Below are 236,919 nucleotides of genomic sequence, written 5' to 3' on the forward strand. Positions count from 1 at the left end.
TGCACTTGCATATAAAAAATATTTATTGACCCTTAACTTGTTTTGAGTGGTATAAGTATAGTCACTGATAGCATTTTAAATCTCAGAATGTATAGCTGTGTAATAACAATCTATATTAAACATCTGTTTATTATTACAGTATTAAATACTTTAATGAAGCTGTTTATGTGCACTATATTGCTAAAGTTTCTAACATTAATTCCTGAAATGGGAAAATTCAATAGTTATGTCCCCCTAGGCTGTTTTAAAGTCTGAAATTCATAGGTGGAGAACCCTACCTCAGTTTTAAAACACCACACCAATCTTTGAAACCTTGCTGTAATATCTTCTGTATTGGTGAATGCTTTATATATATGTGACATGTCACATGACATTGCCTGTTCATCAACACTTCAAAACACATTCCATACCTGTAAAACCAGACCTCAAGTCCATGTGATGATTTATGACTCTAGCCCAGCCCTACAGTTTTACAAAACCATTGCCAAAGGGAGTGCAAATGCAGGTAAAGAACATGCTGGGTATGGTGAAACAGCAGATTGCCCAAAGCAAAGAGAGAGAAAGAGAGTCCATTAAAATCACTGGACTTTTTATTTGATACTTGTAGCGTTTCAAAGGAATATTTCATGCCACCAGTACATTTAAATTATGGTTGTTTGGTCGGTGTATCATTAATACGGTTATTTCAACACTTGAGGTAGAGGGAGGAAGCCTCTTGCCACCACATATGATAGGCCACACATACCAAAGAGAAACGAGGTACATTTTATGTGCATTTTTGTCAGATATGACAGTTGATGTATCGGTTATGCAGGACTGATCAGGATGGGTGATCAACCCTTTGATCTGTAACACCCCATGCTAGGTTATTATACAAGGACTCACTAGATTCGCAAAAAAAAGTTAAACGTTTGTCTGACACCATTATCTAGAGCGCATTCATTCATTAAAGGGACAGACCCCTCGCTAGCTACGGCCCTGCTCCACTGAAGGTTATGGTATATATATGCTGTATCTGGAAGTGTTCATTAAAACCAGCCTCTCTGTAGTGGACATGGGCTTATAATAGTTATATTATATGTCTTGGGGAGGCACATAGGTTAATTGCAGATCTAACCTTCAGTGGAGCATTGGTTAAATTGGAATGTAATAATTAATACTCTGTAGCTACTCCCATGGGAATGGGGAGGGGTCGATCCTACAAACGTCAGTTTCCAGACAGGTGTGGGGTGTAAAGGGGTCATAATTTAATTATTAACATTGGGTTTTGTTTTTTTCAAAATATATTTTTCGGGGGAACATGACTTTAACTACCCTAGAAACTTGGCTGGCCAGTCTAGAAATCTTCCTTGTATAATTTCCTGTACACAAATCCGTGACGGGCATATCCAGAGGAGATGTGGTTGCAAAACTCGACTATGGCAAGTCGCGGGCTGTTTGGAAGGAGTGGGAAAAATTGCTTCCCCATTAAAATAAAATAAAATAAACACGGACCTCCCTTTTTAGTGTGTTTTAACGCACGCACAAACTCTTAAAACAAACACGCATGCATGCGCAAACATATTTGAACACTGGCTTCAGAGAGACTAGATGCCGATACGGCATATGTATGTTACAGGTAAAACGTGTTACTTGCCTGTCACAGTGTGGATGTTAAAGTGAATTGTTCGGTGATTATATTTTACGTGGCAATAGTAAAAAGAATAAAAATAAATAAATAAATAAAAATAGCGTAATAAACAACGGCCCAAAACGTTTATTATGATGAACCAGCCTAATTTTAAATATAATCTTATTTGTGTTGCAGTTATTAGTATCATATGGTCCCTGTGGTACTCTGCCCACCCCTACCCCCACCCCACCCCATCTACCAAAACAACGCACATCTTGCAGTCTTAGATCTTAAACGTAATTTTCTGTCATACTGTGTTCAGAATTTGTGAAGAAAAGAAAAAACGCTGATGAAATTTTAATATAGTTGGCTTTTGAAAGCTTTTTGTTTTTTATGTTGTTCCCTGGTGTTCATTTAAAATAACATGCTTTTCAGTTTTTTACATTATTTACTGATACATGTATATTCAAATGGGTCGTACTCAGTGTGAAACTAACAGCCGTAATCGATTTGTCTGAAAGGAACGTGAAACCTGAATGAAATTTAAATGTGGGTTTTCTTTTAAATGCTGAGCGTCACCTGTCTAATTCACATAACTGATTTTAATATTTAATATCATGTCTTCGGGCTAACAGATGACTACTTTCATATTTTCGAGTGTTTTTTGCTAATGTACTTGGCTTTTTTTTTTCAAGGTTTCGTTACATGAATTATTTCACAATGAACTATTATTTGGTCTTTTGTAAAAGAGCGTTCAATGTAACGGAAGTCCGTTTTAAGGTCGTAATAGACAGCTGGCATTCATCTTCAACAATTGCCCATGAATATTTTATCTATGCTGATATTCAGCTCCAAAATTTGTTTCAGAATATTTTACTTTCATTGGTTCTTCGACGTCGTTCACTTTTATTTGAATTATGTTCGTTAACGCGCGCGATTCTAACACACATGCATGTAGAGCCTACATACATTTGAAAATTTTAATTATGTATACAATTAGAAGTGCATGGGGGGGGGGTTTGTCGGGAAAGATTTGAAAGAAAATATGATAAACGTAAGCATGAAATATAAAAATATAGCAAACGAAAAGATATATTTAACAAAACGGAACTTACGAGAGGATTTAAATAATAATAATAATGAACATCTAAGAAACAAAAAGAAAGCAAAAAAACAAAAACCCCAAACAAACAAGCTTGGTTCTGTTAATAAATAAAACGTTTTTGAAACAAAGAACGCATTCATGTACGTTCTTCATCTGTGTGCAATTTCCTTTTTGAATACTAAACACTGCTGAATGAAATATTCAGAAGCAGTTATGTTCCCATAATGTGGGGTTTTTTCTCGATTGCAAGCCTGTTGTCTGGTCGCCCGGGGCGGAGCCAGAACAAAGCCGTGAGACAGTGGCGCATCTGCATATACTTACCTACACAAAACACCAAGGCAGCGAGCCCCAGCCTCCCCATGCCTCGTCTCTAATCGGGGAATGCCTCACGGGCCTAGTTCTCGCCTCAAAGTGTTTTAATGCCACTTTTTTCTTACCAAAACTGTTTAATATGTCATCACCGGCCGCCTTTACAATACTTTGGTAATCCTCGCTCAATTTCCAGCTTTCTTGGGTGTAAACCTTGACGATTTGTTGTCGTTTTCTGGTGAAAATCAACAATAGTCGTGGATCTGTTTTATCTGTTAGTTACAAGTAACTGTTTAATTACCCCCACAGCGGATGCTAGGGACAGTGGTTATGGATTTTTAATGTGAGAAAGGGTTTTTTTCTCTTCGAGAACACTGAAGTTGAATCGATAATACGTGTACTGTATAACTATATACGCCGTGTTAAAATAGAATAGTTCCGTATCGTATTCATTTAGGACATTGTCAAAATTAACTAATGGTTTAAAATATTTGTAAGTAAATATTTTATATATTAAATAGTTTACATATGAACCGGATTTATTTTATTAATCCAAACCGATCTCAACCCGTCTTATGTAAATATCCCAATTTTGGTTGTTTTGGCTAAAACAAAAACGTGTATTTTGTCGGGGTTCGAATCCACTGAACCTATTAGGAAAGCCGTTAATAATCCACAACTGGGACCTCCGCCAGTCTTCCAACGTTTTAGAATTTGTGGGATTTATACCAAGACTAATATTGTAGAAACATATTTGTATGAATAAATGTGTTAATATTATTTACTCTAATTGAACGGTCGCGTGGAACACTAGTCTGGAAGAATTTCGTATTACAGATAGGAAATGGTGCATTGTTGGTGTTTCAAAATTAAGGCAACTTTCTTTTTGTAAAAATAAAAACTGAAAAAGAAAAAGAAAAAAGAAAGCTTGTAAAAGACGGCGTGGAGTGTATTTGAAAGTAGAAGGCACTTTCAGTGGGATGGCCCGGGGAGGTAAATTTTAGGGACTGAAGACGCCGAACCTGTTAAGCAGGGGTTCGGGAGCATGCTCACAGAGAAAGTTTCGAATTTCAGGTGTCCAAATACAGTTGCCAGATTCCTGAACATAATAACAAGAAAACGTGGAGGACAGCCCCCCCCCCCCCACCCCGCCTCCATTTTGCGGCCTGTTTAAGAGTTGAAATATAAAGCGTAATTTCGTGTGTGCTGTACATGGATGTAGGCTACTCCCTTTTTGATTATCGGGAAAAGACGGTATACCCTACCCCACCCCCACCCCTATAAACCGCTGCCCTGTATACAGTACCTGCTGCTTTATTCACTACCCCATAAGTAGTTAAATTATAGACCAGATGACACTGCTTGTTCTGAACGAACGCTGCTATCCATAAATGGCTTCGTTTAATAAAAGTGTAACAATTTCATGTTGGCTTTAAAATACTAGTAAACGACCATGTAAAGACAGACAATGTTGTGTTAACGAGCGGAAGCGGACGCGGAGTTACGGCGGCTCCAGACGACATCTTATCATTATTGGGCACGCGAGGCCGATTTATTAGATTAGTGCGCCCTTTGAAGAAGATAATTGATCCAGCGTGGATATGCTATTAAGTGGAAATATGATCACATGGATTAGCTTTTAAACATGTTAATGTTCTGAACAAAACTTAAATGTTTTCCCACATGAAGTCCGAGACGATCGCATTATAAGAGCAACAAATGTATCAATCGTCGCCGATATTACATATGTACATTGTATATTATTGACGTGTGCCCGAATCAATTGTTTGTAAATGTAATAAAGTATTTTTTCAGTTTAAAAAAATAGTTATATTAAAGAGCCATTTTATTCATCACTATTAACTTATAACAAATATAACTCTTCTTTTTTTTAAATGCAGCTTTATAAAGCATATTCAGTGGAATGAATGAATGAATGAATGAATGAATGAATGTTTAACGACACCCCAGCACGAAAAATACATCGGCTATTGGGTGTTAAACTATGGTAATGCAAACAAATAAAGTGATGATCAACATCAATATAAAAATTCAAGATTTAAACAAAAACACAGTGTAAAGAACTGTGCAAAAATACAGAGAGAATGTTACACCCCTGCACCACGGTGAGGTTACAGCACGCGCAGGGGAAGTTAAAAAAAAAAAAAAAAAAACCCTTCAGCTTTAGCATCATATTTGATGGCCCTTCCATATTCACCAGGAGGTATAAGTTTGATCATAAGCGTACGAGACAGGGGAGCAGGAGGACAATTGCCCCTCTATTGCTGGAGAAAAATTCGGGCAAAAATTAGAGAGATATTCGGGCAAAATGTGCTAACCTGAGACCTAGTTTTGGTAGTAATGCTAATAGGAATAAATGTTGTTATCTAGATTCGGGAATTTTCGTTTAATTCATGCAAAAAACAGCCTGTCCATACACAAATGGGAGCCCGTATGCCTATGAGTTTGATTCGGGGGTATAAGTCAGATTTCGGGGTACAATTTTTATTTGTGGTACTTACCATATTATTTTTATCTTTGGATGGCCTCAAACGATATTTTCTAGCATCTGGAAAACAAACTAGCATTCGATTTTTGTCTCTATGTATAGCAGGACAAAAAACAGAAATAAATTTCGTGGTCCTCGGGTGAGTGTGTGGGGGGGGGGGGGGGGGAGAGGGCGTGAATTCTGTTATATACAAGTGTTCCAAAATTTTATTAATAAATAAAAAAACACCCCCCCCCCCCCAAAAAAAAAAAAAACACCCACCATTTTATATATGTATTGTTTATAAACAATTACAACACAATTAATATTTGTCTTTGCTACTAATCGAGGGGCGGGACGTAGCCCAGTGGTAAAGCGCTCGCTTGATGTCTTGTCGGTTTGGGGTCGATCCCCGTCGGTGGGCCCATTAGGCTATTTCTCGTTCCAGCCAGTGCACCACGACTGATATATCAAAGGCCGTGGTATGTGCTATCCTGTCTGTCAGAATTACCAAATGTTTGACATCCAATAGCCGATGATTAATAAATCAATGTGCTCCAGTGGTATTTAAAAGAAAGCAAAAAAACAAAATAATAATAATAAATTTTTACTGCTTTCTCAAAAAAATATTTTCATTTGCTGATGGTAAATTATTCCGAACTTTGTCTAATGAATATTTAAGATGATTAGGGTGAAATAGTTATGGCAAAGCCAGCAAGTGAAAGATTCTCAACCATTAGGAAATGCTGGCAGTGTGTCGCGTGTCATTATTGGAAACATTTAAACACTGTGCATTATTTATGGAGCATAGCATTTTCAATTCACTCTTCAAAGTAGGCTAACTGTTTCATGAAGTTACAAACACTCTTGGTGTACAATTTGGCAATCCTAAAGTAGTTTGGCATAGGCCTACTCACAGACGTATAATTGTACGGCACTTTACTGGGGTTATGGTTGGGAGGAGTTTGTACGACATTTTAAAAGGTAAATTTGCGTTTTTGCCCTGTGAAATGTCTTTATTCTGAAAAATGTTCAATACCCTAATCCTGAGTGGGGGTGGGGGGGGGGGGGGGGGGGGTGGGGGTGGGGTGGGGTGGGGCAGGCACATGTGCAGAGATACGGGCTGGGGGTAGAACGTGTTTTCAAAGCAAATTTTCCAATTTTAAAAAAATCTTTTTGGGGGAAACATAACACGAATTCCTTAGAAATTTCGATCGCCACACTGTAGACCCCCTCTGAATAATTTTCTAAACACGCGCCTGGAGGGGGCAACAGCCCCTCGGACACCCATCTCTTATGCCTACGCCTTTGTGCATAGAAGGTGCATATCTAACACATTTATCAACGACTTGATAAAATTAAAGTATTGGCTGCAGTGGTTACCAGCCATGTGTGAATTTTATCCACGGGGCCACAAAGTAAGGTCATTAATTTTTATTGTTATATTTATCAAGCGTTGCTATTAAACAATAAGTAAGTCGGCTTATCTCGGTTTGACGCTCGCCGTCTGACGGAAAGTGACGGAGTTTGTTTTAGTATCCATTTAACTTCCTCCCAGTTCAGCGGGGGCTCCGATTCCCCATGTAAGCTGTAGGTAATACGTAGCACATGTGGGAACAAGACTGACACATTGACCAAGAGAAACAATGCTAGAATATTTGATCACAAACTGCGATCATGTTCGTTTGTGTTGTTTTTCACAATATTCTCCTGTTTTTCACTGTCTGGAACTTGTTTGTAACGAAAGCGAGACTTCTTTCTTTTGGTTTCTTTTCGGCTTTTATTCCCAGGCTAGCACGTGCTGCGAATTATAAATGGTTGAGTTTTTGTTTTTCTGTTTATTTGTAGTCATTCACATGCAATTTTCGGGTAATTGTGAAAATAGCCAGTCTACGGGTAATTGCATAATAAGAAGAAATAACTAGCAATTAAACAGTTTCAGAAAACATGGTTTCTATTCAACCATTGTGTATGTGTTGCGTAAGAATTAAATGAATATAAAATTTGTTGTTTTGTTGTTGGAGGTTTTTGTTTGGTTGTTTTTTCTTTCTTTCTTTTTTTTTTTTTCGGGGGGGGGGGGGGGGGGAAGAGAGTTGGTTTTTTCAGTTTTTTTAAAATTCAAATGAAATTGCGCGCGCGCGTGTGTGTGTGTGTTTGTGTGTGTGATTGTGTTAAAGGTCAAAGTTAAATGTATAAAACCGATGTCTATAATATTGTGAAAATAGAAAATGAAATAAATAGTAACAACACCTCAAACATTTTTAAACTATGACTATTTAGGCGTCTAACATATGGATCGTTCGACTCTTGATCTAAAGAATGAAAGAAAACTCGTTGTCGTCACATAGGTTACTCCTAACAAAAAGCCGCAGGCAACTTTTATATGAACTTTTTCATAGCCAGGACTTCACACACCAGGGCCTTTGATGTAACAGTTGTGGGATACTGACTAAAAAGGAGGAGGAGAGGGAATCCAACTAGACGATAACTCTACAACCAACTGAACCTGATCTACAATAACAAAGTTAAAGATTCTGTAGGACCAAATCAGTTTCCACTGCCGATAAAACAGATATAAGCAGCGTATCAACACACTCAGGCAGTACACCAATAAAACAGATATAAGCAGCGTATCAACACACTCAGGCAGTACACCAATAAAAAATAAAAAAGTGGTACCTCACATTTAATGTACTCGCATCTTGGCATATAAGATATTTAATTAATGTTTTTTATTAGCAACCCTGGTTTTTGCTGAAATCGCAGTTCCATTTGGGGGGGGGGGGGGGGGGGGGGTAGGCTACTTTGCACTGGTTTCAACATCTAGTGTATACTGCTTAACAACTGTATTGCAGTTAACAGCTACACAAATGGTAGTGTTTTGAAATAACGAAGAGGAGGGAGTGTCATGATTGCCATCTTGGATAAAATGTAAAAAACATTAGCTCCACACAGATAGCGTATTGTTGCAAAGGTGTGAAGTAAGACAATTTGCAGGAACGTATTTTATGGTACATTTGCTTTCTATATTGTTTGGTTTCCACGATAACTGAAACACAGCTTAGCAGGTGGATCGTTTAGCACACGTTATAAAATACCAATGTGTTGACATCCAAGGGTGGATAACCGCCTGTGTTGCAACGAGAAAGAAATAGGGTAGAATTTCACATCGTTAGTCGCCGGGGACAATGGCTCTTTTATTCGCCGTAGTCTGCTAGCTAGAGCACCACATAATTCAATAATGATTACATTAGTCTGACAAAGATTTATTAAGAGGTTGTCGAACACCATAGCTACCCGTCCATTACTCACTGGAAGTGTAGCAAGAAGTCAACACAAAGGTCGCACACAACAGACTTGTTGTTTTATTTTTGTTGATGTCTTGTGCCAACATTCTGGCAAGTCTCTTAATACCAATTAGACGTTTTGGACGTGTCAGGGGGTCAGGTCTGTATGGCCGACAATGTTTACTGCTTCACTACTTCACACCGTAACTCTTTCAAATGTATGTAAATTGTACGAGCAACATATTCTGTATCAAACCAGAGCCGTACCTAACGTGTGTGTGTGTGTGTGTGTGTGTGTGTGTGGAGGGGGGTACAAGGGGCACTTGCTCCCCTAAAAATCAGAAGTGCCGTTTTAGTTTGGAAGTTCCCTTTTTTTTGCCAAACTAAAAACGACTCTCTATAACTTTGTCTCGATTGTTTGTTTTCATTGCACCCACATTTAATTTGGGCGGTGGTAAACCGCTCGCCCGATGCATTGTCGGTCTGGGATCAATCCCCGTCGGTGGGCCCATTGGGCTATTTCTCGTTCCAGCCAGTACACCACGACTGGCATATCAAAGGCCGTGGTATGTAAAACCTTGTCTGCTAATCGAAAAAGAGTAGCCCATGAAGTGGCGATAGCGGGTTTCCTCACTAAATAACTGTGTGGTCCTTAACCATATGTTTGACGCCATATAACCGTAAATAAAATGTGTTGAGTGCGTCGTTAAATAAAACATTTCTCTCCTTCTTTCCACATTTAATTTAAGCTGAGTACTGGTCTGAAAAAAATTCAAACGGCGGAACTGTGAAGGGACTTTTCTCAAGTTTGATTTTACCAGTCTTTTAAGATCTTTGAAACGAAATTTGAAACTGACTGAAAATAGTGACTCGGGAGTAATGCATCTGATTCTTGTATTTTGTTTCGAAAGTAAAATTTAAAAATGTTTCACTTGAAAGAAATATCTCAATCTATCTGTCAAAGACGAGGGATCTTATTTCTGTGAATGTTCTTGTTGATGTTAAACAAAGGTTAATGGCAGTAGCACATCGAGGTCGATCATGCACGTGTGTTTAGTGTTATAGATACCTCGTCACTCACTCCACCAGCCATATCGTGATAGCATTTTGTCTGTTCCGTCACCAATCTCGCTGCCTGTCTGTCTGTCTTTTTTTTCTTTCTGTCTCTCTTTCTCTTTGTTTCTCTGTCTCTCTTTCTTTGTCTCTCTTTATTTCTATCTCTCTCTTTGTTTCTGTCTCTCTTTGTCTATCTCTCTCTCTCTCTCTCTCTCTCTCTCTCTCTCTCTCTCTCTCTCTCTCTCTCTCTCTCTCTCTCTCTCTCTCTCTCTCTCTCTCTCTCTCTCTCTCGTGGCGGAACGTAGCCCAGTGGTAAAATATTCGCTTGATGCGCGGTCGGTTTGGGATCGGTCTCCGTCTGTGGGCCCATTTGGGCTATTTCTCGTTCCGGCCAGTGCACCACGACTGGTATATTAAAGGCCGTGGTATGTACAATCCTGTCTGTGGGATGTTGCATATAAAAGATCCTTTGGAAAAAATTTCTCTCTCTCTCTCTCTCTCTCTCTCTCTCTCTCTCTCTCTCTTCTCTCTCTCTCTCTCTCTCTCTCTCTCTCTCTCTCTCTCTCTCTCTCTCTCTCTCTCTCTCTCTCTCTCCAAATAGTCAATATCGGTAGAAGAACATTATAAAAAAATAAATCTTGAAATGTCCGTGGGATAGCTCTCGAAGACACAAGAAAGTACATTTCACCCCGGAATGAAATACACAACGGGTCGAGGTGTAGGAAGGAAGAAAGGAATGTTTTATTTAACGATGCATTCAACTCTATACTATTCTATGGCGTCGGACATAATTTTATGGTTACGGCCCAGACAGATAATGAGACAGGAAACCCGCTACCAAGCAATGGGCTACTCTTTCAAATTAGCAGCAAGGGATTTTTTTTATATACAGCATCCCACAGACAGGATTGTACATTCCTCGGTCGGGGTGCAATGGCTGTAAAGAGAAATAGCTCACTGGCGGGGATCGATCCTAGACCAACCGCACTTTACTAATGAGGTTAAAGTTAAAGTTTGTTTCGTTTAATGACACCACTAGAGCATATTGACTTATTAATCATCGGTACTCGGTAATTTGACAAATAGTCTTTGAGAAGAAACCCGCTACATTTTTCCATTATAAGCAAGGGATATTTTACATGCAACTTTCCACAGACAAGACACACCAAGAATATTTTTACACCAGTTGTGGAGCACTAACTGGAACGAGAAATATCACAATAGGGCCACCAACGAGGATCGATCCTAGACTGACCACGCATTAGGCGAGCGCTTTACCACTTGGCTACGTCCCGCCCCTGGGGTGAAGAAAGACGATGGGCCAATAACTGACGATAGTTTTCAGGATGGACAGTAGATGATGTCATGTCATGTCATAGGGTTTTACGTGCACATTCAGAACAAGCTGTTGTAGCGCACGCCTGTCCATGACAGGAAAGTGGGGGGGGGGGGGGAGGAGGGACCGCCTGCACTGGCAGGTGCAAGGGAGCACAAGCAGCCCGATCAAGTCGGTAGCAGGCGGGTGGTGGGGGTGGTGGTGGTGCTATGGAATTTCGAATGGAGCAATTAATGCCAAAGAGAAAGGGTGCGCAATTTGGCGCAATTTTTGAACGGTCGGTCGAAAGGTAAATGGCAGGGCTAATATAAGTTTTGATATTAGTGAATCGAGAGTAGCTCGTTAATTTAGACCTCTAGTAGACGATGGGTAGCTTCTCAGTGGTGTAGCATTTTGTATCCTGCATCTTTTTAAAACTGGGGCGGGATTTAGCTCATTGAATTAAGTGCTCACCCGCGGTGCTTACGTCGCAGGATCGAATCACATCGATGGATCCATTCACATGATTAGGTGTTTTCTCGTTCCAACTAGTGCACCACAACTGGTCATAGGCCGTGATATGTGCTTTCCTGTCTGTGGGAAAGTGCATATAAAAGATACCTTGCTGCTAATGGAAACATAAACAAACACATTTTTAAACGTAGACCATGTATCAAAATGAAGCTTTTTTCCATCACGGAACAACATAGTAAGCTGGTTTTGTGCCAAGTTTTAGGGATTTATGTTGCTTTCTTCTTCTTTTTTTTATCTTTTTTTTTTTTTATCGATTTTCATCATTTAAAAGTGGAACTTTTTTTTTTTTTTAAATTATATATTAATAATGTCACCCGATATAAATATATTTTGCATAAAACAAATAAACAAAGCCAAATTAATAACAAAATAAATCATTAAACAGATGATTGTATTGTTTTATTATTTCTTACATGAAATTTGTGTTCACAATCATGGCGTGACATAAAGGTTACGGATAACACCATTTTGTCGATATAAAGCATTAACAATTCGCCTTCTTTGCATTTTGTGCAGACAGGGCACATTTAAATAGACACTAAACCAAACTCGGGCACACCGTTTGTCATCATCGGTATTGTCGAAAGGGCCTCAAACTACAGTGTATTTTCAATAAAACGTCAACTTATGACCGCCTCTGTTGTGAACAGCTTTTACTTTTCAGCGGGGTTGTCATGTAACGACATTTTGATTAGCCGGTGTCTCTTCGGACCGTGATTCCTCCATCTGGAGTTAGGGACCCTGAAAGGGGCCGAGTTTGTGGGCTCTCGTCTATTTACCAACCAGTGCGTTACCGAGCCCAGTGAATATATAGTCAGTGTACGATTTATTGCACTTCCATTCAGTCCATGTACAGCTGTTTCCGTTCCATGTAAAAGACCATTTGAATTTATAGAAACTTCGTAACCAGTAAACATACTTGAGTTACTGCACTTCCATTCAGTCATGTACATCTGTTTCCGTCTGATGAAAAGAACGTTTAAAACATATAGTCTGTATTAACCTTCAGTATATAGAAATATGCTGACAGTGGAAGTATTTAAAATGCTATAGAATCAGATCATACGATAAGGGCAAATAAACGTAACGTTTAATACAGAAATATGCTGACGGTGCAAATATTTAAAATACTTTAGAATTGGAATCATACCAATAGAACAAAGAAACATAATTTTTTAAAAGCAATATTTAAATTAAAAGAAAAAAAATTGTAATTATCATACAATTTATTTTTCCTTCATACAGCTTTTTTCCGTTTGATGAAATGGGAAAATTCGTAACCAATAGGTCTCTATGATTTGTTACTCTTTATTCATTCCATATGCAGCTGTTTCCGTTGATGAAAAAAGGAGCATTTTTAAGGTCAGGTTGCACCTATCTTGGGTAACCAGAAACATGATGACGTTGTAAATATTGAAAACCACATAAAAAGGCAAAACATATTTGTTTAACGATACCTTTTTAATGTACGGTTGTTGGTTGGCTGAAGTGAATGCTTGTTTTTGTTTCACACAACACTGAAGCACACTGATTAATTAATCATGGGCTATTGGATGTCAAACATTTGATACTTTCGACATCCGCTACATTTTCCTTCAGTAGCACAGGATTTGTTATATGTACTTTTCACACAAGCAGTCGTAGGACACTGTTGGGGTGGGACGTAGCCCCGTGGTAAAGCGCTCGCTTGATGCGCGGTCTGTCTGGGATCGAATCCCGTCGGTGGGCCCATTGGGCTATTTTTCGTTCCAGCCAGTGCACCACGACTGATATATCAAAGGCCGTGGTATGTACTACTCTGTCTGTGGGATGGTGCATATAAAAGAACCCATGCTGCTAATCGAAAAGAGTAGTCCATGAAGTGACGACAGCGGGTTTCCTCTCTCTATATCTGTGTAGTCCTTAACCATATGTCTGACGCCATATAACTGTAAATAAAATGTGTTGAGTGCGTCGTTAAATAAAACATTTCTCTCTTTCTTTCTTTCTTTCTTTCTTTCGTAGGACACTGGTTGGAACGGGAAAACTCCAATGGCTCCGCCGACAAGGTTCAGTCCACTGAGCCAGATCCATCCTCGTTGGATGTCTACTTAAAGATGATTATATTGTATTGACACTTTGGAGGAGACAGAGACAGAGACACACACACACACACACACACACACACACACACACAGAGAGAGAGAGAGAGAGAGAGAGAGAGAGAGAGAGAGAGAGAGAGAGAGAGAGAGAGAGAGAGAGAGAGAGAGAGAGAGAGAGAGACACACACACAGACAGAGAAAGAGAGACAGAGAGAGACAGATATAAATAGAGAGACAGTGAGCGATATACAGACAGAGAGACAAAGACAGACGGACGGACAGAGAGAGAGAGAGAGAGAGAGAGAGAGAGAGAGAGAGAGAGACAGACAGACAGGCAGGCAGGCAGACAGACAGACAGACAGACAGACAGAGAACTCGCTGCCGCCACATAAGCTTTTTTATATACACATTTTCTCATACATAGAACCGTACATACCATGAGCCTTTGAAGTAGAAGTCGTGGAGCACTGGTTGTATTGGTCAGAAAGATCGCCATGGAAGAACTGACGGCAGATGAGGCAAGCGCCAAACCCCTGAGCTACATCAAGTAAAGTTTGTTTTGTTTAACAACTCCACTAGAGCACATTGATGAATTAATGATCGGCTATTGGATGTCAAACATTTAGTAATTCTGATTGGCAGTAATATGGTGAACCTGCTATATTTATCCATTAGCAACAAGGGATCTTTTATGCACTTTCCCACAGACAGGAAAGCACATACCACAGCCTCTGACCAGTTGTGGTGCAGTGGTTGGAACGAGTCAAAATAATCAGTTGAACAGATCCACCGAGGTGGTTCGATCCTGCGACGCAAGCACCTCAAGCGAGCAGTCAACAAATTGAGATAAATCCCGCCACTTATGGTTAAAAAAAAGAAGTTTGTTTTGTTTAATGACACCACTAGAGCACATTGATTAATTAATCATCGGCTATTGGATGTCAAACATTTGGTAGTTATCAGAGGAAACCCGCTACATTTTTCCTAAAAGGGATCTTTTATATGCACTTTCCCACAGACAAGGAAGCACATACCATGGTCTTTGTCGAGCTGTTGTTCACTGGTTGGAACGAGAAAAAACCCAATCAGCTAAATGGATCCACTGAGGAGGTTCGATCCTACGACGCAAGCACCTCAAGCGAACACTCAACCGACTGAGCTAAATCCCGCCCCCACACTGATGGTTATGTTATGTCCTTTATTTGCCAGAATGAGACTAGTCCGATACTTCAAGAAAAACAATTCCCCTTTAATGTGGTTTTCTTTGGGGAGCGCACACGTAATATCTGAATAATGCAAAGCTACTTTTTTTTAAGGTGGGGTGGGGGAGGGGATAAAGATAGATAAAAAGATAAAAATGTATTGCATTTAACCATTCCACATGGGAACAGAGTGCACACAATAACATCAAAAAGTTGCAATATCAACAAACAAGGGATGTTTTCCTTTCGGATTTTTGTGACGTTTTTTAAATGCTAAAATTAGTTTTGGTGAATACCATTACTTTGTCAGTTCTCAGCAGGCTGAACCTGCGTCTTGTGGTGTGTGTGTCAGGGTTAATGATCGCAATAATGTTACACACACTGAACTTGAACTGAAATAAAACCATAAATTCAAACATAGATGCCGCGAAGGCCAGTTACAGATGAAACCCAAGCTAGAAAAATCAGCAGGATTGTACGGAGCATCTGCCTGCCACGTGCCACGAGTGTAAAACTGGATCCAGAAAACAATAGAAACGACACAACCACCTGACCTGTTTGTTTTTGTTTGTTAGAAGTGTTTGTGTTGCCTTTTATTTCTTTTTTGTTCCTATCTTCTTTTATCTCTCTTTCTCGTTTTCCTTTTGTGTATCATTTAGTATGACCTAACAGTTCACAACAAATGGTTCCATGGTAACAGTTTATAATTATTCCAAAATTATATCAGTTCCATCAAATACAAACAATACCGAAAGAATTTAATGTACTAACAATAACAAAAACAAAACCCCATAGAAAAATATCTTCTTCCTCTTCCTAATTATATTTTTCAATATGTAATTTTTCCACAATTAGTCTTTGAGTTAATCTAATATAATCATGACATTTAAAAGAGGAATTAAAATGTAGCTGATGTTAGTAACGTACTATACTGGAAAGTCCAGGCAAATAATATACAGGTCCACTGGGAACAATATTTGGAGTTGTGAAACAATCTCTAGTGGAGGGGACACAGTCTCTAGTTAGGGATGGGGGACACAAACCAGATTTTTTATCTTTATTTATATAGAGTATGACAAAAAAAAAACCCACATATATTTTCGTCCTCGAGTACAGCCTCCAAAGGCTCCTACTAATTATCCGTCAAATAAACGTACTGAAACCAGAAGGCATTTTGTAGCATGCTATTTGACCTTTTAATGAAGTTGGAATGTAAAAAAAACCCCAGAAAACAGTCATTCACTTCTTAAAGGGACAGACCCTTAGTTTCAACCCGTGAAAATTAACACTAAGTTTAGTTAATCTACAAACCTGTAACACATTTGGATAAAGTTACAATTGAGTAAAACATGAGTTTGTGACTTTAAAATGGTGAAATACCCTCTAAAAATAGACTAAAACTCGACTCCATAACTGTTACTTCTCAGACGCACGTGCGTTTTTAAAAATATGAGAAATACATTTTGTGATATTAAAAACACCAGGATGACCAAAAACACTTCGAATGTACAGAAATTGATAATCAAAACAATAAAATCTAAATAAAGTATGATTTAAGTTATCAAAAACGGCTATAATAGTAAAAACTATGAGTTAGTGTTTAAAAACTAGGGTGTGTCCCTTTAATATTTAATTAGCATAATAAATTTAGTACTGATCATACAATAAACTTATTTTTTTGATGCCTTGATATATGACCTTTGTTAAGCCAAGAATTTTAAGGAAAGACATGTTCTTTCCAATGGGTTGGTGTTTAATTTATGGTTTTCAATAGGTTATTATTTAAGTTATGCACATTTTTCTGAGCGCGTGGGATGAAAAAAAAACCCGGACAACTTGGACATACATCAGTACAGACGCCATATTAATATGTAAATATGAAATAGTATCCAATATGTCCAAGACGTATGTTCTTAATCCGTCCACACTAAGTTAAGTTGGATGGAAATTGAAACCAGTGGTGAATAACTTTCGATACATGCGAACCCGATAAAATAGATTATTATAGTAATAAAAATAAATTATCTCTAAATATAACCAATATATGGAAATGTGTATGGTTTGTTGAACGAAAGTTTTGCTTATGAGATCTTTATTAAAGAAGCCTTATCTGGAAATCCTGACTCCAGATGTGAACCTGACAAGTAGATGAGAGTGGTGAGATTCTTTATAACGTATGGACACAATGGGACACAGCATCTCCATTCGTCTCGCTATAACGAGTGAGTTCAAATCCACGGCAGTACAAATATTTAAACAGACGGCTTATAAATCATTTCTCGGATTAAATTATTGCCTTGAACTGACGGCGATCTGACGAGCTGTAGGACATCTTCCCGATTTTAAACGACTAATAATGATACATTACCGGCATGGTTTGATCGCCAAACCTGAATCATGTATTGTGGGGGTGACCCACCCGATACGAAGAACATGGAAAACAGTCTTTGTTTAACTGCACCAAGCACGTTGTTTGATCAGCTTCTGTTAGGCGTCTAATATGGTAGATGTGAAATTTCGTTTAGATAATTGAAGCAGAAACTCTCTTCCGAATATTACATCTTCCAAATATTAAAAAAAATGTTGACAATACTGAAAATTTAATTATAAATAGTTTTTATGTTTACTAAAGAAAACATCATTTATGTATTTATTACGAACATAACAAATTAAAAACCAAACAGAGAGATGTAACCTTTTTGAAAGTTTTTAAGACTTTATTAAATTCTGTCCATATGGGTGAAAATGTCAGAATTTCTACGGGTTTCCAAAATATTGATAATGCATTGCTTGTTCGGAGGGGGGAGGTTCCCAATGAATGTCTACATTAGCTACATTGTTAAAATATACCTTTATTATTAACATTAAAGGTTCATTCTTAGAAAGATTTTGACACCAAATCCATCTTTGTAGTACCCATATTTGTTTTCTTATGACCCTTAATGTACATGTGGGGAAATCTGTAAAAAAAAAAAATAATAATAATAATAAAAAAATAATAAAAACCACAAAGAAAAAACAACTAAAATCGTGAACGACACGGTTAATACATTTAGCTCTTTTAGCCTATAACGTAAAAACATTGTTTTAACAACCGGCCTCGGTGGCACAGTGGTTAATCCATCGGACTACAGGCTGGTAGGTACAGGGTTCGCAGCCCGGTGCCGGCTCCAACCCAGAGCGAGTTCTCAAGGGCTCAATGGGTAGATGTAAGGCCACTACACTCTCTTCTCTCTCACTCACTAACCAACTAACAACTAACCAAATGTCCTGACAGACAGTCCAGATAGCTGAGGTGTGTGTCCAGGACAGCGTGCTTGAACCTTGATTGGATATTAGCACGAAAATAATTTGAAGTGAAATGAAATGTTTTTTAAAATGTCACCCGGGCTATTTGTGGCTAGTAATGATCAAAGAAAAAGGTTAGCTTGTAACATTCCATTACCCTTGGTGTGATTTCTAAAATGCTAATCCCATGAGATTATATTCCTTGTTTATCTCCATATTTTACGTGTTATTTGAATATCACAAATAATTATACTATCAAACCTAAGTAACACGATATTCTGTAAATCACAGTGATACCAGGTCTACGGAAACAGTGCCCGTGTTCAAATTGTCGCACCTGGCATGAAGACAGCGATTCAGTTTCAAATATTGGTGTTTATCAGCAAAGCATTGCAACAGAGATTATGTCTGAGTGAATCAGTGTAATTAGTTTCAGTTTCACCCAAATCACACGACAGTATTCCTCAAAAGTGTGGCATGTGCTTTTCTGCATGTAAAATACCATCTGCTGCTAATAGATTATTAGAAATTATAATGTATAATAATCATTTGTGTTAGCAGCAAGTTTTATTTTTCTCTGTGTGTCCCACTAACCATAATTGTATATACATGACAACAAGATGTCACAAAGTCTTTCCTTCCGGTTATTAAAACTATAATATAGATAACATCATTCAATAGCTTCTCGCTGTAAACTAATCATGGTAATTATGGTTTTACGTTTGCGACCTGTTGTATGTTTCCATGTGTTTTGCGTCTATTTCACGTAAATTTTTTACATCGTGACGCAAGATGGAGCATTATAAGGATGAATGAAAATGAAACATGTATATACTTCAAACTTTAGTACATGTATAGTTGTTCTGTTAGTAGTATTACGAATTGTGGTTGTTTTTAAAAATGTACATTTTCCTGCAAAACTAGATTTATGATGTTTTGTGGAACTAGTCTCAGGATTTTAGAAAGTTTCCTGCGTCTCTGAATGTTATTACGATAGAAAGTTTTTCCATGTCTCTGAATGTTATTACGACAGAAAGTTTTTCCATGTCTCTGAATGTTATGACGATAGAAAGTTTTTCCATGTCTCTGAATGTTATGACGATTGAAAGTTTTTCTGCGTCTCTGAATGTTATGACGATAGAAAGTTTTTCTGCGTCTCTGAATGTTATGGCGATAGAAAGTTTTTCCATGTCTCTGAATGTTATGACGACAGAGTTTTTCCATGTCTCTGAATGTTATGACGATAGAAAGTTTTTCTGCGTCTCTGAATGTTATGACGATAGAAAGTTGTTCCATGTCTCTGAATGTTATGACGATAGAAAGTTTGTCCATGTCTTTGAATGTTATGACGATGCTATTTTCGCTGTAAGTAAATATCACTGCGTTGCTCAATATCAACAGATGAATAGGGACTAAAATGAAATAGACATAATGGAACGGAGGATCTCTACCAGAGATAGCTAACATTCCAGGTGTGATACCCATTCTTTAATATGCTAGTACTTACCTTTGTTTTCGCATGGCTCACGTTGGAAAGAATTTTGATTCAGCCAATTTTCAGATAAATAGAAAATGTCTTTTAAAATATTAAAAAGTGACTAATGTAGACACCATTTTATTGGCTAAACACTAAAGATCATAACCGCTGTGTATAAAAATAAGCAGTTGGCTAATTTGGCAATGTCTACGGTAAGCACTGGTAGGCAGATCGTTAAACATTCATTTATACAGTCATTAAAAATTTGGATTTTTAATTGTAATTTAAAAAATATATTAAAGTAAAAAAAATTATAATGTGGAGTCTTGACTTGATGTGGAGCTGCATTCAACTGTCGAGAGAGAGAGAGAGAGAGAGAGAGAGAGAGAGAGGAGAGAGAGAGAGAGAGAGAGAGAGAGAGAGAGAGAGAGAGAGAGACAGAGAGAGAGAGAGAGAGAGAGAGAGAGAGAGAGAGATACAGAGATAGATACACACAGAGAGAGAGAGAGAGAGAGAGAGAGAGAGAGAGAGAGAGATACACAGAGAGAGAGAGAGAGAGAGAGAGAGAGATACAGAGATAGATACACAGAGAGAGAGAGAGAGAGAGAGAGAGAGAGAGAGAGAGAGAGAGAGAGAGATACACAGAGAGAGAGAGAGAGAGAGAGAGAGAGAGAGAGAGACAGACAGACAGACAGACAGAGACAGAGAGAGAGACAGAGACAGAGACATAGACAGACAGATATACACAGAGAGAGACAGACATACAGACAGACATAAAAGAACACACACACACACACACACAGAGAGAGAGAGAGAGAGAGAGAGAGAGAGAGAGAGAGAGAGAGAGAGAGAGAGAGACCGACCGACCGACCGACCGACCGACCTATTAAAAATATATATACCAAGTTTTGCTTTTATAAATTTGTTAACAGTCAGTGTGTTTTCTCTTTTCAGTGACTTTTTTGACACAGCCCAGAACAGTTTGACATTAGGCCCCAGTGCTCGTGGCATGTGGCGATTGTTACTCAAATCATTAATAACACCAAAGGGCGAGTTCGCCATAGTTTACCCCTTGTCTGGATACAGAATTTACATGCTTCACTAGAAACCCAAACACGGAAATTGATCCTAGTTATTTAACACCTGACTGATTTTTCAACCGAAATGGTCAAACACTGGGGAAAAAAGATCGTTCATTGAGACGAATTCTAAAAACTCTGTCACCAAACCTAAAATAAACACACCCTGGCTTTAAAACGTATTCGGTCATGCCTATTAAAATTAATTCCCTTTCTTCGACTCTTGACATGCCGCCACTCAACAGATGGCGCCATTTTACCTTGGCACGTGCCCTCGATTAGCTGCTGCGCGTGCCAGGTGCAGACGTCGGGGTGCGTTGCCAAGCAGTGACGTGAATACCCCCTTCAGTTTAATAAAGGGACTGAATAGCGGTTTCAATAAAACTCTCTCCATGGTCACTCTATTTTTGAAAAGGTCATTTGAAGACAACATCATGTGGGATAAGAAAAGACTCACTTATGAGGGAGGATGAGAGAGTTACGTGATGCCTCGACAGGGGCACCCCATCGTTGATAATTTATTTTCTTCAAATTGACCATTGTATCTAAGGTTCATGACAGTTAGAAAATCATAAATCAGGGACGTTAGCCTTTGTTGGACAATCTGCCATTAGCATCACTTGTGGTTGGAAAAAAGCCATGTCATGTTACACGTTTTAAATTTGTGTGTCGTTTCATAGTAGGCTACAAACTTATTCAAAAACCATTTCAATATCCTAGTTTACTAATCTTACTTCTTTTTCAGTAGTCATTAAAATACGTAAACGATACACCCAGTGGTCGTGGTTTGGCAGTGAATGTGTTTGCGACCAAAATGATTTTATTAATATCCACGACCCTTGGTTTAGAATTAGGCCTAGTTTTAGAAAGCTGGGTTAAAATACCCCCAGGATCCGTGATTCAAGAACACAACGTGGGACGCTGACTGTTTCTTCCTCGCCTTCTTTTGTTACCAGGATAAAAAACCAACCTCTCCATCCCACTCGTTAAATTATGTTTTATTTAGACCCTACGGAATTTAATATTTATAACAGAGACCGTAGCGCAGTAACAAGGCGTCCGATTGCACAACTGGGGAATCGAGACTCGTTTATTTTGTCTACTAGGGAATCTTTAAAGTTTGTTTGTTTCTAAACGACACTGCTGGCGTGTCAAAACAATTGCAGTAATTTTGTCATAACACCAGCAACAGGAATCTTTTATATGCACTTTCATACAGACACGACAGCACAAACCATGGTCTTTCATATTCCAGTGGTGGTGCACTGGTCGGGGCGTGAAAAAAAAATCCGAGAATGGGTGGTTCGATCCTTCGAATCTCAGGAGAGCGCTCTACCAGTTAATATGTAGATCCTGCTCCGTCTGTTGGGGAATGTATATTACGAAGACAAAATCATGGACAATTGATTTTCTGTATTTCATGCCCCTTTAAAATATAAATACGTAATCGCTTCAAATAAGTTCCAAATTAAAATAGCAGAGCGTTATGAGTTTTCACTTTTACTGTACATATTCCTTTCACAATAGAAGACCAGGTAGTTCACTGCATAGGGATTGCAGCTCAGCAAGACTTATAATTTGAAAAAAATTACGAATATTTCTCAGTCATTAAAAAACCATGATGTTTTAACATAGCCCGGTTCACTGTATAAAAGTGTCAGTCGTATTTTATGGAGCTCGTTATATAATAAGAAACACACCTGTAGGCGTTGGAACACAGCATTCCTTACCTTCACCGGACAAAGTATCCAGTGATGTGCACATACACGACGAAACACCTGCCAAACAACCAGGGCCGCTCACTTAATTTCACGTTTCTGACTAGTTCAAAACGTTTTATGTTCGTCGTTCTGTATCTCTGATTTTGAAATAAATTAAAACCTGTTATCACTATGAACGATAAAATCAGAAACCCAAGTTATGATGTATGTCAGTGTAGGAATAACTTGTGGTATGGGTTACCTTGTTTACTAAAAAGAAAAAAAGATCAAAAAAAGACAAAAGCGGCTGTAAGGGATAATAATTGACGGCCTAAAGACATTTCGGGATCTCTATTACCAACTTCCCATGACGGATAAGGCACAGTTTCACAGTTTTTATATTTAAAGTGTATCCTTCATTTTCATGATTATATCCAGTTTAAATATACTCTTCTGGGTACACGCCTCGGTAATCTTGGCTGAATATATTGGAGACAACCCCCCCCCCACCCCCCATCTCCCACAAGACACACACAGTAAAGCTAGAGAGAAGAGAGAGAGAGAGAGAGACGAGAGAGAAGAGAGAGAGAGAGAGAGAGATGAGAGACAGAGGGAGAGAGAGACAGAGGGAGAGAGAGAGAGGGAGAGAGACATAGAGAGAGAGACAGAAAGAGGGGAGAGAGAGACACAGAGAGAGAGGGGGTGATAGAGACAGATAGAGAGAGGAGGGAAGGAGAGAGAGACAGAGAGAGAGAGAGAGAGAGAGAGAGAGAGAGAGAGAGAGGGGGGATAGAGAGACACACCACAGAGCGAGAGAGACGAGGACATAGAGAGAGAGAGAGAGAGAGAGACGAGATGAGAGAGAGGAGGAGAGAAAAAGAGGAGAGAGAGATGGGACAGAGGGGGAGAAAGTAGACAGAGAGACACAAAGAGGGGAGAGAGGGGGGAGGAAGAGACACACACAAAGAGAGGGAAGAGAGAGGGAGAGAGAGAGAGAGAGGGGGGGGGGGGGGGGAGGGGGGGGGGAGGAGAGAGAGAGAGGACAGAGACAGAGACCAGAGACAGACAGAGAAAGAGATGAGAAGACACACACACACACAGAGGGGGAGACATGAGACATAGAGACAAAGAGAGAGAGAGAGATCAGAGAGAGAGAGAGACAGAGACAGAGAGGACAGACAGAGACAGACAGACAGACGAGAGAGAGAGGAGAGAGAGAGAGACACACACACACAGAGGGAGACAGAGAGAAGAGAGAGAGACAGAAAGAGACGAGAGAGACAGAGAGACAGAGAGAAGAGAGAGAGAGGAGAGAGAGAGAGGGGAGAGGAGAGAGGGGGAAAGAGGACAGAGAGACAAAGAGGGAGAGAGAGGGGGAGAGAGACACACACAAAGAGAGGGAGAGAGAGGGGGGAGAGAGACAGAGAGAGAGAGGAGAGAGAGAGAGAGAGAGAGAGAGAGAGAGAGAGAGAGAGAGAGAGAGAGAGGGGGGGGGGGAGATAGAGGGCAGGGGGTTACGATCCAAGTACTTTGCAGCATTAAATCCGAAAGTTTAATCATCCAAATGGGATACGTCTGCAATCCAAGGTATCGTTAATTAAATATTCACCGCCTCTGACTATATTTGAAAAAAAGAGAAAAAAGAAAAAAGGGTTAAGCACATTATTCTGAATAAACACAATATGTACTTTTTAAACGCATACTCCTGCGTTCATATTTTAAGACTAATTATATATTTTCATTTAAAACTTTAACATGACTTCTCTGTTGCTCTTTAATTTTCACACACAAATTTGAAAGTCATATTTAAAGCAAATTTCAAGTAGAATGTAAGCAATTAAATATCCAAAATGTTCCATTTCAAGTACATTCAAATATCAATGTTTTATATTTTATACGTTACACATTGTATAATTATTAAAGTAATGAATACCTGATAACACGTGTATGCATTAATGATAAAATATTTAACTTCATAACAATGTGGGGCAGCAATTTGAACGAAACGTGCCTGAGGGATTTCTATGATACCACGTCCGCCGCGATCTCATAATTATTCAATTATCCCGCAGTAATAAACACCCACCCATTAATGCAGTCTAAATTGACATTATGTAATTTCACACAAATCATTAGAAAAACGGAGTCACTATGTTAGCTTCTCGGGAGACCTAGGAAGTTCGGTGAAGTGTTAATTAGTATCATATTTAATTGTGCAACAGGCGTTATTAATTAGACTATTGGATTTTTAAAGTGAGGAGAGATGAGTGGCGGATCCACACTTTGATTTGGGACGGTGCAGCTAATGCAAAGGGCACATGTCGGGGAATCGATATTTGAACTTTTTTTTCTCTCTCTTTTTTTTGGGGGGATGGGTCTAAATTTAACTCTATTTAACGCTATTTAGATTGAGATGCTTGAATCGTAGGGTCGAACATCTTCGGCGGACCATTTGGTATACGTGGTAAAGTACATGTAACATATCCCTTGCTACTAATAGACAAATATAGCGGGTTTCCTCTGAAGACTATGTCCAGCCAATGCACCACGACTGGTACATCAAAGGCCGTGGTATGTGCTATCTTGTCTATGGGATGGTGCATATAAAAGATCCCTTGCTGCTAATCCAAAAGAGTAGCCCACGAAGTGTCGACAGCAGGTTTCCTCCCTCAATATCTGTGTGGTCCTTCACCATGTGTCACGACGCTATATAACTGTAAATAAAATCATGTGTTGAGTGCGTCGTTAAATAAAACATTTCCTTTCCTGAAGACTATGTGTCACAATCATCAAATGCTGGACATCCAGTAGCTGATGATCATTCACTGCAATTCTTGATTTTGCCTTCGACTTCTTTTTTTCCATTTCATTGTTGATATGCACAGGTATTTAATACACTTTTCTAGACATAAAACTCCAACGAAGAGATATAAAGTATACCTAGCTGCTTTTTACAGCTATTTTGGTGTTTGTCGGTAGGCCGACATTCATCATAAAATAGTGGTACGCCAGGGTTTTATTACGGCGCGAGGGACTTGTTTTTATAGATCCTGATTTCCGCATAAGTCCGCCTTGTAGCATTAAAATAACACCTACATTAGAGAAACCAGTCACATACGTAGTACAAAATATTATCCACATAATGCAATTAAACAACAAGAAGAAAATAATAATATTATAAAGTATTAGAAGGATTTGCCTAAACTAATATTCATTTTTATGGGTGCAAGATTCATTATACCACAAATCATCTCGCAAGCACTTAAACGTACATATTAACTATATACAAAACATATACGCACACACGTATTTATGTATGCACACGTATACATGATACACATGCACACGTATACATACACACGCACACACGTACACGCATATACATATACACTCCGCATATATGTACGATACAAACACCATATACATCACAGACACTATTTGACCTCGTATAATACATGTACAATCAAAACAAATATAGACACATACGGTATCACGTAAATTACTTTTACGTCAAATGCCCGGAGGACCTACATATGTATCAAGTACGGGAGCACAAACACTATAGTGGAGGGCACAACCACGTTTGGGGATGGGGGTATGGTATTAAAACAAAAAGATTTAAAGTTTTGAATTTGAAGTCCCCCTCACAGTCCCCGATTTCTATGGGCCTCCGACACGTGATCTGTTTGACGTACATCACAGACAAATAAAACAAATCTATATTATCTTCTCATTTTAAATCAGGAGGGAGTCGAACTGTTTGCTTTCATCAGCTTTGTGCTATCTTGGTTAGAATGGACTAATAAGAATATAACTGACGGGACTGAAACGAACGTTTCAATAATAGTTTGAATGTTCTAGGCACAGATGAAAGTAATAGTGACTCCATGGACAAAGTTAACAGGCTAATTTGCCGTGTAACAACCGTACTCGTATAAAGAATGTAAGTGTATTCAAATTTTATTGTTAATTCCTCACTAACTGGGTTTATAAATATTTTGATGAAATTTAAATTAATGCGATTGCGTCTAACATTGTTCATTTTTCGTCAGATCTTGTTTCAAATTACACCAGATATCCAAATGAAAATGTGTTTAATGAAAGTTTAATTAAACCACCCACCTAAATCGTGAAATTATTCTACAAAAGATTCGCGCGCCTAAATTAAGAAACATTTAGTTTAAACGGCGGTCTCTTCTGCTATCAGACAGATGTTGCGGCCAGTTGTGCAACCTCAATTAATTATTTAGATATTTCACTTTTAGTAGCCATTTAACAATACGTAAATATAAAGTTGTGAAGAAAGATCAAAGAAAGTGCGGCCAGGTGAAAGAAGGACCGCCTAATTATATGTGGCGACCAATCACAGCAATCCGTGACAAATGACAAACGATTTCTCGCTGTCGGCTGTCACGGGACGACCTATCAATCAAGCACGTGACCAGTTAGTGACCAGAACATAATATACATGTGTAATATGTAAATTAAGTATTACTGAATCTTACGACATATACGCATAGTTCGAATTCCTAAACGTCTCAGAAGCATTGTATTTACTGGCTTCAGAAAACAGTATTAAATGTTATTTAAGGGCTATTTCAAAAATGACCACATGGGGGTTGAATCCGAATCATTATTTTATAGGTAGTGGGTTTGGCGGTAATGAAAGTTTTTAGTTTTTTTGTTTTTTTTTAATTATTTTATTATTATAATCATCATCATCATCATCATCATCATTATTACTATTACTATTATATTGATGGTGTATTGAAAAAATATATCTATCATGACTAAGTTTAGCCCACAACAATAACAAACAGGGGGGGGGGGGGGGGAGTCCCGGAAAAATTAGCTCTAATTGTTTTTTTTTTTTTTTTTTTTTTGTTTTTTTTAAATAATAAAAAAAAGATCATATTATATTGAATAAATAAATAAATAAATATTGATAATTTCACTGGCCTCGGTGGTGTCGTGGTTAAGCTACTGGACATAAGGCTGGTAGGTACCGAGTTCGCTGCCACCCAGCACGAGTTTTAACGACTCAATGGGCGAAAGCATGTGAGACCACTGCACCCACTTCTCTCTCACTAACAACTAACAACTCACCCACTGCCCTGACAGACAACCCAGATAGCTGAGGTGTGTGCCCAGGACAGCGTGCTTGAACCGTAATTGGATATAAGCACGAAAATAAGGAAAAGAAATATGATCATTTCAATCCTCCCCTCCCACTGGCTCCCCCGACTCTGAAGATAATGCACCACCTCTACTTAAAAATCAATTTAATATATAGCTCCCCTAGTCGCAGCCATCTTTCGACGCCTTCTAGTATGCAAAGACACTTAACAAACTTTTCAACATTACATCCATCGGTTTCATATTTCATTATATTGCGATGCAGGGGAGACAACTCTTATTACAAATATCTGTCGTTCACAAGAAAGTCATTCGAATAAAGAAATATGTATGCTGTATAGTATTAACGAAAATGTAAATTGATAATATTTTATAACAAAATATAAAATGTAGATAAATATATTTGTTGTTCTTTATTTACATTATAATTTAATTATAATTTTACATTATATATTTAAAAGATATATTGATAACTTACAATTCTCGCGTGATTTTGTGCTTGTCAACCATAAACAATATGGCGGCCAAGTTGAGTTTTGGAATTTGTTGTTGATGTATTTTTTTAAAACATCAGCATCACTGTTACCGAAAGCATGTTAAGGACACATATCATCATTTGAGAGTGAATCCTGATAACTGATCATCTGGCTGTATTATGTAATTATGTGAAAATGCCTTAATTTCCATGTTTTGTGTACTGCCACTACTGCAACGATTTTCATTTCATTGGATAGACTCAAGTCAAGAGTATACTAAGGTCGACACTAGTCACTTTTGGCGCCCCTTTGTACGCAATAAATATAGATATATAGCATATCTTAATGTAATTTCACTTGGAATCTGTATTTCGTAAAAGGTACAATTGTTTAATCGTAAGAATTTTCACCAAACACATTCAGGTGCATTAGTAATGTTCAGGCAAAACGTTTTCAATAGCAATTTTGCATTGGAATTTTTGCAGCATTCTTAATACGGAAATGTAAGGAGATGCAAAGTGACATCATTGGAATACTGACGTCATTCAAATTCAAAATTAGCTATATTATTATAATGCTCTGCTACATTAAAATAAAAACTGATCTGCTAACCTTGACCCCTGTCAAATTTTTATAACAAGCGGACAACGCTGTTTACACGTCAGTAGTTTTTTATTTTTCATAATTCTGAAGAAAATATTAATTTTAAATTTTAAAAGATGAAATAAATCAAAAGTACCTTTTGTCAAATATATCATGTAAAAAAATTACCATTGGATATGTTTTATGTATTGTGTACAAAGCCAAAACAAGGGTCCAAAAAAGTGACTATCATCAACCTTAGTAGGCCCCAGTTAGTCCATATGGTTTTTTCTACATCCGAAAATTGTTATATTATCCTATATAATATATTGAGCTTGTCGTCAAAAGTTTCCATGTTTCAACGGTTTGTCAACCGAAATAATGCAACAAATAGACACACAAATTAAAAATGTAAAACCTGTCTCATCAATGTCCCTAACTGCATTAAATGCTTCAAACTCTGTTTGGTTTGTTTTCTCATGTATGGTTCCCGTAATCAATATCTGATTTGTTGTCGTCTGCTTGTTGTTCATTTGAGACATTTTGCTTCACAATTTGGGAATATGTCCATTAACAATAAAATTCATACAAGTAAGTATCTAAATATAAAAGTTTACAAACCCATAAAACCATTAATTTTACTAAGTTGTTTTTATTTATTCCTTATAATTAGCGATATTGGGTTAACTTGATTATAGAAATTGAGTTAAATGGAGGAAGATGAATTAACATTTGGTGTGTGTCACATGACCTCACACATGCCAGATCAACAAGACCAAATCATTAGAAAAAAACTACATTTTCATGCCCCCTGACTGATTGGAATATATTTTATTTCCTGTACCGTAACTGATAAATATAAAATATTCTTTTCGTAAGTGTAGTATTTATGTTTTACCTGTTGAATGCACTTTTGGATGTCAATGATATTCATTAAAACCCGATTGAAAGTATTAGCAAAATAAATCTTCCAACAACCACCTTCGAAAATTTGCCCTTCATTCAAAGGCAAGTTGGCATCTTCGTCAGCTTTCCTTTCAAATTACATATTTTTATTTTGTCTTGTCAAATCCCAGAAACAGTCAAAGGATTGCATACTGTGTAAAGCACTAAGTAAAAGTTTTAACAAAACAAAGATCATCTGCTGTTCACATATTGTGATTACTGTTCTACTGTATACATTTCGACTGTCTTTTTTATTATTAACATGTTGTATTGACACTCCATGTGAACACGAAGTAAAACATAGTCCCATAATGAAACATAGACACTGGATATAGCATGAAATAATAAAGAAAACATTCTGGTCTTTAAAATGTTGGTCTTTATAGCGGGTGGTCTTAGAACTGGGGTGGTCGTTAAATGGGGTTTCACTGTATCATATATTTAAAAAGGGAGCACAAATTTCACTAAAAGGTTTCAAAAAAATTATTTGAAATATGCTATGCCATTATTTCATTTTAGGTCACTCTGTCAAGATCTTCAAAGAGGCCAGGATTAATTTCACATTGACTATAATAAAAGCATTACTTAAAATTCAATCAATGTTATTTCTCCTATTAGTATTATAGGAGGTCACTAAAAATGGATGTTATTTTGTAGATTAAAAAATTACAAAGATGCCTGGTCCTGAAATGCCTTCGGACCTGTCCAGCGAGCGGAAACTGTTTCAGGTTGGTCTTAACAGACGTACACAGCTGGCACTGAAACAAGAATTAGACTCTGTCACCAGTAAGACTATAGCTGAGATTGCAGCCATGAAGCAGGCTAGAATGATGGAGCCACTTACAGATGATGAAATAACAACAAGGTATGGCCGAAAAATATTAAATGGGCAAGATTGTCTTTTAATTTTTTCTTCTTTTTACTGCATTCGCCTCTATGTGTCTAGATAAAATGTTATGTATGTACTCGTTTTACCTACATATAAACAAACAAGCACACAAACACACACATGCACACACACACACCACACACACACACATACCACACACACACATACACACAGAGACAAATAAATAAATATTAATACATTTTAAAAGTCAGAGTCGGCCCTATTTACTTGGTAGAGTCTGGTTCCTGGAAACACCTTTTCAGTCCTAAGCATGCTTGGTGTGGAGTTTTAAAAATTAAGTTCATTATCTTTGGAGTCTGTTTCAATAAGCTTGTTGAGATTACATTGTCTTTTTCATGTACATAATTATAATATATTTGCTTATGTTAATACTGTTTTTCTAACTTTCTTTTTATAGGAAGCTTTGTCCACAATTTGTACCCCAGAAAATAAGAGAGAAAAGAAAGTTGCATCCAATATTTCATGAAGACATTAAAGTAAAGGAACATTCTAAGGTATTTTTAACATCAAAGATTTATTAATAAGTTTTCAGATCTATGGTGACTTTTCCAAATACCAATTACTTCCTACATTCTAAAAGTCAGTTGAATTATTACTGATAATATATATTATTATTGTGTCTGTTACATGTAATTGTAAGAGACTGTTCGAAATAAGTAGGTAGCTATGTCCACAGAACCCAGTAAGATGTGTACAATTAAAAACATGAAAAGTAGGCACCAGTACAAATTGCCACCTGTCATCTACTAAAGAACACCCTGTATTGTTATGTTCATATTTCGCATTCCAAGGGCAATGATCAGGGTTTCTGCCAGAGGATATGCAGGGTGAAATTGCATACCCTAAAATCTTGGATATTAATGGATATTTTTTTTGTTTCATATATAGATTGTAGTAAAAGAACTACAGTTTACAGTTTGTATTAGTGCATGAAATGAAATGCCCAATTTTAAAACGTTTCAAACCCATAACCACCTAATAAGGGCACATTTGGTCAGTTTTGTTTTTATTAACTATGGTAGGCTCAAATTATTTCCTGGCAGAAAGCCTGATTGTATTGTCATGATTTTAGCTGCCATGAATTCAAATATTCACCTGAATACACATCACTGAAAACAAGAATTAAGCAAAACAAAACAAAAGCAGTAACAGTAACAAAACAAAAGAGAAGAAAAACAGAAAAACCCATATATACGAAAGCCCTTGTAGCATATTGGCAGCTTCACTACTTATTGCTTGCACATCACTTTGATGCCAGCTACACCCATGAATAGTTGAAATTTGAGAAATGGGGCATTTCTTATGTGCTTGTAAGGTGTTAATATTTTAATTACAGGAAGAGCCTACAGTGATTACAAATGTTCCTCGGTACAATCCATTGGAAAAGAAGTGTCGGTTGCTACCTTCTAAGACAAGGAAATATCCATATGTCAAAGACAGTGTGGTTACCACGGCAGGTAATAGCAAATTTCAAAATTATATTAATTATTGGTAATACTATACTAGATATTTTAAATGTTATTACAACACTTCGTAATAAATAAGTTTATAGTAATTACAAACATCGGCTAAAAAGTCTTCTAAGGAACCTCTTCTGGTCACATGTAGTCATAATAGCTGTTGATGCATGGTATTGTGGTCTATTAGAGTGCTCCGTACAGCCCAATACCTCTGACTTCAGCACTCAAGGTTTCTGTTAGGGTTACCTCACCCTTAGTCCATATCAGTCTAGCCTCTACCCATTGACCAGTCCAGCTTGGGTGTCCCTAACAGAAGTCAAAGCTCCTGCTGGCATAGCTCTCTGGGTCACTGAGCCATACAAGCCCCCTTACCACGTCCAGGAATGGACTATGAAGGGGGGTTCTGGTCACATGATATCCTCTTCCTTCTTTGTCTTGAGTGGCATTGAGAGGAAGCCAGAAGCTGGGAAGCCAGGTGGGCTCTGACCCACAGGTCAGGCTAAGTATTCAATAAAAGGGAGAAACACTTAGCCTGACCTCTGATCTGTTGCAGTTTTCAGCAGTTGGCAGTTTGGTTCCACATCCAATGATGCTAATGCCCATCTTTTGACCATGACCACAGGTCCATCCATAATAGATACTACCAATCCTAGGTTAAGTGATTGAATGCTAGCTCCGACATTATACAACTTTCCATCCCTTCTGTTACACAGTCATATGTCCCTCAAACAACTACATTTAAAAAGTAAAACAAACAAAGAAGAAAAATGTAACGAGTGAACGTAACCAATTATGGTCGTTAGCCCTTGATCTATTCAATAAATGAAGTGTATCGGTTGACAAACAAGAGGTAGGCTTCTATTATTCTAGCCATTTTATTCTACTGTTCTATGAACTCGAATTTTGTGTCCAGTTTGCAAGAGTTGCACATTCACTGAAATAGATTGATTTGGTAATAAGTGTGTGTATAAGTAAAACTAATGACATGTTTTCTTACTGACATGTTCTTTCTTTGCAGATCTGAAGAAACCTCATATTTCTTCAGTGGGTGTCACCCCACACAGACAAAGGTAAAAATAATATGGACTAGTACTTACTTGCTTAATGTAAATTGTCAGCAGTCAAATTCCATCCCTAATTTGATGTGTAATGTTGTCATTTTATTTGGGGGGGTTTTCCAGGTGTTTTCTAATAGTTCAGTTTATAATATTTTTCATAAAATCTGTTTTCAGTTCTGAAATTCCTGAACTAAAAGTTGTACTGACCGGGAAATCGGCCACCACTGAATTTGCTCCCAGCAACATTTCTCTGGCAGAAATCAAAACGGTAATTACCCACATAGCACTGCTGAGTACTTTATTAGTCATGTTTTTGGCATCATTTAGGTCTGGTGAGAAAGTGATGGAGGAATCGGCTTATTTGTATAAATGTTGGACAAGTCAAGGTTGTGTGGACATTTGTGTAATTGTTGGACAAGTCAAGGTTGTGTGAACATTTGTGTAAATGTTGGACAAGACAAGAAAGAATTTAATGAATCTAACACAGTCTTTTTCCATTTCATATCTTTCATTACCAACCATCTTTGTTTTTATACTTGAATATTATTAACTTTGCAGTCTTAAAGAGTAAACAGTGTTCTGTAATACATCATCAAGTAGAAAAACAACTGAGATCCAGATTATGAAACTGTAGCATCCTGGATTATTAAACTACAAGCACTTACTGACAGGAAGTCATTGACTATTATTAAACAAATATATCATGTTATATTTACCTCACACACCTTCAAAATCTTTCTTGTTTAACCTCTTCTTTTTTATATAGGCGACTGCACTTTATTCTCGTCCTCCCACCACACCACAAGTGTCGCATACAAAGTTGGACAGAACACCGGAGGAAGAGGAGGAAGATCTGACTAGGAAACCCGCTATTCTGAGTCAAGTGGGAACCTCGAAGCCCCTAGCATTATGTGACCGCCGGACAGGAGCTCCGAAACCGCTAGGAAGGAAGAGAAGTAGCAGACGACTGCGTGAACCAGACAGTAAGTGTTCGTTAATCAGTTGTTGAAGGAGAAGAAAAGCAAAGGAATGTTTGTTTAACAACACCTCAGCACATTTTAAACTACGGCTCAGGGTTCACACTGGAAAGAATTTAGTTTTGGCCAATTTGTTTTAATGTGTTGAGAATTTCCTAGAACATGATTGAAAAAGGGCTAATTTATACAAAATTGTATTAGCCAACTACTAAATGCTGGAGCCACTTTGTATAAAAATTAGCAGTCTGCTTATTTGGCAATGGACAGGGTGACCCCTGTATGGCTATTTGGTGTTTAACATTTGCCCATTTTAAGCTGTTTGGTATCTGACATCCCAGATAGCACCAGTTTATTGATCAGTTGTTGATTTTGGTTGGAACAGTTACAGTCTGAATTCACTATAATACCAGTGTTGGTTTTTAATGAGTGACAGACAACTGATGACCAACACAAGCGACTGGTCACCAGTGAACCAACTTGAGCTGACTGACCACAATGATGGTGGGTCAATGATGAAGCCACTGATGGTCCATCATTGACCCAGTGACGGTATGCTGTCTGGGTTACTGTTATTTTTACACTTGGTTTAAGACAGGATATTAGCTGTGGACATGTAGGCCAATCCTGATAAATAGCAGCAAGGAATCTTTTTTGCTCTCCTACAGACACATACAGCCTTTGATGTACCAGTCATAGGGAAGTAGTTGGGTTGGGAAAAAAATAGTTGGGTTTACAAAGTGGGATCAATTTCAAAGGTGAAAGTCGTCCTGTCATGGACGGAGGAGCCGGCCGAGACCGGCTCTTGTGCCCATGACAGGCATGCGCTACAACAGCTTGTTCTGAATGTGCACGTAAAACCCTATGACCTGACCTGACCTAAAGGTGAAAGTCCCTGGTGAACTACAGCTATACTGTTTGTAAATGTTAGCTGGTTTTGACATCAGCGTCAAAGTGTCAGACTTGACTGCTTTATTGGTATTAAGGGGTTGTGGTGAGAAACACTTTAATCTTGTAGATATGTTAGACAGCATGTTAATATAAAAAACACTTTAAAGGTTAAAAACTTGTTGTGTGTTGTGCTTGTATGTACAGTATTCTTCATTAAAAGCATAATAAAAAATTATAATTAGAGAGTCTTTCTTTTTGCATTCAATGTAGAGTTAGTGTTTTTCTTCTTTCAGAGTACTAATGTTTTGACTTGTTTGTTGTTAGCCAATATTACCACTCTGTTTCAGTGTTAGCTGATGTGATGCGCAGTTCCTTGAAGAGTGGGCGGAGTCTGGGCTCGTCGTTCCAGAGTGAGGAGATCGTCCTGCCCGATGACCGCTTGTATGGTCAGTACGATGAGGCCATTCTGGACATTGATGTGGATGATGTGGAGACGGCAGTTGGACAGAAGAGTGCAGCATCTGCGGTAAGCTGAACCAGTGAAGTGGCTTTTATATATATAATATCCACATAGTTCAACCAAGTTAACAAAAACCATATGAAGCATACATGTAATAACAAATGTCAAATAACATAGTTTGGGGAAGCGATGATAGAAGCTGACGTTGCTTCCCCAGATCTAGCTTAGACTATTCTTGAGAAATATGAGGTCGTTTCGACATCTCCTTCTAGTTGATGTTGAAACATTTTGAGACTGTCCTTGTTATTCATAAAAATAACAACAATAATATGGATAATAAAAGAATGATTACACTTGCGTGTGAGTCGTACTGTAGATGATGTTTAGACGGCAGTTGGACAAAAGAGTAAGGCATCTGTGGTAAGCTAAACCAGTGAATTGGATTTTATAAATATATTTCTTTGTCTAGAAAACTAGGAGTGTAATAATCTGTTTTGGTAACAGCATAAATATCTCTGGAGCGGAATCTATCTTTGTTGAGTGCTTGCCTGAGATGCTTGCGTCATAGGATCAAACCACCTCAATGGACTGTGTCTTTCCCCATCCTATCCAGTGTCCCCATGACTGGTATATTAAAGGCTGTGGTATATGCTGTCCTGTCCATGGGAATGTGCATGTAAAAGATCCCTTGCTGCTAATGGAAAAATGTAGTGGGTTTCTTCTAAGACTTTATGTCAAAACTTACCAAATGAAACAGAAAAGTTAATTAATATTTGCATTTATTACCCATATTGGCTCAAATATATGGGGTAATATTTTTCGATAATTGCATAGTGTGCAGATTGCTTCTACATCCACTGATCATGTAATGTGCACAAGATTATATAACGTAATGGCTGATGGCTTTGTTGTAGACAGCAGAAGAATTTTTATAATAAAAACCAGTTAAATTGGCAATGTGTAGTAATGAGAATAACCAACTCGCTTGTGTTTCCAGCATTCATTCACTCGGGACAGACAATCCGTAATTCCTCGTAGCTCATTAATTAGTCTAATTCTTTTGTTGTTTAGTATATATTCCTGTATGTTTAATATCTGCAGATGAAGAGTGTGAAGGAACTGTGCGAGGAAGCCAAGCAGATCGCAAGTCCTAATGCACCTCCCATTTACAAACAGTACAGGAAGTGTCTGAACCCGAACCAGCGCAAAGACAAACTCCCGCCCACGCCAAGGAGGAAAGTCACAAAACGCAAAGACAAACTGGAAGCCTTGCCGAAAAAAGTAGCTAAAGGTAGGCTGTGTTGGAGTGATTAGAAACAACAACAATGCTCTCAATTCTAGCTGAATATATCACAAGGAACACACTAGTCTTGTAATACTATACCAGACGGTCAGTTTTTTAAAACCGACATCAGCTTATGTTTTTTTGTGGAGGGTTTTCAATATTTTGTCTTTTGGGGTTTTTTTTAATGCAAGGACATCAATGTTCAGACTTTAACATTGTTTAAGGGTTTAAGCTGAGGTGGAAAAAAAAAGTTAGCTATTTGCTATTAGCTTGTTTAAAGATGTATGACCAAATTTTTGTTTTTGTTTTTATGAAACACAAAGCAACACAACAAAAGTTCAAACATTCTAATTGCAGAATTAATGTTTACACGAATATATACAAAGCACATTTGCCATCCATCATTCTTCCGGTTGTTAAAAGTCAGTTTATTATTTTGTTGTGTCAGTTGAGAAAGAGGACACTGCTTCTGTGGGAACTCGGCCTCGGTCAGAGCGATCTGTGGATGAAATCATCGCATCACTGCGAGACCAATCTCGCAAAGGAACGTAAGTGCATGTTGACAGAAACACTGTACGTGACTTCACACCGGTATAGTCAATTTGTTAGTCAAAGATTTTCTGTTATTCTTTTAACAGTAATAAAATGCATCCATGGTCAAGGTCATATAACAAATATATGTGATGTCTCGTATTGCACTGCAGTGGCCTTGTTAAATAAGTATGATGGTTCTTTTTCAAACAGAAGAATTTGGGTGTGGTGGGTGGGTAACTTTTAGCATGCTTGCATCAGAGAACTGTTCAAGCATGCCTGTCATGAGCACAACCTCTGACTTCGCTAGAGAGTTCTGTCCAAGAACAGAAGAATAAAATTCAATCTCTTTTTGTTATTATTTGTAAGAGTTATTTCCCTTTCACTTTTTTTATCATGATCGAAATTATTTACTGGTAACTCTTAAATCAAAAAAGAACTCGGTTATTTGATTCATGATTTTGTGGACATAGTTTCAGCTTCCTGTATGTCAAATCGATTTTTCTGTGAGGTGTTTTTATTTCTGGTTTTATTTCTAGTGTTTCTGAGGCCGACCGCAGAATTCAGGAGATAATGAGTCGGGTAATGTCACGCGCCAGTGATTACATGCGAGATGATGGTGAGTGTTGGATATCAGTTTTTATTACATAATGAAAATATATCTGTATTCTTATTGGTCAAAAACCAGTCACATGACCATCCGTAAATAGTGATATTGCCCTGAGATGGTCTCACCAGTCCATCAAAAGTGATATTGCCCTGACCAATGAAAATAAAGATGAGACAAAATTCTATCCAATAAATGAGTAGGTAACGTAATGCAACGTCAACTGCTAATTCTAATGTAAACAAGCACAAACTTGTGACAAAACGCTTTGCTGTCCTTCGACAAAAACAAGGTCAGTAATTGTCAAATTGTGTATGGAATATATCGCAGATTTAAAAACATACATGATATATCAAACCGCAGTTGGAATCGGCACTCTCAGGATTTTATGTTACAAATAAAAAATGCATTTGAAGGTAATCGGTAACTGTTCAGTATAAATGTATGTTCAGATTTATCACATTTGTGTTTTATTTTGCTATTAATATGATTTTGGCACTCTTGCTTGTTATAATGTCTCGAATTTGATTTTTAGTCTTGGTAATGTTTCAACTGTTTACTTCCGCATTCCTCTGCGTGTCATACAACGTCATAGGATTACGTGACGTCACTAAATCCAATTTGTTTTAATGCATTGCGGGAAATTATAAGCATTGGCATATTTCGATTCTGATAAACAAAGCAGGAATGTACGAATCTTATGGATGACATTATGTAATAAAACAATTATTGACCACATTTCGGGCAATATCAATTTCTTCGGTCCATAAAACATGATATTGCCCTCAATGACAGTCAATAATTGATAAATATCACATGGCTTAGTACATAACATTCAAGGTTAACAGGGTTGTAGTTACTTGTACATATATGTGTTGTAGAACACTCAGTTTCAAAACAATTAAATTGATTGATAAACTGGATCAAATGTAGAATCTCCTGATACTATTTATAAATTAATTTTGCTTTGATGCAATACTATTTATTAATAAATTCATAAATTGTCGGTTTATTTAATTATTTAATTTTGGAAACAAACATGAATTAGACAGGTGATGTCAGATTTTATGTAACCATTTATTTCTGCTACATGAAAACATAAAGATGATGTAGGGGTCAGGAGATTATTTACACCATTCCTTCTTTTACTGAACCCTCCCTCCCCTTTAAGGAGGCTTTAAGTGATCTGATTTTTGTAAACAATTCATTATAATATTTTGCAGGGTTGGGGATAAAAGTTTTGTTCTTGATGTCATCATTATATAGGGGTATTACTGTCTGATATGCACATGAATATTTTAGTATGAGTTCCTGGTCAGTTGTTTGGTTACAGGTGATAACAAAGGGTTGTGTTTTATTTTTCAGAAACAGAAAAAACAGCTTCACAAGGTAATACAATGGCAGCCATTATTTTATACTACTGTCACAGGAATAGGCAGTATCTTTATTTTGAATTTAAATTCCTCTTTTTTTTTCTGGATTATCTTTTATAATAGTACTACACATTTCAAAATTATCCTGTATTTACTATATTACAATGTTAATAATTCTTCCTGTAATATTACTTTCCAAAAATACGAAAAATTAGAGTCATGATGGTCTGTTTGCAGTTTTGGATTGATTGATAACAAATGATAGAATATGTAAAACTTTAAACTGTAAGTTATGCGTATCATTTGTTATTTTGGATTTAATTTAGTTATGATTTATGATTTGTAATATGGTTATTTCACTGTCTTGTGTTTGCCTCAGATTCATTCCAAGAACTGGAGCCTGAGAATGTCACAGATGAAGCACAGCTAGACGGAGGTATGTGTTTTCTCATGTAGTTGTACATAGGAGCTAAAACCTACTTGAATATTTTATTTCAATAAATTAACTATTCAAGTATAAACCATAGATATATGATAGATGATGCCATTGCTTTGTATTCAATATCCACATTATGAAAAGAACATACTAAGAAACGCCCTTAATGACATTGTCTAATACAAACTGCTATGGTAAGTGGATAGCATAACTCATTTTTTAAATGTGAATGTTACTTTATAATTTCTGTCAATTCTTTGCTCTAACCCATATTTAGAGTATGTACATTTTAACTGCAAACTACTCCAGTAATATAACATGCTCATTCACACGGTATAAATGTATTTAAAATCCGTTTAATAGGAAACTCCACTCCAGCTATGTATATTTCCATGATGTTAGATCAAAATAGGTCACATGTAAGTTATACATCTCACTTTCGGTCCAGTTCATTATTGTACCACTATATTATTACAAATTTGGTCAATAAATAAAAAGTAGTAAATAATGGAACAAAAATAATGTGGAGTCATTGTGAACCAGATGTCATATTACCAAAAACATAAAATGCAATGAAATAATCTGTGAGGTCTGAACAGAGAGTCAATGTTTTAAAGGTTATGTATGTCAAGGTCACAGTAACAATGAAATAACGTGTGATGTCCAAACAGAGAGTCAATGTTGTGAAGGTTATGTATGTCAAGGTCACAGTAACACAATGAAATAAAATTCTATAGTTATGGTGGGCCATTAAGCAGTGTTGGTAAAATATGCTGGCTTAGTTATACATATTCACGATTGCATTACTACATTACTAATTTAATTATTTCAAAATAGCAAAAGTGTGACATCGTCGGCTATTCCCATCCACCTTTCATATGATTAATAATGCAACACATAAGAAATTATTTACTATTTGAATTATATGGACATTCAGTTATTTTGTTTTTTATATTCCCATTTATGATGGTTCGTATTATGGTATTACATTGTCCATCCATCCATTAATAGATCCTTTTGTTAACTTTTTCTTGTCCGGACCATATCTTACATACAGATGCATACAGGATCATCAAACCTCACGTAGGAACAACATGGGATGGCGGTGTGTTGCATACTATTACTAGGTCACTGTGACCTACTTGTTACGGTCTACTGCATATAACAGTAAATCCTTGTTTGGACCATATCTTGCATACAGATGCATACAGACCCATCAAACATCACATATAGGTACGGTACAACTTGTGATGGCGGTGTGTTGCATACTATTACTAGTTACAATTGGGCATAATTTTATAGGATTAATTTTACCGAGTTGACTGAAATGTGTGCTGTTATTTTCTTTGTAGCCATTGCAGCAGAGGAGCAGGAAGAAGAAGGTGAGAACTGAGTCCTCGGCCTGGTTCTGTTTGTACAATATTGGAATGGGTTTGAATTTATATTTTAATTTGAAAAATGTAGCAGGTTTCCTCTATGACTACGAGTCAGAATTACCAAATGTTAGACATCCACTAGCCGATGATTAATTAATCAAAGTGCTTCAGTGGTGTTGTTAAACAAAACAAACTGTCACTTTTAACTTTTTATATTTTAATTTTGTTTTCATCCCACTGCCCCCTTTTCCTTGTATTCCTTTGTATTCTATCTTATTGTTTTCTGATCTGGCAGCTTCTCATATCGTTGAATAGCTTTTGCTGTTCATTTCCACATCCCAGTCCTTGTCTCTCCATCTGCGACATATACTTGTCTCTTGTAACCATCCATGCCACACCTGTCATTTCCCATCAGCATTTGCTGTGGACATAGTTTGACCACATCAGAGAGTGTCCTGTGGTCTGGTCTAGCATTGGTAAGAGATGCCTATAACCACTTACTGCACTCCATGCTGGTAATCCTTCTAAAGTGTCTTGGATCATTTCTATATTTGATATTTATACATTGCCGATGTACCAGAATAGTGTTTTATGTTCATATTTTTCCTTAAATGATATAGTAAGTGAGGGATTATAAGACTCCATCATATGTGGTCATGTTGGATAGAAAAAGAACACCCGAGGTGGTAATAATTTTGACCTGGGACGAGGCTTGCCGAGTCCCATGGTCGAAATTTTCACTACCGGGGGTGTACTTTTTCTATCCCACATGACCGCATATGATGGAGTCTTTTTCTCTCATTCATTCGGTAAATAAAGCATTATTTTACACAAACAGAAAAAGATGGCTGAGCAAGTAACTTTTTTATTTGACCATTTTATCATATATAAACTACTCTATCATATTTACCGTGTTTGTTTGATGTGTTAAATAAAATTTAACACGACAAATGAACTTGATATCTTTTAAAATGAAGGTTTTAATAACAAGATATTAATTTAAAACTATGTCTAATGACCTCACGTCACCGTCTCACATTAATATGACGTCATATATTACCAACGGCATCATGTTAAACACAAGCGTGTGATATCCCATGTCAGATAGAAATTTCTTACATGACTTTCTTTCATGGGATAGCTCTGTTCCATATACCTGAGGTTGAGAGAAAAAAATTTACTGACCCAAATAATTTTAATTTCCTTTTTATTATTATTTACGTCACTAATAAGGATCAAACATTGACGTGTAGAACAAATACTAAGTATATGTACAATATTTATAAGGTTTGTATCTCTCATATATCAGAACAGTGTTTTTCAGTTATTTCGGTAACATGTTGTTGTGATTTCAGTAGTTACCACTCTAAAAAAGACCCACTGTTTTAATTTTTAGAACTACAGTTTGCTGAGGAGAGTAAGGAAGTACTAGAAGAAGTAAGTCATATTTAACTTGTAGCTGTAGGTTGTATCCTTCATCAACTATTTAGAGACTTTCTGTCTGGTGTGCTGTGTCACACATTTACATCCATTATATTATACCACAGACCCTAGTATCCTTTTCATCAACACCAATTAAACCACTGATTGTGGTTAGTGGCTCTTAAAGCCATCATCCTTTACTATTCATTTAAAGGGACAGATCTTAGTTTTTAAACACTACAACATATTTTTCATTATTAGAGCTGTTTATGATCACTGAAATCAAACATTACTTATATTTTATTGTTTAGATTATCCATTTCTCTAGAGCCAAAGTGTTTCTGGTCATCCTGTTGTTTCTAATACCACAAAATGCAATTTTCATATTTTTAAAAACGCATGTAAGTCTGAGAAGTAGTGGTTATTGATTCGATTTCTAGTCTATTTTTTAAGGATATTTCCTGGATTTAATGTCACATACTCTTCTTTCACTCTATTGTAACTTTATCCAAATGTGTTACAGGTTTGTAGATTAACTAAACTTGGTGTCCATTTTCACGAGTTAAAACTAGAGAATGGGAATTAAAATTCCTAACTTTTTTCTCTTTTTATTATTATTTTTTCTTTTATGTAAAATATATACAATTTGTGGGTTTTTTCACTGATGTGATAATTAAAATTTTTCATTTTTATCGTTTCGTGTTCATGATTCAAGATAAAAATATACAAACGACACTATGATTTTTTTAAAACACTAATGGGCAAATACCGCCTTTTAAATGTTTTTATAAAAAACATTTATTCCTTTCTTCCCCCCCCCTTCAAACCAAAGTAGTGATGACATCACGTGGGACAGACTGACAATTTTATTTCCTCCACCCCTGCCACTGTCTTTACATGCACCAATTTAATTTTGCAGGTTTTATTTGTATCCAGGTATCTTATATCCAGGTGTCTGATCAACTTTAAGGAATAGTTTTTATTTTATTTTACAGGAACAGCCAGCTAATATACCTCCACCTGTTGAAGAAGAGCTGTTACCTTCTGACCGAACAGGAGACGTTCAGCAGGTTTCTGATCATGAAGACGAGGAACCGTCACTAGATATACAACAGGTGATTTGTGTTTACTGTAAACCAGATTAATATTGCAGTGTGGGTTTTTTGCGAATACACACCATAGCGCATGTTCTCTCGACGTTTAAATTTCACAAATGACTGTTGGCATCTGTAAAAAAAAAGAAAAGAAAAGAAAAAAAAAGGCCAATATTGCCTATATCGGTATGGAAAAGCACATCTAACTGTCGGTGTGGTTGTTATAAATTTATACAGTGTCAGGAAAAATGGTGTTTTCTGTTACTCGACATCAAACAATTGTCTCTGGTACCGAGTAAAGAGGATTACCTACTTGGCATTTAACAGAAACACAGCTCACGGCTTTAGTATACCTTTGCTAGTCAAACCAATTAGTGTTTAGTCACCACTGATTGGAGTGGTGATTATTAATAAATAGAGGAAAAAAACACAACTTAAGTTATCTTGTTCAGTAACAAGTTATTTTTGCATTATTTTGAGTTTTATTTTCGGAACGAGAGTAAAAACAGACTTTAATCCTAAAAATGATGGCCATATGCTTCTGGATCTGAATAAATTGAATGATAATTATTATAACTTTATTTTATTTTCCTTTATGGTTTACTAGTTTATAAAAAATCAGACATCACTTAAGCACACTTTAACCTGGAAAATAATGTGAAATTAAAACACACAATTTACTCTTAAACTGTGAGGTCATTTTACATATATTAAAGTCACTGACTCAGGTTTCTGATCACGAAGACGAGGCGCCACCTGTAGATATACAACAGGTGATTGGTGTTCAGTTCTACTTCTTAAACTATGAGGTCGTTTTACATTTATTAAAATCACTAACTCAAGTTTCCGAGATACATAATCTGGCTGCTACAAACACCAGGATGACCAGAAATACAGAGCATTTGTCAAAATTAAAAATGTATGTAAGAAGTTGTAAGCAATATGTAATTTAATGGTAAAAATTTGAGATGGCTTACAATATTTTACACTGCCTAATAACTACTGTCAGTGAACTTCTTATAAATTTGACTATGTCTTTAGTACATTAGTTTGGTTTTTCATTGTCATAAAGGTTATTTATTTTATTATACTTTATCATCGATTTACCAAACTTCATCATTCAAAATTTTATGAATTTAAACCATTTATAAAGCTGTTCTTTTAGTATTTAAATTGATTGAAGTATGTCGGTTAATAGAGCTTTTGTATTTGTATTTAATGTATTTAATTTCAATGGTTTTGTGACAGGCATGGATAGAACTTAATTTACCCCCAGAAGCTACCTACGAAGATCTCGTGAGCATACAGGGAAAACAGAAGGAAATTCAGTGTCGCAGTTTGCCTGAACCATACACCGGTCCGAGGCTGCCTGTCCAGGGCACTGCTATGTCGTTTCTGTCGACCTGGGCCCCGCGTGAGACGAGGGAGAGACCAGAACCCGTGGGTGAGAGGCCGCTGTCCCGAAACATCCATCACTTCTGTACGGAGACCGCAGAGTTCCAGCTGCCCAGGGAGTTACAAAACATCGGACGCAAATACCACACGCCGGACAGATTTACCACGTTCCCACAGCAACCATACAGAGTAGGTGATACTAGTGGTACTGTTATAGTGAAAAGCAAGAAATGTTCCATTTTGTGCAGCATATTTAATGGTGACATATTTTTGTGCTGTTTGCATAAAGTAAAAAACTAGGCATAAATACAAGTGCATATCACTGAAACCAAGAATTGTAATTGTAGTGTATGGACTGTTTCAAAATGTTTATTTATGATAGGTTTCGTTACATGTCAGTTTCATTTCATTGTTATCTTGTTTCAAACATTCGTTTTTTTCTATATCAGGGTGGGATGAAGCTTGGTTATAGTGTGTTTGTTAGAGGTGTAATAGGCCATAGGATCAGTCACCATCAGTGGACTTGGGGTTTTAATTTTTTTCCACTTCTCAACAAGTGCCAGTGGAGCACATCAAGTTTTGGTATGTGCTGTCCTGTCTAGAGAAAAGTGTATATAAAAGATCCTTTGCTGATTCAGATACCAGTAGCCTATGTGTTGGCATCAGGTTTCCTCTCAATCTCCAGACAACGCGTTAAAATCATCTTCTAACAGTGTTAAAGTTTAACATTAAAGTTTTACATTTAGATTATACTTGGTTTATAATTGCACCCATGGATGTAGATCACAATGTACAGAAAATGTTTGTGGTAGCCACGGCTTCTAGAAGTTATTGAAAATCCACTAGCCATGGGATCAGTGATTTAAAAATCTTACTAGCCACGATTAAAAATTCACTAGCCCTACTTTATTTTAAGTTACTACAATTTTACTAAATAAAAGTAATTATCAGATATGTCACCTAAAGAGGGAGATGGAGCTAAAACACTAACATTAAGGGTTGGGGTGAGGTCAGGATATTCATATTTACAAAATAGACTAAGATGCAACATTTGACAAAACAAATTTCACTAGCCGCCGTGCATGGCAATAGTCGTTATTTACTAGCCCAACATTGAATATCACTGGCCATGAGAGTGGGGCTACCATAATCTAGAAGCCCTGATGGTAGCAAGACAATCAATTCTGTGGAATTCTTGCGAGATGTTAATTTAAAAATGTGTCTTTCCTTTCCTACCGTGCGTGTAAAAAGAGAACACTTTGTTGTAGTTTGGGAGGACAGGACCAGAGGAGGCAGTGGAAGATGATTTGTTAGAGATGGACGAAGATGCTCGGATCTCTGACGCAGCAGAGAGAATCGTTAATGAAGTGAACACAGCTGACTCGGAGGTTTCCTTTGAAGCATGGCAGCAAAAAGCAAATCAAGTCGTAAGACTGAGTCATGCATATTGTGTCACCTTAATTTGAATCATACAGATAGTGTCGGCAAAAATCAAGTGATAAGACTGAGTCATGCATATTGTGTTGCCTTAATTTGAATCATACATTATCGGTAAATTAAGTGGTAAGACTGAGTCATGCAGATTACATCTGCTTGGATTTACAGATTTAACCCTTAAAATGTTTGCAAGTTGTAGTTTAAGCTGTATGTAGTGATGAAGTCATAACCCTGTGCATAATTTAACAATACAGTGTTTTCTACAACCAATCAAATTTCTGTTTTATATTTAGTCCAGTATTTAGATTTTTTAGTCGAATCTAGAAATCAAATACATATATATTTACCTCTCACCTTGGCCTAAAAACGATACTGTAACATTCTCTCGTGTAGTTTTCTCAGCTTGACTTGAACATTGAGGGTACCAGGATGTTTCTGCGATCGGACGAGTCGCGTGTATACTGGGACCCGGCCCCCGCTAAGCTAGACGTGATGCCTGCGCGGGTCAAGGACATCCTGTTCCCAGAGTATGATGGGATGACCGGTGTTCACTCCACGCAGGACGTCGACTTGATGGAGATCCAGTCAGAGACCACACAGGAGGAGGATGTCGACTTGCTCGAACTCGCACCCGAAGACCAGGAGGCTCTCGACAGGTACGTGATGTTCACTTGACAGGTATGTGATGTTCACTTGACAGGTACGTGATGTTCACTTGATAGGTACATGATCTTCACTCAAACTCACACCCGAGGACCAGGAAGCTCTCGACAGGTACATGATGTTCACTTGACAGGTATGTGATGTTCACTTGACAGGTACGTGATGTTCACATGACAGGTACGTAATGTTCACTCGATGGGTACATGATATTCACTCAATGGGTACGTGATTTTCATGTGATAGGTATATGATGTTCACTTGATAGGTACATGATATTCACTCGGTGGGTACATGATGTTCACATAAGTATGTGATGTTCACTCGATAGGTATGTGATGTTCACATGATAGGTCTGTCCATTCACAAAGGACAGCAAGGTTTTATGACAGCTATTTGGTGTCTTAACACGTGGTTATTTTGAAATTTAGTCTAGATAGAAAATAAAAAGGAATGCTTCATCGACACCTCACCATATTTTAGACTACGGCTATTTGTCGTCTAACATGTGGTTATTTTCTCAGTCAGTATAGAGAGGAAAGGAAAGGAATGTTTGTTCAACTACAACTCCATACAGGCTATGTTTTGTCTAACATGATTATTTTGACATTTGATCTATATATGACAGGACAGAAAGGATCGGCTTTCAGAAAGGAAAGGAATGTTTGTCTAATAATACTTCAGCATGTTTTCAGCTGAGACTGTTTGGTTTCTAAATTGGTATTTTGTCACTTGGTTAAGAGAATGAGAGTGGAAACTTGCTGCCACATAAGGCTAAAAGAGTAAGAGATCTAATATGTGTACTTTCCTTAAGACAGGATACCTGAGTTGCTCCACCATTGATGTTTATGGGGGTATTTTCTCTTAAAGGGACATTCCTGAGTTTGCTGCACTTTTTTAAGATGTGATCGACTAACAGAGACTTTTCAACGATTGTAATTACATATCAAATATATGTTTCTGCATAAAATATTAGTGGTTATATATTAAATGTGTTTCTGATCGTTCTAATATTTGTACTAGGTTAAATTTCATTTTATTTTCTAAAATATTTGTTTTCGTACGTACGAAATTATTTGAAAACAACATCCAGTTTGGGCTTCTTACAAATATTAAGATGACCAGAAACAAATTGAATATACAAACACTGATATTCTAAACAAGAAAATATATTTAATATGTAAGTTTAATTGTAGAAATATTTCATTAGTCTGAAACATCTTACAGTGCAACAAACTCAGGAATGTCCCTTTAAACTTTAGATTATTTATCACATTGGCAGTATTCCTGATGCTAATGTTTTCCTTTCTTTTGTTGTTATTCCAAATTTGTTTTATATTAGGAAGTGTGATAAGCAGAGTTCATGTTTTAATTTTAGAACCTTTATGCGGAAACACAATTCTGCTGAAGATTTAACAGAACTGGTGAAAGCATCAAGACACAGAGAAGCAGTACTTCTTAGTGATGATGTTGACACATCACGGAAACCTTCAGGTGAGATGTGTGTGATGTTGAGTCAGCACGGAAACCTTCAGGTGAGATGTTGTGTGTGATGTTGAGTCAGCACGGAAACCTTCAGGTGAAATGTGTGATGTTGAGACATCACGGAAACCTTCAGGTGAGATGTTGTGTGTGATGTTGAGTCAGCACGGAAACCTTCAGGTGAAATGTGTGATGTTGACACATCACGGAAACCTTCAGGTGAGATGTTGTGTGTGATGTTGAGTCAGCACAGAAACCTTCAGGTGAGATGTTGTGTGTGATGTTGAGTCAGCACGGAAACCTTCAGGTGAAATGTGTGATGTTGAGACATCACGGAAACCTTCAGGTGAGATGTTGTGTGTGATGTTGACACATCACGGAAACCTTCAGGTGAGATGTTGTGTGTGATGTTGAGTCAGCACAGAAACCTTCAGGTGAGATGTTGTGTGTGATGTTGAGTCAGCACGGAAACCTTCAGGTGAAATGTGTGATGTTGAGACAGCACGGAAACCTTTAAATGAGATGCTGTGATAGCACAGAAACCTTCAGGTGAGATCTTGTGTGATGTTGAGATAGCACGGAAACCTTCGGGTGAGATGTTGTGTGATGTTGAGACAGCACGGAAACCTTTAAATGAGATGTTGTGATAGCACGGAAACCTTCAGGTGAGATGTTGTGTGATGTTGAGACAGCCTGGAAACCTTCAGGTGAGATGTTGTGTGTAATATTGAGACAGTACAGCAACCTTCAGGTGAGATGTTGTGTGTGATGTTGAGACAGCACGGAAACCTTCAGGTGAGATGTTGTGTGTGATGTTGAGACAGCACGGAAACCTTCAGGTGAGATGTGTGTGATGTTGAGACAGCCCGGTAACCTTCAGGTGAGATGTTGTGTGATGTTGAGAGAGCATGGAAACCTTCAGGTGAGATGTTGTGTGATGTTGATACAGCACGGAAACCTTTAGATGAGATGTTGTGACAGCACGGAAACCTTCAGGTGAGATGTTGTGTGATGTTGAGACAGCACAGACACCTTCAGGTGAGATGTTGTGTGTGATGTTAAGACTGCATGGAAACCTTCAGGTGAGATGTTGTGTTTGTTTAGACACTAATAGAAACTTTTTTCTTCTTGTTTTTCTTTTTCTTTCACAACATTATGTTTGTGTATATCATGCTATATTATCTGTCATATTCCAGTACATTTTTACTTTGTCAAAGTTTAATAATTTATTTAATTTTTTCACAAAAACCCTGTTACAATTAACTGCTCCAATAGAAACTAATTTAATGTTATTTATAATATATTTAAGGATTCTGTTATTTCTTTTACATTCATCGGGGTGTGAACAAAAAACATCATTTGCAAACTGTGTTAATCGGCGAAACCATTCTCACATAAGTTTGCAGTTGATTTTGTTTTGTTCATACCCAGATAAATGTAAAAGAAATAACAGACAATACTTGTAATTAAATTTGAATCATACAGGCTAATAATAACACTAAAATGTTATACTTTATTTTGAATTATTTTTTATCCATAAACTATAACGCTCAATAAGATAACTTGCCCATATAAAATGACGTCATCAGATATGACATTCCCTGACGGATGTAATTTTTAGATTCATAAAAAAATGAACAAACTCCCATTGCTACATCTGGACCAATGAGATGGTGTTATGTTGTAATGAATGTAATGGAAATGTAATTATGGTGTAATATATAAAGGATCTACAGTTCACCAATTTCTAATGTTTTTTTCAGAAGCTGATGTTGCCTCTACAGCTACATTGGTTCCTCCTGGCCGTGAAGGCACACCGTCCACCCTGGAGATACCAGTCACTGGCAGTCTGTCTGCTCAGAGTGGTGTTCCCAGTCCCGACATGTCCTCCCAGGGGACCGCTCACGAGAGCAGACAGGAGCCGGGCGACATTCTGCCACTGTTTGTGCCTGTACGCAGGACTCGGTCTGAACCACAGCTTATTGGAACATTTGACGACACCCTGATGATTCCACAGGATTTCGATACAGCCTTAGGGGAGGTAACTATGTGATATGGAGACAGCAGTGTATAGTTTATTTTAATTCAGCTCATTTGTAAGCTTTCATACAATTTGACAGAGGAAAGTCACCATAACATGGAGATCTTTCAAAACAAAAAAGTACTAAAACCACTGTGTGTGGGTTTTTTTACTGTTATAAATTTTCAGAAATCAGAATATTTTCTGTTTTGGGGAAAATTCATCTAAAAGATTCTTTGCTGCTGTTTACTAGGAGTAGCCTATGCAGTGGCAGGAGAAGTTATCTCGCTGAACCAAGTGTTGAAATAACTATGTTAGACCATCAAAATATAGCTAGAGTTTTAAATGTACTGATTGTTGTTACAGATCAAGGAGCAGAAAGTTCAGATTCGCCAGCTCAAGCAGCAGCGTCGACTACAAGAGGTGGCCATCATCCCAACTGAAGAGGAGGACATCCCCATGAAAGAGGTGTGTTACTGGCTTATTATAATCTATATGGTTAAAAATAGTTTTCCATGTACATAGGCATATGAATGAAACAAAACATTTCCCTTAATTAGTAAATAATGTATGGACTTTTTTTTTAAACTTTTTTTTGGGGGGGAGGGTTATAGCCATTTAGTAATCATTGCTATGTCTTGTTTGTGTTTTTGTAGCATACCTGCTGTCTGATTATCGAACACATAAAAAACTTTATTGCATCCTTATTCGTTTCCTTCTTCTTTCTTTCTTTCTTTCTTTCTCTTTTTCAATAATATTTAATTCTGTTCATATTTATATTGCATAGATATATTACTGTGTGATGTATGTATTATGGAGAAGGCCTAGTAAGTGGTATAACTTGTACTTAATTCTTCTCTTTTTCTAAGAAAGCAATAAAATATGTTTCAATCTACTAAATAAAAAATATCATGGTTCATATAAAAGTGCTATATCCTACTAGAACATCAAAGTGGACTTAACCCTTGATGTCACACGAATGATGCACTACAACTTACCAGAACATCAGTCAAACAAGTTCAGTGATATCAATTAAAATTTCCAACAGTTTGGCAACTTAATAGGCCGGTTAATGAGATGAGACAGTAGCTGAAGTATAGCACACTTCATTACCGCATAGTAGTTAGTACAACTCCACAATTTACAACAGCACTTATTACTGCGTTGTAGTTAGTACAACTCCACAATTTACAACAGCACTTCATTACTGCATAGTAGTTAGTACAACTCCACAATTTACAACAGCACTTATTACTGCGTTGTAGTTAGTACAACTCCACAATTTACAACAGCACTTCATTACCGCATAGTAGTTAGTACAACTCCACAATTTACAACAGCACTTATTACTGCGTTGTAGTTAGTACAACTCCACAATTTACAACAGCACTTCATTACTGCATAGTAGTTAGTACAACTCCACAATTTACAACAGCACTTATTACTGCGTTGTAGTTAGTACAACTCCACAATTTACAACAGCACTTCATTACTGCATAGTAGTTAGTACAACTCCACAATTTACAACAGCACTTCATTACTGCGTAGTAGTTAGTACAACTCCATAATTTACAACAGCACTTATTACTGCGTAGTAGTTAGTACAACTCCACAATTTACAACAGCACTTATTACTGTGTTGTAGTTAGTACAACTCCACAATTTACAACAGCACTTCATTACTGCGTAGTAGTTAGTACAACTCCATAATTTACAACAGCACTTCATTACTGCGTAGTAGTTAGTACAACTCCACAGTTTACAACAGCACTTCATTACTGCGTAGTAGTACAACTCCACAATTTACAACAGCACTTCATTACTGTATAGTAGTACAACTCCACAATTTACAACAGCACTTCATTACTGCGTAGTAGTTAGTACAACTCCACAATTTACAACAGCACTTCATTACTGCGTAGTAGTTAGTACAACTCCACAATTTACAACAGCACTTCATTACAGCGTAGTAGTACAACTCCACAATTTACAACAGCACTTCATTACTGCGTAGTAGTTAGTACAACTCCACAATTTACAACAGCACTTCATTACTGTGTAGTAGTTAGTACAACTCCACAATTTACAACAGCACTTCATTACTGCATAGTAGTTAGTACAACTCCACAATTTACAACAGCACTTCATTACTGCGTAGTAGTACAACTCCACAATTTACAACAGCACTTCATTACTGCGTAGTAGTTAGTACAACTCCATAATTTACAACAGCACTTCATTACTGCGTAGTAGTTAGTACAACTCCACAATTTACAACAGCACTTCATTACTGCGTAGTAGTACAACTCCACAATTTACAACAGCACTTCATTACTGCATAGTAGTTAGTACAACTCCATAATTTACAACAGCACTTCATTACTGCGTAGTAGTTAGTACAACTCCATAATTTACAACAGCACTTCATTACTACATAGTAGTTAGTACAACTCAACAATTTACAACAGCACTTCATTACTACATAGTAGTTAGTACAACTCAACAATTTACAGTAGTGTTGGGAATCGGTTGGAATTTCATTATAATGGGTAATAAATAGAATATTAAACTCGCTACCATTTTATGTCATGTTGTCCATTGTGACAATGAAAAATGACTTCACTTGGGACTTAAATGTAATATGAAATGGAAGCTCAATTAATATCCTGTAAATCAGTGTTGTAAACAATTTTCTCCGAAAACTATAAGCTGTTGATGGCCAGATCAATACAGAATATTATGGTACTTATTTATTTTTCAGTATTGAAATATAACATGTTAACATTTGAGATTTCTTGGTGAATATTTCCCATTTTATGACAAACACTAGCTGGCATTTTTATTATTCTTCCAAAAAAAATATATATATTTCTAGCCAAGACATCCTTAATTGATAATACTGCTTTAAATAAAATAACAGTAAATGTCTCACCATGGTTTTTCTTGCAGGAGTTGTCTCCCCAGCCAATTTTAAAGACTATTCTCGCTAGTTCACAAGCTATGAAGGGTAAGTGAACATTATAATGTTGGGTTTTTCTCCCAAGTGGGTAACTTGTAGTTATTCCCAGTTACCACAGTCATTGGCAAACATTTCACTGTTTATTTTAAACAATACATGTTTATGATCACGGGCCTAATTCACTAAATTTACACAACTTTGCGATCTCGCAGTGCAATGCTAAAAGATTTGCAAAGAGGATGCTTTGTTGTCTAGCAGAGCCTAAGAGACCTTTGTAAATTAGGCCCCAGGTCACTAACTATTAACAAGCCATTGTACAATTTTTTGTGTGAAATAAATTATTAATTTCTTTAATTTTATTTGACATTTTTAATGTGTTCATTTTTCAGAGATGAAGACACCTTCAGAAGAGGCGCTGCTAGCTGGCAGAAGTTATGTGATCCTTCCAAAAAGGTATGTTTGTAACCAAGACATAGTGTGTTGATAATACTGCTTTTTAAGGACTGTCTGTTATTTCTTTTACATTCATCAGGGTATGAACAAAACATTTTATCCGCAAACTGTGTGAATTTGTCAATAATTTGTTTTGGTTCATACCCTGATGAATGTAAACAAAATAATGGCCACTCCTTATGATTAAATTGAAAATATACTTTAATAATTAATAATAACATTACTTTACTTCATACTTTATTTTGAATTATTTTTTGGTTCATAAATAATAACACTTAATAAGACAAAGTACCAATATAAAGTGACGTCATTAAATGTGATGTTCCCTGACGACATTATTTTCATGTTCCTCAAGAAATGAACAAACTTGCATTGCTATGGCTGGACCAATGGGGTGGCTTTAAATTGTAATAACTATAATGGAAATTTAATTATAAACAGATGAATAATAATAATAACAAATATGAAAATAATAACAAACCACAATAATATACTCATAATTATGTTTACTCTATGTAGATTTGTTTGATTTTCTATATGTAGTCCCTTGAATAACCACTTTTCGTCATTTAATTTTTGCAATCTGAACCAAGCACAAATATTCCTCTATTAATTTTGGCAGTTAAGTTTACTGATGTAAATTGACATTTGCCATCGTATATTATAGAATGTAGAACATTGAGTGGCCAGTCAAATGTGTGATTCACTACAAGTATTTTACAAGGTTTTCGTTTTTGGACTTTAAACGTGAAAGTGTTTGTACATGATTTATATGTATTATATTGTTTATATTCTTGTGGCATGAATTCCAGATCGAAGATGAAGAAGAGGCGCGTGAACATGGCTCGAATAGAAGCAGTGGAGGAGTTTCTGAGAAGGCCGACACGGAAGATAGAACGTAGTGACTCGCTGCACAATGTTACACGAGTGATAGAGCGAGAACTACGAGTACCGTCGTTAGTACCCAATAGTCATGTAGTTTTGTCCTGTTGTAAAATGAAATTGGTATTGCTGTTGTATGTTTTCATGTATAATGCATTTTTTTTTTTTTTTAATTGTGGTATTATAATTTATTAGTATTAAAACCAAGATTGAAAAAACAAAGCATTCAAGACCAAGGTCAAGATAATTTGCGCGACATTGATATCAAACCTGTTTAATTATCCTGTACCTGGTCTTTTAAAATGTGTTTGCTTGTCATAGCTGTGTCAAATTGTTTTTTTTAAAATCTAAAACATTTTGCTTTCATATTTTTGTAGGTTAATTATTACAAAATCCACTATGTACTGTAAACTGGTGAAAAATTGCATGCATATTAATTTTGCGTCGTTCACGCCCAACTTCAAGTCGCGAAATTTATAAGCATGCATTATTTTCCAGGTGAGAATGTGCTAAAGTGGTGTCTGATTTTCTGTATATTAGTAAACCATGACAGAAAACAAAACACAGCCATAATAATTATCTTTCAATTTATTGATGTAATAGACATATTCAAAAATACTAAATACTACTAAAGTAGAACTAAATTGTTCCATTTCACTGATTCACAATAATTATTATAAATCATGACCACTAATATCTCTTAATTCGTGTTTGTCCTGAATTGCTAGACACTACATGTAATTAAATTATTGCAGCCTTTATCAACCTGTGATAAAAACTTCATGTTTGCGCTTCAGTACTCTCGTTCCGGAAATGAAACTCAAAATAATACAAAAATAACAGGATACTGAACAAGCTTACTTAACTTGTGGCTTTTTTCTCTACTAATTTACTAATGAGTGACACACAAATAAGTGGCAAATAAACGTTAATTATTCTGGCTACCAAAGGTACCAGTATATTAATTAACAACTAAAGCCGTGAGTTGTGTTTCTGTTACATGCAAGATGGGTAATTCTCTTTACTCGGTACCAGAGACAATTGTCGAAAGTCGAGTAACAGGAAACACAGCTTTTCTGACAATTAGGTGTGTTTTTCCTGACTGTTATAGGCAATATTGGCCATTTATTGAATATTAATCCGGTTTACAGTATACTGAAGTTTAAGTTTAAATATTTCACTCAGTGACACGTACAAAAATTTCCACTATTAAACCTGGACTCGACTTAGATGTTCATGTGTTCTTTGTGACAAACTGTTCACTGGTTTGTTTTGTATTACAGGAGAATCCGCCACCATCGATGGAGCGTTCCAAACATCTTTGACTTCAAAGAATACAAGACGAAGAGGGGAATAATGTAAGGGTTTTCTCGTTGTATGTCATCTCACAGATTCTCCTTGGGTCTCACATTTTGTCTTTCAGTCTGGTGGTTTCTACTTCAGCCTCAGTCTCTCCACTGATCTCAGTCTCTTCTTTGGTCTGACTGGTTCCTCTTGGTAGCTCTTTGTATAAGGTTCCACTCTTTAAAGTCTTCCCATATACAAACCTAAAGTTTATAAAACTTTTTAACTCCAGGCCTGGTGCTTATAAAACTTTTAGAGTCTAAACTTGAGACTCTAATAAGAGTGAGACACTAATGTCATGACAACGCCATACAAATTGTATGTGTGTGGCGTCATTAGAGATTGAGTCTCGAGTTTTATAAGCACTAGTCCTGGGCTCATGATTATAAAACTTTATAGAGTCCAGATTCAAATCTGTAATAACATCACATGCATACAGTTTGTATGACCCTGTCAAGACGTTAAGTCTCAGATTATTAGAGTTTTGTGTCTAGATTTTAAAATGTTTATAAGAGTGGCTCCGGACTTGAATGAAGTCAGGACTGCGTCTGTTGTTTGTTTGGGTTTATTGTAGTGTTCAGGTCTGCAGATTTTGTGCAAGCTTGAGTCCAGACTTTTTAATTTTTAATTTTTATAAGCATTAAGCCTGTTGAACCCAGAAGTATTGCACATTCTATAGTTAGTATTTGAAGTCTTCTACGAATCTCCTGCTAAAACTAATCTCTGTTTGAGAGGTAGGACTGACAGAACAATATCTGACAGTGTGATAAGTCAAACCTGCTGTTAAAACTGATCTCACTTTGAGTAGTAGGACTGACAGAACAATGTCGAACAGTGTCAAACTGATCTCAATTTGAGTGGTAGGATTCACATAGAACAATGTAAGACAGTGTAATAAGTCAAATATGTTGTTAAAACTGATCTCAATTTGAGTGATAGGATTCACAGAGAACAATGTGAGACAGTGTAATAAGTCAAATATGTTGTTAAAACTGATCTCAATTTGAGTGATATGATTCACAGAGAACAATGTGAGACAGTGTAATAAGTCAAATATGTCGTTAAAACTGATCTCAATTTGAGTGGTAGGATTCACAGAGAACAATGTCAGACAGTGTAATAAGTCAAACCTGCTGTTAAAACTGATCTCAATTTGAGTGATAGGTCTGACAGAACAATGTCGGACAGGCTAATAAGTGACGGTTTGTATTGCTGTTGTCTTGTTTCAGGAAATCTGAGGATGAACGTGAGTGGGTGCGGGGCATCTGGAACACATGGTTTGACCAGGTGTACCCCCCGACACCATCGTCATCCGAGGATGAGGACGATTACGAAATGACAGAGTCGTATCAAGACACATCATCCGTTAATGTCGCAGATGATAAGTCGAGCAAAAAGTATGTTTTATGTTATATTATGCCCTGCCCTGCCACAGCTGCCAACCAATCCATTTACCCATCTGTTCATCCATCCATCCATCCATCCATTTATTAACATGTCTGTCCATCCATCAATCCATTCATTCACCCAATTACCCATCTTTTATCCATCCATGCATCCCATCAATCCACCCACCCAAAACTACCGAATCACCCATCCATCCATCTATCCATCCATTCATCCATCCATCCATCCATCCATCCATTCCTCCATCCATTCCTCCATCCTTCCACCCAGTTTTATCCATCATCTATCAATCAGCCATCCATCTATCCATCCATCCATCCATCCATCCATCCATTAGAGTTGCAATGATTCACTCATGTACTCGATGCACCGAATACAGGCTACCTTTGATACGTATACATTATTGTGTACCCAAAGAACTGAATATATTTGTTTAATATTTGGAAAAAGTACCAGCTCTCAATTTCTTATTTGGAAAAAAAAGAAATGAAGGAAAAACAACACCATCCACAAACATCCACGCATCTCTATATTTATGCATGTTTCCATGATTTTATTGATAGTGAAATGTTCACAAATTTATTTTATTTCTGTTTTGGAGAGGCTGTTCAGCACAGCAGGAGATGTGGTCACTGCCTAAAGAGCCTCTTTTTCTTCTAGACGGTGTTGACATGCTTGTTTTGTTTTTGTGTTTTGTTAATTTTCTTTTTATTATAATTTTGTTTTTATAACTGACATTTAATTATTTAATTTTTAACACATCCTACTATTTAAATGCTATTTTTAACTTATGTCCACTGGTGGGTTGCTTCATTCAGCATGTCAGTAGTACAGTATTGGTAGATTCCCTGTAATTATTGGTATTCGTGAATATTTATTCATATTCAAGACCCCTATTCGTGATACATATCATATTCACCACTTTGGTGTTTTCGTTGCAGCTCTATCATCCATTCATCCATCCATCCATCCATCCATCCATCCATCATTGATAGACAAACACTGTGTTGTATCGTTAGTGGTTGATATGTGACTTACTGCAGTTTGATAGACAAACACTGTGTTGTAACGTTAGTGGTTGATATGTGACATACTGCAGTTTGATAGACAAACACTGTGTTGTAACGTTAGTGGTTGATATGTGACTTACAGCAGTGTGATAGACAAACACTGTGTTGTAAAGTTAGTGGTTGATATGTGACTTACTGCAGTCTGATAGACAAACACTGTGTTGTAACGTTAGTGGTTGATATGTGACTTACTGCAGTCTGATAGACAAACACTGTGTTGTAACGTTAGTGGTTGATATGTGACTTACTGCAGTCTGATAGACAAACACTGTGTTGTAACGTTAGTGGTTGATATGTGACTTACTGCAGTCTGATAGACAAACACTGTGTTGTAACGTTAGTGGTTGATATGTGACTTACTGCAGTCTGATAGACAAACACTGTGTTGTAACGTTAGTGGTTGATATGTGACTTACTGCAGTCTGATAGACAAACACTGTGTTGTAACGTTAGTGGTTGATATGTGACTTACTGCAGTCTGATAGACAAACACTGTGTTGTAACGTTAGTGGTTGATATGTGACTTACTGCAGTCTGATAGACAAACACTGTGTTGTAACGTTATTGTATTGTACTGCAGGAAAGATTCTATCAACAGCTTATTGGTGGATGACATCGATAGTCTTGAACCTATTCCCGACACAGAGGAAAATGCAGAGATATTAGAAGTATGTAACAGAATGCATTAACCTTAATTGTTCTCATCATAAAGAGATTTATTTATGGACTGGCTGTAAAAAAAAAAGTATATTATGTATCAAGGAACACAATAAATGTGTTGCAGTTTTTATTAATTTCGAGGTTGAGAGTTAAATTTATAATAATTATACTATTTCTTCATTTGTATGTATTTTAACCACCCTGCTTGTTTTGCTTTTCTTTTTTTTTACATCTCTGTTCATATAATTATATATTTGCAACATTCATAAATATTGTGATCTGCTTGAGTACAAGAAGGCATTTCCTTGTGATTTCTATGTTACGTTTAGATGATAATTATATTCAACTATTTTAGCAGTGAATATCTGTTTACATGTCTGTCACAGATTCTGCGAGATGAGATTGACAAGTTGACTAGACAGATAGAGCTTGCTAAAGAACCGCTGGCCTTTGACTTCTGTAGGAGAGGAGGTCTCTACAGAAAGGTAGAGATATTTTCACTAAGTCTGCCGTACTTTGTTCTTATTAGCTGCTTCAGACTAATTTTATAACCTCAGCTCCCTCTTTAACTGTATTATCAATCCCCTGCCAGTCCAACCAGAGGGGACTATAGGTTTCATTTCCATCCTTCTGTCTGTCTGTCTGTCCCACATAGTTTTCCATATTTTATTTGGACAATACTGTTACAGATCAAGTTAGACTTTCATGGCGATTTACACTCTTTTTTTAACAGAGCTATGGCCCTTGAACTTAGAAGATATAACAGTTTGTTTTCCGGACTCTTTTTTTCTTTTTTTTCTCAATGTCTCAAGATATTGAGCTGAAATTTTGTATATAGGTTTATCTTGTTTTGTTACAGATCAAGTTTTACTTTAACATCAATTTACCAATTTTTTTGACAGAGTTATGGACCTTGAACTTAGAAGATATAAAACAAAAATGTGCACACTGTTTTTTCAATGTCAAGATATTGAGCTGAAATTTTGTATATAGCTTTATCGTGTACTATTTCAGATCGACTAACTTTCATGACGATTTACTGAATTTTCATAGAGTTATGACCCTTGAATTTAAGGGTTAAGAAAATTGTTGGGGACATGTATTGCTTTAGTAGTACTCTCGTATGCTTGTTTTCATTAATAATCTAGCAGCAGTGATTAATTATTTGCTGGAAAATATTTTACTATGTTCATATGTTTGTGCAAAACATTTTGTTGCAAATTAATAATTTGCTAATTTAAACCTAGTATGTTGAACATATTTTTAATGTTGAAATATGGTAATGTTGAATTATAAAAAGGAATATTCAGTGTATTGTTTTAAAAGAGTTATGACCACTATCGTCCTCTGTTAAGCCCAGTATTATGTATAAATTAACTTCTTTTTTTTATAACAAAATGTCCTGCTACAACAAACTGAGACTTGAGCTAACATGTTTGAAAATGGTTTCTAATTTTTGTATTTCAGGTTGGAGAAGTAAAGAAAGCTTTGGAAGATTTGAACAGGTAAAACAAAAACAAAACATTCTGTATTTCCCTGCTATAGTGCTCATGTATATCGATGATAAATATTCTTTTTACTGTTATGTAGAATCCTATACTTCATAAGAAGGCCTATAAGTCTCGCATTTGTTTCTGCTTGTTTGTTAAGGATATCAAAGCTGTCACCTGTAAGTAGGGTCAGTGTTTTTAAATGTTTGTTTTTTACCTCTATCAGTCCAAGATGTTGTTTCTATGTGTTGAGCTATCGACATGGAACAGTGTTTTTAAATGTTTGTTTTTTACCTCTATCAGTCCAAGATGTTGTTTCTATGTGTTGAGCTATCGACATGGAACAGTGTTTTTAAATGTTTGTTTTTTACCTCTATCAGTCCAAGATGTTGTTTCTATGTGTTGAGCTATCGACATGGAACAGTGTTTTTAAATGTTTGTTTTTTACCTCTATCAGTCCAAGATGTTGTTTCTATGTGTTGAGCTATCGACATGGAACAGTGTTTTTAAATGTTTGTTTTTTACCTCTATCAGTCCAAGATGTTGTTTCTATGTGTTGAGCTATCGACATGGAACAGTGTTTTTAAATGTTTGTTTTTTACCTCTATCAGTCCAAGATGTTGTTTCTATGTGTTGAGCTATCGACATGGAACAGTGTTTTTAAATGTTTGTTTTTCACCTCTATCAGTCCAAGATGTTGTTTCTATGTGTTGAGCTATCGACATGGAACAGTGTTTTTAAATGTTTGTTTTTTACCTCTATCAGTCCAAGATGTTGTTTCTATGTGTTGAGCTATCGACATGGAACAGTGTTTTTAAATGTTTGTTTTTTACCTCTATCAGTCCAAGATGTTGTTTCTATGTGTTGAGCTATCGACATGGAACAGTGTTTTTAAATGTTTGTTTTTCACCTCTATCAGTCCAAGATGTTGTTTCTATGTGTTGAGCTATCGACATGGAACAGTGTTTTTAAATGTTTGTTTTTTACCTCTATCAGTCCAAGATGTTGTTTCTATGTGTTGAGCTATCGACATGGAACAGTGTTTTTAAATGTTTGTTTTTTACCTCTATCAGTCCAAGATGTTGTTTCTATGTGTTGAGCTATCGACATGGAACAGTGGGTTTTTTTTACCTCTATCAGTCTGAGTTGTTATTTTTGTGCAGTTCTGGATCGATTCTTGTCGGTGGGCCCATTGAGTTATTTCACGTTTCAGCTAGTGCACCACGTTCCAGCCAGTGCACCATGACTGATATATCAAAGGCCGTGGTATGTGCTATCCTTCCTGTGGGATTGTACAAATAAAAGATTCCATGCTACTAATGAAAAAAATGTAGCGGGTTTCCTCTCTTAAGATTAAATGTCAAAATTACCAAATGTTTCACATCCAATAGCTGATGATTAATCAAGCAATGTGCTCTAGTGGTGTCATTAAACAACAAAACAACTTAATTTTTTTTAAATATTATTTTTGTGTTTAGAACTATCGACATGGAACTGTGTTTTTTGTTTTTTTTACCTTTATCAATGTCAGTTGTTTTGTGTCATTTGTTGTTTTTGTGTGTAGAGCTATCGCCATGGAACTGTCTTTTATTTCTTCTACCTCTATCAGTCTGTGTTTTTGTTTCTGTGTGTAGAGCTATCGACATGGAACCGCTGTTGCTTGACGCATACTGGCACCGCCATCTCCTGTACATCCTGCAGGGCAAACAACAGGCGGCCATGGATGACCTCAACTTCATCGTCAAGAAAAACAAGAGCCACGCTGGGGCGTACAGATCCTTGTGAGTAGGCCAGTTACTAGAATCTTCAGGAAAATGTATGCCATACCCAAAATATACCAGGGTTTTTTCAGTATTGTATTAAGGAGTTTAAAGTTCACAATTGGCGTATTAGGTATGCTAGTACCTATTACTGAAAACATATAATTTTGATATTGATGTAAGTCATCCTAGTAAGTATTATTGAAAATAGAATCAAAGTAGTGTTTAAAATGTAATCTATTTCATACCCAAAATCAACCAGTTTAATATTCACAGTGTTGGTAGTATTATAAGATATTTAATTTTTGAAGTTTGTGATACTGTATTAATAAATTACAGTTTTACAATCACAGTGTTAATGTCAGGTATGCTCTTGAATGGTGAACTCTCAAAAACGGGTTAGTCCTGTACTTTTCTCTAAAAGAAAGAGCCATCAAGTTTGTGAGGTGTTTTTAACCTGTTTGTTTGTGGACAGGGCTGAGATGTTTCAGAAGGTTGACGACATAACTATGGCTATCATAAACTACACTCAGGCAATCAAAGTCAACCCCCAGGACCATGAGGCATTCTTCCGCAGAGCTCAGATGTATGAAAAGGTACAATTTAATATGGCAAAGATGTCAACTTTCAACAGTTTGAACTTCTCCCCACTCCAGTTTTAGTGTGTACCCTCTCCTGTTTGAATGTTCACCCTTCCCAGTTTGAACATCTACCCACTCCAATTTGAATGTGCACCTTCCTCTGTCTGAATATCTACCCACTCCAGTTTGAATTTGCACCCTAACCTGTTTGAATAGCTACCCACTCCAGTTTTAGTGTATATCCTCTCCTGTTTGAATGTCTACCTTCTCCAGTTTGAATGTCCACCCTCCCCTGTTTGAACGTATACCCACTCCAGTTTTAGTGTATATCCTCTCCTGTTTGAATGTCTACCTTCTCCAGTTTGAATGTCCACCCTCCCCTGTTTGAACGTATACCCACTCCAGTTGAAATGTGCACACTCCTCAACCCTCTACATTAACTTTTCCATCTAGGAACCAGATGGCGTCTACTTATATTTTTATACAGAGAGTATGAAATGTTTTAGTCACCAAATGAAAAAAATGGTCGCTTATGTGACCAAATCGGATGTAATGTAGAGGGCTGCTCCCCAGTTTGAATATCTACCCACTTCAGTTGGAATGTGCACCCTCCCTTGTTTGAATGTTTGCCCACTTCAGTTGGAATGTGCACCCTCCCTTGTTTGAATGTTTGCCCACTCCAGTTGAAATGTGCACCCTCCCCTGTTTGAATATCTACCCCCTCTAGAGTGAATGTGCACCCTCCCCTGTTTAAATATCTACCCTCTCCAGAGTGAATGTGCACCCTCCCCTGTTTAAATATCTACCCACTCCAGGTGGAACGTGCACTCTCCCCTGTTTAAATATCTACCCACTCCAGAGTGAATGTGCACCCTCCCCTGTTTAAATATCTACCCACTCCAGAGTGAATGTGCACCCTCCCCTGTTTAAATATCTACCCACTCCAGGTGGAACGTGCACTCTCCCCTGTTTAAATATCTACCCTCTCCAGAGTGAATGTGCACCCTCCCCTGTTTAAATATCTACCCACTGCAGGTGGAACGTGCACTCTCCCCTGTTTAAATGTCTACCCACTCCAGAGTGAATGTGCACCCTCCCCTGTTTAAATATCTACCCACTCCAGGTGGAACGTGCACTCTCCCCTGTTTAAATATCTACCCTCTCCAGAGTGAATGTGCACCCTCCCCTGTTTAAATATCTACCCACTGCAGGTGGAACGTGCACTCTCCCCTGTTTAAATGTCTACCCACTCCAGAGTGAATGTGCACCCTCCCCTGTTTAAATATCTACCCACTGCAGGTGGAACGTGCACTCTCCCCTGTTTAAATATCTACCCACTCCAGAGTGAATGTGCACCCTCCCCTGTTTAAATATCTACCCACTGCAGGTGGAACGTGCACTCTCCCCTGTTTAAATATCTACCCACTCCAGGTGGAATGTGCACCCTCCCCTGTTTAAATGTCTACCCACTGCAGGTGGAACGTGCACCCTCCCCTGTTTAAATATCTACCCACTCCAGAGTGAATGTGCACCCTCCCCTGTTTAAATATCTACCCACTGCAGGTGGAACGTGCACTCTCCCCTGTTTAAATATCTACCCACTCCAGGTGGAATGTGCACCCTCCCCTGTTTAAATGTCTACCCACTGCAGGTGGAACGTGCACCCTCCCCTGTTTAAATGTCTACCCACTCCAGAGTGAATGTGCACCCTCCCCTGTTTAAATATCTACCCACTCCAGGTGGAACGTGCACCCTCCCCTGTTTAAATGTCTACCCACTGCAGGTGGAATGTGCACCCTCCCCTGTTTAAATATCTACCCACTCCAGGTGGAATGTGCACCCTCCCCTGTTTAAATGTCTACCCACTGCAGGTGGAATGTGCACCCTCCCCTGTTTAAATATCTACCCACTCCAGGTGGAACGTGCACCCTCCCCTGTTTAAATGTCTACCCACTGCAGGTGGAATGTGCACCCTCCCCTGTTTAAATATCTACCCACTCCAGGTGGAACGTGCACCCTCCCCTGTTTAAATGTCTACCCACTGCAGGTGGAATGTGCACCCTCCCCTGTTTAAATGTCTACCCACTGCAGGTGGAATGTGCACCCTCCCCTGTTTAAATGTCTACCCACTGCAGGTGGAATGTGCAATCTTTTCTGAATAGCTAACCTACTCTGAATATCACTTAAGTCGTAGGTATATTTTATGAAAAATAAAACTATCAACATATGAGTAACCTTCTGAAAAAAAATATCAAAAATCTTTATGACCATCAATCAATGAATGCTTCACTCACTGAATCAACTATGTAACTGTTATACATTATGTTAAATGATCTTTGCACAATATGATTTATTCTTTAAAATAATGTTCAAACATTTTGGTCCGACAGTTCATAATCAAATAGAATGTTTGACATAACAAAGGTATGCAATCAATCTAACATATTTATTATTTAAAATAATCTTCAAACTTGTTGGTCCAACAATTCATGGAATGTTTCAAATAAGATCTGTGAATTTGAAAATACTGTCATGGTTTCTGCTAGAGGGTAAAACGGGTACGGCGCCATACCATAATGTTTTGGCAGATATTATTTTCTTAAATTAACTTTTTGACAAAATTAATTACTCTTATCATTACTGTATGATTTTCTTAACCCTAACCCTAAATTTAACTCATTTTCTTTCAGGGGGAGGGCCCCCCATACCCCTTGTTGACTGTGGTTGCATTCAATTCCATAGCACCATACCCAAACATTTCTTTCTGGTAAAAACACTGAATTGTCTGTTTATGAAGTGTGCATCATTCCTGTTCTCGCTTTAGCCAGTGCACCACAACTGGTATACCAAAGGCCATGGTATGTGCTATCCAGTCTGTGGAATGGTGCATATAAAAGATCCCTTGCCAGTGCTCAATTTTAAGGAGGGCAAGTATGGGTTCACATTGAGGTTGCCCCTCCGTGTTTTGAAACTAGTTATATTTATATTCCAATAAAACAGCAACCAACAGGTTTGGAATTAATATGTTGTCAATGTAAAATGTAATATGTACTGTCTGACAATAAAATACATTACTTTTTAATAATGTTTTAAATTTTTTTGTAGTTATACATATGTACACATATAGAGGCACTGATTTTCTGCGATCGCGGAATCGCAGAAATACCTATCTGAAACGGAATTCCCAATTTTTTTCCCAAACATTATTTAACTTTAAATAGCGCATTTGATTAATTAAAATTTATTTTTCGAACTAGAAACAATGGACACCGCCAGCTGCCTGTGCTACGCTACGACACTAGTACCTTTGTATGTTACACCAAATGTTTAATGTAGAGTATCTAGATGTTTTACCAGTCGTGTTTTCTTTGCTTATTCCTGGCGATTTAACGGGAAAAACCGAACATTGTGAGCTAAAATTGTCCGATATTTACTCAAGTGAAAGATATGTTATGTTTGCTTATTAATTTTTAACATTTGCAGCATTGACATATTTCCGATCTCACAAAGGAATGCAGTAATTGCATATTGTATGCCAGGCTTTGTTCAAAATAAATTATACAAGAGAAGTGGTTTATAGTGTGATCGTTTGTAATTATTTTCCCAATCATATCGTAAAGAAAACCGAAAATGTTTGAAGTCTGTGTCATGGCGTATTCGTGTTTAAATTTAAACCAAAAATAAATACAAACTACTGACATGTTCTGGCTCATTGCATATTTATTTATTTTATACCAGCAATTAATTGCGGTGTGTGTGTGTGTGTGTGTGTGTGTGTGAGTGAGTGAGAAACAAAAACAGAATTTGTTTAATACTGAAACGGAAAAAACCGGAATTTGTAACATTATGAAACGTAAAAGGGAAAAATCTGAAACGGAAAATCAGTGCCTCTACACATAGGGCCTAATTGCTTAAGATTTTTGTGATTTGGCGACACACCAGCTATTTTCCAATCAAATGCACTGGAATGTTTACTATTCGGAATACTTCAGCCAATTACGATTTTTCCCGATGTCTCACAGAATTGGCCGAGGAGTTCCAAGTGCCAAACAAACCCATGTGATTTCGACTGATTGACTGACACTTTAAAGTTTAGATAACGACAGTTTAAAAGCGATTGTGGGCAAAGAAACTGCACATTATTATGCAACATAACTCGCCATTTGGTGTTAAAAAAAAAAGTCAGTCATCCGACGGGCAACTAGTATCATAGAATTAAGTTGCCCGACTGAATATTAGGTCGTCACAGACGACCGGATGACCGTAAAAATTGAGCGCTGCTTGCTACTAATGGAAAAATGTAGCGGTTTTCCTCTCTAAGACTATATGTCAAAAATGACCAACTGTTCGACATCCAATAACTGATGATAACTTTCTTTCCTGTTCTTCACCCAACAGCGAGGCGACATGTTGCTGGCCATGGAAGATTACAGCATCGCCTCCAAAATACTGCCAGCTCGGACTGACGCCATCTTGAAGCGTGGACTCTACTACTTCAAAAACCAGTACGTTGCCCCATTCTCATTTTATGTACTTGGATTTTCATCCTTATGGGCTTCCTGTTGAGGATACTTTGTTAGTGGTTAGAGAGGGAGAAACAAATTGGGGTAACCATTAAATGTTAAATATCATAGCCGTCAGTTTAATTCCATATCTGTTAAAAGGACATTGAATTTTATTATGATAGAATAATATATCTGACTTCAGCCAAACCTGATTCATTGACTAACTACTAGCTTATAATAGCAGTACGTACTAAATAATTAAAACAGACAGGAACTGTATACATGGTGGAAAAATGGTGGATCAAGTAATGTTTTCTTTGCTTTTAAAAATGTATTTGACATACCTCAATATCTATGGAGTTTATATTTTTCCTTGTTTTAACCTAAGAGTATTGTTTGGCTCTTTTATGAATAACCAAACATATGTCAGACCCCATGCTTATAAATTTTTAGAGTCTGGACTCAAGACACTAATAAAATCTGAGACTTTAATGTCACGGCTATGCCATACAAATTGAATGCGTGTGACATCATTAAAGGTTGAGTCTAAACTAAAAAATTTATAAGCATGGTCCACACATTTATTTTTAATTTTACCAGGTTCTATCGAAGCATTTTTTTTTTAACCTCCACAGTATCTGGTACAACGCCATCAACGACTTCACGGACATGTTGCGAGTTGAGCCGGATAGCGCCGTGGCGCGACTCTATCGGGGCCGGGCATATGCTAAGCAGCAGCAGTGGAAACTGGCCATTGAGGACCTGGCAGCCGCCATTCACTTCGACCCCAACAGCTGGGAGGCTTACTACTACCGTGCATGCATCCTCCGCAAGTACGTCTTATACTAATGCAAGTCTTATGCCAAGTTTATACATCCGAGCACACTGGTTCCATTGCTTAATGCTTCACAATTTCGGATCTAACTTTGGGTGGACAAATTCTTCAAAATGCTAGTGTCTGCTACAAAATATATATGAAATAATTTTGCCAGTAAAACCTCTCAAACTTGGATTCTCTGTAAATCAGAATTTTTTCACAACTGGATGTTTTTCAGGGTCCTTTTTTTAAACCTCTCTAATCAGAATACCCCTTAAAATGGAGTTTTCACTTGGTCCCATTGGTGTCTGGTTTCAAGGGATTTTACTGTATATTGTTATACAAATACAGGTAAATAGTGAATGACATCATAGGCTGGTTAAATACTTAAACTCTTTTTAAGGGCTGGAGGGGGTCTGATGGGCACCATATTATTTGTTTAATGCTTGTGATATGCTGTATTTGTTTTTCTATACATACTTAGTTTAAATGTAATCTTTTTTTTGTGGGTAATAATTAATTATATGAAAGATTTATCGACCCCCTCCCCATCCAACACCCATCCCAGCCCCCACACCCACACACCACACACACATGTAACCAATTCTTGAACAGCTCTGAATTGCTGTGTCCAACAATGACAACATCGGGAAGAGTACAATTAGTTATTTCTGTGAAATCTGAGTCTGTCAATGTGAAGTTGTTTGTTATTTTGTTCCTGTCTCCTGGTCCCGTGTTTCAGGTCTCATCCTAACCGATCTCTGATGGACTACAGTATATCTCTGATGATCAACGACACTGATGAAAACATCATGTCCTACCTGCACCGCGGAATCCTGTACGACGCCATGGACCAGTTAGTGGTGTTCTGTGTTAAACCTATAGCAGTTAAACTGGAGGGGACTATAGGTTTCATCTTCATCTGTCTATTCATCTGTCTGTCCTTCCTTCCTTCCATCCATCCATCCATTCATCCATCCATCCATCCATCCTGGCATCCATCCATCCATCCTGGCATCCATCCATCCATCCATCCATCCATCCAATCCATCCAATCCATCCTTCCATCCATCCATCCATCCATCCATCCATCCAATCCATCCATCCATTCATCCATCCATCCATCCATCCATCCATCCTGGCATCCATCCAATCCATCCATCCATCCTGGCATCCATCCAATCAATCCATCCATCCATCCTGGCATCCATCCATCCATCCTGGCATCCATCCATCCATCCATCCATCCATCCAATCCATCCAATCCATCCTTCCATCCATCCATCCATCCATCCATCCATCCAATCCATCCATCCATTCATCCATCCATCCATCCATCCATCCTTCCATCCATCCAATCCATCCATCCATCCTGGCATCCATCCAATCAATCCATCCATCCATCCATCCATCCATCCAATCCATCCAATCCATCCAATCCATCCATCCATCCATCCATCCATCCATCCAATCCAATCCAATCCATCCATCCATCCATCCATCAACCCATCCTATGGTCCTATGGAGATAAGAAAATGTGTTGGGCCCGGTAGGGGACAAGTATTGCTTCAGCAGTACTCTCAGAATGCTTGTTTTTACTTACCCTGCAACCACTGTTTGTATTAACCAATTGTAGCAACTGTTTAAAGCAAAGCATCTAGCAGTTTATTTCTTGTCAAGTGACCTGTCTGACTTGACTTGTTTGCTTTGACTGGTTTTGTCAGTTGTATCTACTTTACATCATTAATTTCAAAACAGTATGTGGAAATAAGATCTTGTGTTGTAAATATAACCCAAATTACATACTTATTTAGGAATTATAAGTTTAAAAACAATTTTTGGACACAGTAAATATCTTACAACAATTAAGTCATACTGCAAAAAGCTTGCCTGTTTAGTTGGAGTATACTGAGTCAGGAATAAAGCTGATTTTCTCTTCATCTTAAGTTGCAGGATTAAAACGATATCAGGTTAATGGCATAGGTTATCAGCTTTATCATGCTCAAGATTAATTTGAATTCTGCTCAGCAGTTCCCGTTTTTTACCTGCGCAGGATAAAGCCGATGCCCTTCGTCACTAAACTGTTGTTATCTATATGTGGTCAAACTTGTTGTAAACTAAAAGTTTACATCTGCTGTACAAGTATCACTTTATCTGCTGTTCGTAGGGCTACGGATGCTATTTGTGACTTCGAGAGTGTCCTCAAACTGAACAAGGATGTCGCCTGTGCCCATGTCAACCTGGGGCTTATCTACATGAAGAAATACCAGAACTACCACAGGTAACATTTCACTTAGTCCCAGAAACACCAACGGTAACATTCCACCTAGTCCCAGAACTACCACAGGCAACATTTCACCTAGTCTCAGAACTACCACAGGTAACATTCCACCTAGTCCCAGAACTACCACAGGTAACATTTCACTTAGTCCCAGAAACACCAACGGTAACATTCCACCTAGTCCCAGAACTACCACAGGTAACATTTCACCTAGTCTCAGAACTACCACAGGTAACATTCCACCTAGTCCCAGAACTACCACAGGTAACATTTCACTTAGTCCCAGAAACACCAACGGTAACATTCCACCTAGTCCCAGAACTACCACAGGTAACATTTCACCTAGTCTCAGAACTACCACAGGTAACATTTCACTTAGTCCCAGAAACACCAACGGTAACATTCCACCTAGTCCCAGAACTACCACAGGTAACATTTCACCTAGTCCCAGAACTACCACAGGCAACATTTCACCTAGTCCCAGACTACGACAGGTAACATTTTACCTAGTCTCAGAACTACCACAGGTAACATTTCACCTAGTCCCATAACTACTACAGGTAACATTTCACCTAGTCTCAAAACTACCACAGGTAACATTTCACCTAGTCTCAGAACTACCACAGGTAACATTTCACCTAGTCTCAGAACTACCACAGGTAACATTTCACCTAGTCCCAGACTACGACAGGTAACATTTCACCTAGTCTCAGAACTACCACAGGTAACCTTTCACCTAGTCTCAGAACTACCACAGGTAACATTTCACCTAGTCCCAGAACTACCACAGGTAACATTTCACCTAGTCCCAGACTACCACAGGTAACATTCCACCTAGTCCCAGACTTCTACGGGTAACATTTCACCTAGTCTCAGAACTACCACAGGTAACATTTCACCTAGTCTCAGAACTACCACAGGTAACATTTCACCTAGTCTCAGAACTACCACAGGTAACATTTCACCTAGTCTCAGAACTATCACAGGCAGTGTTTCACTTTAGTTTTGTTGTAGGTAGCAGTGTTTCCCCTAGGTGCTGTTCGGACCCTATACTGACCCTGTGAATTTCCATGCCATGATGTGAGCTGAATTATGTGCCTGACTAAAACTGAAATGTTCATTAATTTGACCCACCACAATGTAGGTTATTAAAGAGATATAGGCTAGTCTCAAAACAAAACTGACATATTTTGTATTTTGCTAAATATAGATGTCATGGTTGTCTTTGATTATTTTATAGCCACTTTCGTTATGTAGTAAATGTAGTATGTATTGCCTCTTAATCATTTTGCAAGTAGTCAACAATAGCCTGAACTGTGGGTAGATGGTATGGGATCTTTTGGCCATGATTTAGTTGATATTTATAAATTTATGTTGGAAATGTTTTCCAATAAGTTATTGGCACTTGTTTATTAACAGGGGCGGGATGTAGCCCAGTGGTAAAGCACTCGTCTGATGTGCAATCAGTATAGGATTGATCCCCTGTTAGTGGGCCCATTAAGTTATTTCTCATTCCAGCCAATGCACCATGACTGGTATATCAAAGGCTGTGGTATGTGCTACCATGTCTGTGGGATTGTTTTTTATAAAAGATCCGTTGCTACTAATGAAAAAATATAGTGGGTTTCATCTCTAAAACTATATGTCAAAATTACCAATTTGTTTACATCCAGTAGCCAATGATTAATAAATCAATGTGCTCTAATGGTGTTTTTAAACAAAACAAACTTTTAACTTTTATTAACAGGGCTATAAAGAGATTTGGTTCTGCCATCAAGATTGCGCCAACATACGTGAGAGCGTATGTGTGCCGAGCTGAGGCATATCACAAGATCCATGAGGTAAGTTAAACACATACAGCGTATACCACACAAACATTAGGTACGGTCAACACATACAGCATATACCACACAAACATTAGGTATGGTCAACACATACAGTATATACCACATAAACATTAGGTATGGTCAACACATACAGCATATACCACACAAACATTAAGTAAGGTCAACACATACAGCATGTACCACACAAACATTAGGTAAGTTTCTAACTGTTCTGGCATACCACAAGATCCATGAGGTAAGTTCAACACATACAGCGTATACCACACAAACATTAGGTAAGGTCAACACACACAGCGTATACCACACAAACATTAGGTAAGTTTCTAACTGTTCTGGCGTACCACAAGATCCATGAGGTAAGTTCAACACATACAGCATATACCACACAAACATTAAGTAAGGTCAACACACACAGCGTGTACCACACAAACATTAGGTAAGTTTATAACTGTTCTGGCGTACCACAAGATCCATGAGGTAAGTTCAACACATACAGCATATACCACACAAACATTAAGCAAGGTCAACACACACACAGCGTGTACCACACAAATATTAGGTAAGTTTCTAACTGTTCTGGCGTACCACAAGATCCATGAGGTAAGTTCAACACATACAGCATATACCACACAAACATTAGGTAAGATCAACACACACAGCATATACCACACAAACATTAGGTAAGTTCAACACATACAGCATATACCACACAAACAGGTAAATTTCTAACTGTTCTGGCGTACCACAAGATCCATGCAGTAAGTTCAACACATACAGCGTATACCACACAAACATTAAGTAAGGTCAACACACACAGCGTATACCACACAAACATTAGGTAAGTTTCTAACTGTTCTGGCGTACCACAAGATCCATGAGGTAAGTTCAACACATACAGCATATAGCACACAAACATTAGGTAAGTTCAGCACACACAGCGTATACCACACAAACATTAGGTAAGTTTCTAACTGTTCTGACGTACCACAAGATCCATGAGGTAAGTTCAACACATACAGCGTATACCACACAAACATTAAGTAAGGTCAACACACACAGCGTGTACCACACAAACATTAGGTAAGTTTATAACTGTTCTGGCGTACCACAAGATCCATGAGGTAAGTTCAACACATACAGCATATACCACACAAACATTAAGCAAGGTCAACACACACACAGCGTGTACCACACAAACATTAAATAAGATCAACACACACAGCATATACCACACAAACATTAGGTAAGTTCAACACATACAGCATATACCACACAAACAGGTAAATTTCTAACTATTCTGGCGTACCACAAGATCCATTAGGTAAGTTCAACACATACAGCGTATACCACACAAACAGGTAAGGTCAACTGTTCTGGCGTACCACAAATCCATTAGGTAAGTTCAACACTGTTCTGGCGTACCACAGAAACATTAGGTAAGTTCAACACATACAGCGTATACCACACAAACATTAGGTAAGTTTCTAACTGTTCTGGCGTACCACAAGATCCATGAGGTAAGTTCAACACATACAGCACATACCACACAAACATTAGGTAAGTTTATAACTGTTCTGGCGTACCACAAGATCCATGAGGTAAGTTCAACACATACAGCACGTACCACACAAACATTAGGTAAGGTCAACACACACAGCGTATACCACACAAACATTAGATAAGATCAACACACACAGCATATACCACACAAACATTAGGTAAGTTTACCACACAAACAGGTAAACTGTTCTGGCGTACCACAAGATCCATGAGGTAAGTTCAACACATACAGCATATACCACACAAACATTAGGTAAGTTTCTAACTGTTCTGGTGTACCACAAGATCCATGAGGTAAGTTCAACACATACAGCACCACAAACATTAGATAAGATCAACACACACAGCATATACCACACAAACATTAGGTAAGTTCAACACATACAGCATATACCACACAAACAGGTAAATTTCTAACTGTTCTGGCGTACCACAAGATCCATTAGGTAAGTTCAACACATACAGCGTATACCACACAAACATTAAGTAAGGTCAACACACACAGTGTATACCACACAAACATTAGGTAAGTTTCTAACTGTTCTGGCGTACCACAAGATCCATGAGGTAAGTTCAACACATACAGCATATACCACACAAACATTAGGTAAGTTTCTAACGGTTCTGACGTACCACAAGATCCATGAGGTAAGTTCAACACACACAGCGTATACCACACAAACATTAAGTAAGGTCAACACACACAGCGTGTACCACACAAACATTAGGTAAGTTTATAACTGTTCTGGCGTACCACAAGATCCATGAGGTAAGTTCAAAACATACAGCATATACCACACAAACATTAAGCAAGGTCAACACACACACAGCGTGTACCACACAAACATTAGATAAGATCAACACACACAGCATATACCACACAAACATTAGGTAAGTTCAACACATACAGCATATACCACACAAACAGGTAAATTTCTAACTGTTCTGGCGTACCACAAGATCCATGAGGTAAGTTCAACACATACAGCATATACCACACAAACATTAGGTAAGTTTCTAACTGTTCTGGTGTACCACAAGATCCATGAGGTAAGTTCAACACATACAGCATATACCACACAAACATTAGATAAGATCAACACACACAGCATATACCACACAAACATTAGGTAAGTTCAACACATACAGCATATACCACACAAACAGGTAAATTTCTAACTGTTCTGGCGTACCACAAGATCCATTAGGTAAGTTCAACACATACAGCGTATACCACACAAACATTAAGTAAGGTCAACACACACAGTGTATACCACACAAACATTAGGTAAGTTTCTAACTGTTCTGGCGTACCACAAGATCCATGAGGTAAGTTCAACACATACAGCATATACCACACAAACATTAGATAAGATCAACACACACAGCATATACCACACAAACATTAGGTAAGTTCAACACATACAGCATATACCACACAAACAGGTAAATTTCTAACTGTTCTGGCGTACCACAAGATCCATGAGGTAAGTTCAAAACATACAGCATATACCACACAAACATTAAGTGGCTTTCATTTCTAACTGTTCTGACTAACGAGAACCAAGCAACTTTTGATGGTTTTAAGTAGAACATGTCACCAGGTTTTGGTGTCAGATTAATAGTCTCTGGTTCAATCAACTAGTAGATCGGTGCCAGAAAGATCCATTAGAAAAAATGTGTAGCACACGTCCCTTAGATGGTAATGCACCCTCTTTCATTGGTTAATCAGTCCCATTGTTTAGAAGGTAGACGGCCGTTGCTCCCTGTTGATTATGTAATTCTGTAAAGAAAGGTAGTATGTGACATCACGTAATATGTAACTTCTAGTTCTAGTGGCGTAATATATATCAGCTGAAAGGAGTGACATCAAAAGTAAAATGCAGTGAATTTTATAATAATGATACTAAAATTATAAGAATGATTGAAAGAAAAAATATTTCTGGCACTTCTCCTTTTGTAGATGATTTTTCTGACACTCATCTCAAGTAAATCAGTTCTTTGAGTGAGTTTTAGTGAGCTACAAGAATTGAATTATTAATTTTTTTGCAGACAATGGCCATCTTCTTCCTAAATGTTAAGACCAATTAAAGAGTGAAAAGGGAGCATTACCATCTAGTGATGAGTGCTAGATGTTTTTTTTAGCAGAGCTTTCTAGCACCTTTCTACCAGTTGATTGAAGAGCACATTGAAGTGTATTATCTGTTCTAAATAATGAAAAGTCTAACAAACTAAAAACATGTTCAGGATTATATATAGAAGAGACAAGGAAGGAAGGAAATGTTTTATTTAATGACGCACTCAACACATTTTACTTACGGTTATATGGCGTCGGACATATGGTTAAGGACCACACAGATATTGAGAGAGGAAACACTGTCGCCACTTCATGGACTACTCTCTTTGATTAGCAGCAAGGGATCTTTTATATGCATCATCCCACAGACAGGATAACACATACCATGGCCTTTAATATACCAGTCGTGGTTAGAAAAGAGACAATGTCACACATGTAAAATATATTGCTACATTTTGGTAAAACATGAGCTACAAAAATATAAAATGATGAATTAGTTTATACAGTAACTACCCCAGTATGTATGGTTTACAATTATAACAACTTGCAGCTCTTTCTGTCTGTGGTTAAGATTAGAGTGCGAGATGTAGCTCAGTAGTAAAGTGCTGGCCTGATGCACATTGAGGTCTGGGAACGATCCCTGTCAGTGGGCCCATTGTGTTATTTCTCATTCCAGCCAGTGCTCTACAACTGGTATATCAAAGGCCATGATATGTGCTATCCTGTCTGTGGGATATGGTGTATATAAAGGATCTCTTGTTACTAATGGAAAAATATAGTGGGTTTCCTTTCTAAGACTAATTGTTTTTATTACTACGGGTAGTATGTCAAAATATAGTGGGTTTCCTTTCTAAGACTAATTGTTTTTATTACTAGTATGTCAAAATATAGTGGGTTTCCTTTCTAAGACTAATTGTTTTTATTACTAGTATGTCAAAATTACCAAATGTTTGACATCCCATCACGGATAATTAATAAATCAATGTGCTCTAGTGGTGTTGTTAAACAATGCAAACTTTGTGGTTAAGATTTTATTTGTTTGTTTGTTTTAGTTGAAGCAAGCCCTGCATGATTTCACTCGCGTGATTCACCTCCGACCAGACATCCCACACTTCTACATGTACAGGGTAAGTAGTATGATGTAGAATTATGTGTATTTTTAAGTCACTTAAAATAGTGCTTTAGCTTTTACTATATAGTTATATAAATCTTTGTTAAAAGGTTTCCTTTAATTTAAAATATTGTTTTGTGATAAATAGTAACAAATCATACAAGAGTGCTAATCTAAGTCAGGCTTTATTATACATGTTACATGTATGTTTCAGTGTAGTACACAAAAGTGCCACTCATGGGGGTATGCTATTTATTTGTGTTGTTGAGAAATAATTCACAATATCTCTCATTCCGCTCCTCAGGGTCAGCTCGTTCTGGAAATGGGCAATATGGATTTGGCAGCATTCTGTGTCAGGTAACGGTATCTGGTGATAAGTATGTATTGGATCATTTGTCGATGTTAATTTTAGTTTTACTGACACAAAGTGAATCTTACTGGTGATCTAAAGCAGAGATGGTAAAACAGATATTTCTTACAGTAAAACCAGCATTAACATCCACAAATGGTCAAACACAACATAGTTATCCCTGTTCTAATTCAATAAATACATTTTAAAAACTTTAGTTCATGTAAATAATATTTTAGGCATAATGCAGCTGGTCATAACAAAAACCTGGTCACTACTGTCAAGTTTAAAATCATTTGCCTTTTGAAATAAATATAATGCAAACAAATATAAAAAACACTTTTTCATAGGTAATACAACTGTGCATAGTAATTTTATTTTGTGTTATATTGTTTTAATAATGATATATGAACCATTATTGCCTATTTTACTTGTCTGAACACTTATCATGACAGCTGGTGCTCAATGATATGTGTTCACTAGTTGCAATGATTTAACATAGTTGCCATTATTTACTTTGATATTTCTATAATAATAATAATAATAAATGCTTTATTTAATTTGTGTCAGCATCACACATTTTATATCACATAAATGCTTATGAGCAGCTTTTAGGTTATAATGTTTTAAGAGAGTCATATTTCGCTTAGTAATACAGTGAAACCGGTCAAGACTGGACCCTCTCTAAACCGGAATTCTCTCAAAACTGGAGACGTTTTCCATGGTGACTGTATTATTAAAGAACTCTCAAATACTTTTCTTTTTTAAAAATTAATTTTCTTGTTCCAGACATGCAGTAGTCTTATATTACAAATAAATTGACAAGTTTTGTATTTTTAAATTATATATTTTGGTTATTTTAGACATGCAGCAGTCTTAAATCAGGACACATCTCTTTCAACAGCCCAACAAGAGGCGGTTGTACAATCCTTCCTCAAAAACTATGACAAGGTCTGTACCCAGTAGAATTTATATTGTCTCTTTATTATTATAACTATTGTACCCAGTAGAATTTATGTTGTCTCTTTATTATTACAACTATTGTACCCAGTAGAATTTATATTGTCTCTTTATTATTACAACTATTGTACCCAGTAGAATTTATATTGTCTCTTTATTATTATAACTATTGTACCCAGTAGAATTGCTTTTTTATATTTTCCTGGTGTAGCTGCATGGTTAAAACCAAAGCCTACCACAGTAGTTGTATATTTTTAAACAGATGAAACCTTATGATGTGAAAATATTTGATTTCATAACAATTTGTACATTTTTCAAGTTACTGAAAGTTTTATTTTTTTTAAATATCTGATTTTATAAGCACTGTGGTATAACTTTAGGCTATTGAAGGTGATTTTGAAAATATCTGATTTTATAAGCATTATGATATAACTAAACCCTTCAGGTGTTGCTGTGAAATCTCCAATTCCCTAATAATTGTATGATTTCAGGCTATTGAGGCGTTGGTGTCAGCTGCACGTTCCAACCCAACTGGCTCCCTGGACATGTTGCTGGGTAAGACGCAGATGAAAGCCAAACGGTTCAAAGATGCAGTTGTCACCTTTCAGCATGCTCTGCAACTGTTTGTGAGTTCCTTTTCACTAATAAATATTTTCAAATATTTTGAGAAATGTAACTTTATTTCTTGTGGTTTGTTTTGGGGAAACTACCTTCAGAAACTATGAAGAGATATCTCATTGTTTTTTAAATCATTGGATAATTATAGGTATAACATTGATTAAAATGAAAAACGTAACATTTTCAGAAGATAATGATATCAGAGAAACAGATATTTTTTTATTAAAGATTGTCTGTTACTTCCTTAAATTTGATGGACTTTTCGACAGAATTAAACATGTACAAATGGAATGACTCCGTCAACATTGGCATGCAAAAATGTGCTTACATCAGATTGCTAAACTATACATTATGAAGAAATAACAAACACTGTCTGCAGTCCGATTGCTAAACTATACATTATGAAGAAATAACAAACACTGTCTGCAGTCCGATTGCTAAACTATACATTATGAAGAAATAACAAACACTGTCTGCAGTCCGATTGCTAAACTATACATTATGAAGAAATAACAAACACTGTCTGCAGTCCGATTGCTAAACTATACATTATGAAGAAATAACAAACACTGTCTGCAGTCAGATTGCTAAACTATACATTATTAAGAAATAACAAACACTGTCTGCAGTCAGATTGCTAAACTATACATTATGAAGAAATAACAAACACTGTCTGCAGTCAGATTGCTAAACTATACATTATTAAGAAATAACAAACACTGTCTGCAGTCAGATTTCTAAACTATACATTATGAAGAAATAACAAACACTGTCTGCAGTCAGATTGCTAAACTATACATTATGAAGAAATAACAAACACTGTCTGCAGTCAGATTTTAAGCTAGCGTCGTGATATGGATATTGAATATGGAACTCTGTTATAGAAGTGTTCATAAACCATCATATGGGGCAGCGGAATGTAGCCCAGGGCTAAAGCGCTCTCTTGATGCACAGTTTCTCGTTCCAGCCAGTGCACCACGGCTGGTGTAACAAAGGCCATGGTATGTACTATCCTGTCTGTGAGATGGTGCATATAAAAGATCCCTTGCTGCTAATCGAAAAGAGTAGCCCATGATGTGATGTCAGTGGGTTTCCTCTCTCTATATATCTGTGTGGTCCTTAACCATGTGTCTGACGCCATATAACTGAAAATAAAATGTGTTGAGTATGTCGTTAAATAAAACATTTCCTTCCTTCCATCCTATGGGAGACAGTTTATTTTTGGAATTGTCAGAAATTTTTGCAGATTAGTATTTTAATTTTAAGAATGGGTAGTTTTTTTTGTTTGGTTTTTTTTGCTTAGTTTCTTCAAATCCAATGGTATCAGGTATTGTTGGATCTACTTTCTGCTTGACATTATAGGGATCTTCGTTTATTTGTAGGTGACTAAAACAATTAATATTACCTAGACGGATAGACTTGCAAGATGAAAAACGTACTTTAATATGCATGAGAATAATTAACATTGTACTGTGGAACCTGTCTAAACCAGACCCTGAACAAACTAGAATCCTGTCAAAACTGGCCAAGTTTCATAGTCCTGAATTTTCTTTCCATGTATTAAAACATGGTCCTCTAAACGCTGGATAAATCAGATAAATATTAGATCCCCAGGATGATCTGGATTAGACGGGTTTCACTGGGTTTAATTGATAATAGATTTTTTAATGTTTTTACTTACATGCTATTTACAGATCAAGGAGCAGGGAGTATGTTTCTAAATCTGTTTTGCACAAATATTTTTATATTTCATTATTATATACTTTTGATTCTTTGTTAGTTATAAACTTGTTTTGTGTGTTCAAGTTCTCTGCTATCTTGCTTGCATGCAAGCATAAATGACCAGTTCTTTTTATACCATTATACGTTCATTTTTAATCTTGCCTTGACGAAGTCGGAATGAAAGATATAAGTATTACTATTCTAATGGTGGTGATTACTACTGCATCAACTTTAGTTTCAACATTAAATTTTCACATTTCTCTTCATTTCTCACAAGCTATAAGTTCTGGACCAATGAAACTTGGTTTATAGTATATTCATATCAATGCATGTTACATTTTGTTTTTTATTTTAAAATTTAAATTTTTAATTATGATACTTCAGCATTTAGCTCAATATTAAGTTTTAATTTTTAGGTTCATTCCTCACAAACTAAGTCCTAGATTAGTGAAACTTAGTTTATAGAACTTACAATTTTCATATTAATACAGTCGAATCCACTTAATTGCATATCGGTTTATAGCATAAATTGGTTATTTGCATATCATTCTGCTGCACAGAACCTTTTAGCATTAAACCAGTACCAATGATATTGCATAATTTAATAGCTTTATAAACACATATAAAAAAACAAAAAACGTTTAGAAATTTTATCATAAAAGGTTCCACAAATCTTTAATATTTTACCAGAAACAATATAACTGCACAGAGGACAAAGTGGGGCAGGATTTAGCTCAGTTGGCTGAATACTCACTTGAGGTGCTTGCATTGCAGGATCAAACTACCTCGGTGGATCCATTCAACTAACTGGGGGTTTTCTCATTCCAACTAGTGCACTACACTGGTCAAAGGCCATGGTATGTGCTTTCCTGTCTATGGGAAAGTGCATATTAAAGATACCTTGCTGCATTAGGAAAAAACGTAGCAGGTTTTGCCTGATGACTACGAGTCAGAATTACCAAATGATTGGCATCCAATAGCAGATTGATTAATAAATCAATGTGCTCTAGAGGTGTTGTTAAACAAAACAAACTTTAAACTTTAAAGAACAAAGCTGAACGTTCTGTGTGCACATCGTGTGGCCTCAAGATGAATATTTTCTATATCAATCATTTTTATTACTTTAAAATTAAGCGGATTTGACTGTACAAGTTAAATGGGTTTTTCTTAATTGTTTGTTTATTATTTTTAACATGCATTGAGATGAACATCTGTGTTAGGTGAGACATTTCATTTCGCAGAATTCTTGTTCCATTATCCATTTATTCTGTTTTCTTATATTTCAAATTTGTATTTTCAAACATTTATTCAGTATAATTCTTTGAAATTTTTCATGCCTGGCACAGACTGTTTTCTGTGACCGATGTCTTTTCTAGTTTTCGTTCTCTAAACTGGATATTTTAATTATATTTCGTTCTGTCACAAAGTTTCAGAAAAATCTACATCTGAACTGTATGAAAGTATTTTCTGAAAATATGTTTACATGTATGTCATTGAGGAGCTGTTGGATCATATCAAGTTAAAACTTAAGAATAATTGTGTATTGACACACGTCCAATTTAAAGACTTGTTGTGAGAAATCATATAACATTTTATGATCAGTTAATGAGTTACATTTCAAATTAATGATTGTTAAATGGCAAATGTAATAGATATAATATTTATTGCATTGTTTTGTACCTTACTATAAATAAGACAAAATAATTCCATTTATTCTGTGTATATTTAATGTGATAAAAGTTTACTAACAAATATGTTCTGTAAAACATATATAAAGCAGACAAACTAGATGTATTACAGAGTTACTTTGTTTTACTAATTGCCATAGAAACCATGGAGATCGAAGGACCCTTGGCCTCCAGAGACAGCCGAGGCTCACTTCCTGTCTGGGATTTGTAACACAGAACTGAGACGATACTTTGAAGCACTGGAGAATTTCAATGAGGCCATCAAGTATGATCCTGTTCACGCAGAGGTATTCTTTTTCTTTTTTTTCTTGTTTTTTACAGCTCCTGACAATATAGGGCAAGATGTAGCTCATTGGTGTAATTGGTTGCTGGATTGATTTCCCTCAGAGGACTCAGGGTTTTGTCTTGTTCCAACCAGGGGCGAGATGTAGCCCAATGGTAAAGCTCTCGCCAGATGCTGTGGTCAGTCTGGGATCGATCTCTGTCAGTGTAGCCAAGTGGTAAAGCTCTCGCCAGATGCGTGGTCAGTCTGGGATCGATCTCTGTCAGTGTAGCCAAGTGGTAAAGCTCACGCCAGATGCGTGGTCAGTCTGGGATCGATCTTTGTCAGTGTAGCCAAGTGGTAAAGCTCACGCCAGATGCGTGGTCAGTCTGGGATCGATCTCTGTCAGTGTAGCCAAGTGGTAAAGCTCTCGCCAAATGTGTGGTCGGTCTGGGATCGATTTCCACCAGTGGACTCATTGGGCTATGTTCCATTTCAGCCAGTGCATCAAAGCCTGTGGTATGTGCTTTCCTGTCTGTGGGATGGTGCATATAAAAGATCCCTTGCTACTAATGGACAAATGTAGCAAATGTTTGACATCCAATAGCCGATGATTAAAAAATCAATGTGCCCTAGTGGTGCCGTTAAACAAAATAAACTTTAACTTTAACTTTGTCCCAACCAGTGCACCATGAGAAAGTGCATATAAAAGATCTCTTGCTGCGTCATCAGAAGGAAAAATCATATGTTGGACACATTTTTTTTTAATGTGCTGAGTTTTCTTTTCTTTCCTAACAATGTACCCAGTGTTATTCTGTGTTTATCTGATATTAAGAAATAAATACAGTCTTGCTTTGTATAGCACACAAAATTAACTTGGTGGAATAGGTAAAGACCATGAAGAAGATTATGGAAGTTTACTAAAATACTTCAAAATCAATGAATATGACATAACATAATACATGTACAATGGGGCTTTTAACATTAGAGATTCTGGGGGTGTTTTTTGTTTTTTTTATATATATATATACTGTAACTAATAGATGCCAGAAATTGGTTTATATCCTATAAAATATTTATTTTTAATATTTGTTTTTGTTAACAAAAAACAAAAAAACAAAAACGGTGGATATGTTTCAGAGTAGTTTGGTTTTGTCTATGCATGTGTTTGGTTTATGTCTCGATGTGTTTGGAACTGTCTTGTATGTGATTTTTGTTACAGGCATTCTACCAGCGTGGCCTGACTCGAATAAAACTCAAACAGTCCAAGGGCATCCTGGACTTCAACAGGGCTCTGGCTATTGACCCAAAGATATTCCAGGTCTGTAGGATTTCGGTTTGTATAAAACATAGAAACAAACCCCTCTCTAGTCTTGTGAACCACCAAGACATGTACTCACACAAGAGATAGATAATAACATCCTGTTTGAATGGTGTGTCAGTCAGGAAACTGAGTTTTAACCTTATTGGGTTTAGACTCCAGTTTTCATCAAATAGTCGTTTTGCTTTTCTTTGTCATCACCTTTTATTGTAAACAGTCTTCCAAAGTAATAGTATTGTATGAAATTTATAAAATTAGTATTGATGGGGTTGGGGTTTTTTTCGTTGGTTTTTTTATGTTGGTGTTCTGTTTTATTTCAGATATTCCTCAGTAGGGCATGTTACTATGGTTTGAAAGGAAATTATACGAAGGCAATACTGAACTGTAACGAGGCCATCAAACTGCAGCCCAACAGTGTCAGAGCTTATTTGTACAGGTAATACTCAGGTGTACAGGTAATACTAATACTCAGGTGTACAGGTAATACTCAGGTGTACAGGTAATACTCAGGTGTACAGGTAATTGTACAAGGGACAATTTCACTAAATCTCATAAGTTTACATCTGCGACTAGCAGTTCTACCGGGCATGTATTTACATATGTTTGGTATCTATTTCACACAGAAAATTGCATCATTACGGAAGATGGAGCATTTTAATGACAAAAGAAACTGAAATATGTGTACTTAAAACTATATTTCTTGTAATATGATAGTAATAAGAATTGTGTGGATTTATGTTTACATGCAAAACTCGGCTTATGATATTTCGTGAAATTAGGCCCAGACCTGTAACATGCTCAGGTGTACAGGTAAAATACAGGTAATGTACAGGTAACACACAGGTAATGCTGAGATGTCCAGGTAATGTAGAGGTTATATACAGGTAACATACAAGTAATGCTACATAATCCATCCATCAATGGTAGTGGAATACAGCTCAGTGGTGGGGTATTTTGCTTGAGGTGTTATGGGTAATAGAATTCATTTTTCTCCAAGAACTCAGTGGGGTTTTCTGAATATCTCCAGTCTGGTACATGAATATTTATGGTATGTGCTGTCCTATTTATGAGATAGAAATAATTGCTGTTATTAGATAGCTGTGGCCTATGTGATAGCAATGGATTTTCTCACTTGCTCTTTAGACTGTGTTGTAATAATGATATATATATGTATTAGCTGTAGTTTAAAACACAGGGGCTTGTAGCAATTTTTGCAGCACATAAGCAAGTCTTATCTATATATAAAGGGAAAAGGGGTCAAACGAAATTAATCCCCATTATGTCTCTTAAGGTAAAAAATGGTTGTAAATGACAGTGTAAATTTTTATGAATTATGTAAAATAATAATTTTCCTTTCAACTGAACTTACTTCAGACTGTAAAAAATCTGCTTGTCTCACGATATATACTCCTCGAAACACACATTTGCTAATCCACTGCTATACGTCTTTTTGTTTTAAATCTATTACAGAGGAGCACTGAAATACCACATACGTGTGTACGACCTGGCAGTGATTGACTTGACGAAGGCCGCGATGATAAACAGCACATGCGCCCTCGCCTACTTCAACCGCGCGGTCTGCTACCAGGAGAGCAAAAAATACGACAAGGTAATGTGCTTTAGTACAAACGTATTACCACATATTTTCATAAATTATTCTGTCTAATGCATAAGTACCATGACCCCAAGGTTTGAAAGGCTCAAGCTTGGAGTCATAAAATAAACCCAACTTGATTTTGATTTTCGTTTCATAAATTTTAATTATTGTTTTTACTGATCATCTAAGACTTTTCAAATACTGTTGGATTTTGATTTTTATGTTTAAACTTGACAAATGAATTTTTTTTACAGATTATACAACTCAGAAATTTCATAAAACCTGTCCTTAATATTTTTTCAAAATTACTAATAAAGAGATCTCTCAAACATATTTTTAATAGTAGTGTCAAACAATTTGAATTTATATTAAAACAAAACAAAAGTTTATGTACCATTATTTACAATCTAATTAAAATTAGCTCCACTGGTTAATTACTATTACCTGTGGATCTAACAGCACCCCATTGGAGCTCGTGTTTAGTTGACCTTTCATTCAACCAATCAAAACATTACTTGCAAAATCATGTCAGTGATTTGAAAAGAATTTGAAAACATTCAGGATTATGCCGGGGGTATACAAAATGATTTTGGTGAATTACGAAGTATGCCGGAAACTAATTTCAATATAAAATTTGTTTCAAGACGGAAAAAAAACCTGTGATGGTATAGCCATAAAATCTGTTTATACTAGTATACAATCCAGAGTTTATTACTGCTCTTTTCCCCCTGTTTTGAAATAGACCAACAAGTTCGCCTATTGCATAAATAGTCTCGCCCAATATTTTTAGAATTTGTATGCTCCCTAATAACGCTATAAAAGGCGAAGTGTAATTGGTTGATATTTAAATTGTTAGATCTACTGGTAGACCAGTAGAGCTAATTTTAATCAGATTGCATTATTTAATATGATATTTTAATATATAAATAAGTGTGTTTTAAATCTTATAATAGTTTTCAGTAATCTGAATGTATGTTGCAAATTTTGTTAGTCAAGGCTAATTAAAAAAAATTGTATTAGGCAAATATTAAATGTTGTAGACACTGTATGACAATTAGCCATTGGCTAATTTGGTTGGGGCAGGGTGAGCCCTGAAATGAAATATGTTTACCTGGTACTATTGTTTAAAATGATATTTTAAAATGTAAATAAGCTTGTATTTCAGTGGGATTATTTTTCATATTACATGTGATGAATAAAATAACATGGTTTGTTTTAGGCACTGATGGATTATGGGATAGTTCTGCTGATTGGAGACGACCTCAAGCTAAAGGTATCTACGTTTTTAACACGGAAATACTTTAAATGGGTTAATAATACCTTGGATGTAATGTTATTTCTTCACATAAAACTGCAGCAGAGTGAATAACTGTTGTCGTACTGTCATATAACAATGTTCAGTCTCAGGTCACCAATTGGGTTTTGATGGATGGAATATGTTGAATCACGGAATCTAGGTTCGACATGCCAGTTTCTAGACTTTGCTGTTGTCATACTGTGATCTGACAGTGTTCAGTCTCAGGTAAACGGTTGGGTTGAAATCACGGAATCTAGGTTCTACATGTCAGTTTCTAGATTTTGCTGTTGCAGTGTCATTATCTATTAGCTTGTCCTTGTATTGATCAGTAACTGATGCTGGTAGCTGTTCCAACAAGGGCTATAGGTTTCATCTCTGTGCTTCTGTTTGTCCCACATATACATGTAGTTTTCCAGATGTTTTTCGCAATGCCGTAAGATATTGAGTTGAAATTTTGTGTATAGCTTTATAATGCACTGTTACAGATAAAATTCATCTTTCATGGCGATTTATCCATTTTTGACAGAGTTATGGATGTTCTTTTCACAATGCCTTGATGTATTGAGCTGAAATTGTGTGTATAGTTTTATCACGTACTGTTACAAATGAAGTTTGACTCTAATGGCGATTTATCCATTTTTCACAGTTATGGCCAATGAATATAGGAGATATGAACATTTGTTGGGCCTGCTAGGGGACATGTATTGCTTTAGCAGTACTCTCAGAATGCTTGTTTTATTATTGATATTTTATTTATTTTATTTATTTATTTATTTATTTTATTTTATTTATTTTATTATTTTATTAATTTTATTATTCCTGCAGGTGCTCATCAATCGAGGTCTGCTGTATTTTGAGAAGAAGGATTACGGAAACGCTCTCTATGACTTCCAGTTGGCTTCCAAGTTGAGTTCCGATGACCACAAGATTTACCACACCCTCGGACTCTGCCACCACAAGTAAGTGATCCACAGAACACGGCTATCTGAATAAACATCAGATAGCAAGACATAATAATGACAGGCTACTTGGCCATAATTCAGTTTTATACTGAATATTGATCACAGATGGGATGTAAAGACTACACATATGTAGCAGGTTGAATAAAGGACCTTTGTGGACAAATTAAATGATATGTTTTCAGCAATATTTTGTTGACCGAGAATTAACTAGGTTTCTTACACACCCTTTGGTAAGAACATCATTCATTCTTTAGGATAACACATACTGTTAACACATATGTGATAATAATTTAAAGACATATAACTGGCTGCTCCTAGGTGATGACACTGCCATACCATCCAATGAAAAAAGTACAATCGAAACCAATTACTAAGGTATGAATAAGGTACCGTATATCTTCGCCTATAAGTCGAATTTTTTTCACCCAAAAATTATTTTATAACTTGGGGGGTCGACTTATAAGAGGGTAAAAAAATTTCACCAAAAAATATTACTGTTTTGGGGATTATTTTACAAGTTTTATTGTTGAAGTATGCCATGTATTTATACTCAAATATGTTAATTTGACACATTTATTTTTTATAACCTATTTTTTTTGGCATTAGAACGGTTTTGGTTATGCGAAAAGGCGTACGATCTCACTCACATGCCAAGACAACAGTCCACTTAGTTAAATTAACAGTCATAACTAATAGTAAAAATGTAAACAATACTAACTACCTGTTGCCTGAGTTTATTTTGAAATCTGGTCACTGGCATTAATGGTTGTTCAAACAATGTTTTGGCGGTGATTAACTTCATGAATATTACTAAGCTTTCCCTTAAAATAGACTGATCTCTGCAGTTCACTTATCTAGAGCAATAGGGACACACATCATTTGGTACAAAAACCAGTGTACTTTCCAGAGTTATCCTCCTTACATGTATTAATATGGCGGCAAAACGTGATACTTTCAGTTTTATCGTAGTGATCTGTTGTCAGTGTTTATAAATAAAGTTGTCTGTGCACAAAACCATCTGTACAATACTATACAGTAACAGTCAAACAGCTTTCACTCTCTACTCTCTACTAAGGGAATATTTCGTTTTGATGCTATTAAAAATGATAGTTTGATTGGAATAGTCTGATCATATTGCGATGTACAAAACGTGAAAACCGAAGTTTGTAAAATAATTTTCTTTTGTTCAAATATTATTGTTCTCATGTGCTGAAAATAAGAAATATTTCAATATTTATAAGTAGTTTTTCATGTGTCGACTTATAAACGGGTCAATAAAAAAATACGTTTTCAGGGCTTGAAATTAGGGACTCGACTTATAGCCGAGATCGACTTACAGGCGAAGATATACGGTAACCTGAAACTGATTTGTTTGTAATGAATAAGTTAATTTGAAATGCTAGGACCGTAAACAAGTTTTAGTTGGAAAAGATGTTTAAATTTATTTATTCCTGGTTTATGAAGATATGTAAGAAATAGAATACCAATACATTTGTGTCTGTTAGATACTATTTATCTTACAACTGATTTATAAACATTTTCATTTGTTAGATATGTTTTAAAACAATTCGACGTAAGATAAATGGTATCTAACAGCCATTCATGTAGTATCCTCTGTACATCCACAATGTATTTCATATTGCAGATAGACCTAGTTAATTCTCAGTTGATGATTTAGTTAGGCCATTTAGTAGAAAAACTGCTTTTTTACACACCCGTGTAAGAGATGACCATTTGTTGATGAATATCGTCTCCCAACATATGTTGGAGATAACTTTTAAGACTTGTGACTGGCTTCTCCATGATGATGACCCGGTGACCAGAGCCATACCATCCAATGATGTAAGGACATCTGAAATAGATTGTTGTGTGACATGTGGGTTAACCTGAAACTGATTACAGTAGGACTCGTAAGTTAATTGCTTCCTGAGTCCTGTAAATATGTTTTCGTTGGGGGAAAAAACTGGTTTTTCAAGATGTGTAAGAAATAGAATACTACATTCGTCTCCATTAGATACTATTTATCTTACAGCTTATTGTTTAAAAACATATCCATCTCACTTTCACTCTTTAGATACGTTTTAAAACTACTTGTTGTAAGATAAATGGTATCGAATGGCCACTCATGAGAAAGTATTTCATATTGCGGATAGACCTAGTTAATTCTCTGTCAATGATTTAGTAGAGAAACTGCAGTGCCTTTAGTGTGATGACTTGTGGACTGTTGATGACAGCCATTGTCTGTGTTTGTAGACTGGGCCAGCTCCAGCAAGCCGTGGCCACGTTCACCCACTGTATCCAGCTGAAGCCGTTCTTCCTCGATGCGTACATCAGCCGCGGTAACGTCTACATGGACTACGGACACGACCAGGGGCTCAAGTTCGCCAGGTAAATTATGTTTTCTTTTAACTATGTCAATGTTCGTGTGTGTTCAGTGTCCTATGTTATACATTGGAGATTAGTGACAAGCTATCCACTGATATGTCTGTGTGTGCATTCTTGAGAATAGAATTCCTGAAAAAGCTTCAAATGATATTCTTTTAAACCTTGTACATGCAGTTATTATATAATGAGGCAAGATCATTGATGGCCAGGGAGGTTTTTGATAGTTATCTCCCATTTTCAACCACCATGTTTTATTCACAACTTGTATTTCTAACTATTCTGTACCTTTTTTTTGGACAAATGTTTTTTTCAAGCTGGCTCAATTGTAATTAATTTTAATAACATAAATAAAATTTACAATAGTATTGGAAAGAAAACTTCTCAACTGGTGTTGGTTTAAATTATTTGATTCTGTAATTGTTCAGATATTTTAATTAATACAAACTGTAGTGGGTTCTGTAAATCATAGTGGATGTCCTTGATACATCAAAAGCTGTGGTATGTAATTCTCTGCCTAAGAGAAGACACATATAAAAGATCCATTGCTGGGTTGTTGTTGTTGTTTTGTTGCTTTGGTATCAACAGGTTTTCTTTTTTGACCAAGTTAAATAAATTTGTTTGTTTAATGACACCACTAGAGAACATTGATAACAATCATCGGCTATGGGATGTCAAACATTTGGTCATTTTGACATTCAGTCATAGAGAGGAAACCCAGTACCTTTTTTTCCATTAATAGCAATGGATCTTTTATATGCACCATCCCACACACAGGACATCACATACCATGGCTTTTGGTATGCCAGTTGTGGTGCACTGATGGTTCTTGTCTTTTAAACACCAAATATTTGTTGTTTAAAATGTGTGGGTAAACAAAAATCACTTTCTTTTTGTAATGAATTATGTACTTGCAATGTACAACGATTGTTTTTTCTTTCCTCCAGTCGTGACTACCAGCGAGCACTACATCTGAACTCGGTGTGTCTCGCAGCCCGCGTCAACCTGGCGTACTCGATGCAGGTAGCGGGCCGCTTCATGGCCGCATGGCAACACTTCACATGTGCGATTGCCATCAACCCTAGTAAGTCAGTTCACACATTGGTGCTGAACATGTCCTGTCCTTATCAAAATTAAAAGTCTAGATTTCAGGTTTCTGTAATGTCTCACCAATTCAAATAGCTTGCAGTTAATGTCTAGAGAATTTATTAACATTTTTAGCTTTACAAGCTAATACAGATACCCTATCTTGTTGTCAACACACTTTTAGAACCTTAAAATACAGCTCATTCTAGAGGTGTTGTTCATTCAGCAAAATTGTACTCTAGCCTTATTAAACCTTTTGTTTCACTAGAAGACTAAACATAGAATCTAGCCTCAGTTTGTGTAGATTTAGAGTTTAGTCTTGAATTTGAGCTTTCTGAAAGTCACATAATATCTGTATATTTGAATATCTTTAACAAAATAAAATAAAATTGAATGCAATAAAAGACATTTATCATTTTTGTTTTTCAGCATTCAAGCCAGCCCTAGAAGGCCGGGCCATTGTCAATCTGCAGATGAGTGACACATTCGCAGCATTCCAAGACATCTGTCAGTCAATCAAGGTACAGCCCACCTCAGAGCTGCTGACCAACAGAGGAGTGATCAACCAGGTCAGAGTTCAGATTGAGTTTAGTTGAATGCAATAATATCATTTATTACCTACAAGGAACAGCATAACGGGGTTCATATTTTATTGTATGATTTCCATTCACCATTCATCTAAAACATTTATTACCTACAAGGAACAGCATAACGGGGTTCATATTTATTGTATGATTTCCATTCACCATTCATCTAAAACATTTGTTCACCTAAAGCAATGTTGAGGGATATGATTTTTAGTTTTGTATCTGATTTCAGATTACGTTTTTTTTTCTTATAGCAAAAATTATGTTTGACAAATTAAGTTGTATTTCATCTGAAATATTGTTAAACAACTTTTACTTAAATATCATAAATTTTAGGGTGGAGGTTTAATAGCATATTTTAATTTTTATTTTTGAATGGCTATCACATCCCTGCAGTTTTAGGACAAGTGAAAAGTGTTTTCCGGTAGTTATTCCCTTTAACATATTTTCTGGTTTGTCAGTAAGTAATTTTTTTTATAATTCCTTTACATCAATTCTAACTTTTTACAATTTATACTATTGTCCAGTTTCAAGCATGAATCCATTAAGTGCACATAAAAAACTCACCCACTTTGTTTGCAGTTTTGTACATGCCATGTTTGTATCCCCAGTGCAGTCATTTCGATTCTCCTACTTCTGTTCACAATTAATAATAAATTGCTGCCACTAGTGATAGAAGAAAGCACAGTCATGTGATGTTGATAGTAATGAGGTTTTTTGACTTGTGTTTTCAGTTCATGAACGATCGAGTGAACGCAATGAAGGACTACCAGTCGGCCATTTTGCTTGACCCTAGCTACTCACTGGCCTACTTCAACGCTGCCAACATGTACTTCCACACCAGACACTTCAAACAGGTCGGAATGTCTGCCACAAACAGTCACTCGGAAATCTGCATCACATTGTTCATTATGTTTCAATCCAACCCAGCGTCTCACAGCCATATGCATGATTTCAGTGACAAAGTTGTACCTATATTAAAATAGTCCGAGTACTCGTCCGTTAGAGAACTAGACAGACACTGGACTCTCTCTTTCCCATCAGAGACTGCTCTAATGAAAACACAGGATTTTTGCTTACCACAGAGTAGGCAAAGATTCCCACTCTAATACAACAAAAACAATTTGTTTGACATCAAATGCCTTTACAATGATATTGTTCAAGTTCACTGATAACAAATATTTCACCTGAGTGAACTTGAAAATTATTGATGTCAAGGTCTTTATATAAAGAATTGTGTGTCATTATTGTCAGTTTATCAGTGCATAAAGCCTTAACAGTCACAAATTGTATAAAACTGTGTAGCATAGTGAAGCGATTTTTATACTAAAATTATGACTGTTATACATCGATAAATGTATTAAAAATTACAAACAATTCTTATAATTACAAACACACTTCTGTTGGTTAAAATACACAAAAATCAGTTTTTAATGTCCTTTTTTGACCTCTTTTACATCATGACATTCTATTTGTTGTAATGATGTTCCGTTTTTATGTAATGACAGTGACATCATTAAAGTTTGTTTTGTTTAATGACACTACTAGAGCACATTGATTTATTAATCATTGGCTTGTGGATGTCAAACATTTGGTAATTTTGACATATTGTCTTAGGAAACCTGCTACTTTTGTTTACATTAGTAGCAAGGGATCTTTTGTATGCACCATCACACAAACAAGATAGCACATATCACAGCATTTTATATACGGTGCACTGGCTGGAATGAGAAATAGCCCAATGGACTGGCTGACGGGTTGATCCCAGGACCCTGGATAAACAAGATTTTCTTTGAACATTAATTCTGTTGTAACAAAATAACTTTATTGAACATTTTGAGATGATGTTCAAGTGATTTCCACTTTCAAAATGCATCAGTTTACTAATTAGAGAAATGTACATTGTATGTGTTTAAGTGCATGTGTATTAACGTATATACATCAACCTTTAAAAGTGTTATAAAGGCTGTTGACTACAGATTCTTCTTCCACCCTGAGTTTCATTAACACCCCTGATGTGGCAGAACTATCTGATGCTGAGAAACTCCAGTCTGTTTGATTTAAACAACATTCATTGTTGTGTTTACAGTATATTTAGCATGATAGGTTAATTTCGTTAGTGGTGCAACATGAAATGGTTATAATAGATTTTTTAATCAGTAATTTAAAAAAATATATGGAATAATTTTAACAAGATTATGTTTATTTTTCAGGCTCTGGTTTATTATAGTAAGGCAATTCAACATAATCCCAAAGATGAATCTGCTTTTCTGAACCGAGCCATCACAAAAGTGAGTATACAGTATGTTTTATTGAAGTGCTCTCGCTCTATCCTTTGACTTGAAAAAGGATGTCCATAGGTTTATTTCATTCTTTTTTTTTTGTGCTTAAAATTATCCAATTAAGCTTTAATCATGTTGTCCTGTGCACACGTCTGGGTTGTCTGTCCAGGACAGGGATTAAAGGCTGGTTGGTGGTAGATGGGAGCCTGTACCAGCTTTATGGCTGACAGCTTAACTAACCACTGTACTGCCGAGGCTGGTATTGGTGGTTATTATCCACATGGTTCAACATAACCGAGTTAATAATAATCATACGAAGCACATGTGTAATAACAAGTGTAATGACGTAAATTTGGGAAGCAACGTCATAACATGACGTTGCTTCTCCAGTCCTAGCTCAGACTGTGCATTTGAAATATGACGTCATTTCGTCTTCTCCTTCTAGTTGTGGCTGAAATAATTTGAGTTGGGTCTTGTTATTCATAAAGAAAACAACAATAATAATATAAATAATAAAGAAATTATTACACTTGTGTGTGAGTCGTACTGATTTTATGAAACTTGTGTCAGGATTCATGTATTGCTCTCGCTCGGGCAATACAAAATTCCCGACACTCATTTTGTAAAATCAGTACGATACACAAGCTCGTATAATAATCTCTATGTGTTACATCTGTAGTTTAGACAGTGACCACCAGTGGTACTTTTCACACCAGCTGTTGTCTTGACTATACAACATGATACCGAGGGCTGACAACCAGAATCGCCTTTTGCCTTTGTTCAAAGTCATAGATTCCAGAAAAGCAATTTCTTTTATACATAACCTGACATTTGATATATGGCAGAAAGAAAGAAAGAAATGTTTTTATTTAACGACGCACTCGGCACATTTTATTTACGTTTATATGGCATCAGACATATGGTTAAGGACCACACAGATTTTGAGAGGAAACCCGCTGTTGCCACTACATGGGCTACTCTTTCTGATTAGCAGCAAGGGATCTTTTATTTGTGCTTCCCACAGGCAGGATAGAACAAACCATGGCCTTTGTTGAACCAGTTATGGATCACTGGTCGGTGCAAGTGGTTTACACCTACCCATTGAGCTTTGCGGAGCACTCACTCAGGGTTTGGAGTCGGTATCTGGATTAAAAATCCCATGCCTCGACTGGGATCCGAACCCAGTACCTACCAGCCTGTAGACCAATGGCCTACCACGATGCCACTGAGGCCAGTATGGCAGAAAGAAGTCCAGTCAGATTGTTTAAAAAAGCTCTTTTCAACATTTTAGTAAAATGTTTTCTCTTTTGAAGAATATTTATCCTGACCTCTGACCTATGGCAGAAAGAAGTCCGCTCAGAGGTCAGAATAAATATGCTATAGCTTTACATAAATCCACACACACCTAAGAAAATAAATAAACCATAATAAAAAGATTTCAAAATATGACAGCGGACAAATGTCATTTTCTCAAAGAGGGACATAACAAATTCCAGTTGTGACTGAAATAGTTTCCAGGCTGTAAATTTAGCATGATTCCATGCTTCCGCGAATTTTGTGCTTTGGGAGGATAGCTTAAGATTAAGACAACGAATCTCCAAAAATCTGTATTAAATATGTTTAGAATGCTGGCGGAATCCTAAATTAAAAGGGGCAGGATGTAGCTCAGTGGTACAATGCTGGACTGATGCCAGATCGATCTAGGATCAATTCCCGTCAGTGGGCCCATTGGGCTTTTTTTCGTTCCAGCCAGTGCTCCACAACTGGTGTAAGAAAGGCTGTGGTGTGTACTATCCTGTCTGTGGGATGGTGCATATAAAAGATCCCTTACTACCAATTGAAAAAGAGTAGCCCATGAAGTGGTGACAGTGGGTTTCCTCTCTCAATATCTTTGTGGTCCTTAACCATATGTCCGACACCATATAACCCTAAATAAAATGTGTTGAGTGCGTCGTTAAATAAAACATTTCCTTCCTGAATTAAAAAATCGCCAAACTGAATGTCTGCTTTCGTTATGTGTGTGCTGTAATGTTTCAGGTGTTGTTGCGAGACGCCCAGTCAGCCCTGGCCGACTTCAAGACGGCCATCAAACTGTGTCCGTACTCTGCACACATGTACTTCAACCGCGGGAACCTGTACACGTCCATGGAGCAGTACGAGAGGGCAGAGAAAGACTACTCCAAAGGTTTGTGTAAAACTGTTGATGTTGATTCTTGTTTAAAACCATCCCAAACTGGCCCATACACTATCATATTATGGACTCGGTAAAACCGGTGATATTGATTCTTGTTTAAAACCATCCCAAACTGGCCCATACACTATCATATTATGGACTCGGTAAAACCGGTGATGTTGATTCTTGTTTAAAACCATCCCAAACTGGCCCATACACTATCATATTATGGACTCGGTAAAACCGGTGATCTTGATTCTTGTTTAAAACCATCCCAAACTGGCCCATATACTATCAGTATTATGGACTTGGTAAAACCGGTGATGTTGATTCTTGTTTAAAACCATCCCAAACTGGCCCATACACTATCATATTATGGACTCGGTAAAACCGGTGATCTTGATTCTTGTTTAAAACCATCCCAAACTGGCCCATATACTATCAGTATTATGGACTTGGTAAAACCGGTGATGTTGATTCTTGTTTAAACTCATCCCAAACTGGCCCATACACTATCATATTATTGTTTTGGTAAAACCGGTGATGTTGATTCTTGTTTAAAACCATCCCAAACTGGCCCATACACTATCATATTATGGACTCGGTAAAACCGGTGATGTTGATTCTTGTTTAAAACCATCCCAAACTGGCCCATACACTATCATATTATGGACTCGGTAAAACCGGTGATGTTGATTCTTGTTTAAAACCATCCCAAACTGGCCCATACACTATCATATTATGGACTCGGTAAAACCGGTGATGTTGATTCTTGTTTAAAACCATCCCAAACTGGCCCATACACTATCATATTATGGACTCGGTAAAACCGGTGATGTTGATTCTTGTTTAAAACCATCCCAAACTGGCCCATACACTATCATATTATGGACTCGGTAAAACCGGTGATGTTGATTCCTGTTTAAAACCATCCCAAACTGGCCCATACACTATCATATTATGGACTCGGTAAAACCGGTGATGTTGATTCCTGTTTAAAACCATCCCAAACTGGCCCATACACTATCATATTATGGACTCGGTAAAACCGGTGATGTTGATTCCTGTTTAAAACCATCCCAAACTGGCCCATACACTATCATATTATGGACTCGGTAAAACCGGTGATGTTGATTCTTGTTTAAAACCATCCCAAACTGGCCCATACACTATCATATTATGGACTCGGTAAAACCGGTGATGTTGATTCTTGTTTAAAACCATCCCAAACTGGCCCATACACTATCATATTATGGACTCGGTAAAACCGGTGATGTTGATTCTTGTTTAAAACCATCCCAAACTGGCCCATACACTATCATATTATGGACTCGGTAAAACCGGTGATGTTGATTCTTGTTTAAAACCATCCCAAACTGGCCCATACACTATCATATTATGGACTCTGTAAAACCGGTGATGTTGATTCTTGTTTAAAACCATCCCAAACTGGCCCATACACTATCATATTATGGACTCTGTAAAACCGGTGATGTTGATTCTTGTTTAAAACCATCCCAAACTGGCCCATACACTATCATATTATGGACTCGGTAAAACCGGTGATGTTGATTCTTGTTTAAAACCATCCCAAACTGGCCCATACACTATCATATTATGGACTCGGTAAAACCGGTGATGTTGATTCTTGTTTAAAACCATCCCAAACTGGCCCATACACTATCATATTATGGACTCGGTAAAACCGGTGATGTTGATTCTTGTTTAAACTCATACGAGCACTATGAGAGGGCACAGAAAGATTATACCAAAGGTTTGTGTAAAACTGTTGATGTTGATTCTCATTTAAAACCATACCAAACTGGCCCATACCCTATCAGTGTTATCGACTCGGTGTATCGACATCAATATTGCTAGGGGATAGATCCCCTTCAGTGAGCTCATTGGGCTATTTCTCGTTCCAGCCAGTGTACCACAACTGGCATATCAAAGGTATGTGCTACCCTGTCTGTGGGATGGTGCATATAAAAGATCCCTTGCTGCTAATCGGAAAGAGTAGCCCCATTGCATAGTGGCAGAGGGTTTCCGCTCTCTTTATTGGAGTGGTCCTTAATAATGTCAGATGCCATATAACCGTAATTAAAATGTGTTGAGTGTGTCGTTAAATAAAATATTCCTTCCATTAAGGACACCAAGGGATCAGTAATATTATGCAATATATTCACTTTTACTCAAGTTTTCACCCAATGAAGACAACAGTGATGTTATTGTGTAATCGTCAATAAAAATAAACCTGATTTGATTTCTTCAATATTTTACACAAATCGTCAGTATCACTTATAACCAGTTGTTAATATTGTCGATACCTTGATGTTGTGTAATAGTATTGATTGTTAAAGGTATCTATGAAACCTGTGCCTGTTCATTCTCATTTAAGGTGTTGGGTTTTTTCATGTTCTTTATTTGTTGTTGACAGAGTCTGCTGCTTTCTTGTTTTTTAACTAAAGGAGAATGGAAGTGGATCTTACTCCCCTACCGGTATACAAGGCTTTTCACTTGGGTAAAGCCTTTACGGAACCGTGAAAAATGTCCGTTTGGAAAGAATTCAGCTTTTCTGACGAGTTTCACTATAAATGAAATGAAAAAAGGTATGTACTTCTGAACTATCGTCCGCGGCTTTAATTAATAATTTATTATTTCAGCTCTACGTCTGCAGCCGGATGATGCGATGGTTCTCAAGAGACGGGCAGACGTGCGTGGCAAGCTGGGCAGACGGAAAGAAGCAGTCGCTGACTACAAGTACGCCATCCAGATACAAACACGACCTCACAAGAAATAAACTTCATCAGAAGTACACCATCCAGATACAAACACGACCTCACAAGAAATAAACTACACCACAAGTACGCCATCCAGATACAAACACGACCTCACAAGAAATAAACTTCACACAAGTATGCCATCCAGATACAAACACGACCTCACGAGAAATAAACTTCACACAAGTATGCCATCCAGATACAAACACGACCTCACGAGAAATAAACTTCACACAAGTATGCCATCCAGATACAAACACGACCTCACGAGAAATAAACTTCACACAAGTACGCCATCCAGATACAAACACGACCTCACGAGAAATAAACTTCACACAAGTACGCCATCCAGATACAAACACGACCTCACAAGAAATAAACTTCACACAAGTACGCCATCCAGATACAAACACGACCTCACAAGAAATAAACTTCACCACAAGTACGCCATCCAGATACAAACACGACCTCACAAGAAATAAACTTCACACAAGTACGCCATCCAGATACACTCATGACCTCACAAGAAATAAACTTTACAACAAGTACGCCATCCAGATACAAACACGACCTCACAAGAAATAAACTTCACCACAAGTATGCCATCCAGATACAAACACGACCTCACGAGAAATAAACTTCACACAAGTACGCCATTCAGATACAAACATGACCTCACAAGAAATAAACTTCACACAAGTACGCCATCCAGATACAAACACGACCTCACAAGAAATAAACTACACACAAGTACGCCATCCAGATACAAACACGACCTCACAAGTAATAAACTTCACCACAAATACGCCATCCAGATACAAACACGGCCTCACAAGAAATAAACTTTACAACAAGTACGCCATCCAGATACAAAAACGACCTCACGAGAAATAAACTTCACCAGAAGAATGCCATCCAGATACAAACACGACCTCACGAGAAATAAACTTCACCAGAAGAATGCCATCCAGATACAAACACGACCTCACGAGAAGACAATTTACCATTTTACATGATGTGCATGATCTTGTGAAATACAGCAGGGCTTCTAGATTATGGTAGCCCCACTTCCATGGCTAGTGATATTCAATGTTGGGCTAGTAAATAAATACTACTGCCATGCCCGACGGCTAGTGAAAACAAAAGTCATATGTTTCAGTAAAGTCTATTTTGTAAATATGAATATCCTGCCCCTACACCAGCCCCTCAATGTTAATGTTTTTAAGCTTTATCTCCCTCTTTAGGTGACATATCTGATTATTACTATTATTTAGTAAAATTGTATTAACTTAAAGTAAAGTACATAGGGCTAGTGAATTTTTAATTGTGGCTAGTAAATGTTTTTAATGACTGATCTCATGGCTATTGGATTTTATAAAACGTCTAGAAGCCCTGGATACAGTAAACTTTAAATACTATTCCAGTGTGTTCATCGGGGTTACCTGCTGTGTGATCTTAAACATAACATTCCATGTTGTTTTGACATTTTGAACTGAAACAGGTCTTATTTATCCAGTATTATGTATGTGTTACACTGTACAGCTTTTCTGTGATATTAATTCCATCCAGAAATGTATTTATAAAATGTCTGTGATCTATTTTTGAAAATGTATATATATTATGTTCATAAATATTATTTATTAAAAGACTATTTGGTTGTTATTCTTAACATATTGGTTAATATAGGGCCAAATACCCCAAAAAGTATTGGTGGTTTGGCAAATTTGGTCTGGAAATCTGTAGCCAAATTCAGGTTTTGATTAGCCAAACAAAATGAAAACTCTTTAAAGACTACAATAGTTCACCCCAGGACTGTAACCATTCCAGTCCTAAATGCTACTGTTCATATCCAGATGTCAGCGATTCACCTAAGAATTATCACAATTCATGTTCACACTGTAATTATTTATGTTCGGGCTATCGTAATTCACGCCCAAGTTGTAATCGTTCGTATCCCGGTTGTAAAGACTCGCGTGTGGACTGATAATTCATGTCTGGTCTGTACATTAAACAAAAGGTATTTTTTATTTATTTCATCTTTTAGAACTTAAAATTAATATTTTGTCCAGAATTATGAAAAAAAAAAAATCCTGACCTGTAAACAGCCTTGTCAGCTTGTTATACACAGGGGTCAAGGTTAGTAGCCAGTTTTTTATTTTAATGTGGCGAAGCTAATTATGAATTTGAATGATGCCAGTATTCCAACGATGTCACTTTGCATCTCCTTACAATAATTATAAACTTGGTAAAGACGTTTCCGTTTTAAGAATGCTGGAAAAATTCCAATGCAAAATTGCTACTGAAAATTCTTTGTTTGAACATATGCACCTGAATGTGATTGAAAACAATTTTGTGATTAAAAAATTGTACCTTTTACGAAATATGGATTTCATATTTATTGTGTATGAAGTTAAAACAAGGGTGCGAAAGTGACGGTCTTCAACCTTAGTCAGGATAGAAACCATTCTCGACAGGATTATAACAATTCTCGTCAGGATAGAAAAGTGGAACTCATGGGTGTGTTCTAAGGAATTTTTTTTTTTTTTAATCAGATATGGCGTTACATATAGCATGCCTGATGTGTCACACAAAAGAGCCTTTTTTATTTCATCCAAATGCTGTTTTATTAGCATTAATCTTAAGTTTACTGGTGTATTTGTTTGTCAGAGGTATGTATCTCTAGTTACAATGACAACTTGTCAGCAAAATAATCTGTAAATGGTAGATTAACAAGTCATTGTAAATGGCTGCTAACTTATAAAAAGCATTAACTACAAAACACACAAATTCCAAAACCTTTATTGAGACTTGTGAAATGTGAAAAAATATGAATGTAACAATGTTAAAACTGCACATGGCCATAACAAATGTACAACTCGTGCTGAAACATCATAATAATAAATACCCGATTTGGCCCAAGTTATATCTACTGAAGGTTCAAGCACATCTGTTTTGGACACATCAACTTCCTTGAAAGACGAGTCCAAGACTGAACTGAACAGAATAGTAAAGACTTGCTTGTCGGCATAGTTCAACAATAGTGTTTTAACATTTCATTCTGTACCGACTGCAGTCCAGCTCGAGGGCAGGTTCAAGAGAACCTGTCCTCTTCCCCCCCCCCCCCCACATATCCCCTCCCTAAGATATTTCTTGGGTCCTCCCTTGCAACTGCATTTATTTAATACAATATGTATAGATGCATAGCCAACTTAGTTAATCCTGAACTAACATCATTAGTTCAGGTACACACAAGACGATATATTTCGTTTCAGCAAGGTAACCATTTGGCCGGAGACCAGTGATAATGTGGATGTTGATGGATGGACATGAATGAGGCTATAACAAGTATAAAACGTCCCTCAGTGGGTGAGGACATCAATGGGGATTATCACCACAGAAATGGTCCACAAATCTCTGAAAATATGACATGGAAAAATAACGATCATTCAAATACAAAACCCAATTCTCTGTCAAAACCTGACAGCAGACATTTAATTAAAAATAAATTTAACTTTCTCAAATAACTAAGACAAGTGGTGAATATTTTCCACTAGATAATAATTATCTATGGTATTTTAAGTGGAGAAAAACAAATCTCCTGTTAAGCCTTCAATTAAAATTTTTAATATATTCAACTTTTTCAATGATTTAAAACGGGACAAAAATCCACTAAGTAATTGATCCACATACAATGTATGGATAGAGGCAGTTCATAAAATTACATAACATAATTTAATAAGTACTTTCTTTTTCTAATTTAAAGTCCTGAAGCAAGCTATATTTGATTATCAAACTGACAATCTGTGTTAATTAAATCATGATGGACAAACTATTAATTTAAAACTGACAACTCAACTGACCACTGTTTGTACTTCTATAAATAACACGCAGGACCAGCACTGACCAATACAAATGTCCAGCACTATGTAAACAATTTGACCTTGCATTGTAATTAAAAGTAATAAATACCAGCTTGAGCAACTGTTGTGCACATATAAAACAATTATGCACTCGCTGCATAACTCAAATGTGAACTTTTGTATAGAGAGTTGTGGCTAAATGTTTTTATCAGCGTAGTTGGTTACAGCTCCATAGTCCGAAGGTTCAATGGTCCGAAGGTTCAACCCTAACCCTAGGTTCAGTAGTCACAAGGTTTATAGACCTAATCCCAGACTATTGAACCTTCATACCATTGAATCTTCGGACTATAGAGCCATCCCCGCATAGTTACTAATCATACTGTAGTTAATAATCGTACCGACAGTTCTGTAAAAGCTGCTGCCACACGCATGCACACACATGCTCACATGGAACTCGCACCCAGATGAGCGATGATATGATGTATAGTGAGTTGATATAAACTACAGCACCTGGTGGTCGGGACCAAGCTAACAATGAAAACCACAGGCAATCGTCAGGAGCAGATAACTCCCATCATTGCTTTTAGGTGACAAGAATCGGTATATATTCCACTAGGAATTTTTCACTGCTACAAATGTTTGTAAAATTGTACATCAATTTATTTTATTTTAAAATTATAATTTTTATTTTTTAAAAAAATTTTGCTGTTCAAAATAGTCAAATAAAAATCATTTAAGTTTAACAAAGCTGACAAAATAATAATCCTGAATGATTTTCTAAAATTCTAGGTTTTAGAGCTACCTGAAAAGTATCGAATGGCTCTTTCAATTTGCACTAATTTTCTACAATTACCTGGATTATTCCGCCAAGAAATTTGTGGTAGATAAAAAAAGCAATAAAATTATGACACAAATATATTTTGGTGAATACTAATCACTGAATCATAATTGTTTTGTCACACAAAGCCAAAGGATGAAGGGAGATACGTTGTTTGTAATTACCCCACCCCTTTGTTTTAGAGCAATTGGTCAATTATACTCTAGGCCTAAACTGGTTTTTGCATTAGGACGATTGTTTCATTTTAAAGAAAGAAAAAAATAGTGCAGGACAGAAAATTAATGTATATTGATGGAAAAAGGAAGGAAGAAAGGAAATCTTTTATTTAACAACGCACTCAACACATTTTATTGACGGTTATATGGCGTCAGACATATGGTTAAGGACCACACAGATATTGAAGGAGGAAACCCGCTGTCGCCACTTCATGGGCTACTCTTTTCGATTGGCGGCAAGGGATCTTTTATATGCACCATCCCATAGACATGGTGCACTGGCTGGAGCGAGAAATAGCCCAATGGGCCCCCTGATGGAAAAAGTACACTAATCGCTAACGAAATGAAACTGTGGCAAACGAAATGTAGGAATGTTCACGTCAAACACTTTTAAGGCATTGTTCTACAGCTGCCGAAGAAAATGAAATGGTCCACACAGCCGTGTAACATAACCAAATCATTGACCAATGCTTATTAAAAATGACATCATTTACCAAATAATTTGATGATCTCCTGATTTTACTATTAGTGAATGAACGTTCGCATTCCTATGCCACACGTCTCAGTGAACTTTACCCAAACAATACTACTGATGTATTTACAAAACAAATTCACACATACAATTAAAATATACAACTAAATTTAATTATAATATTTGACTGCAATTATTTTTTGGTTCATGCAAGTTCTGGTTTGTTTTTTGAGTTTTTTAAAAAGCTTGATTAAAATAGCTTTCAGTTTGATTTACTTGATGAAACTTAGTGGTATACAAAACTCATGACATTACCTCAAAGATCTTGTGGTTTTCATTGTTTACTTGGCCCATGGAAGGCATTAAGGATCGATGGCGAGTGAAACATGAATATCAAAATAGAATATTTCACAATATAAAAATAGCAACTTTGACATCAGTGTTTTGTTCAAAAATAGAAAGCTAGTTATATGATGACTTGGTGAAAGCCCCTCACAGAAGCACATTTTGTAGGCATTGTTGATTGTTAGGTGAAATACATACAAATATATAATTATATATGAAGCAATAATATCAAGTGTAACCACCGTGAACAACCAACTGGAAGGTGATCATCTTTGTCAATGATAAATTTTGAACAGGCAAGTCAACATTTAAGTTATCTCTTGATCTGCATTCGATTCATCCATGCAACTTGACCAATCAATACAGATTAAGATATTCAGGAAATGTTTTATACATTTCACCGTGGACAAAACATGTTGTGTTTTTTACTTTTACTTTTAAAATAATTCAAATATTTTAATAAATACTTAGTCCCTCCCCTTCCCCAAACTCTACACAATATGTGCTTTAGGTTAAAAGTTTAAGAATTATTTTTTTTTAGTAATGTTACCATATCAGTAAAAATCTGTCATTTAAGCATCTTTTAAAATCATAACTGTTTATTATTTTTCTCAAAATTTAAATATTTTAAAGCAGTTTTTTGTTTATTTGCCCACAATTTTCTGAAATATTAAAAAATATATATGTAATTATTCCCAGCATAACTTCAATGACGATGAACGTTGTACAGCTGGTTGTTCACCCGGTTAAAACAATGGTTATATATTGATGTAATCGCAATTATACGTCACATGTACAAACAACTAAATCACACGCAATGAACACTAACATTCAAAAACTGACGATCATCTCCCTAATAATAAACACGGCAAATGAATATATGGACATCTCAAAAGTACAAAAACTTGATATTTAACATACTTCATGTTATATTTTAGGTTGTAATTATTTCAAGTGGGTTGCCTGAGAATGTATAATGATTCAGAGGTTATATAAGTTATATTATATGGTACATTATGTTTCTTTATTTGGTGTTTATTTTTTATGTATTTCTGTTTTGAAATTCTGGGTAAATGGTTAACAAATATGAAACGAGATGATCATAAGAGGAAATAAATGGAATTTTATTTGACTTACTGATGACATGATTAGAAATGAGACGAGGTCACCAGGTCTATTGTTTGGAATGTTAAAAATGAAGATCTTCACCGTGGCTTAGTTAAATCATATGATACGTATAATTAAGATTTCAATTAAGCTTAGTTAAATCACATGATACATATAATTAAAGATCTTCAATTAAGCTTAGTTAAATCATATGATACATATAATTAAGATTTCAATTAAGCTTAGTTAAATCACATGATACATATAATTAAGATTTCAATTAAGCTTAGTTAAATTATATGATACATATAATTAAGATTTCAATTAAGCTTAGTTAAATCATATGATACATATAATTAAGATTTCAATTAAGCTTAGTTAAATCATATTATACATATTGAATCTTATTTCAGCTTTGGTGCAGTGACTGTATATGTTCTTCACATGCAAATACCATGTCAAGTCAATATGTAGATAAACCAGGCTCTTTTGCTTATGGTGTATTTGACTGGTTTTTTCTGTATGCAGACAGTGTTCTGAAAGTCACCCTGTTTATAAAATGTACTATTGCAGTAAACAGATCCAGAATCATCCAAGATGGGGTTAACTGGGGTGGGGAACCCAAATTCAAGCAATGGCAGATTAACAGGGACAGATGTGCTATGTCTCTGAAGTTGAGTTTTGGGTATTTTTAAGACAACTACTCACCCAGATCAGGGTTAGCTCTGGGTGAGCAGAAAAATGCGCCAAATTATCAATTAAACTTAAAAAATGGCAAAAACCCAGTTACTTTCAAACAAAATATCAATAACAAGTATTACATAAAAGTATTTTTCCAAATTAAAAAAACAATTTGGCAATTGTTTCTAAAATTTGCAGTTGGCAAATTTGGCGTGTGCCAAAGCCAGTCCTGCAGATCTAAGGTTTTTATTCAACACTTACTGAATGAAATGCAATTTTGTACATCAAATTCAAAAAGTAGTATTTGATAAATTACGTTTCTATAACTGTTTCCCCCAACCCCATGCTACCTCACTCCAACTACTCCAATTCCTCTCCCTAGATCTTTGACTGTCTGGGACTAGATGTGCAATAAATAGTGAGAAACAATCTAAACATATTTTACAACTTGCTACATTTGGAAATCATTAACAATCGGACATTACTTGAGTACATTCAAATAAACCAACCAATGCCATAATTGTGACTTGGATTACACAAAACACACTGTAATGCTGTCATATATATATAAATATTATTAACACTGTCACAGAGTATACAATATTAAGTTATCATAGAAAAGTACACATAGAAAATGAACAACAATTTCTTTTGAAGCCTCATCTACGGTACCGTCAAACTTAGTATTTATTTCTATTTAATAACAACTGGAATTATGGAAAACCAGTGATTCTGCTAATTTAAATGTCCCCCCCCCCCCCCCCCCCCCATCCTACCCCGACTGAAAAACCTAAAACCTGGGTAATAGCTGTCATTTACCAAATTACCAAATGTAAATTAAACTGGAATTTAGCGAATACATTTCATTATTAATTCCCCAAAAAGCTGATTTGAAACCCGCCGTGCTTTTGTAAAGCTACAGCTATTTTGGCTATTTGGCCTATTAGTTCCATAAAACTGATGGATGAGGATGCAGATCTATCAATAAGAAAATCAGCTGACTTTTATTACACCTGCTAATATTTCTTCATTTTACATGTAGATAAAAATCAAAACTTAGTTTTCCTTTGTTATACAAATGTTTAATGTGACATGGTTTAAAAGAAGTTCTTTAATCTTCCATAACATTTCTTCCATATTTTTTAAACTGTAATGAATTGTTTTTCTGTTGTTTTTAAATAACAAATTGCATTGGTGTTATAAACAGGGAATCAAATATACACTGTACATCAAAGCAGTTTTTGTTGCTTTTTGAGATATATAATAAGGCACTTGATAAATCAGAAAATATCTTGTACAATTAAAAACATCTTGCATTGATATATTCATGTTAAGCAGTTGTTTGATACTGGAACCACGTCTGTTTTGAGCAGCAGCGGCTTAAGTGAACTTTTATAAAGACTGGCTTAATACAGCAGCAATCACATTAAGACTAAGACAATGCCCAGGTGTACTGCATGGCAGCCACTCCAGTCTGTCTGAAGCTGATCCACCACACAGCATGTAGCTGTACAGGGCCAACTACGTCTAAGTAATCTCAGTCAAGTGGCATTCTCATTGTGCAGTTAGTCGCACCGACTTGTCACATGCGATCGAATCACGTGTGATTGAATCGTACTGTGAGAACACCTAAATCTGAACAACTTCAGTCTTATACGTTCTTATTGTTGTAGAGCTGACAAATTGTGCGTGACTAATCACACAATGAGACAGCCTCTTTAGCAATACACAGAGTTCTTCGACATCAGTGTCTACACTGTTCTATAATTCTCAGACATGTTAACTGTAGTTAACATTGTCTATATAGTATACGAGTCCTCAGACAACATGTTAACTGTAGTTATCACTGTCTATATAGTATACGACAGTCCTCAGACATGTTAACTGTAGTTATCACTGTCTATATGGTATACAAGTCCTCAGACAACATGTTAACTGTAGTTATCGCTGTATATATCATCTACAACAGTCCTCAGACATGTTAACTATAGTTATCACCATCTATATAGTCTACAACTCTCAGACATCATGTTAACTATAGTTACCACTGCATCTACTGTTCTACAATGTAAATCTATCAGATCAGCGTTGCCCTTTTACCAGCACAACAAGGAACTTTTTCCCAAGCAGTGTTTAACGTAAATATTGTATAGTCAGTAGTCTGGAACAGTCAGTAACACATCTTGCATCTGTGGCAATTAATGCGTGTTTGTTTGACTAGCCTGTATACACCACGCTTCTTGCAAAGTAGAACTTTTAATATAAATATCATTGTACGATCCAACATGTAATATAAATATTTGCATAGATGGAGCCGTATCTGTGTGTGACTGGACGTCACGTAAGAATGATGACGGTCCGTCTCACGTCACAGCCAAGTGGACAGAGGAGATCGGACCTTTTTTAAATGGAATAGTCCCGAGGGCCACCTCTTGAGGAAGGAAAGCGACCTCTTGATCGATAGTCAGCTGCTGGGCACGTGAACCACGCACGCACCCGCTCGCCCCGTGCATAACGAGGAAACCTGTAAAGATAATCAGTCAGACAGTTTAGTGACAAAACAAAGTAAAGTGAGGCTAAGGTGATAACAACACTGACAAAATCTACCACCTGCTCCCTGTTGCCACCTTTGAAAGGGGATTGACCTCTCTAAGAGAGAAGGGTGATTGAATATTTAAAAAAACCCACCCACACAATAATAACAATAATATAATAATAATTTAATAGTGGTAATAATAATTATTTAATAATAATAATATAATAATAATTTAATAATAATTGTTGAAATAATAATAATAATAATTATTAATATTATTATTAGTATAATTTAATAACAATAAAACCTTATCCAGCATATTCAGCACAAATACAGACTGGCCTCCCATGCAGCCCTCATTACAAGTAAACATAATACACATAATAAAGAACAAATTAAGTTACCAAAGACCGAACGACCCTCTATAAGAACACTGGACTCTCACACAGAAGTTCCGGACTCTCATTATTTTAGTAAAAACTAAACTATGCTATAATTGTAATTTGGTGTTGTTACTTTGAAAAGAAAAAAAAATCAGGGCCTATATTTTCGAAGCCAACTAAGACCAACGAGATCATAAAACCATCATAAGCTATAGTGTCACAATGATGTATGCTATAGTGATGTCATAGCCTACGGTTTTACGATTTCGTAGCGCTAAGACAGCTTCGAACATCCCTAGCCAGGTTGCTATAAAGTAACACGTCACTCACTTTGGTCCACTCATTGGTGATGGGGTCGTACGACTCCACATCGTTTAGATACTGCTGCCCATCGTACCCACCGACTGCAAACAGCTTGTCGCCCAGAGGACACAACCCCACGGCATCACGTGGAGAACCCATCGGAGAGATCATCGTCCACTGGTCAGTCTTGGGGTCATATCTGAAATACACAAAAAAGGGGTCATATTTGAAATACAAATTTAAAAAAAACAAATATTTTCAACGGCTCCAATTATTAATTCCCTAGCAATTATAATATGTAAAAAATATCGGAGACATATTTCTGTAAACGACACTTTTGGGAAAGCCAGATTAAATTAATGAATGTTTTTCAAAATTAACAGATCATTCCTTCCTTAGCAACCATGATGGCATCAACAACAATAATGAAAATATAGCACATTTTGTATATACCTTTAAGTTCTTTAAAGGATGATGCATATTTTGAAAATGTCATACTGATGACATCTTAGAAACCAAGATAGCACCCAGAGCAACAATGAAAACATGATTTTGCAAGATGCTAAATAAAAAAATGCATGTTTTGAAAATATTTTTAACTACATGTAGTTATTTTAGTCTACATAGATGCATCTATGTCAGCACTTTGGGCGTCCATTTCATCACTGCTTCCAGCTCTACTAATGAGTATTATCATAAGATCTTTCAAACAATCATCCAACTTTCCTTATTTTTCTAATCTTAATTATTAAACAATTCTTCATTTTGTTATTAAATCTAGCTTGACTTGGTTATTACTGACACAGACACCATTACTGCTGGAGACGTACCTTTCAGCACAGTCGAATCTGCTACATGTGGGGTTAGTGGCCGGTGCTTCATGTCCACCCACTGCGTAGAGGAAGCTGTTACACGTGGCGACACCCACGCCACCCCTCCTCTTCGACATGGGTGTGCAGGGAGTCCACTTGTTGGTGTGTGGGTCGAAACACTCCACAGACTTCAGACACGAACTCCCATCACGGCCCCCAACGGCGAACAATCTAAAACAAGAACCAGAGAGAACTCATTACTATATAGTCGTGGCCATAAAAGCAGAATAATGGAGATGTGTTTCTACAGGTGAATCAAATCATTTAAATTTAATTAAAACAGAAAATCTGAATTTTAATGAGCTAGTTAACAGGTGGCTAAACAATATTCCAAAATTCTAAATACTTGGGTATATACAAACATACTGTCACACATATGTACCTACTTGTAAGTATGTAGAATTCTGTTATATATATACAAACACACACACACACACACACACACACACTATCAACACATTCACAAAGTTAAATAAAATTACCTAACAAAAAATGAAGGAATATGGATAAAGACTGATAACCTGTATAAAACATATTCCTGTGAGACAGACACCAGCCTATTTAACTTACTTTCCGATAAGGGGGGCAACTCCGACCGTACTACGAGCTGTTGACATGGGTGCCACATAGCTCCACTGTCGTGCCTGCGGGTCCCACCTCTCAACGGTGTTCAGATATGACCAGCCGTCATGGCCGCCGACTGCATACATCGGGCCCTCCAGAACACCCACACCTGGCACAGCAAATAAATAAAACAACTCGTCAGTAGGCTGATAATACAGTCAGGATAAACGTAACTTCAATTAGATCAGTGTGAAGGTGTTTTCCAGGTGTATACGTTTTTAGTGCTGTGCAGAAAAAGGACACAAAAAAAAAGAAGTTCTACGGTCATCAGTAACAGCGATTCCATTTGTATAGCTCTGGTTTTGATAAGCGTATCAGCACTGCGTTAAAAACTGTAGACATGGAAAATGATCCTAACTTAAGTTTTAACTCAAGTACCAAGTACTTAGACTGCAGTTAAGATAAATGGAAATAGAGATTTCCAATATGCATGCATGAGCCGTTTTTATAGTTATAAACTATAAAGACATTGAAAGTCATGTACATGGTTACCCTTGGATTAACAGATATAAACCATTTATTTCGAAACCATTTAAGTGAAAATACTGGTGGACAAGTAGATTTCTAGATGTACCTGGTACTTGTCCGGTGGACTGGTGAACAGTTTTGCTGGTGAATCAGTGGTTATACCAAACCCATGGGTTGAAAAGATCTTAAAGATGGTAAGGCTTGCCAAAATCAAATATGCATATAATGATATACTTTTCTTCCAAAAGAAACTTTACATACATAAAATATGAATAATTTGATAAATATTAGAATTTAGAAACCACCTTACAAACACTTTGTATGTATCACATTGCATTGTGACGTTTAGATGTGAACTTCATAATACTTTCACATCCCACCATACAATTTGTTGGTTTTCTATAATACAATTTCAAGCCTTTTAAAGTTTCTTTTATATGTACAAACTGTATTTTGAGGGGTGGGGTGAGATAAAAAATTTCACCATTATAGTGTGTTATTGTATGGCAGTCTTTGCCGCCTCATATACTGACTTCCCGAACGGGTTCTTATGTTTATAGAGTGGAAGATATCATGTGTGAGTGGTCCCTAATTTTACAGAGAATACATACCAAGCCCATGGCGGTGAGTGGACATTGGAGGCATCAACATCCAGACCTTCTTCTTGGGGTCATAACTTTCGACGGTGTTGAGCGTCTTCAGTCCATCTCGGCCGCCAACCACAAACAGCTTTTCCTCCAGAACGGCCACCCCGAACTGCAGGCGCCGCCCATTCATGTTGGCGATCTGCACCCACGTGTTGGTCCGGAGATCATACTTCTCTATACTCGTGGCACCTGATAAAACACAACAATAACCAAATCACATTATAACGACCAGGGGCCCATTTCACTAAACATCATACGGTTACGTCTGCTACTAGCGGTTGTACCGATCGTGCGTTTACACGCGTTTGGCATCAATTTCACACAAAAAATTATATCATTACGGAAGCTGGAGTATTTTAAAGACAAAAGAAAATGAAATATGTGTTCGTCAAACTATATTTGTTGAACTATAATAATAATAAGAATGGTTGTTTAGTCGTAGATTTACGTTTACATGCAAAACTAGGCTTACGATGTTTTGTGAAATTGGGCCCAGGGATTTAGATTGCACCAAAGTTGAGGCGATAAAGGGTGTGCCCATAATAAGTATGCCCACAACTACTTGTAGTAAATTCCATATTGTGAAATGAGGCATTCTCTGTGGGAAGGACTATATAGAAGACAATATTTTTGGTTATGATTGTCTAAATTAATGCACACCATTAAGTAATTTGTCAATGTCACAATAATGCTATCTTAATAAAAATAATACTAATTTGTGCCCCATGTTTCTGAGATAAATAAAGCACACTGCAAATGAACTCGTCAAACAAATGTGTCACCTTTGCTGCAGTCCATCCCTCCGACTGCGTACATGACACCCACTGTGGATTTTCGCGGCTTCGTGCGGGGACTCTGGAATGATGACCGGCGCTCTGGCAGGAGGTGGTACTTCAACGCCTCCATTATCAACTGCTGGCATTCCTTGTCATCTCGGAACAGAGGATTCGTCTCCACATAGTCAGCAATGTACTGAAAGACATGAAAATACACATGCAAGAATTTGACATTATTTCCACATTATCATTATGGTTTGTGCTCAAGGGGTGGGGTGCTATCCTGTCTGTGGGATGGTGCATATGAAAGATCCCTTGCCACTAATGGAAAAATTTACCAGGTTTCCTCTCTAAGACTATATATCAAAATTACCAAATGTAGGATGTCAAACAAAGATAAGTACATGAACAGTCATATACAAGGAGGTGCCATTACTATCAGGCTATGAATTTAGCATGATTCCAAGCTTCCATGAATCCCAGACTTTGGGTCAGATGCAAAGATTATGAAATGGAATTCCAAAATATCTAAATTACATCATTTTACGATTCTAGCAGATTCCTTTTAAAACGTTCACCAACTCCAGTGCTGACTGTCATAATCTGGTTTGTATTAAGTTTGTCCTTGCACTGCAATATAACTTGGAAGTTATATTGCAGTGTGTTTTGTTTCCAGTGAGTCAGCAATGTACAAACCACCCACAAAAGCCTAATTTACATTTCAAAGGTTTTGCCATTACTTTAATAATTTGATTTGTATTAAAGTGGTTTTTTAATGTTCATCAGGCTATGAACCCACCAAAAAATCATCTGCAAACTGTGTAAATCAGCGATGAACATAAAACAAATAACAGACAATACTTATAATTAAATTTGAAGCATATTTGCTAATAATAACACTAAAACTTAATACTTTATTCATCGAGAAATGAACATACTCCCATTGCTACGTCTGGATTATAGGATGTCATTATGTCGTAATGAATGTAACAGAAATTTAATTATAAAAAATTGAATTTTTGATATAATGGAACCGACAGCTAACTTTCTGAAACTGACTGTGAATGAGGGTTTTGGTCGCGTCAATATTTGCTGTTATCAGTTATGTGGTACCTTATTAACTTTATTTCCATCAGTGTATAATATTATATTTGTGCAATGACAAAAAAAAACCATTACATCAGACTGCCCCAGACTGTAATAATTTTATTGGTTGTTTTGTTAGCATTAGTCATCAGTAATGTCAGAGGGTCAGGTCAGGTCAGGTCAGGTCAGGTCAGGTCAGGTCAAATGTCATAGTTATAACATATACAATGGTTGCACACATTACAATTTGTAAAGCAGGATTCAAAGAATAAAAAAGTGACAAAGAAAGAGAGAAAACAAATCTCCCAGAAATCAGGTAATTAAAAATAATTTTAAATATAATAAAACAATTATTGAATACTTTGATTATACTTAAATGTTTTTGGGTTGTTTTTTATAAATACAGGGATAAAAATTAAAATATACAAAAAAAATCTTGAAAACTTTGCATGGTCTTGAAAAGCAGGGTTAGCTTACTACTGTCAGCTGTTCCTCAAAGAACAAGAACACTAATATTTTTACATAGCACCAAAATCCACAATTTAGATTTTTTTTTAGTAGGTTGTCTTCTTTGGGAAAATATCTGTATATTTAATGCCATGATTCGCAAGCTATGACAGATTTATAAGATGTACACACTGATGCAAAAAAAAACATTCTAATGAAATACAAAATTGATTTTCTAATTAACTCTGAGTTTACATGTGTGTTAGGTCCAACTTACAACTACAAATCTCAAAGACCATTCATGTTTAAACAGTCAAGTGTTCTACCAATTCATACTCTGATCCTTTAATAATTGATTTATATCAACACAAAGAAATCTCCATAACATTATACATGCACTTTGCAAGATCTATAGCCATCTTCCACATGGTAAAGCTTATTTCTCGTCGTCGACACCGTTATTAATTACCTCGGCGCTGAATGGCGCCTCACAGCAGGGAAGTGTGGGCTGTATGTGAACGACGGACGGGGGAGAAATGAGCATGCATATAATGGATGCTACAGTTATATGACCAAATCAATTCTTCCATTCCGGTGGGAAATTCACAAGGAAGCCAACTTACATGTTTTCAAGGATGATTGGTAATGGAAAGGGGAACGTGTCCAAACCATTGCGATGTGTGTAAACAAACCACAGCGTGTGTCTACTTGTATGGATGTGTCTATCACGTGTGTGTGCATCAGCATAATACAGAGTAACGGAGCTCACATCACAGGGAAAAAAGACCCATCAGATTACAAACTTCTAATACATGTATTTACATTCTAACAGTGGTGTCACAACATTTAAATGAAAATATTAATGCAATAATTAATACATGTACCAAAAACTATAATCCTTTCCTGTCAGTTTTTTGGAAGAACAAAATTCATATTTTAATCCTCCAATAGACAAACTGGATTGTGGATGCTTGTATTTTAGTCTTTTTTAAATTGTTGTTGACAAATTTGGTTGTTTTTATTTTAATAGGTCATATCCAGTTAACGTGTTCAAGTACACTGTGTTGGACACACACTTAGCTCTCTGTGCATCCAGGAGACAGGTTACTTGTTAGTGGTTTATTGAGAGAGATAATCAACATAGTGGCCTTATACCTCTCCACAGAACCATCATAACACTGGATGGCAATCAGTACTGGGCAGGGCTCAAACTTAAGAATCTGTCTCCCATTTTGAGCCTGCCTGTGGCATGTTTTTTAAAGGGATATTTGCAGAAAATAAATGCTCTCTACCTACAGCAATTTATATCTCAGTGACGGCAATTGCCGTTGATGCCGCCATTAAATTCGAGCCCTGCTGGGGTGTTAACACACTATGCCACAAACAGACACGTGTGTGTGTGTGTGGTGGGGGGGGGGGGGAGAGAGAGTTCGGGGTTGAAACCCCCATGCTCAATTTTTACTTTTTAATATATTTTCCAGGGAACCATGACTTGAACACTCCTAGAGGTTGACGTAATTTTATTTACGTACCTTTATCCATACATGTTTCAGGCACATCTATCCCATGTCCAGTCTCTGGCAAGGCCAGTGGCAACATCCCTTGAAACTTTGTTCACCACAGACTATACCCTCCCCCACCCTCCCGACACACACCCCTTCATAATACTCTGCAAGTGCACCTGACCAAGGCAAGATAATTATTCCTATTCATTTTTTGTTTTGTTTTGATACAAGCTTGTCAAATCCCTTGCTATTTGAATTGACAATTAAGTTTAGGTCAATGCTGGGTATGAAATATATAAAAAGAACAGAAATGAAAGAATGCACTGTGTGCTTTGTTAACGTCTGCCCACTATGACTGCCTAACATCATCAGTTCATGCATTTTTAAATGCACCTATACACAATACACATAACTCCTGTAAAACCGATATTATTATCCTCCTTTTTCTTCTCAGGATGTCTTTCTGCTTTCATTATATATATAGCTATTACGCCTTCGTAAAACAAACGATACCTTAGATACCTGACCTTTATGAAGGCAAGACAGATGTCTCTAGGGACACAAAACAATCAATAAGATCAAATGTATTCACATCATACATACAAGATAGCTTGCTTTAATGTAATAAAAAAAAAAATAGATTCCCCTCAAGATTTACCTAAAATACTTTTTGTGAACTATGCCAGGAACAGACAAAGAATAAGTATACACAAAGGAAAACTTCTGTGAAGCATAGCGATTCAATTAGAAGTATCCAGACATGAATTGAGGCTTGTTCGAATAGAAGGAAAAAAAGGTAGGAATGGGTCTAGAAGATACAATGTGCTGTTACTGGCTGTAATGTTAGCTGTAAGTGCCAATGGTTGAGATAATTAGGGAACTTATGTAGATCCCATGTTTCAACTCCTTATGACTCATACAACAACATCTGCACCGGCCTGGGTGGTGTCGTGGTTAAGCCATCGGACATAAGGTTGGTAGGTACAGGGTTCGCAGCCCGGTATCGGCTCCAATTAGTAAACGAAATTAGTAGGATTAAATGGGGTTTTTTAAATTACAAGCCAAAAATAAAATGAATTGACTGCTCGGCCAAATATTTATATAATTTGGAGCATTTTTTAAGGACGGTCCAAAAATAAATAAGAGAAAGAAAAGAGGATCGGACTATTTAATAATATTTAAAAAAGGGTAATATCAGAATCAAGCAGTCAGTGGTCCGCAAGGTCACATGATTCTGTAAACCTGCCTGGTCACATGGATTTGATCCAAATGACATGCATTTGAGTGCAAGTCTGTTGTTACGTAATTTCAGTTTTGTTTGTTTTCTTTGTAACCTTAAATGGAAGTTTGTGAGTATCACCAATAATGAAAAGTTATTTCTTATGATATTTGTGTTTTTCAATGTTCTGTATCGCATGTGCGTGTTCCATCGATAACATGACAATAGTCTTATCATATCAGACATACATACAACATTGACATCTCACTGGCTATCCAGAGATCGAGCCTGGGACAGACATGCTCGAAACTCTAGTGGTATATGAGCATGTAAATAAATATTGGTAATGGTAATGGTCTTGCTGACAGCATAGTGAACATGTCCAAGTATGTGCGTGAAATCGTCATTGAAAACAGTTTGGCAAATGAAATATGGGTAATTTTTATTTTATTATCGGGGGACACAGTCGTGAAAATAATTCCTCGCGAAAATGTAAAATGAAAGCCTGATCGCGAATTATTTTAGACGCGAAAATATTTGTGTATACGGTGTATTATATTATATTATATTATATTATTATATTATATTAAATGACAAGGCCTAGTAAGTTGGCAAACTTATACTCAATCCTTTTGTTGTTTAAGCAATAAAACATATTTTCATTCAATACTGAAGACCTTCCTCATGACAGAAAACCAACACACGGGTTACCTGTGGAGCCATCAGTGGAAGCTTGATGTGCGACAGAAGTTTGGACAGCATCTTGCGCCGATTGGTGATGTCGTGTTTGGACCACTTGACCAAGGCCTCGAAGATGGTCTCCTCATTCGGGACGTTGAGGTCATCGCTGGACAGCAGCTCGGACACCTCGTCACATGGCAGTATGAGGAACTCCTGGTTGAGGATCACATCCACAAAATGTTCCTGTAAAACCAAAAACAAATACATGCATACACAGCCAAAACAAAATTTCTTCTGATTGTCAATCTCATCCATATACCAAAATCAAAATGTATCATGCATATGTAGTCAAACTTCATTATATCTCCTTTTAAGACTCTATGTCAGAGTTAATCAATGTTCTCTAGTGGTGTCGTTAAACAAAACAAACTTCATTATATCTCAACCTGTTTGATTTCAAGAGCTGACAATACCTTCAGAGCTTTAGACTGCACCAAAGCATTATATCTACTCTAAGACTCTATGTCAGAATTAGTCAATATGCTCTAGTGGTATCGTTAAACAAAACAAACTTCATTATATCTCAACCTGTTTGATTTCGAGAGCTGACAATACCTTCAGAGCTTTAGACTGCACCAAAGCATTATATCTACTCTAAGACTCTATGTCAGAATTAATCAATATGCTCTTGTGGTATCGTTAAACAAAACAAACTTCATTATATCTCAACCTGTTTGATTTCGAGAGCTGACAATACCTTCAGAGCTTTAGACTGCACCAAAGCATTATATCTACTCTAAGACTCTATGTCAGAATTAATCAATATGCTCTAGTGGTATCGTTAAACAAAACAAACTTCATTATATCTCAACCTGTTTGATTTCGAGAGCTGACAATACCTTCAGAGCTTTAGACTGCACCAAAGCATTATATCTACTCTAAGACTCTATGTCAGAATTAATCAATATGCTCTAGTGGTATCGTTAAACAAAACAAACTTCATTATATCTCAACCTGTTTGATTTCGAGAGCTGACAATACCTTCAGAGCTTTAGACTGCACCAAAGCTAGGGAGGTAAAGGGTGTGCACAAAATAAGAAAGCACATAATAAGAAAGCCCAAATTAAGTACCAATATGCTAACCTCAAAACATATCACACCTCAAAATCAATGGAATGTTAAGACATAATTAGATTAAACTAACTTGAAATGCATTTCTGAATATGTACAACTCTTTAATAGCTATTATTAACATTACTTCACTAAAAAGACCTTGATGTGCTCAGAACAGACTAAATGGCTGTTGTGTCCAAATTAGTGAGACATTGAAGCTGAGAACTGTCTTTTTACATAACTTTTACCAACTATTGTGTTAATCTCAAACCACAGATATTTGGAGTTTGTGTATTCAGTCATTTTAATATTGAAATAACAAAGTTTGATAGTATTTACTTCCACAAAAGATATAACCAAAAACATTATGTCATAACACATATAAATTAATATCAATGCTTAACATCTTCAAATGTGTCAAAATTAGAATGCATATTTTATTTTACAAAAACGTTATATGGAAGTTTATAATTTTCTAAAATATATCAGAATTAAAATAGAATAACCTATACTTAAAATGTAAACAATGATTCTGTTTGATACTGATCCTATAATGAACTCACCATCACATAATTGTTTGCCACTTTATACAGATTAGTACATCCCTGAGCATCAGCAAACTGGCGGATCCCGATACAGTTAGATGGGTGCAGCTGCTTCATAAGGAAACTGCAGCAAGCCTCAACAACCTCGGAGAGCTGCAGCAGGCAAGATGTGGCCAACAGACTCTCCACAGTCTCCTCCTTTAGCTCAATCTTCCCTGGAAAACACACAAACTAAATATCAGACAAGATGTGGCCAACAGACTCTCTACAGTCTCCTCCTTCAGTTTAATCTTCCCTGGAAAATATATAAACTAAATATCAGACAAGATGAGCTCAATCTTCCCTGGAAAATAAACTAAATATCAGACAAGATGTGGCCAACAGTCTTTCCACAGTCTCCTCCTTTAGCTCAATCTTCCTTGGAAAACATATAAACTAAATATCAGACAAGAAATAGCCAAGAGCTTCTCAACAGTCAACTCCACTAGCTCACTCTTCCCTGGAAAACACACAAACTAAATATCAGACAAGATGTGGCCAAAAGACTCTCCACAGTCTCCTCCTTTAGCTCAATCTTCCCTGGAAAACACACAAACTAAATATCAGACAAGATGAGGCCAACAGACTCTCCACAGTCTCCTCATTTAGCTCAATCTTCCCTGGAAAACACACAAACTAAATATCAGACAAGATGAGGCCAACAGACTCTCCACAGTATCCTCCTTTAGCTCAATCTTCCCTGGAAAACACACAAACTAAATATCAGACAAGATGTGGCCAACAGACTCTCTACAGTCTCCTCCTGCAGTTCAATCTTCCCTGGAAAATATATAAAAAATATCAGACAAGATGAGCTCAATCTTCCCTGGAATATATATAAACTAAATATCAGTCAAGATGTGGCCAACAGTCTCTCCACAGTCTCCTCCTTTAGCTCAATCTTCCTTGGAAAACATATAAACTAAATATCAGACAAGAAGTAGCCAAGAGCTTCTCAACAGTCAACTCCACTAGCTCATTCTTCCCTGGAAAACACACAAACTAAATATCAGACAAGATGTGGCCAAAAGACTCTCCACAGTCTCCTCCTTTAGCTCAATCTTCCCTGGAAAACACACAAACTAAATATCAGACAAGATGAGGCCAACAGACTCTCCACAGTCTCCTCATTTAGCTCAATCTTCCCTGGAAAACACACAAACTAAATATCAGACAAGATGAGGCCAACAGACTCTCCACAGTCTCCTCATTTAGCTCAATCTTCCCTGAAAAACACACAAACTAAATATCAGACAAGATGAGGCCAACACTCTCTCCACAGTCTCCTCATTTAGCTCAATCTTCCCTGGAAAACACAAAAACTAAATATCAAACAAGATGAGGCCAACAGACTCTCCACAGTATCCTCCTTTAGCTCAATCTTCCCTGGAAAACACACAAACTAAATATCAGACAAGATGTGGCCAACAGACTCTCCACAGTCTCCTCATTTAGCTCAATCTTCCCTAGAAAACACACAAACTAAATATCAGACAAGATGAGGCCAACAGACTCTCCACAGTCTCCTCATTTAGCTCAATCTTCCCTGAAAAACACACAAACTAAATATCAGACAAGATGAAGCCAACAGACTCTCCACAGTCTCCCCATTTAGCTCAATCTTCCCTGGAAAACACACAAACTAAATATCAGACAAGATGAGGCCAACAGACTCTCCACAGTCTCCTCATTTAGCTCAGTCTTCCCTGGAAAACACACAAACTAAATATCAGACAAGATGAGGCCAACAGACTCTCCACAGTATCCTCCTTTAGCTCAATCTTCCCTGGAAAACACACAAACTAAATATCAGACAAGATGTGGCCAACAGACTCTCTACAGTCTCCTCCTTCAGTTCAATCTTCCCTGGAAAATATATAAACTAAATATCAGACAAGATGAGCTCAATCTTCCCTGGAAAATATATAAACTAAATATCAGACAAGATGTGGCCAACAGTCTCTCTACAGTCTCCTCCTTTAGCTCAATCTTCCTTGGAAAACATATAAACTAAATATCAGACAAGAAGTAGCCAAGAGCTTCTCAACAGTCAACTCCACTAGCTCAATCTTCCCTGGAAAACACACAAACTAAATATCAGACAAGATGTGGCCAACAGTCTCTCTACAGTCTCCTCCTTTAGCTCAATCTTCCTTGGAAAACATATAAACTAAATATCAGACAAGAAGTAGCCAAGAGCTTCTCAACAGTCAACTCCACTAGCTCAATCTTCCCTGGAAAACACACAAACTAAATATCAGACAAGATGTGGCCAACAGTCTCTCTACAGTCTCCTCCTTTAGCTCAATCTTCCTTGGAAAACATATAAACTAAATATCAGACAAGAAGTAGCCAAGAGCTTCTCAACAGTCAACTCCACTAGCTCAATCTTCCCTGGAAAACACACAAACTAAATATCAGACAAGATGTGGCCAAAAGACTCTCCACAGTATCCTCCTTTAGCTCAATCTTCCCTGGAAAACACACAAACTAAATATCAGACAAGATGAGGACAACATACTCTCCACAGTCTCTTCCTTCAGCTCAATCTTCCCTGGAAAATATATAAACTAAATATCAGACAAGATGAGCTTAATCTTCCTTGGAAAACACACAAACTAAATATCAGACAAAATGTGGCCAACAGTCTCTCCACAGTCTCCTCCTTTAGCTCAACCTTCCTTGGAAAACATATAAACTAAATATTAGACAAGAAGTGGCCAACAGCTTCTCAACAGTCAACTCCACTAGCTCAGTCTTCCCTGGAAAATACATAAACTAAAATATATCAAACAAGATGTGGCCAACAGAAAATACACAAAATAAATATTAGACAAAAAATGGCCAACAGCTTCTCAACAGTCAACTCCTTCAGCTCAATCTTCCCTGGTAAACACAAACTAAATATCAACCAAGATGTGGCCAACACTCTCCACAGTCAACTCCTTTAGCTCAATGTTCACTGGAAAACACAAACTAAATATCAACCAAGATGTGGCCAACACTCTCCACAGTCAAGTCCTTTAGCCCAATGTTCACTGGAAAACAAACACTAAATAACCAACTACTGTTTCAAAAAATAGCTAACAGTTTCCATTGTTAAAGGGACATTCCCGAGTTTGCTGCAATTTTTAAGATGTTATCGACTAACAGAGATTTTTTAACGATTGTAATTACATATCAAATATATTTTTCTGCATAAAATATTAGTGGCTGTATATTAAACATGTTTCTGATCGTTCTAATATTTGTACTAGGTTAAATTTCTTTTTATTTCCTAAAATATAATTTTTTCGTACGTACGAAATTATTTGAAGACAAAATTCAGTTTGGGCTTCTTACAAATATTAATACGACCAGAAACACATTGAATATACAGACACTGATATTCTAAACAAGAAAATATATTTAATATGTAAGTTTAATCGTAGAAATATTTTATTTGTCAGAAACATCTTACAATGCAGCAAACTCAGGAATGTCTCTTTAACTTTTTTCAGTTTAGTCTTCCCTAGAAAACAATCAAACTAAATATCAAACCACAGTGACAAGATTTGTCCTAGAAAACAAACAAAACTAAATACAATACAATACAAAGTACAGGTACCACACACACAAAGACATTACATTATGAGAAGACAATCAACAACAACTATTTGCACTTTCTATAACTAGAATTTGCAGAACTCATTTGGAAGAACCATTACATATTATATAGGAAATATAATAAGAATAAGTGACTGCATGTAAGAAAATATTTATTAAGCTTTCATAGCCATCATGTGACATACTAAACTGAGTATGTTTATTTGGTGGTTCCATCTCATAAAACCGGGCTCTTAGTCTTCATTAACAACATCCTAACTGGATATTAACAAGTAAAACCAGAGCCAATAACTATCATATCACATCATAACTGGGTATTAACAAGACCCAGCACCAATAAATGTCAATGCCTCCCCAATACAGACAGAAATTAACAATTGCTGAAAGCATAATTATATTACCTTTCAGAGATGAACAATGTAAATGGGTCTGGAAATTGCTTTGGCCGTATCGATAATGAATATGAATGAACCTAATATTTTTGGGGACATACTGACGTTACACAGTGACAACTAAGTTAAGAGTTCTCCAGGCAGATGTTTGTTCATTATATCACATTTTATAATGGTCTCTAACACAACCGGAGTCCTGGAAAGTGATCTGCTTTGTTTAAAACAATAATAACTCACACAGTACGTGGCTCTTCTAGCTCAGCATGGAACAATCTCTTAATTTGATTAATGATACTTTGGCAGACATGCATGGAATATGGGTTTAATGGGTTATGTGTTCAAAACATAAAACAACTTTTAAAATACTGGAGTACAGGTTTTGGCACGTTAATTTTACATGATTATCAATGAAAATTCATTCATAGATTTCAAAACCTTATATTGTGTGTGCCAAGACAATTTGTGTTCATATATCTAAAAACAATGACTGCTTTGATTGCTGACTGTAGCAAAGTGCTGTAATTATCTGTTTAGACAGTCAGTAAACAAAAAAAAAAAAAAAAATTCCAAAACTAAAAACAATATTTAATTACTTAAGATAGTTGTTAAATGAAGACATGTTTCACTGGAATGTGAGCTATATATTGGGGGGAGGGGGAAGGATGTTTGGTGGTTGGTGAGATGTTGAAAGACTTGCAAAGATTACCAATCTGACATTTGTTTTGAGCAGAAGAAATACTGGTAACAGCCAACATCAACAGGTAAGTCGTGTCCAGGGAAGTGGCTGTGTCATAATGGGTGAGAGAACTGCACGGTGATTGTTTACAGAGAGCAAAACAGGCTTCCACTTTGGCTGTTATCTGCAACAAGCATGTAATTACCTGCAAGACAAGACAACTGTTGAAACTGTAGTTCTAGCGGAATGAGACCCCATCTAATTTTGCTGTTTATTACAAACAAGAGCTTTATTGTCCATCAGTGTTTGAGTTTTGACAGGACTGATCGTTTCAGAGAGAAATGCTCAAACTGGTGGGTTCCCAGTGGGACCGGTTCCAAACCACGCAGACAGGCACTCTCCTCAGATAGGTACCAGTGTACTTGAGCAGACTGATGGATGGATAAGTACCCTTTGTGGAAAACAGAAGTGTTCATTTTGTTATTTTAAAACATACAGCTTGCTTAAAGTTGCAGAGACTCTTAACCATCTTATAATGTTATTACAGTAAACCTTACAGAAAATAGAACCCTATTGTCTGGTGGGAAAAGTAACCATGCTCCCAGTTATGAAATGGGTGTGGATAAATGGGGTTTCTGCTAGAATATTTTTTTTACTGATACAAAATCCAATCAGAACTAGTTTTAATAAAAGTTATGTTTTCACTGTTAGCAGTTGCATGACCAGGAGGGCAACATGGTCAAACAGTTTGACTGGTACCATCATCTTCTATCAAATTACATTTATTTAACTTTAGGTTAAAAAAATCAGTCTAGTGACCCACCATGATCACTCACCCTCTTGCACATGCCTAAGATATTGTCTACTGCCTATGTGACTCACACAACATGCCATCATTTTTAACATGAAAGTGCTATTTTAAAACAAAAGTGTAACCAATGGTTGCTTTATGAAAGCATTTCCCCAAGCAATTTCGTAATAAGTTAAGTTAAAGATTGTTTTGTTTAACAACACAACTAGAGATCCTTAAAGGAAACATGTCACGTAAACCATATTTGGCACCAACCATGTACAATTAATTATAAATTGAATCACCTAAAAAAAAAATATATAAAAAATTAATTACTTAAAATATCTCCATAAAAGAACCCCAGATACGAGCTCTTAGCCTTACACTTAAAAGCATTAGTCCGTACCACTCATGAAGAATCTAAGACTTGCACAGCTTACCAAAACAATGAGTGTTCGTTCGCAAAACGTTTTGCCGTATCAATATGAGCTGTTAGTAAATGAAGAAAGACACACATTTACTTACAACAGTGATACTGAAGAAAAAACGGATAGCGAGTCGGAGGGTGGAGAAACTGATGGTGCCAGACCAGACCGGTCGACCAATTTACAGCCCGGAGCCCGAAAGTAACCCGCAGACAAAACCAAAACTCATGTACGCATGTCCGATACCCTGCAATATACACCTGCCAATCAGGAATCACATGTGCAGGCCACGGAAAGAAAGGACCAATTAACTAAAACAACACTCCGATTCTCAAGTCAGCCCGTGGATGAAACATAATAGTTATTTCGACACCGACAGTAGTGGGTTTTTTTGTATTGAACTTCGTGTTGCTTTGGGGCTTCGGGCGATGAGGAACGTTTTTGTAACGTATTCCGCCCGCAGATTAAAAACATTATTTAAAATTATTATTGTTTTCTACACGTTTTTTAAAAACATATTTAAATACATCGTACTGAGATGTATCCTCATGCCAAATCCCATGTTTGTATATGCCATATTTAATTACTTATTGACGTTTCCTTCTTCGGACGGTGAATACAGATTTTGTTATGTAGGCCTACAGCCCTAACATGAAAAATCTTTTTTTTTCCAAAAAAATAAATAAATAAAAAATTCTACATTTTGTTTTAACATATACTCTTCAAAAAAAGAAACGCAAAAGGGTACAAATGGGTTATAACTCCGATTTTATGTTTCCTACCGGTTCATGCTTTGTGAATATAAGGTCATTGCATGTCCCAAACACATTCCCACGGTTACATTCGATAAAACGCAGCTACTGTACAATAAAGTTCCAAAATGTGAATATTCGCAAAAACGCAGCCACGTGCAAACCATGTCACCACTGCACGTGCGTTGTCTACACGTGCAACATGAACACCGACAGTATAAAAGTGCAGGGTGTTCGCTTGCCTGGCCTCTGTATCTGGCCGACAGTTGACAATCCAGGACATGCCACGTCTCAGTGAACCGCAGAGAAACAATGCCATCGGCCGACTAGACGCAGGCGAATCCAGAACGGCCGTTGCCAGGGCATTCCATGTGTCCCAAGCACCATCTCCAGACTGTGGGACCGTTACCAGCAACATGGATCAACACGTGACCTCCCTAGATCCGGTCGACCACGGGTCACTACCCCCGGGCAGGACCGCTACATCCGGGTACGCCACCTTCGGGAATGATTGACTACTGCCACCTCCACAGCCGCAGCAATACCAGGTTTGCGCAGGATATCCGACCAGACCGTACGGAACCGCCTACGTGAGGTAGGAATTCGTGCCAGACGTCCAGTTCGAGGTGTCATCTTAACACCACAACACCGTCGACTCCGACTGCAGTGGTGCCAGATTCATCGACAATGGCCTCAACTGTGATGGAGACAGGTGTGGTTCAGTGACGAGTCCCGATTTCTGCTCCGACGTCATGATGGAAGATGTCGCGTGTATAGGCATCGTGGTGAACGTTATGCGGCAAACTGCGTGCAGGAAGTGGACAGATTCGGCGGGGGTAGTGTCATGGTGTGGGCAGCCATCTCACACACTGGCAGAACTGACCTGGTCCACGTGCAGGGCAACCTGAATGCACAGGGCTACATTGACCAGATCCTCCGGCCGCACATCGTACCAGTTATGGCCAACGCCAACGCAGTGTTCCAACATGACAACGCCAGGCCTCACACAGCACGTCTCACAACGGCTTTCCTACAGAACAACAACATTAATGTCCTTCCTTGGCCATCGACATCACCGGATTTGAACCCAATTGAGCATCTATGGGACGAGTTGGACCGACGCCTCCGACAGCGACAACCACAGCCCCAGACCCTGCCCGAGCTGGCAGCAGCCTTGCAGGCCGAGTGGGCCACCATCCCCCGGGACGTCATCCGTACTCTGGTTGCTTCAATGGGCAGGCGGTGCCAGGCAGTTGTCAACACACGCGGAGGCCACACCCGGTATTGACTCCAGATGACCTTGACCTTGGTGGTGTGTCCTATCACTTACTCACAATGGACTAGAGTGAATTGTGAACAATCCTGCAACATTTGGTAATTATCGGACTCACCATTCAATAATTAAATCAATTCTCCAAATGTTACGACAATGTGGTTTTGCGTTTCTTCTTTTGAAGAGTATATATAAATACATCATGCTGAGGTGTATCTTTGTGCCAAATATGTACAATGTACACCTCGGCATTCGCAACCGAGTACTGTTTTTGTCTCCGGGTAACGTTCGGGCTCCGGGCTGTAATTAGGCGGACACCAAAGTACTATGCGGTGTTGGTGTCCAATCTTTTCTTTTGCGATAAAATACACGCGTCTTTCTTCGGATACAATCCTTTGGAAAACCATAAAAAGACAATACCGATCGTTTAAACTGTTTATTTTTACACCCGAAGGCCGCGCAGTACGGCACTGTTGGACTGAAAAGATCGTAAGCGGCCTCAGATTACAGTTATCTATCCATTTGGTTGTCCAAAATCCGGAAGTTTCACCGCGCAAGTAGTCTGCTGTTTGACTGTGATTATTTCATGGCAGACAGCTATGAAGTGGCAACTGTTTGAATGAAGTGACAGGGGATAGCATGTAGTTTGTAAACATGTGTAACTTGTTGACATTGAAGACTTGTTTGTGGTAATTCCGGCCCATGCAAAAGTAGTGCTTTTTGTGTAAAATGGGTGTACTCCGGCCTGGGTTAGAGGGTGTGTCTGTTTAAACCAATATGCTGGGAGAAAGAGCTGGACAACAGGGGTTGTCCTTTTCAGGGTATGTGTCCCCCATGCAGGCAAAGGTACATACAAAACTTCACGGGCCTGTTGATATTAATAAAAATGTTATAGCCACTAAGGCTATATAGAAACATATAGCGAAATTAATTGTGGTCTGAGGCCAAGCCCCTTACTCCATATATAAACAGTTAACAACAATGGAAGAGTACAGCGGCTCTGACGTCACTTCCCTTTTTTTCCGAACGCTCACGAAGAAATATGCATAAATCGTACTTTGATACTGGTTAGCGTAATTTCTTCATTTTAAGTTAACTACACGTATTTTATTGTTATAAAGTTATTTGTATATTATTTTTATATCATTTTTCTTTTAAAATGAGCTATAATATGGTCTCGTGTCATGTTTCCTTTAATAAGATGCAGAAGAAAACTTCAGAACTATTTTCCAATTTTTTATTCATGCAGTACACATATGTGCATGTAATCTCTTACACGGCAGTCACATTCCACTGTGGCATCTATTTCACTACACATGCATTTGAACGTGACACAGAGAACTCCAAACTCCAGAGCATATCCTACAAATATGTCCAACCTTTGTCAGTATAAGACAACATCTGGCCACAATCTAGAACAATCAGAGAAAAACTCTGGGGCAAAAGAGATAACCTACTGCTGACTGTGGGGTTCATGGAGACAGTAAAATGCTCAATTTGAATTTTAAGGAACATAATAAAAACTGAATGCAGATGAAGAAGAAATTTACCTAGACTGTATATTATAAATGAGATCTAAATAAAATGTTTCAGTGGTGAGTTATAGAAAAACAAATGTTGATTTAAAAATTTTAAAATACACTAGAAGCTGTAGCTTTTATATTTCAATCCCATAAGTTTTTCAAAACACAGAATATATGGAAGTTAATGAAATACTTATTTCTGTTAAATGTGGAATTGGATTTTATTCGAAACATAATTTGTCAAGAATCAATGTTATGATGCATAAGGCATGACAAGTACCTGAACATCAAAGAGAAACTAGGTATGCCAGGGCTAGAAATGAAAAAAAATATCTACATGCACCAGGTGCATGCTGAAAAAAAAGTTACATGCACCATTAAAATTCTGCATGCACCAAAAATAAGGCAACTTCGTTTGTTTTTTTATACAAAGCTATTCGGAATTATTCGGCAATACCTATATTTATTTATTAACAGTACCGGAACGTTATACAACTGCGTTTATTACTGATTCTTGATCAAATTTGAAAATTTCACCCAACGTAAACGCCTTACAGAAATCTATAATAGGCCTATTACAAAAACGTACGAATAGTTGTGTTTTGTATTAAACAAGTTATCAACTTTTTTACGCAATACACAGTACTTGAAAAATATTAGCATGCACCGCGTGCACCCAGTTTTAAAAGTTACATGCACACGCAAAAATCAGCATGCACCGGTGCATGTACTAACACTGCATTTCGAGCCCTGTATGCCACTCAACCTCAACATTCTCATAAAATTAGCTACCATTTACAACTGATTTCCTCAGTATTGAACAGTTCTGACAAGGTCAGCTGAAGAGATGGCGGCATTTGTCTGATTTGTCTGGACATGATGGCATCAGATGGTCAGTTCCCCATTGTGTGTGTTCTGGGAGGACAGTTAATCCAATTAACTGAGAACTAACATACATTCTTGCCCAGAGGAAATTAGTCCACATTATACAGTCTTATATATAGTGACCCAGTGCCACACTTCAGTAACAAGACTGGAGAAGTTTAATCCAGGAATCAATCAATCAGTAGCTCTATTGTACAAAATTCTCAAAACCTGCCTGTATTTAAAATACCGGTACTATACAAAAACAAAACAAAACAAAGTTATTAAAAAAAAAAAAAAAAAATTTAACCCCAAAAATATGCAGCAAGACAAATCGAGATAAAAACACTTAATACAATTTGGTAAAATTTCACTTAGACCCCAGACCTGGCGGCAATTCATGATAAGTTGAAATCCACCAAAAAACATTTGGCTAATTTTTAACTGAGTTTCAGGAATCCCATTCCTGTTTAATTCCAGTAATTAAAAATTACGAGAATCCCATTAGTTTTCCAAACATCATTGTTAATAAAACAAGCATATAGTCCGACATCTAACAACAATGTTCAGTAGAGCTGTAATGATATGATGATATGGTCCTGTATCGCAATATAAGAGTTCCACAATATGATTCAACAATTTAGGGCAGCTGTAGCATCATGATACATATGATATATACATGTTTTAATAACTTTTCAAGAACTTGTACAGATGAATATCTGTTTCAATCAAGACACTAAGTTTTAGACACAAATACCATACAGTGTTATAACAGGAACAAGTAGGGAGTTCGCTAAACCAAGATGGCGGCCAGCAAATTCCTTTGTTTTACCGATAATGGGTCTTTAATTTCAATGCAAATTGTTCAGAATGAGCTTTAATATTAATTATGAAAATTAATAAAACACTTTATTAAATGTCATTAAAATCTATTTTTCTTACTGTGTTGTGTTATTAATATTCTGTTTTATTTATATAAAACAATTAAAATGATCAATTAATCAATTTGCGATCCTCCATTTTTTTTGGTGGCCAAGTACCCATTCACTTCAAGTTGTTCAAGTACATTTAAGATGAACTAATGTCTTCACCTGTGAATGCAGCACTCCATATGTAAAGTATGATGATATGTATCGTATTGCACCCCACTTATCAGGATACATATCATATTGTAACCCATCTGTATAGTTAAAAGTGTTTTATTTAATGACACCGCTAGAGCACATTCATTTATTAATCATTGGCTAGTGGATGTCAACATTTGGTAATTTTTACATATATAGTTTTAGAGATGAAACCTGCTACATTTTTCCATTAGTAGTAAGGGATCTTTTATATGCACCATCCCCCAGACAGGATAACACATACCATGTACTTTGATATACCAGTCGTGGTGAACTGGCTGGAGCGAGAAATAGCCCAATGGGCCCACTGACAGGGTATCAATCCCAAACTGACCGCACATCAAACTAGAGCTTTACCACTGGACTACGTCTCGCCCGCCTCATATGTATACTTACACCTTAATGTTCATCAACATACATTAGAAAATATAATTTTGTCATCCTTTAAAGGTGATCAATTCTACAACCCATCGCACATCAAATGCGCGCTCTAACCCTGAGCTACATTCCATATTTCCTTGTTGCATAGTTACCAGTACCATCAATAACTGTCACTTGCATTCAAACAGCATCCAGAAATCTCTCTACCAATCAAATTAGCTAGTCTTACACTGCTAATGACCTTGTTAATTGGCTAAGCTACCTGAGAATTTGCAAAACTATTTTGAAAGCAATTATTTCAAGTGAAGAATGTACATTTATTTACACCAGATGCAGTGAAGGAAAACACCATGAGAAGTTTGTGAGATGAAAAGCTGTTAACTCCCAGGTTATTAACTTTCTTTTCCGCCTGAAAAACTTTTGAAGAAAATGTTCACTTATGGTAATCCAGAACAGGCAACATATTAAAAATAAACACATTGTAGACATGTTGAAATGGGTATCACATCGGTTCAGTCTTTTCACCTTTTCCCTTGTATCAAGAGAGCAATTTTCAACATAAAACTAAAAATTTATTCATTTCAACTTATTTCCATGCTTATATCCAATTGAGGTTCAATAACGCTGTCCTGGGGACACATGTCAGCTATCTGGGCTGTCTGTCCAGGACAGTGGGTTAGTGGTTAGTGAATGGTAAGTCAATTTAGTGGTCTTACGTCTACCCATTGAGCCGCTAAAACTCGCTTTGAGTGATAGCTAGTACCGGGCTGCAAACCCAGTATCTACCAGCCTTATGTCTGATGGCGTAACCATGACACCACCAAGGCCAATTAAAAACTATATAAAAAAAACTATAATTACACCAACTACAATAAAGTGATGACCACATATCCAAGGTGTTCACTACAGTTAAATTAATATAAATTAATGTTTTGTATGATAGTATGTATCAATCAGTGAACAACATGTAGCTAATCAGAGATGAAATTTTCCTTGTCTTTGCAGGGTTTTGAAATGTTTGGGCTATTGTGACCTTTTGACCAAAGAACCATGGCAGGAACAATTATCAGGTAGTGTCCTAAATCTGGTGTTCTGCAAGAATCTTGAAGTTTTTTCTCCATGATTTGTATAGGCAGTGCACATCTGACACATCTAGCTCAATCGGTAGAGCACTTGCCTGAGGTTCTTGGGATTGAAGGATCAAACCTCCTTGGTGAAACCATTCTCTGACTAGGTTTTCCCTCTCCTCCCCATCCCATCCAGTATCCCACAGCTGGTATATCGAAGGCTGTGGTATGTTCTGTCCTGTCTGTGAGAAAATGCTAATAAAAGATCCTTTGCTGCTAATTGAAGATTGTAGCAGGTTTCCCCTGAAGACCATGTGTTTGAATTATCAAATGTCTGACATCCAATACCCGATGATTAATTAATCAGTGTGCTCCAGTGGTGTCATTAAATAAAACAAATTATTTTATCTCCCAAAAATAATGTAACACTGTTAAATGGATATTATTGGATATATGGATATCGTCAGCAGTAATTACTGGTGTCTGTGATAAATTTATTATTAATTGACAAGATACCGATACAGTAATGATTAATTTTACCCCAAACTTAATTTTTTGCCAAGTTATTTATTTTTCAGAACTGTCATATTTTTTTTAGTTACTTCCTTGCTTCTGCTTACTATTAAGCAGTGTGGGGAATTTCATAATCGATCATCAGTTATAACTGGTTGGCAGCAACCAATCAACTTTTGGTTATACAATCAGTTAGAATTATGTGAACATAAAGACCGATTTCAATTATAAGGATCATACACCTACTGTGATGTTCACCAGGATCTAGACCCTACACAAGGCTAATTTTACCTTTAATAACTCTTCCCCCCCACCCCTATGTACAGATGAAAACAAACACCAACTCCATCAATTCCATCATCTAAACTGGAGGAACAATTAGAGTTGACAATTTTCCCAAACACAATCAGTTGTGGATTTTTATTATCGATCATCACACCGGTAACGTCAAACAGATCAATTTTCAATTATAATTGATAATTGGAACATCAATATATCTTACACCAAAATAAAATAAATCTGCTGTGGACAATCACAATATTTTATTTCAATGTATTAAGCGTTAAAGTTATAGTAGTAACCTTTGATACATTGTGCACAATATAAAATTATACTATACTGCATTTGACAAGACTCAATAAAGAACATTTAATCATTTAAGTATTCATGCTGAAATCACTGAGTACACTTTTGTTATTTAACCTTCAAGAATAGATAACACACATTTTTCTTCATGCGACACATTATTTTTAAACATGTCTTAGGTGTAGTCAATACTCTAGGGTCACACATTATGCATTAATTTGCCATAAACACTCAAAATATGGGTTGTCTTCTACACTTGTTTATCATGTATCAAGATAATCGACCATTGTATGTTGACAGTGAAAACAAACTGATGAAAACCACGAAAACACAGAAACTGATTAAAACAACGGATGTATTTACATTTTGTATCAGGAAACAATCTTATAACTTTAGTGAGATCACGAGTTAATTAAGACTCTAGCTGTGTTTGTATTTCGTATTAGCAATCAATCTTATAAGGTTGGAATCAAGACTGCAACTTTAATACTATTAATAAAACAGACGGCAATGAAGTCAGAGAAAGAAAAAAACTTTTTAGCAGGTGGACGTAATAATTCAAACCCTTTTGTTGTACATTTTACATCTTTTCTTTTGATGTTGAGACAACAGTTTTAAATCAAACAGCAGAATTTTTTTTTTAATTTCTAACTCATTGGGGGTTACCCAGTGAAAAGTAATCTGCAAACCTACAGTTACTGAACCATAAGAGGTTACTGACACAGTGTACGGTAAGAGTCTATCTGGTACATAAACACAATATGAAACTGAATGTTATAAATAAAACTTTACGAAACAGGTTATTAAAGACACTACTGTAACAAACAGTTGGTAACTATATTCTCTTAACTCGCTCTTCCACCTCTACCAAAATTAATAAATCCTATTATCACTAACATTCTTAAAGAAAAAAAGACAAAGTAGAAATGCCCCGACTACTAATGGTTCATCTGTGTGACAGCTGTAATTGGCTTGGAGCTTCACGTTCAGTACAATTAGCCCAGCTGATAGCAAACACTGCATTACGGTCCTGGAGGAGATCCAACGATAACCGTGAAAGCTTTGATTTTCTTACTCAAGAGATGACACACAGGTGGATGGAAATGATCGCGTGCGTTCCTCAGACTGAAGTGAACACACGCTGTGTTCATCCAGCATCTTACAGCCTGTCACCAGAGGATATACAAAGCATCAGGAAAGAAAGGGCTTTGAACAACACCTGAGCAGAGTTTCAAATTATGGCTATTTGGTGTCTAACATTTGGAGATTTTAATATTTGGAGAGAAAGAAAAAGAGACATACAGACAGACACAGCGACACACATAAATGGAGAGAGAGAGAGAGAGAGAGAGAGACAGACACAGCGACACACATAAATGGAGAGAGAGAAAGAGAGAGAGAGAGAGAGAGAGAGAGAGAGGGAGGCAGGGAGGGAGGACGGACCTGGTATTGTCACATGATACGCATACAAAAAGCATCATGGAATTATTTTTCCACAGACAAGACAGTATATACCATGGTCTTTGATATACCTATCAGGGAGTAGTAATTGGGATCCTAAACAAAAATTCAAAATCAAAAGCCATATCCACATACATTCAATTCTGTGACCCATCGCACCTCATGCAAGTGTCCTTATATCCCACCCCATACAAAGCATCAGATGGAAACCACTTAACACTACATAAACATCACTGAGTTAATGAGTCACAGTAATACAGCACTCTGTGCATGTATACTTCATGTATAAACAGACATGGGGCACATTTGTTGCCATGGAATACAAGCTTACAGCTGATGGAGATGTGAAACAATATTACATCAAAGGACTTCTCCACAACTGTACTATACATTTTGTTCCTCTCCCTCTAATAATGTTTTGGAAAGTAAACTAAACAAGAGTCACGGCAATCTAGTGTAAGCTATTTCAAGTTGGTGGTGAGTGGTACAGCCTGAAAAACACATCCAAGTGGGGACACCGATATCAGCGATTCCTGCTACATTGTGTTGCTGCAGTGCACTTGGAGGCAGGAAAAATTCACTTACAGCCAGAGGAAAACCGTCAAAACAATCCAACACACATGATTAATACGCTGCATTGTTTTCAACAACTTGGCAACCTAATAGGCCGGTTAATGAGATCAGACAGTAGTTGAAGTATGGCAGCACTTCATTACTGCGTAGTAAAACTCCACAATTTACAACAGCATTTCATTACTGCATAGTAATTAGTACAACTACACAATTTACAACAGCACTTCATTACTGTGTAGTACAATTCCACAATTTACAACAGCACTTCATTACTGTATAAAAATTAGTACAACTACACAATTTACAACAGCACTTCATTACTGCATAGTACAATTCCACAATTTACAACAGCACTTCATTATTACATAGTAGTACAACTCCACAAGTTACATCAGCACTTCATTACTGCATAGTAGTTAGTACAAATCCACAATTTACAACAGCACTTCATTACTGCGTAGTAGTTAGTACAACTCCACAATTTACAACAGCACTTCATTACTGCATAGTAGTTAGTACAACTCCACAATTTACAGTAGTGTTGGGAATCGGATGGAATTTCATTATCATTCATCAGTTATAATTGGTTGGCACCAACTGATCAATTTTTGATCGCACAAATGCCAGAAAATAATTTCTGTCAGAAACGGTACACAATAAAAAAACAAAACAGATCTTAAGTGCCCTTACTAGATGGTTATGGGTTTAAATAGTTTGAAATTGGACCCTGCATTTCATGCACTTGGACACATTTTAAACAGCAGTTTTCTTTCCATCATCTATCTAAACATTATAAAAATACATTCATTGATTTCCAAGATATTAGGGGAATAAATAATTTTACCGTCTGTACCCTCTGGCAGAAATTCTGACAATCGATAAAAATTATAAAAACATAAGCACCATGCACCTGTTGTGTACCGTTAGTAACTATTTAATATCTTTTTTCTTTATGTATACATGAAAACAAGCACTAACCGCATCAAATTCTATCATTTACACTGGAGGAACAATTATAGGTAACATTTTTCCACACAATCAATTACAGATTTTTATAATCAATTATCACATCGGTAGAGCTATATTGATATACTTCTGTACATCTAGGTTTAAGTCATTAGTACATGTATTAAAGTTTAGCTTACAACTTCTGATTTGAAGTATTCATGAAATGTTAATATTTTTGCACTTTAATCTCTTCTGTTTTCTCATATTGTTGTGCTTTACCTACCACCTCCATGAATCACCCATATGGTCATATTCAACTTAGCTTACCATTCAAAGGATGTAGCTGGAATTAACCTCATTAAGTTAATAAATATGAAGTCTTTAATTGCATTCAAAATGCCATCGATGTAGTTAATTTCAATACATTTGGTTTAAAACTTTCTGCTGAGCACTGTTATAATGTATAATAACATTAGGTTTTTAACCGACATTAATCAATAATGTTAGCATATCAATTGTTTTCCCCCTGGGGGACAGGAATTACAAGAGCGGCTCTGAGATATGATTTATTATCTTAGTCAGCCAAATGATTCAGGACCGAACAGCCATCCGGTCAATCAAGCCCTGATTATCACCCATTCAATTAACGCTAAATAATTAATGCCAACCCTGTCCTTCATGTAACAGGAGGGCCTGGATATCCACATTTAATGGTTTCACAAAGAAATTAATCACGTGCCTCCTTTGATGGGGAGAGTCGGATAGCGCCATGTGTCTGCTGGTTAGCCCAATCCACGGCAAACAGATCTGCTGCAGAGTCTAATAATCAATTATTAAGCATGATTTGAGACTCAAAGTCAACACTGATAAAGTGAAGTCTACAGGAACAACTGTGTGTGATTTGAAATTACTTTCATCCGGGTTAGATTTCTCAACACACATATCAGTGAAGCAGTTATAGTGATTCTATACTTATTTATATCTGGGAGCAAATGTTTTATATTGTATGACAACTAGACAAATCATTTTCTTCTGAGTAAATAGGAAAAAAATTGGATTTTTAAAATAAAAACATTTTAAGATTGAATTTTTTTTTTTTTTTTTAATTAAAAATATAATTTGTAATAATTTGTCAGCTACATGCAATGCACTTTTTGGTTAATATTTTTGTTACTATAATGTAAATCATGAGTTAATATCATGTTTACTGAATATGTTTGAACAGCTGCTTATAAAGTTACAAACAACTGTGTTTTGCTGCACATTTCTCATTTCTTGTCCTATAAACATATGGGTTTTAACTTTCAAAGCAAAGTAAATTAAATGCAAAATATTTTCAAAATATTGTATTTTCAAGAATACATTTTTAATAAATATTTAATAAAAAGGTTTCAAAAACCATTTCAACAAATGTTTTAAGAATACAAATGAGGTACACTAGAAAGCCTATGGTAGTTATCACTGATAAGTATATTGTACAGACAACAAACAAGCTGACAAAGACATAAATGAACAAATTGTGGCAGTGTGATTACTCAGCCCTTAACTACCAGTGACATACATGTATATTACACTGTCAGACTCAAGTGTCAAAATCATATAACATTACAAGGAAGTCAGAGCTGTTCATAATAGCTTGCGCTATAAAACTGCATACTGACTGTTGTCGGTGAAAAACAAACATACATATAAAAGAGTATTACTTTAATTTGAAATACAAATTGAATTAACAGAAACTTCAAAATGTATTTTTCAATAAATGAGGTAATAAAATACTAGATGAAAGCTGTTATGACAATTTACATGTAATTGCAAATGCGCACAAGCATGCATGTGCACACACACACACACACACAGCACAAAATCTTCAAAACATTTTGAAAATAAAGGCAGAACATGGCCTAACAACAGTCTCCTAACAAACATAGGATTACTTACAAAGACCATAAGACGCTAACTCTAGTAATAAATAAAAAGGGAATTCCCAAGTTACAAGCTCTGGTCCAGATCGCACATATGTGTGATACAAGATAAATTTATAACACAGTTTCAAAATGTCTTTATGTCTACAGTAAGATTGAACAGGTCAGTAATAAACTGGTATATCAAACTTACCTGTATATGTGTATGTAACCAAGGCAGCGAGTGCCTCGGGGTCGACGTCTTTCATCTTGATTTCGTTCATGGACGCCTCACGGACGTCGCTGGTGAACATGGCTGCGAAGTAGTCTGAAGCAGCAGTGAGGACGAGGCGGTGCGCGGGGATGCGCTTGGTTCCTGCGACGAGGATCACGTCACACAGCGTGTTCTTGTTCACATAGTCCTCCATCTTCCTCATCATCCTCTCACAGTGGTTGATCGAGCGGAACTCGTCCCCAAACTCGTCCATTTTGTTCTTCCCGAGGCTGGCATAGGTGTGGTGGTTGTTGTGCTGCACTAGGTACCTACAAGACAAGTGACATGGTCAGAAAGCAAGGGCCAAGAAAGAAATCTTAATCTGCACTAGGTACCTGCAAGACAAGTGACACGGTCAGAAAGCAAGGGCCAAGAAAGAAATCTTAATCTGCACTAGGTACCTACATTGTACAAGACAAGTGGCACGGTCAGAAAGCAAGGCCAAGAAAGAAATCTTAATCTGCACTAGGTACCTACAAGACAAGTGGCACGGTCAGAAAGCAAGGGCCAAGAAAGAAATCTTAGTCTGCACTAGGTACCTACAAGACAAGTGGCACGGTCAAAAAGCAAGGGCCAAGAAAGAAATCTTAATCTGCACTAGGTACCTACAAGACAAGTGGCACGGTCAGAAAGCAAGACCAAGAAAGAAATCTTAATCTGCACTAGGTACCTGCAAGACAAGTGGCATGGTCAGCAAGTTGCAAGACAAGTGACACGGTCAGAAAGCAAGGGCCAAGAAAGAAATCTTAATCTGCACTAGGTACCTACATTGTACAAGACAAGTGGCACGGTCAGAAAGCAAGGCCAAGAAAGAAATCTTAATCTGCACTAGGTACCTACAAGACAAGTGGCACGGTCAGAAAGCAAGGGCCAAGAAAGAAATCTTAGTCTGCACTAGGTACCTACAAGACAAGTGGCACGGTCAAAAAGCAAGGGCCAAGAAAGAAATCTTAATCTGCACTAGGTACCTACAAGACAAGTGGCACGGTCAGAAAGCAAGACCAAGAAAGAAATCTTAATCTGCACTAGGTACCTGCAAGACAAGTGGCATGGTCAGCAAGTTGCAAGACAAGTGGCATGGTCAGAAAGCAAGGCCAAGAAAGAAATCTTAATCTGCACTAGGTACCTGCAAGACAAGTAGCATGGTTAGAAAGCAAGGCCAAGAAAGAAATCTTAATCTGCACTAGGTACCTGCAAGACAAGTGGCACGGTCAGCAAGCTGCAAGACAAGTGGCACGGTCAGAAAGCAAGGCCAAGAAAGAATCTTAATCTGCACTAGGTACCTGCAAGACAAGTGGCACGATCAGCAAGCTGCAAGACAAGTGGCACGGTCAGAAAGCAAGGCCAAGAAAGAAATCTTAATCTACACTAGGTACCTGCAAGACAAGTGGCACGATCAGCAAGCTGCAAGACAAGTGACACGGTCAGAAAGCAAGGCCAAGAAAGAAATCTTAATCTGCACTAGGTACCTGCAAGACAAGTGGCACGATCAGCAAGCTGCAAGACAAGTACCATGGTTAGAAAGCAAGGTCAAAGAAAGAAATCTTAATCTGCACTAGGTACCTGCAAGACAAGAGGCACGGTCAGCAAGCTGCAAGACAAGTACCATGGTTAGAAAGCAAGGTCAAAGAATGAAATCTTAATCTGCACTAGGTACCTGCAAGACAAGAGGCACAGTCAGGAAGCACTAGGTACCTGTGGCATGGTCAGAAAGCAATGCCAAAGAAAGAAATCTGAATGGCAAAATCAAAACCATATTCATATTCATATGTGGTGGGGGCAAAGTCTAGGGAACATTTTGTTTAGAATCTCGCAGCGATTCGCAACTTAAGTTTCAGAGATCCATACATAATTCTAAAACATTAAAGGATAGTTGCTAATCAATTTTCAATTGACTAGAAATATCGCTAATCAAGATTTTTAAAACAAAATGTTTGTTGGAGTCCAAAGGATGTTTTGACAAAGGTCATCACTGCTAACAAAGGAATGTTTAAGCTCTAGCAAACTGAAAAATTGAAAGCATATTCTCATTCATATCTTATGCTCCAGCAATATGATCGAATGACAAAATCAAAAGCATATTCACATTCATATCTATTATTAACAGCACTGCATCTTGGTGTGCTCAGAACAGACAAAAATCCTGCTGTGCCCAAATTAGTGAGATCTAAAGCTGTGCATGGTAATGACTGCTTTCAAAATTTTAATGAAGTTTACTCTCCACCAGCACTTTCTCAACCAGGATGACAATAAAACTGGACCTAAATATAACACACAAAAACTTTTTAAGGATGATTAAGGTCTAGAGGTTACTTGTTTTATCAAAATACAGGAAATGTTAGCTCCTACTAAAATATGGAATTCCAAAAAGTCAGGTTTTTTATCTGCAAAAAAACACATGATAACTAAGTGTCCTACAGTGTTCACTTGGAGATGACACGTGTATCTCTCTGAGTCTCACCACTTCCGTGTAGGCTTGGCTGCTATTTGACATTATCATCAAGACATCTTTTATACACCCTTCTCCACAGAACACTAAGTGAAGGAATCATCAGTTAAGGACAAAAACACAGTTTATCTGGGTACATTATAGCAAAGTTTAATCTGAACGCTAGATTCAAACTGCATACAGTTACAAACTATCCAGAATATTAGTTATCAATATTCATTAAAATATCAGCAACTTACACATTACACAAAGCTGGCTAACAAGATCTGTGGGGTTATTTTTCACTGACCAATAGCAAGTCTGTGCTGTTTACTTACATACCAAAGAAGGGTTAGTTTTGTGATGGAATAGAAGCAAGAACTGAGATGATTCCAAGATGGCCCACATCTGTGTCCGGAGCTGTGTGCGGTACACGCGAACACGACCTGGGATCAGGTGCCGCACACATCCCCAGAGGCTTACCTTCACATCCACGCAATACACAATGAAAAGTAGAACACCTGAGCGAGATAAAAGCAAACGATGGCTTCCAGGTTTGGACTTATTCTGGCAGCCCATGAGGAATCCCAAACAGGCAATAATCAGTTTCCATTAGCGAAACCATTAATGACACTATACCTCCCTCCCTCCATCTCATCCTGCCATTCCAGACCAGGCAATCTAGATGAAATAGGACCGCATGATATTGGCATAGTCCTTCCTGTTATTGGCATACGTACATACTACTAATTGTGGAAAACACAAAATCGCATTATCTGTGCAATGGCATGACTGCAGATGTTTCTCAAGCATTTATTTATTTGGAAATTGCGAGACATAGTGAAATGAATACCACCATAGTCATCACAAACAAATTCCTACAGTTAATTCTGATGAAATTCTCTGTAGAACTGTTATTATTTTTATATACCAACTAGACACCAAAACTACTCTTTTAAACTTTATAGTACTCGTTAACATATACACTAGTTACTAAGTATTAAAACAGTGACCATATCTTGACATTTCCAGTTCATGTAAATTGCCTGCCTACTTGTTTATTTTATGTACAAGTGATCTGTGCTATGAAGAAACATTTTTATTAAAATAATAGTTACAATACATCCATATCATGGTACCTTACACAATAATTATGTATACAATAAACATACTGTATAATGTGTATACAAATCACTAACAAACTATCCCCAAATAAAAAAAAAACCCCACCAATTACCCTTGACAATAAAACAAACGAAAACAACAAAACCCATCCTATAAAGTTAACTGTCAATTGTTCTGACCAGGTAACAGATGTAAATACATTTATGATGAAGAACACAACACAGTTATTGATATAGATAGATAGATAGATAGATAGATAGATACATAAATAGTACACAAACACAAAAATTAAATTACAGTGATTAATAACTAGTGCCTTTAAATACATAACAAATCCACAAAGACATATTTTAACGGTGCAGACCCTAGTTGCAGCCCGTAAAAATGGACACTAAATTTACTTAATATACAAATCTGTAACACATTGGGATAAGGTTATAATAGTGATAAGCTCAAATCTATGATGTTTAAATGGGAAAATACCATCTAAAAATAACTACAGCTTATCTCGATAACCATTATTTCTCAGAGGTACATGTGTTTTAGACTTTTAAAAAATGCAGTTTGGGGTATTACAAAAACCTGAATGACCAGAACCACTTCTTCAGATGTACGAGAACGAATATTCCAAATAATAAAATGTAAGTACTTCAAATTTAAATTATGAAAAACGGCTTTAATTGTGAAAAATTTGTTGTAATGTTTAAAAACTAGGGTCTGTCACTTTAATACAAAAATATAAAAACTAGTTTGTCTGAAACAACATGTATCATACTAAAGGTTTTATCTCTTGAGACTAGAAAATCTCAGTCTGCATCAGACATTCGTGTTATCTTAACACAACCAACAATAACATGAAGCTAATTATACAAATACTAGTGGACAGATACACAACTAATACAGACAGAGATAATACATGATCTATGGTACTTCATTATAAGATGTGATTGGTCTTGGGACTGGAAATGCTGAGGGCCGTAAAACTCATAATTAAAGTGATAAAACTGATAGTCTTCGACAGGCTCCATGGATAATGTTAATTTGTATAGGCAAGACTAGATTCCCATGCTTATATATCCAATAAAGGTTCAAGCACACAGTCCTGGGCACACACCTCAGGTCTTTCAGGTGTCTGTCTAAGATAGAGGTTAATGTTAAGTTTTTAATGTTTACTGAGAGAGAAGTCGGTGTTGTGGCCTAACACTTCCCCATTGCAATGGGTGGGAGCCAGTGCCTGGTTACAAACCCAGAACATACCAGCCTCAAGACTGATGACTTAACCACTACACCACCGAGACTGGTACTATGAGACTGAGAATAATCCTGACAGTGATGACCCTGTGTGTTTGTCTTACTCTATGTTAAGGCCAACAGGGACCTCTGCAGAATGCATGCACCACAGCATCAAGTAATGTGATATACCATGATATATTACACATGCTGAAAAAATTATACATCTGGAAACTTTCCACATTTACAGGTCCCTTGTAGCTTGGTAGAAAAACAACACATTAATAATCAGGTCGACAATAAAACTGAAGTCGGTTAAAATATTTTATAATAAATTCACATAAAGGCTAATCTGAGAATCAACATGGTTATTTCATTAATTTTATTTAGCTATAAAAAAACCCATACATATCTAGTTAAATGAATGACTAACATTCATCATTAGAGTAAGCTGTGTTTTTATTATTCTCACTGTAACAAAGTAGCTTAAAAATTTGTCTCCCACAGCAATTAAAAAAAATTGTCATGGGTAAAACCCATGGCAATTTTGAGCATGCTTATGGCAATTGTTTTTAAAGTGACATTTGCAGCCAAAAAAACATGAATGAAAGGTTATTTTGCTGTATGTACCAGGTAGACATATTTCAAATGTGCACATGTAAAATATTGGTAGATAATGTACACCAGGTGTATACATTTTGCAATTGTTGAGGAGCTTTACAGACGGCACAAAAGTGTCACCAGTGATGCTCACTACCTTCGGCAATTTATATCTCAATGACAGCAATTGCTGTTGGTGCCGTTGTTAAGTTCTTGGTGCCGTTGTTAAGTTCAAGCCCTGTTGTTCATTATGATCTATATCATTACTATCATAACAACAAGGCAGCCACTGAAGGCAGTTATCATTGCTCATTATGATCAATATCAGAAATTTAAACAAGTTATGTAGTTTCTTCAACCTCAAAAACGATTTTCAGAAACCTGAACTTTATGTAGGAAATACTTTCTAGCAATGTTTACGCTGAAGATTAAAACGTGATTTGTAAACAAGCAAAGCCATCCAGAGGAGCTATATAATCCTTTTATCTTGCGCATGAAAACACACAGGATTCCAGAGAGCAAAAGAACAGCATACCATCACAATCTTTCATGAACAGAACACATGTTCTTCCAATATCTTCATCGAGTGTCATTTTTTCAGCTGGAAACAATATTGGCACTTTTCTCAAGATTTTTATCACCCCTGCCATAAAATTATCAATAAGCTATAATTTCACAGATTTAATTTGTTATCAAATAGTCTGACATAGCAGAAATGCATCCACATAACACAGAACTAAGAGGTTTTCTTTTAAGATGGAATACAATTGCTTGTCAGTTTGGGTGTTTTTTTGTTGTTGTCGGTTGTGTTTTTTAAAGATTTACTATTCCAAATGCTGGAGGTTTTTGCTTGCTGTTATTATTAGATAAAAAGACTTCACCTACTGGTTTTGTTATCTTTTAAGAATATGAAAATACAATCAAACCGTCTATCAACAACTCAAAAAGATAGTTATGTACAGATAACAACACATGCATGTACACATATATATGCATTTGAAGTGTAATATGATAATTCAGTACAGTAATTTCAACTAATAATAAGTTCACCAACAATATGGTTTGTCAGATCAGTTAATACTTGTAAATTAAGTTGACTTTGTTGATTATAATTCATTACAATTCAGCCCAAAAAACAACTGAAGAATTAGCATACACTACTGACCATTTCTTTTGTTGCATTTTATTTGGAAAACTGAAAGTGACTACACTTTTTAAAAAATCTATTACCAGGTAACAATATTTAGTGTTCAGCTTAAGCCTTGCTATATGAAGTCATTTTAACTTAGTCCATTCAAAGTATTTAACATTATGCTGTTAATGCATAATTCACTTCAACATGTCAGAGTAATACATTGGTACATATATCCTGACATTGTACATATATTCAGACATGGATCCAGAGAGAGGATGCTAGGGATGTGCATACCCATTCCACCACACTTCAAAGTACCATGAACATCCTCTATTGATATAATGCATATTAGTGTATTCTGCAATACTGTAGGTACGCTTTTTGGATGTTGCACCCCCTCCTTAGAAAAATCCTGTTGCCGCTCCTCAGGGCTAGCTCTGCCACTCGCCAAATTCGCCAGTTGCAAATTTCAGGAACAATTGGTGAATTTTATTTTGATTTGGTGAAAACAGTTCATGTAATAATTGGTATTTTGTTGAAAAATAACGGTGGATTTTGCATCTTTAAAGATAATTTGGCGAATGGTTTTGCTCACCCAGAGCTAGCCCTGCTCCTGATATTGCATCAAACAAAGCATTTCATATAATTGTTTTTAAAAACAAAACAAAAACAAGAAACATTTTTAATTAAAAGATAACATTCTAAAAAACATAGTTGGTATGACAGTAAGAAACAAAATGTTGAGAAAAACCCAAAGTTGCACGCAACAGCTTGAAAAGTGTCAGATGCCCGGAATTGCTTTGTCTGTGCTAGCTAGCGAGATGGAATGACAAAGAAAGGAAATGTCAGAGATGGGCTGGCTCAAGTGAACCTTGTAACTGATGGCACCCAGCTGTTTGAGCTACAGCACTGCACATGGGCCACGGTTTCCCACTGTCATAAACAACGCCACAAAACACTAACACCATGTTAGTGACAGTGATTATCTTCATGGCTATCTCTAAGTGAAGTAACAAAAAATGAGAAGGAAATGAATCTGAACTTTAAAAATACTGCATATTTTAGTTATTATCTTTTTTCTTTTTTGTAGAGAGATACATTTTGGCATAAATTATCTGGTGATTTTTTAATTTTTAATTTATTATTTTATTTATTTGTATTTTTTTTGCCTGTTAGAATTAGTTTTATACTATGTGTATATACATATAAACAAGTTCATATTACCTGGTATGAATTTGGCAATGTATAAATTAGAACTGGGTACTACCATTTTTTTTTCTTTCCTATTTATTGTATACCAAATATGTTGATATACCACAGTACATATCATTATTACTTTAATAGTCACTCATAACAAAGATAAATATTTTTCACATCAAATTAATAATAATTATTCATTGGTATAGCATACCATGTTATTGTAATAATTTAAACCTACTGTAATAATGCATATGCCTATATTGGTATTAAACATGTTATCATCTTCATCTGGCAAACATTCAAAACTATATTACATAATTTAAAGAATTTCCTTTCACATAGATCTATTACATCTAGTGCCATAACAAAATGCTACTTAGGATTTTAAGAACTATCTGTGAAAGATAAAAAGGTATATACAATACAAATAATTGTGTGAATTGATTTGCACTGTTTCTATGTATGGAAAATTAAGTACAAGTCCACGAAATCAAAGCAATATTTACCATACTTATTTACTTAATTAAAATTATTTATATTATAGTCTCATCAGGCTATATAACTTACATAAAAGGAAATGAAACAGGAACAATTTTCCTTTTCATTTTAATAATATATCACTATTATCAGGTTACATGTGGGTACTTTCCTTTTAACTGGTCCAGCTATGCCACAAACATATTATCACGATTAAACAAAGCTTTCTTGTACATAAATCTTAGTTATATACTGCTTCCATCAGGAGTAATAATTAGCAATTATATATTAAAGTATACTACATGAAATACTTGCAGGTCTTTACAACTGCCATGACAGTGTCACGGTAGAACTAGTTTGTGGGAGCATTTTAGTATTGTTACAAAAGTGTCTGAATTTAGAGTTGTTAATCACATTGTAAAACCTCTGACCACGTTAAGCATTCATTCATTTATTCATTCTTCATTCCCCAAGTATGCAACATATGCAACTCTTTGATCCCCCATCTCAGCACGCGTTGTTGATAAATGGCCCCTTTCAGAGCTGGCTTAAAGTTAGATAAATGTATGCTAACCAAATTAATTTCAAGGTCATGTGAGTTTTAAGAACATTGCTAGATTCAGGATTTAAAATAGTATCTGCAATTTAGATGCAATAAAATGCCAACATCAATAGAACAGTAAATGTGTTTTTATTTGCTGTTGGTTTTTTTGGGGTTTTTTAATGCTGGTAATGAATTTTTTAAAGAACACTATTATGCTTGATTCTGAAGAGAAAGTTGGCAGAGGTGTTCTCAGTTAAAGGTTTTTCAATATTGCTCCAAAAAATAAATGCCACAGTAAAACAACAATATAAATAAAAATGAAAAAAAAGTTGTTTAAATGTACCGAATAACACTAGTATTTGTAAAAAGAAGTAAACAGGATTTTATCTTTTACTTTAATAGCCAACTTTAAAATAAATAATATTTAATAATAAACTGCAATTCACATATATGTTGACAAACATTTAGTATATGTTTATAAGCCTAAGTTAATTTTAAAGTACTACATGTAAGTTGTAAATAAATATTTGTAACATTTTACTATGTTTTATATCTAACACACATAAATATTAAGTGTATTATAGCTAAGTTTTTTTAATTTTAAAAATGTGCTTTAAACTACCAATAAGTTTTGTTTACACGTCACTTTTTAAGTTTGAAAGTGAAACTAACTTCCTAACATCTATTTTATCTCAAACCACACATTTACATTTAACTAACATAGATCTAATTTTTATGAGAAATATATCAAACATAAATCATCAACAAAAAAAGAAAAAAGATATAATAATAAAATAAACAATCCATGAACTAAATCAAGGAAATGTTTTATTTAACAACGCACTCAACACATTTTATTTATGATTATATGGCGTCAGTGAACTAAATCAAAGACACTAAATTTTGTTTACGTCCCACTTTTGAAGTTTGAGAGTGATACTAACGTCCAAACATACGTTTTATCTCAAACCACACATTTACATTTAACTTACATAGATCTAATTTTATCAGAAATGTATCAAACATAAATCATCAACAAAAAAAAGAAAGAAAAAGATATAATAATAAAATAAACAATCTACGAACTAAATCAAAGACACTAAGTTACAACTAAAAAAATCCTCTAATTACATTAAGAGTTAAGCAATTTATAGTTGTTTTTCTAATAAATGAGAAATGTATCAAACATAAATCATTAAAAAAAATATATATATATATATATATAATAAACAATCCATTAGCCACATGATTTATATAAATTGAACTTAAATCAAAGACACTAAATTACAACTTTAAAAAAAATTCACTCAATTACATTATTAAGAGTTATATAATTAATAGTTGTTTTTTTTCTTGTTGTAATAAACCTGAAGAAAGATCATACCTGTAGATGTCTGACAAGCGAGAAACCTTTGTCATCCTAGCCGTAATGAACGTTGGTGAGTGATCACCGCAACAGCATTGTAATCCACTCAACAAGCTACAGTGAGTCAGAGCCCGACCCAAGCGATTCCTCAATTACCAATCTGTGGTCGGAGTCTCTCATTGACATCCCGCAAGGGCTCGCCAACACTTACTCACTCACTTAGCCGCTGCAGGCATGGTCGCAGTTCGCTCAAAGTGAACACCACGGTTTAGAGGCATCGATCAGACCAATTGTGAGCGTGCTGCTTAGTCGAAGTGACAGTCTGCATTTGGTGACAGGTAAAATGTATTGAGTTCCTGCAGAAATCACACACCTCGCCAGTTCTGCTTTCCATTAATCACAGGGATAGAATGGTAATAATAATAGACTGAAAACATTCAATCTACAGCTTCTGGAAGAGATACTCTAATGGAAGCAATTCTCCACTTTAAAAAGAAAGATAAATTGCTTTTTTAATGTATTTCCTGTCTAGACAATCTACGTGTATGTAACTGCATCCTTCAATTTTCACAACACCAAACTGATTGCATTTATCTTTTCTCTCCAGTAAAACAAAAGAAAGCAATCCATAACTGGATTCCGTTGGTTTGTTTCTCTGTGAAATGTGTTTTCCTTGCTGTTAGTGCACATTGGAATAAGGTACACATCCCGGGCTGGTGTCAAATAACCAACAGTTGTAGTGACACCAGTGATGTTTACTTAACGTGGAACATGGATCTCACTATAATGCAATTTACATGTTTCTCTCAGGTCGGGTATTGCAATGCTAGACAGAGAAATTACAATGAGTCAAATATGCAAGTAATAATCTCTTTTTAAAACGTTAGAAATGACACATAGTAATCTTCGATATTCTTCAACAAACAGGTCCACAATCCATAATCAATAACTTTACTGCATAAAATTCCTAAACTGAGCAAATATGAAATACATGTATACTCGAAGTCAAAAGAATGTCTCACCAGTTTGAAAAGCAGCAGTAAGATTCAAACATAAATAAAATATTCTGACATCTTTTATTTGTTGGGGTTTTCATGTTCAAATGAAATGATAAAGGAAGGAAATGTTTTATTTAACAATGCACTCAACACATTTTATTTACAGTTATATGGCATCGGACATATGGTTAAGGACCACACAGATATTGAGAAAAGAAACCCGTTGTCGCCACTTGATGGGCTACTCTTTTCGATTTAGCAGCAAGGCATCTTTTATATGCACCATGCCACAAACAGGATAACGCATACCACAGCCTTTGATATACCATATACCAGTCGTGGAACACTGGCTGGAATGACAAATAGCCCAATGGGCCTACTGATGGGATTCGATCCCACACTGACCGTGCATTAAGCAAGCGCTTTACCACTGGGCTAAGTCCCGCCCCATGAAATGATGAATGCCAGAATATCAAATTATGTTAAGAATCACAAGGTCTCAGTGACTTGAAAATACCATACCATGGAAGCAAACCTTTAAAATCTGATGCATTGCCTACTATTGGCATCTTTTGGGGTGGAAACTTTATTCTGTCATTCTATATATACAAACATTTATTTAAAAACAAAAAAATAACAAAGTATGATGTATACAAACATATTCATGATATATAAAACTATTATTTATAGTGTGTTAAAATATAAATAAGTACTAATAAGTATATAAATAGAAACAGTCTCTATACGTGCATATTCAGTCAAATATGTCTTAAAGCAGTTACCTCATCTAAGCTGATGATGAGAAATGGTATACAATTTCTAAATTTCAATGCTGCACCTAGTAACACAATATTCTTCTAATGATATTCTTTGACAAACAGGCCTGTGATATCAATAACACCAACAGAGTTAGGCAACACACACCCAATCTTTCTAAAGTATACTCTTCAAAAAAAGTAGGGGAACATGAAATATTAATGTTAATATCAACTATTAGACAGAACATACGTTTTGACCACAGACACCCTAGAAAAGAACGTTCAGGTCTGTTTATCAACACACCGAAACACATTCCATAGATTGCACATGCATTATGCAGTTGTCCCGTACACGTGCATCATTCTCGATTTTGACAATTCCCAGGAAGGTCAATTAATCACTTATTTTATATCAATCTTTTTCATTCTGTTGATCATACAGTTGTTACTGTTTTGTTTTTAGTCATTTTTGTTGTCTGAATTTGCGATTTACTGATAAAAAAAATCCACATCAACTTTCAAATTTCACTTCTGACCCCAATCTTCCTTACAAGATCTTTGGTGGTCATAAAACCTACTGTAATACTGAACTACCGGTTGTAATGTTTGCCCAATTAATTCACTACTATCATATAACCATTCCCCACAGCTAAGTTCCCCTACTTTTTTTTTAAGAGTATATATTTGTTATCTCAATCAAATAATGTAAACACTCATTACTTAACAGTCTAATATTTATAAACATCTACTCCCAAAACTTAAACATTTAATATCAACAGTAAAAGACTCTTTTCTTTTTTTCTTTTTTTAAACTTCAAAACTTTTAGTCAAATGTTTTGCATAACATGCTATCTACCATTTCAATTTATAAAAAGATATTAAATGCAGTAAAGACAAAAACAGATCTGCATGTATTTTTATCAATAAACAAACAAAGCCCGAGTGGTTGTAAGAAAATGAGAAAGGAACAGAGATAAAAGTGTCACAGTAATATTTGTGATACTGTGGAGCTGTGTGGAGGTCAGACCAGTTTGGTGGGAAACTGTCAGGCTTTCACCCTCTTTGGTTTTCATTTCTCCATGTTGGTGTAATCTCATACACAACACATGTCACATCATTGTCATTCTATCAGTGTTTTTCATAGGCAGGAAGAAATCCATCCAGTAGAAAGAATGTAAGTCACTTAAGTTTTTCCAGACAATATCCATATAGAGCTCTAAACTCAAAGTCGAGCCAATAAACCTTGTGCCCAAATTAAGTATGCCCAAGATAAAATAGCTCAAATTAAATAAGAACATGCTGATCTTAAAACATTTCACCTCAAAATGACTGAAATGTTAAGCTGTAATTAGATTAAAACAAGCATTCTGAGAATACCAGGCTCAAAAAAAAATTGTATCTCCTAAGTTCAAGGGCTATAACTCTGTCAAAAATGGGTAAATGGCCACGAAAGTCAAACTTCATCTGTAACAGTACTTGATAAAGCTATACACAAAATTTAATCTCAATATTTTGAGGCATTGTGTAATAAAATATCCGGAAAACTATATATGTGGGACAAATGGACAGACAGACAGACAGACAGATAGACAGACAGAAGGACAGATATGAAACTTACAATCCCCTCCGGTTGGACCGGTTGGGGACTAATAACTTGAAATGCATTTCTGAATATGTACAACTCTTTTATCAGCTATTAATTACATTACTACGCTAAAAAAAATAAAATATTTGTGTGCTCAGAACAGACAAAAAACATGTTGTGTCTAAATTAGTGAGATCTAAAGTCTTGCCATGTAGCTAGACAGGAAGCTAAGAGATACGTAGATACAGCATGCAGTTCAAAGACATTAAACTAAATATCAAAATAACCCTCAGAGGTGAGACCAATTTCTCAAAACTTTTTAAAAGACCATGCAACAAACACTGTGTTTAAACATAACCAATTTTCAACTGACAGCATTTAAATTGATTGCTCAAATGAAAATCAAACAGCTGTTTTTCCAATTAACTCCCGGAAACACGATTTCAAAGTGCCATCTTACTTCAATTTAAAATGTATATTCTTAGGGAAACGATTATCTGCAAAGTTAAAATCCGTGGAGAAGTTGGATGTTGACTTTTTTATGCGATTCCAATTTGTCCAGCCTGCACGGTTTAAGTGTTTTCAGCTGTCAGGTTGGTTATTCCCGTCGCCGTGACAAGGTATCAATGTGGTGCTCGCATCAATTCTCTCCACTTGCCATTACACATCAATTAAACATGCAGCTAGCTCAACCGAGCACATGATAGGTTTTTCGCTAATTAAATAAAAGACTTTTATTTATTTTTAGTAAAAAAGTGTTAAAAGTATACATAGGATAGTTATTATTCATTAAGTGCAAACAGGTGCACCCACTGAATAAAAGAATAAAGAACAGAAAAAAGCCAACACACACGCACGCAAGCACACGCACACACACACACACACACACACACACACACACACACACACACACACACACACACACACAGAGACTGAAGAATTCCGAGAAATTGAATGTCTTGCCAACCATAAACTTCTTCGATTCCAAAACTTTAAAATAAAATCTAATGCCATCACTGCCACCTGTCACAATCACTGCTGCCACCAGAAAAGTAATACCTATATTGACTGTTTACTTCGTAAAGGTGAGAAGAAAATATATAGACAACTACACAAAACACAAAGATTAATTGCGCAAAACATAAAGATCAAAATTTTACAACTTGGTTTTAAAAAATAATAATAAAATTAAGCTACTGCTGCAATAATTGTAAAACTAAAATGCAACCATATATAAGTAATATTTACAATTGTATTCTGGAGTTACAGGTAACTCTATTCTTTGTTGAGATCAAGTTAAAAATGTGGTAACCATTGGCAACCAGACAGCCATTAATTTTACTCATGAGATGTGATCATTTAGTAGTTTTCTGTCAACCGTTATATTAGATATTAATCTGTTTCAACAGTTACAAAAAATTCCACAAAAATCAATTTTGTTCTGGACTTTTTATGATACTTTTTTTCACATCCAACTGTATCAATTTCAAATAGTTCTGACATGAAATAATTAATAAAACATAAAATGTTATAACTTTGGCTAAACTCCGAATTCAGATTCCATAAATACATTAATGTCTTGAAAAGTATCATAATAAAATATCTAATACCAACAGACACATATTAGTGATGTATTAAATAATTTTTATACTAGCTTTAAAAAGAACCTTAAGAGTTTTGTTATGCTTGGGCAACTTGTGACATGACAATCAAGCAATTGCCAGTTTATACAGTGTATGTACACACAGGGTTGACACAAATATGACAAAGCTTGAATCTGTTCTAGTCCATTACCACTTGGTAGACGTGTACCTAGTGACACTAAGCTGTATAACAGGGGCATTTCAACACATTACTAATGATCAGCTATAGGCTTACAAAGTTATATGGCATACATTATCTACTGGTAGAACAATAAGGAGAACATTTATTCCATTCCTCGATCACTTTAGCCAGATAATTAAAAACTGTCAACTCAAGTACATAAATTTTAATATTAGACCTCTACCAGTTTGACAACTTGTCCTGATCCAACACAAATGGCAGATTAAATCATGAAAAGACATGTATCGATGTAGTCATGCTTGTGTTTGTACCCACATAAAATACCTGCATGATCACGATATCTCTATATAAATCATATCTGCAAGAAATGAATTTATATTTGTATGCCTACGGGATGTCTAAACCTGAATGTGTTTAGATTTACATATCTATCAGGGTTTCTGCCAGAGGGTAAAACGGGTATGGCGCCAGACCCAAATGTTTTTTAAGATTTTTTTTTTTTTAAGTTAACCTTTTGACAAAATTAATTATCATTACCGTATGATTTTCTTAATCCTAACCCTAAACCTATTTTTATTTGCAATTTAGAAAGCAACTGCACAAAAATAATAGAATAGAACAGATGTTTAACAACACCCCAGCACGAAAATGGGTGTCAAACTATGGTATATATATGCAAACATTAAGTGATGATCAACATCATTATAAAAATGCAAGTGGTAAATAAAAACAAAGTGTAAAGAACTGTGCAAAAAATACAAATATCACAGAGATAGCTCAGAAATAAATAGCTTGTAGTAAATTCCATAGTATGAAAAGAAAAGGTATGCCCTGTGGGAAGGACTATAGATTGACAACTACAGGTTATGTGTCTAGACTGACATATCTGCAGGAGATGTTTCTAAACCAGTATCAGTATGTACCTGCAATGGACAGATAGTCATAAATGCAGGAGACGTGTATGGATAGACATACCTATAGCAGATATCTAGCATGTGTGCTTAAAATGTGTACCTACAGACATGACTACAGATCTCACTAAACAGACATACCTGCAGTAACTGTGTCTACAGTCCGTCCCACGGAGAATGCCTTTTTTCATACTATGGAATTTACTACAAGTTATTTATTTCCGAGCCGACTGTTTTGTAAACTGCACACAAAAATAGTATATTTTTGATATTTCCAAAACACTTTTACTTTTCATTTTACAAAAAACCAAACTGAAATTATTTACTAAAAATATTTTGTAAGAGGATGGGACAGACTATAGACAGACTAGAGACAGATAGGCATGTGTTCACTATTTGTGACTAAACAAAATGTGAGTGAAATATAACAGTAATTAAATTGTAGTTGTTAACACTGTGGTTCAGACTTTAGATATATATGCCTCGATATATGTACAAGGCTGCAAGCTGACGTCCCTATATAGATATGCCTTCAAGAGTGGTGCCAAGATAGACAAACCTACTTTAAAAATGTATTGCGATACAGACATGCATGCTGAGGCATGTCTAGATGAACATGTGGAAGTAATGGGAGTACAATATATCAGAAAGTTCAGCCAAGTGCAAAATAAAACAGAAAAGACACTGTTAGACCAAATGTGTATAATATATGAATAACACCCTTACAATATTTATATTAACTTATAAGTCAGTGGATGAAGCTCTAATTTTCATTTTAACCATACTGACCCAGACCTTGAAATTTACAATGGCAATAAGCAGTGCTGCTGCAAAAAGCTGTTGCAAAATTGATCTGCAACAGTGTTTTTGTCATTGTCAGGTAGCTGCTAATGAAAAAAATGTAGCGGGTTTCCTCTCTAAGACTATATGTCAAAATGTAGCAGGTTTCCTCTGTTGAAAACAACTCAGAATTACCAAATGTTAGACATCCAATAGCTGATGATTAATAAATCTATGTGTTCTAGTGGTGTCATTAAACAAAACAAACTTCATTATCAGGTATTTATTTTGCTATTATTTGTACTGAATTGCCATCACAAAGTGATCTGAATTTCAAGGACTGCTGACCTAAAAGACTTAAACCTACCGTTTACAGTGGCTTAATTGGTGCCAAGTTAAAGCGCACTTTTAGAACATACAGTTGAGTTTAATAGACATTATTTATTTATGTCTAATGCTTACAATAGCCAGTGCTCTCTGTTTAAAGAAAGCTGCACAAATTGATTAAATAATGTATTATTTAGGTGATACCTGAACACTGACAAAAGGTGCAACAAACGTCAGTCTTAATGAACAGTGAATGTTTTATGTTCCTCTTGGGAAATTTGAACATGGAGAATAGATGGCACAAATGGGTGTTGACTTGCCAATACATTTTTATGGGATTAATTCAGGTAATGCAATAAGTTTCATTACCATATGAATTTAATAAATACACAGAGAGAAGAGAGAGAGAGAGAGAGAGAGAGAGAGAGAGAGAGAGAGAGAGAGAGAGAGAGAGAGAGATTTCAGATTGAAATTTAGCCATATGTGTGTTATGCACTTTAATACATTTACCTAAGTATTTTTTAGGAAATCACTGTTTATGCCCACGTTACATTACAAGTTTAATATTCTCTAGTTAATAAAGTGTGTTTTGTTTAATAACACCACTAGAGCACATTGATTTATTAATCATTGGCTATTGGATGTCAAACATTTGGTCTTAGAGAGGAAATTCGCTAGTTTTTCATTAGTAACAAGGGATCTATTATATGCACCATCCCAGACAGGATAACACATACCACAGTCTTGAATACACCAGTCAGGGTGCACTGGCTGGAACAAGAAATAGCCCAATGGCCAATGCATCCACCGACTTCACTGTAAATAAATGCCCTGTTATGTGCTAAGATGAAACTTGAACCGGTAAGACTGGTGAATATCAAGCCAAGAACACAGCACAGTTGTGTTTTTCTCTCTTTATTATTTGCTCAGTGCTGTCGAAAAGGCAGTGTATTTACTTGCTGGGTATACCTTTCCAGACACAGTGTTAAAGGTTACACCTAACAGTTTCTTAAAGCCAAGCCAGCCATGCGTGATATCACTATTATCACACACTGAACGCATATCCAGGTTTTAAACTTCATATTCACTTACATCAGGTCTTTCTCTCACCACACAAGAGTTAGAAATGTTACTATGCAAATATTCTGCTTGTACTTTGATTTGGTACGAAGGGACAGATATTCTCAGTGAACACAATACGGTGGTCGTGATATTCTTTTGTTAAAATACACAGCACAGGTCAGCAGGCAAAATCCATGTTTGTCAAACAGCATTCAACAAGCAACAACGAGTACCGATTTTTGTATATTATATATATATATAGCATCAGCAAAACACATAACTAATTTTAATGGTGAGAATTTAAAAAAAAAATATTACTGTGACCACTACATATATATTGAGATATTGTTACAGTCAAAGTAACGCACAAGTAAACAAACCCAAAGTCTTTGTGGGTCACAATGACATGCATGATCAACAGTATTTGAATTTAACCACAATCAACAGTAACCAATTTACTTGTTATACCAAAGTGTAAAATAAAACGGAACTTGTACCTCTTTCTGTGTTCAGTAGACATTGTGTTTCAGCTTGCAGGTCTGATCCATCGTTTGTTTGTCAACATAGACTAAACTAGTTTTGGGCAAGTTGCACTCAACAAGGTCAGGATTTCGTGCTGCCCATGTGACCCGCTGACAAAGCAAGCGCACTGTCAGAGCCTTTGTGTCACGTCTGATGGAGTATGAACCAGTTGCCACGACAGCCGTGACCAATGAAAATGCCTCCAGTGAAGAGGAACCCTGGCTAGTCCTCCCTGTGTGTATGGTGTGAATGGAATTCTCCAAACCTGTCACAGCCATCCTAGCTGTCACACGTTGTCCAATTATTATTATCTTTAAAACTTCCAAAGGGATCGATATGTATCCTATCCATGCAACAATGGATGTACTTCATATCAATCATTGTGTAAATGTATGAACACTTTGACAAATATGTAAATTTAACTGCAATTTTATGTAGTTCACAAAGTTAATCATTAAATACACTTACTCTAGTTATTAGCCAGGAAAAAAATTAACTGCAATTTTATGTAGTTCACAAAGATAATCATTAAATACACCGACTCTAGTTATTATCCAGGACAATATTTTTGACCATTACAGACAGCTTCTTGCTTAAATTATGAATGTTGGCAAATTAAATGTGTGTTTTATACATGTACATTTAGTCCTGATAGTTGTAGTAGCTCAAAATACATTTTATATCCACAGAAAAGGTACTTACTTTGGAAACTATGACAAGTGACTTTAAAAAAAGAACTTAGTTGCTGTCTATACTTTTTTCTTACAATTGAAGAAAATTTAACATTCTTGCTGACATAACTACATGTATGTAGTACCAACACATTACTGTATTTTGCAAAATTTAATTAAATGCTTTATCGTTATTAAAAAGTGAATAAATAGTAAAAACAAAATCCCCCAAAACCCCTCAAAAACAAACAAACATAAAACCCAAATACCCATTTATAATTAAACTATCTTTACTGTAAGTTCAATATTTTAATATTTGGCAACCCAAGCCTAAGTGTAAGAAAACATTACTGGATTCAAAGAAGAAGATTATCTTATTAACTCAAGTAAATATCTTGACATCATCTCTGATCCTGACATCAAAACTCACTTAAAATAATTAACAACTTACCATTCTCTATCTTTTATATCTTCTGTTACCAATTTTATATACTATATTAATGCTATCTCTTTGTCATACTGGTAGATAACTAGTGTTGTAAAATGCAGGTTACCGGCCTCGGTGGTGTCGTGGTCTAAATATCAAACATAAGGCTGGAAGGTATTTGGTTCGCAGCCTGGAGCAAATTTTAACGACTCAGTGGGTAGGTGTAAGACCACTACACCCTCTTTTCTCTCACTAACCATTAACCACTAACAACTAACCCACTGTTCTGGATAGACAGCCCAGATAGCTGAGGTGTGTGCCCAGGTCATCATGATTGAACCTTAATTTGATATAAGCACAGAAATAAGTTGAAATAAATTAATAAATGAATGAATAAATAAATGAATCAAGGGAGAGAGAGGTCTTAATAGTCTGTTTGGCTACTGGTCATTTGTAAACCACTTGACAGTAATGACAAAAATTCAACTATCGAAAACCAGTGTGAACTAGATAACCTTCAGCTGCAATGATGCCTGGGCACATTAACTACTGGGCAAAATATGATACCCATTCACAGAGACTACTAAAAGGATCAGTATACTCAATCTGTTAAGAAGTTTTGTATCACTAAATATTTTGACATCTCTTGGAAGTTAAAAAAAAAATTAAATAAAGATATTTTCACAAGATGTAATCTTCAAACAAAAAATTCCCAATAGCAATTTTGCACTGAAAGTTTTCCAGTATTCTGGTAATGAAAGTGTCATTCATCAGTGTATTGTTTTGGTAGGGAGATGCAAATTGATGTCATTCAAATTTTAAAAAAACAGTTGAGTTATGGGATTCAAGCTTCCTTTTTTTTTCTGTTCTTTATCAGGTTATTTTCATACCTATTAAAACAATTGTTGGTTATATACTGAGCAGAGAATGTTAAGTGTCATGCATCTAACAAGTCATGCATCTAACAAGTGGGTTGTGCAGTACATGTAAATTGTTGTTATTATTATTATTTAAAAATTAAGAATATATTTATACATTACATTTAATAACAGTAATTGTATATTATAGCTGATTTGTAACAATTATTTTCTTTGCATAATAGGCCTGATCTCCCTCATGCAATGGCATCCACTGGTTGACTGAAAAAATTTGCTTTTCATTGTATTTTATTTTCTATTATATCTAAGTAAGGAATATAAGCTGTTACGAAGACACCTCAACTATTTGGGCAGCTACCACAATCATTAGATATAATTTTTCTTATGCATTAATTGCAGGGCTTGAACTTAACAACAGCACCGACAGCAATTGCTGTCATTGAGATATAAATCGGAAGCTCCTCAACGATGGTAAAATGCATACACCTGGTGTACATTATCCACCCGTATATAACATTTGAAATATGTTTACATACAGCAAAATAACCTTACAGTCATGTTTATTTGCTGCAAAAGTCACTTTTAAAACAAATTGCCAAAGGAAAGTTTTCTAAAACTGCTCTTGGAAACAAATTCTTAAATTTGAGCCCTGCTGTTGGCTTTATTTGTGGCAACATACACTAATGATTGAAAGACTGACTGCTCCTAGGTAACGAATCGGTCACCACAACCATACCTTTCATTGAAATAGGCATTATCGAAATTGATAGCTCTGCGACATATAAGTTAACCTAAAGCTGATTGCTCTGTGATGCACATTGGTGAACCAGAATACTACATTCATGTCCATTAGTTAACATTTATCTTACATCTTGTTTAAAAATGTATACAATTTGATTTCACTCTTCAGATACATTTTGAAGCAATAAGATAAATGGCATCTAATGGCCACTTATGTAGTATTCTATAATTACGAAAATGAGCTAATTTTCTCATTATTTGATTGAATGAAAGTGAGGTCAGATATAAGAGTTTGTCAGTTTCATAAAAATTATATTTATTACCCACCTTGAGGTTCAAAGAATATAAAATGTGGCAGAAAATCCATAATTTCAGCATTTTGAGTAGGCATATAAGCATTTTGGACTGAAGCCTCTACAGTTTAACCAAGTGTCATCAGTTGACAAAATTGTTACACTAATGTAAAAATGGCAATACAAAGCTTAACTAATAGGTCTAATAATATTTGTCAGTTTATAAACGAAATAATATAAATGTGCAAATTACCAAATTAGTCAATATTTTTCCTCTGAAGCAGGCACGTTACTGTGTGTGTTCACTACACATATCCAAACAATATGGTGTAATAACAGGTGCAGGGGACAATATTTTAAAATCTTTGGTACCCTCCACTCGCATATATTGGTTTATTATTTAACAGTTTGGCGGTTCACGTGAATTTAAATCTGCATAACCTACACACAAACAGAATGACACTTTGTGTGTAATACTGTGTCATGTACGTGTGTCAATTTAGTGAACTTTCTATCACTATGGACCAGAAAAGACACAGTGTGTGCATACATACGTGCATGTGTGAGTGCGTGTGTATGTGTGTGTGCATATATGTTCATTACACATATACTACTCAACTTTCGCTAGGGATATACCAAATATGTGTCATGTTAAATTGTGTGACAGGTAATCAATGAGACTATACAGTTTGGATGTTCCAAACATCATCACAGTAAGCCTCGACTACAATTAGATATGTCATTCATCATAGACTGGCCTCAGTGGTGTCATGGTTAGGCCATCAGTCTACAGGCTGGTAGGTACTGGGTTCGGATCCCAGTCGAGACATGGAATTTTTAATCCAGATACCGACTCCAAACCCTGAGTAAGTGCTCCGCAAGGCTCAATGGGTAGGTGTAAACCACTTGCACCGATCAGTGATCCATAACTGGTTCAACAAAGGCCATGGTTTGTGCTATCCTGCCTGTGGGAAGCGCAAATAAAAGATCCCTTGCTGCTAATCAGAAAGAGTAGTCCATGTAGTTGCGACAGTGGGTTTCCTCTCAAAATCTGTGTGGTCCTTAACCATATGTCTGACGCCATATAACCGTAAATAAAATGTGTTGAGTATGTCGTTAAATAAAACATTTCTTTCTTTCTTTCTTTCCATCAAACACAATAATATTTGGTTTATTTGAAAAGTTTTTTCAAATATCCCTAGAGAAAATTGGTAAGGCCAAAAAAAAAAATAGGTGTGTTTCCGGTCGACCGACCATCCCTAGTTTTACCCCCCCCCCCGACCCTAATTTTTGTTCTCTTAAACTGAAAAAAAAGAAAAAAAAAGAAAAGAAAAAAAAGAAGTAAAAATAAAAGAGGACAACATCACCAAACAAGAGTATTTACTTCCTTGCACATTGTTTACGTACTATTATACGATACATTTTGCACATGTAATTCCCTTCCGAAAAACATCGAGAAATTATGGAAAAGCTTTTGTAATAGAGTTCCTTCCCCTGATTAGCTACCATCGAACAGCTTGGTCGGTCACGGAAGTATGGTAACCGAATGTACGAACATAGCCTTGGTCAGGTTATTTCGATTAAATATAATCGTATCAATTCAGCTTAATTCTCGTCTTCACTTAAATCAACAGGTCTTATTATTAATGCATCTCAAATGTTTGCATAAAGTATTTAAATTAAGAACAACGAAATTAATACAAATGTCCCATTAATTTAAGGAAATACACAAACAGTGCATACCAATACTACTACAACAATGACAACAACAATAACAATAATGATAATGATGATAAATAATAATAATAATAATAATTATTATTATTATTATTATTATTAGTATTATGATAGTATTCAATTTTTTGGGGGATGCAATCGGAAACACACCTATTTTTGGGGGGGCCTAAGTATAATATGGTCACATAGAAAACTGAACCTATAAAATCACAGCCGGTGTTTCTAGATTGTGTTGTGAAATTCTGTATGACACTGGTGGTGAACACAACATTGTTACGACACTGCTATATGTTCAACAGGTGGGTAATAAATCATTGGTATGTCCCACTAGGAAGTGATTACCTCACCACAGCTATACAACATCAATATGGATTTGCACATATATGATAGCAAATTCTACTGACCGGACTACCGTGTTTAAAACATGATTATTAAAGTCGTTGGCAATTTGTGAACAGGTTACATACATCCATTATGAAATCATTTTTATTTGTCTCATGACATAAAAATAATTCAACTTGGCTCCACTTGTGGGTGACATGAACAGATAAAACAAAAACGTGATGAAATGAATGTGTTTATACACCTCCACTCACCCACACATGCATCACAATTACCACCATGTTACTATTAAGTTCATTTAAAAAATAAATAAATAAAAAGATACTTTTTTTTACTAAAGGTATACTTTTCCATAAAATGTAATGCCGAACCTATCTTACTGAACTCTGAAATTAGAAAAATCTGAATACTACTAATACTAGGATACTTGTATTTTGTTAAATTATATCATTGTATACATGTGTATTAGAGTACATGAAACCACAGATATTCTTAATACAACTTGGATTTGGAAAATAATCATCAGTCAACATGGATGGGTAAATAGAAGACACTAGTGTGAAACTAGAGGTAGTTGTTAATGCTAACAAAGACCTGTGGAATAATACACGGGAAATCTTACCTGCAATATTCAGCTAAAAGCTTTCCTAAAGCCTGTGTATATCATATGACCTTTACTGCAATCTCTTTGAGTTTATATGAAATCAACCCACGTATTTATAGACAAGGTAGATAATAAGGTCAAGTTACTGTAGAGCTGGAATACCTATCAAGAACCATATCAAAAGTTCACAAGCTGCTCAGAATGCAAGGGAAGCAACTCTGTGCTTCAGCTATTGAGGGGAAAAAAACAAGACACTAACACCCTGAATTAGATAAGCCATGACAACAGTACAGTTCATATTATTAATATAAAAAGTAATCGTAATTTATAACAAACAAAAAAATAATAATAATAACTATACATCACTCATAGAACAGAATGTTCCCCTCTCCCAACATACAGAATGAGAACTACAGAACTACCAGATCTAATGTACTACCTGTACTGTACTAACATATGGGCATGAGAAAACAGTAAATCCGAAGAGAATGAAGGAAAAAAAAAAAAAATTGATAACTAAGCTCTATTTATATAACTTGGTTATAATTATAACTATGAAATTCATAGTTACATGTTACATGTTACACACAACAAATGGAAAACAAAGTTTGTTTAAAGCCGCACACCCTAGTTCCATCCAGCGAAAATAAATTATAATTTGGTTAATCTACAAACCTGTAACACACTTAGATCACGTTTTTATCAAATGGAGTGGAAAAGCAGGTTTTATATCGATAAATACCAATTGCTTGAAATAATTTTGAAAGTTAGTATTCTGATGTCACCGGTAGATGTCGCTCGAAGCACAACAATGCCTACGTCACGACAAATTTCACAGACTTGAGGTGCGTTCCTTTCACCTCTCCTGGACATGTTCCAACTGTTCTGTCCTGGTTGTATCCCATCTCCAGATATCATAAGACTTAGCAAAATTATTGGTTTTAAGGGTTTGTAACGTTTTGTATTGAGACACTTACTTGTCTGAACTTTATTGTTACTGAAAATGTTCACGAACTGTGAAGAAATATCTCACAAATGAACAACAAGCAAACGACAACAAATCGGATGTTGATTGCGCGAAACCGTGCCAAAATGATAACGGTCATGTGGTATACCAATGTCTGTGACGTTTACACAGGAAGATTCCCTCTAAACATAGATTGGACCTCGCTTGCTTAACGGGTTTTTTTCGAGTGCACGCAGCATTTTAAGAAATAAAAAAAATGCATTTCGTGGTTTTACAAACATCAGGATTACCAGGATTACCAAAAAGCACTTCAGGTGAATGGAAATGTGTATTCTAAATAATAAAATGTAAGTAAAGTGCAATTTTATTTGTGAAAAAATGGGTTTAATAGCAAAAAACAACGCCGTAATGGTTAACAACTAGCCGTAACTAGGGTGTGTCCCTTTAAGAACACCTGAATACATTTTAGCCTAACTATTTGCTAACATACGGTTAACAGAACATAGTGAGAGGAAACTCACTGCAATCACATCATCCACTTCAACCAAACAGCAGCAAGGCATCTTTTATATACTAGTACACACTTTCCCACAGACAAGACAGCAAATACAACAGCCTTTGATATAAAGTGTGGCACTGGTATGGATGAGAAAAAACTGATTCATGGGTGGCAATCATAGTGCGTAAGATTAGCTGTCTACTACTGAGCTACATCCCACCCCTAGAATGCCTGTGAAAGCTGGTCATCATCATGGTACACAGGTGATAGTTCCTCATGGTTATTCTTAAGAATCACAAAAACAGCACACATTGTGTTATAACTCTTAAACATTTTAAAATGAGTTCAATAGGTATCTCTGATGTTTTTAACTCTAGCTATGTTTTTCATTTTATGTTGATAATTCGGTGCAATATTGGTTTGCGTTTACCACAGCCCCATACAGTGTGTTCATGGTTTAACCATAGCATTTGTTCTGTGTCTTTTTGAAGATTTTGTTTTTAAATCTTGTATTATATGTGTCGTGTTACCTTTCATGAATGTGACAGCTGTTTACACTGTGTTACATTAACATATTTTTAGAAAGTTGTGTGATCGTTATTTACTGTTGACAACCAATAGCCGATGTGTTTTTCATGCTGGGGTGTCATTAAATATCCATTCATTCCATTCCCACCCTTGCCTAAGAGATGAGATTTCACCTTACTTCACCTCTCCACAATCTTATCCACTATCCTATATGCACAATTTTCATTTATAGCCTCTTATTCTAAAAGCATATGTAGGATCACGTTTATAGTCTAGACTTTCAATTAAGGTAGGAAACATGACAGTCACCAGGAAGTAAGTAATCAATAGTCTCACGCAAGCAGTGGATTTGTTCCGTGTTTTGTGTGGGTGAGGATTTTAACACTACATCATGCACAGCATCCATCAGTCTATAGCCAATACACAAGTACTGTGGCAGGCTGAAAACAACTACTTTTTAGTTTTAGGGAACAGGTTATGGACAGATAAAACAAACATTCATATCTGTACATCTGAGCCCTGTTTTAGAAAGCGATCTTAGCACTAAAATGATCTCAGTGCAAAGATCACTTCGTAAAACTGGGCCCTGTAGTTTAATATGAAAACTATTACTTAATGATTTAAACACAACAAGTCGTAACTATTGTCAATAGGCATTACATTATATCATAAATACTTTTATCACTTGTAGTCGGGGGTTTTTTTTTGGGGGGGGGGGGTTGAGGGGGATGTAGTCTAATGGTCAAGCACATGCCTGAAGCGCAGTAGATCTGGGATCACAGGGTTTTATCACCTATGTTTCTAGACTCTGATAATCGGCATCATTCCCTACCATTCCTCAAAAGCTATGTCGGTTTTTTTATTCCTAATATTGGAGTAACAAATTCCCAATCAATGTAAATAATTCTAATTTTTTATTATATAAAGACATATTTTGAAAACAATACATAAGACTAGATATTAATTAGAATGAATACAAGTATATGTATAGTATTAGTCTTTTCGACTCTAACAAAATGTTTTTTAAATGAAACTGAAAATTCCCAAAATTTTATAAAGCAACGCTAAAATTCCCAAAGTCAAAGCCTTGGGTGCCAAGTCAAATTTTAGAAATAAAATCCTGGATCAATTCCCATAGGTGGGCCCATTGGGCTATTTCTCGTTCCAGCCAAAACATAACAACTGGTATACCAAAGGCAGTATCCTGTCTGTGGGATGGTGCATATAAAAGATCTCTTGCTGCTAAATATCTTGCTACTAATGAAAAATGTAGCGAGTTTCTCTCTCAGACTATATGTTAAAATTGCCTAATATTTGACATCCAATAGCCGGTGATTAATACAAACTTTTTACTCTAGGGAGATACCAAACTACTTTTGATGTTATTTTACCACTAATTCAATAGTGCAATATTGATGTAACAGTTTGCCGATGTGCAATCATATGGATGACTAACCATCATTGATGACTGCCACAATATACAGACGCAACCAGTGTATAGCTGTCAAGTCTATCGAGCAGTAATCAAACACCTTCAGTAACTCCATCTCTTAAATGAGCAGAACTGTAACAACCATCCAGAAACCATACCACATCTATTTTTCAAATGCAATAAAGTTCACAACTTATGGGTTACAGTTCAAAACTGGATATTGACTCAGACTGGTATTATAATTAATTTCAATAAAGATAATGTTATCTTTGGTATTATTAATAACTAAAAATCTAACTTCCTTAACTGGTTAATTATTAACATAAAATATTATATTTATGGAACTAAGATACAAAAAAAATATTTAGAAATCAAAGTTGTTAAAAATCTGTTGAAGCAAAAGTTTGAAATATAAAGATTTATTTTATATAAAAATTGCAAATACGAAATGTTTAATAAACAATGGGCTCCATGGGCTAATTTATTTAATGATAATGATTAAATGAAATATATAATGTTAGCTTAAGTTTGTTCTTGTCTATGGCTTGTTTGGAGATAGCGGAAAACAAGCAAAAATAAACATACACCTCACGTATAACCTTATCTCGTCTTCTACTTCTTTCTCCTCTTTCTTATCCTCTCTCTTCTCTTTATAATATCCCAGATTAAACCAATTACATGTATGTATATTTACTCCTCTTGTACTCACTTACATTGATGCCTTTTTGCATATATGTATGTGTATGTATGTGTGAATCTATGTATGTGCATATGTGTATGTATCGGAGGACATCTGGGTACGTGTGTATATATCTGTTTGTGTATGGATATATGTGTTGTATATACAGCAGTGATTTGGGGCTCCCATCCCTGACACTGCTATGTTTGTGATCTGGGACAATAATAAATAAAAATAAAAAATAATAAATATTGTAGTTATTTATGACACATAAATGTGAAAATACTCAAACAGAGCACTTATAAATGACCATGATAATATGCACATTTAAGACTTTGAAGTGTTTTATTAGTTTCTAGTAAGAATATTTCAGTTTTTCTTTTATTGGGAATCATTTTCCTTTCATCACACCATTTGTTAACCTGTGCCAAGATTTGACAAATGGCTTTTCCTCTAGTGCAGTTTCTGGAATGAGTCACTGTTAGATCATCAGAAAATAAATCAACTAGCAAGGTTTAGGCTGGAGCCATAATACAATATTAGCAATTTGGCGAATTTGCTAAGGAAATTCAAGTTGCCAAATTCAAGTTGCATTTAGCCAAACAGCAAAATTTGCAGTATAACTGTAACCAAAACACTTGTTTTCGAATTGGCTTCTTGGTAAATTAGTAATGAAATATATTTGTAATTGGTGATTTGGCGAGCGACAGCTTAACACACACATACACATATTGGGGGGGGGGAGAGAAGAGTATTTAAAAATAGCAGAAGAGATGATCTGCCACTTAATGTGCACTTCCATATCAAAACAGCACTATCACCTCTTTGAAAATTATGTTCATCACTTTTCCAAAGACAAATTGAAAACGTTTCAAAATAATACAAATTTATGTTTAGCATTGGTGCCATGGGGCTTCCTGCATTATTCATAAGAGGAGTAATATATAGTTTGTCAGTCTGTGTTTAGCCTGTGCATGGTGAAACTACATGATGGTTGGTTCCCATGGCTTGTTTTCCCACCTCTGACTCATAGAACAGATGGGGCATGTTCCCAGTAAGAAAGTAAACGGTAATCTTATCAAAACAGATACTTGCCATACATACATCTTCCAGTGGCTGTTTACCTAGGCCACGTCTTTACTGGCACGGCAAACTTAGAGATGGGTGTATTGTTGCAATTAAATCTACTGACTGCCAGGATGTAAAAACTTTTTAGAAAATAAGATAAAGGTTTTCATTTCTAGCTCTGGAAAAACTCACAGGCTAGTTTTTAAAAATTAATGACTCACTCTTATTCTAGGAATGGTTTGGTCAACAGCCATTTTGTTAATTTTAAATTTTGAGTTTTGTTTTCCATTTGAAATTAAATTAGAGGATTTTGTTTTTTTAATGTGATGATTTTCAAATTCAAATTCTACTGCATCCACAAAAAAACTTTTTTATATATATATATAAATCTTGCAACCAGTTTTATACCATATTTTATATAACTGATACAAAATAATAAAAGTCGTGGTTGTGATAATCATAAATCCTACTGCTAGAATAGGATACGTTGAATATGAATATGAATATCTAATATTGTCACTGTTTTGAGGATAATTTATACCCGGTAAATGTAACCTGCCAAATCCAATCCATTCAAACTTAAAATATTTAATTAATTTTAATTTATTCCCATGCTTATATCCACTATGTTGCTATACACTCTGTATTTGTTTTCATGGGTTAATAGTTTTAGTAAGAGAGTACACAGTTTTAGTAAGAGAGTAAACAAAGCAGTTAAAAAGCTAACTTTGGAAGGGAGTCGGTACCGGGATGCAAACCTGGTTCCTACAAAGAGATGTCAGTTATTAATATGCATATATACCTTTTTACAGACATTCAGGTTTTTTCAGTATTAATAAACATGACCCTGAACAAATGGACAATTATTGAAAATATCAACATGGAATAACATGTAAAAAAAAGTGTTTTATTACTGAAGTAGATTCTTTACCCAACAAATCTCATACACAAGAGACCTGTTTAATAAAACCATCACTGTGCAAACTGGGCTGCTTTTATCTTTATTAGCATCAGAATGAAACTCTTATGCATGGTACTCGAGGAATGGAGCCAGGATTCTATGTCAACAGCTATTTTCCCAGACCCATTTAAATAAGCAGCGAACCTGAGGCGACTCTGATGAATTGCTTTATTTTCAGCTTTGAAATTCGACTGCGATGGTCGAGATCCCACTATTGATGGTCGAGATCCCACTATCCGCATCATTCACGATTCTGTCTGCCAGCATGCATTAGAGTCAATTCTGTGAAATCAGCCTGACTGTTAGCTATGTATGAGCAGCAGAAAATCACATTAGATGCTCAACACCGATAATACAGTGAATGGTAAGAAACTTGGCCCAAATGATAAGAAATACTGGGAACTTATTGATGTTACTGCCCCTGTTTGATAAGCCATGTACGAGTCTGTCAAAAGACCAGATACAGTGTATAAACATCACACAAGTAAAGTCTGGGGCATTAAAGAGGTCCATTAACACATTGACCATCATTATCATGGACTTTCAGATAAACTGCATTCATATTCATCAGTTCACAGTGTCCTAAGAACTGAAGATGTAAGATTAACAAACCACCAGTGCATTGTGTAACTTCTAGATACAGTATATGAACATCACAAAAGTAAACTGTGTGGTATTAAAGAGACCCATTAACACAATGACCATCATAATCAAGGACTTTTAGATAAACTGCATTCAAATCATTTAATATTCTTCACTTCACAGTGTCATAGCAACTAAAGACATAAGCTTAATAAAACATCAGTGCATTGTGTAACTTTCAAATGTATATGATAAATGGATAAAAGTTTGTTTTGTTTAACAACACCACTAGAGTACATTGATTAATTAAACATCGGCTATTGGATGTCAAACATTTGGTAATTCTGACTCGTTTTCAACAGAGGAAACCTGCTACATTTTTCTTAATGCAGCAAGGGATCTTTTATAAGCACTTTGCCACAGACAGGAAAACACATACCATAGCCTTTGACCAGTTGTGGTGCACTGTTTGGAACGAGAAGATAAATGGATGAATAAAAATCTCAACACGTGAAAACAAACTTTTTAAAGTTTTGACTTGCTTGGCCATAAAAAAGCATACAAGCACCAATGTATTTTCCTTATGGATTAGTCACAACCAAAACAACTATATTTAGTAAAGAAATTATGTGGTAAATGGATGAATAAAAAACTGAACAAGTCAAAATGAATCTTATTAAGTAACTTGCTTGGCCATAAAAAAGCATACAAGCACCAATGTATTTTCCTTATGGATTAGTCACAACCAAAACAACTATATTTAGTAAAGAAATTATGTGGTAAATGGATGAATAAAAACTGAACAAGTCAAAATGAATCTTATTAAGTAACTTGCTTGGCCATAAAAAAGCATACAAGCACCAATGTATTTTCCTTATGGATTAGTCACAACCAAAACAACTATATTTAGTAAAGAAATTATGTGGTAAATGGATGAATAAAAAACTGAACAAGTCAAAATGAATCTTATTAAGTAACTTGCTTGGCCATAAAAAAGCATACAAGTACATTGTACCAATGAATGTTTTCTTATGGATTAGTCACAGCCAAAACAACTATATTTTGTAAAGACATTTTTAATGTTTTCATAAAGTATATAAAACCAACTATCTACACCATGAAGAAACCAGCTAATAAACTTATTGGGCTAAATTTACAACTAGCCCAGGTTTTTTTTTACTTATACACATGTAACTACATGTATTTACAAAGCTTAAACACCTGTCTTTAAGAAAAACAGGCTTCATAAATTCGGCCCTTCTATTTTTATCACTTCTGAATGACAGCATCTGATACTGAATTACCACGCATGCCAAAGATCTTTTACCTGTTTGCACAGGGCAGAAAAAAGTTTGTTTTGTTTAACAACACCACTAGAGCACATTGATTAACTAATCATTAGTTACTGGATGTCAAACATTTAGTAAATTTTAACGCCCAGTCTTAGAAGAACGTGCTACATCTCTCCATTAGCAGCAACTAGTGATCTTGTAGTATAGTGTACTAGTCTGTATTAAATTGAAGCAAAAACGGCCTAGTTGCCTCAGTGCTCTGGTAGACTGGTTTCTTGACAGATCAGTAAGTGATGGTGTTTCCAGACACGTGTAATTGCAATCACGTTGTGGTTCATAGCACACCTGAGTAACATAGTACCAGACATACATACACAGACTAATACCATACACATATATACACTAACTCCAAGTCAACCACACTGCCAACTTGCAGTGGTCTGTGAAGGCAGTTCAATTTGTTCTGCTGTTATAGCACTTTGTTAGCAGCACGACTGCCAGATCGGAGGCGCACATCAAACCACAGATAAGTGAAGAAAACAGATGTTACCAACACACACCATCACACACACCTATGTCTAATTGCATACTAAGCAGCTCCAGGTATCGACTATTCACGCCAACTATCACTGTTATTCACAGTATGAACAAGTTTTCCTCTGCTTCATAATTCCAAGGCATCAACTACCCATACATACATGTACAAACCATCACTGTGTTTAAATTTCCTTTTAAAACATGATTCCCTTTATATTACAATTCTAAGGTATCAGTCAAATACAGACCATCAATGTTATTTACATTTCCTTTTAAAACATGATTCCCTTTATATTACAATTCTAAGGTATCAACCAAATACAAGCCATCATTGAATTCAGATTTCGTTTTAAAACATGGTTCCATTTACATTATAATTCTAAGGTATCAACAAAATACAAACCATCAATGCTATTCGGATGTTTGGCTATAATTCCAAGTTACCAAATACTGTAAACAAACCAGATTTCTTTTTTACTGTCTCACGAATAAGACATAATGTTATCAATGTCAAGACAGGGCTTTTTTTCTTTCAAAATCTTGATTAGTGATATTTCTCGTCAATTGAATATTGATTAGCAATTAATGTTTAATGTTTCAAAATTGTGTAGTGATCTCTGAACCTCGCGTCACGATCGCAATATTGAACATTATTACATAGTAAAAATATATCGGTATTCTTATTGGTCAAAAACCAGTCACATGACCTTCCGTAAATAGTGATATTGCCCTGAGATGGTCCCACCAGTCCATCACAAGTGATATTGCCCTGACCAATGAAAATAAAGATGAGACAAAATTCTATCCAATTAATGAGTAGGTAACGTGATGCAACGTCAACTGCTAATTCTAATGTAAACAAGCACAAACTTGTGACAAAACGCTTTGCTGTCCTTCAACAAAAAGATAACACTTTTAGTCATACTGAGTTTAATTCTGCAAATACGACAAAAACAAGGTCAGTAATCCTCAAATTGTTGATGGAACATCTAGCAGATTTAGAAACATACATGATACCTCAAAATGCAGTTGGAATCGGCACTCTCAGAATTTTATATTACAAATAAAAAAATGCATTGGTAGGTAATCAGTAACTGTTCAGTATAAATGTATGTTCAGATTTATCACATTTTGTAGTTTATTTTGCTATTAATATGAATTTGACACTGGTTATAATGTCTCGAATTTGATTTTTGTCTTGGTAATGTTTCAACTGTTTATTTCCGCATTCTTCTGCGTGTCATACAACGTCATAGGATTACGTGACATCACTAAATCCCATCAGTTTTAATGCATTGTGGGATATTATAAGAGTTGGTGTATTTTGATTCTGATAAACAAAGCAGGAATGTACGAGTCTTATGTATGACATTATGTAATAAAACAATTATTGACCACATTTCGGGGAATATCATGTTACATGGACCGAAGAAATTGATATTGACCTCAGCCGTTGGCCTCGGTCAATATCAATTTCTTCGGTCCATAAAACATGATATTGCCCTCAATGATGGTCAATAATTGATAAAAATGTTCCCTGAAAGAGTACTGTATTTATGCAATATAATTCTAATTCCTTTTAATGAAAGCATGAATGAAGTTTTCTCATCATTCTTACTTTTACTGTTACCAAACCACTTTAGTTTTCCCTAGGTGGAAATTGTTGATAATATTATAAATTAAAAAAAAAAAAAAAAAAAAAAAAACCTATTAGGATGTATGCAGACTCCAAGGAATATGTTTGCTAATTCAGTTATTTTTAACAAGATCAGGAAAATATTATTTTAGCCAGTCATATCTGATGTCTTAAAAAAACATTCTTCTGAATGTTTAGACGTAAAACTGTTTAAATCTTCTTGTTTTTTAAATAAATAACTTCTTTCATTATGCTGCAATCTTGACCTATTTTTTAACATCATTTTCTAATGCAACCTATACACAGCTTGCTTTGATAAATTTGTGTTTTTGCTATCAACGTTATTATACAGTCAAGTGACTTGATACAACAAACATGTTTGGTTCCATAAAAAAAAACCAAAAACATGTTTTAAACTAAACAGCAAAGAAACAGTTTTGAATTTTTATTTTTTAAATTATGTTTTTATTATTATTATTATTATTTTTTTTTTTTTTTTAATAAAGGAAGAAAGGAAATGTTTTATTTAACAAAGCATTTAACATATTTTATTTATGGTTATATGAAAAAAGAAAGAAAGAAATGTTTTATTTAACGACACACTCAACACATTTTATTTACAGTTATATGGCGTCAGACATATGGTTAAGGACCACACAGATTCTAAGAGGAAACCCGCTGTCGCCACTACATGGGCTAAGTAATCTTTTCTATTAACAGCAAGGAATCTTTTATATGCACAATCCCCTAGACAGGATAGCACATACCAGTCATGGTGTACTGGCTGGAGCGAGAAATAGACCAATGGGCCCACTAACGTGGGTTTTTTTTTTAATAAATGCAGATTGTAGCTTTAATGTGGTCACAGTGACCCTTAATTATAAACCTTCTGACCCATAGAGGTGAAATAAAGAACAATTTGGCAGAATAATTAAACAAACGATTCAAGAATTTTTGAGATAGACTACTTTAAATGTTGTATCTTTTGGAACAAATAATGACTACAACCCAACAATTCACAAGAGTTTTGAATAATGTTTTCTAAACTGCATAACCCTTCTAAAAGGACTAAGTATATGTTAAATATGTTAAAGATAAATAATACCACCCAAACAGTAGCAGTGGTTAAATCTGACTTAAAGGCATATTGTCACAGACCACTGACCTATTTAATGGACTAACAAAGTATTACCTGAACCCCTGGGTTGTCATGCCACGACCAGAAGCGGTCAGGTCCTTATAAGGGCCCTATGGGCAACCTAGGGAGACAACCAGCGACATAAAGGTCTATAATTAACGAGCTACTCTCGATTCACTAATATCAAAACCTATGCTAGCTCAGCCATATACCTTTCGACTGACCGTTCAAAATTGCGCCAAACTTCCTCAATCAAAATTGCGCACCACTTTCTCTTTGGCATTAACGTCTCCATTCAAAATTCCATAGCACCACCACCACCCACACCCGCCTGCTACCAATTCGGTCGAGTGGCTGCTTGGTGCTTCCTTGCACCTGCCAGTGCAGGCGGTCCCTCCTCTTCCCTCCCCCAACCTTTCCTGTCATGGACGGACGTGCGCTACAATAGCTTGTTCTGAATGTGCACATAAAACCCTATGACATGACATTACCTGAACAAATATAATTTGATTTGTCCCTAAATGTACTTTATTCAGCCATCTTTATAACCACCATACTCCATTTATTAATGACATTTTGTAAAAATAATTGAATTATGACAATGGTCCATAATTCAAAAACTAAAATTGCCAAGAGGATTTCACTCCATTGTGGTTCAGTTAAGGTGATGCAATAGCTAGATTTGGTTTCCAACAATTGATGTAATTTTTATTTATTATCCATTTTTAGAGAAATAAGGTCCTTAAATCTGTGATAGTATGCCTTTAAGTTAATGTCAAATATTTGGTACATCTTGATTCTGGCTGGGAAGCTGCCAGACCAAAATAACATGTTTACATACAGTATAAAAGAAACAGATCAGTGGTCGAAATACTGCCATCCCGACCAATTTTTGCTGGTCGATATCACCATGGGCCAGGATATATTTTCCCCTGCTGTCCCATTGGACCAGAAATTATTTAACTTTCTTACACACCTGTTGGTGAATACATCATTTGTTATTTTATAACGCATACTTGTTTACACATGTACGTGTGTTAACAAGTTCAAGACATACAACTGGCTGCTCCTAGGTAATGACTAGGTCACCAATGCCATACATCCAATGAAAAAATAGCACAATCAAAATTGATTACACTGTGACATATAGTTAACCTGACAATCATTTGTCTGTGAAGTGTAAGTTAGCTACAAGTACAAAGGCTGTAAATAACTTTTAGTTGAAAAAGCTGTTAAAATTTGCTTAAAACCTGGTTTTTGAGGATATGTAAGAAATAGAATAATATACATTTCCATTAGTTACCATTTATCTTACAACTCGTTGTTTAAACACATATCAAACTCGCTTTTGCTCGTTAGATATATTTTAAACAACTCGTTAAATAAATAGTATCTATTGGCCACTTATGTATTATTCTCTCTTTTTTATTTTATAATCATGTTTAGTCCGGGCAGAATTTGTAGCATGCTAGACTGAACTTGCAGCAGGAATTCAGCCCCTACAGATATTTTTAAAGTACAATTCTGACTATTAGTAATTTAGTAATCAGTCAAAGCATCCAGTTTCAAACCCTTTTTGATACATATTTTAAAATATTTTAAGTTCATCTTTCTGAGAAAAAAAATTAAGTTCATTGAATAAACACCACAAGTGACAATGAATCTTTCAAACACTTGGTAGATCTGGAGATGGCAGTATAAAAGAGAATGAATGAAATATTTAACACCATAGCACAAACAGAAATATATAGATCATTCAGTTATTGGTTATAAGACAAAGATAAGATACTGCAAAACCTAAATCCTGGTTCATTGATTAGAATTATTAATAATATATCATACACTGTAACTCCATGTATGACACATTGTTACACTCCTTTGATCTTAATTATATTCATTTTACTCTTGTCTGGTCTGACACATGATGATGTAGTGTTACACTCACTACACTGAAACATGGCAATGATATTCTGTATCCAACAGCTGTATATTGCTCAATCAACAGTCACTGAGTGTATTTATAGATCTGTCGTTCAACTATTGTCTTTGTGAAAAGCCATTACTTATTACAGGGAACATTTTGATCAGTATCGTGTCGCGATTATCTACACAAGTTTCAGATATAACTACACAATTTTAAAACATTAACCATAATTCAATTTACTAGAAATATCACTAATCAAGATTTTGAAAACAAAATGTTCCCTGTATTACAAATGAATTGTCACTTTATCATGTCTACTGAGCAGTGAATTACTAATTATTCAAAACATAAAAACATTTTTTAAATATCTTGCTGATGTGCTACTGGTTTATAAACTGAGAATTTATGAGACTTTCTTCTTTCGTTTCTTCTCTGTATAACTGCTTGCATTCTTCCCAGCCTGTGATTTTTTTTGTTTTGTTATTACAAAACCTGTTGAGAATCATATTTCCCTGATGAAGGCAGCAGGATTCTGCCAAAACGTTTGGCAGAAATTGTAAACAAATTAATGAAATATTAAGATTGGGGGGGGGGGGGGGGGGGGGGGGGGGGGGGGGGGGGGGGGGGGGTTGGGGAGATGCTTCATTAGTTCTTATGCTTCATTGGTTCTTACAGGTATAACTAGCAGCACTGAACTCTTTATTATAGTGGCATACTTCATCATTCAGACCAGTTGGATCACAGGAAGTAACCAAATAACTACATGTAATCATTGTTATATATATTTTACATTTATTCATTATTTTATGAAGATGTATCGGCTTATAATTATATATAAGTTCTATAAGGCACATACCATGTTTTCTTGCTTACAGCTTTGCGTGGAAGCGTGGAGAAATTCATTCGGTTGTAAAGGGGCACATTTACATAGTTTCCTATTGGATCTTCCCACATGATGAAAGCCGGAGAAGAAATTCCTTGCAAACCAAACACTTCTGGAAAGTTACACAAGTACTTTTTCTTCACCTGATCGGTGTATCCTACACATACACTATACAAGTAACAGGATCATGCAGTTCACCCATTGATACACAAGCAGTGGATGCATGAATGAAACCCCAGCTTCCTCCAAGAACTGTCTTCCACTAGAAATTTCTCATCAGAATAAATCGGAACACACCAACAACAAACAAAGCATAAGTTTATCAGTTTGTCAAGAGCATGAGGAAGAAAAAAAACCCAGCCGGTGACAGTGGGATGAGAATAGCAACTGAGGTATTCATTTGGTATTAATCTGTCCAAAATGGTGTGCACTTGCTCACTCTCACAGCAGAGAGTCAGAACACAAATGTCAGTGGCATGCAAGCATAACCAACCATTCCTTGGAACCTGCTGTTGAGGTAGTCAGCTGGTAGTGCCCGGAACACACACACTGTACACACACACACACCATACCCAAGTCTGTACACGATACCACTGTCGAGTGATGGAATCACAATGAACAAGCGTCTTACCCCTGTTAACAAGCTGCAGTCCACAATACTACACTATCTTATCATCCCATACATCCAAATGTCTTGCAATGCAAACCCATGACTCAGGGATGTTCCTTATCACAACTTGTGAATGATAGGCCTGCTGTAACTCTCACTGTGGCATGGCTACTGAGAGAACCCCTGGGACCTGGTTCCCAGTGCTGTTAGGTTCAGTGGTTAGCCAGGTGGCAACATCACTAACCATACTACGGTATATGTTTCCAGACATATATTCGTAGGACTTTTTGTAGAAGAGAGAGTCAAGATTGTGATAGGCAGCAATAAACAGGCTGCAAATTTAGTATGTTTCTGTGCTTCCATGAATCCTAAATTTTGGGACAGAAACCTAAATTTATGAGACCGAATTCCAAAATATCTATATTAAATAATTTTTATGATTCTGGCGGAATCCTAAAAACTAAATTCCCAAATTCAATGCCTAATAAAATAATACAAAACATCTGTCCTCAGGGAACTTAATACAACACAAAGAACATTACACCCACTACTATTACTTAATTAACTTGTAAAATATCAGGGCCCAGTGGTTCAAAGCATAGTTAAATTAACTCTGGGTTAGTTTAATGTTTTGAAAATGGGTTTGAACATTTTTGTTAACCACTGAATAAGATAGCTGGTGTTTCAACAACTGGCCACTGATCAGCTTGACAGTGTTCGAAATAAGCACTTGTCCGTTTGTCCTGGCAAGTGAAAATCTGCTTGGACAAGCAAAATGTTCCTCAATAGTTGTTCAGCGGATAAATAAAAATGTTCAATGCAGTTTCATTTTGATGACTCAAAAATGTGGTCTTTGTACTTGAATAAAACATAACATTCATTTAGACAAGTAGATTTCTATACTTATTTGTCTGGTGGAATAGTAAAAAATTCAGCTTATTTCTATCACTGCTTGAACACAATATCTTAAGAACAGTTGTTTACATGAACTATCTAGATTCACACAATGCCAACATTTTTAGCAAGTAAATTATTTATGTTATGTTATAGCACCATGTTTTGGAACTACAGTATTTGGTCAAAACTCTACGAACAGATAGATTTTCAATTTTTCAATTTTTATTTATATCTTTTAAATTTAAAACTCTAGAAGAACATAGTCATAGACAATGGAAATTTTGAATACAAACTGCTAAATTATTTACATATTTAGAATTTAATATAAATTCAAAATCTCCAACATATCTCCATTCATTTGTGAAGACAGGCACATGAGAATCACTATGGATACAAAGTTTCAGAACAATTACATTTCTAGAAGAAGAATGACTTTTAAAATTTCAATGTTAAATTTGTATTTAAATTTTTTTAAATTAATAAAAATTCACAAATGTTTTATTTCTAGAATATCTTTCAATTAGTTTGTAAATGCTGCCCTGAGAATAATTTTACTGACTTTCAAAATTATTTAATAAAAAATTAGAAGACAGACCATTAAATTTTCAATGTTAAATTTCTATTTTAAATTAGAAATAAAAATATAAATAAAAATTAAGAATTTCAAAATTTCCTAAATATTTCTATGTTAGTTTGTGAAGACTGCCCATGAAAATCATTGTACTGAGTTTCTGAAGTATCTAAACAAAACTCTTAGACTCAGATAGACTTTTAACTTTTTATTGTAACATTTCTATTTAAATTGAAAAAAAAATAATAATAAAATAAAAAGTCAAAACTTCCAAAATATCTCACTATTAGTTTGTGGAGACTACCTGGAATGAGAAATTGCCAATGGGCCATTGACGGGGATCAATCCTAGACCGACCGCACATTAAGCAACTGTTTTACCACTAGGCTAGGCCCTCTCCTATACATGTATATATACTCGATATGTACACTATATGCAGACCTGTCAACCTTTAGTCAAGAGAAAGCAGGAGGTGTATGTTGAAAAAGCAGGAGATTTTGTCAAAAAGCAGGAGATTTTTTAAATTCACACAATTTAACCCAAAATCGCAAGATTTAAAAAAAAACATTATTACAATAAGTTATATGAATACTTTATAATGTCATATATACTTCTAGATCTTGGCATTTTTTTTTTTTTAAGTTTAAATATTATGATTTAAAACATATTTTAAAAAAGTAAAACCTCATTACGGACATCGTGTGAAATATACCGGAATTATACCCATTTCCGTGAGTAACTTTATGTCAATGTCAAACACAACATTTTTTAATTGTACAAAAATAATTTCTTGAAGTGTACCCTTATAACCAACATTTTACCGCACAAACATACAAAATTAACTGACACAAGTATGTTTATACAGCTAATTGGTCTTTTCATTGTCTTGCTGTGACATGTGATTTTAACATGCATCGTGTGTATCGCTGTCAACTCGGGAGTCTGGCAGTTCAGATTCGTCATAGTTGCATTATGTAATCCAGTGGGAAGACATTTTACAATTCAGAGGTGTTATTAGAACTAAATTGGATAGTTTTTTGTTTTTTTTATATGGCAACACTGAATGTCAATACACAGCCTGTTGAATTAGCGGCAATACGCTTCGTAGCCATTACGATGACAACAAACATTATAATAAATAACACGTCATTTTATAAACTCCATGTGCTTTTTTAACAATATAAATAGGCTATCCCACAATTCTCACTTCGGCAAAGGTTAAAAGAGTCAGGACAATTCGGCCTGTTACATTCTCGGAAACTGAAAGTAGTCGACATTTTCCGAATGAGAAAAAAAAGGCAGAGTTACTTCCCTTCTGTTATTTTGACAAAAGAGGATCGATTTTTTTTTTATGCTTACAAAAATGTCATTTAACAGGAGAAACTGTCTCCCGCACAGGTGAAAGGAGATTTGATCAAATACCGGGAGACTCCCGCGGAATCCGGGAGGGTTGACAGGTCTGTATATGTGGCGACCATATTACATAACTATGTTTACATTACATTTAAATAGCCACAGGTAACTAGAGGAAAAAAAACATTATATACAAAAGAAAAAGGGGACAAAAAATAGAGGTGCCAGTGTTTTCACTGCTCCATATAAGTGGGGCGGCCCGTCCCGCTATTGTAATTTGCCTCCCTCCTTTCACGTTCTGCCGCACTCCTTTATTTTTCTGTGCTCCTCTTTATTTTCCTGCACCCTACTATATTTTAGACCACCTATCTCCTCTATTTCCAAATGCACACAAAATCAGTCTGCACACTGGACATCAAAGGAAACAAGCCGTGTATGAAAAAGCAACTGACAAAAATCTTCAGTAGCTTTTGACAGTTTACGTAACATAATATAACAGTACTTTTAACAGCCTCTGTTTTGTCCTATCCATTTGATAGTTTGATACACACAATAAAAGTTATATTTTATTTGAGCAATGAAAACATTTTATTTGTTATCGATTCGGCAATTTCCAATTGAAAAACCACTTATTTGGCGCCAAATTTGTCAGGTGATCAGATCGGTCATTCTGTCTTTTGCTTCCACTAACTATCGTCTGATATTTTGTCCTCAATTGCAGATTTAATTGGTTGTAACTAATGAATTTTACTTTCTGTCAGTTCTGTCATTCCAGCAATTCTTTATAAAACATTATAAACTTTTAATTTATGGGGGGGGATATCACCGCTTATATAAACAATGGAAGTGGTAGTGTCTGTCAAATAATATATATACCGCCTTTTCAAATACGAAACTACTTTTTATCAGTTTCATTCGATGAAGATGAAAATAAAATGAATATGATTTTTTTTTATCCCACATTAGGGGATCATTTTACAAACATCTTATTGTTTTACATATATCTTGAAAAAACATTTTATAATTTTTTTTTTTTATTATTATTATTAAAACTTTGATCGGTACAGCAAAACCAGAATTGCCCATGAATGTCAGACCAACAACATGAGTCGGCTTGTATTTCGTATGAACGTTTTTGTACCAAATAATGAAAGGCAAAATAAGGAACATGTCTTTCCGAAAATTCGACCAACCAACACACAACGATACATCGTAACCAAGCTTTCCTCCCCACTTTTTTTTTGTGTGGTTGTTTTTATTTTTGAATGGTGTTGTGCCACGCGACCGCCTCCTTTAATTTTCACCCAGTGAGAACACTGGAAGCAAAATACACAACGTGCAATCAAATGCTTGTTATCACACTAACAAATAAATTGAGATAATCCACATGCTATAGTTGTGAACCTATATGATCAAGTAGGGTAGTGGTGTCAGAAATAAACTCCTGTAAATAAATCGTGGTGGCAAAGTCCAAATACTTGGCTAACTCAACCATGGACAGAAAAGTACTAAAGTCAACAACAACTACAGAATAAAAACATTTTAACCAGATAAACAAACTTTAAAGTGCACCGAAAATCCAGTGTTTAACAAATGTGTATAATCAATTTGTGATATTTAGTGTGAGGAGGTAGGTGGGGGATGTAATATCTTGGTTGGGGTGGGTGGGGATGTAATATCTTGGTTAGGGTGGGTGGGGATGTAATATCTTGGTTGGGGTGGGTGAGGAATGTAATATCTTGGTTGGGGTGGGTGGTAGGATGTAATCTCTTGGCTGGGGTAGGTGGGGGATGTAATCTCTTGGTTGGGGTGGGTGGTAGGATGTAATATCTTGGTTGGGGTGGGTGAGGGATGTAATATCTTGGTTGGGGTGGGTGAGGGATGTAATATCTTGGTTGGGGTGGGTGGTGGGATGTAATCTCTTGGCTGGGGTAGGTGGGGGATGTAATATCTTGGTTGGGGTGGGGGGGGATGTAATATCTTGGTTGGGGTGGGTGGGGATGTAATATCTTGGTTGGGGTGGGTGGGGATGTAATATCTTGGTTGGGGTGGGTGGGGATGTAATATCTTGGTTGGGGTGGGTGGGGATGTAATATCTTGGTTGGGGTGGGTGAGGGATGTAATATCTTGGTTGGGGTGGGTGGGGATGTAATATCTTGGTTGGGGTGGGTGGTAGGATGTAATATCTTGGTTGGGGTGGGTGGGTGATGTAATCTCTTGGTTGGGGTGGGTGGTGGGGGATGTAATATCTTGGTTGGGGTGGGTGGTGGGGGATGTAATATCTTGGTTGGGGTGGGTGGGAGGTATAATCGCTTGGTTGGGGTGGGTGGTGGGGGATGTAATCTCTTGGTTGGGGTGGGTGGTGGGATGTAATCTCTTGGCTGGGGTGGGTGGGGGATGTAATCTCTTGGTTGGGGTGGGTGGGAGGTATAATCTCTTGGTTGGGGTGGGTGGTGGGGGATGTAATATCTTGGTTGGGGTGGGTGGGATGTAATATCTTGGTTGGGGTGGGTGGGGATGTAATATCTTGGTTGGGGTGGGTGGGGATGTAATATCTTGGTTGGGGTGGGTGGGGATGTAATATCTTGGTTGGGGTGGGTGAGGGATGTAATATCTTGGTTGGGGTGGGTGGGGATGTAATATCTTGGTTGGGGTGGGTGGTAGGATGTAATATCTTGGTTGGGGTGGGTGGGTGATGTAATCTCTTGGTTGGGGTGGGTGGTGGGGGATGTAATATCTTGGTTGGGGTGGGTGGTGGGGGATGTAATATCTTGGTTGGGGTGGGTGGGAGGTATAATCGCTTGGTTGGGGTGGGTGGTGGGGGATGTAATCTCTTGGTTGGGGTGGGTGGTGGGATGTAATCTCTTGGCTGGGGTGGGTGGGGGATGTAATCTCTTGGTTGGGGTGGGTGGGAGGTATAATCTCTTGGTTGGGGTGGGTGGTGGGGGATGTAATCTCTTGGTTGGGGTGGGTGGTGGTGGGATGTAATCTCTTGGTTGGGGTGGGTGGGGATGTAATCTCTTGGTTGGGTGGGTGGGAGGTATAATCTCTTGGTTGGGGTGGGTGGTGGGATATAATCTCTTGGCTGGGGTGGGTGGGGGAGGTAATCTCTTGGTTGGGGTGGGTGGTGGGATGTAATCTCTTGGTTGGGGTGGGTAGTGAGGGATGTAATCTCTTGGTTGGGGTGGGTGGGGGATGTAATCTCTTAGTTGGGGTGGGTGGGGGATGTAATCTTTTGGTTGGGGTGGGTGGGGAGATGTACTCTCCTGGTTGGCTGGCTGGGTATTTCTGGAAGAGACTGTCATACATAACTTTTATCATATGCATGTTAGTGTACGATGAAAAACTCTGAAGTACCCTTTTTAAAAGTTACATCCATCCTCAAGGAAAAAACCTGCATTCACCCGTCTAACAACAGTTCACCAAGTCAAGCTACATAGTGACTGTTTTAATGCTGAGCATTAAACATGTATGTGGACTGGAGTTTTTGTATTGTCAGAATTTAGACCTACATGTAGCATCAAGCTGATCATGTTTCAGAATGCAAAACTTTCAAAGAAATGAGAAATAATTGAGCAGATAAAATATCAGAGAGCATTAGAAATAGATTTCTCCCAGTCGGTTCACACAGCCTGCAGCGATAAATGTTGAAAAAATAGATAAGCCCTGGGAACAGAGAAACTGGATGTGATCCAAGTCAAACACTGACTGACAGAAAAGACAGAGTGCTTGCATGGAAAAACAGTTCTCGCTCAGTCACGAGTAATACAAAAATAACATGTTTTATTATTAAATTATGTACATACACACGAAATGAAGAGATCTACAAAAAACATTAAAAGAGCTATTTGTTGGAAAAAGAGTTATTATCACTATAGTGAAAATATAGAAATGATAATATTCACATTTTTCTAATATTTTCACTTCTGGTTAATAACATTTTCAGTAGTTTAAGATAACAGAAACGCATTAGAAACCTGCATATCTCAGTCTTCAAATTACATAGTAAAAAAAAGTAAAGTTTGTTTTATTTAACAACGCCACTAGAACACATTGATTTTTATCTTATCATCGGCTATTGGACGTCAAACATATGGTCATTCTGACACAGTTTTTTAGAGGAAACCTGCTGTCACCACATAGGCTACTCTTTTACGACAGGCAACAAGGGATCTGTTATTTGCGCTTCCCACAGGCAGGATAGCACAAACCATGGCCTTTGTTGAACCAGTTATGGATCACTGGTTGGTGCAAGTGGTTTAAACCTACTCATTGAACCTTGCGGAGCACTCACTCAGGGTTTGGAGTCGGTATCTGGATTAAAAATCTCATGCCTCGACTGGAATCTGAACCCAGTACCTACCAGCCTATAGACCGATGGCCTAACCACGACGCCACCGAGGCCGGTTCAAATTACATGGAGGCTGGTTGATTTTCTTTTTTTTAAAATTCTATATGCAGTTCAGGACCAATTCTTGTTCTCTGACACAGAATTTGTTTTTTAAACGTTTGTTTTCATCTGGTCATGCATTTTCTTACACTGTCAGTATTATCATTTGATTTGTCTAAAAACAATGTCAGTAAACTGATGTCTACATGTATATTAACAACACCATTAGAGCACATTAATTATCGGCTATTGGATGTCTTCTCGCTTCAGCCAGTATATCACGACTGGTACATCAAAGGCCGTGGTATGTATCCTGTCTATAAAAGATCCCTTGCTGCCAATCGAAAAGAGTAGCTCATGAAGTGGCGACAGTATATTTCCTCCTTCAATATCTGTGTGGTCCTTAACCATATGTCTGATGCCATATAACCGTAAATAAAATGTGTTGAGTGCGTCGTTAAATAAAACATTTCCTATTTGATGTCAAACACTTGGTATTTCTGATTTGTAGTCATCAAAGGAAACCCGCTACATTTTACTTAATGCAGAAAGGGATCTTTTATATGCACCATACCACAGACAGGAAAGCACATATAGAGGGGATGATTTTCCGCGATCGCGGAATTTGGTAACTGAAACGGAATTCGCGATTTGTTTTTAAATAACCTTCAAAAGGTGTATTTCTAGTTCAAGCACCATAATAAATATTTTTGGTAGTTGTAAGATTCAATATTGATAATATATGCATAGTATTTTTGTATGCGAACTTTCATGGAGTGCACAGTATGCCTAAACACTTTCAGAACTGTTCATTCTCGGAAGTTGCCGTAAGCTTGCCACAAAGCATGTGACTGTTTACCCGTGTCACTTTACACAGTGAAATTTAACTTGAAATATAAAAATAAACATGTACTGATACAATTTTAGAATGTTGATTATATAATAAGATTTCTAGTACGTTCAATTTTGATATTTTTCAATAATACTTATTACGATTCGTAAGCATAACCAATTTACACGATGCTTTCGTTGGAAAACGTAATTTCGTAAAACTTCAGGCATATTCGTTATCTGTACGGAAGCATTTCACATTTATAGTCCGTCCCACAGGGAACGCCTTTTTTCATGCTACGGAATTTACTACAAGTTATTTATTTCTGTTTTCTAAATTGCACACAAAAATAGCATTTTACTTTTCTTCTCACCGGTTTATTATAGTAGCACATGTAGCACGTGCTACGCTTCAGGGGGTCCCGCGGTGAGGCATTGTGTACACTTTCCCCAGGTCATTTTCCCCCTCTACTTGAGGGGGCTGCAAAATATATATCTTGAGAATTGGGCCCTGCTGTTATTTGTGCTACAGGCCCTGCGGATCCTTAAACCTGCTCTGAATATACAATTCTAGGCAATTTTTTTTTTAACAGTTATAAAATAATGTGGAAACTTTAAACGATCGACAGGACAGTGCTTAGTTTTGGTTCACTATCACTGCCCTACATCCAGCTTGACCCGACCTCATTTGAATATGTAATTTGTGCACACGGCACGCTAGTTAGGTTACAGAGAAACATACATGTGTAATCGAGCGAGTAGGCTACTAGTAATTCTTAATCAGACTGGAACAAATAAAATGTTATCATGTATTTAGTTATTTATATATATTTTTTGGCAACTAATGTAAGATAACAAACAATGCATTACCAAAATTCTTGTTCATATTTTCGTGAAAATAGCGGGGTTTGTCAACGGTGTGTTTTGTTTATAAATGAAACTTACCCATAATCCATTAGATTAAATGAAACTGAAAGACCCACAATCAACAATTATTTATTGTTTGAATTTAAGGGAGAATGGATCTCTTTATTATTATTAAATACAAACAATAATTAACTGCAATTAAGTTTGTTGCTTTGTTTTAACTGCGGCTTATTTAAAGGTGCAGTTTATACACCAGTGTGTGTAATAGTAGCAAGTAAACATTACCTAACTTCTTCTTTTTTTAAAGTTTGTTTCAACAAAAATGTTTACAGGTATTTAAAAAAATAGCAATAGAAAACCAGCTCAGAGCTGGAACAATAAAACAAATGTATACAGTTTATAACAATAAAACATAACACTAATTGAACACAATAAACGGAAAAAAACGGTATTTGCAAAAATGTGAAATGGAATATGGTAAAATCTGAAACGGAAAATCATCCCCTCTACACATACCACGGCCTTTGACCAATTGTGGTGCACTGGTTGAAATGAGAAAAAACCCAATCAGTTGAATATAGACTTACATACATAACTGTACATTTTACTGCCTGGTTTAGCATGTATGGTAAATAAAACACAGGCATTAAATTTTTGTGGATTGAGTGGTCAACAATTAAAATCATAGGACGTTCATATCATATGAAAGGGTTCTGCACATTTGAATCCTAAACATTAAAGTACATTTTATTTCACTGCATCTTATGTAAATGAAAGTAAATGTATGCACATTAAATAAATAAAAAAATTGGCAGTTTTTCAACTTTTCACTACCTATAGTGTGAAACACATTATACAAATGATTAAAACAAAAATAATACTATGCAACAGATAAATTAACCTCCACATAAGAATCTAACACTTTACCAATTAAGCAAATAGGGAATTCTCACTAGCTACTGCCATTAGGAGCAATTATACTGCACTGATGATTCTTGAACAAATTTCTATGTACCAAAACCATTAATCATGCCGACATGTAAATTAACAAATATTTTTTCAAACAAAACTTACTTACATTAACTACAAGTAAGTTACAAATTGCTGAACACAGTGTTTATCCGCTGAAACAATTTATCTAAAATGAAAATCTTCCAGCAATTGACATGTCAATCAGAGACAGAAACTCAGCGATTCAGCGAATATAAAGCAACACACAGCAACACCGAGCACTAATTGAGTATTCCCTACACTGCACAGCTGTCAGATCGTGGTTACAATATTTACAATAGTCACATGGATAAAAATAAAAACTTATATACAAAATAATAACTGTACCACATACTTAAGATATTTTCCTGTATCATTACGTGTATAGTATTACTGCACTTTCTCTCACGCACAGATAAATCAATAATCTGCTTGCTTGTTAAACATAAAATTTGAGGTTTCACATCAGCCGTACTTTTTATTGCTGTTGTTAATCACAATAAAATTAAATGTAAAATGCCGGACACCAATCTGTCTACTACTGCTGTGGGTTAATTATGCATGAAGATGAAGATGCCGTTTTGACAAAAATAAATTTTGTTCTGTTTTGTAAACCATTGATCCTGACTGGCATATCAAAGACCCACTCTTGTTATCCTGTCTGTAAGAAAGTACATGTAAAATAGGCGCATGTGCAGGAATTTTAGCATGGAAAGAGTCTAGACAGTGGCCAGAGAAATTTATAGACAGGTCGAGTTATTTTCCCCTGGAAAATATATTTGAAAAAACAAAATGTGCTTGATCAGTGGGGGTTTCGATCTCCGAACCTCCCTCCCCCCCATCCACCACACACATGCACCTGGTAAAAGATCCCTTTTGAATAATCACAAGTCGACTATATGTTTCTTTCTCCTGAAGGGGTGTGGTTTAGCTCAGTTGGTAGAGCATTCACCTAACGAGCTTTCATTGAAGGATGGAATCCCCCCGCGTTTTCCTGTTCCAAGTAGTGCCCTGTGACTGGTATATCAAAAGCTGTGGTACATGGCTGTGCTGTCCTGTGTGTGAGAATGTGCATATAAAATATCCCATGCTGTTAATGGGAAAATTATGGCAGGTTTCCTCTGACTACATGTCACAATAACAAAATGTCTGACATAAATAGCTATGATTAATAAATCAATGTGCTCGTGTGTACAGAGCTTCACATACATTGTTTTCGCTTCCTATTTATTGCAAAAGTTTATTTTGTGCAAAAATATATACCACGAGACCGCGTGGTATGTTCTTTCGCAAAATAAACAGACTGCAATAAATAGGAAGCGAAATCAATGTATGTGAAGTTCTGTATTTATTACATACCTTCTTTGATTTTACAAAACTATGATGAAAACTCCTTTCATGGATTTACTTAACGTTAAGAATCATACTCTGCAGCAGCCTTGTGTAATGTTTCAAATACGATGTGACATCATTTGTAAATCATATATGACATCAGTAAATAAAAGTCGCTAACTGCAGTAAAAAGAAAAAGGGAATTCCCCATTTAAAAGTGCACACGGTTTCAAAATGTCTTTATCACTATAGTAAGACTGAACAGGTATGTAATAAAACAATTTATCATGAGCCAGATAGTATTGGAAGTACTTGTCAGAAACTTGTCATAAATCAAACATTCCTCTATTAGTACCGGTATACCTTTTTTTGCTTTTTTTTAAAGGGGGTAATAAAAGAGATCACATACCTTGCAAAGTTATGACTGTTGCCAGTTTTTCAAGTTGATTCTAAAATGCCGAACTTCATGTTACATAACAGTACTTCCATATCCTGAAAAAGAAAATGCACGAATGTATGGACACATTTTGTTGTGTGTTGTGTCTGTGTGTATGTATGTGCATGTGAGCATGCATTAATGCGTGTATATGTGTGCATGTGTGTGTGCATGTGTGTGTGCATGTGTGTATGTCTGTATGTGTAAATAATATACCAAAACTGGCTACATGTCAAATCCTACAATCTCTATCGTATGTACATGTTGTTGCAATTAAAGGAATTGAAACTTCCTTGCCAGCACTTTAAGTAGGTCTCCTATCCACTAGACCATCTTAAGGCATTAATAAAATGAAGATGCACATAAACATGATGAAGTCTGTGTTGTAATGTTGGCAGTAACCATCAAAAGTAGACTTTGTTAATCACAGACTGACAGTCAGTGGTGGAACTAAAACTTAGCTGCAGACATTACGAAACAAGGCACAGACATTAGTAGATTTGTGAACTACCTACACATTCATATGAAAAATATGAATGACACTGAATGGTAAAAATTAAAAAACCCAGTCGTTATGTTGCGAATTCCTGGAATGCAGTCATTAAAACCAAGGCACCTACACACTCAATGTCTGCATTGCAGACACCAATAGACCTGCAAATTGCCTACGCACATATTCAAATGTAATTTCATTCATGATAATGGACTTCGGCGCTCCAAGTGAAAAATAGATCCAATAACTACAAATGGCCAAACCAGCCATAGCACAATTGAGAGAAATTAGCCTCAATAGGACAGATTCGGATATAACCCTGTAATAAATGAAGAACAAATATACTGAGTTGGCCATTACTTTGCCAAACAAAATTGATCGCCGGCAACTTAGAGGTTGCATTATGAGACTGACTGGAAACAATATTAACACAATTTACATCAGTTGTATGTACATGGAGAATAACTAGACAACTATTGTAGCATTCAAAATTGTCTCAGGAATATTTTAAAGTCATAAGCTCACCTCATCTTATTATAACATTTACTATACAAAATCCTAGTACAGGTTTAATAAACTTGTGCATACTCGCTATCAATGGTTATTGTCAGCAATCTTCATACAATAATATATACATGTCTATCGCCATGGTTTTAAAATTAAGAGTAATACTTTTTGTCATATGATGTATAGTAAACAACAAGTATAGCAACAATATTGAAGAATGGTGTGCAATTGTATTAAAATTAGGTTGATCATCTACGCTGAATAACTAAATAATAAAAATATACCCGAGATCGTGGCTTTAACAAAGCCGTCACATTCTTATTTTTACAGCAGTTGGTATTGAAATAAGTCGACAATGGTTTTTCAGGTTACCGGGACATTCCAACATGTCAACAAAGTTCTCCAGAAAATCTTATCTGAACAAAAACTAAACCCCTAAATTTTCATCAGTTGTAGTTTTTATCGAATATACATGCAAGTATAGTAAAATGAGAACAGCGATATGAATGAATAAGTATCAGTTTATCTGCTATTGGTGATTTCATAGCAATAATGGGAATTGTAAACTTGATAAAAGTGTCATAACCTACAGGTTACCAGGCCTGTTGTAGTTTGTGATAACTTGTATATATGGGTTACCAGACACTCTGCTTATTTTGTTGCCTCTTGGCTGAAATATTGTTTTAACCTCCTCCCCACCCCCCAAAAAAACATTTAAACAAATATGTTGTATTTGATTGGGGTGGGCTACGTAGAGAATAAGTTGTAAGATAAATGGTATCCAACGGACATTAATGTAGTATTATTTCGTACATATCCTTAAAAACCAGGTTTTAAGCAAATTTTAACATCTTTTCTGACTAAAAGTTATTTACAGCTCTTGAGCTTGTAGCGAACGTATGCGTCACAGACAAATGACTGTCAGGTTAACTATATATTACAGTGCAATCAATTTCGAAAGTGCTGATTTTTCATTGGATGTATGGCTTTGGGGTCCTTGGAGCAGCCAGTCATATGTCTTGAAATTGTTAACAAACGTACGTGTTAACAAGTATGTTATCAAAAAATAACAAATGATGTTTTTACCAACAGGTGTGTAAGAAATTGTAATTTCACGCAAGCAATATATTTAGGAAGAATGTGAATTATGAATATCCTAAATACATGATGTGAGTTTTGGGGGGTTTTCAAACCTGGTTTTCAAGGATATATATGTTTGTTTTTTTAGTTCAATCTATTAAATATCATTTTTTGCTCATTATATATTTGAAAATAAATCCTGAGCCAAATGGAATCTAACAGCCACTCATGCAGTATTCTCTATGCATGTATAATAGCTAAGTTATGTAACAGTACACACACATTTTACATAACACATACATGCATAGAATAATAAACTACATGATTGTTTACTTCTGTCTGGCTCCATCAACCTCATTAATACTTGTTCTGGGATGATGTTTCACCTTTATTTATGCATTTATTGTTATCTGATTTACAGACATGTCTCCATCCAAGACTAGTTATAGACTGGAATGTTGTTGGCTTTATTTCCAAAAACTGAGTGCAAACCAACTTCATCGCTATTAACTTTCCCACAAAAAATCTTAATGTGACTCAAGTGTTCATACACATACACAAGCATGAAGCAAATGAGCAATATAACAATCTAACAACAGTATTTAACTTAGGCTGAGAACCCTGTGAGTGGTAAATTGATCAAACACACTAACTAGTGAAATGAGTTATTATTAAACTATTCATTTGTAGAAAAACCTTTGTTCAACAACACATTTGGTAATTCCACTGGTCGAATTTGTTACCTATGGCAATTTTAAAATGTTATTGTTAATTTTGAGCCCGTCTATGTCAATTTTACACCAGTATCTTTTGCAACAAATAATCATAACAAGAATTATCCCCTCAAGCACAGGCAATAATTGTTTTTCAGCAGCAAAAAACTGCCATGGGTAAAGTCCCTAACCTATGACAATTAATATTGAAGCTATAGCAATTGCCATCGGTGCCATCGTTAAGCTAAAGCCGTATAATTCTGACATGTATTATTCAGAGGAAACCTGCTACATTTTCTCATTTGCAGCAAGGATCTTTTATATATACTACTCAAAAGAATTTAAGGGTCAAAAATTTATAACCAAATAAGTTTCAGAGTGTATTAGATTGATGATATAAACTACACCAAATTTTTTATTTATTGTTCCATAATTACAAAAAAACCACAAATAAACGTCACTGTATACAAGAAAGTCACATGACATGCTGTCAAAGTTGAAGGTTGTCAAACATGGATTTTACACATTAGAACATTCGTTTAATAGTGTGTGAATCCACCCCTGGCGCGAATACACTCGACACATCGTTGCCTCATGCTGTTGATCAGACGTCTGAAGAACTCTTGGGGAATGGCCTGCCACTCTGCCATAAGAAGTTGACCCAGATCATGAAGGTTGGCCGGAGGGGCATGGTTATCCCGAACTATCCTGCCTAATTCGTCCCAGGCATTCTCTATTGGGGCCAAGTCAGGCGAATATGCTGGCCAATCCATCCTGGCGATACCTTGTTGTCTGAGAAAGTTTGTTACCACCCTGGCGTGGTGGGGTCTGGCATTGTCATCCTGCAGAACTGCCCCGCCGCCAATCTGCTGAAGGCCTGGGAGAACCAACGGCCGGATAATCTCATTCAGATAGCGGATTCCATTCAGATTGCCACCCACCACATAGAGGGGGGTCCTGTGGTGGATAGAGATGCCGCCCCACACCATGACGCTGCCACCACCGAACCGGTGATGTTGTCTAACGTTAACGTCAGCGGAGCGCTCCCCAGGACGTCTGTAGACACGAACCTGACCGTCGTTGAACTGGAGACTAAACCTGGACTCATCAGTGAACATCACTCGACCCCACTGAACACGTTGCCACCGCAGATGAAGCGTGCACCAGTGACGTCTGGCCGTTCTGTGACGTGGTAGAAGTGGCGGTCGAACAGCCTGGAGACGGCAGCGTAGATTACTGGCTCTCAGACGATTGCGTATGGTTTGATCAGACACTCGCGTTCCAGTCGCAGTCCGCAGATTATCACGTAATCGGCGTGCAGTGGTTGTGCGTTGACGTAGAGCCATATTGGTGATGTAGCGGTCCTCTCTATTTGTAGTGCTTCGGGGTCTTCCCGAACGTGGACGATTTCGAACAGAATTCGTTGCTTGGTACCGTTGCCAGTCGGCCAACGACACTCTGACTGACACCAAGTCTCAGAGCAACATTTCTTTGCGTATTGCCATCCTGAAGCCAAGCAATAGCCCTTCCTCGATCTTCGATAGTCAGTTGAAGTCGTACCATTGTCGAATTTGGAGTGTGCACCGTACACGAACGCAAGCTCCAATTATACGGAAATTCAGCATTGGGAACATGGAATACACGTGCAAAGCGTGCAAATGAAGCGCTTTGTAAAAAAGCAAGTTATGGGCACTTAGCAGACCTTTCGCTTTCGCCCTAATTTACGTGCAAATGTAAGCATGTTTTCGCCATTAGAACTAGTCGACAGTGTCAATGACAGTGGATTTTAATTCATTTATGGGTTGCTTAGACCCACTTTCGTCAAAATGGAACAATACCATGCGTGACATTATGGTCTAGCTAATATAATTGACATTCAGAAAATAATGTCGAAAATATCGTCTGACCCTTAAATTCTTTTGAGTAGTATATGTACTTTCCCACAGCCAGGAGGTCTACCGACTAAGCTAAATTGTGTCCTCTAAGGCAATCAAAGGCATCTGGGACTGTTAACAATTGTCAGTGTTACACTTTTCACTGTGAGAATGTGTGTAATTGGGTACAACTTGGATGAGTCAAACATCCCAATACAAATCACCATTTCAGTGTAACTGGTTTAACACAACCTCACTATCAATAATGATTAACAACAAAACTATATGAACAAATACCAAACACCAGAGTCCGAAACTACCGAGACACCCCGAGATGGGGTGGGGGAAAGGAGGCAGTCCCACCCCAAGAAAATCACAAAAACATTTTAAAATGCATTCTTTACCTTGCTGGAGAAGACCAAATATTACTGGACCAATATTCTTTTTCTTATTTATATGTTTAAGTTTCATAGTTTTCCTTGATTATTTTAGTCAAGGTATGGTCCTAATTACTACCCGACTAAAAATAATAATTAACAAACCGATTTATTGAAAAACAATGCCATTCCAGCAAACATTATTTTACAATTTTTTATTTAAAAAAAATAAAATCACCCACATGATTATTGACTAAACCAGACACACGTAACATCTAGGCGAGGCTATAGTAATCATTCTCCTGGTTCTAATGGATCGTTGTCGACAGTGCTCTATGTAATAACATTTGTCTACACTAGCTTTCATTTCATCCCAAGAGAACATTTCCTATTTAAATAATTTGTACTCCAAGTGGTGAAACTAACAGGACGTCTAACATGATAAAATGCCATTTACAGAAACAATTTCGGTAAAAACACTGTTATTCGAGTAGAACCTGTCCAAATGCAGCATAATATTATTTTATTACCTTTTCTATTTAACCAAAAACAAAGCACAGTGGAATCAAGGGATGAGTGATGAAATGCCCCGGTATATATATTGCCGAATTAAAGGGATTTTATGGTCTATTTTCAATGAATGGTTTAAACAGAAATCTGAATTACACAGCCATCAATTTGGACAGAGGACACTGCTAATGTTAAAATCCGAGTATAACATGTAAAAATGTTTGTTAATACTTACTTGTGACAGTGGACAATGAAAAGTGAAGTTAATGAAGAGAAGACGAGAAAAGCAACCATTATAGAGAGTGACCGTGAACTACTGGAACCAGAGACTGGTGGGTCCACACACTGTTTGATGCATCTCATTGCAGTACTTACATTAATCCCCGAGTCGGTCCCGTGGAAAATCAATGTTTGGGCTGATCAGAGCTTGTCAAAATAATCGAGATGTGCTACAAGCCTTTCGACTGTGCCCATCAGCAGATATCAATAAGTGAAGTGGCGACTCAGGATGTTAATACTTCACGAGATGATGAACAAATATGAGACACTTTTATTAGGAGACAGTAAGATCACTGACACATTGAAACCTGAATGTATGTTTCTTTAAAGTGAAATGCCTATCCTCAAAATAAAAACTGCCACAAAATAATGTTAATGAAATGTTATTAAACTTTGTTTTAAATTGTGTACAAAGTGTTTAAGACAATTAAAAAATATATATATATATATATATATATATATATATTTTTACATATTCCTAAATCCATGAAATGCCACCACTTATCAAAGTAGGAAACTCTAAGAAAAGTGGGTGGCTCTGTCTAATGAATGATAAATTTGTAAGCAAGAAAAATAGGCAATGGTGGCAGATGCAGTAGATGTTGAAAACTGCAGCTTGCCACTCACCATCCATACGGTTCTGACACATATATTTTAGAAGAGTCACCGTCACTTTTTCAATTGCAGCAACTGCAGTGTTTCTGCCAGAAAGAAATTGCTGGTATGGCACTATAGAATTGAATGCAACCAGTATGGGGTGCCTCTCCCAGAAAGAAAAATGGGTTAAATTTAGGGTTTTGGTTAAGAAAATCATACATTAATGATTTTGTCAAAAGGTTGACTTAAAAAAAGAAATCAGCAAAAATATTTGGGTATGGTGCCATACCCATTTTACTCTCTGGCCCAAAACCCTGGAAAATAATCTTTTTTTCATTGACAGGACAGCATCTACCACATCTTTTGATGTACCAGTTGTGGGGCACTAGCTGGGATAAGGAAAAACAAAACTATGCATTCGAGGTTAGCACTCTACCTACTGTGGAATACCCCATGCTCAGCTTGATTATCAAATGCAGTGCTTCAAGACAATTATTTACTACGAATAAGACTGAAGCACAGTTCCCCCGAGTACACGCTTTCACCTCACCAAAGCCTTTTGTCCAGGGTCTTTATTGACAATAAGCACGCAAGCTTTTCACTCTTTCCCAATCTACACCATCCTATTTCAGCTGGAATACAGTCACACAATTTGATGGTTTCCGGTCACTCAATTAGAGGATTTATTCCGCTTGAATTGTCAAAATGATGCAATATAGATATGAATTCCATCTTATAATCTTACATTTCTGACCCAAAATCTGGGATTCATGGAAGCATGGAAGCATGCTAAATTCATACCATGGTCTTACAAAAACTGGAAGACTCTTCAAGAGCTCTCACAAACATTAAACACAATCGTAAAATGGTGTTATTACTTTCATTAGATTATTTTCAAGAGGAAACATATAAATAAACAAACGTGATATTCTATGACAGGTTATTATTTAAAACATGTTACGGTAAGATAGGTTTGTTTGGGGGGGGGGGGGGGGGGGGGGGGGGGTTAAACAGAAAAAAGCAGGGTTTCTTGTTGGGTTTTTAAATTTATATATATATTTTGGAGGGGAGTGTTGACACTGTTGTGAGGAGTTAAAACAAAAAGAAAAAACCTACAGAAAATTAATGCTTACTGAAAACTTTAATTAGTGGAGTTAGGTAGCAAGCACATAATACACTACATTACCCGAGTGCAAAAACAACATGCAAAATTAAGCTGTGCTTCCAGACTTTTACTACATGTATGTAATTTTTATGGATGAGACTTTCTTAAAAGCTTAAATCTAGACTGTGATAAGCAGGCTGCAAATTAAGCATGATTCCATGATTCTGTGAACCTCAGATTTTGGGTAAGAAGCATAAGACTTTGTATGAGACAGAATTCCAAAATATTTATATTACAAAAAAATTATAATTCTGGTGGGAGGCTTTAAAAAAAACAAATTCAATGCATAAAATAAACAATGTAACTGTTTACAAATGAAGAAATGATGACAGTCATTTCTTAAGGTCAAATTAGTCATAATTATGTGAAATTGATGTGGAAAAAAATAAAATAATAATAATATAGAAATAGCAGACTACCCATATGAAATACAACCAATACCTATAATGGACAAAAGTTCAGAAGTATGCCCACACCTAGTAGGCTACCTACATACAACTTGTATGCTTTATCACTAATACACAAACTATGTGTTTATTATGATAATGTAATGAAGAGAAGAAATAACAATAATCCTTATTATACATTTTATCTTAGGATATAAAGCTAAAGTTTGTTTTCTTTAACAATACTAGTCCATATTTGTGTCATCTGAAATGTGATGACAATTGAGATGGGGTATGTATTATACTAAAAAAAGGTTACTTGGAAAGGGCTGGTGTAATATAAAAAGATGCAGTAAGATGGAAGATGCAGACATATTTATGATGTGGTTTAGACTGAAGAGTGTTCAGTATAACCTGTGAAGTGTTGGGGTGATGATAATAATATGTTTATGAAGTTCTAAGAAGAAGTAGAGTGATAAGGAGAAGCATTTTAACTAAAGCCCAGTCCTCACTTGAACGATTTTTTGTACAACTGTGGTGCGACTAAAAGATTGTACAGCTGTGCGATTCCCGTACGAATTACCTAGGCCCCCCCCCCCCCGCCCCCCTCATTTGTCTCATTTGTGCAACTGCCATGCGACTGCCTTTCTGCACCGGGCTCGCATACGCTAGCATGAGATTTGCACAGGTTGCACGACAGTTGCACGGAAGTCTGATGGATGTCGCACGGGAGTCCGCTGGGAGTCGCACATCTCGGCTCCCTTAAGACTTACGTACGACTTCCGTGCGACCTATCATACTGCCGTTCAACTGCTGTGCAACCTCTATGCGACCAATGCGAACTGTGCGAACCTAGAGACAGCCGTACGATAATTTTAAACATTTGAAAAATGTCGCACCGGCATGCGACATGTCCGAAATACACACGACACCCCTACAACGTGTGCGAATCATCAACATACTGCTGTGCGTAGAAAATCGTTCAAGTGAGAACGGGGTTTATGAAGTGTCATGTGAAGTAAGTTTCTGAGATTCCTAACTGAAAATAACCCAATATTCCCAATGAGATGTTCTGATTCTATTACTCTCTGCACCCCCCCCCCCAACCCCCAAACCCCACTCCTACCACACTACTAGAAAGGTACTTCAAGTGCTAAGTTTAAAATATATCTGACTTTTTGTATGATGTGAAAATCAATTTTTAGTAGTCGATCTAGTATAGTTTTAATAATTTGTTACTCAGTTTTAGAGATAACAATACTAGTACTACACCTCAACAATCTTCACCAGGAAAGGCAAGTGATCATTCCTTCTGCCGTCCACACTCGTCTGGAAAGTTTTGTCAGTATGGCAAATAATAAATTTAATATATTAATATATTTGAAATTTCATGTGATTGCTCGCCTAGCTCTACTTCAGGAGAGTGATCTTCAGCTCACCTTGATTTTGCTCCTCACCTTGATTTTGCTCACTGAAAAGGCTGCTTTAATACTACCATGGTTTGCTTTAAACATAACAAATAACTCTGGCCTTTCCCAGAATAGACCACGTGTGGATTGGGAGACAATATTTTTATATATCCGCTATCCACAAAAAAAAAACTTTAATTAAATCAAGTATTCATAAAGAAAATGTGTAGCAGACCCACCAAGCATAAAATAATAAATGCGTCTCTCACATCTCCATGTAGGTGTTTATTTAATTTTTAACTTATTTCCATGCTTATAGTATACAATTATGGTTCAAGCATGCTGTATTGGGCACACACACACACACACACACAGATAGCTGAGGTGTGTGCCCAGGAAAGTGGGTTAGTGGTGAACTGTTACTGGCTAGTCAGGTCATAGAATTTCAAACTTCATGATAAACACTTTTTCGGTTCCGTGCCTTGTGATCATGGGAACTCATTGGAAACAGGTTTTTTAAATAACTATGTATATATTATTTTTGCTGAATAGTTGTATTCAATATAACAATCATGGGGAAACAAAATTTTGGTTCCGAGATTTTACCAACAAGGTACCGGAAACATTTTTTCCCCGTGAAATCTGAAACCTGCTAGTGAGAGAGAAGTTGGACCACTGAGTCATTAAAAGTCGCTCTGGGTGGAGCCGGTACCAGAGTGTGATCCAGTACCTACTAGCCTTAAGTCTTCAAACGTTTATCCACTACACCACCAATGACAGTCCCAATGTTATCAATTCTGGAACCTAATATACCAAAGTGAAAATACTTCTGACAGCTTAGCCTGAACAGACTTTTTGTTTCAAATGTTCAAATAGAATGAACAGAACAAGACACTGTTAACTTCAGATAAGAACATAGGTGTATGGGCTCCCATTTTTGTAGGGGGGCAGGCTAATTTTTGCCCAAATTAAATAAAAGTGCTCGAATCTGGATCACAATGTTTAATCATAACACATTTTTACAAGGATTACAACTAATATTGTGGGTAGAATAATGAAAATACATGATGAAAAGTGTTCAGGCCGCTCATTTTGCCCAAATTTCTCTATTGTTTTTGCCCAAATTTGAGGATTTTCTCCAGGACTGGGGAGACAGTTGCCCCCATCCCCCTGCTCATATGCTTATGGATAAGAATATTATATGACACATTATATATTCAAAAGCATTCTAATTTAGTCCTAATTGTACAATTAATTTATGGCTGAGAAAATTTTTATGTTATTTTTTTCAATGTTGTTTTTGGTCAAATTCTTGGTTTTTAGAAGCAATAATATACTCTGTCAAAAAAGAAACGCATAAGTCAAATATGCATGGAATTATCTCTTTAATACAAAGTGGCATAATGTCGTTATTTATGATCATATCACAGTAAAATTTGACACGAGTATGTGACAATGTTCTTGCTATGGGCTGACGGCAGTGGAGGCGTTTTCGTCAACAAACAGCGTCGCTCGAGGGCAATGAAATCAGTACCTTGTGTGGCCACCAGCAGCAGCAGCAATCACTGCGCGACATCTCCTTGACATAGACTGAATGAGTCTCTGAATCCAGGCACGTGGAATCCTAGCCCATTCTTCCTGCAGTGCATGTGACAGTTGCGAAAGCGTCTGAGGCTCCGGGTCACTTAACTACTTAACTTGTGCAGGTGTGTATTTGCATATTTTGTTCTTGTTGAAAATGCCAATTAAATGTCTTTTTTATATTGTCTTTTATGACATAATTAAAATAATTTCCAGGTCTGTTACTATTACTGCTAATATCCTGTTAAAAGTGGCCTATGTTTATTGCAAAAATATTTTAATATGCTGCATTTATTGTTTTTGCATTACACTGTGTAATCAAAATTACTATTACACACATGTATTTCCTTAAACAGGGTTCATAGCCTTAAAGACCAAACAAATTTAAAGACTTTTACCTGTCATTTTCAAAGACTTTCAAAGACTTTTACACCGCAGTTAAAGACATTAGAATACGATAAAAATTCCCAAATCAGTTTGTTTACGTTGATGTCCATGACAAAATGTTTAGCAATTTTACATGCATCATGACAGATTAAACCTTGTAACTGGAAAATATCAAATGCATGCAGCTTAAAGATGTTTAAAGACTTTTATTACAATTCAAAGACTTTCAAAGATAAAAAAATAATAATTTCAATTTCAAAGACATTCAATGAATTTAAAGACCATTAAAATTTACAGGTGGTGTTTGCATCTTATTGAGGTTTGTAATGCAATGTTATTTTGTAAAAAGACACTACAGGTATTATGGTACAAAATGACTTTCAGTTATGGTACAAAATGACTAGAGTATGAAATGACTTTTCACAATGGAATGAAATGACTATGGTACAAAAAACCCAGGGTACAAAACCACCAACTAAAGAACGAACTTACTTTGGTACAAAATGACCAAGGTATGAATGGACTAGCAACACAGTTAACACATGCAACATAGATTAATAGCCAACAATTTGTCTAAAGTATGGCCATGTATATTAATAATTATTAATATTCAAATTGTTGTGCATATAAGAACAGTGCTGCCACTGCATTTTCAAAAAAAATGTATGGAATTTTGCAACAACAAAAAGTATTCATATGGTCTAAAAAGAAGTATATAAAAAAGTTTAATTTTTCATGAACTTATCCCGATAGGTAACCATATGACATTCGCTACCTTTGTCCTACAAATGTTTGCTACTTATGACCAACATCAAGGTTTGAACACTGTGTTCTGCATATTTCAGTACCGTCACTTGGACACTGAGAGCAGCAGGATCAGAGAGCTCTACAAACACTCCACTCAAAAAAAGAACAAACCACTACTCAAAAAATACTAGCAAAGCACAAATCTTACGATAATAAAATTTGAAATTGAATTTTGTAAGTTATTTTTTGTAGAAAAAAGTATTTTCATATGAAAAAAGTATTAAAAAGTATTTTCATATGAAAAAAGTATTAAAAAAGTAATATTTCCAAAAAAAATTTATATTACTTTGTAAAAAGTATACAATTGCAGCACTGTAAGAAAATAATAATCTTTGATTCTGCAACTGCAACAGCTGATAGTAAATACCTGTCTACAGTGGTCCATTTATCATTTGTAAGGAGAATAATTTCCAGTTCCAGCAAATTTGTTTCAGTCATTCTTATTTTATTATTTATTTAGACCTATTTATTTAAATATTTATTTATTTTATTAATATTGAGCTGAAACTTTTAAAATGAAAGCATATGCTTGTGTGGCTTTTTTTTTTTTTTTTTTTTTTTTTTTTTTGTATACACATTAATGTTTGCCATTCGCCCATTGTAACCAAAATCTGTTATAAAGTTTGTATCTGATTAGATAAATTAGTCAGTGCCCCCCTCCCCCTCCGCTCTCAAAGTCGTTCCTACGGGTACCAGACATTTCGCGCCCCCCCAGCCAGTTCGCCCCCAGTCAATTCGCCCCCAGGTCAGTTTGCCCCCAAATAGGATGTCAGTTCGCCCCCACGTGCACAACCAGTTCGCCTCTACAAAGGTACCAGTTCGCCCCCAGTCAGTTCGGGTCATGTTCCTGGCCTGGAATGTCATGAAATTTTTATATTGGTCATGGAACGGCCTGAGTGTAATAAAGTTCTGTTTTGATATATCCATACGTGTTTGTTCTGTGTTGAATACGAATGCCAGGCTAGGCAGGTCAAGTCATAGGGTTTTACATGCACATTCAGAACAAGCTATTGTAGCGCACGCCTGTCATGGGCCTCCGTCCATGGTTACTAATTAGTGGCCAAAAGAACCCCCGCAATAATCCCTCAGTTAGAATAATGCTCACCAGAAGAGGCCATATCGAATTGCTGTTCAAAGCCCTCTTAGGTGTTAGCCGAATATGCATAATCAGCATCAAGGTTATGTAGCTGATTAACCATTGTTTTATTTCTTTCTTCTTAAAACAGATCATATCTGGCAGGAATGGATGTTTTAATAAATGTTGATGATGTGGTTTGTGAATTTGTGAAAAAAATGTCGGTGTCTACGCTTATTCAGCACCCAACGTTTAATTACATCTGAAAAAAATATAACCCCGTATTACAATTCTTATGATTCATGATCAGTCCAAATTGTGGAAGGACAAAACCCCTCCCCTCTAAGAAAAGAAACACACACAACACACTTTAACATTCTCTAAAGAAACAGTACAATAATTGTTTAAAAGTATCGTACCGTCATACAATTTCGATCGACATATGTTTTCGATACTTTGTTTGTAACTGTATGTATCGCGAGATTATGCGAGATATTACGTCACTATCAGCTTAAACATAAACAACGAAGTGTCTTTTACCTCACAATATTAAAAATGCTTCAAGTCAAGCTGCCAACTTTATGTTTTAATTATAATACCATAAATAGTGTGCATGTTATCAGTTTTTCGTAATGCAATATTTTGGTATGAATGAAATGCCTCACATAGCGAAATCCAGGTATCACAAATCCCTGCAAAGTTATCGTCGGCAACACTGACATCTGACCTGCTAAAGTTCGACGATATACCACATGATCATTACACTGAACAATAAAATTTATGGAAGGCTGGTTGGGTTACCTCTTATGTCATTCACAGCAAAGATCTTTTCGGTAATTTCTGGTGGGGGCATGTTTACATGTGCATTTATATTTACTACAAATAAAGGTGGTTTGGTGGAATTAGATTTTTTGAAAATATATAGTTCTGTATCTCTGTCAGAGTACTTAAGGTGACAGTCTGAATTTAGGTGCCGTTGATACGTATAACAAGAGGATTAGACATTAGTCTATGACAAAAACATAATGTAAATATGTTTTAAGTGAACACTGTCTATTGGTCTGCAGATTATTCAATATTTTTTACAAGTTACAAACATTATATGATTTTATTTTCAAAAGAAGATTTTGATGTAAATTATTGCACGGAGTATAGACCCTTCACTGCCATAAAAAGGACAAAAATAGACAGCCAATGAAACTATCGAAAACATATGACGTTTGTGAAAATATTGCGGAAACACCTGTACGACTTAGCAGCTAGTGTTTTTGAAGGAATAGGCTATTTGGTGTTCATGGGAAATTATCACAGTTTTTCACAATAAACTAATGTGACTTGAGAAAGGTAAAGTAGTATTGTATACATGTACGAAGTATTGTTTTTATTATATTTTAATTTTTTGCTTATCGTATCGAAAACATATGACGCCAGGATAACAACTAATTGGGGGCGAACTGACAAATATTTGGGGGCGAACAGGCAAACAGTTGGGGGGCGAATCGTCTTGGGGGCGAACTGGTACATGGGGCGAACAGGTCAAAATGGGGGCGAACTGACCGGGGGCGAACTGGCTGGGGAGCGAAACGTTATGGATTCGTTCCTACTGACCTGGAAAAGCAATTTGTTTTCAACTTCAGAAAATGAATTTCGAGCCTTGTTTATTTGTTTTAATTTATTGCAAAATCCTTTAAAATAGGAAATATTACAACAAAAAACCATCCAGTTTCATACACACCTTTTTCAGTTCAAAACGAAACTTCTTCCAAAGTTCATAAACAGGAAGTCATCTGCAATGGTAGCAGATTCGCAGCATATATATTGTCTCATGCCACCTTTACTGGCTTTAGTAATTTTAAGTGATCATTGATGTTTTTTATTCATTCAATTTAACTTATTTGCGTGCTTATTTTCATTCAAGGTTTCACTAGAGCACACTGATTAATTAATCATCGGCTGTTGGATGTCTTGAACATTTGGTAATTCTGACACGACTGTGAACATTAGATTTTCAAAATCTTGATTACGGATATTTCTAGTCAAATAAAGATTGATTTAGCAAATACTGTTTAATGTTTTAAAACTGAGTAGCAATCTCTGAAACTTGCGTAGCAAATCGCCACGCGATACTGAACAAAATGTTCCCTGCACATAGTTATCAGAGGAAACCCGCTACATTTTCTTAATGCAGAGAAAACCACTACTACAGACTTTGGCAGTTGTGGTGCACTGGCTGTAAACTCAATCATTTGAACGGATCCACCGAGGTGGTTCGATCCTGTGACGAACCCAGTACCTATCAGCCTAGAGCAATAGCTTAACCACTACATCACTAAGGTGGGCGTAGTACATTATAAACTGTGAACCATTAATAAGCATATAATGCTAGATCGAATACTTCTTCGAAGATCTTCATTAAAAAAAACCCCACCTAGATACTAGTATGCATGCACACGTATAAAAACCACACACACACAGCCACTGTGGCACATACATACACATTCATCAATATATATATAACGTCGAGCGCAAGCGTATCCCTACGTATGCTTGCGATCGACGTTTATCTTGATGAACTACTACATACAGAATTTCACTAAACTCATAGTACAGTGCATAAATACTTGCAATGACGATTCAATATCTCTGAGTTTGTTAACTTCTCAAAACACGCATTTAAAACCATTATTTGAGACCTCAACTTGATAAAACAAATTATAATAATCTTGGGATATCAGAGAAATATTTTAATAAATTTAAATATATTTTAAATATAATAATAACAATAATAAATAGTAAACAGATGTATTTTGAAATATAAAACCCCCCACCAAAAACCGAGATAATAAATCCGCACTTAAAAAATGGCGACTACCATAGTGGTGCAGGGGAGAAAAAGTCGGCGAGGTAATTTTGTATTAGTATGGAAGGGTGGTCTTTAAAATCTTGTAAAGGTGGACAATTTTTTTGCAAGCGTGACTTCAAATTTGGGTATTTCATCACTAGTTAAACGTGATGTTTATAATGGCTAAATTGCAAGTGCTGATGTTGCTGGATACCTGATTTCGTTGTTTCATTTGTCCGTGAATCAATTTGGCTGGTCTTCCTATAGAATGCCAGGTTTTTCGCCCCAAGCACGTTCGCCCCCAAGCACGTTCGCCTCAGTCAGTTCGCCTCCAAAATATATGTCAATTCACCCCCAACACACTACCAGTTAGCCCCCAATGAATTACCAGTTCTCCTGCAAAAAAAAGAGCAAAGTTGAAAAAAGGCTTTGGTGTGTCTTCGCTAGGAATGACGTCAACTAAAGCCATATTTTATAATGCCGGTAGGGATGTAAAACAACGTATACAACATTTTTATCAAAGAACAACAAACATGGTTAGTTCATCAAGATTAAACTCGAGTGCAAGCACATGGTGAGGTTAATCAGCCCGAGTCATTAAGCCTATAGCAGATCTGAATGGTTCCGAGGAATTTTGCTCGGAACGGAATTGCGGTCAAAATAACAACTTTGTAGGTTTTTTTACTGAGCAGATTCTAGCAGACAATTTCAGCAAACATGCATGGCAGCGTTCTAAACACCGGACTCATATGCCTTTCGATTGTTATCTGTATTTTCCACTTTTAAACACACACTTATATGCTAATTATTAGTATTCACTATAACTTAAGAATTTTAGACTTTTAAAGAGTATCTTTATATAATAAAACGCACAAAAACAAAATAACAACCAAGACTCATTTTCATAGTCTTATATTGTTACTAATATCCATATAATTTATACAACATAACCGTTTTATTAACCTTTAGACTACTGGATTAATTTTTAACAAAAACCACGTTGAGTAGGTACAAGTTTATAAGTTTTACTCACATATATTCACTTCAATGTTTTATAAATACATGAAATAAAGTTCATATATGAATCGGTAAGTATTATTTTTGTGTATTTTTTTGTATTTTTTATTATTTTAGATCGGCTACTGGTGATTAAAATTAGGCAAAAAATCGAAAAAGTTGCGTTTACTTACGGGCATTTGTGGCCACCTGTCCAGTATTTATGTCCATTATTCCCGATAACAGTGGTTTTCTGACCAGAATTCTTTTTTAAACCCGAACTACGATTTATATTGCAATATTTGGTAATTTTCGTTGTTGGTAAAATTATCAAATTTATTATCAAATTAGCTGTCACAATCAGCTATCGATCCCTGAAAATGACCGCGACGTGCCGCCATTGTTGTCAAGCGAAAATACTTGCCGAAAACCACTTTTTGAACTCAAAATTTCAAGGTATTTTCAATTGAAAAAAAATCTTTTTTCTTTAATTATATTTCCGTTTCCGGTGAGTGTCCTGTGCAAAACGGCGGGAAATATGAATTGGGGAATGCACTGTATACAGTGTACAGTATATGGACTGATGTGATGTCGGGCGAGATATCTCGCCTGCAGTACTCAGAAGGTTAAGCACTTTTTTAATATCTGAAGTATCACTTTAAAATCATTCTGTACTACGGTAAGATGGGGGTGTTCAACTAGTTTCTTAAAGACCATAACCTGTCACACATTATAAAAGGGCCTGCAGATGGATGAAATTAATATTTAAAAAAATAAACGTATTTATCGGTCAGTCAAAATAAACATATATTGTCCTGAAAAAGTGTACAAATTTCGTCGTGATAAACTATTAAAGGCAACAAAAGTTATAGTTTTGATACTTTCCGAAATTATTTACCAACATTTTATGAAAGTACAAAAGTATGCAACAGTCTGAAAAGCTCGAGGTGGTAAATATGAATTACTGAATACAGCCGAAATGTCCTTACAAAATAAGATAAAAATATGTTTGCATAGTGACACTTATCAATTGCATATAACAAAGTTCAAATTATGTTTTCGTAATATTTCAACCAATATAACAAGCCATCTAATTACACATGCACACTTATTCACAGCAGTTCCCATGAGAGATTTACAGTGGAACAAGGCCCAGGTGAATAATAAATAATCAGTTAATTTTTGTATTACATTGTACACGTATATTGGTGCTCTGCAATCATTACACATTCATTTGTTTTGGGGGCGAGACGTAGCCCAGTGGTACAGCACTCGCTCAATGCGTGGTCGGTGTGGGATTATTCCTGTCAGTGGGCCCATGCCAGTGCACCACGACTGGTATATCAAAGCCTGTGGTATGTACTACCCTGTCTGTGGGATGGTGCATGTAAAAGATCCCTTGCTGCTAATCAAAAAGAGTAGCCTATGAAGTGGCGACGGCGGGTTTCCTCTCTCAATATATGTGTGGTCCTTAACCATATGTCTGACACCATATAACCGTAAATAAAATGTGTTGAATGTGTCGTTAAATAAAACATTTCTTTCTTTCATTTGTTTTGTTTTAGATGTCGTAGCTTACAGTGAGTTGGCTGTTCGTCAGAATGCAGCCATCATTGATTACTGCCGAACATCATTGTCAGCACTGTCAGGAGCAACAGCTGGAATTCTGGGATTGACTGCACTTTATGGTTTTGCATTCTACTTTATTACTGCATTATTATTGTCGGTAAGACATTCACATGATTTAGTATTATTTCTTCACAATTATTTCAATGAATTTCACTAGTATGTATTGCTGAAACTAGTATCTCACAAGCTTTTTACATTGGCTTAATGATTGTTGTTTATTAAAGAGCATTTTGCTCGGTATTGTGTCACAACTTGTCAGGTAAGTATCCAAGATTGGTACACTATTCTAAAGTCTTAAATAGTAGTCACCAATCAAACTTTATAAAACAAAATGTTCATAAGATATACAATTTTAACTGACAATCTTTCACATACACAAAGTAGCCAATATGAGTTACCTCTGTCTTTCTCAACCAAATAAAATATCGAAATGACCATATCTTACACATGTATCACATAGCTGGATTTAAAAAGATGTGCTGAGATGTTAAACACTGACCAATATCAATAAATCTTTAAAATTAGCATTATTCTTGCTTTTGATAATTGTATACATGTATGTGCTGGACTACCTCTGACACTTTTCAAAATCGCCAAATTTTTTAATATTAAAAATAATTGGCAACTTTTATTTCAGTTTGGTAAAATAATGTCATGTAAATACCATAATTGATATTTCGTTAAAAAATAACAGGATTTCCTTTTGAAGGCTAAATACCAATACTAAAACCAATGTTACAAGGAACTGTGGAATCCGTCTGCTCTGTTTTCAGATAATGCTTCTGTTGAAGGCAGGATCTCGGTGGCACAGCCAGTTTGTCAATCGGAGGACGCTGCTCATCAGTGGTGTGTTTGGCGGACTATTTGTATCCTTTTTATCAGGCTTGATAAAGTGTTATCATTAAATATCAAAGTTTCTTATTTATAGGATATTAAACAAGCTTCCATTTCGTATCCGGTTTATGTCTTTGAGTGAAATAATTTTCAGTTGTCACAAGCTTCAGTAAGTGACAGTGAAAATTATTTCATGAGGAACATAAACATGACACAAAATGGTTTGTTTAATATCCCATTTATTATCTGTAATCGTTTTTAATTTATGTCACTGATCTCATTTGATTGACGTTCCACTAAGGTTGTGGTGCACCAATTAGTGTTACATGTACATCCCACTTGACATTTTAGTGGGAAATGGAAATGTATTATTTAACGACACACTCAACACATTTTTTTTACGGTTATATGGCGTCGGACATATGGTTAAGGACAACACAGATTTTGAGAGAGGAAACCCACTGTCGCCACTTCATGGGCTACTTTTTCGATTAGCAGCAAGGGATCTGTTATATGCACCATTCCATAGACAGGATAGCACATACCACGGCCTTTGATATACCGGTCATGGTGCACTGACTGTAGCGAGAAATAGCCCAATGGGCCCGCTGACGGGGATCGATCCCAAACCAACCACGCATTAAGCGAGCTCTTTACTACTGGGCTATGTCTCGCCCCTGTTAGTAACACTTTGCTATGAACCAAGATATTTGTAACCATATGGGTAATACTTTTTTATTCCTCTCAGTGTGGTTTCAAACTGTATTGCCAACATACATGTAGATAAAGATTGTTTTAATGAATATATCACTAATAACTGACTGTCAGTTTAATAATGGTAACCCACGGTTAAATGGAGTTGTCTTGTTTGATTTGTGGGTTGGGTTAAAGGACACTTGGGCAGAGTTCAGCCAGACCAAGCTAAAAAAAACGGCCACTAGACTGACTTATGCGCTGCTCAGTAAATCAAATGGCTAAGCCGGGAACCAATCAAATAGTTTGTGAACAAAATATTTGCTGGTTCAAATTGGGGCTGATGTAGTAGAAAACAATGTTTTATGATATATCTGTATTTTGTGAATGCAGAAAAAAAGCTCAGAAGTTTTTAAAGTGATATTTCACATGACTATCAACAAGAAGGAAGGAAATGTTTTATTTAATGACACACTCAACACATTTCATTTACGGTTTTATGGCGTTGGACATGTTTAAGGACCACACAGATATTGAGGGAGAAACCCGCTGTCGCCACTTCATGGGCTACTCTTTTCAATTAGCAGCAAGGGATCTTTTATATGCACTATCCCATAGACAGGATAGCACATACCACAGCCTTTGATGTACCAATCGTGGTGCACTGGCTGAAGCGAGAAATAGCCCAATGGGCCCAATGACGGGGATCGATCCGACCGACCGCACATCAAATTGACATGATAATTTTTCCATTGCAACTTGTGCTCTCTGGAAGATTGAATACGAAAACGATTAGCTAGTCACTAAATGGTTTAAAGATTAACAGCAACCTGTGTAACCTTAATAGTTGGTTTCTTCGTTTGTGTATTAGATCATATTGTTATGTATACAATTTTACTTTTGTTTTTCTTTTTTTAAATGTTAATACATGTACATGTACTAATTATGAGAAAGTTTTATCAGGAGGCATTTTCCTTAATTCATTTTTCAGACATATGTATTGTTCTGGACGTATCCTTTCTATTACATAACAAGAAGAATGTTTTTGTTATAATTGTGTATGAAGCAGTCTCATTTTTGTGGTAATATTTATTTTTTCAGTTTCTGTACATTACCTAAAATAAGAATCTGTATGATAGCACTATGAACATACTAGTGAGTTGATAGTCTTTACAGGTTGGATTTCAGGTGACTTGGTTTAGATTGTGCATCTCCAAATATTTAATATTGTACAGCTTTGTCAGGACTCCAATATAGGTATATTGTAGTGTTTCCATAAATCAGTACATGTGATCCATTTATCATGTTTTAATTCTTTAATTTTAGCCTTAGTTAATAGCATTGATCTGTTCAACATCCAGTAGATAAAAGCTTTGAAAATGTCATTATGATACACATGTATATGGAAGGCACAAGTTATCACTTTAATTAAATGTAATTACCCACCTGTCCCCTAAAACAAACCCAATCCCAAACCTGAAAGTCTATTTAGTTGGGATGTACCTCTCGAGTAGTCTAAAATGTCTAAGTAGAGGAGGTGTTTTGGGCAGAAGAACTACGAAAAGAACTTGGGCAAATATACGGCCCTTCTCCAGCTATTTCTATGTTAAAATAGCATTTTACAACAAACAAAAAAAGTTGTTACAGTCCTATTAGCTGTTAGTAAAATGTAACATTGTATATAAGAAATAAAATGTTACTTTGTGGATAAGCGAAACCTACATTCATGAGTGATTGGGAGCGAGAGTGAAAAGCTCTCTTTAAAACAGCAAGGTCAGTATTTCCTTAACAGTTTTGTAGATTTTTATACGGGATGGTTCACGTCTACTAGACTCCTCATTTCAACATGCTGGTCAGATCGTCATTTGTTTATCATTAAACAGTTTTTGTAAATATGCAATAAAATATTTAATACACACTTTGTTTTGTTCTTTCTGAAAATGAATTGATCGTGGAAATAGTTGTCACCAGGGTGCTGTGTAACTGATGATTATGTCGAATTATCCTGCAGTCACTGTTTCTGTTGGCCGATTACAATAACAAATTAAAGCAACGTCGAAAACATATACTTTGCCTGTTCCAGTTGCTAATGACGTCACTTTCTAACAGCGTTATTAGCTTTCCAGGTGTTATTTCCATTTGATCCCTGAAAAAGAATGTAATTAACCAATCACAATACAGAACACGCTCACCATCAGTTTACAATAGCAGATTATGACTTTTAATGTCACATGCATTTTGTAGGTCATCATACAATGTATTTGAAATAACAGAATAATAGCTTTTCCCATTAATTTTTATGGACTTTAATAAAAATAATAATTGGTTAATAACACCAACTTTATCCTGTTTTGGCTAAATCTTCACAGGATAAAACCGATATCCTACATCATTAACTAGTAATAACACTATCACAGTGTTGAATATGTATCGGTGATGTGATTTTTATGAGCCTGCACAAATTTCCAGTCTTGGATTTGTTGGCCTCCTACTGGTCAAACTAGGTTCTCTCCATCAATCTGTATAGTTTTGCATTTGGGCTAAATAAGCTGGCATAAAAACTTCACCAGTTACACAAGTTCCAATTGTGACATCACTGTCACTTCTGCCATATATCAATTTAACTAACACAGTTTGCATTCACACTTGCATTTAAACTGTTTTAGTTATACCAGTTTAACCAACATACAAAAGTGTTTTAGCTACATGTACACTGGTATAGTAACAACAAATCGCATTCACACTTACATTTTTAAACTGGTTTAATTATACCAGTTTACTTAGTGTAAATGTGAACGCAGTATTAGTTGCAATCCATGTACAAAGTCTGTTTTTGTTTAACGATACCATTAGAGCACATTGATTTGTTAATCATCAGCTACTGGATGTCAAACATTTAATATTTTTGACATAGTCTGAGAGAAAACTTGCTACATTTTTCCATTAGTAGCATATGCACCATCCCAGACAGGATAACACATACCACAGCCTTTGATATACCAGTTGTGCACTGGCTGGAATGAGAAAAGTCCACTGACTGGGATCGATCTCAGACAAGACTGCAAATCAAACCTGCACTTTACCACGGCTACATCCTGCACCACAATCCATGTACAATTGTGTAGTGATTCATTTAGAAATCTGTACAACTGGGTGGTACTAATGTGTAGTGATTCATTTAGAAATCTGTACTAATGTGTAGTGATTCATTTAGAAATCTGTACAGCTGGGTGGTACTAATGTGTAGTGATTCATTTAGAAATCTGTACTAATGTGTAGTGATTCATTTAGAAATCTGTACAGCTGGGTGGTACTAATGTGTAGTGATTCATTTAGAAATCTGTACTAATGTGTAGTGATTCATTTAGAAATCTGTACTAATGTGTAGTGATTCATTTAGAAATCTGTACTAATGTGTAGTGATTCATTTAGAAATCTGTACAATTGTGTAGTGATTCATTTAGAAATCTGTACTAATGTGTAGTGATTCATTTAGAAATCTGTACTAATGTGTAGTGATTCATTTAGAAATCTGTACAACTGGGTGGTACTAATGTGTAGTGATTCATTTAGAAATCTGTACTAATGTGTAGTGATTCATTTAGAAATCTGTACAGCTGGGTGGTACTAATGTGTAGTGATTCATTTAGAAATCTGTACTAATGTGTAGTGATTCATTTAGAAATCTGTACAGCTGGGTGGTACTAATGTGTAGTGATTCATTTAGAAATCTGTACTAATGTGTAGTGATTCATTTAGAAATCTGTACTAATGTGTAGTGATTCATTTAGAAATCTGTACTAATGTGTAGTGATTCATTTAGAAATCTGTACAATTGTGTAGTGATTCATTTAGAAATCTGTACTAATGTGTAGTGATTCATTTAGAAATCTGTACAATTGTGTAGTGATTCATTTAGAAATCTGTACTAATGTGTAGCGATTCATTTAGAAATCTGTACAGCTGGGTGGTACTAATGTGTAGCGATTCATTTAGAAATCTGTACAGCTGGGTGATTCATTTAGAAATCTGTACTAATGTGTAGTGATTCATTTAGGTACTAATGTGTAGCGATTCATTTAGAAATCTGTACAGTACTAATGTGTAGCGATTCATTTAGGTACAGCTGTACTAATGTGTAGCGATTCATTTAGAAATCTGTACAGCTGGGTGGTACTAATGTGTAGTGATTCATTTAGAAATCTGTACAGCTGGGTGGTACCAATGTGTAGTGATTCATTTAGAAATCTGTACAGCTGGGTGGTACCAATGTGTAGCGATTCATTTAGAAATCTGTACAGCTGGGTGGTACCAATGTGTAGCGATTCATTTAGAAATCTGTACAGCTGGGTGGTACTAATGTGTAGTGATTCATTTAGAAATCTGTACAGCTGGGTGGTACTAATGTGTAGCGATTCATTTAGAAATCTGCATAACTGGGTGGTACTAATGCAAATATGAATAAGCAATATCCAGATTTATGGCAAACATGGGAGCCTATGTGCTTATGTACCTTGACTATCTGTTCACAAAAGTGGGTTGGTGAGAGACAAGTTGATGTAGTGACCTCACCTCTTCACAGACATATTAAAACTTGCTCCGGGTGGGATGAAAAAACCAGGGTGCTTGAGAAATCAGTACCTCACTGATGAGACACCTAGGTTGGTGATAAAATGTACATCAGTAGTAGAGCACTTTGAAATGTACATTTGCTTGAACTATAGAATTACAGTTTATAATAGTCTTTAAAAAAGTTTGTTTTGTTTAACACCACCACTAGAGCACATTGTTTTATTATTCATCGGCTATTGGATGTCAAACATTTGGTAATTCTGACATATAGTCTTAGAAGAAAAGCCGCTACATATTTTCATTAGTAGCAAGGGATTTTTTTTATTACGCACCATTCCGACAGGATAGCACATACCACGGCATTTGATATACCAAACGCGGTCAATCAGATTGAAATCATCTCTACTAATTTACTAGTAGTTATTAACCAGTGGAGCTAATTTTAATCAGATGTAGCCCAGTGGTAAAGCATTCGCCTGATGTCCATATATTAATTTTTATAAGCTGCTGAGTCTGTTTTATTTATAAAGTACAATATTCGTAATGGAAACATTTTCCCCATTAGTAGCAAGGTATATTTTATATGCAACATCCCACAGACAGGATATCACATACCACGGCCTTTGATATACCACAGCCTTTGATATACCAGTTGTGGTGCATTGACTGGAACAAGAAATAGCCCAATGGGCCCACCGAGCGAGCATCAGGTGAACGCTTTCTCAGTGTGCTATGTCACGTCCCTAGTTTTAACAATAAAGAAAGCAAACAATGGAAAAATTGAAATTTATTGAAAATGCAAGTTCTCACAGTTTCTGCTTGGACGGAATGGTAATTAATATCGATGAATAAATTAAATGAAAACAATAAATTGCCAATTGAAAACCATACAAAATTACACAATATATATAAATAATGTAATGAACTAACTTGTTAACTAATATCCAAATAATTATTGGGAAATTTAATATATTTGCTTCTCAGTTGTAATTATATGTCAGTATCAAATTTGACCAAATTACGAACAATTATTCTTGACCACTGCATGCAGCTTTTTAGATGCAGAACTTAATGATACAAGAATCACTTGTGTTGCAGTGTTTTTTTACTGACAAAATACTGAGCTTGTTTATTTTCACGTATTCAGAAGAAATAGGCCCAGTATCAATAGTACATTAAAAAGTTAACACTTTGGTGCAAAATTCAACTGTAACAAAATCGATCTTTCCTTATAACCTTCCCTTGAATGTCTTCTCCTTTTTTTTGGCTATTCTTTAATTCTTGTTAAAAAAATTGTGGTCTTGCAGCTTCAAAAAAAGGTGCTACGGTACTCAAATGGATTCCTTAGAGAGAAATATTTTTTGTAAGAATTGTTACCGGAAAGATAATGACTTTGGGACAATATTTATAAAAGATTTTTGCATCAGACTAGAATAAATAGCATGCAGGTATACATGTGCAATATAAAAGACATTGTTTTGTGAAACTTTATATAACATAAGTACAAAAATATATACATATTTTTAAAATTAGGACATCCAAAAATCCAAAATTTAGACAAATTTTTTATTTTTATTTTGCAGATATATTGCAACATATTGAACTGTATGGTTTTATTTTGTTACTAAAGAGAGCATGATGTTTATACTACATATAATATATCTTTCATTAAGTAGCTTCGTGGATTGGACAATAATTTTGATACCGACACCTATGTATATGGCTATCCTACCTTTTCAGGTAAAACACACAATATACACAAAATAAGTTTGACAATCTTTCTTCACAACATACATTAAAAAACATCCCCTCATTTGAATGAACTAGCTTAAATATTATTTATTTAAAATGCATGCATGTACAAGTAACATACCAGTTTTGTAAACACATGATCGGCTTCTTTGTTTTTACCATACAAATTTATTATGTGATGTATGTGCTGGGAAAATAATAATAACCGTCAAAATGTTCATACTGAAGTATTTTCAAACACCCATACCAAAAAAAAAAGAAGAGATATTCTTAGTCCTAGGCCTTTAAATCCTTTTAACATTATTAATATTAAATACTTGCATATTCCCCGATTTTCAGACATCCTAATGTATGTTGTAGAGCATTATGGATTTTTGCCAACTATAATTTCATACTGGATTTTCCCTTTCACAAAAGTAGACTAGTTTTGAAACATTCAGGAAAGTGGGGCGAAGGGTAATTGCACTTGTTAAAATAATCTGTTTGAGGGGTAGTGCGGTTAGTTCAAATGGGTGTGTGTGATGTTTTATGAGTTTTGAGGTGTGCAGAAATTCCCACCAATATATATATATATATATATATATATATATATATATATCTGCAAGTGCCAAACAAAATTAAAAATAACTGGGTCAAAAGGAATCCCAAATCTCTATAATGACATCATAATGCTTTATATTTCAAACCTAGATTTTAGCTTAAACTATCCAGCTGTATCAGATGTGAGTAGATTAATTATCTTCTATCTATTCTAAGCACAGCAACAAACTTTGGATTGTCCCTTTAATACTTGTACAGAAGTATAAGAGCAATAATACAGTGAAACCGCTCAAAACCAGACCCTCTGTAAACTGAAATTCTCTTTAAACCACATGTTTTTCACTGTCCATTTTTAAAGATCGGAACAAAAAATAACCTCTCTAAACTGGGTACCCCTTAAAACAAGACATTTTACTTGGTTCAGTTTAAAGAAGTTTCATTGTACTTTAATAATAACCAAAGAATGTGGGAGTTGTGTGTTTTTAGATGGGCACATAGTTAAAAAAGAAAAGAAAAGAAAACAAAGATGTTCTTTGTACAGTAATTTGTTTCTTGGCCAATGCTGTGTTTGACAAAAAGTCCTTTTTCTCCAACATAATTGGGTAGTAACCCTAATTTTAGAGGCACTTTCCACATACTGATCATGAAACATCCATAAATCACTGAGATCCAGCCAGATCTGTGAATGACAGGTTCCAAATATAGGGATTATACCCATCGTTCTGAAAAGACAAATGAAAAACAGAATTAAAACTGGAGCTTAGACTAATTGTGTGAATAGCTCTTTCAACCTCTTCTTTCGTAATGTAAAGTATGCATATTAGTTTTTTTTATAATAATGAATAATTAAATTTCTGTTACATTCATTACCATATAACGTTGCTGATTCACACAGTTTGCCGATCTTTTTTTTTTCTTTCATAAAGATGACTGTAAAAGAAATAACAGACAATTTGTAATAAAAAACAACAGTATTAACTTAAAATACATGCAAGTTATTAAACTAAATAATAATTTTGAATGCTACTTTCTTACATAGCCTCGTAAAAGATGATCCGCTGTAGATCAATGTTGTCTCCAACATATGTTGGAAATCACTTCTGAGGCTTGCGATTGGCTGTTCTGAGTTTATAACCATGAATTAATGAATGATGTTTGAAAAATACATCAGCTATTGGGTGTCAAACTATGGTTAATGCAGAAATAAAGTGATGAACAACATCAATATAAAAATTCACAAGGTAACTTAAAACAGGATTAATTAAGTTTTGTGCAAAAAATACAAATATCACAAGTAAGGAAAATTAAATTTAAAATAAAATCCAATACCATGAAAAAATTACAACAAACGCTTCCATCACATTTCTTCTACTAAATATATCTTTTATAGTTTCCTTCAGATGATTGCACTCGACCAAAATGTAGTGTACCATCAGAGTACACTGACAGTGCTCACACTGAGGTGGAGCATCCTTCTTCAGAATAAATGAATCAATCAAGTATGTATGACCAATGCGAGCACAACAAGACTATTTCATCCTTCCTGCACTACCTACAGGAGGACTGCCATTCTCCCAGGAGAGGTAATGACCATGTCTCCCCAGCCATGCCATCCAATAAAACAAAAATGGCCGAAATTGATTGCTATAAATTATCCTGAAACTGACTGCGCGATGACATAAAAGTTAACTGTATGGGTGAGTGCCATAAATACGTTTTGTGATACTATATAAGATACCATTTATCTTACAACTCGTTTAAGAATGTACCCAACTTGGTTTTGTTTGTTAGATTGATTTTTTTTTAAACTCGTAAGATAAATGGTATCCAATGGCCACTGATGAAGTATTCTCTACATCAAACAGAAACTGATGAATTTGCAAGTGACTATAATGGATGTTAAATGCATATAAAAAAATTAATTTTTAAACCTATGCAACTGATGTAACTTTTTTTTTTACAATAACGTTATATTTAAATAAAAACAAATTATGATAAAAACTCATTTTGAAGACAAACTGCTGGAACAGCCCAGGTGGTCCATTTCACCTTTGCTCTTCCATCAGTTGCTGCCATCTCTGTATCAGAAAAGATTTAACCTATGGAATTTGATGACACTTTGTTGACAAATTTTATTTTTAATTTATAATAAGATTTTGGTTTTTTTTGCACAAAATGTTATGAGTGTTTGTATGGGATTAAAATAAAATATGTTTTATATTGAAGTTATTCATTATAGAGATACATAATAATGCCAATTCATCAGTTCTCTTTTAACACAAAGGGACTATACATGCAGTGGATTCTTATAGTATTAAGATAATAAAAGTTTAACACTGAAAGAACATATTCCATACCATCATTTACTAGTATTTTTAGATGTACTATTATACTAAGTTTTTTTTACTGGTGTGTGCTTTAAAGTGGCAGTCTGCATACACAGTGGGAACATTTTGTTTCTTTATTTGGGTGAGGGATGGGGTTTTGACAGTAACGAGTTAAAGTTTGTTTTGTTTAACAACACTACTAGAACACATTGTCAAACATTTGGTAATTTTGACATATAGTCTTAGAGGAAACCCACTACATTTTTCCATTAGTAGCAAGGGATCTTTTATATGCACCATCCCAGACAGGATAGCACATCCCACAGCCTTTTATATATCAATCGTGGTGCACTGTCTGGGATGAGAAATAGCCCAATGGGCCCACAGACGGGGATCGATTACAGATTGACCACGCATTAAGTGAGTGCTTTACCACTGGGCTACATCCCGCCCTCGGGACAGTAAAGAGAGGCTGGGGGTATGATCCCACAACAAAGAAACCCCGGACAGTAAAGAGAGGCTGGGGGTATGATCCCACAACAAAGAAACCCCGGGACAGTAAAGAGAGGCTGGGGGTATGATCCCACAACAAAGAAACCCCGGGACAGTAAAGAGAGGCTGGGGGTATGATCCCACAACAAAGAAACCCCGGGACAGTAAAGAGAGGCTGGGGGTATGATCCCACAACAAAGAAACCCCGGGACAGTAAAGAGAGGCTGGGGGTATGATCCCACAACAAAGAAACCCCGGGACAGTAAAGAGAGGCTGGGGGTATGATCCCACAACAAAGAAACCAAGTTACCTTTAACTGTTATTCAGTCAACTTGATATCAGTTTTGGGCAGCATTGCTTCAGTTTCACTTAACCTGTAGATAAAAAAAACATATTTAAAAAAAAAAAAATCTTATAATAATAGTAATAACAATTATTTATTTATAAAGGTAACTCATTTACATGTAGTACAAAACCATTCTTCCCTGGGGAAAATCAAATTGCTCTATGTATACATTGTAACAACATATAATATACAATATATAAAACTATACATTATATACAAATGTACAAGGCCGATGTGTTTATACAACTCCGTTTTTTAGTACTTAACAATATGGACAGTGATGATTACATCTTATCAAAATAGTACAGTGAAACCTCTTAACACCAGACCCTCTGTAAACTGGAATTCCCCCAAAACCGGAAATTTTTCACTGTCCTTTTTCAAAAATCTGTACAGAACTTAACCTCTCTAAACTCGATACCTCTTGAAACCGGACATTTTACTTGGTTTTGAGGGTGTCCGGTTTAGAGGAGTTTCACTGTATTTAAAGCAATTCTATTTTGAATATATTAAGACTTCTAGCCATTTTGCCTCAAGCTGGTCCATATAGCAACACCAGAATACTGAAGACTTTTCTTGAAGTGTTCCATTTTTCGCTTTGGCGTTAAAAGGTTTTCCTCATTTGTGGTGTGCAAGCCAGTTTTGACTGTATTTTACTGAATATATTTTGTAGTTAGCATGGCTCACCCTGCCCTATAGACAAATTAGCCACTTTCTGGGGGGTTTTTATACAAAGTGGCTACAACATTAAGTAGTTGGCTAATATAAATGTTTAAATTTCTTTTTTTAAATAATTTTGAACAAAATACTCCACATATCTGAAAATTGGTAATTTTAAAGCAAAATTCTTTCCAGTGTTAGCTCTGATATATGGAGGAGAAAGAGATTTGTAAACAAGAATAGTTTTTTTGGTATATCTTTAATATCCATAATCTCTTCCACTCATTCCCAGGGTATAGCTGTAAATAGGGGATCTGTGTATAAAAAATAAAAAAACAAAAACACCAAACATGTTATGTCTTAATGAGATATATTAACTAAGTACTGTGGTCTCCATTTTCCACTAACTGGTAAACCCCCAAGTTTAAATAAAATGGCAAAGTAAGAGGGGTGGGGGTGGCTGATCTAAACATCTTTTTCTTTAAATGTTGCATACCAATAAGAAACTGTGATACTACAATAATTACAATAAAGGATTTGTTTTATATTAAAAATATACAAAGATATATTCACATTCTATTTTGATTTTAACCCTTGGTGGTTGGGTGTAGGCTAGTCCGGATGATCCTGCAATGCTGAACCAAGTGACAGATAAAAACAGCCAATTTATTTTAATTCTATTTTGTTTTTAAATTTTTCTCCCTGATGGGAGTGGGCCAGTCCCGGAGGTACTGCAATACCGGGTCAACCCGTGGCAAAGGCGGAGCAAGCCCCTGACACTTCGCCTAGATCCAAAAATCAGTTTAATATCGATGTCCCCCAATGGAGGACGTATCAGATATTAAGCTGATAAGAACAGATACTACACTTTGATCTTAGCCAAAAGGCCGAGAAGCGATACTGAGCAAACCTCTAAAGTAACTATTTAAAGATACGATAAAACAAGTCAAGCCAGGTGTCCTACATCTTGAATACTGAGTCAAGTTAAATAACTAAACAACTAAAAATACTTTTAACTACAGATTAGATGCTAGTAACTGTAAACCTAATTATTAACATTTTTGTTATTTTGTAAACAAACCCATAAACAGAACTACATACAGTTTACAATAAACTACCTTGGATTTTAAAATGAGTCGACTTCCCTACGTAGAATACGTAGCATTGATACACAGCCTTTGTGTCAAGCTAAAAATAGACTTGTTATACGACTATTTTGGATGAGCTACTGGCAGGGTCAAATGACCTATTCAAGCTGAGGAGCAATAAATAGAAGCTTGCATTTGAGTGGCAATGCCTCTTTGTTGCAAAACAATAGAAATCAATAAATGCTACTTTATTGAGAACATAAATGTAAAAGAATACTGATGTAGTGAAAACATGTTAGTGTGTGCATCTGAAAACATGTCAGTGTGTGCATCTGAAAACATGGAATCATAATTATATATTTCATGTTTTATTTACACATTTATAAATAAATTGTTAGCTTTCAATGTTATTGAGTTTGGGGTGCTAATTATGTAACTCAGGCACTGGCTCATTATTTGAACAAATGGGACGGTCTATTTGGTAACAATACTTTGTCTGCTTCCAGTTAATTGTGGCAAGTCGTATTTGTAGGTAACCTGTTATCGTGAGTAACAAAGGAAGGAAGGAAATGGTTTATTTAATGACGCACTGAACACATTTTATTTACAGTTATATGCCGTCAGACATATGGTTAAGGACCACACAGATACCGAGGGAGGAAAATCACTGTCGCCACTTCATGGGCTACTCTTTTTGATTAGCAGCAAGGAATCTTTTATATGTACCATCCCATAGATAGGACAGCACATACCATGGTGTTTGATGTACCAGTGTGTGTGTGTTTACAAAAAATATAAAACAAAACAAAAAACACCTAATTATATATAGGTCTGCAATTAATTTATATGACATATTAATTCAATAATTACGCAACAAGGACAGAGTTCAGCCAGGCGAGCAGAAAGACAGATGGAAGTATGTTAAAAAAAATTTAATGTCTTAACAACATAATCATTACATTAGGAATATCCCTATTGGGTCCTTTAAAAATTCAAACCCATCCAAGTGCCTTTTTGGGGTGTTTTTACAGTTGTCTCGCCAAGTATGATGATTAAAAAAACAAAACACTGCAATTGCCCATGGGAATCGGCAATACCATGGAGATCGCCATGGAGATTTTCATTCTCCACGGCACTCATTTTGCTGTGGCCTTTATTACAAAATATTTCAAGGCATGTTTTTGGGCCATGGACATTTTCTTAATTGCAAGGGTTGAAGAGCCAATCAGCAGCGCACATTTCATTAACACGACAACATGCATGTGATTGTGAAGCTCAAAAATCATGTGAAAACTTTGCCATTCTTTCGTGCTTAGTTAGACAGTGTCCATCTTGTGTGTCCGACAGTGTCTATCTTCTGTGTCCGACAGTGTCCATCTTCTGTGTCTGACAGTGTCCATCTTCTGTGTTCAACAGTGTCCATCTTCAGTGTCCAACAGTGTCCATCTTCAGTGTCCAACAGTGCATTGTCACCATGTGAGAAATAGTTCACCTCCAAGCCGGCCAATGGGAACCAAATTGGTTCCAAGGTATTTAGCAAAATGACCACCACAGTATTTACACAATCATTAAACTAAATAGTTTTCTCTCAGTAATTTTCCCAACGGTGGTTGTGTGTTGTTGTTGTTTTTTGGGTGTGTGTGTGTGTGCGTGCGTGTGTGTGTTTATGTGTGCGTGTGTGTGTGTGTGTGCTTATGTGTGTGTGCGCATGCATGTGTTTATGTGTGTGTGCGCGCATGTGTGTGCATGCATGTATGTGTGCACGCATGTGTGTGCATGCATGTATGTGTGCGTGTGTTTATCTCGTAACTTTTTTCAATGGAAGGAACATGTCACGGGGATTCTATAATACCCGTAACTGAATGAAACACGATTGTCCAAACATCTCTCCTAACTGTATATCTATTAGATCTCTCTGTAACGGGCAGTTCAAAACCGCTTTGGCTCGTCTAGGTATGATCAGAGATAAGATCTTATATAAAGTATATATTATTATAGCACGTTTAGTTCACTAGAAAACACAACAAAAACACAATACACTTTGGAATCTGTATTAACCTACACTGACAAATGTATTGCCGCAGTAGTTAATTAATAACAACAATAATAACGACCCAGAACTGATCACTTAATTAGTTAATCTCTAGGTGTCTAGTTTACACAATATGCGAATCACTTCTCCGTGACAACACCCACACGTGTGATAATTGAGAAACGCTAAAACACACACGTGTGATAATGGAGAAACGCTTCCAGAGGAACTCAATTAATAAAGGAATTACAACACTATTCCTAACCGGTTAATTTTTAATTAACCCTACTACTTGTTCAGTAACCTTGTAACACAGAATTAATACTGGTACCTATCACAATAAAGACAATAACCTACAGTTTACCCAGGTCTTCTAGGATGACTGGCTAAGCTTTATATTACCAAATACTCCTATAAATAGAACAAAAAGTCTACGATTTACTTCGTCAGATGACCGAAGACACTGTCTAAAGAATATTGGTATAATACAGTATTAAAATATTTAAAGTCACATCAATCACATCAAGGTTATACAACAGAGCAGAAATAATATATTTACCAAAGTCCGGACGGACAACGTTCCCCCGGGATACCTTCCTATGGTTTTCTAGATATCTCTAAACCCTAGCTATTTATTCAAAACTCTCAGAGACAGCGAATATCGCCTGGGGGTACAACGCGGTACCTCACCTATCATCTGATATTGCACCTCTCCCAGAGTCGGTATATGTTTCTCTGATCGACAGACTGGCTGTCGCCATCGTCGCCAAATCACGGTTGTAAAAACCGCACTCGCGGAGGTATTACGTAACTACTCGCCACATGGCCTCCGCACCTGGCTGGGTGTGTATTAGAAAGTATAACTCGAGGACCGTCGCGCAGAAGTATTACGTAACAAGTTGCCCCTCCTGGGCTAAGTGCAATGAAACTGCACACGGCCCTCTAACACAATTAATATCGCCACAGGCGAAAACAAAATTAAGAGCATGTTCCGTCACAGAACATCATGAGACTGGTTATATATTATTGTGTAATTTATGTGTATTAAATTGGGGCATCAAATCATGTGTGTGAAACGGTGTTTGTGCAGTCCTTGGTTTTTGAAAAACAAAGGTGAGTGAAAAATCGCACACCTCAAAACGCTTAGGCGAGTGAAAAATCACATTCATCAAAATGCTAAGGCGAGTGAAAACCAAGCATTATTAATTTATGAAGTAAGTGGTACATGTAAATGCAGATACACATGTTGCAAAAATGAACCAATAAACCAATAATGTTTTCTTCTAATTTTATGTTGTTTGGTTTATTAGTGTAGTCTGACTTCCTTTCCCTTTCAGGAATGGAGTTATAATTTATTAATAAGTTTCAGGAGTATAGAAATGTAATTATAACATGTACACACTGATGCAGACAATTTGATTTTTTAATTACAATATGTACTATTCAGATAGTTTGATATATATATAATTGTGTGTATCACATTATCTTACACTGAAAAGGTGTATATATATATATATATATACACACACACACCTTTTCAGTGTAAGATAGTTTGATGAACGTGCAGCTAAACATATATAGGAATCAATTTTTTCTTGAATTTCATTATTATGTACAACGAATATTAGGATAGTTGGGATGGGAAAACCCCACTGGTTCTGAGAAGGTGGTTCATGAACTACGTTCCAAGCATCTCAGGTCTGCACTACCGACTATTATTAAAACAATTTTTTTTTAAATAACATATGTCTACAATTACTTCAATTGATAGTATTGGTTGGGACATTGACATTCACATGGCATTTTTAATTCAACAATTGCGCAACCAGTCTCCCTCCCTCAATAGTTTGTAACACGCCATTTGACCTGTAAGTTACGAACGGCTCTGACAGCGTTAGCCATTTATCTAGAAACTCTGACAAAATCTGTCATTACAAAGGATTTTATTCCAAACATTGCAATGCCATAATAAAGATAATAAAAAACCCCATAATTTTAGACCTCATCATCAATGCGTAATAAGTTGTCAAGTAGACCAGCGTGTGCATACAGAATTCCAAGAGTAAAAATAATCTGACCCCGATAGCTCTGATTGGTCAATATGCCACAGAGTACTGCACATCAAATCATGTTCCAGTCACATGGTCTGTGACTTTCTAACAAACGAAACAAAAACTAAATAGTCGGCAATGATCACTGATTACTGTTACTATAGTGTGTACATATATACATATATAAATAACATATGCACATTCATTAAGCTCTGGCTGAAATTCAAATATATAAATAAAGTTTTATTTCATTTTCTTTAAAGATAAAAAAGAAAAATAATAGACGTAGAAAAATACCTAGGCTTATTCCTACATACCTATTATCATTTATTTTCCTTCTTTTTATTATTCAGTCTAAATTTCTTTTTTTCTCTCTTGTTTTTTTAAAGAAAGTGTAAAATTACATGATTGCCATTTTTGGGACCTCACGTAAACTTTGTAGGCTAACAGTTATGAACTAATCGAGACAATTTTACTGACTTCGCTGATTTCTGTAACGAGTTCATTTGTTTCAGAAGCCACTATTTAATTCAATCCTTTTTCTCTTTTTGCCATAACTATATGAACAGTATAAATGAGTTATACTTATCAGACGTGATCTATTACCTTACAAACATGGACTGTTTCTAATTAATAATAAATTAAATAGGCAAAGAAATTTTGATTGAATTGGTACGTCTTCGAAGATTGTCTATTAAACCGGTGTTTTCCAATTTGTATAGCAAAGATAAGTACCAGTCATATATTAAAATCTTTCATGGACGCATGTTCTTGTAACATTTTTTTCTGGTATTATTAAACAGATCTTTCTATCACCTACATAAGATAAATAGTGGCAATCAATATACAAAATTATTTTATGTGCGCTGTTTGTTAAGTGTAACATGCATTATTTTTCACACTCGCCAGATTGAAATTACGTGCGCTGTATGAGCACGATCACAGTATGAGACAGGATTGTCATCCTAATCTACTGTCTGCTTTGTGACCAGATTAGTTACATGTGTTAAATAATAACAATAATAAATGAAGAAACAAAATATAAATAGTGCTTACAACAAAGTGTATGATATGTAGATAAGTGTAGGCCTACATATAATTGTGTGTTAATACTTACTAATCATTGTTATACATTCAGTATCACTGACATTTATTATTATTATTATTATTATTATTATTATACATCTTACCATTAGGAAATTGTATCATACTTTTTCAGATTAACAAGTTCATATTTAGTACAGAATTATATAAAAACAACAATATTGTTAAACTAAGGAAACAAAATATTTTTCGAAACCTTTTTGGCTTCGATTTCTAATTAAATGCATCCAGAATTGTATTTGGTATGTTACATAAAGTTGGCAATGATGCATTGAACTTGGGAATTTTTCTCTGGAGTAAAGTAATTAAAAAGTGATTTGGGCCTCACGTAAAAGACAATAAAGACATTAAAAGACAGTATAGAGCCATTTGTGTATGTGCAAATATGTTGTGTCGATTTGCAAAATGTTCAGAATCTGTTAAAACATAAATGTTATTTGTGAGTTATTTAGTAATTTGTAGTAATGTATACTGATGGATAGTCAGACAGTGACAAACATACAGTACTAGCAAGATGTTTGTTAGTCACAGAGTAAAAAACTTTTGCCCTTTACTTCGCTCAACAACATATTCGCTGAAAAGCAGAATCGAAGCAAGCTTAAACAACCTACTCGCCCACCTGCAGTGTACAAGTGTGTATGTCAAATCTGTATGTATAAATCGCTGGCACAAGCTACTGTATACTATGTAATCAGTTTTGTATGTGATATATAATTTTGTATGTTCTATGGGATTACTGATCCGAAATAAAATGTATCATTATTATTATTATTGTTATTATAAAATGTTAGAAGAAAATAAGCCATATAATGAAATGACACTTTTTAAATGTTAAGTTAAAAATTTCATAGAAACTGAATACTCTGCTATAGTTGAACAGCCACCCAGAAGAGAAAAGTGTCTCAAGTATTAGTTCTACGAAGATATCCTTGCAACTTGCATGGATGCCTTCGAATTACAAATATTATTGTAAAAATCAAAATTAAAAATTATTTTCATATCAAATCCTAGTATAATAAAGTAATTTTTAATCATAATAATTGGTACATATCTGATTTTTAATCATCGAGAACTGGTTACTGTAATTGTTTAATTGATTAAGTAATTGACTTAATGCAAGCAATTTTTTTTTTTAATTCTATAAATAAACTGGGTACCCAACATGTTCAGATCTATCTGAAATATACTATAACTATAACTATAACTATAACTATAACTATAACTATATATATATATATATATATATATATATATATATATATATATATATATATATATAGTTAAATATAAAAAAATGTCATGGAAACAGACAACATGAATAAAAAATAGGGAAAAAAATTCTATTTTGATTTTAAATTTTTCTCCCTGATGGGAGTGGGCCAGTCCCGGAGGTACTGCAATACCGGGTCAACCCGTGGCAAAGGCGGAGCAAGCCCCTGACACTTCGCCTAGATCCAAAAATCAGTTTAATATCGATGTCCCCCAATGGAGGACGTATCAGATATTAAGCTGATAAGAACAGATACTACACTTTGATCTTAGCCAAAAGGCCGAGAAGCGATACTGACCAAACCTCTAAATTAACTTTTAAAGATTTGATAAAGTAAGTCAAACCTGGTGTCTGACTCCTTGAATATGGAGTCGAGTAAAATAACTACACAACTAAAAATATTTTTCAGTACACATTAGATACTACCAACTGAAAACCCATTTATTATATTTTTGTTATTTTTGTAAACAACCCACAAAGCAGAACTACATACAGTTTACAATAAACTACCTTGGATTTTAAAATGAGTCAATTTTCCCAAGTAGAAAACGTAGCCCTGATACACTGCCTTTGTGTCGAGCTAAAAATAGCCTTGTTATAATACGATTCATCGACTGTTAGCAGGGTCAAATAACCTATTCAAGCTGAGGAGTATCAAACAGATGTTTAGTTCTAAGTGGCTTAGCTTAGCTTAGTAACTTGTTTAACGTGTCCATATACCACTAGGGTTTCGAACACGCCTATCCCGAGTCCGGCCTCCGATAGGATCGGGGTTCTGACTCGGGACAAGATTCTAAGTGGCAAGTGGCAAAGTTGCTTACTTGCAAAGCAAAAGAAATCAATTACTGCTACTTTATTGAGAACAAACAATTTAATTATAAAAATACTGATGTAGTGAAATCACGTTAGTGTGTGCACATATTCTTATTTGCAATCAAAAAATATATTATTAATTAATAAAATATCCCTATTACATATTAATTATAAGTACATTTATTTTTATTTCAATTAATTTGTCTTTAATGAAAAAAGAATGGCCCAAAAGTGTTTAGTCTACCATGCCTTGAGAAATGTCTAGGGAAAACACTATGGGCTGAATTAATATATGTGTTACACGCGTGTAACTACATACAATTACAATGCTTAAACACTGACATTTAACAAAAACAGGCTTCATAATCTTGGCCCTTTCTTTGTGTGTCAGTTACACAACTTTACATTCATGTGAGCTGCCAATCTGTTACCTTGATAAAAATAACATGAAACAACTTTCGGTTACCTATGATTTTTAAATAGTGTCCTTCAAAGTTGAACAAAAAAGAATTTGCTAAAGAAGGGAAAGTAAACAAGCTGAACAAAGTTGAAGCAGAAAGAGAATCACTGCATGAAAATATACTTGGCATTTTAAATTCACTGTGTTCAGTAATGCCTGGAAGGAGAGGTGGTGGAGGTGCATGATTGGACATGACATACATGAATGGAATGAATGAAGGAAGGAAATGTTTTATTTAATGACGCACTCAACACATTTTTATTTATGGTTATATGGAGTTGGACATATGGTTGATGACCACACATATACTAAGAGAGGAAACCCAGTCACCACTTCATGGGCTACTCTTTTCAATTAGCAGCAAGGGATCTTTTATATGCACCATCCCACAGACAGGATAGTACATACCATCGCCTTTGTTACACCAGTTGTGGAGCACTGGCTGAAACGAGAAATGGCCCAATGGGCCCACCGACAGGGATCGATTGTGCATCAAGCGAGCGCTGCACCAGTGAGCTACGTCCACCCCTGAATGGAATGATGTCATGTTGAAAATGGTGATGGGTGCACAACATTTAAAACTTACTGGTAATAAAAGGCAAACAAAAACCAGAAGTGGTCAAAACAGAAAAGATATAAAAGTTAATCCAAAGATGGACAAAATTCCTGAAATGCTGGGTTTGTAATTTGTATAGGTTTTTAAATGCACCTGGTCCATTTTTTGCTCTATACCATTCTTTGATGAAAGATCCAAATGATGGTCCTTGTTAGTGCCAAAAATAATAGAGAAAATAATGTTAACAATTGCTATAAAAGGCAATTAGCCCCTAAAAATATTCATAAACCACATAGCAAAGAAAACACTGGTACAGAAACTATAACAATGACATACCCCAACCAACAAGTTACAAGTCACAAATGGTTACAAAGTATTTTCTAACAAAAGAACAACAGCAGTTAAACTAACATGTTCTCTCTCAAAATCAATCAAAGATATAAATGGCTATGCGTTCCTGCAGCAGTCAGCTAAGAACTAGCTAATATGACATCTACTATTACATCGATGTCCACCATGTTAACTGTCAGGCATGGTTGAAACCGTCTACTCTTGATGCAAGCCATAAGAAGGTCTTATTGGCCCAACTTTGGTCAACGACAGGGTAGTATATACCACGGCCTTTGATATACCAGTTGCGGTGCACTGGCTGGAACGAGAAATAGCCCAATGGGCCCACTGACGGGGATCAATCCCACAGCAACCGCGCATCAAGCTAAAAGACGATAAAGACATTAAAAGACAGTATAGAGCCCTTTGCGTATGTGCAAACATGTTGTGGCCATTTGCAAAATGTTCAGAATCTGTTAAAACACAATTATTTGTGAGTTAATGTAGTACTTTATAGTAATGCATACTGATGGATAATCAAACAACGACCATACAGTGCCAGCAAGATGTTTGTTACAGTGAAAAACTTTGGCACTTTACTTCACTCAATAGCATATTCGCTGAAAAGCAGAATCGAAGCAAGCTTAAATGATAAAATTGCCCACCTGCTGTATACAAGTGTGTATGTCAAATCTGTATGTGTAGATCGCTGGCACAAGCTACTGTATACTATGTAATCAGTTTTGTATGTGATATATAATTACGTATGTTCTATGTGTGAGGGATTCAACTAAAGCACCCAGCATAATGTGTTATTATACTAAACATGCATAAACACCACTAAGGCGTCTGAGGTTTATTTCTCTTTGTTTAGACTTAAGGTACTTGGGAAATTCCTCCAAGACACTTGGGACATTAATATATGGTAAACACTGTCACTGGGATTATCTTAAGGAACCCAGGACAGTAATGGTCTGCCAGTATTGGTCAGGTGTGTGGGATGTTATCAGAATGACTGGGGTGAAAGATAGTTCACTGAGAGACTGAGAGAGAGAGAATATCCAGCAAGAGAGAAAGATGTTTGGGGCCAACTCTCCATATCATATACATTGTTTATATGTTATCATCATGGATTAAAGAATATAATCGAGATCGAACTTGTGTAGTTTTTGTGTGAGGGTGCTTTATGCACTCGGCCACATATGGATCACTGATCCGAAATAAAATGTATCATTATTATTATTATTGTTATTATAAAATGTTAGAAGAAAATAAGCCATATAATGAAATGGCACTTTTTAAATGTTAAGTTAAAAATTTCATAGAAATTGAATACTCTGCTATAGTTGAACAGCCACCCTGAAGAGAAAAGTGTCTCAATTATTATTTCTACGAAAGAAAAGAAAGAAATGTTTTATTTAACGATGCACTCAACACATTTTATTTACGGTTATATGGCATCAGATATATGGTTAAGGACAACACAGATTTTGAGAGGAAACCGGCTTTCGCCACTACATGGGCTACTCTTCCAATTAGCAGCAAGGGATCTTTTATTTGCACTTCCCACAGGCAGGATAGCACAAACCATGGCCTTTGTTGAACCAGTTATGGATCACTGGTCAGTGCAAGTGGTTTACACCTACCCATTGAGCCTTGCGGAGCACTCACTCAGCTCCCTGATGGGAGTGGGCCAGTCCCGGAGGTACTGCAATACCGGGTCAACCCGTGGCAAAGGCGGAGCAAGCCCCTGACACTTCGCCTAGATCCAAAAATCAGTTTAATATCGATGTCCCCCAATGGAGGACGTATCAGATATTAAGCTGATAAGAACAGATACTACACTTTGATCTTAGCCAAAAGGCCGAGAAGCGATACTGACCAAACCTCTGAAGTAACTATTTAAAGATTCAACAAAATAAGTCAAACCTGGAGTCTTAATGCTTGAATATGGAGTCAAGTAAAATAACTACACAATTAAAAATATTTTTCAGTACACATTAGATACTACCAACTGTAAACCCATTTATTATACTTTTGTTATTTTTGTAAACAACCCACAAAGCAGAACTACATACAGTTATCAATAAACTACCTTGGATTTTAAATGAGTCAATTTCCCCAAGTAGAAAACGTAGCACTGATACACAGCCTTTGTGTCGAGCTAAAAATAGCCTTGTTATAATACGATTCATTGACTGTTAGCAGGGTCAAATGACCTATTCAAGCTGAGGTGTTGTTTAATTCTAATTAAGTGGCAAAGCTGCTTACTTGCAAAGCAAAAGAAAGAAATGTTTTATTTAACGACACACTCGACACATTTTATTTACGGTTATATGGTGTCAGACATATGGTTAAGGATCACACAGATTTTGAAAGGAAACCCGCTGTCGCCACTACATGGGCTACTCTTTCTGATTAGCAGCAAGGGATCTTTTATTTGCGCTTCCCACAGGCAGGATAGCACAAACCATGGCCTTTGTTGAACCAGTTATGGATCACTGGTCGGTGCAAGTGATTTACACCTACCCATTGAGCCTTGAGGAGCACTCACTCAGGGTTTGGAGTCGGTATCTGGATTAAAAATCCCATGCCTCGACTGGGATCAGAACCCAGTACCTACCATCCTGTAGACCGATGGCCTAACCACGACACCACCGAGGCTGGTGCAAAGCAAAAGAAATCAATTACTGCTAATTGTAAAAATACTGATGTTGTGAAATCATGTTAGTGTGTGCACATATTGGTATTTAAAATAAAAAAATATATTATTAATTAATAAAATATCCCCTTTACATATTAATTATAAGCACATTTATTACATTAATTTTTATTTCAATTAATTTGTCTTTAATAAAAAAAGAATGGTGAAAATGACCCGAAAGTGTTTAGTCTACCATACCTTGACAAATGTTTAGGGAAAACACTATGGCTGAATTTACATATGTGTTACACGCATGTAACTACATACAATTACAATGCTTAAACACTGACATTTAACAAAAACAGGCTTCATAATTTTGGCCCTTTGTTTGTGTGTCAGTTAGACAACTTTACATTCATGCGAGCTGCCAATCTGTTACCATGATAAAAAATAACATGAAACAACTTTCGGTTACCTATGATTTTTAAATAGTGTCCTTCAAAGTTGAACAAAAAAGATTTGCTAAAGAAGGGAAAGTAAACAAGCTGAACAAAGTTGAAGCAGAAAGAGAATCACTGCATGAAAATATACTTGGCATTTTAAATTCACTGTGTTCAGCAATGCCTGGTGGGAGTCGGGGAGGGAGGTGGGGGAGGTGGCGGAGGTGCCTGATTGGACATGACATACATGAATGGAATGAATGAAGGAAATGTTTTATTTAATGACGCACACTCAACACATTTTTATTTACGGTTATATGGCATTGGACATATGGTTGATGACCACACATATACTGAGAGAGGAAACCCACTGTCACCACTTCATGGGCTATTCTTTTCGATTAGCAGCAAGGGATCTTTTATATGCACCATCCCACAGACAGGATAGTACATACCACAGCCTTTGTTACACCAGTTGTGGAGCACTGGCTGAAACGAGAAATGGCCCAATGGGCCCACCGACAGGGATCGATTGTGCATCAAGCGAGCGCTGCACCAGTGAGCTATGTCCTGCCCCTGAATGGAATGATGTCATGTTGAAAATGGTGATGGGTGCACAACATTTAAAACTTACTGGTAATAAAAGACAAACAAAAAACAGAAGTGGTCAAAACAGAAAAGATATAAAAGTTAATCCAAAGATGGACAAAATTCCTGAAATGCTGGGTTTGTAATTTGTATAGGTTTCTAAATGCACCTGGTCCATTTTTGGCTCTATACCATTCTTTGATGAAAGATCCAATTGATGGTTCTTGTTAGTGCCAAAAATAATACAGAAAATAATGTCAACAATTCCTATAAAAGGCAACTTGCCCCTAAAAATATTCATAAACCACATAGCAAAGAAAACACTGGTACAGAAACTATAACAATGACATACCCCAACCAACAAATTACCAGTCACAAATGGTTACAAAGTATTTTCTAACAAAAGAACAACAGCTAAACTAACATGTTCTCTCTCAAAATCAGTCAAAGATGTAAATGGCTATGCGCTCCTGCAGCAGTCAGCTAAGAACTAGCTAATATGACATCTACTATTACATTGATGTCCACCATGCTAACTGTCAGGCATGCTTGAAACCATCTACTCTTGATGCAAGCCATAAGAAGGTCTTATTGGCCCAATCTTGGTCAGCGACTAAACTCTTTGCAGGGAAAGTAAAAGACACTGTTATTGAGAATGAAAAGGCTCAGCAGTCCACGGCGACCATCAAGGCCCTGAAGGCGGTGAAACGGAAGAATACGTTGCAACCTCAGAACCAGCAGAAAAGATGGAAAGGTTCCAAATACAAACGACAGCCCTTTTGGCACTTTAATAAGCCTGCTGGACCTGAAAATTGACCACAGGGAAAACCTGCTCGCTGTTGATGCCAACCGGCCAACCCTGAGTTGCGGTTGCTCCCACTTGGTAGACCATCGCCCGCCCCTTGACATTGACCAGTCATATTAACCTTCCAGTGTGCTCAACACCAGTCAAAATATCCACGGTTGGAAACCAACTTCAGTTCTACTAGTAGAATTGGGAGGTTCTATGTGACGATGTGTTCATAACCCATATCCTGAAACACGGTTATCGCCTGTAATTATCTTCCACCCCACCCTTACATCTCCAGCTCACATGTTCTTGTTCTACGATAGACGGTTGACAAACTGGTGGAGAAGGGAGTGGTCAGGAAGATACCATTGCAACATATCACTCCCGAGTTCTACGCCGACATCTTTCTTGTTCCAAAGAAAGACTCAGTGGAACTACGAATGATATAGAATCTGGCTTAATTCAACAAACATTATCTTCAGCTGCCACCGTTATACATTGTTATAACTTATCAGTCATGATTATTTTAATCACAGAGTAAGCTACAATATTCTACATACATGTGGAACAATGCATTATGATAACTAGTGGATGAATGTCTCTGTGTGTATGCCTGTGTCTTGTAATGTGTAATTAATGTAACAGTTATACAAAAAAATGTTGACAATTTGGAAAAGTGCTGTTCCCCGTTTACCGTGGACTGACAGTGTGAGGTGATTGTCAGGGTTCTGACAACCCTGACATCACCTTTTTTCTGGTAACAATAACTAATTTGAACTGAAAAAAAGAAAGAAAAAAAAAAAAGAAAGAAAGAAAAAAAAGAAAAAAAAAAGAAAGAAAGAAAAAAAAAGATGATAAGTCTGACTTACATTTGTTCTATTCTGTTCACTTTCTGCAGCGTCGGTGGATCTATAGGCGTGTCACTTTCGGTTTCTGGTTTCAGTTTGGGAGATTTTTTCAAAACACTGGTGGGTGTGCTGGTCCTTCCAGTTTCACCATTGGTTCGTCCGGTTTCGTCCATGCCATGGACTGGCTGAGCACAGTCAGGACTTGCATTGGAAACCATGTGGCCATTGGATTTTTCTAACGCCTTGATGGGCGAGAACATCTGCATAAAGCTGTCTGCGTCAGAAATTGACCTGATCTTTGCTTCTGCTGCCCTAGCCATTCTTTGAACTTTGGACTCTGAAAACAGAAACATAATAATGTGAATTATTTTACTAAAACTTTCATAACTTACGACAATTAATCAACAAACAATTTTGTTTTAATTAATTTTGAAAGTTTAGGGGCTTTTTGGTTAAATAAATAACTAATAATTTACGACAATAAATTAACAATTTTGTTTTAACTCACTTTGAAATTTTAGTATTCTTGTTAAATAAATAACCAGAAAGCAGTCTCTAACAGGCGATTAACAGTTTATGTATTCAAGGGACTGAGACTGGTTTTAAGAGCCAATGCTGAAATTCAAATGGGGTGGGGGTAATATTATTTTTAAAACATTTAAAATCAACTGTTGAATCAGGAATTGCAAATAAGTAAGAAAGTTATAGGGATGCACATTTTAGACAAGGCTTTATTAAAGGGCAGACCTT

The 236,919-nt window shown here is 36.1% G+C and overlaps 3 protein-coding genes, 1 long non-coding RNA gene and 3 other non-coding genes across 11 annotated transcripts; 2 read left to right on the forward strand and 5 right to left on the reverse strand.

Annotated features, from left to right (window-relative positions):
- The first annotated feature begins 28,189 nt into the window (after positions 1-28,189).
- Positions 28,190-99,967, forward strand: LOC121375146. 3 transcript variants are annotated; one of them, XM_041502408.1, is made up of 56 exons: positions 28,190-28,326; positions 30,330-30,537; positions 30,980-31,076; positions 31,919-32,039; positions 33,061-33,112; positions 33,275-33,368; positions 33,867-34,083; positions 35,313-35,491; positions 36,527-36,716; positions 37,159-37,258; positions 37,781-37,860; positions 39,214-39,237; positions 39,601-39,657; positions 41,010-41,039; positions 42,430-42,470; positions 43,451-43,570; positions 44,798-45,133; positions 46,213-46,371; positions 46,775-47,037; positions 48,420-48,535; positions 50,287-50,564; positions 50,910-51,011; positions 53,493-53,550; positions 53,892-53,955; positions 54,768-54,911; positions 56,121-56,195; positions 57,411-57,578; positions 59,239-59,326; positions 59,705-59,803; positions 60,786-60,823; positions 62,443-62,589; positions 63,044-63,164; positions 67,548-67,654; positions 68,290-68,487; positions 69,214-69,327; positions 70,639-70,752; positions 72,500-72,593; positions 77,289-77,363; positions 77,652-77,704; positions 78,560-78,647; positions 79,148-79,282; positions 80,969-80,983; positions 82,825-82,971; positions 84,169-84,267; positions 84,588-84,703; positions 85,738-85,876; positions 87,084-87,137; positions 87,987-88,120; positions 90,377-90,511; positions 91,453-91,589; positions 92,021-92,160; positions 92,913-93,035; positions 94,392-94,469; positions 96,498-96,645; positions 99,297-99,406; positions 99,459-99,967. In XM_041502408.1, the coding sequence occupies exons 2-56, from the start codon at positions 30,347-30,349 to the stop codon at positions 99,483-99,485; spliced, it is 6,429 nt and encodes a 2,142-aa protein (XP_041358342.1). In that variant the 5' UTR covers positions 28,190-28,326; positions 30,330-30,346; the 3' UTR covers positions 99,486-99,967. The 3 variants fall into 3 exon arrangements, with proteins under 3 accessions (XP_041358342.1, XP_041358341.1, XP_041358343.1); XM_041502407.1 differs by having other exon boundaries at positions 99,297-99,967; XM_041502409.1 differs by lacking the exon at positions 80,969-80,983 and having other exon boundaries at positions 99,297-99,967.
- Positions 99,968-104,512: 4,545 nt separating this feature from the next.
- Positions 104,513-205,259, reverse strand: LOC121375276 (kelch-like protein 5). Of its 3 annotated transcripts, XM_041502651.1 has the most exons (11): positions 205,208-205,259; positions 190,206-190,288; positions 139,244-139,572; positions 120,155-120,351; positions 118,509-118,721; positions 113,547-113,736; positions 112,729-112,953; positions 111,596-111,758; positions 110,984-111,196; positions 110,181-110,352; positions 104,513-109,455 (listed from the first exon to the last, which is right to left on the reverse strand). In XM_041502651.1, the coding sequence occupies exons 3-11, from the start codon at positions 139,515-139,517 to the stop codon at positions 109,396-109,398; spliced, it is 1,707 nt and encodes a 568-aa protein (XP_041358585.1). In that variant the 5' UTR covers positions 139,518-139,572; positions 190,206-190,288; positions 205,208-205,259; the 3' UTR covers positions 104,513-109,395. The 3 variants fall into 3 exon arrangements, with proteins under 3 accessions (XP_041358585.1, XP_041358584.1, XP_041358583.1); XM_041502650.1 differs by lacking the exons at positions 190,206-190,288; positions 205,208-205,259 and adding an exon at positions 158,112-158,257; XM_041502649.1 differs by lacking the exons at positions 190,206-190,288; positions 205,208-205,259 and adding an exon at positions 149,427-149,610.
- Positions 205,260-206,264: 1,005 nt separating this feature from the next.
- LOC121375661 (ER membrane protein complex subunit 6-like) lies at positions 206,265-212,382 on the forward strand. The gene is made up of 5 exons (XM_041503223.1): positions 206,265-206,376; positions 208,876-209,036; positions 209,713-209,805; positions 211,458-211,477; positions 212,267-212,382. The coding sequence occupies exons 1-5, from the start codon at positions 206,334-206,336 to the stop codon at positions 212,295-212,297; spliced, it is 348 nt and encodes a 115-aa protein (XP_041359157.1). The 5' UTR covers positions 206,265-206,333; the 3' UTR covers positions 212,298-212,382.
- A 3,430-nt stretch (positions 212,383-215,812) lies between these two features.
- Positions 215,813-220,523, reverse strand: LOC121376129. The gene is made up of 2 exons (XR_005958406.1): positions 220,460-220,523; positions 215,813-218,052 (listed from the first exon to the last, which is right to left on the reverse strand). It is a non-coding gene; the product is annotated as an uncharacterized LOC121376129 (long non-coding RNA).
- Positions 220,524-221,861: 1,338 nt separating this feature from the next.
- On the reverse strand, positions 221,862-222,054 carry LOC121376615. Its single transcript, XR_005958504.1, has one exon. It is a non-coding gene; the product is annotated as a U2 spliceosomal RNA (small nuclear RNA).
- Positions 222,055-228,799: 6,745 nt separating this feature from the next.
- Positions 228,800-228,992, reverse strand: LOC121376617. The gene has a single exon (XR_005958505.1). It is a non-coding gene; the product is annotated as a U2 spliceosomal RNA (small nuclear RNA).
- A 3,550-nt stretch (positions 228,993-232,542) lies between these two features.
- Positions 232,543-232,735, reverse strand: LOC121376618. The gene has a single exon (XR_005958506.1). It is a non-coding gene; the product is annotated as a U2 spliceosomal RNA (small nuclear RNA).
- Between the last annotated feature and the right edge of the window lie 4,184 nt (positions 232,736-236,919).

This window comes from Gigantopelta aegis, chromosome 6 (genome assembly GCF_016097555.1).
Source record: "Gigantopelta aegis isolate Gae_Host chromosome 6, Gae_host_genome, whole genome shotgun sequence".
NCBI lineage: Eukaryota > Metazoa > Mollusca > Gastropoda > Neomphalida > Peltospiridae > Gigantopelta > Gigantopelta aegis.

What these genes read in the sequence shown, in the direction of transcription:
- LOC121375661 (XM_041503223.1), top strand. Translation starts at nt 206,334, where the DNA reads ATGGCGACTACCATAGTGGTGCAGGGGAGAAAAAGTCGGCGAG. An exon ending in GGGGAGAAAAAGTCGGCGAG is followed by an intron (nt 206,377 to 208,875) that starts GTAATTTTGTAT and finishes GTTTTGTTTTAG; the next exon opens with ATGTCGTAGCTTACAGTGAG. An exon ending in ACATATGTATTGTTCTGGAC is followed by an intron (nt 211,478 to 212,266) that starts GTATCCTTTCTA and finishes ACAGTTTTGTAG; the next exon opens with ATTTTTATACGGGATGGTTC.
- LOC121375146 (XM_041502407.1), top strand. Translation starts at nt 30,347, where the DNA reads ATGCCTGGTCCTGAAATGCCTTCGGACCTGTCCAGCGAGCGGAAACTG. An exon ending in GACCAATCTCGCAAAGGAAC is followed by an intron (nt 37,259 to 37,780) that starts GTAAGTGCATGT and finishes TTTTATTTCTAG; the next exon opens with TGTTTCTGAGGCCGACCGCA. An exon ending in ATGATCCTGTTCACGCAGAG is followed by an intron (nt 82,972 to 84,168) that starts GTATTCTTTTTC and finishes TTTTTGTTACAG; the next exon opens with GCATTCTACCAGCGTGGCCT.
- LOC121375276 (XM_041502649.1), bottom strand. Translation starts at nt 149,461, where the DNA reads ATGACAAAGGTTTCTCGCTTGTCAGACATCTACAG. An exon ending in CGCTTGTCAGACATCTACAG is followed by an intron (nt 139,573 to 149,426) that starts GTATGATCTTTC and finishes CTTGTCTTGTAG; the next exon opens with GTACCTAGTGCAGCACAACA. An exon ending in TTCCACTGATGGCTCCACAG is followed by an intron (nt 113,737 to 118,508) that starts GTAACCCGTGTG and finishes CATGTCTTTCAG; the next exon opens with TACATTGCTGACTATGTGGA.